Source organism: Phodopus roborovskii, unplaced genomic scaffold (genome assembly GCF_943737965.1).
Source record: "Phodopus roborovskii unplaced genomic scaffold, PHOROB, whole genome shotgun sequence".
Classification (NCBI taxonomy): domain Eukaryota; kingdom Metazoa; phylum Chordata; class Mammalia; order Rodentia; family Cricetidae; genus Phodopus; species Phodopus roborovskii.
In genome coordinates this window covers 30088912-30377269 of record NW_026125281.1, presented here as the reverse complement: position 1 = coordinate 30377269, position 288358 = coordinate 30088912, and the positions used below count along the sequence as shown (strand labels likewise).

At 37.4% G+C, this 288358-nt stretch overlaps 1 pseudogene; it reads right to left on the bottom strand.

Moving 5' to 3' along the window:
• Nucleotides 1-115275: 115275 nt before the first annotated feature.
• LOC127232452 (histone H3.3A-like) lies at nt 115276-115757 on the bottom strand (annotated as a pseudogene).
• Nucleotides 115758-288358: the final 172601 nt, after the last annotated feature.

Sequence of the window (288358 nt, the reverse complement as noted above, 5' to 3'; positions counted from 1 at the left end):
GATCCCTATGGGGTAGAGAACACCCCAAACAGCAGGGAGTAGTTTGAAGAAAACTTCACCCACTTTTCCAGATATTGTTTATATATGTTTGTTTTCATTTAAATGGTTATAAATGGTTGATGATCATAGTCAATATTTTTCTAAAAAAGGAGGGAATATTATATATAAATGAATACTTTTCAATGGTATGGATTTTAGTTTATTGATATAAATTTAAGGTCAATTTTGTTATGTTTCTGCTCTTATTTTGGTATTATGTTTATACAGAGCTTTTAAAATGTAATGTATAATTAAGAAATACATATTAATAGATAGTCATTTGTAATAGTCAAAATTCATGTTAGTGTTCTAGATATACAAAGATATATGTCAGATAAATAGCTATTTTTCAAAAGCTTTGAACGTCATACAGAATATAGCATTTTAAATGGTTTGTTAACTTAGGGATTTTCATGACAATGAGACACATCTGCTCCTAGCAGCCCCAATTACTTCCAAGAAAATGATGGGCATTGGAGAAACTCATTATAGAGTTTGCTGTCAATGTGTCAAAACTGGCCTATTGGGAAAAGAACTGTCCTTGCCTCAACTGCTGACAGTAAGCACACTGTCTAAACTGGACAAGCAGGTTGCAAAAAAAGTGACTACTTAACTTGCCAAGAGACAAGATGATCCTTCAGGGTTCCTGCTTCACAAAAGAAAACAACTGACAAACTTTGCAACTACAAGGCAGAACAGATTACAAATTTCTCTCTTCATTAAAAAGTCTGCCAAATACTATGGGCCTATGGGCTGAAGATGGATGCTCCAATGTTTTAGAGGAACTCTGGGTTACTGTCCAGGCAGCAAGATGTCTTTGTCAATTACAGAATTTCAAATTTTGCTTATAACACACTTCCTGTTTACTCAGGTAGTAGTGTATCCTTTTGGGCTCTTTGATGGAGTTAAAGACTGAAAGTTATACTTTTTTTTACTTAGTTATAATAAAAGATAAATATAAAGCTTTAGACTCACAAAGACAGGATAGATGATAGAATATTTTCTTTAAAATTTGCCAAATGTAAATGGACTAACTATTGTAAGTATAATTCTTGCTTGATGACTATCTTGCTTTACAAAATTTTACTATGTTAAAGTTAGAGCCTTCCTTTTTATTTAGACAGAAAGGGGGAGGGATGTCCTCTGTATGCTGTGACTATGTGTTTCTCATATTGGTCTATGAATATGGTTGTTTTTGCCAATGGAAGGCACAATTTAACTAGGCAGGATTTCCAGAGACAGGGAGAAGAAAGACAGAGTTGCAGATGCCATGCTACCAGGGAGTCAAGAGTCCCAGGCTTACCATGGTGCTACACAGAGTAATGCAAATGGCTTAATAGTTAAGAGAGAGTTATCCAGCAAGAAGCCTGTCAATGGTCAAACAATTATAAATACCTATTAAGTCACTGAATGGTTATTCCATAGCAGTTGCAAGTACTAGTGGGCAGAGAGAAACCAGTCCAGTGGGACTGAGATAGTTTTTTAAAGTCTCCTTCTACACGAAATAGATTCCCAGAACTCAGGAGACAGCTTATTTGGGAAAGGGTTTAACTCATGAGCATAAGGAACAAAGTTTAATCCCCCATATCCACATTCAAAATGATTGGCAAGGTGATTATGGCTTTTAATTCTGGCAATGGGAAAGCAAAGGCCACTATATTCCTGGGGATTGCTAACCATCTAGGGTTACCTGCTTGGTAAGATTCAGGTATGTGTTAAACACTGTCTTAAAAAGCAATAGTGGACAGTGGAAAGTGCCAGAGCAAAGACATCTGAAGTTGTTCTCTGTGTTATACACACATAGACACATACACATATATGTATACATGTAGTCTCTGCACACACAAACTTGCCTACACATGTACACAGAGTAAATTCCCAAAACTTCAGAGGCCTAATCAAAAGTAAATATGTCACTTTTTACTACCTAGTAAACATGGAAATTTCTGTTGTCCTTGTGGTTTATAAACCTCAACTTTGTAATAACCTCATATTCTTTCCAAAATCCTCTGATGGAGAGAAAAGGAACTATCAAATACACTGTAGAAGCAGGAACATGGACTTTATTCTGCAATTGAGTGGATTTTGTACAGAGTAATTTCACCGGATAATATATACAGATTGTAGACCAATTCTTGTCATCCATCACTAATAGTCAGCAGGGATGTTAGGTACCTTTTACTTCTTACCTGTAGCTCTGTAAGCAAAGGAACTTTATTTTCGTGCACAGATTTGGGTGTTTAAGTCATAAGATGGGGGAGGGTGCTTTAAAGTAGTTTGATCTAATGCAACATAAATGGACTGTTGCCTGTATCTGCCAGAGTACTGAATTGCATCCAGTAATAAACTGTAAAAACAATAGGTCCTAGCAGGAATATGTAACATCAAGGACACAACACAAAGAGCCATAATCACACTTACACACAAATAATACAAGGCTACTATGTGGTAGACAGCTTTTGTGCAGTTTTTGCTTTCAGGGAACAATATTCCTATTGAATTGTGTCACAAATATTTCCTGGTTGTTTCAAACCTTTGAATTCCAGCAATACAAAAGAAAAGTCGGCAGAGAAAAAGGACATCCACATTGTTCAGAAGGGACTCACATTATTTTTGCTCACATCTTGTTCCTAAGCACTAGTTCCATGAAGAAACAACATACTATGGGATTTAGCATCAGCTACATAGTTTCTTTCCAGCAGCAATTCAGAAAACCTAGAGCCCAATTCTTAAAATCACCCATAAGAAACACCTATACTTCCAAATCTAACATAACATGTCACTGGAAAATTCCACATAAACCTGGACTAAATTTTTAGCGTTGTATGGTTTTTCACACCTATAAATCAACACTTAGGAGGCTGAGGTATGAGGATAAGTCAGAAGTCTAAGCCCAGCCTTGGTATGTAATGCACTTTGGACTAACCTGTGTCATACAGTGAATCCCTGTCTCCAAAGCCTGCATACTTATGCTTGATACAGTTGGGGCTTTTCTACAGAAGAAACTGAAATAGCTAAGTGAACACATTTTTCAAAGTTGTGTGAATGAACATTGCTCTGAATACTTGCTCCCAACCTAGAAGCAGAATATTATACACATGGCTGAATTTCCATACATGGAAACTGCAAAATTGCTATTTGTAAGTCATGTTCATTTGTATACCAGAAACCTGCCAGTAATGTACCCAAAATTCATTTGTAGCTACTGTTTGTAGCAATGTTGGCATTCAAGTTTTTATCTATAAATAGCAAAGTAGAGCTACTGGGACCATCACAGCTAACATGCTTACTCATTCACACATGCAAGTTTATTTGCTCTGTGTAGAAAAAGTATATTAGGAAATATCTCTAACATTAGATGAGAGAACATTGTAATAAGCCTAAAATAAACATTAAAGCGTCAAAGAAAAACTAAAGCCAAACATTTACATGAAAACTAGAGAAACATAGTAAAGAATGTTTAGGTATTTTCCAAGTATTTACATATTTGATATTATATTAACCAAAGATGGTCCAGAGACCATCTTTTTCTTCTAACCGGAAACATTACCCTAACAATAGCTGAAAGTTAAACTGTAACTGGTAAGGGATTCAGGGTCTATCTAGAAATCGTTCTTGCCCCATGGGATGGTGAATGTCACATCAACTTGGCTAGATTTAGAACCACCTATGAGACACACTTGGTACACTTCTTGTTCAGTTTGTGAGGATATTTCCAAAGTGTCTTAACTTAGAAGGGAACACCTTTCCCAAATATGGGCATGACTATGCTAAATAAATGTGGTTCTGACTGAATTAAAGTTGAAAATGTAGCCTAATTAAAATCAGCCGTCAATGCTCCACTCTCTGCTTCAATGTGAGCAGCTGTTTTATACTGTTGCTTAATTTGGTACAAAGTTAAGACATAACTCTTATTTCAGCTATAATAGTTGAAGAACTTGAAACTTGTCACTCTCATTATTCCAAAGGCATAAAAAAGTCTAAACAATGGAAATTAGTAACTTTTATCAAACTGAACAGATATTTAAGTTTTGGGGAAATTGCAACTTCAAAAATCAGACAGTGCATCCAAGAAAGAAATAGAATTAAAATCAGGTTCTCTGAAACATCAGTACTGAAGCCTATTCCACATCAAAAGTGGAATTGACACGTATTAAGACAATTTTTAAAATAATTACTTTAAGATATTTATTTGTTTTGGATTTGTGTTGGGGTTGGGGAGGCGGGCACGCTCATGTCATCACATGAATGTGGAAACAAGGACATTGGGGAGCTTCTCCCTTACCACAATGTGGGTCATTGGAAATCTATCTCAGATCGGAAACATTATCTGTTGCTGCCATGAATACCAGCCCTTAGACGTTCAGGGACTGAAAGGGAACCTATGGAATCAGAAAAATAGTTACTCAACTTTGACTTTTCTGACAGAAGGAGTAAAACTTCAATTTCAGGAGCCAGCATGAAGTGGGGGCAGGGCTAAACCTAACCTGGGGCCAGTGAAAAAGGGAAAATCATATCCATACCCACCTAAGTGTACATCTCCAACATGTCAGGATCCCAGCGAGTGCTGATGTATGGTAAGTCTTCAGCAGTTCAGATAAACTGAACAGGAAATGAAGATAGGCAAACTACTAGATGGACAGACATACAAGGACTTTTCTGAGGGCCAAAGCTTGATTTTTTGTTCTGTTATTTTTACTGTTGCTTATTGCACTCTGTTATTTTTATTCTGCTCTTCTGCCCAGATGTTTCTCTTTTTAATTTTTTTTCCTTCTGACAACTTTAGTTTTTCCTTTACAGTTTATATACCCCAGCAAAATCTTTCAATCACTATAAAAACTACACAGTGGTTATGTACATTTGTAAGTGAATGAATACAAGTAAAGAACAGCATGCTTTCCATATCCATTACATGATTAAACATTCATACCCAATCAACTTGTTATAAATTAACAGAGTATAAACAAACAAGGCGTTTTTCTCAGCCAGTGCTTTTGCTGGCAGGCTTCATTTTGCAGTTATAAAGGGATCAATCCCTTTATTATTTATCTCAAAGGGTAATCATCTAAGAAATCATAAAAGAATCACAAATCTAAATTTGTATATATGAAAAACAACAAGTCAGCTCTACTATAAATCATCCACTTATCAACAGGTTTTTTCTTTCTTTTTTCTTTTCTTTTCTTTTTTTAATTGGGAAGCTGAGTGCTGAAATGAATACAAGGAATTAAATATAATCTGTGATCACCAACCCATTCTAGCAAGAAAGGTACATAAGTCAGCAATAGCCAGGTTGCCTGAACTCAATGAGTCTCTTGTTCAACTATTAACTATGTAGCTTTATAAACATTAAATTGTTCCCCAAGACTTCCACTTCAAAAATATTAACTAAAACATATTAACCTAACCTTATTTAACTCTTCTGTCATGATTCAGGGATTATTTAGCTTAAGAGCCAGAGACAGTGGATAGTGTCTATTAGACAAAATGAAGCAGTTGTACATCTGAACTCACAGTCTTTTAAAAATGTCATATTTGTATCTGTTTCTGATGTCGTTGTAGCATCAGATTGCATTTCTCCTGGGCTTTGAGTGTTAACTCACAGTTTGTTTTGTGTTAAAATTGTTTGTATTGCTCTGTACATTGAGGAAATAGCAAAGTAGGAGGAATTATTAATCTCCCTAGAAATTGAGTTATATTTAATCATCATTGTAGTTAATAATACCAGAGTCTTCAAATTTCTTTAAGATTTTGCTGTCCTGTTTTCTGAACCATGGGTGGAGAGGATCTGATATAGATGCCCCATTTAGAGTAGAACGTTCTGAAATCTCTTACTTACTACTCTTTGGCTGTAACACAAATTATAAAAAAACTCAAAGATAGATATTGGAGTTCAAGATCCAACCTGACGATCAAAGAAGCAAAGCTGCTAAGCCAATAGATCTTAATTCTAGCTAGCTTAAATGACAATCCTATCTCCACTTATCCTCAGAGGCAAAAAAAAAAAAAAAAAAAAAAAAAAAAAAAAAGCTCTCATTTTCTGTTTCTTCCTCCTTATATTCCTTTCTCTCAGCCATATCCTCCTATCTCCATCTCCTTAGTACTGGGGTTAGAGGTTTGTGATCCCAAGAGCCGGGATTAAAGGCATAAACTCTGATCTCTTCACTCTTGTGTAGACCAGGGTGATTTTGAACTCAGTAAGATCTATCTATTTGTCTCCTAAGTCCTTTGCTTAAAGATGTGTGCTAATACTGCCTGACTGGATGGCTTGCTAGTATGGCTGCTGGGATTAAAGGTGTGTATCACCATTGACAGACCTCTATGGCTTGTGGCTAAATTTGCATTCAGAACCCCCAGGTTGTCTTTAATAAATAATAAATAATATATCAGCACATTTCTCCTGTTTTGTCTAATACAAAAAGAAGGCTACAACTAACATAAGAAAAACTATGTACAATAAGTATACACAGTATATACAGGCAATAAATATGTCAACAATGTCTAGTTAATTTGCATTTGACAAATGCAGAGAAAATGCTACAGTATCTATTGTATTTTGGTGAGTCCAAAGTCTAGTACCTAATTTACTTTCTATTTTAATTTGCACTATCAAATTATCTTTTAATGTCTTTCAAACCTTTTACATTTTACATATCTTTAATGAGGTTTATTTTTTTGTTGTTTTTTTTTTTTTTTTTTTTTTTGTGAGTCTGGTAAACAATGAAAACTATAACTATCTAGTCTTCAACTCCCTCAGAGACTTGAGAAGGAAATAATATTGACTGAGTAAGCAGAAAGTGTGAGCAAGTAGCTTCTGGAACATGTGAATAATGACAAAAATAATTGGCTGCCTGGGCAGACAGTCAAGTTTACTCTCCAATATTGCAACATCCACTTTTGCCATATAAGCGTAGCATCTCTGACAGACGTTTCTGTGATGCCGGACATTCTGAAGGACTTCCCTACCTTATCTTGGCAAGATTTACAGTCACTCTCTTTGGTGTCCTATTTGTCCAATTTGGAAAGCATACTATTAGCAGTTAAGGCAAGGATACTTTCTTGCCCAATGGCTCATCTTTACAACAAAGAAAGTAAACTTCATGTGGAGTTTCTTTGATGTCCATCATCTCTGTAGTTTCTTTTTATTATTATTATTATTTCTTTTTTACATATTGGTCCCAGTTCTCTCTCCCTCCCTGCCTCCCTTCTTCCCTCCTTCTCTGTCTCCCATTCCCCTGACCACCCTTCCATCTTATTCCCCCCTCCACTTCACAGGGAGTTTCTATAATGCCCATCATACTCTCCCACATAGATTGGTGCTGTCAGGAACAGATATATCTAATTGTCATAAAAATGAACCTATGTTATTTAAAATTTTTAAATGCCATATTCTGTAGATCTCTGATGTGTTGAAGATGACCTTTCTAAAACATATCTCTGTTTGAATTTGTAAACATATCTAATATCACTACAAGTTGGATTGTAATAGGTGACTAATTATTAATCTAAATTTCCTTATTATCTTATATAGTTGGTAATAAGGATTAGCTGATCTCTAGATGGAGTTGTTCATCTTAATGGTGTCATAGTCCTGGGGCAAATGTTCCTGTGGGGAACAATCTTGTTTGTTTGTTTGTTTGCTTGCTTCCAGACACAGTTTCTATGTGTTAACAGTACAGGCTGCCTTGAAAGTCACTTTGTAGACCAGGCTGGCCTCAAACTCACTGAGATTGGCTTGTCTCTGTCTCCCAAGAGGTAGGTTTAATGTTTTGTGTTACCTCCACCAGACTTGAATTCCATCTTCTTTTTGGAATTATTAGGGAACTCATTGGGTCAGATCATTTCTTTTCTTGGTATTTTTTTCTCAGTAGTTGTCTCGTCTACTTTGGATACTTATTTGTCCAAGGTCTTATATTCTTCAACATGGCTGCTGTTATTTTCCTGAAAAGACAAAAACAAAAGTCTTCTCCAACCCTAACTTTGGAGAGGTTCCTAATCCAATTTTTATCAATTTTGATTTATGGCTTCTCCTGAAAATTTTGTTTAATATTCTAAACTTCTTCTATGATTTAGAGCAGTATGTTTTCTTGCAATAGGCACTAAGTTCTTTAATTGCTCTGAGAAGGTGTTTCCTCCACTGAGGCAGGAAATAAGTGAACCATATTTGACCAGGGGGCCATCAAGGAGCCCCTCAAGTCAGTTCCCAATGGCAAGGATTACCTTGATAATTTGTTGTCAACCTACATTTCTTTGTCCAATGCCTGCCTTTGCCATACCTTCTGCATAATCTAGAAGGGAAGGGAGCTCTATTTGGATTATGTTTATAAAAAAGCATTGTTTCCAGAAATACCTAGTTTACAATCCCTCTTACTGCGACCCTGTTTGCTACAATGAAAACATTTGACATTTTGATTTTTCTTTAAACCTCTTGAAATCACTTCTCCCATCCATGTATCATCATCATAGTCATGAGCTTCAATATTAATTGTATCTTGGATTCAATCCTCCAAAAGTTCTGACCTTACTTTTCAAAGCCTAATTATCATTTTGCATTGAGCATTTTCAAAAGTCATAGTTTCAATTAATATTTTTCTATCCTCTGAATCTGATATCATTCTATTAACTGCTGATGACAGTCTGTATGAAATCTATTAATTCTTCCTTTGGGCTTTGTATTGTATAAATTTTGTAAATAATTTTCTTTGGTGGTTCTCTGATTCTTTCCCAAACATTTAAAGCTGCTGGACAGCATTGTATAAACATTCCCTTTCTAAAGTAGCATAAACTCCTTCTCCAAGAATTTGATCTTGGGAGATATCCATACCTTTGGCATTAGCTCATTGATCAATATTCTTAGTTTCTTCCCTGAACCAGGTAGTCCATTGTAAATGTTTCCCAGGCTCTAAAACAGCTTTAATAAAATCTATCCAGCCTGTTGGAAAAACTATATTGCAAGCTGATCATGTGTTTATTATCTGTTTCACAAATGATGAATGTGTGCCATTTGAAAATATTGCTTCCTTTAATTTCCCTAAGTCTAACATTGTCACGGGCTTCCAGGTAACTCTTGTAGAACCTACATCATTTTACACTTTCTTTAAGGTTACTGTGTATATTAAATTTCATTCTGTAAAGATCTTAGAGTGTTCTCTTTTAACCTAAAAATGCAATGCTGAACTTGTTTCTACATGTTATTCCTCAGACTGGGTTTGAATACTTCTATAATCTCTTTAACAAGCTTTTCTAAGGAATGCATCTTAGCACTAATATCAACCAATGTTTACAGAGATAAACAAAAATTATCAAACCAACAACAAAAATTACCAAAATGGTAATTAACAGTATGTCAATCCCTGTTAAATTGATTATCCATTTAATTGTTTCAGTTTAAAATCATGCCTTTCATAATCATACAGAGATGCAAATCTCTCCATTGTGTGTTTCCCATTTTTAATGTAGGGGAAAAAACTCTTTTTTAACTAATTACTTTCTTTAAGAATTCCTCATGAAGTGACCACATCTGCAGAGAGTGTCAATGAAATGTGAGGCATAGTAAGTCTCAGCTAAGAACTAGCTTGTAGCTGCAAGCTGACAGTGCCAGCCTGACAATAGGGGCTATAGTAAAAAGTCTCAATGCCTCCTGAGTTTGGGTGGCAGCTAAAGACTGATTAGAAGACAAAATAGGAAAACAGTCGAATAGTAGAAGCCCAGGTAGGTTTCAAGGAAGCCACTTAGTGTGAAAACAGCCCAAGAAAGGAGTCCCGAGGGTCCAGGGAAAGTACACAACCCACTGGGAGATAAAAAGTGAAAGAGCCAGCTGCCTACAGCTTGGGTCTGGGCCTAGTCCAGTGGCTTCAAGCAGCGTTTTCAGGAATTCATACTTTTAGGTTGGGTGCCAATATGTAACTAATATTGGGGCTCAAGCTTCAAGCTAACGATCAGAAAAACTAAGCAGTCAGCCACTACATCTTAATTCTACCTCAGATAATAGTGTTGATCCTGTCTCACCAATCTCTCCTTCAAGCCTCAGACTGCTGCCTCTCCTCAACATGGCTGGAGACTAAATTTCAGAATGTAGCCTGAGACACTGGGCTCCTGTCTAGGTCTGGGATTAATGATGCATGATCTCAAGTACTGGGATCAAATATGTATGCTCTGTTACTTTTCACTCTTGTGTAGGCCAGGGTGGCCTTGAACTCAGGGAGATCCATCTGCCTGTCTTCTGAGTCCTAGGATTAAAGGTTTGTGCCACCGCTACCTGACTCTAAGATTTGTTAGCCTTGCTAGTATGGCTGCTGGGATTAGAGTTGTGTATTACCATTGAGTGACCTCTGTGGCTTGTGGATAGATTTGCATTCTGATCCCTCAGGGAAGCTTCAATAAATTATAAATAATATATCAGCACATTGGCAAGTTGCAGGCCTTTGAGTTAATCATCATCTACTTCTAATAGAAGCTCTCTACTGAAGGCTAAGAGATGCATTGATGTATTAATATGATAGTAGACCTTTAGAAGTCAGTTAAATACCATGCCATTGTGTCAGAATTATTATACTAGATTCCCCCCTTAGGTCTATATCTGTTTAATCACATGTTCTTGAAACAATAGTCTTGCCAAATATGGGTTTTACATTGTGCTGTAGTACTTAAGCTCATTCAGAAAATGTAGTTGGTTACTTGTATGATATCCTCAACACTATTGAATCAGTAGTCATGTCTTTCCAGTTTGGCCATTTATGTAGATTGCAAGAATCATATCTGCATTAGGTAGATAATTACATTTCTCCTTCTGTGGAATGTACAGCACTTTCCAGTATAAGAAAACTAACCAGTAGAGTTGGAGGTTCTAAGTCAGTACCAGTTTGATATATTTTTATCTAGTGAAATAAATTAAATCTTAATAAGTGGATCCTATTTTTACAATTTGGATAACAATCTGCCTCTACTAGCTGTATATGCAAGGGAGTTTACTGACAAATAATTAGAAATTAGGCAAACCAATCCTGGCATTAGGCTTTTTGTTTACCTGTCATCCCTAGAAGAGGCATTGCTTTTCCATTATTCCCCAGGATAAGGTGTCTCCACTAGAGACCAGAAACACTATTACAGGCTCAAAATGTTGAATATACTGAAGTGCAAGACAAAAACTTCAAAAAATATCTATAGTGAATATATTCAATGACCTTAAACAAGATATGAATAAATTCATTAATGAATCCAAGAAAATACAGACAGTGGGATAAAAAATTTCAAGACATAAAGGTGGGAATAGAATGAATAAAGAAACTTTTAACTGAAAGAGAACTAAAAATGAAAATTTTAGGAACTTGAACAGGAACATCAGAGGCAAGCCACACCAACATAATATAAGAAATGAAAGAGAGACAAAATATACATTATACAAAATAGAATAAATGGATTTCTCAATAAAAGAAAATATTAAATCTAAAATAGTAGGCACAAAACATCCAGAAAATCTGAAACACCATTGCAAAGATGAAATCTAAGAAAAACAGGTATAGAGGAATGAGAAGAAACCCAAATAAAAAACAAAGAAAATACTTTCAAAAGCACAGAAAATAAAATCTCCCTAGCCTAGAGAAGAGATGCCTATAAGGTACTAGGAGCATATAGAACACACACACACACACACACACACACACACACACACACACACACACACACACTAAAAAACCTGAGTCTATAAATTCCACCATGAAACCATAAAACAACGTAGAACAATAAAATAAAATAAAATAAAATACTGAGGGACATATAAAGATATTCTTAGTAGAATAATACCTAAAGGTTCAATGGAGATTCTAAAAGCTGCAAGGGCCTAGATAGATGTTTGACAATCTCTAAAGGACCACAGAAGCCAACAAATTATGTCAAGTAGAACTTTCAATCTTTAATGGAAATTATGTTTCATATCTAATGTTTTTCTGTAACCTAAGCAATGCAATATAAAGTTTACAGGCTATTAAAATAAACTAGAAGTCTGAGAAAATTACTTCATAAAGAGCAAATAAGAAAAACCTATAATTAACATCATATCAAATGAATCAGAAAGAATCTTTTACTATTCAGAATTTAGGAAATTCTTCCAAAAAAGGGCTTGGAGCACATTAGAGGGACCAATGTCTAAATTTGAAATAATTGAAACATCAAAAATTTAGCAGAATTGTACAAATCTTCACATGAGTACACAACATAAAGTGATCGCAGAAACCATGAAAGAATAAAGTAATTGGGGGTGTGGATAAATGGAAACCAGCAGGATACTGGTGATATGAAGTGGGAAATTGAAAATAGGAAGGGGAGATTAATATAGAAAGAGAAGGAGAGAAGCAAGGAACAAGAGCACAAAGGTTGTTTAATGAAGCCTTAAGAAATCACACACACACACACACACACACACACACACACACACACACACAATCAGTTGAGCTGACAATGCTACTCAGAACCACAGACTAGGAAAAATTTAGCACCTGTCATGAAAAACCTTCTTTTGAATAGTTGGTAAGAGAAGTCCAACTGAACCTTAAAACAATAAAGACTATGGCTATAGCCATTGGTTGTCTCTCAGGGTTGAAGAACATTGCATATATGATAGAGAATACTATCCAGCTGGTAGAAAAATGAAATTAAATTTGCAGGTAAGTTGGTAGAACCGGAAAATGATTTAGTTAAGTAATCCATCTTTAAAAAGACAAATGTTACATGTTCTCATGCATCTGAAGATTCTCTCTACAAATCTCCAGTTGTGATAAGTCTAGAACATGGAGTAACTTTGGATTCCTGAGAATAAATGGGTACCATGGTAGGGAAGCATGAGAGAGGTGAATTACAGAGTACAATTTATTTGAAGGGAAAACTGACAAAATCTGTGGGGCAACTTTAATTTGGGGAGATGAAGAGAGATAAACACAGAAGTCTTGTAACCTATGTCCTTTGCCTTACACAGCCTTTCAATTTGAGGAGGTTCCATTTTTTAATTGTCAAAATCAGTGTCTGTGCTACTGGTGTTTTGTTCAGGAAACAATCTCCTATAGCAATTCATTCAAGGGTACCTCCAACTTTCTCTTCAAAGAGATTCAGTGTGGCTGGACATATGTTGAGGTCTTTGATTCACTTGGATTTAAGTTTTGTGCATGGCAATAGATAAGGATCTGTCTGCAGTTTTCTACAACTCAGCATCCAGTTATGCCAGCATGATTTGTTGAAGATGCTTTATTTTTACCATTGTATAAATTTAGATTTTTGTCAAAAATCAGGTGTTTGTAGGTGTGGGTTAATATCACGGTTTTCAATTTTATTTCATTGGTCTTTCTATTTTTTCCCAATGCCAAGCAGTTTTCAGGTCTACAGCTCTGTAATAGAGATTGAAGTCAGGGATGGTGATGCCACTGGAAATTCCTTTATTGTAAGAATAAAGAATTCATGATAGAGGAATCTAAAATGACTGAAAGACACTTAAGAAAGTGCTCAATATCCTTATCCATCAGGAAAATGCAAATCAAAACAACTCTGAGATACTATGTTACACCTATCAGAATGGATAGAATCAAAAACACCAAAGGCAGTTTATGCTGGAGAGGATGTGGAGAAGGGGGAATACTCTTCCACTGCTGGTGTGAATGCAAACTCATACAGCCACTTTGGAAATCAGTATGGAAGTTCTTCAGAAAAATTGGAATCAGTCTACCACAAGATCCAATAATTCCACTCTTAGGCATTTAACCAAAAGATGCACATTCATAAACAAGGTCATCTGTTCAACTATCTTCATAGCAGCATTCTTTGTAATAGCCAGAACCTGGAAGCAATCTAAATGCTCCTCAACTGAAGAATGGATGTAGAAAATGTGGTACATTTACAATAGAATACCACTTAGCAGAAAAACAAAAAACAAAAAAACAAACAAACAAACAAACAAAAAACCAATGTAATCTTGAAATTCACAGGCAAATGGATGGAATTGGAAGAAAACGTCCTGAGTGAGATAACCCAGTCACAAAAAGAGGAACATGGTATGTAATCACTCACATACGGATTTTAAACATAGAACAAAGGATCAGCATCATATAATTCACATCGCCAGAGAAACTAGGATACAAGGAGGTTTCTAAGAGATTCATGTAAGGTGCCTCACAGAAGCGGAAAGGGACAAGATCTCCTGAGCATATTGGGGGTGTAGGAGGGGGCAGTGAGTGGATAGGAAACTAGGAGAAAGAGAAGGGGACAAGAGGAAAATATGGGGGATTAGGAAGATTGAGTCAGAAGAGGAATAGATGAGAGAAGAGAGAGAGAGAGTCCCTACTGCAAATGACTTGACAAATGTAGATGACCTGTCCTGCAAGGTATCATTCTACATGTGGAGTGAGGGGGGATGGGAGGGAAGGGTGGTCAGAGGGCATAGGAGGGTGGAAGAGAGGAAAAGTGGGAGGGAAGGAAGAAGGGAGGGAGAGAGGAAGGGAGAGGGAACTAGTATCCATATGTAAAAAAGAAATGAATAAAAAGTTGTAATACCTTAAAAATATAAAAGAAAAAGAAAAAAAATTTAGTTTTCTCCAAGGAAGTCTCACTGGGGATAGAAACTACTCTCTTTTCTTCTTCTTTTACATATTTATCCCAGAGTCTTCTCCTTCCCTTCCTTCAACCCTCCATTCCTCTCAAGGACCCCAACCACCCTCACATCCCATTCCCCTCCCCACACACACACACTCCACAGGGAGGGTGATGCCTTCTAGGAGGGATCAACAAAACCTGTCAAGTCATTTGGAGTAGAGGCTAGGCCCCTCTCTTGCATCTAGGTTAAGGGAGTATCCCTCCATGGAGAACGTGCTCCCAAAATCCTTTTGTACACCAGGGATACATCCTGGTTCTACTATCAGAGGTCCCTTAGACTGCCCAGGCCTTCTAAATGAGACCTTTGTTCAGGTGGTCTGAGTCAGTCCAATGCTGGTTTCCCAGCCACCAGACGGTGGTCCAATAGCTACTTCTCGTTCGTCAGCTGTCTCTGTGGGTTTCTGTATCCTGGTCTTGTCCCCATTTTTTTCTCACTTCTCCTTCTCTGCATCTGGATTGCAGTTCAGCTCAGTGTTTAGCTGTGGGTTTCTGCTTCTGTTTCTTTAGCTACTAGATGAGGGCTCTATGATGGTAGATAAATTAGTGATCAATCTCATTATCAGGGAAGGGCATTATTGTAGCCTTTCCACTGTTGCTCAGATGTTAGTTGGGATCATCCTTGTAGGACTCTGGACACTTCTCTAGAGTCAGTTTTCTCTTCAAAACTATGGTATCTCTCTCTTTTACTTTTCTCTTGTCTGTTCCTCCTGACTCAATCATCCTAGTCCAACATGCTTTCATCTCTTCCCCTTTTCTTTCTCCAGCTCCCTCTCCACTCCCTGCCCCCACTCCCTATATGCTTAGGAGATCTCGTTCCTTTCCTCTTTTGTGAGGGACCTTGTATGAATCACTTAGGTTCCTCCTTGTATCCTAGTTTCTCTGGTGGAGTGAATTATAGGCTGCTGATACTTAACTCTATGTCTAAAATCCATATATGAGTGAGTACATACCATGGTCCTCTTTTTATGACTGGGTTACCTCTCTCAGGATGGGTTCTTCAAGTTCCATCCATTTGCCTGCAAATTTCAAGATTCCCTTTTGTGTGTGTGTGTGTGTGTGTGTGTTTGTTTGTTGTTTTTGTTTGTTTGCTTTGTTTTGTTTTCTAATGAGTAGTATTGCATTTTGTAAATGTGCCACATCTTCTTTATCCATTCTTTGGTTGAGGGGCATCTAGGATTCTTGCTATTACAAATAATTCTGCTATGAACAGATCTGAACAGATGTCTTTGTTGCATGGATGTGGATCATTTTGGTATATGCGTAAGAGGGGGATTACCGGGTCCTGTGGTAGACTGATTCCCATTTTCCTGAAGAACTGCCATATTGATCTTCAAATTGGCTGCAGAGTTTGCTCTCCTACCAGCAGTGGAGTAATGTCCCCCTTTCTCCACATCCTCTCCAGCATGAGTTGTCATTGGTGTTTCTAATTTTATCTATTCTGGCACGAATAAGATGGTATCTCGGAGTTGTTTTGATTTGCATTTCCCTGATAGCTAAGTATGTTGAGCACTTTCTTAAGTGTCTTTCAGCCTTTTTGATTTCCTTTATTGAGAATTATCTCTTCAGTTCTATATCCTCATTTTTAATAGGGTTATTTGGTGTTTTGGTGACTAGTTTCTTGAGTTCTTTGTATATTTTGGAGATCAGCCCTCTGTCAGATGTTGGTTTGGTGAAGATCTTCTCCAAGTCTGTGGACAGCCATTTGGTCTTGTCAACTGTGTCCTTTGCCTTACAGAAGTTTCTATGTTTGAGGAGGTCCATTTCTCCATTGTCAATCCCAGTGTCTGTTTTACTAGAGTTATGTTCAGGAAATGGTCTCCTTTACCAATTTGTTCAAGGGTACTTTCCCACTTTTTTTCTAAGAGGTTCAGTGTGGCTGAATTTATGTTGAGGTCTTTGATCCATATGGACTTGAGTTTTGTTCATAAACATGGGTCAATCTGCAGTCTTCTACATACCATCTTCCAGTTGTGCCAGCACAATTTGTTGGAGATGCTGTCCTCCTTCCATTGTATACTTTTAGCTGTTTTGTTCTTATGTATGGGTATTAATAGCAATTTTTCAATTCAATTCCATTGGTCTACCTATCTATTTTTGTGCCAATACCAAGCTGTTCTCTATTGGCAGGATTGCCTAATTTACTATGTTTATGCTACCCTTCCAAGAGCATGGGATTTCTTTCCATTTTCTGGTATCTTCTTTAATGCCTTTCTTTAAGGACACAAAGTTCTAGCTATATAATTCTTTCACTTATTTGGTGTTACTCCAAGATATTTTATGTTGTTTGTGGCTATTGTAAAAGGTGATGTTTCTCAGATTTGTTTTTCAGCCCCTTTGTCATCTATATATAGTAGGGCTAATGATTTTTTTCTTTTTGAGTTTATCTTGTATCCTGAAGGTGTTTGTCAGCTCTAGGAGTTCCCTGGTAGAGTTTTTGGGTTGCTTATGTAAACTATCATATCATCTGCAAATAGTGACAGTTTGATTTCTTCCTTTCCAATTTGTATCCCCTTGATCTCCTTTTGTTGTCATATTGCTTTAGATAGAACTTCAAGTACAATATTGAAGACAAAAGGAGAGAGTGGGCAGACTTCTCTTGTACCTAATTTTAGAGTAATTAAATTGAGTTTCTCTCCATTTTATTTGATGTTGGCTGTTGGTTTGCTGAATATTTCTTTTATTATGTTTAGTCATGTGTCCTGTTATCCCTGCTCTCTCCAGGGCCTTTATCATGAAAGGGTATTGGATTTTGTCAAAGGTTTTTAGCATTTACTTGAAAGAGCCACAGAGGGTGTGAAGCCTCAGGCCCGACTCAGGAAAGACGCCCCCCCAAATCACTCACGAGAAGAGGTCTTGATGCAAAAGCATGAGGTCTTTTATATTCCAGTGCACTAGGGTCCACAGCTATACTCCATGTGGGGGCAGAGGACTGGGAACCCTGGGTACAGGATTAAGACAGCTTTTATAGGGTTACAACAAAGCCCGTTCATCATAAACCAACCATCTTATAGCATCCAGTGCGGACCAATTAATTTGAATTATCCAAGCTGGCGCTTAGCCCAGGAAGTTTGCTTTTGCTAGGGCTTCTGGGTGGTATGACAAGGCTCATTTCCTGTGTTCACTCACTTACTGGTGCTGTCATAAACAGCCCTGTAGTAAACAGTCAAAAATGTGATCTTTTGCCTACTCACTACTAGGGGCAGGGTCTAGGGAGAATTAGGCTAAATTTTTCCATCCTTACATACTGAGATGACCATGAAGTTTTCCTTTTCAGTTTGGTTATATGGTGGATCGCATTGATAAATTCCTATGTTGAACCATCCCTGAAATCCAGTTATGAAGCCTACTTGGTCATGGAAGATGATATCTCTGATGTGTTCTTGGATTTGATTTGCCAGTATTTTATTGAGTATTTTTGCATCAATGTTCATATAGGTGTGTGGTTCTCTTTCTTGGTTGTGTCTTTTTGTGGCTTGGGTACCAAGGTATCTCTGGCCCCTTAAAAAGAGTTTGGTAATAACCCTTCTGCTTATATTGTGTGGAACAATTTGAGGAGTATTGGTATTAGCTCTTCTTTGAATTTCTGGTAGAATTCTGCACTGAAGCCATCTGGACCTGGGCTTTCTTTGGTTGGGAGGCTTTTGCTGACTGTGTCTATTTCACTTGGGGTTATATATAGGTCTATTTAACTCTCTTTATCTATTCTAGATTTAATTTTGGTGAGTGATAGTTATCCAGAAATTTGTCTATTTCCTTTGAATTTTCATTTGTGGAGGACAGGTTCTCAAAGTATGACCTGAAAATTGTTTGCATTTCCTCTGTGTCTATTGTTATGTCCCCCTTTTGGTTTCTAATTTTGTTAATTTGCATGTTCTCTCTCTGCTTTTTGTTTAGGTTGGATAAAGGTTTATCTTGTCGATTTTTGTTTTTTGTTGATTTTCTCTTCGTTACATCGTTATTTTTCTTTTCTTTTCTTTTTTTTTTTTTTTTTTTTTTTTTTTTTTTTGGTATTGTTTTCCTGGTTCCTATTTTATTGATTTCCAACCTGGTGTATACTCCTCCAGGGTGAGTTTGCTAATTTTTGTTCTAAGGCTTTCAGTTGTGCTGTTAATTCTCTAATGTGATCGTTTTCCATTTTCTCCATATGGGCACTTAGTGCAATGAACTTTCCTTGCAGGACTGCTTTCAAACTGTTCCATAAGTTCGGGTTTGTTGTGTCTTCATTGTCATTGAATTCTAGGATATCTTTAATTGTTTGTTTTTTCTTCTTATTTATTTTTTTTCTTTATTTCTTCTTTGACTTCATTTGCCCAGTTTTTCTATTTCCAGCATTCCCTCAGTTTGTTTTCTTTATTGTCTCTATTTTAGTTTTCAAGTTGGAACTGTTTCCTTCATCTGTAATTCATCTGTTAGATTGCCCCCCCCCCCCCCGGCTTTCCTTACTTTCTTTAAGAGATTTGTTCATTTCTTCCAGTTGTTTTTTTTTTTTTTTTTTTTTCCTTCCATTCCTTTAAGGGATTTCCACATATAGTCTTTGAGGGCCTCTATCATTTTTTATGAAGTTATTTTTTAAGTTGTTCTCTGCTTGGTGTGCTTTGGTGAGTTCAGGTCTAGTTGGTATAGAGCTCCTAGATTCTGTTGTTGTCATGCTTGTCTTTTTTTAGTTTGTTTGTTTGTTTTTGGTTGGATGTTTTTCTTATATTGCTGTCTTCCCATCACTTCTTGTAGTAGGTGCAGGTAGAGTCTCTCTACTCTCCTGTTAGTCATATGTGGGTCAGGAGCTTGATGTCTGTAACTCTGGATGATCCTAGCTCTCTAGGTGGTCTCTCCCTCGGCAGTGGCCTGGTGATGGGGGTCAAAGATCAAGCAGGCAGGCCTCAGGGTGGTTCTGTGCAAGGATAGGAGGGTCCAGGATGCTCAGAGCTAATCCAGGAATTTCCCTGGATATGGAGGTGTTGTTGGACCAGCACTCTTGCTCAGTGCTCAACCAGAGCAGTGGAGCAGCCAGCCCAGTAGTACAGAGGGTGGGGAGAGGGCATGTTCAGGTGGGATGGTTTGTGGATCAGATTACTAGGACTATAAAGTCTAGGGACAGGATATAGGGGGGAGCGAGATTCATGTCTAACCCAGGGAGTTCCCAGGGAAGGGTGTGTGTGGGGGGGGGCAGGGATTTGGCCTGAACTGGTCCCAGACTCACCTCTGGCAGAGTCCTGGTGATGGGGGTCAAAGATCAGGGAGGCAGGGACTCAGGGTGTACCTGTGCATGGATAGGCAGGTTCAGTTTGCTCAGAGCAGATCCAGGAAGTTCCCTAGAGGCTGGGTTTTGTTGGACGGGCACTGTGGCCTCATGTTCAGTGGAGCAGTGTGCCCAGTAGGTCACAGGGTATGGAGAGGAATAGAAGCTACTCTTAAGAGTAGGCACAAGTCAAGCAGCGGATGACCATCAGAAAACAATCTTGATGGCATCTATGTCTCATAATGTTGTATCAGGGTTTTGATTTTGTTTTTCTTTTAATTTTATGTATATATTATTGTCTTAATTCTAAATGTTTTAAATACATTATGCTCAGCTTCTGAATTTGTGTTTTTATGAGATTCCTGGGTGTTGGAATAAATGTGTCTCTACTTCTATGTTTCCTGTGCTGTTTCTTGGTCTCTTTTCCTCCCTTATTATTATTTTTTATCCTATTCCAATTTGTTTGTTTTGCTTTATCTTATGATATTTTATTTAGCTTATTGTTATGTGTTAGGTGTCTGCTTTTTTCTTTAATGAGAGACAAAATAATGGTGTATCTGCATGGAAGGGAAGACTGGGAGGAATAGAGGAACGAGAAACCATAATCAGAATATATTTTATGAAAAAAATTTTCAATAAAAGAAAAATAAAGGACGGTGATGGGAAGGACATAAAGTAAGTCTCACCAGAAGATATTCTTTTGTGGGTCCTCTTTGTCAATCAGAATAATACTTGATTAGACTGTGGGAAATGGTTTGATAAACTAATTTGATTTGATATGTTAAGAGTATTTTTCCCACCAGCCTTGTCTCACAGGCATGTTAGCCCCAAATAACATACAGAGACACTGTATTAGAAATAAAGCTGTTGGTCTGTTACCACCACTTCTTATTGGCTAGCTCTGTCTTAAATATTTATCAATTTCTATCAATCTAAGTATTTCCATGTGGTCTTGGCTTACTGGAGTAAGTTCCAGACCTTTTACTTCACTTGGTCCTACATTTTGATTCTCCTCCTTACTACATCTCCCAGAAACTTCCTTGTCACCTAGTCCCACGTGTCTTACTTTCCTATTCGCCAATAAGAGAAACATATTTATGGAATGAAATCTTCTATAATTTTATATACATTTTAGAAATCTACCAAGAAAGTTTAAAGAATATTTTTGTTACACTGTGGAAGTTATTAATGATTAGAAATAACATTTGTTGATTATATCCTTTTTTCTTTGTGCTGGGTCATGCATATTATGTAGTAATGGAATATATTATCACAGTTTTTATTCCTATACTCCTAAAATTATTTTCTTCTTAAACCTTGTAACAGTCTTTCAGGATCAGTGCTATCATTCCCACTGTACTCATATGCCACTAAAATTAAATATTTGCTATTCTAGGTAGCAATGCAAATCCATTTTTTTCAATTATTTCATTTTTGAGATAGGTTCTGATATATCCCCAGCTTCCCTAGAGCTCACTGTGTAGACCTGGAAGACCACAAACTCACAGAGATCCACCTGGCTCTCCCTGCAGAGCATTAGTGCTAAAAGCACCAACACATTCTATGTGGAAATGGCAAAACTATTTAGCCTTGTTGGCCCTTCAAGCCAAGAATATCTCTGTACCCTTTTGCATATGCCTTGACAATATCATACAGCTACAAAGGTTTAATGTTTAGGCAGATGTCTGGATGTGTCAAAGAAGTCTCTTAGCTCTTTCCCAACACAACCAGATCATCAACTATTTTTGTTTTCCAGAAATCAGGAAGAATAAACTGAGGGTTAGTAATTTGAGGAGGTTATCTCTCTGTCTTTTACAGGCCCCTAATCTTCATCTAATTTACTGAGCACTTACAAGGAATCAAGAAAGGGTAGGAAGAAGAATAAGAAAATACTAGAGACACATGTTATGTACCACATATTCTAAATGCAGATAACCTTATAAAATGAGAAAATACATCAAGGAATTCATCATTAATTGTGATAAAGAGGAACCAAAAATTTAAGAGTTGATGGTTTTTATCACTGTTATAACTTGTAGCAATGGGATATAGACTGCTCAATTTTTAATTTTGCACTCATGCTAAGAATAAGTGGACTACTGAAGTGAAGTTGAAGGACAAAATTATGATTTTTTCTGAGTCCAAGAAGCAAGGAGAGAGGGCAGGTGTAAGATCATTTAATTATTCTTTCTGAAGCTGAACTTAGCCTCCTGATCTTACGTTCTTGCTCTTGATGCTATAGCATGTGCATACAACTAATTCATTTTCTTTTATCTGAGATTTTAAAGTACCTCTGAGAAAGATGAGGGTACACAAATCAAATTATAATCACAATAGATTGGGAACTGATCCAAGAATTTTATATAAGACCTAAATAATAGAAAGCAAAAATAGCAGAAAAATGAGGTGGTTTGAATTCCTATGTCTTATGAATAAAACTAAAATAATGACATCATCCCTTATTCTTGAAGAGAATTAGCATTGTGACTTGAAGAATGCAAGAAAAGCCTTTCAAAACAGAATGTCAATGCAATCCACTGACCTTGATTCCGATTTTATGACCTTCACCTACACTAAGACAGGGTTACTAAAGGTGGGTAAAAGTTTATTAAATACATATCTGTACATATAACATATATGTGTACATAAACAGCATACACGCACTTATGTTAAATCTCAGCAGTGGAGGTAACTCCACAATATTTAAGTGGAGTTAATATTGAGTAACCCCATGTCTTTCTTCTATTTTTGCTGTTGCTAATGTATTTTGTACATTTCGTATGTGGCTACAATTTAAGTGTTGCTCAAGAGGCCTTTATTAGTAATTATCAATACATATGATTTAGGGGTAAAACATGACCTTATTATAAGAACTGTAGTAAAATCAAGCACTTATGCATTGCAAAATCTCCTGGTTTAAATGATGTTATTGGTGAACACACTCCAACTTGAGACATGGTATATAACAATTTTAAGGAATTTGCAACACTATTTAGAATAAGGTACCTAACAAGAAAGATGTAATAATAAAAATTATTGAATGATTTCTAATGCTATTCTGCAATAGTCATAGATCAGTGCCTTGTCCAGTCATCATGGCAGAGACTTTGACAATCAGATGGTGGGAACAGACACAGAGAACCATAGTCAGACATGTGGAGAGAGAGTCTAAATTGGAAGTCTCCATCAGGTCCCTCCCCTTAGAGTATGGGGAATTCAAAGGAGAAGAGGAGTTAAGATTGTAGGAGTCAGAGGGGAGGACACTAGAAGAAAATTTCCCACTGAATCAACTAAGCAGGATTCATGAGACTGAAGTGGCAAGAATGGGACCTGTATGGGTCGTTATGATGTCCTCTGTGTATATGTTGTCTATTAGCTTGGTGTTTCTGTGGCACTACTAACACTGGGAGTATAGGTGTCTCTAAATCTTTTATCTGCTCTTGGAACTATTTTACTCCCAATGGGATGCCTTGTCCAGCCTCAGTATGAGGGCTTTTGCCTTGTCTTGGTGTATCTTGTTTTGCTGTATTTGCTTGCTGTCTCTAGGAGGCCTGCAGTTTTCTGAAGGGAAGTGGAGGCAAAGTGAATCTGGGGAAGAGGAGAGATGGAAGAAAGCTTGGAGGAGTAGAAGTAGAAGAACTGTGGTTTTGAGTTATTGTATGAGAAAGGAATTTATTTTCAATACAAAAAAATGATTTTGATGTGTGTATGAGAGAGAGTTTTTCTGTGTGTGTGTGTGTGTGTGTGCAAGTCAGAAATTTTTATTATACACACAAAGCTTATGAGAAGTAGATGAAGTTTGTCAATCAAATGTATTTATGAACTCAACAACTTAGTATCACACAATGAATCTCTTGGACAGAATTGACAAGTTTTGAGTCAAATTATTCATGAGTTACTTTGTCTAATGATCTGATAGTAATATAGTTAAGATCACATGTGTAGATAACCTTTCCAACTTTTCCTTACCAATTATTTATAATTATCTGCATTTTAACATTCAAGCAAGAATTCCTTCAAATTTAAATATATTAAACACTACTCTCTCCTAAGGTTGGTTTTATGTTTGTGATAGACTAGCAGCTTTTAACCTCAAAAGATCAAGATTGTCTCAGTTCTAACATTTTTGCTGAGTTACATTATTTTAAAAAGAAAATATAAATATCAGTTCCAAAAAGTCACTAAACTTGTTTGGATAAAAATTTTAGTTGTTTTAACCTCTGCTGAGTTTTGACTTTTAAAATCAGTAGGAGACTATATCATTTTGATATTAACTCAAACTGATGAGTTTAAGTCATCTTTAGCTCAGATACCTGATGTAAAGGAGGCCATTTTCTCATTCACACTGCCTTATTTTCAGCAGAGGAATGGGCCTTAAAAGGACATAACAAGTAAATAATATTGCATAAGACAATATTCTTCATAAACTAATCTCATTGTCAATCAGTTTCTACACATATCTGAAGATATGTTTGACACTTTGTCTATAGTCATTCATCTGGGGGGGTAAAAATAGATGTAATTTAATAATATTAGTGTTCTACTTGTCCAACATTTGGGTCTTATTCCAGGGGGATCTGTGTTTGTAGCAATGGTAAAATTAGGAAAGTTGTTTTATGTCACATTAGCTAACATATGCAAGCTTACTTAACATGTGGACGGCAAATACATGTAATTGCATTAAAACACGGAACTGCAGCACAGAGGCAATAAAATAGACTAGGTTGTGTTATTAATTCTTGTGTTAAGGGTTTTGAGCTATGTTGATTGGCCTGAATTTTTTGATTTTGTTATGGTACAAAGGGATTGTTTGAAGTAATTTGTCCCCGAGAGAGGCTCACAATCCCAAGCGGGTTTCAATTCAGCAAAGCAAATCTAATTTTGTTTGCTTTATGCAAACCAGAAGGGGCTGTGGTTCATTCTGTTTTCACTGGAGGGGAAAGGCGCACTAATGGGACCTGCTGAAATGCATGCATTGCAAACACCATACCCCTGCATATATTAAATTTAGCTATGTGATGCACTGTGTTCATCGTCTCATTGTGTACACAGATATGCTTTAGAACAAAGCCTTTTAATAGCAAGGGAACTTTACTACATTATGTCAATACTCTACTGTATTTATATTTAATGCTGCCACTGGAATACCTGCCCTTAACTAGAGTATGCTCATATTTGTGATCATTTTATAAATCAGCTGCTTCTTATGTGAGGGGTATACACTGGAGCTATTATCCTGGACTTTAAAGCTAACATCTGAAGATTAATTAAATGTAGATAGATAAAGCTTTCCCATTTTCCAAGTCTCTACCCCCCCATATATATATATATATATATATATATATATATATATATATATATATATATATTCCTCTTATACCTGAATTGAATTTGAGAGATACTTGGCACCTCATTGAAAGAATAGAACTCATCATAATCTGAATAATCAACCTGGAAAATAAATGAAGGATAATATCTACACAACAGGTAACACTAAAGACAGTCTCCATCCCTGTGACAAATCACCATCCTCTTTCTTCTTCCCTCCCTCCAACACACTGTGGTCTTCCCTTGACTTGCCAGCTTCAGCTACGCTGCCAGATACATTTGATCAAATTCATCAAAATTACAGGGTGCATGAAATGGGAATGGAAAGCAGAAGATGATAGATGATAATGCACCTATTGGCTAGGTGAATTTACTCACATAAAAATAGAATTATTTGTCAATTAAAATTGCATAACGACTGTATTTCCTGTCACGCCAGGACCATTTTCAGTGTGTCTTGTTTTGAAAACACTTCCAGTACTGAAAATAGACAGACACATCTTCAAACCCTTCAATTTTTCATTACACATTTGGCAGCATGCCTACTTTGCTGTTAATTTTCCAAAACTACATTAATTTGCTGAATGACTTTTGTGAATCAGTTCCCATATAATTCAAGATGATACTTGTCATGTATCAAAGAATGACTATAAAAAGTACAGGTTACTTATAAAAACACACTGTATAAATCATTTTCAATTTTATGTTTTAAGTTCAAACATGGGTTAGCATTAATGATTTTTTTCTTTCCTAATGAAAGTTGCTTAATGAGACATTACAAAGATAATCTCCCCATTTTTTTTTTTATTCTTCTTCTTCTTGATGTATCTGGTTCTTCAATTTACTGTGTACATATCCTTAATTTGACTTGATCTAGAGCACAAGGGACACCTCAGGCAGTTGAAATTCAATGATGTAGCTGAAAGTGATTGTTTAAAATTGTGACCTAAGGAATTTGGTCCTCAAAGTATCCTGTATCCAGTAATGGTGAAATTTAAACACCCTGTGCTTAGAAAACACCAAAATATTATGACATTCTTAACAAAGCAATTTATTCAAACAGAAAATGGAATTTTGTTGACTTACAGTAGTTATTGGATTCTTGTGGCATAAAATTATGAAATAGTGTGTAGCATATTAGGAGTACTGATTTCATTCAATAAGCATGTGCTCAATTTACAAAATGTTTACTGTAAAGAAATTTCTGACATTGACCTGACATTGCTTCATGAGTGCTGACATGAATCATGCCAGTTCCATTGAAATGTATGTGCACATCCACAGCCATATCACACTGAATGTACCTGTTCTTATTTGAATATACATAGTACACACACACGCGCGCGCGCACACACACACACACACACACATATATATATTTGCTATATATTTATGCTTCATTCTACATACACACATACCTATACTCATCAAAACTGCATGTGGTATATAGTATATCCAACATTTGTATTAGCATGAATATTTTATGATTGTTTACTACACTTAGTTATGATTATTTTTATATTTAGTTGGCTTCAAGAAGCCATGGGTGAGCAATTAGAAAGAAAATAATTACCCATAGTAATTCAAATTCTCAACAAGAATTCATGTCAAAATCAGGTCACCTGGCTTTTAGTGTGTAATACTAACACAGAACAATTCCCATCAAGGAAATGGTTACTTACAATGCCTACCTCCACCATTTTTCTGATTTGTCCCTTTCTCCTTGTTCACCTTTCCATTTAAAAAAAAGGGGGGGTGGTGGGGGACAAGGGGGTTATGAAGGTTAGGAAAGGTGGATGCCCACTGTTCCTTTATTGTACCAGTCTGATACTCAATTACTGCTAACTCTGGCTAAGTTCACACTTTATTTAGTAAGGTTATAAAATACCATGTAGAATGAGAATGAATGTAAATACTCCCTAAGAAACTTCTCTTAATAGTGGATGCTCTAGATAAGTACTGATGTTCAGAAAACAAATATAGACATTAGATTTGGGGACTAAGTTCTTTAGTGTACTTTTAAAGATTGCGAATATGGAGCATAATTTGAGGATCATATATCTTTTGCAATAACAGTAAGAAATTTCTGTTGGAAACAGTGTGAAAATTCTGTCCATTATTGTAAGTACTGAAAAGATACATTTCAACCTTGAAGAAAGCTGTCTCTGATTAAATTCTTATTCAACTCAGCAGTCTTAGAACACACAAGGAGGTATAGCTGCTCTCAGAGATATTCTACCTAACCAGATTACTGATAAATGCTTAATTATTATCTTTCTATAATACTCACTAACTCCAAGCAACCAGAGTGACAACCCTGACAGAAATCCCACATAGTGCCTCAGTCTGTTATGCTATGTAGACACAATACATGGCCCTAACCTCAAGAGTGTACAATAGAAGTAAAGTGTGATAAGGTCAAAAGTAACAAGCTCGCAGTAACATCTTTCCTTTTAATATAACACTGGATTTTGTTGCTGCGTTTTGATTAGTTTATAATAGTTGCTGTATATAACAAACAGCTTGGAGAATTTTGAGAATTTAGCAGCTGTTCCTTATGAGATAGTGTCAGGCAGTCCCAGCACACACGTGTTTCCATCCCATCTCAGCACATGCACACCACAATTAGCTTCCTGGTTCATTAACATCAATCCAGAGTTATGCCTCATCAAATGTGAAAATATTTGTTCTGCTTATAAACAAAATAACATCTTGCCTATCAGTTGCTATTAACATAATTGTATAGTATTGCTTCAACCTGTAATTTCAAGGGCACATTCTTTAGTACCATCCAAGTCCGTGGTTGAACTTTCATCTTACTCAGTGGCCTAGAGGACATGACCTCTGTCTTCTTTCTTTGTCTCATCATAGGGATTCCACCCACACATAAACTGTAAGAACTGTAATGCAATGGTGTGAGGCGCTGTGAATGTCACTAATACAGGACTGAGGAGACTGCCTGATGTGTATTTGGAAAAATATGCATAATTTGATATAAGTGTCGACTTTTATTCATATGGAATTGAACAGTTTGTTTCATAGGAGGGGAAGGGCTATTTGCTATTAAAAAGTTATGTGTCTATCATTCACTCTAACACTTGTGCTCTAAGTAAAATAAGGATTTTCCTGGGAAACAGTTGTGTGCAGCTCTAAGAATCTGTGTATGTGTGAATAGAGATAAAGCGAATGTTAAAGGAATGCTCATTCAAAGCTGTTTACGGGAGGTATTTTGGATATTTTCAAAGGAAGATGCTCCTCAGACTTGTATAATATTTGCCAGCCATTCCATCATTCAGAGTTGTAACTAATTGTACATTGTAAAGTGTGAATCATCACCACTCCAAATGACTAGATGTCAAAATCAAGAAATTAACACATTAGATGAGAAGAGAGCATGGGCCAAAAGCTCATGACATCTTAGCAGTGTAAGCACAAATGAATTTTGATAACTCAGGCAAATGTTTTTACTCAACATTGCCATAAAATTCATGTTTTTAAACTATAGTAACAAATCTTTCTCCTATTTATATCTTTAGTCTCATCCCAGCCATTCTTCATACAAATGTAGTTCAAAATTGCCTCATTTGTAATCAGTACAAAATTAAACTGTACAGGTTTCTACATAAGTAATGTCTCTTAGGCAAGGATTAAATATTGTATAAAATCCCAAAGCTGAAGACTTTTCTATGATAAGTTCATTCACAGAAAAAGAAAGTAACTGACATGAAAAAAACCCACTTGTTCTCATTTAAATAAAAAATAGAAGAAACATCTATACACTCAAGCTAAAAAAAAAAAGTGTAACTGAGGGCCATTTACGTTTCTACGTATCTAATTAGTATTCAGCACTTATATGCTGTTTGCAGATAAAAATGGATGGCATAATCTCAGTTCTTCCCTGTAGGAAGGTGAGAGGCAGAGACATGAAAATCAGCAGGTGAACACTAGCTGGCTAGCCTGACTAAGGCAGTGACCAAGAAGTCTTCTATCAATATAGAAAGTGATGTCTGATGCTGGTAGTTTGTCTTCTATATTCCATATGAACTCCAGTCATGCGATGGGCCATACCTGCCAGCTTCAACAAGCACAAAAAACACATAAACAGTAATACATAAGGGCATGTGCATGCATGCTCATATGTACATGCGAGTGTGAAACAGGCACAAAGTCTCAGAGAGGATCTCATTGTCACTGTGATTCTTCTATACTGATGACTATCATCAACCCCTTCTGATGATTATACTAATGAGTTAAAGGCCAAATCCTCTTCCATGTCTTAGCCCTTGTAAAAAGTTGGTCTTCTTGATCTTAAACTCATCCTAAACTCCATGATTGTAGGATGTTTGTCCCTGCTAATGAAGATTGAAACCAGACATTTACAGATACTGGTCTACCTTTGAACAACACAGTAGAGGTTGGATCCTCAGTGTTTGATCAAGGACATCATGCGTTTCTTTCTTCTAGTAGATCACCTTCTCCTTTTTATTAGCACATGTGTAATATGCCTAGCCATCATATCTGAAAATATGTAGTTCATGTCACAGAGGAAGTAATTTCATGGAGGCCAAAATTCATTGGTGTCATTCATGGAATAACCTGGAAGTGAGACAGAAGGTGACAAATCAACATTTAAACTGGATTGGAAGGGATGAATGAAACTACAATACTCCAATACTCATGTGGCATTCATTAGCACAATTTCAGAGATACACAAATGGGTTTAGGTACTACTCAAAGACATATTTTTAAATTATCTGAGATACACAAAATAACACTAAGCATAACCCATTGAGATCTACTAGTATCTATAAATTCTCCTTCACTTGCATAAGCATCCGAGAAAGGCTTCTAGCAGGAGGAACGCTTTCAGGCCAGTCTTATGATGGACAGTTGGAGAAAATATGTTTGAAAGATATGACCAAAAGGAAGGAGATGTAAACTCATTTTCTGGGACAAAGAAGGAACAGATTTTCTGAGCAAAAACATAAGAGTCATTTGTATTAATAAAGTACAAAGAGCCAAATATTGAATAACTATTGTGTGCTAAGAATTTATATTGGGATAAAAATGAAATCGCTCCTAGAAAGCCATGATACAAAAAAAAAAAAAAAAAAAGGCACATTGAAGTCCTGAGGTCCTTAAGATTTGAAGTGTCTAAATGTTGTCATTGGATATATTTGGAAAGCAGGTATGGGATGAAGAAGTTTAAAAGAAAGTGTTAATTCCTTCTCAAGATTCTGGACATTTAGGGAAAAAGACTAGAAAAGAGGACAAAAGTAAAACTCAAATTGTATCAGTCAGACTTCATATTGTGAAGTATGTGAAAAAATTTCATATGTGAAAAAATACCAAAAAGAAATGACATACGGTATGTTGTGCATTCCTTTTCATTGAATTCTAGGAAGCCTTTCATTTCTTTCTTTATTTCTTCACAGGTATAACCCCAATGAAGAATCTATGCAATAGTGGAAAGGCTATCTTAAATGTCCTTCCCCTATATTGAGATTAATGACTACCTTAAATGCCATCCTAGAGCCTTGATCCAGGAAATTATGTAAGCAGATGCAGAGCACTGCTTACAACCAAGCACTGAGTTAAATTCCTGGAATCAAGTTGCAGAGAAGGAGGAGTGATGACGAGGAAAGGGGTCAGGACCAGGCTGGGAAAATCCATACAAACAGCTGACCTGAGCACATGGATCCCAGACTGACAGCTGCAAAACCTGCATAAGACCAAACCAGGCCCCCTGAATGTGGGTGACAGTTGGGGGGGGAGGGGGTTGAGCAGTCTATGGAGCCTCTGGTAGTGGAACCAGTATTTATCCCGAATACATGAACTGGCTTTTGGGAGCCCATTCTCTAGAGAGGGAAACCTGCTCAGCCTAGATACAGGGGAGGCCCTCATTCCTGCCCCAAATGATGTGACAGTCTTTCATGATTCCCAATGGGAGGCCTCATCCTCTCTGAGGAGTGGTGGGGAGTGGGGTGGGTAGATGGTGGGGAGAATAGGAGGGTGGGAGGAAGAGGGAATTTGGATTGGTATATAAAATAAGGTTGTTTTACTTTTTGTAATGGCATTTAGAAGAAATGGTTTATTTAAGCTCACAATTTAAGATGTCAGTCTAGCACAGCAGAGAAGTCATGATGGCATGCCTGTGGAACAATTCATAATCTGCATTTAGGGGCAGGAGCAAGGACAAATGAATATTGGTTCTCAGTGTACTTTCTTCATGTTATCTAGGACACACCCTTTCATCAGTGTATAAAAGTGCTATAAAACAACTTTCAGCAAAAACTGTGTACATATTTTGGGCTTGGTGAGTTCAGCCTTGTCATATCCATGAGTAGTAGGGAGCTCTTTCCTGTCTGTTTTGATTTTATGTCATAGATGATCTTTATCTTCAGGTATGACCAAGAGGAAGCTAGGTTTCAAAGATCCCTACTCCAGCTATTATGTAACAGGAAACAAGTCTTTACAAAGGTCATTGAAGGGACCTGGTAAAAAGTAATTCAGATTCCATGATCTCCAAGACAGGTGAGAATAAATAACTTCCATATGGCTTCTGTGATAATATCAAGAGAGGGTATTGGAAGGAAGTCATAAGAAAAAGGGAAGTAATTCTGAAATACAAACATCCATGAATGTCATATCATCTTTATAACATTGAACAATTACAAACATTTTAAAATTACACTTATGTGAAGCTAAACACTCAGTATATGTCACTGTCTGTTTTACAAGGCAGGGTCAGTGAAAAGAAATGATTAAAGTGTTAACCCATTTGATTGATTCAAGAGTGGATGACACTATGTCTGCATAAATGAGCTTGAAAGCATTTGGCTAGTCCAAGCCTTTATTGGACACGGGAGTCCTATCACCTGTTTTGTAATGTAGAGAGGAGCAAATGACTATCCTGTTATGTGAATTATCAGTGTTATTACAGGAACATGAATATATATATATATATATATATATATATATATATATATATATATATATTCCTATTTTACATATCGATCCCTGTTCCCTCTCCCTCCCTCCCATGCCTCCTGATACCCCCTTTGGCCTCACCCCCCCTCCAACTCCACAGGGATAAAGTTCTTTTCATTGTACTCTCTCTCCTTTTCTCTCTCCCTTCCTTCTCTTCACTTTCTTCCTTCTGCTCTGCCTTCTGCCTATTCTCTCTTTCTTACCTTTTAGATAAAAAGAAGCATTAATAATAACAAATTCCATCACCTGTTTTCAGTGAAAGTGTAGAGGTTAGTTTGAGTAGAAACAGTGCTGGTTTCTAAGTTTCCTTCTTACAGTAACCAGAACCATGCCGGTAGCTCAAAATGCCATAGATCCAGCCATAGATCTCTTATATAATTCCCAGACAATTACCCCATATATAGCTTTCAAAACAAAGAGTCGTGAATGTAAATATTGTCCATGCTGCGCATATTTATTGTGTGTTGATGTTGATTGTTTAAAAGGCAGTATTGGTTCAATAAATTGAACACCTGAGCTGAGCTCTTGTATGATGAAATTGAGAGCCAAACAGATCAATTTAGACTCACTTATACTTTTCGATCTGTTTAATAGATTTTTAAAACGACACCTAGAGCCCCACAGAGGCGGCAGCAGCAGCAGCAGCATTTTGTATCCTCCTACACATCCTCCCCGAGACACCTCCTGCAGGAGATGCTGTGAACAAAACTTCAGAGCATCCTCTTTCCTTCTGCACACTGGGCTCATTTATTTAGCTGGTATTGCGAATTTAGGGACACGACAGTACATCTGACCCCTCTGGGGTAAAATTTGATCTGGCATTTCATTTCAAGGGCTAGGCCTCCGGTCTGTCAAATCTTCATTTTGCGGGTGCCCACTAGAAGTGCTGACGCTTGTCTCTAACTCCCTCAGCTTTCATCTTTCACTGGCAATAAACATGTCACCCTGCTGGGGTGAAACACAATCTGGAATTAAATTTACTGCATATAAAATATAGTGCCCTCTTTATTGGTTCAAATACTTGTCACTCATAATTTATTTGCTCATGTATGGCCTTCAGGCAGGGGGAAGAGAGCTGACAACTGGTAGGGGCTTTGGATGTTCATCTTTTTCTGTGTTCTCTTTTGATTTTTATTCCTCCCCGTCCTTAGTCCTAAAATCCCACTCACTCCCTCACTTGCTCACTTGGGCTAATCTGTTTTCTATGAAGCACTTCAAATAAAGCTGGAGACCTTTGCCAAAATGTCACAAGCCTGCCATTTGGCAACACTGGCATGAGGCTTTTGGGCTGAGCTGCTCCATTTTTGCTAGGGTAATTTAAGGTCATGGCACCTGGCAATGCCCTCCAGCGAGCAAACCCCAATATCAATGGGGAAAGGAAACAGGACATGGGAGCACTCTTCTGTGTCTGACTTATCATGCCTACTCCTTTGGCACTCAACTTCTTACTGGTGTACCCTGATGAGGAGTTTTAACTATTACAGTTCTTGTGTGAAGCCTCCCTCTAATCTCTTCAAACCCAGATGTGGAAGCACAGCTCAGAGCACAGAGGACAACAAAAGCCCCCCCCCCTCTGTCCCAGTGACTAGCTTTGATTGACACAGAGCCCTTTGGCTTTCCTGGGCATCCTCTCCCACCCTCATATCATTGTTTGAAACAGAGACACACAGGTAGCAGTGGGCACCAGCTCCAGTGAATTGCAGTGGAAGCATGTTAGCAGATAAGTTGCAAACAACACACTACCAGCGGATGCAGGGTTCCCTACTCAACCGTGCTATGTCCTTTACATTTTCTTTTAGGTTCATCTCTTTATTAAAAAAAAAAAAAACCTAATGCACGTTAATTTCTCACTCAGAATTATTGTAACGCACTGGGGTTTGTTTCATCTTAAGCTCTGTCTTCAGCATAGTATGGTCTCAGACATTAAAATGTAGGATAGAGCAAGTGTTAGAACTTTCAGTTGATATTCAACTTTGTTTTAAATACAAGATCAAACCTGAATATAACCAAACAGTGCTAAAAATCAGTATCATGAGCAAATATCAGGAGCACAAAGGCATATTATCACAAACTGTTCAAGCTCCTTCAGATATTATTAATTTCAGTGACAGCTAGTAAGTTTTTGATTTTATTAATTCTGCTATCTTATCTACTTTGGAGCTGTGAAGTGGGAGGAACTCCTAAAAGTTGCCTGATTGTGGAGCAGTCTCTCAAGATGAGACAAGTAAATCATCACTCTCCTTGGTGGAACAATTCCCTTCAAGGTCTGAGACAGTCTGCATTTTCCAAACTACTCCAGGCTTTCACAAAGACTGTCTCCTGGGCTTCTGTTAAATCCCAAGCAATGTCTTCAGATTATCTAAGATCTCATATGCCTGGCTGTAAAGTTTTTCAGAGTTTGCAGATGCATTTTTGTCTCCCCTTACTCTGAAAACAATCATTTTATGACTAACCATGGATGGGAAATGTCCCTGTCTGCCTTTTTCCAGGCAGCAATGGAAGTGAGGAAAAAAAGTCTTAGAATAGAATTCTTGCTTCAACCAGCTATGAAATGCATGATTTTATTTGCATCTGCACACATATGCAGTTAGATGTTTTATTCATTACTTATACACTTACTTCCAAAAGAAACTAATGGGACAAAAAAGGAAAAAAAATATCACCGTCTAGTTTCATTTCAAAATTGTAACAAGTCTCCGTGTTGTCTTTTTTAATGTTTCCATAATGGTTTCTTAAGTGAATTATATATGGAGAAGAAGTGTAAGTAGAAAGAATATGTCAATATTTTAGGAGGCATCCCATTCCCCCAAACAACTTTATAAAAAATAACTTCTGTCTTTCACTTTCCTCCAGAGAAAGGAAACCAGACCCAGGGAGTTAAAATATTGGCCTAAGATTATCCATTTAGCTAACAACAGAAGAAATAACAAAATCCGGTTTTTAAGCCACATTCATCCACTACTCCAAGCATAGTCTCACTACATCACAAGAAATCCCCACTGAAGAAGTGAATCCATACAAAGGTCTTAAAACCAAAGGAAGCATGGATCGCTGGGTGCAGCCAAGCTACAACAGTTTATCTGATGCACATAACTCACAAGAGTGGCTCACTCCTCACCTGGAGAAAAGTAAAGGAAAAAGAAAGGGAGGACAAAACCCAGCTACATGTTGAAAACTCAGAAAATATTTCTCCTCTGTTTTTCAAATGTCCATGAATTCTTGTTCCTGACAATACAATTATCCTGTTTCTTTTAAAGTTAAACCTTTTAAAGCCCCAGAGATTATTTCAATAATGGATTTGGAGTGTCTGTTCTACTTAAACAGAAAGGCTCTGCCTCCATATGCACACATCTGAAATGATGTATTAATACTTCCTTCATAGAGAAAATGAAGTTTGAAGAGAGAAAAAATTTATCCAGGATTCACAAAAGTCCTAGGTAGAGCCTAATTCTCAGAATCTATAGCTCTGCAAGTGCCTCAGTTGCTAATACACACTCCTCTTAAGGAACTATCAATGCTAAAAGGTGCCCAAAGAAAGAGTCTGATTGCATCCCTCATGTCAAGAGTACAGCTGATAGACCAATATTTTGTGTCATTTTTTTACTTGGTTTTAAACAATTTTCAAGCAATTGTCCATACATCATTACAATTTTCTGATCCTCTTTGGCATATTTGAGAGAAAGCAGAAAAACAGAGACAGACAGAGTGGTAACAGAGGGAGAGAAAGATAGACAGCCATAGGAGACAGAGACTGCTTTATTACTATGTGTAAATCTTCTCCAGATACTTGTGGATGATAGTTATTCATGGTAAGATTATATGTGGCCAATAAAATAATCAGTTATCTGCAGTACCTGTCATAATGATTTTGTGTTCAAGTGTTAGTTTAAAAGGTGGGATCATTTTGTGGTGTTCTTTGCAATCTTTTATTTTTATTTACAGTTTTATTAAGTAAGAGCAAATAAGAAAATAATCATTTTTGACCAGATTGAGGTGGTGCACACTCTTAATCTCTGTACTTGGGTGGTAGAGGCAAGTGGATGTCTGAGTTAGAGACCACCCTAGTTTACAGACTAAGTTCCAGATTACACAGAAAAAGACCATCTCAATGAAAGGGAAAAGGAAAGAAAAACATACCTTTTTGAAATTCTTCCACATTTATATCTCAGTATGCTACCCCCAATTGCCTACCAATGGGCTATAATTAGAACTGTTCTAAATGCCCAAATAAAACCTATTCTTCTTTGGGTGTGTATTAAGTGGCTGTTGTTTCCCATGCACTGGACAATAGTGGTCTTAATAACTTATAAACTTTAAAACAATTTAGGTCAGAAAAAAAAAAGATTGAGGTGTTTAGAATGGCCAATCTGTGCTTGGATAATGGATGAAGTGGGCCTCAGAGGGTCAAATAGGAAAAACAGAGGCAAGCTACTAAGTGAATATAAAACCCATGGGAATAGAAACAACATATATAGAGTGAGAGGAGGAAGAGAGTGTCCTAGTAGAAGTATAAGCAATAGTGTGAAAGGAAAGAGAGAGAGGACACTATAGGCAAGAAAGATATCTATCCTCAAATGTGCCATGGGCTTTCAAATGATAAGGTTTATGGTCCTTTCATGAGTTAACTATGAGGATTATCCAAATGCTATAGAGTCTTCAAGTGCAAACTGGAGAGGGAATCAAAAGATTTCCAAGATTGTGGAATGAAGAGAAATTGAAGAGATAGAAGCTATTGAAATTTGCTTAGCCACACTAAATCAAAAAAAGTAAAACAAGGGAAGGACACACAACTAGATATATCATTATGCAATTGAAATGTGTTTTCAAACAAAACAAATCTTTCAGAAAAATAATACAAGAGTACATGAGACTTGTAGAAGACCTAGAAGAAACCAAAGAACAAATTCAAATCATCTGGATCCTATCACCCAGAGATTATGCCATCAAAAGGTTGATGCAATTGTTTTCAGACATTGGATAATGCAATTATTTTTTCTAAAGCTGACATCAATCTACATGCATCAGTTTTCCTGTATTAATATTTTGTACACACACATTGCAGTGTATTTTAGCATATTTGAGTTTGGGCATATTTTTAACTCTAGGAAAATATGAAACTTTAAATTATTGATGGTCAAAAAAGAAGTTAACAACTAAACACATGTTTTGAAATTGATGAAAAGGAATTAAGCAAAAATATAGGAGGAAGAAAGAAATTAGGAAGCAAATCACATGGCTTCATTTATAGAGAACAGAAGTCAACAGGCTCAGTGAGGCTGTACATTTATTATGTAACCATGTAGAAATATTAGTATATAATTGAGAATCTCAGGCATGAAAAATTACATGCAGAGCTAACAAGAACACAGAGCTAAGTTAAACCTGAAAGCAGAAATCTGTAATGTCATCAATCTGCTTGGAAAAGCATCCCCTCCACCTGCTGCAGAAAAGAAGCTCAAGAATTGTACTCAGACTAGCACAAACTCTATGATTAACAATTAATAAATGGTACCTCCTGAAGCTGAAGCTGAGAAACTGCTGTAAGGCAAAGGACAAATGGGAAAAGATCTTCACCTACCCCACTTCTGACAGAGGGCTGATTTCTAAAATATACAAAGAACTCGAGAAGCTAGTCACCAAAACACCAAACAATCCGATTAAAAAGTGGGGATCAGAACTAAATAGAGAATTCTCAATAGAGAAATCTAAAATCACTGAAAGTCATGTAAGGAAATGCTCAATATCCTTAGCCATCAGGGAAGTGCAAATCAAAACAACTCTGAGATGCCATCTTACAATGGCCAGAATGGCTAAAATCAAAAATACCAATGATAGTCCATGCTGGAGATGATGTGTAGAAAGGGGAAAACTCCTCTATTGCTGGTAGGAGTGCAAAGTTGTGCAGCCACTTTGGAAATTAGTATGGAGGTTTCTCAGAGAATGGGAATCATCCTACCTCAAGATCCAACATTCCACTATTTAGCATATACCCAAAGGATGCCCATTCAAACAAGAACACATGCTCAACTATGTTCATAGTAGCATTGTTTCTAATAGCCAGAACCTAGATGCCCCTCAACCAAAGAATGGATAGAGAAGATATGATACATTTATGCAGAAAACAAACAAAACAAAACAAAAAACAATGAAATCTTGAAATTTCCAAGCAAATAGATGGAACTAGAAGAAACCATCCTGAGTGAGGTAACCCAGTCACAAAAAAAGAGGAACATGATACATATACTTACTCATATGTGGATATTAGACATAGAGCAAAGAATCACCAGCCTACATTTCACACCTCCAGAGAAGCTAGGAAACAAGGAAGACCCTAAGAGAAACATAAATGGTCCCCCTCAGAAGGGGAAAGGAAAAAAGCTCCTGAGCAAATTGGAAGCACAAGGATGGGAGAGATAGGAGAGAGGTAGGGAGAAGAGAAGGGGAGAGATGGAAGGGAAGGAGAAGAAGTGGGATTAAGAAGATTGAGTCAGGAATAGAGGAGAGCAAGTAAGAGATACCTTAATAGACAGAGCCAGTATAGGTTTAAAGAGAAAGCTCTCTCTAGGAAAATGTCCAGAGATCCAAAAGTTGACCCCCACCAAGAATCTAAGCAATAGCAGAGCAGCAGGTTTCATACCCTTCCCCCATAATGTGATTAATGACTACTTTAAATGTCATCCTAGAGCCTTCATCAGTAGCTGATGGAAGCACAAGCAGACACCCACAGCTAAGCACTGAGCCAAACTCCTGGAATCCAGTTGTAGAGAGCAAGGAGGGATGAGCAAAGGAATAAAGACCATGATGGAGAAACCCATAGAAACAGATGACCTGACCTAGTGAGAGCACAGGAACCCCAGTTGTAAAGCTGGGGAACCAGCATTTGACCAACCCGAGCCCTCTGAATGTGAGTTACAGTTAGGAGCCCTGGGAAGACTATGGGACCTCTAAGAGTGGAACCAGTATTTATCCCTAGTGCACATGGACTTTGGGAACTCATTCCTATGAAGGGATACTATTTCAGCCCAGATACATGGAGGAGGGCCTAGGGCCTCCCAAAATGATATGACAGACTTTGATAACTACATCAGCTATCCTCATGTTTATTATTTCTCTTGCCATTAAATACATTATTTTCTTTTGGGATTTCCTCATTTTTGAAACTTAAGACATAATGAAATACGGAAGTATGTAAGCTGATAGTAGATCTTCACCTCTCCTAACTTTCTTCACAACCATTCCCCCCCCCCCCCCGAGTCTTATCCTTTGCTCTGTTGCAGAATACCTGCTTAATATTCATCTCTGACTCCATTATCAAGAGATCACAGAAATCCTTCCAAATGCCCTCCCTCAAATTCATCACATTATCTCAGCCTCCAACATCAGCACAGGACTCCCTGGGAACATACCAGTTGAGTAGGTAAGACAGGCAGAGCTACAGAAAAGTTCCCAGGAGGCAACACATAACCATGACACCCTCCTAAAATCCAGAGAGAAAAACAAACCAAAGAACAAAACACCTATCCAACAATGACAAAACCAGCGATCAGACTTAGACCTATAACCATCCAAACTCAGATGGATAGATGCCAGTGTAGAAATACAATCAATTACAGTCATGACAACATGTCTATACTAAAGTCCAGCCACTCTACCACAGCAGGAACTGAGTATTGCAGCATAGCTTAAGCATAAGAAAATACCTAAAAACAGCATGTATACAGATGATAGGGGTCCTTAATTGGAAATGAGTAAGTCTCTTAAGGAAATCCAGGAAACCACAAAAAACAGTTAAGGAAATTAATACAACTGTTCAAGACCTGAAAATGAAAATGGAGTACCAAAACAGAGGAGACTCTTTTTTATGATAATATTTTTATTTAAATTTGAAAAAAAGCTTGTTTTACATGTCAATGACAGTTCCTTCCCCTTCCCCAGTCACCCTCCCAAAACCCATCCCATTCCCTTTCTGCTCCCCAGAGAGGCTGAGGCCTTCCATGAGGATCTTCAAAGTCTGCCATATCATTTGGAGCAGAGCCCAAGCCCTCCCCCATGTGGGTAGGCTGAGGGAGTATCCCTCTATGTGGAATGGGCTCCCAAAGTTCATTTGTATGTTAGGGATGAATACTGATCCACTACAGAGATCCCATAGACTGCCCAGTCCTCCCACTAACACTAAATTTCAGGGAGTCTGAGTCAGTCATATGCTGGTTTCCCAGCTATCAGACTGGGGTACATGAGCCCCCCTCCCCCTTGTTCAGGTCAGCTGTTTCTGTGGTCTACTCTATTTGGCTTTCTATAAGCTTCTTGTCATTACTTAGGTTGGGAAAGTTTTCTTCTATAATTTTGTTAAATATTTTTTTTTTTTTTTTGCACCTTTGAGTTGAGTTTCTTTACCTACTTCTATACCTATTATTCTTAGGTTTGGTCTTTTCACTGTGTCCCATATTTCCTGGATATTTTGTGTTAGGGATTTGTTGGACTTAAGATGTTCTTTGGTTGATGAATCTATTTCTTCTAGTGTATCGTCAATGCCTGAGATTCTCTCTTCTATCTCTTATATTCGGTTGGTTATGCTTGCATCTGTAGTTCCTGATCATTTTCCTTGTTTTCCATTTCTAGCATTCCCTCAGACTCTGTGTGTGTGTGTGTCTTTATTTCAGCTTTTAAGCCTTGCACTGTTTGAATTGTTTCTTGCAATGTTTGGTTTTCTTTTCTTCAATTTCTTGATTTTTTTGTTTTTTCTTCCATTTCCTTAAGGGATTTTCTCATTACCTCTTGGAGGGTATCTATCACCATCATAAAGTTTTGTTAGGGCTTTTCTCTTTTTAGTCTGTGTTGGGATGTTCAGGTCTTGCTGTGGTAGTGTCATATTGATCTTTCTGTTGTTGATTGTGTTCTTACACTGTTTTCTACCCATTCCTTCTTCCAGTGTGTACTGTTGGGATCTCTCTCTGTTTTGGTGGGTATGGGACCAAAGTTCTCTTCTGATGGATGCAAGCATGTCCAATACTCTGATGGTTCTCCTCTTCCAGTTGGTGGTGGCAGGACTGCTCCTGAGGTTGAAGATGGGACCTGTATGCTGGCATACTCCAGTTGGGCTGCTCTACTCTGACACGCTCCCCCATGTGTAGCCCCCAGTCCTCAGGAGGCTCCAAGCAGGGCCCCAGGAGGCAGGCTTCTCATGTGGGTAAAGCAGAATCTCTTAAAATAAAAAAATTACAGCCTTTAACAGAAGCCATACAGGAAAGCTTCCAACAGAATATAAAAGATCAACGAGAAAATCTCAGACAGTGAAGAAATAATATAATAAGTGGATACATAATAATTACTCAAAGAAAATGCCCAATGTAAAGACTAGTACAAAGTAAAAAACTAGGAACTCTAGGATACTATGAAAAGACAATATCTAAAATTAATAAGAATGAAGGAAAGAGAAAAAACAAATGTCAAAGGCATGGAAAATATTTTCAATAAAATCATAGAAGAGAATTCTCCTAACCCAAAGAAAGAGATGCCTATAAAGATATAAGAAGCATACAGAACACCTAATAGATTGAACCAAAAAACAAAGCCCCCATTGCATATAATCATCAAAACAACAACAAAAATAAATGAACAGAACAAACAAATAATATTAAAACTTGCAGGAATAAAAGACAAAATAACATTTAAAGAAAGACCTATTGGAATTCTGTATGACTTCTCAGTGGAGCCTGTAAAAGCCAGAAGGCCTGTATATATGTGCTGAAATTTCTAAAAGAGACCATAGATTCCAGACCAGGCTACTATATCCTGAAAAAATTTTCAATCACCAGAGGCAGAGAAAATAAAATATCACATGAAAAATACAACTTTATAAATTCAGCCCTACAGAAAGTACAAGAAAGAAAACTCCAATCCAAGGAGGTTAACTGCATTATGAAAAACACAGAAAATAAATAAATATCACTCAAAGAAACCCATAAGATGTTGGCAAACACACCACCACCATCACTACCACCACCAATAACCACAAAATGACAAGAAATAAAATTAATTGCTTATTGATTTCTTCTTTTTCAATGTTCTAAAGTCTCCAGTAAAAGAACACAGATTAACAGAATGAAAGTGAAAATAGGATCTGCCCTTCTGATGTATCTAAGAAACACACCTCAACATCAAAGATAGACTTTGCCTCTTTGAAAAAATATATTCCAATGAAATGGATCTGAAAAGCAGCATGCTGTGGCATTAAAACCACATTTTTAATGACTAAAAAAAAATTGACCTCAATCTAAAAACTAAGCAAAAGAGGTATGGAAGGCACAATATGCCCATCAAAGTTAAAATCCAACAAGAGTTCATTGCAATTGCTCTATGCTCCAAACAAAAGAGGACCAAGTGTGCAAAAGAAACATTATTACAGCTTATATCTCATATTGACCCTCATACAATTTTAGTGGGAGACTTCAATACCCCACGCTCAGCAATAGACAGATTACTTAGAGAAAATATAAAAAGAAAACTTATGTAGATAACAGATATTATAAATCAAATATGCCTAAAAGAGATTTACAAAACATTTCACCAAGACACACACACACACATACACAAATATTGATGGGGGGTAACCTTTCTGTATGCCATGAATATATGTTTCTCTTATTGGTTGATGAATAAAGCAGTTTTGGCCAATGAACAGTCAGGAAATATGGCAGGGCTACTGGACTAGGAGAATTCTGGGAGAGGACACAGACAGTGAGCTATGACAGAGACACCATGTAGTTACAGGGAAGATATGATGCTGGACATTTTCTGATAAGTCAAAACCACATGTTGATACACAGGTTAATAGAAATGGGTTAATAATTAAGAGAGGGTAGCCAATAAGAAGCCTAAGCCATCAGCTAAACAGTTTATTTGTGGCTAGATGTCTGCAGGACCAGGTGAGACAGAAATCCTGTTTATACCTCATAAAACTACCCCCAAAATTCATCATGTATAAGACACTAAACAAGTCTCAGCAAATGCAAGAAAATCAAAACAACATGCTGCATAGTATCTGATCCCATGAATTGTAGCTGGATATAAACAAGAACAGAAACAACAATAAATTTGCTAACTCATGGAAACTGAACCCTACTATGTAGAAAAAAAGGGGGGGGGGTCAAGGCAGAAATAAGAAAGAAATGCGAAATAGAATACTTTGTAGAATTGAATGAAAATGAATACACCCCATTCCAAAACACAAGGGACACATTGTAATGATTCTAATAGGCATGTTCATAGCACTAATTACAAATTAAAAAATAATTAGTTATGGAAGCTGCTGAAATGAGCACAACCATTTAAAAAAGCAAAAAAACTTGAATGGGTCTCATAATAACAACTTCACAGCACACCTAAAAATTCTAGAAGAAAATGTTGGGGAATATTCTCTAATAACTATGTGAAGATGTGTTACTGTGATTGGCTTAATGAAGAGATGAATGGCCAGTAGCTAGGCAGGAAGAGGATACGTGGAACTTCTGGATATAGAGAGAACTCAGAGAAGTATGTGAAAGGACTGATCTAGCAGAACAATAACCAAAGGTCTCCATGAGTTAGAGCAACAGCAGGATATCTAAGAGGAGTTTTGGTGAGGGTTCAGTGATGATGCTGTACCAGAGACCTTGAACCACACCAATGATGCGTTGCAATGAAAATTTTGTGAGTGGAGCTGATTAGAGAAGAAGATATACTCTGTTACATACCACAGCTCCCAGTTTTATTGAGATGAATGAAGAGGTGTTGGAAGGAAGAGTAGATAGGGTTTTTTTTTTTTTTTAATATTTCTTGTTTTGTTTTTAATTAATTTTGGTGGGTATGCTGAAGAGATGAGGGGTGTATATAGAAAGACTGGGAAGGGAGTAGAAATGGTGGAAGCATGATGTGAAATTCCCAAAGAATCAAAAACTAATTATGTTTTAAAAATGGCCATCCTACCAATAGAAATTTACGGATTCAATGAAATCCTCATCAAAATTCCAAAATAATTCTTCACCAATCTAAAAAATGCAGCTCTAAGCTTCATATAGAAACACAAAAAATCCAAGATAGCTAAAACTATCTTGAACAATAAATGAACTGCTGGAGGTCTCACCATTCCTCATTTCAAGTTGTAATAAAAACCAATTGGTATTGACATATGGGCATCTGACCTGTGATTAAAAATAAACACACACTGGAGAAAAAACACTATCTTCAAAATTGATGCTGACAAAACTGGAGGCAAAAACAAAAATGCAAATAAACTACACTTATTGCCTTGAACAACACTCTAAAAAACTTTTATGTTGATAAATGCAGCTACACTGACCCTGAGAGAGAGTAAGTGGGGTAGACTCTTGAACTCATCAGTGCAGCAGAAATATTTTTGAATAGAACACCACTAGCATAGACACTGAGATCAACAATTAAAAATTTGGACCTCATGAAACTAAGAAGTTTCTGTAAAGCAAAGAACACCATTTTTCTGGCAAAGTGGCAGACTACATAATAGGAAAGATTTTAACCAACTTCACATGTGATACATGACTAATATTCAAATATATAATGAGCATAAGAAACGAGATATCAAAAACTCAAATAATATGGCCTTCTGGTGTCCTGGTCAGAGCATTCTGATGACTGAGGACTGGATGCAGAGCCCCACTGACTGGCCTCCCAGAGTCTACAAGCATACTTGTTCTGCCTCCACCCATAGTAAGAGATAAGCTTGGGCCTGTTTATGGCCTGCCATCCTGGGCCCTGCTCAGAGCCTCCTGAGGCCTGAGTCATGCACACAAATGGGACAGACAGTCTAGATAGACATGAATGCTCAAAGTCAGTCAGCCACCTGGTATCACCTCTGACCAAGGAGGGAGCCAAACTTCTTGTGCACTGCTGGAAGCCTCCTGATGATTGGGACTGTGCACAGGGCAATCTCTCCCAGCAAAGCAACCCATCCACAGTCTGCCAGCACCCTAGTCCCACCTTCACCCACTGGACAAGGAGAGCCATCCAAGTATTGGACCTGTTGTCACCCACCAGAAGAGAGCCTTGATCACATACTCATCAGGAGAAGGAGGGTCTCCACTGATACTCACTGAACTGGAAGAAGGGATGGGTAGGCTACAATATAGGAACACAATCAACAACAGTAAGATCAATAATGATACCCACAGAGTAGAGGGACTCCACATCAGGAAGACTTGAACATACCAACACAGATGAAGCAGAAGAGAATGAGCCTAAAAACAACTTCAAGAAGGTGATAGAGACCCTGAAAGAGGAAATGAAAAAATCCTAAAATAAAAGAAAAAACAAACCAAAAATTGCAAGAAGTCAATAATATCTTAAAGGAAGTCCAAGAAAAAAAAAAAAAAAAAAACAACCAAACATATGAAGAGATTAATTCAGTCTATAACCTGAAAACTGAAATAGAGATAATAAAGAAAACACAAACTGAGGGAATGCTGGAAATAGAAAAGCTGGGTTAATGACCAGGAACCAGGAACTACAGATGCAAGCATAACCAACCAAATAAAAGAGATGGAAGAAAGAATCTCAGGCATTGAAACTACACTAGGAGAAATTGATTCATCAAACAAAGAAAATCTTCAGTCCAGCAAATCCCTCATACAAAATATTAAGGAAATATGGGACACTGTGAAAAGGCCAAACCTATGAACAATAGGTATAGAAGAAGGTGAAAAAACCCAACTCAAAGGTGCAGAAAATAAGTTCAACAAAATAACAGAAAACTTTCCCAATCTAAAGAAAGTCATTTCAATGAAGGTACAAGAAGCTTACAGAACACCAAATAGGGTGACCATGGGGGGACAAAAAAAAAGTTCTGTCGCCACACCAAACATCCAGAATAAAGAGAGAACGTTAAGAGCAACAGAGGAAAAAGACCAAATAATAATATATAAAAGCAAAGCTATCAGAATTACACTTGACTTCTCCATGAAAACTCTGAAGGCTAGAAGGTCCTACCAACACTAAGAGACCACATGCCAGCCCAGACTACCATACCTAGCAAAGCTTTCCATCACTATTGATGGAGAAACCAAGATATTCCATGACAAAACCAGATTCAAACAATATATATTCACTAATCCAGCCCTACAAAAAGTTCTGGAAGGAAAACTCCAACCAAGGAAGTTAACTACACCCACAAAGTATAGGCAATAGATAATAACAATTTACCAATAATGAAAAGAAAAACGGGGGGGGGGTGGAAATCTACGCACATTACCACTACCACAAACAAATCCAAAAAAAGAAACTATAATTATATAATGGATTATAAAAGCATCTTGAACAAATGGTGCTGGTATAACTGGATGCTAATTTGTAAAAGTCTGAAGATAGATCCATACCTATTGCCATGCACAAAACTTTAGCCCAAATAGATCAAAGACCTCAACATAAACTCAGCCACACTTTACCAATTAGAAGAGGTTCTTGAATGAATTGGTACGGGAGACTAGTAGTACAGACACATAGAGTGACAATTAATAAATGGGACCTTCTGAAACCGAGACGCTTCTGTAAGGCAAAGGACACAGTCAACAAGACAAAACAGCAGCCCTCTGAATGGGATAAGATATTCACCAACCCTATATCTGACAGAGGGCTGATTTCCAAAACATACAAAAAACTCAAGAAGCTAGTCACCAAAACACTAAATAATCTGAATAACTAGTGGGGTACAGAACTGAATAGAGAAGTTTCAATGGAGGAATCTAAAATGGTTGAAAGACACTTAAGAAAGTTCTCAACATCCATAACCACCAGGGAAATGCAAATCAAAACAACTCTGAGATACCATCTCACTCCTGTCAGAATAGCTAACATCAAAGACACCAAAGACAGTTTATGCTAGAGAGGATTTGGATAAAGGGGCACACTTCTCCACTCCTGGTGGGAGTACAATCTGGTAAAGAGGGATAGATTTAAAGAGAAGTCTGGCACTAGGGAAATGCTCAGAGTTCTACAAGGATGAACACAACTAATAATCTAATGCCCTTTCATGATAACAACATTTTATATTGTTATATTGACAACTATCTTATATCCCATCCTAGAGCTTTCATCAAGTAGCTGATGGAAGCAGACTCACACAGCTAATCACTAGCCATACTCCTGGAATCCAGTTAGAGACAGGGAGGAATGTTGAGCAAAAGGGTCAAAACCAGGCTGGAGAAACCCACAGAATCAGCTGAACTAAACAAGGGTGAGCTCATGTACCACAGTCTGATAGCTGGGAAACCAGCATAGGCCTTAGCCAGACCCCCTGAATGTGTGTGTTAGTTAGAAGGACTAAGCAATCTATGGAGCCTCTAGTAATGGATCAGTATTTATCGCTAGTATAATAATGGACTTTGGTAGTCAATCCCACATAGAGGAATAACTTCTCAGCCTAACACATGGTGGAGGACATAGGCCCTGCCCCAAATGATATGACAGACTTTAAAGACTCCCAATTGAAGGCCTCACCCTCCCTTTCCTTCCTTTCCTTCCTTCCTTTCTTTCTTACTTTCTTTTTTCTGTTGACCTTAATCACAGCATAGGGCAACATCAAGAGATAGTTGTATTTTTTCCTTCACTCCAGACAAACTGTTACTCAGCCTCACTGAGAATGCTGAGTCAATCATCTTTTCTAACACTGTTATTTTCATTTACCTAGATGACTCAAAGGTATCAGAAGACCAAAATGACATATTAGTTTCCAGTTCGATAGACGGTATCTTGTGCCTCCTGGCAGAAATAGCCTTCTCTCTGCAACTAATACTTGTAGGCCAGAAGAGTGGAGATGACTATAAGCATCCTCAGTGTCTTTTCAGCATTTATCTCACAGACATAGATAGCATTTGCCAGAGACTCTATATTTAGGGTCATTTGAATTTACATCTGCAATCAAGAAAACTAAATGCATACTCCATGTGTAGATTATTCAATTGACAGACTGTAATCGTCCTTTTGCAGCCTTTATACTTGCTGCCAGGCACTTCTGAGAGACTTCTAATAGGGTCTTGGCAATATGCCACAGGCAAGCACTTTCACTATTGCTGTTCATAAATGCCTTTGGGGTTGAATTACAAATACTATAACCCCTGAGGTTTGGTGGGAAGGTCTGCCAAGGTTCAGCTGGGATTGCCTATTAGCCCATTGAACTCCCCTGAGCCCTAGGGACTCAAGAACAGGTTTCATTCAAGCAATGTGGAGAAGAGAGACTTGTTATCAGTGTCTGTGCTAAGCAGGTGGGTTATATACACTCCGCCCTAGAAAGATGAATTAAGGAGAGGATGATCACAGCCACTGTTTGTTCTTGTTGAGATTGTAAAGGGTAAATAAACATTCTAGATTATGTGATAAGATTGGCAATTAACTGTCACAATGCTTTTATGATATGACCTTATCCATTTCAATGTACATTGGCTATGCATATGCCAAAGAGATAGGATACTTATCCTTTTCTTTTTCTCCTTTGATTCTTTGTATGTGTATAGTGAAGGAACAATGCCTATTTTGTTCACTGTATACCTAGAAACCATTACAGAGACAATGACACATAAATAAATACTTGTGAAATGAGTCTGGGTCTTATCTAAGTACAGAAAAAGATTAAATTCCTGGCAGGTATTCAAATTGACTGTGTGAAAGCCAACACATCATTAATATGATATGAATCAAACTTAATCACTCAGGTAAGCATGATGTCTCCTTCTAAAAAAACACATGATCAAAGAAAGCAGGAAGCTATCAACACAATGGTTTTGTTACATATAAGGAAATTTTGTGGTGTGGGAAATGCATATGGAGTAAGTACAGAATTATACTGTCAAAAATGGAATGGCTGATTCCTTCCATCATTAACCCTACTTCAATACTGTCTGTGTTCACAAGTAACTATGAAATGCTATCACATGAGATGATAAGAAATGCTTGCCTTTTATGGTTAAGAGAACAAGGATTTTTTTTTGTTATTTTTTTTTCCTTACATAATATTGTTTCTGCTCTGTTAGTTCTGCTACTCAAATAGTCTTGATGAACAATTTTATTTTTATTTCCCTTTAAAGCAAACTGTATCTTACTCTAATTTGATAGAATATTTAGTTTTATTATACCCTTCCTCTCACTTTTCAACTTGTAATTGCTTTGCTTTCCTGCCCTCTAATGTAAATCCATGTAAGACAATATTCTAAAGACCCAGGGAAAACTTGTTTGACTCCTTTGAGCTCCATTTTCCCACATGTAACATTAGATTAATAAAAGCCATTTTCAATGTTGTCTTAACAATCCTATGATGCAGAAAATAGTAAGGAGAGATACCAGAAACAATGGAATACCAGCGTTTCCTGCTCACAATAAATACAGCAACAATAATTTGGTACCCATGTTCATAGAAAAAACAACAACAACAACAAAAAAAGGTTACAAAAGTATGTTGTGCCATAAAAACAAAGTCCATAACTCTGAAGGACTAGTTTCTTTGTAAGTGGTAAGCTATAGTTCTACAGACCTAGGAACATCCCCATCCTTTGTGGGCTCAGATACAGTCCTGTTTAGGTTTGCTTCTGCCACCAGCACCACCTGCCAAAGGCACAGTCATAAGTGTCCATCCATTGCTCAGTGTTTGATGCCTACTTTAATCCCAGTTTTACACTCTGAAGTGACCAGGGACCTGCCTTTAATCCTTCTAAGCTGTGCACTGAGAGCCATCTTCATCACTAGCTCTCTAGCAAAAACATGCTTGACTGTGCCTCAGATGATGCCTACTGAATACAACAAAACTGCGGATTATGAAGCAGACCCATATTCCTGCTCTACTTCTCAGTAGGCCAGAGATATTTTCACCCCAGGAACCTGACAAAAGATGCACGTGTGTGTTCCAATGGAGAAGACTTTGTGGTTTGGCTGAAAATCTTGAAATTTTTAATATGGGTCAAGCTTCTTTCCACTATTCTCCGAGGCCAGTTTTCCCTACCAGTATTCTGGGCAGTAACTACTTAAGCCCTTCCAAAGATACATGGAAGTAACATTCATAAGTGCATCTGGTATAAAGTCTTTTGAACGGCGGGCCAGTTATGCAATGGATAACATGTCTGACTACGGATCAGAAGTCTTTTGAACCTAGGTAAAGACACCATTCATGGAACAGCTATACTGGTTACTAACTATCATTATCCCCAATGGAGAATTATGAATTTTCTGGAAAATTCTAATTAATCATCTTAAATAAGCTGAATGAGAAATACAGACCAAGTAGATCAGCACAGGGAATGTGTTTTAATAAAAAAATGAAAATATTGAGCAGAATTAAACAGAAATCTAGACTATCACAAAGATGCTTCGATGGCCCTGATACTTAGATAACCTTAATGATTTCACCCACTATTTAGAAATAAAAGATTACTGCAGATTTCAAATCAGTACACAGATACTTTATATGTCAATAAACTGTACTAAAAGAAACTATAAAAATAATCCATTTGCAATAGCATTCAAAAGAATGGGTTAGGAATAAGCTTTCTCAAGGTGAAGAAAAAAGATAAGTTATATTCTAAACACTAATGAAAAGGTTGAGATAAAAATAAAGTGGAAATGCAGTTATGTTCACAATTTGAAATAATTAATATAGTGAAAATAACACTTTACCAAAGATATTTAGAGACAATATAGTTTCTGTCAAAATTTCAACGACATTTTTATAGATATTGGAAAACTTATCAAATAGAATTCTGAATTCAAAGAGAAAAAGTTCCCAAGTAACAAAAATGATCTTGAGTAAAGGGAACAAAGCTATGTGTATTCTTTCCCCTGATTTCAGACTCTGCATTAATGACTCTGTAATAATCAGAATAGTATTCGGTTGACAAATAATTAACACATGGACCAATGCAACAAATATAATGCCCAGAAAGAAACTGACACAAATGTAGTCTTCAGTAAATGCAACAAAATTGTGTGGCAATGTTGGATATACGCAAGCAAAAGAGTTCAATCAAATCTTTTTAATTCCATTATTTTCCAAATTTTAATACAAGAATTAAATATGTTCTAGCCTGAGGTTCATTGTCCTTAACATGGGATCTATAGAGTCACAGAAGCTCCATGGGTGAGATTCTAGTCAATTGGTCCCCCAATTCAAAGAAACAGGAGTAGTTCTTTCTGTTGAAATTCAGAGGAAGGTCTATGCTCTCAACACTCCTTTAACAGTTTATGACATGAGAGGTTAAGAAGCAAAAGCAAACTCTCTAAGGGCAAGGCTATATGAGTAGTGTATGTAACTAATTTCAAGGAGTTATGTAATTTATGTGGTCACAAATCAGAAATATTTGCAGGGCCACTGACAAAGGTATTGACAGAAGAGAATGATTTTACTCTTAATTCTTCAAGCCCAGCTTTGTTGGTATGGTTAATAAGATGTGTGCTGAGATATTTCTTCTTCACAGATTAACAACAAGATATAGGATCAAAGGGGGTCAGGGGTAGTAAAATATATAAAATCACTAGGAACCAAAGTCTGTACTTTATATATATTTACAATGTTATGACTTAGCAGCACTTTATGTTAGTATAATCAATGATTTAAACAAACATTTCTGGATTCCATACTATAGACTAAGCTGTACAGAATTGATAATATATATGGGCAGACTCCTCCATTCCTGTATTATACAATTCAGTGATAGGGAATTATGTTATAAGTTAAATGATAATATCTACTCTATAAAACAACAAAAATATAGCACAAATGATAAATTAATTAGGCAGGAATGGATATCAGTCTACTTAATGCTAAGATCACAATCTATAAACCCTCCAATGAGCATTAGGTAAATGGATATTGCATTAAAAAAGAAAATAAATTAAAAATAAGTCTCAGGTTGTGGAGTGAAGTCAGGAGTCTGATCAATAGAACACCGTTAAGAAACAATCCTATTTATATTTTATTTTATTTTTTTAAAGATGGCTAGTTAAGATAAAACATATATATACATATATATATATATGTATATATATATCTCAAGTAAAAGAAAAGCTAGCAAAATATTATAGTAGCATACTATGGACTTAGTATTCATAGAACAGAAAAATCATGTTGGAACAAAAACTGAAACGTCTTCTCTAGTAGATAGCACTCATACTGCAGGAAGATACTATGCAAGATATTGGGGTTGACAAGTGATCAAAAATTATTCCCAGGTGTAGACCTTGCATGATAATAATCAAAAAATTGAACTCTCTGGTTATATGAGCCCATGGGTACAATAGTGGCACAAGTGTTCCAAGGGTAACCAAGTACTTCCTGGTAAGATTTGAAGGTCTCTACACAGGGACTGGTATTATAAAACTGGGCTTAAAAGCATGTATCAAGGGAGGTGACAGTCCTGCTGGGAAATCTACTACTGATGTACTGATAAAAGAACATGTAGTTAAGTTTTCTTACATATATTCATGCTTATACACTAGTAACAAGGCCCTTTATCATGCATAATCTTTTTGTGTGTTTTTATGTTATACATCTAAAATCTAGCATGCTCCAAAACAATCATCTCCAACACTTCTTCTCACTTTGCCTTAGTCAGGGTGACTACTGTTATGAAGGAACACCACAACAGAAAAGCAAGTTGGGAAGGAAGGGTTTATTGTATTCTCTATTTCTCATAACATCTCATTATCAAAAGCAGTGATAACAGGAACTCAAGCAAGGCAAGTTCCTGAAAAAAGAAGCTAAATGTAGAGGCCATGGATGGATACTGCTTGTGGGGCTTGCTCAACAAGGCTTTCTCAGTCTGTTTTCTTCTATAATCAAGGATCTCCATCCCAAGAGTATCACTACCCACAATGGGCTATAGATTCCCCCTTCAATCACTAATTATGAAAGTATCCTAACAGTGGATCTGATGGAAGCATTTTCTCTAACTGGAGGTTCCCTTCTTTTAGATGACTTTAGTTGTGTCATGTTGACATGAAACTATCCAGAACAATAAGGTCTGGGTAAGAGAAGAAGACCCACATGCCTGCCTAGGGCTTCCTGCACTGGGCAGGGAGTAGAGAACACAGGCTGCCCCAGGCACTCTTGTGTCATTAGGGTGAGCAAACAGTTGGTATGACATGGGAGAGAAAGACAAAATGGGTCATGCTCTGCAGACAGAAGCAGATCTGAAGAGGTGAAAGCTGTGGGTAGGGGTCTGAGGTACGTGACCTGTCTCCCACCTGGGGCCATAGTGATGTCTGGGCCTGAGCTGCTTCCAAGGGCTATGTCTGTGTCTGTGACCCTGCCACAGCAGTAGCCTGTGAAGTCCTAGGTTCTTGTTACCACGATAGGCAGTAAGGACAGGAGTACAGCATTTGCTCAGCACATCACTGTCTGCAGCACTAGGGAGACTGGTCCTGGCCCTCACCAAGTGCAGGACTTGGGACAGCATGCCTTACATATTGCCAGAAAAGCAAAGTAGAGCTTACCTTGTTGGCAGCATTGCAGATAAGCCAGTATTGAGGGCATCAGAACAAAGGAGCTGAGCCCACCCCTCTTGCACCCTGAGGCAGGGAGAAGAGCTTTCCTCAGGGACTTGAGATTAGGAGAAGTAGCCCCATCCTTAATCAGATTTAGCACTCCAATGAGTGGCCCCTGCACCTCTACTGGACAACACATTAGAGCTAGTCCACAAGGGCATGAGAGCAAGAGAAATGGCCCTGCCCCTTGCTATTGGCTGTGAAGTGTGAGTAAGCTTGGGCAGTGCTGGAGAACTCATACTGGTAATATGGATGAGGGAGAAGTGTTAGGTGGACCAACGCAACTACCATCCTGGTCCAGACCAGGTCTATGAGCTGGCCCTTTACAATATCCACCCTGTCCATGATCTACTGGAGAATGTGAAGGGGTCAGTCCTGCAGATCCAAAGCTACAGGAACTCCATGACACAGGACACAATGCCCAAGAGGAATTACAGTGAGAGCCCAGCAAATGCCAGAGCCCTCAAGACAGACCAATGACTCACTTCAATGAACACTTACAAAATAAGAATGTATGTACTAAAGGGTCCACTTTGTGATGCACTGTCACAGGTCAGCTTCCATGACCAGATTTTTATTTTCTTTTCTTTTAAATTATTTTTGGAGAGTAGGGGGCAGTTGCAGGGACAGAGGGAAGATGTGAAGGGACAGGGATAAGGACAGGGCCATGATTGGGATCAGGTTGCATGATGTTAAAGCCATGATGAATCAAAGAAATGATTTTAAAAATTTTTGAAAACAGTTGGCTCCTTGTCAATTTGACACACAAACCTACCTTTAAGCCACAACATTTCCTTTCTTGTTCATTCTGAAGATATCACATTAACATCAAAATCACAATAAATACATTTTACAAACTTTAGAAGTTCTACAGTCTTTACAACTTCAAACACTCTAAAGTTGCATTTCTTTAAAAATCCTAATTCTCTTTTAAAATCTAAAATCTCTTTTTAAACTTCAGTCTCTCAACTGTGGGCTCTTTTTTTTCTTTTTTTTTTAATTTTTTAAAATTTATTTTATATAATAAATTCCATTTAAATGAAAACAAACATTTATAGACAATATTTGGGAATTTTGGCGTCGTTCTTTCCAAACTACTTTCTGCTGGTAAGAGGCGCTGTCATAGGGAATTCGAAGAAGATTCAGAAATCCTGGCTGTAGTCTGTAAGGCTGCTTTGTCCAACTGTTTTGAATGTAGGATCACCTTGTACTCTGTTTCAGGCAGTCTGACTTGATCAAACCACATTAGTCTGGAAGGAATCCACATCTTTTCATTTTCTGTGGAAACAAAAATAGAAATCCTTTTCCCCAGTAACTTGTCCTTGAACTTAAATTTTGGAGTCACAGCATTTCTTTTAATTTAATTTATTATTTTACATGTCGATCCCAGTTCCCTCTCCCTCCCTCTGTCCCTCCCTCCCTCCTTCCCTCCCTTTTACCCTTTCTGCCCTCTCACATGCACTCTAACCACCCTCCCCTCCCATCCCCCACCCCAATTCCATATGTAGGGGAATGCCATCCAGTTGGGGTCATGTAGATCTGACAGGTCATGTGAAGTAGGGACTAGGGCTTCTCTCCTTTCTCTAGATTAAGGCAGTTATCCCTCCATGGGGGATGTGTTCGCAAAGTCCTTTCTCAACCGTTGGCTCTTATGGAATAATAATACTAATAAAAAAAACCAATACTTTCTCACTTTAAGAAGGAAGAACCAGGAAACAGTTACAATCAAATCAAAGTGAAACTAAACTCAACACCCGATATCTAGGATTCACTTTATGATCACCTGGGCTCCTTCAAGGAGCTTAGGTCACTTCTTTGGCTCCATCTTATGCAGCATAAGTGACTTCTCCAATAAGGTTGGGCAGGTTCCAGTCCACTGCTCTTGGTGGTTATCCCATGGTACCAGCATCACTAAATGCTGGGATCCTCAAATGCAACTGGGCTACACTTTCAACAATAGCCTCTCATAGGTTCTATTCTTGTTTCCAAACCTCACCTCACCTGCAAGATCCTTTCAATACTGGGCCTTCAACTATACTTTCATGATGATCTCTTGTATCCTCTGATATTGCCAAGTTTTAACTGCTCTTCCATAACCCCTTCATACTTCAAAACTGGTACCACCTCATAACTCTATCAAGATCAGCTACCAGTGATGTACAACCTTAGCTCTCTCTGGAACACAGCTTCTTTATGTTGACTTTAAAGAAACCCTTTCCAGAATATTTCACATAAAAGATGAAGGACTCTTCTTAATCACCATTAATTTCTCAACTAAACCTACCCAGCACCAATTGTACCATCAGGTCAAAGGTTTAACTCTTTTAAATCACAAGTCCAGATGACCACACACAACAAATTTATCACACAAAAGGCACTGCTCTCAACACTCTTATCTTCCAAGCTCCTACAGAATAAATTACTGAGCTCTTAACTCTTATTGGCTTTTCTAGGCCAAAGTCCCAAAGTCCATCCATGATCATCCTAAACACAACATGGTCAGGTATGTCACAGCCATACCCAACTATCTTGGTACCAACTTATCTTAGTCAGGATTACCATTGCTGTGATGAAACACCATGACCAAAAAGCAAGTTGGAGAGCAAAAGATTTATTTTACTAGAATATAACAATTCATTATCAAAAGCAGTGAGCGTAGGAACTCAAACAGGACAGGAATCTGGAGGAAGGAGCTGATAAGTGGGTGCCACTTATTTAGCCTGCTTTCTTCTATAACCTAGGACCACCTGCTAAAGTATGGTACCACCTACAGTGGTTTTGACCTTCCCCCCACCAATCACTAATGGTGGAAGTGTCTTTCTGTTGGGTTTATGGTGGCATTCTCTCTAAAGCAAAGTTCCCTCCTTTCAGATGATTCTAGAGTGTGCCAAGTTTACATAAAGCTAGCCAGGACACATCCTTTCCAATGCTAATTTATAACAACTTAGGTTCTGTTTATTCCTAGAAAAATGGTAGAGCTCTCAGTTTTTGTCAGAAAATTCTTATATGGCAGTGAGAAATGATCAAAGTAGGGAGTCCAAACTGTCAAGGTACAGAGAAGAAGGAGACATTGAGTGGTTTACCCTAAAAAGAACATCTGTGTCTACCTGTCCAACACCCAGAGAAATCTGCAGAAAAGGGATACCTGTGAGAGCCAGAAGATTAGGAGTGAAGGACAATTGTTAGGATATGACAAAGCCATTATAATAAAGAGCATATAGTGGCTGTGATCACCTTCATACATAATAAAATAAGAAACAGAAATAAAAGAAAAAAATGAATTGAGGGAAGAATAGAGAAGGAGAGCAAGAAGAAGCAGAAAAGATAAGAAAGGAAGAAAACAATTACGTTAGTAGTGGAAGGTACTTTTTTATGATATTTTATTTAAATTGAAACAAGCGTGTTTTATATGTCAATCCCAGTTCCGTCACCCTCCCCCCACCCCTGTCCTCCTCCCAAACCCCCACCCCACCCCATCCCATCCCCTTTCTGCCCCCCAGGAAGGGTAAGGCCTTCCATGGGGAATCTTCACATTTGGAGCAGGGCCTAGGCCCTCCCCCATGGGTCTAGGCTGAGGGAGTATCCCTCTATTTGGAATAGACTCCCAAAGTCCATTTGTATACTAGGATAAATACTGATCCACTACCAGAGGCCCCATAGACTGCCCAGTCCTCAGAGATAACACTCATATTCAGGGGGTCTGGGTCAGTCCTATGCTAGTTTCCCAGCTATCAGACTCCAGTCCCAAAGCTCCATTGTTCAGGTCAGCTGTTTCTGTGGGTTTCTCCAGCCTGGTCTTGACCCCTTTGCTCCTCCCTCTCTGCAACTGGGTTCCAGGAGTTCAGCTCAGAGTTTAGTTGTGGGTGTCTGCTTCTGCTTCCATCAGCTATTGGATGAAGGCGATAGGATGGCATTTAAGGTAGTCGACACTCTCATTATCAGGGAAGGGCATTAAAGGTGACCTCTCCACTATTGTTTAGATTGTTAGTTGGCATCATCCTTGTAGATATCTGGACATTTCCCTAGTGCCAGATTTCTATTAGACCTATAATGTCTCCCTCTATTATGGTTTGTCTTTTCTTGCTCTCATCTATTCTTTCCCAGACTCAACCTTCCTGCTCCCTCATGCCCTCCTCTCCCCTCCTCTTCTTCCCTTCTCTCTCTCCTAACTCCCTCTCCCCTCCCTCCATACTCTCCCCTAACTCCATACTCCCAATTTTCTCAGGATATCTTGTCCCTTTCCCCTGGTTCAGCCATTAAAGGCTCTGCTCACAACCAAAATATAAGGGGAGGGTATTTTGAAACAAGGTCAGCAGGGATGTGGGGGATCTGACAGGGGGTGCATATGAATGACTGTGACCGCATTGCATTTGATATAAGTATGAGACTATGAAACTGTCAAGAATAAAGTTAACAAAACACCCCCCCAATATAAATCAAAGCAAACATTAGTTCACGTAAAAGAGGAAAGCATGAAAGTAGAAGGGAAGAAGGAGGCCAATGGGAGGGAGCTAAAATAGTATAATAAGTATCAACAAAATAAATTATATACATATGTGAAATGTGATAATGAAGCCCATATCATGTATAATTAATATATGCTAATAAAACTTCCTTTAAAAAATGGGAGAACATGAGCTGTATTTGTAAGCTGTACCATGAATGTGAATGTATGTTAATGATACAGTTGGCAAGATTTGCTTATTAATTCTAAAGTGAAATAAAAGAAGGTGAATCACAGATTACTCCAGAGTTTTTCACTGAACAAACAAAAAATAAGTTGTTATATTTTGGTATGGGGGAGGATGTGAGAGGATGTGTTTGAGATGATTATTTTAGAGCATGTTAAATCTGGGGTGTATATTAGGTAAGTGCACAAAACAGTATAGATGATATGTTGCTCTTTTGAAGTGAGAGGCATGTTCTATAAAGGATATGTAATGTGAGGAATTATAAGCTTAAGAATATTATATGATGGGTGGCTAGAAAAAAATAACAAAAGAGAAAAAAATGGAGAGGAGAATAAAAGAATGAACTTCTAATATTAAATACAATTAGAAAATGAAATGCAAAGCTTATTAGGTTAAAATAGAGAGACAAGAAGAGTCTGGACCAGAAGACTTATACAATCTAGGAACAGTAGAATACCTTATCATTTGGCCAAAAGCAAGGCACTATAACATTTTATGGAGAGCGTACCATGATCAAGTATGAAGTTTGAAAATGGCCAACAAGATAGATAGGCTGATTATAACCAAGCTGTTTTGACAGAGAAAACCTAACGAGAATATGGAGCAAGTCACCAGCAACAAGGGCAGGTAGGTCTAAGAGCAGCTCATGTACTCATTGTCAGAACTTAAAAAGCACTAAGATAGATAGGAAGGATAAATGAGGGATAGTAAGAAAATTTCTCTTTGCTACAACGAGTTAGAGAATACAATCATTAAGGAGAATTTGGGTTTAAAAAGAAGACAGAGACAGGTTCTGTGGAAGGGAGAAGAAACTTTGAATAAATATAGTTGGAAATGACCATGAGATGTTTGAGTGTCAATGTCCAGTAACCTGTTAAGTATGTGAACCTAGAATTTCAAAAACAGGTCTCGGCAAAGATGATAACTGGTCATCAGCTAACAGGTCGTAATGAGCGTGAGGCTGGAATAGAACAGGACAAGGAAAAGGATCATCTGAAGATGTCAAAGGAGAAGCAGACATAAAGGGGCATAAAGGCAGAAAGATGGGTTTGGGGTTTGGAAGTGCTGGTATTGGGAGGGGTGCAAGTCAAATGCTTCATAAAGATTAGAGGGCTGCTTAACTTCAAAACCTTGATTATCTCAGGGGGAGTGAGTGTTCAGCATGAATGAAAGAGATAAGGGTTTGAAAAAGAAAAGAAAAGGGAAGAAAAGAGTGGTAGATAGTGCACATTAATTTCAGTTTTTAAAATGGTAAAGAAAATCTGTCTTAGTGGCAGAGGATTTGGCTGGTAAGTTTGGGGTCCCAGATTCTATCTCCAACAGTGAAAAACAAATTAAGAAGCACAAACAAAATGAGAATACAAAAGGGAAAAAAAGATGAAATGAAAGAATGTATTTATACAATAAAGTCTTTGTTTCAATATCTATCTACAGTTTAGATTATAATGTTTAACTCACACCTAGCATAGCGAGTTCCCACAAAGCATATTTCCAATGTAGAGCCAAAGATACATAGATAAACCAGGTGAGATAAAGAGGTTAATATATTGCAAAATTTCACGAAGTGTAGAAATGTGCCTTTAAATTCAACTAAAACCCCCTCCGTTCTCAAATTTCCACCAAGCTTCCTCCTGTGTTTTCTTGTGCCCAGTACTGTTTTCTATTACTATTACTACTACTATCATTATTATTACTATTAATTATTATATTTTGAGGGTGCATGCATGGACCATGATATGGGTGTAGAAATTGGAGAACTACTTTGTGAAGCAGTTTCTTTCCTCCAAATTTTCGGGAATTCCAGGAGTCAGACTAAAGTGTTCAGGGTTGTATATCAAGCACCATTACATACTAAGATATTTTGCCTTCTCCTGAGTACCATTTCTTAATCTAACTAAAATTTGCTTTTGCTTAAGGGCAAGCCCAAAATGCGCATGAATTAATCAATATTTTTTCTTACCTGTGTACTTGAATTAAGTACTAAAGAGAGAGGAACAGTGGTATGTATCTGTTTGAGTATCCATGCACTGAGCTCTGGCATAGCTCAATCCTGGGAACATATGTGTCTTAGTTTGGTTTCTATTGCTGAGGTAAAACCTTGACCAAAAACAACCTATGGAAGAAAAAGTTTATTTGGCTTACTTACCTCAGGTAAGTCCACTGAAGGAAGCTAAAGCTGAAACTCAAGGGCAAACATTAAAGCTGAAACCTTGGAGGAGTGCTGCCTTTGGATTGTTTTCATGACTTGCTCACTGTTTGTGGGATTTTTCTTGTTGTTTTGTTTTGTTTCATACCAACCTGGACTAATCATGTTGGAGTAGGACATCCCACATCAATCATTAATCAAGAAAATGCCTTACAGACTTGCCTATAGGCAATCTTACAGGAAAAATTGTCAACTGAGATTCCCTCTTCCCAGGTATGTCTAGGTGTGCCAATACTGCCTTTTAAACAATAGTGTGCTGTTTCTATTTGTTCAATAATTAAACTCTTTGCTATGAGAATCAAATGTATCAAATCATGATTATTCATACCTTCCTATCCAGGCCCAGACTTCCCTTACCTGTGTTGTATAATACTTTGATATCCTAATTTACATATGGATAACAAAGCACAAAGAATAATCCATTGTTCCCTTAGCAGATTTGATCATGTGAAAACATGTACCCAGAGCTTCAAGGAAGTCATTACCATTCTTATGACCTTGTGTTTTCCAGTGGCATTTGTGACATTTCATTTCTGTTTGAATATATTTATCAATTTAGTTCCCAAGTATAAATTAATAGGTGTGCATTTCCATCTCTGTATTAACAGCAGCTTTACAGCTCTTATTTGAGGTGAATCTTTTCTTTCAGAAACAGTGTTAAAACATCAGCAGTTATATAGAAAAACCATTCAGTATCACAATGGAATATTTAAAGACAACTATAATAGTGTTTTAACCTCAGAACTTTCAACACATTTAAAAGATATTTTTATTGTTGAAATAATAAAGGCAGTGATGCATTTATTCCGTAAATTAGACCAAGGGTGGGTGGCATTGTTTTGGCAGAGAAAGCCATGCAGTTTCCCTACCAACTGGCATGAGAAATAAAGAAAAGGTATAAAAACGGAAGTGGGTTATGGGGCTGATTGCTCTCTTGTGCTGTTCCTTGGAGCTTGCAAGGCATTCTCATAACAGATAGTTTTGGACTCTTATGTTTAGCAGTAGCTGCCAAATTCTGCAAGTCTTATACTCTTCTGCTCCCTAATTAGTTGTGGTAACCTATGATTGTTTAAGCCCATGCCAGCATATAGAGACTGTCAACTCACCTGAGCTGAACTGAACAGGAAAGTTGCAGAGATAGCTTTATGTTATTACTTGCTCATTTATTTAATTTATTTTGATCAAATCATGGTCTTAATTTTTTTTTAAATCCTTACATTACAGAACCCACTTCTTTTAAAATAATGAGGCACTGGCTTTATTTCTTTGGACCTAGTGATTTCTTTTTGTATCTGTCAATTTTCTCTCCTTTTTCAAGTTTAAATTAGAAACAACCTTATTTTACATATCAATTGCATTTCCCTCTCCCTTCCATCCTCCCATGTCTCTCACCTCCTCCCATCCCATTCCTCTTTTTCTTCATAGAAAGGGTGAGGCCTCCTATGGAGGATCATCAAAGTCTGTCACATTATTTGAAGGTCCTCCACAATGTTTTCTAGGCTGAGAGAGTATCCCTCTATGTGGAATGGGCTTGCAATGTCCATTCGTACACTAGGTATAAATGTTGTTCCATTATCAGCCTAGACTTCCCAGGCTTCCCAGGTTACACCCACATTCAAGGGCCCTGGTTTGGTCCTATGCTGGTTCCCCAGCTGTCAGTCAGGTCAGTTGTTTCTGTGGGTCTTGACCCCTTTGCTCATCACTCCTCCCTTTTTACAACTGGATTCCAGTAATTTTTTTTGTCTGAGCAGTCCTGTTGATGCTTAGAAATTGAATGTGGACCACCTGGCATGACCCTGTGAGGGCAATCTAGTTTGGATAAAATTTGCAAGGTCATTGATGAAAACAGCCAGCCATTATAGCATGTTATTAACGGGATTTGGCATGTGAGCATCTCTGTTGTCTGGAGGCTTTTTGTTTGTTTGTTTGTTTGTTTGTTTTTTGTATGTATTTCACAAAAATTTGGAAGGGGAGAAGTGATTAGCACTGTGTTCAGAATCCGTCATTTCTCTGGAGAGCTGATTAAGGAATAAGATCCCACACATGTTTCTACTTGCAACATGAAAAATGTTGAGACTGCTCTTTCCATGAATTGTCTATGTGTATTCTCTGCTTGACGTTGCCCCAACTCTAATGAGATATGAGTACAAAGAAGCAAGATGTATTCAAGATTGTGGCAGGGTAGTACAGGAAATGGTCTACATTGGCTGCAGCTACCACTCCTGAACAGATCAATGATACTGTTTCGCCAAGTTTTAATACTAGCACTTCCTGAATGTAGGCAGTCAGGAACATTTGACTTCATGGCAACAGTTTTCAACTTTGGAAATTATCAGTGCAGGTTTTACTATCCTCTATAGCAGTGGTCCTTCACATGGTGAGGGCTTAGGAGGAGATAAAAATTATTTCCCTACAGTTTGCCTCTGCTTGATTTGAACAGAGAGTGATCATGGGCTTCTGAAAATCTTATTATTTCAGTAGAAATAATAATTCAGTACAATCTCAAGACTATATTTACCTACAAGAATCATGTAGAGATTAAACTTTCCTAATTATCATCAGCTGCTGTAGAGCAAGGACCAATAATCAAATCGATTGTTGATCATATCATGATTACAGTATGCAAGATATGTCACACTAGCATATATTTCAGTCAAATATATGATGTTTATTTAATAAGAGATAGCTTACTTGCTATCTAAAAGATTAATTTAGAAGGAAAATGCTCTTTTCCTTATTGTATCTGCTTAATCCTGGACAATTCTAATGTCCACTTTGACAGTTTTGCCTCAGCCTGTAGACTTAACCACCTGCTCCCACTCACTTCCTTACCAACTGATTCTTCCTGCCCTGCTCTGGCTCTAACTCTGTTTCTCTATGTTAAGAAGGCACTCAAAGTTTATTGTCACTGTTGAGAGTAGGCTGCCAAAACTGAACTGAGTTTGGGGGGGGCAGTGGAGAAGGGGAGGGAGAGGGAACTGGGATTGGCATAAAAAGCTTGTTTCTAATTTAAATGAAAAAATAAACTGAACTGATGTACTGTTTTCTCTTTCATTGCCTGAATTCCACGAACCCCTGCACTGCCATGTCAGTGGAATTTTACTCTGCCAAAACCTGAAAGCCCAGAAATGATTGGTAAGGGAACGATTCCCCTTTCTGAAAACACAGTAGGAATTTGAAGACCACTACCTTCGTGCCACCTCAGTTATATCAACTTAATCCCTCCTTCTAGCCTTCTAAGCTCTCTTGCCTCCTCATCACTTTTCAAACTCATATGCAAAGGCCATGCTGAGAGTAGTCATAGCCAGTTTCCAGTTGAAATCTCCGAGCGCAAAATCAATAAGCCTCTTTGCTATCCCAAATGCCCTTTGCCCCAGACCCTTTGCCTCCGCGTCATTAAATAACACGACAGAGCCTCCAGACAGCATGCTGGCCACATCCCCCATCGCTACACCCAGATCACTCCAGATAAAAGGGGCAATACTGAATGCAGTAATACACACCCGAAGCTTTTGAAATCCCCAAAGACAGATGCTTTCTGAATACCAGACATTATTATTATCTACTCCACTGCTCGCTGTCATGACGGAGTCCACACAGGTCGAACATCTGCAGCCTCAGTGCACCCTCACAAATGTATTTCTACTATTGCAAGCTGTTGCCCATTAACTTCTTGCTAATATTTCTGATTATTCCGGGGCTCTTTATTTAAACACTTGGTTATTATTGGCACTTATCACCCTTCTGTCTTTGCAGGTGTCACTTAGCATTCTTTCTGAATTAGGAACACAATTATGCAACATGGAATTCACATTTTTTGCACTTTTCTATACCACCTCACTTTTTACTTATAAATAGGTTAGAAGTAACCCTACCATTCAGACATCAAATTAAGAAAGTATTATTTTTTCTCAAATCTGCCCAACTCAAGTTTCCTTAGGTTGAAGGATTTTAAGAGTTTACAAAATCCAATCTATCTGTAGTATGCACTGCATGCTTCCTTCGTCATTGTTTTTTTTTTTTAATTTTACACGTTGCACAGTGTTAAACTTATAATACAAATGTATAACCCCTGGCATTCACTGCTTCCCTATCTGAATTTCAGAATAATGTTTTCTCCTTCTTTTATAAAGTTTGAAGAAATTGATTCAGAAGAAAAATAATAAAAACAATCTTAAAAACAAGTTTTTAAATGTATTGATGTGTGTGTGTGTGTGTGTGTGTGTGTGTGTGTGTGTGTGTGTGTGTAAGGGCTGGATTCAGAGAGCTCTTGTTTGGAGCAGGCCTCAGTAGAGTGTTTATCTGTTGTTTTCATATGACCCAAAGACAGATTACAAACCTAAGATCAGGAAGTAACACTTGAGTGTCACTGTCAGGTCTGTTCCATCCTGCTCAAGACCTGCAGTCTCCAGAATCCTCCCCTCTATGCAGGCAGTTCTCCCTTCTACCCACTGGGAACAGGTTGGTTAATGTTTCTTAACAAGCAGGAGCCTGGCAGTAAAATGCATTGTACCAAAGTCAGCAATAATTCACAACATCTAATTCTTAGCTTCCACCACTCTCATAAGAGTCACCATTCTAGGAGCTGTCTCTTCTGTTATTCAAATTCTTCCTCGTAGTCAAATGCCTCAAGATTCAGTAGACTAATATTTTGGTCTTCTACAATAGAAATCTGTGTTTCCCATATGTTGCAGAACCAGATGGTTCAGGTTGGTCTTTTATTTGTCAGCCTCAATATAAAACACTGCTTTCTCTCTCCTCTCTCAGGGTTTTAACAAAAGCCATCCAGCCCATCAGCCTCCACCCCACCCCACCCCCTACAATCCCAGGGCTTCACAAGAGGCTGAACCAAAAGATGAGCAACTTCTCAGCTGCTAGCCTCAGAAGGCACTCTCAGCATGGCCAGCCCCCACTGCTGTTCTTGCTGGCTTTTTATGCAGGTCCTTGATTGAGAACTGGTCCAGCTGGGCAGCCTGTTAACTACTTTAACCCACTCCTTTCCAGCTTACCTCCATCAAGCCTGGCCTGTCTATTTTTTTTTTTTTCTGATTAAAGTTGCCATTTTAGCAAATGTGCATTGAACATTTTTTTTTTTTGGCATAGTAGTTTCCCTTTCATGACACAAAGTTGAAAGTGACTAATTGTTGTGTACCTGCTATGTAACAAAGATTGTGTTAGGCTATTAAAATAGTCATGATCTCAGTTAAGACAGAGAATCTCAAAGGCAGGCAGTGTGATGGTTCACAATAACAATAATAATAATAAGTGAAGGCACAAAGCTGTCTGTGACTACTGGGATGTTCTGAAATGTGATGCAACAGTGATTCCACTCCAGTTCCTGCCTCCAATCCCTGAATATAGATCAGATATACTCATGCATGTGGGTGCAGCACCAGTAATAGAATCTGAGCACCCTTAGGCCCTGAATTTTCCATTTTCTCCAAAATATCTAAATTTTTGCTGAGGAATCTGATGTAAAAAGACAGAGCCTGCCCATTTACTCTGTTTTGCTCTTTGCTTTCTTTGCTCTCTTTCCAGCTCCTCTCTCTCTCTCTCTCTCTCTCTCTCTCTCTCTCTCTCTCTCTCTGTCCCTCTGTCCCTCCCTCTCCCACTCTCTTCTCTTCTCTTCTGTTCCTGGTACCTCTATGTCTCTTTTCCCTTCCCCTTCATTCCCCCTTCTAAATAAACTTCTCTTTCAAGCTCAGTCGGCATGGCATGTTATTTCCTCAGACTCTGTCACCCTCACCTGCTATGGTCTCCCATGTGGTTCCTTATCTTTGGACCTCCACACAGAACCACCCACTCCCCTTGTTTTTCTGTGAGGGACAGATAATTTGATATATTTAAAGAGAGATGATCCCTGATCAGATATATACTTAAACAAAATAATTACCATGAAATTGAAAGTGACTAAACTGGGACAAGGGTAGCCACAATCAGGCCAGTGGATAGGCCACTGGGATACAACAGAAGAGAAGAGGCCAAGCCACAGAGGATGTCAATCAATAGATGATAGCAGCTCAAGTGAGGCTGTGGAAGGAGCAATAGGAGATTGCAAGAATAAGGTATCTTAAAAATAGGAAAGACAGAATTTATAGAGACACCATCTTGATTAATTACCTTCTTATTGTCATTCTGACTTCACAGGACATTTCCATATGCCATGTTAAACATCTCAAAGAGGAGCATTCATTCTTCATATTCCCTACCATATCCTCTCCCTCCATCTATATGCTGATCCTTGGCCAGCTTTTGTTAGTGCTTCAGCATAAAGGGCAAATATATCATTATTTGTGAGCATAGGTAGAAAAATGCATTGAGAAGCCTATACCAATTTACTTCTAAACATAATTCTTTCCCAGACAAATGCTCTTGTGCTGAAGTCTACTGTCCCCATCATGTCTCAGATACTGGCAGATACTAACAGGTCCCAGAAATAATGTATCAGGACCTCAGACTTAAAGGACCATAAGGGAAAACAGAAGATAAATGAATATATTTTACAATTATAAAGTTGTAAATTGTGTAAAAATATGAAGACATAGACATTTCTGGGGGAATATAGAAAAAAAAACAACACTTTCCCTACAAGTCTGTATCTCCCCCCACCTGCTAATAAGTCTTCCATCTAGCTACAGCAGGTACTGAGTCTAGTTCCACCATACCAAGAGTACATAAGCATCTAAAAACATCGTAGACAGCACAGGAACTTGACTGAGAGTCAGCAACTTCAAAGGTAAAGGAGATAGTGGAAAACATTTGTCCCATAGAACATTTTATATATTTATATGTATACACATATGTCTATATAACTATTGAATTTACAAGTGAACATTTAGATTATTTCTATATTTTAGCTATGATAAATAATACCACATGAAAGTAGAAGTACGAACATCTCTATGTGCTATCACCTCTCTCTATATATACATATATATATGTGTGTGTGTGTATATACATATACACACATATATGTATATATATATATATGTATATATATATATATATATATATATATATATATTTAGTGAAGTTACATACCACTCACAAATGATGCCTTGGAATTTGAAACCAGATTTCAGAATTTCACCTAGAAGTATCATGCAATGAGTAAAGTATAAGCCTTTCATTGTCATTGCTCATTACCTGTTTTCCTTTATTGCAATTTATTTATTTATTTTATTGTGACAAAGTACTCAGGGTATGTTCTGTACTCAGAAAATTCAAGTGTGGAATACATGATGATATACAACAGATACAATGTATGTCATATTCCTAGAGACAGTTTATCTTTTATCATTATTTACAAGTGACATTTTTGCTGGGGATTTTTTTTTTATTGAACTATACATTTTCCCCACTCCCTTTCCCTCCCCACTCCTCTCATTACACTCTCCATTCTACTCCCCATGTCCCCAATTTACTCAGGAGTATTTGATTTTTCAACTTCGTGGGTGGATCCATGTATGTCTGTCTCAGGCCTCTCCTTGTTACCTAGGTTCTCTTGGGTTGTGGCTTATAAGCTGGTTGTCCTTTGCTTTATGTCTAATATCATTTATGAGTGAGCACATATTATATTTGTCTTTCTGTGTCTGAGTTACCTCATTCAGGACTGCTTTCTCTAGTTCCATCTATTTGCCTGTGAATTTCAAGATATCATTTGTTTTGTTTGTTTTATTTTTTTTTTTTTATTTTTTAACCAATGAGTAGTACTCCATTGTGTAAATGAACCAAATTTTTCTTATCCATTCTTCGGTTGAGGGGCATCTGTTTTTCTTACTGAAATTAATACCTATTAGTATTTTCCCTCCATTAACCTCTAACAGCCACAGTTTTATTATGGTACTGTGAATTTAACTGTCTTAGATATTTCATATAGTAGATTAATGCAATAGTGTCTATAAGCCACAACCCCAGAGAACCTGAGATGACATGATTTTATTTTTAACAGCTAATTAGTAGTATTCTATTGTGTAAAAATGTATTACATTTTCTTGATCCATTTATCTGTTCATGGATATCTAGGCTGCCTCCAATTTCTGACTACTATAAATAGAGCATCAATGAACATGGCTGAGTGAGTGTCTCTATGATAGAATGTAGGATTCTTTGGGTATACGTCCAAGAATGGTATAGTTTGGTTTTGACATATATCTATTTCCAGCTACCTGTAATGAATATTCAATAATTTAGCCAATTTTAAAGTTGGATTATCAATTATGTTACTATTGTTTTAGCTAAGTTTCATATTTAAGAGTATTTAAACACCCTCTCAACAGTCATATAAAGTGCATGTGCTTTCTTTTGATGTATAGGATGCCTTTTTACTGTGTCAATCATCTGCAAAATCTGTTAGTGTTCATTGCTACTTGTTTGTCTTATTCATTCACTTATTCTACAAATGATGCCTCTTGGTATCAGAAACTTCTCTGGTATGCTAGTTACTAAGATATCAACTCTTAGCTCCAAATCTACCTGATCACACTGTGATGTATGTTGAGACATCTTTTCATATTAAAACATCTCTTCTTCAAGTAGTTAAGATGTAGTATGTATTTTCCTGGTTACCAGAACCTGGATCCTATGCTGTGTCTAGTGTCAAAGCATTAGCTCTGCAAATCCAAGAGGGAGCACATTAATGCGGTCATGTTTTGTCTCTGGGGTGACTGAAACTGGTGCAGAAATGTAGGTGCCAAAAATACCTTCAATTTTCAAGATTATTCCTCCATATGAAGTCTTTTCTGGGAGCTTTAATCATGAAATCTGCATTCTTGATTGAGTTCCAAAAGCAATTTTAATATGTGATCACATAGTTTCTTAAGACACAGAAAGCCTACTTTTTGAAAAATTTCAAGATTTCACAACAACATGCATATATATCTTGTACACATATATGTGATTTATTATTTGAGAGATAATTTGGTAGAATAACTATTTTTATGGATAATTAAAACACTGTTATGACCACACACACACACACACACACACACACACACACACACACACACACACACGATTTGAAATTAGTTTGAGGCATACATATTTCTCCTTGCCTCCTGATCCTATCAGGAAGGTCTATGTTTCCTTATAGCTTTCAATATTTTAACAGTATATAATACATACCAACCTTTTAACTGGCCTCCTATCTTTTGAAAATATCAGTGTGTATGCATATATGTCCAGACCTTCCTTCCATTTCTACGCATAGATATAATCTCATTGGAACTTTGAATACAAATTCAAGTTCTATGGCCTGAATGGAATTTTCCCAATCCTAACTTTATCTTTAGTAAGGACTTTGTAATTCAGCTACATATTAGATTTACCTGAAGGAAGAAGTTTTATTCTTTCTCTGAACCAACTAAGACAGACTCTCTTAGAGTAAAACCATAACAGTATTTATATTTTCTTCTAAGATCCCCAATGTTTCTAATACATAGGCAGAGATGAGAACTACCAAATGCAGCTCTGATGTAACAGTTAAAGTGGAAAGTTCACCATTACTCTTTCCCAAATTCCATATGATATTCTAACTCACTGATAGTGGCATTAGTTCAAATGGAAAATTACTTTGTGGTAAGTTTCAGGGCATTTTATAAAGCTAAGAACATTAAAGTGAAACATTCTATTTGCACGCTTTGGAAGCACATATACTAAAAAAAGAGAGAAATATTCTATTCATTAAGTGGTATAGGTATTTCTAAATACTTTTGATACTTCTTTCTACTCTAGATATATTTAAAGTTATTTTGAGTAGACTGAAGGTCGGTGGGTAGGATGAGAACATGAATGATCAGGTTTGTGGGAATACTGAAAGAGACTACTGGAAGGTGGTATATTTTGATGTCAGGTAAAAACCTGGTATAAGAAAATCTCCCAGGATGGCCTCCACTAAAACTCTAGTCAATCCTGGATATGTACCCTGAACTGGCCATCTTCTGTGACCAGATTGGTGCTAGTCTAGTTGTCATCAAAGAGGCTTCATCCAGCAATGGATAGAGGCAGATGCAGACTCACAGTCAAATGATAGACAGATTTCAGGAATCATGCACAAGAGTGGGAGAAAGGATTGTAGAGAGCAGAGGGGTCAATGACATCACAAGAAAACCCTCACAATCAACTGACCTCAGTTCATAGGGGCTCACAAAGACAGAACCAACAACCAGAGAACCTGCATGGGACTGAACTAGGCACTCTTCATATATGTGACATTTGTGTAGCTTGGTCTTCTTATGGGACACCTAACAGTGGAAGCAGGGATTGTCTCTGACTCTTTTACTGGGACCCTATTCCTCATATTGGGTTGCCTTGCCCAGCCTTAATAGAAAGGGAGGTTTTTAGTCTTACTGCAACTTGATATATGATATTCATAGGAGGCTGCCCTTTTCTGAATTGAAATTGAGGAGAAGTGGTTGGGAGTGGTGGACAAAGAAATAGGAGAGGGGCGAGGCTGGGATGAGAGAAGGGAAGGGAAATTGTAGCTGCGAGATTAAATTTTTTTTTTGAAGAGTTGGGTTTGCATTCAGAACACCATTAGACACTCATATTACAAAAAATTTTAAAACAAACTTGTAACATGGTTTCATAGTACAAGAAGAGAATTCATATGAGTTCTTGAAAAGTGAGCTTGGAAGTTTGGTGTTTCACATTTCTATGCCTGAAGCAGATAAATAACTAGAAAATATTAGAGAGGATACATAAAGGCATCTGTCTCAGCAATGGTAGAGAGAGAGCACAGCACAAAGGTGAATTTGCTGCCTGGTAGAGAAATCAAACAATTTTCAAGAAAATTGAATAAAAGGATAAACAAAGGACCCATTGTACCTGCATGTTTTATCTCAAATGCTCAGAATTACGCTTCCAGATTTCAGTTTGCTTGTTGTATTAGATCTGGATACTGTACAAAAGGAAGACTTAGTCCCAAATGTCCTTCCATCCCTAATAGATTGTCAGTTTGGAAAGACTTCTGCTTGAGTTTCTTTGTATATATCTACAAATATTTCATGTGAATTAAACACACACAAGTTACTTAACTACTCCAAGAATAACTTGTATTCTCTCAATGTAGTTAGCAGATTCATGTAATAAAATACGTAAGATTTCACAATGGATCTAAGAAGAAGTTACTTAAATTAATAAACAATTTTAACAAGGTGGCAGGATCCAAAATAAAGGTCAAGTTTAATGATACAAATTAGAAAAAAGATAGCTGAAAAATCAAATACAGTATTTTAAACTGTAGATAATTAAAACATGGAAAATACACAAGCATAAGTTTACAAGACACAATAAGAGCCTGTTTGTTGAAATTATACGACATTGATGATAGATACTTATGCAGTTCTTTGAGTATTTTCCCAGCAGAAATAGAGCTAAATCACATATGGTTCTAGTTTTTCTAAAGAACTTCCATATTGATTCCTTCAGTGGTTAGAATAGGTCCCATTCTATCCAGCATGGTAGGAGGGGTCCCTTTTGTCCACATTCTCTTCTTGCTAGAATTTATTGTTACTTATTTTCTTTTTATTAAAAATGGATTCTTTCCTCACTTAATATGTCCTGATTACAGTTTCCTCTTCCTCTACTACTGCCAGTCCCTCCTCACACTCCCTCCCATATAGATCCACTTCCTTTATATCTCTCATTAGATAAAATAGGTTTCTAAGAGATTATGATAAAATATAAGACAAAATAAAGCTATAATATCAAAGTTGGATACTGCAAACCAACAGAAGGAGGAGAGACCAGGAGAAGGCACAAGAGTCAGAACACCATTCATTTATACATCCAGGTTTCCTTATAAAACACTGTTGGAATTTTGGCTGGATTGCAGTGGAATCTCATAGTTGTAATTTATATTTCTCTAGTTGTATGTGAGGTGCAATGTTTTTCAAAATTTGCTGGAGGATTTTATTTATTGTTTCAGAACTATCCATTTTATTACTCATTTATTAATTGGATTACTTGATTTCTTTATAGTTTTATTATTTATCCTAGATACTGATCCCTTTTCAAATGTATAGCTACAGATGACTTTCTTATTATATGTAAGCTGTCTTCTCTTTGTTGATTATTTTCTTTGCTGGGCAGTAGACAAAGATGCCTCACATAAATACGAGAAACACAAACATTTAAAAAATTATTTACTATAATTTACAACCATTTTAAACTTGTATGCTGAAAGACATGAAGTTATGAAAGTTGAAGAGAACACTGGTAACACACTTCTGTTAAGGGACTTGTACCCAGAAAATACAGATTTTTTTTGCTTCAAGGAAAAAACTTGAAGACTCAATGTGATATTCTTTTCCTACATTCTTAAGTGAAGACTAGAAAAATGGGACTCATATATAAACAAAAAAGCAAACAAAATAACTCATTAGGTAATGTATTAAAGCAATAATGTGCTAATACTTTGCTCCAAATAGCATATCTAAAATTAAGTCTAAAAGATACCAAATATACACAAATGTCTGAAGCAATTGAAGCCCTTTTACGCTGATAGTGTAAAATCAAAAAGGTATACCTTTGGGAAATTTCCTGATGGGTTTATAGAGAGCTAAGGAAGACTTTACAGAATGCTTAAACACTTCAATACATAAATTTTTATATAAGTGAAAGTATATATACTCCCAAAAGAAATATTGCCATGATTTTAACTTTATTCATAACAGCAAAAAGTTGAAGCAATTCATAATCAACTATCAAATTAACACATAAATTGTCATAGCTTATTATCACAGCATATTGTTTTTAATAGATCATTGACTGTTGTACTAATAAAATGCATGGACATTGCATATATTAAAAAGCACAAATTAGGAGAAAACAAAATTAAACTTTAAGGTTTAATGTTTAATTTATAGAGTAATATATAATATTAATTTATAGAGAATGAGTACATTATAATAGTAATAGGTACATTTGCTCATGAAGACATAGTAATTCTAGATACCTCTATATCAGTAGATGACCATGGAATATATGAAAAAACTGTCAAAACCAAATGTTCATGAATAAATCAAAAGTAGATATTCTACTTCCTTCCTCAGCAAGTGACAGAGGAAAAAAAATATATTGAAATATAAAGGTTCTAAACAACTATCAACTAATTTGACTCAAGTGAAACTTTAAAACACTTTCCCCCAAACTGTAAGATCTAGCTTCTTTTTCAAATATGCATGAATATTTGCTTAGTTAGATCATACATGATATTATGTCCATGGATATTTTCTTAGTTAGATCATACGTGATACTATATAATAAATCTCACAAAAATGTAAATTCATTTCCGTTACACTGGATCTGTTCTCTACTGCCTTGGGAATAAATGAAATATGTTTTAATGAATAACAGAAGAAACAATGAGGAAATTGCATGTGAGAGGGCAGAGAGGGTAAAAGTGAGTGAATGAGGGAAGGAGTGAAAGAATGAAGGAGGGACAAGGAACTGGGATTGACATGTAAAATTATAAATTAAGTTAAAAAAGTATTTGGAGATGTGTAACAATTAGAGTATACTTAACAAAATAAATGAGACACTGTCTAAATGTTGCTTGTAAAAAATCATAATACTCATAACCAGTGTCAAAAAAAGAAAAGAGAACAATTAAAGGTCTGGCTTTAAGAATGTAGGAAAAGAATATTATATTGAATTTACTAAGTCATATAAAGAAAATAGTAAACAGCAAAAAAAAACAATAAATTCTCAAGGGACAAATAAATATCAATTAAATTAAAAGCCAGATGAGATCGGGTGAGTTCAGGGTGGTTTGGCCATAGCCTTAAATGTCCTTCCCCGATAATGAGATTAATGACTACCTTATATGCCATCCTGGAGCCTTCATCCAGTAGCTGATGTAAGCAGAAGCAGACACCCACAGCTAGACACTGAGCTGAACTCCTGGAATCCAGTTGCAGAGAGGGAGAAGAGATGAACAAAGGGGTCAAGACCAGGCTGAAGAAACCCATAGAAACTGTTGACATTTTATAAGAGATAACTCATGTACCCCAGTCTGATAGCTGGGAAACCAGCATAGGACCAAACCAGGGTCCCTCAATGTCTTGTTAGTTAGGAGGACTGGGCAGTATATGGGGCCTCTGGTAGTGGATCAGTATTTATCCCTTGTATATGAATGGACTTTTGGAGCCCATTCCATATAGAGGGATACTCTCTCAGCCTATACGCATGAGGGAGGGCGTACACCCTGCCCCAAATGATATGACAGACTTTGATGATCCCCCATGGAAGGCCTCACCCTCCCTGGGGATCAGAAAGGGGTGGAATGGGGGTTGTGGGAAAAAGAAAAGAGGGAGAGGTGGAGAGTACTGGGATTGACATGTAAAACAAGCTTGTTTCAAATTTAAATAATAAGAAAGGAAGGAAGAAAGACTGAAATAAAGGATTTGAACCCAGGAAAAAATAACTAAATAAATTAAAAGCCAGTTTTGGCTGGCACTCAGATAAAACTCTTGAGAATAATGATGCAACAGAGTTAAAATTCTAGTGAGTAGCTGAGGACTGTGAGGTGAGGAAGTGAAAATGATGGCGTATAACAATGGTGTATTAAATGATAGAGGTGGAGGAGGAAGAGGTCATTTGAACAGTCTTCTGGACATTCCCTGCCCAGTTAAGCTTCAGACTTGTGAAAGGTTGCTTGCTCTTGATAAGCACTAGTTTCAGAAAAAGCTCCTGCTAATGAAGTTAGAGGGGTTATGCCTCCATCCCAAACCAGCACCTAAACTTGATAGTATGACCCACAGGACATGAAAGATGTAAAAGTTATAGGGTCATGGATTCTTCCTTCAAAGTGATCGAGAGCTTATGATGCCAGAAACAATGTGTCAGGGGGGCATCCTGAGAGGTCAGGAAGTGTTGGGAGACAATTGTGTGAAGTTGTGAAGGTGGAGCATAAGTTGTAATGGAGACCCCAAGATACTGCAGATGCTAGACCCATGATACATCTTGCAAGAAGATCTTCATGCAGAGATAAGACTCAACCTGAGAGATGTGTTTTAGACAGCAAAGCTGGGGATGATAGAGCCAACTAAGCTCCATTAAACTAAAGTCCCATGTACATGTTGTGGAGCCAAAAGAGTTGGTATATGCTTTGCTAAGTTTTGGGTTTGCTTGGATCCATTATTTCCTTAATTTAATTATACATAAATTATTTCCCCCTATGGCTTTTTCAATATTCCTTCATGTTCTTTATCCCATCTCCCATTTTTCCATGTTTCAGGCCATATCCCCTCCCTATATTTCTCATTTCCTCTTCAAGGCAATTTTGCCCTACTGTCCAAAGCACCACGATTAGTACAAGTATCACATCCTGTGCCCTGATCTAGACTGGTAAGTCCACTTAACCTCTATCAGCCTACATCAATCCAACCTCTAGGACTATCCTGAGATATACATTAATGTGATAGTCTCACTTGGTCTGTGCCTGAGATCTTGTCCCACCCATGCCATCCTCATTCTCTTAGGAAAAGCTCAGATAGCACAATGTACAGCTTATATAACAGCCTGAGCAGATCCAGCAATTTTTCCCATTCTCAAGTTGTCTTGATTTATGACTTGAAGTAACCTCCATTCTGCCTATAAAACATCAACATAAACCTTTGCAGGCTTGACCCACCAACCCCCCACACTTGTTCTGAAATCAACCAACTTATGGCAACAGAATAATCAAAATCATGCTTCTAACCAATTCAGGCCATCTAGACTCTGACACTCTGACACCAGATATATAAGCAATAGAAGACGTTCATATGCCCAGGTCTTATTGAATGCACGCAAACAATATGAAAATCTAAACAATACATATTTCCCATTCAAGATATCAGTCTTTGACAAATGTTCTTCAATAAGAATTACCTTGATAAAACCCAATACACAGAACTTAAAGAATAATCATAAAGTTAATCAAAAATTCAAGAAGTTTGAAATATACCAAGAGCTCAATAAACTTAAAAAGAATAACAATAAACACATGAATGATGCCCACAAGAATGAGATTCAATGAAATGATGAAATAAATTCAGAATCTTAAAGTTGAAAGTTAATTGAATATGGAATTGAAAATTCCATAACATAATAAAAAATAGAGAAGTTTTACAAGTAGAATGATCAAATAGGAAATAGAGAAATCATACCACACAAGCAAAGAACACACAGTAAATAGATAGATGATAGATATATAGGTGATAGACAGATGATAGATAATAGTTAGATAGATGATAGATAAAAGATAGATAGATAGATAAATAATAAAACATTAAAATATAGGAAAGGAACATGAAAGAACTGTGGGATCTTATGAAAGACAAAATATTTGAAATGTAGGCATAGATGAAGTATAAAAATCTAGCATAGGCCAGATCATCAACAGAGTTGTTAACCAAACTAAGGAAGGCATACCTATATAGATACAAGAAGTACACAAAACAGAATATTCATAAGACCATAAAAGAAACTATGAAAAGCTAAAGAAGTAGAGAGATTTTTAAGAATCAGAGGTGGTAGATAACCCCAAGGAAAATGTCTTTCAAACATAACTGAGTGATACAAATATGAACTTACAAAGACTGTGACAGCATGTACAAGACTTGAACAGGTTCAAAAGTGACAAAATACCAGCCCTGAGAAGTGGAAGAAGACACAAAGTCCAACTTGTAATCAAGAAGCTATTTACAGTTGCTAATTTCAGGGAAAGGGAAAATTGCTTTTCTACAATAAGTGTCACTGGATGTATCAATCACACTACAGGTCAGGAAGGTAATAGGGCCAGTGAAGGAAACATGCTCTGGCACTGAAACCAGAGCCAAAGAAACACATTCTTCCCTGACTAACTCAGCATGAAAACCAACCAATCCCCTAAGCAGGAAAAATAACCTGTCCCTGAGCAGGAAACTAACCAATCCTTGATCATAAAATCCAGCCTATCTCTGAGCTTGTTGAAGCTCAGGGATGGAAATCCAACCAATTCCCACCCCTAATATCTTCACCCTGTAAAAACCCCACCCCTCAGAAGCACCACGTATACCCTGTACCTGTTTAGTTGGGTGCTACCTTTTTCACCCTGGCAGAGGAAGCCACTCTCCTGGATTCCTCCCTCCCAATAAATTTCTTCCGTGAGTTTTGGGGAAGACCCTTTTTCACCAGAGTGCTGCAGGGCAGAGAAGTAACAACTTTCACTGGAGCAAGAGCAGAATCATTACATCTCTGCTGGGAAATTCCCTTAGTGGAGTGGAGCACAGAAGCAATGGGCATCTCTTCAGGTAAATTCCCTCAGCAGAGTGGAACACAGCTGAGCTATAACAGCTCTCTCTCGAGGAGCAGGATTGTTAACATTCCTGCAGGGAAACCATTCCCCCACCAGAACAGAGCTATAGGTATAGCTTGACCTCTGGTATCCAGGATACCTTTCCCTCCAGAGCTTACAACAGTAGTTGACCAACATAAAATGGAATCCATGTTTTGTTTTAATGGAGTTTTGTTTTTCTTTTGAAATGAGAAAAAAATTTTTTTTGCTAAATTCTGATCTGACCTCAGGCTAAAAATCAGGTCATTCTGTCCCTCAGGCATGTAAAATACTTACAGGAATATTTGCTAACCTACATCACTATGCTCCTGTAAATACAAAGCTTTCTACTCACCAATCAAGAGACATGCCATGGTGACTCAGCTGTGCCCCATTCTTATTAAAATTTCATATCCTGTCATGTTTGCTAATTTATGCTTAGACATAGAGTTAGGGTTTGTTTAGGGGTTAGTGTTAGGGTTACAGTTAGGATTAGGTTTAGGGTTATAGTTAGCATTAGGGTTTGCATTAGGGTTAGGAGTCCCACAAAAGTGCTCAGCTAAAGCCAGGTGGTGGTGGTGCACATCTTTATTCCCAAAACAGGAGGGAGTGGTAGGTGGATCTCTGTGAGTTCAAGGCCAGCCTGGTCTACACTGTAGGTTCCAGGACAGCCAAGACTATGGATTTCTTCCACTATCCCAGAGAAACAACTGTCTAATTAGAGTTCCTGGGCTGAAATGTTAATTGCTATCTGCTGGCCAGAGCGATATTGATGGGATGTTCAAAGTGGTGGGATTTTTTTACTTACATAAATTTCTGCTCACTCAGTTCAGTGCCTCTACCCCTGACATTACATGAGTGTGTGGCCACAACCTGGTCTGTGTGACTCAAAATAAAACCTTAAAATTCATAAAGATGTATCCTGGTCTCCTTGTCTTGGGGAGGGAGATTATATGAAGATGATTTAAATGAAATCATGAAATAATAGGGGGGACATTGTCACCAAATGAAGCTTCCAGTACCAGGATGAGATTACATATAATTAAGCTGTTGGCTGTAGGGGCAACATAGCAGTGCCCAAGCAACCCAAGCTATTGCCAAGACTATAGCTTACTCTGCCCATTGATGAAGACAATTTATACATTCCTCATTGGGCATAAAGAAGTCAAGCTTGTGCCTATATAGAGCCTTCACTCCTACCTTCTAGTACCTTTTGTATAAGAAGGTACTTTGCACCCTACCAAAAGAGAAATATAAACAGCAATCCAGCCACAATCTTTTGATCTACAACGGTGCCCTGCCTGCAAGATATACTAATGCACTGGTGGCACAAAGTTTGTGTGAGTAAACAAGCAGTATCAGATTTGAATGAAGTCCTACTCCACAAGAGGGAAGTCATACCTGAAACTGCTTGTGTGACCAAGAACTAACTGTGACTACATATCCCAGGTACCTAGGCTAAAACCAAATACACATGCACACATGAATACATGTGCACATGTGCTCACGTACACACACACACACACACACACACACACACACACACACACACATGCTCACACACATCACTATATTTAAGGCTGTGTTTGTGTGTGTGTGTGTTCCTAATGATATTATGCTAATCATAGATGACTACCTTACTTATCCCTCATCAGAGGAGTTTTCTCTGGGAACAAATCCAGAGACCGGCAGCCAGATACCAACCACAGAATGAGAGGCAATGTTACGTTCATCCCTAAATGGAATATCTCTGCCAAATCCCCAACCTCAAAGCTCAGGGAACCCTACTGAAGAAGAAGCAGAAAGATAGTAAGAGCCAAAGGAGATGGGGTACACAAAGAAAACAAGGTCCCCTAAATCAATATGATTGACACACATTACATTTGAACACATAGAGAATGCATTGTCATTCTCAAGACCTGCATAGGTCTGCACTAGATGGGGCCTTAGAGCTGAAAACAAAAAGAGACAAATGCCTCCATCACTAAATCAGAAGCTACCTCCAAATGACAATCACTTTCAACTGAAAATTTTGTTTTCTCCAAGGGAGTCTCACTGGAGAAAACAATACTCTTAAGCATAGGCTGCATGCCCAGAATAGATGACCAACAGAAAGTGGACTCAGAGGCATCCTTGGAAGTTCTTTGTCTCTTAAGGTCATATCAGGGCTCTTCGTCCTTTAAAAAATCATCTTCCTTTGATTTTATGTTTATTTTACTTTTATTATCTTTTAATAAACAACACATTGTGACTTCCAGCTTAAAGTTTTATGTAATTTTTGAGTTAATAAACCAGTGGGTCTCTGTTTCTTGTGTATTATATTGGGCTCTTTCCCTTGTGTTTTCTATTCCAATGTATTATGTTTTTATCTTATTTTATTATTATTCAATAGAAACCTGTTTTTCTTTTCCTTTCTTTTTTTTTTTCTTTTTTAATAAAGAGAGACATAAAGTAGATGGATCTGGATGGGAGATAAGATGGGGAGGAGCTAGAAAGAATAAAGAGAGGGAAACCATAATCAGAAGAAAAAAAATCTACTTTCAATAAAGGCAAAAAATATAAACAAATAATAAATAGATTTCAAAGAAACTAAACTTTCAGTATAACCAAACATAATCTAAAATACTTATAAACAGATCAACAAAGTATCTGTTTCTCTACAGACTTCTGAATCAGTTTTGAAGAAAGTACAATAGGGCCATTTATTCTTTGTTTCAAATATGTTGTAATCTCTGCATTTTACTTTTTTTAATTAATCAAATTAAAAGATAATAATAGCCATTTTTTCAAATGGTTGATAAAATTTATACAAGGACAGATGAAGAGGAAATTTAAGAAAATAGGTAATTCCAACACAAGACATGCAAGAAAATCAAAATAAATCCTAAAGTCATGAATTTGACAAGAAAACATGTAAACTTCATGTTAACAAATTCAGCAACTTACATGAAATTCCTGAGAAACTTAACTTACTAAGGTAGCACGGTAAATATAATGTCTGAATAGATACATGTTAAACAAATTGAGCTTGTAATAAATGTCTTCCCATTGAAAAAACTACAATCTCTGATCATTTCAACAGTAACTTCCATAGTGCATTTTAAACAAAATTTAATGGTATTCTTATGTAAGTATTTTTATTCTGGAAATAAAGAATAAAGAAATGTTGTAGCTGAATCCATTTTTTTATTTAGCTAACAATATGTGACATACCTGCAAAAAAATAAAATTACAAATCAATATGTCTGGAAGCATAGATACTAAAATTTTTAATAAAAATATGCCAACAAAATCCAGCAACATATGCAAATGTTACCACTGAGGACATTGTTCTGCATACTCAAAAATTAAAGATTTGACAATGGAAAATCAAGATAATATACAATATAAAGAATGAAAAGTAGTTTGAAATGTTATTCAATACCTAGAATGGAAACACTCATAATGTTTTCAATAACTGTCATTGGTTGGTGTGATGGGGGAATGTCATTCTGTATATGTATTTCTCTTATTGGTTGATGAATAAAGCAGTTTGTCCAATAGAGACAGGAAGATAGGTGGGGCTAGGAGACAAAAAGCATTTTGGGAAAGATAAGCAGAGAGAAACCCTAAGGAGATGCCATGTAGTCAACAAAGTAGTATCTGGTACGAGCATTCTCCAGTAAGTCAAGACCACGTGGAAATACATAGGTTTATAGAAACGGGTTAATAATTAAAACAGAGTTAGCCAATAAGACGCCTAAGCCATTGGCTAACAGTTTTATAATTAACATAGTGTCCATGTGCTTATTTGGGGCTCAAGGGTGGCAGGACCTGGGGGAACAATAAAAACTTTAGCAACAGTTGTGGACATGTGAGAAATATTTTTTATGATCTGTGTGGGTGGTTAAAATATAATCCACACCACTTAAGTGAAAAGTAAATAGAATTTTTTAAGTCTATGGGATAGAATAGCCCTAGTACTATAAACAGACAAAAGACTTTAAGTCTTCATAATATAAATCTGTCTCCTAATGTTCTTGCCCCAAGCCTTCTTCTGCTGGCTACTTTTATGTCAACTTGACATGAGCTAGAGTCTTTTGAGGAAGGTAGCCTCAATTGAGGAATGGCCTGTGGATAAACCTGCAGTGAGTTTTCTGGATTGATGTGGCAGGACCCAGCTCACCATAGTTGGTACCAGCCTGACCTGGTGGTCCTATGTAGTACAAAGATAGCAGGCTAAGGAAGTCAGGGAGAGCAAGTCAGTCAGCAGTACTCCTCCATGGACTCTGAATGGGGTCCTCCCTCCATGTTCCTGCCCTGTTTGACCCTCAGCTTCTCTTCATGAACATTGACCACAATAAGCAATATAAACTCTTTTCTCTACTAGGTGCTTTGGTGGTAGTGTTTTATCACAGCAACAAAAACCCATACTAAGAAAATCTCCCCTGTCCCTAGGGTATGTGTCACAAAAGGTGCAAATTGATATTTCCCACAGCCAAATCCTGACTTCTTACCTCTTCCTCTTTTTCTCTTTCCTTATTTTTTTAAACTTATTCTTCTTAAGAATATATTTTATTCACGAATCATTCTCAAGTTTTACAATGAAAGCTTTCAGATTAGTATATAACAGTACAAATATTTTAAACTGTCAAAATGTTGGTAATTGGGAGAGATTTAATTTTAAATAATAAAATTATAAAATGTTACAGAAAATGACACTTCTTTAAATACTCAACCACTATTGGAAAGATGTTAGGGAAAGCCTAAGTATCTCTTAGTAGAGAAAAGTTGTGTTACTCTCGGTTAACTATTGGTAGCTTTTAATCTATAAATTCTACCAAAGTGATATTGTTTGGGTAAAACTGAATTCCTCCTTTACATGTGTTCTGTTTTCTAAGTGGCAAATTAGTGGGGAGAAGATGAGGCCCTCTTAGTCTGTGATAGTCAGCTCTGTCATACCCTGTGAAGAACGTCTCAGACATCACTATTTGGTTCTTGCTTACGCTGGAATGAAAGCACAATGTGCATATCATAGATCTCTTTATCTACAAAATTAAGCATATTAAAATACAACAGTGACATTGATTAATGGCTTTGTATCAATAAATTCAGCAATATGTCTTACCCCTGTGTGTCCTGAACCTCAAATCGTAAAAATCAGTGTTAGATTTTTAAGAAAGAAGCAAAATTGGCAAAGCATGTTCATTCCATTGAGCATCATGTGCTTGAATGCACTGATGTTTAGCCCCAGGTGAAGCTCAACACACCAGACATTAATTTCAACTTTTACATAATATACCATGGATGATCTTGGAAAATAAAATGATAAAACTCTCACATTACTTCAAACAGATTGAGAAATGTGTCAAGAGGATTTATACATTAAAATCTTATATATTGTTTTCCATAATAAGGGCAAGAAGAAAGAAATATTACATATTTGCCCATAAAGTTATAATGAATATTTATTCAGCACATTTCTCTGTTTGAAATTGTATATGAATTGCACTAGTAAAATCTTTTAATTTCCCACATCACATTACATGGTACTTAGGTTCTCTCTCTTTCTTTCTCTCTCCCCATCTTCTCCTACCCCACTGTATGAGCAACTGTGCACGTGTGTGTCTTTGCATGGGCTGTCATAACGTATCTGTCCAAGCATGAACTGTCTCCAAAGATTAAGTGCACCTATTTTGAACTGGAGGCTGCACGCCATAATTTTTAGCTAACCCGTTTCCTTCTTAGTGAAAACAGAAATAAAAATATATTGTGCACACTTCATTGCTAGAGCCTTTGACCTCAGCTGCCTGTCTGGCTGGGACTGTGATGAATGCTTTGTGTCCTTTCATTTTTAATTGCTCATAAATTGTTATCCCACAAAACACAAAACTAGCCTTGTCCTCATTTTAGTTGGGGTTGGAGGTCAACCTAACAGTAATACAATTAAGGAGTGTCTTTGTGTGGGTGTGTGGGAGTGATGAGGACATTGGTTTTGCAAAAGAGGGGTAAAGCAATGTAGTAGTTCTTTCTTAGTAAAAAGACAAAGAGAATTCCTACTTTTGAGGGGAAAAAAACCCTCACACACAGAAGAAAAAAAAAATGTGTTTGCTTGAGGATTGTCTTCAAAGTCCTCTAAAGGGCATTCCTAAACAACAACTATGAAAGGGGACTATATTTCAAGCATGCGTGTTCAAGCAAAAAAAAAAAAAACGCAAAAGAAAAAACATGCATTTCTGTGATACACTATGTGAAAAATGAACTTTGTAAAAAACTCAAAGGCCAATTTCAGGAGTCTTGGCCCAGAGTGTTCCCAGACAAGGCTGCAAGCTGTGTGTAAGGATAACAGCAGAAGTCCACCTTCTGCCTGGACCATTCTGTCATTATGAGGACACTTACATCTGATTCCAATGAGATCTAGATCTTTTCTGTGGGATTTCCAGAGTCAGTCCCTGTTTCCAATTGTACTTCTATCACTCAGCGACTAAAATATGCTCTTATACAACCCTGATTTGAGTATCAATGGAACGGAAGCTTTGTATCTCTTCCTATGGGTGAAAAGTGTTAAATACAGAGATGATTATGCACTTTCTTTACTCTGCTTAGCTAATGGTCTATTGACTGACATTATTATTCTGATTAAACTACCTCAAAAGTAGCCTGGTCTAAATGGAAGCAAAACTAAACTTACAGTGAAACCACACCCCTCTCCCTTTTCTCCCATTCTTGACATTCCCTTCATTTGACACAAGTTGTTTGATTTCCCTGGATTTTAGACTTCTGTTTTAAAAATGAAATTTTAAATGAAAATATATTTTGAACTATCCATATTAAAGAAAGCCTAATTAAAAAAGAAACAAACAACAACACACAACGATTTGTAAGAATAGAACAGCTTTGTTCTTTAGCTTTCAGTTCACATTCACAGAAGAAGATGTTCATTTTTTTCCTAATTCTGAAAGACTAAGAATGCCGATAAGAAAGAAATAATCTCCAAGTCTGTGACATTGAGAAGAGGTCTACCTTTTGACTGGAACATTTTTTATTTTTTTTTTAGAATATATTTTGATAAGTTTCTTATTTCTCTAAAGATATGCTCAATGCAGTACCTAGTGACTCTGCTACTGAGTTTCTTAGATGATGACAATGCTGGCAGTTTGTCATAAGAAGGAGGCAGAATGAACTGCTTCGTAAAGTTTCCAGTGGTCTGAATAACAGAGAAATCTGGAGACTCATGAGCGAGAATTTTTGGCTGGACGGAACAGCTCTCAATTCCAAAACTGGTTATTTGTGCCCTCACTAGTAATGTCTACTTGACAGTATAATCAAAGCTTTACATGTCACCAAATAGTATGATAATTATTCAAACAGTAGCAAAGAAGGAAGTTCTACCTTTATTTTCATATCATAATATCCTTCAAAGTGAAATTAAAGCAAAATTAGAATGAAATATTAAATACCAAATATAAGAATAAGAGATTTATCAATATCATAATACATTATGAATATATTAAGTTGTAACTTTACTTGAATATTTTAATTGTATTAGGTGTCAAAGTATTATATTTCATTCTAAAACAAATGGATTTATGTAATATTTAAAATAACAAGAAAATATTTTGAATCATTCCTGCCCTTCTTTGCACAATGCCCAATATAATAATAGGGCTTTCTGCCTTATAATTTTTTCAGAGGACCTTGAAAATTAGATTTTCCCAGTAACATGCATAGATAGTGCTTTTAAATGTTTAGTGGGATCAAATAAAAAGAGCATACATCATAATGTGTTAAATGGGTGCTTTCTGGGTTTTATTTTTCTTTTTATTGACTGTCTCTCACTATAAGATACACTTTGTCAAAGAAAGGACTTTATCTGCTTATCTATTGCCATTGCATTATCCACAGGGTCTATACAAGTAACTATACCACATTGTGTTTTCTTGACGTTTATTGACTGAGTGAATGAATGCAGCATGTTTTGATCATTTCCTGAGTCTAATTTAACTTGTGCTGAGTGTCCTGAGGAAGAGTTCTAATCCAACTTTCTTAAGATATAATTTGTTAAATACTTCTTCAGCCATCACATCCCCTGAGAATCATGTTTGCTTTGTTAATATTTTATCTCAGAATATTTTGTCATTGAGGCAATTACAACTCACATTTGATGTTTCAGGTTAGGATTACAACCAATTCCGTCTCTCAAGCAAGTCATAGTTAGCATGGGACCTAGTCTATGAAGCAGTGTGTGAGATCCTAAGTCACAAAATCTTCACCAAATTCAATAAATAAATTTTATTCAAGGTTGGATACCAAATAGTGTGGGCCTGTAAAATATACATGATTTCATAATTTTTAGATGATTAATATAATTGTTTAAACTCATGATAAAACTTTTTAAATTATGGTTTCCAGATTTTTGGCATTATGTAGTTCCAGAGAAATATTCAACATTTGGTAGAATCCATAGATGTGTAGCTACTCAGAAGAGAACATTGGAAATTGTGCATCGAGCTGGGTATCTATACCAGTATGACTAACGAAAATTGCTAAAGGTGAATCTTTGAAACTATCATTCCCACAATATATTTTGTACTTGCATGTGAAAATTCAAATACAGGTACCTTATTTGAAGTCTATAGTACTCTGAGCTAGGTATAGTACAGCATATCAACAGGATTATGTGTTTGAAGCTAACCGGGTCTACAAAGTCAGTTCAATATTATCGTTGTTACATCTGAGCTAGACCCTATCTCATAGACAAAAGAAAGGAAGGAAGGGAGGGAGGAGAGAGGGAGAAATGGAGAAGGAGGGAGAAAGGGAATGGGAGAGAGATGAAGCAAAGTCTAAAAGAAGAAGATGAAAATAATCCACTTGTTACTTTGAGCATGTTAGGCATATGCAACAACACATCGGAAGTATTGTTTCAGCTATAGTAAGAGTTTCATAAAAATTCAATACTCTTGTCTCTATCTGGTTTGTTAACAAAAGCAAAACAGGGTAATGGGTATATAATAAACAATTACTTCACATTTGTCAACATAATGTTACCACATCATTAGTTTCTTACTAAAATGAAGATCATGGTATTAATTTAACCCTATGAGAACAGTATAAAACTATAGTTGTTTTTTGCTTTGTTTTTTTTTTTTTTTTTTTTTTTGCTTTTTTGGGGGGTATGATGTGGGCCTTCAATAACTTGGCTGCTGATTTTTTTCTTCTAAATATACAGATAGTTGCACACCTTCTGTACCTCTCTGGATCTTAAGACTTGCTATATTATGTTTTTTTTTTTTTTTTTTTTTTTTTTTTTTTTTCAGTTTTGGTTTCCCAAGGTCCCCTAGAATAATCTACTCTGTGTTTAGCATCTGTCTACTCAAAACTGTCCCAAGTGTGTATCCCTTTGCTCCTAAACACAGGAACTAAGGTTATACTTGAAACTGAACTATGGATTTTGTTAGAATACTCAAACCTCTCAGCACTCTGCAATCAGAAAAATGTCTCTTTAATGAATCAGATTTTTGTTCTGAAATATAGCTGTGACTGTTTGCATTCTATATCCACATTATACATGTAGTTTAACATCCTAGTGAGGGGCCATATTTTTTTGTCTTTTAGTTTTTCATATTCTCTAAAGGCTTAGCATTTACCATCATAGACAAACTATCTTATCTAAGGTAGTGATGGCAAAACAATACATTAATAAGGAGCTAAATTTTGTTTTCAGAATGACCTTTCAAAAACACATGCAGTGTTTAATTTCTTTGTCATCTGAGAGATACACAAAGAGTAAAACCAAACTCTATTTTTAGATTTCTTTGGGAGGCTAATCAAACCCCAGACAAATTGAATGATAGGTGTTTTATTATACCTCAACGGTCTCTGTCTCTCTGACTGTCACTGTCTGTGTTTCTCCCTTTCTCCCTCTCCCTCAAGAGTGAAGAAGAAGTCACCAGATAAAAGTCTTAACCTATCTAGGAACTCATACATAAGTAAGGAAAACATGACTCCTTTTCATTGAAAGGACACTACAATTGACTGCTTTAGGATCCTACTCTTTTCTCTCATTCTGGTTTATGCTCAGCTTCAACCATTTCACATGCACCAAGTTTTAAAAGTGTCTACAAAAAAAAAAAAAAAAAAAAAAAAAGACAAGGGTCCTGGGGTTGTTCACTCTATGCTATAGGAATGCAGAGCTTCAGTTTTTTGCTAGTCTTTATTCTTTATTCCTCAGCTTCTATAGAATGGATGCCACCAATGTCACCTTTCAGTAAGATAGCCATGGACAGCAGAAGGCCTGGAAATGCCAATTGTAATTAACTTTCTTTTCAAATACGTTTGACAGTTTCATGCTGAGAAGTGCTTCTTACCTTTTGAACTTTCAGATTGCTTTGCTGGGCAAAATGTGTATCATTTTCTTTTAAAATTGCCTTACAAAGAGCTATGTACTATAGTATTCTTGCACACGTCAGCCATTTATAAGAGATTTAGATTTTTAAGCAGATTATCCTTGTTCCAAGTGAGAGACCTTGCTTTTGTCTGAAGCATGGGCTCTGTTCAGGTGTACATCAGAGTCCCAGGACAAGGACATTTGGGAATTCATAAATGTCAAAGAGAATGGCCTGTTCTCATGGCCTGTTGTCCTAGCTGCTCTACCAGGCGATATCCCAGAAACCTGTGAGAGCCAGAATGGTGATTTTTGCCAACAGATAAAGATTGGAAAGAAATGTTCCTTGAGTTCAGCTTCCTATAGTATGGTTATTCATCATTTTTAAAATGACATCAAAAATCAATAAAAATCGAAGAGCTCTATAAATGCATCTTTTCCTAATTGAGAAACTTAACCTGACTTTCGCAGAAAGAATAATATACCTTACTGTGACCTACCTAAAAATGTAAAAAGTCATTTTATGGCTGCCAGTTTCAGTCTTTCACAGGGCATTTCTACTCTTTTTTTCATAATGGGAGTATTCAGGTGTTGTTGTTGTTGTTTTAATAGGGAAAATAGTCTAAATTCTCTGTAGCATTTTGGTTGAGGAGAGAATTTTCATACTTCAATAGTGCACGTAATGGAATTGGTCAGATTTGAAGCATGGGAGCACATTTTATCTTGGATCTTTAATTTCTTACAGTTCCGCTGACAGGAATTTAACTAAAGTTCAGGTTATGTGACCACCAGGCATATATCTCATATATAGCAATTCGCCTCAATTTTCCAGTACATTTCTATAAAAGGGGTAGGAGATATTCTTTATTTTAAAAGTTTAGATTTGTTTATTTTACCTTTACTATGTAAGTGTTTAGCCTTGTATGTATGTACACCACATGTATATCTTGTGACTTGGATGTCAGAATACAGTGTCACATTCTATGGAACTGCAATTACTAATGGTTGTATGCCACCAATAGGTGTTGGTAACTGAACATGGATCCTCTACATGAAGAAAATGTGCTCTTAACAACTGAACCATCCTTCCAGCACCAAGAGAGAATATTCGTATTTTCATTAATTCAGTGGTTAATAAGAAATAATTCAAAATTATATCTAAAGATATAAACATGTTGAATAAGAACAATTTTCACAGGGGTTAAAAATTTACAAAAGAATGGCCATGTCAAAAACCCATCTTAACATTTCCTTATCTAGCCACCAGATCAATAGAAGAAACAGATTGAGGTTTATACCACACTAGTATAATGACCTTTTATCCAAAAATATAAAAATTAAATTAAATGATTTATTCTCTATTTCCTCAAAATCAAAAGCTATAATTAACTTGTAATGTTATCAATTTCTTTGGGATCTTGTAATTACACAGGTTTTGTGGTCCAAACACCAAAAAACGCCCAGTTTAGCTTCCTGTAACCACACTATCTGATGTTCTGTTGAGTATGCTCCAAACACAAACTACGAGAGTCAGGAATGAGTGGCTTTCTGTAGTGTTCTCTATTAGTTTCCAATGAAGTTTAATTTCTGCCACTTTGTGTGAACAATGAAATCAAGGCAGCCAACTGACCTGAAAAATCTGACTATCTGCCTGTTTATTACCACTTTGCAAAAATGTTCTCCATCTCTGAAAGTTTGAACTAGATGTTTCTTCTGAAGGAGTTTGAGGATTCAGTCTTCAGAGATCTACTTAAGTCCCATTACCAGAGGGCTAACTTTTCACAGACTGTCAGCATCCTTTTCAGTCCTATCATTTTACCACATGATAATGGAAAATATGAAACAAGAGAATCTTGCCCTGATACTTTAAGGAAGAAAGTAATATGAATAAAACATTAAACATGATTATAATTATATTCGTGAATGTAAATAATTAAGTATTATGGTCAGTTGTTGTTAACACAAATGCAAGTTGTCCAAGAAGAAGAAACCTCAATTAAAAAAATGTTTCCAACAGATTGACTTAAGGACAAGATTTGGACAATACTCTTCATTGATGGTTAAAATGAGAGTACCTAGACCACTATGGGTAGTGCTCTCCCCACCCCCACCCCCACCCCCCTGGGCAGGTGGTCCTTGGGTGTATAAGAAAACAAACTGAGCAAGAAGAAACAAGGCAGTGATTAACATTTTCCACAGCCTCTGCTTCAGTTTCTGCCTGGGTCCTTGCTCTAAGTTTCTGCCTCAGTTTCGTTTTATACCCTATTCAATTCAATATAAGCATCAAGCATCATTTTTATATGCCATAGAAGGAAGTGTCCACAAGCCATTTCCAATTTAAGAAGGCAAGCTGGCAAAGGTAGCTGGAATATTTGAAGTGGGATACACATGTCTGGGTAGCAAAAAACATGTGAATTTCCTTGCTCTTTCACAAAGTAAGCATACTATTTGAGTGATACTTTATATTTATTGCTTACATGTAGTTTATATATATCTTCTGTTTTCAAGAGATCCTAATAGGAGGTTGCTTAGAGATAAATTTCAATCATGAATTGGTAGACAACCTCCAAAACAGAAAAGATTCAATAATTCTGATTTTGTAAGAATCCTGTTATGGCAGGTTTTCCTGCCAGCCAAGTCTCTCAGCCGCACCAGCCCCAAATTACACACAGAGACACTGTATTAGATATAATGCTGTTGGCCTGTTACAAGCATTTCTTATTAGTTAGCTTTCTTAAATATTAACCCATTTCTATCAATCTAAGTTTTCCACTTGGTCTTATCTTACTGGAGAGAGGATCTGGGGTTGTGCTTTCTTGGTGCTACATGGTGAATCTCCTCCTACCTCCTCCTCGAATCCTCCTTGTCTCCCAGTAGTGCCTATCTTGCTTTCCTATTGGCCAACAGTGTTTTTTTCATTAACAAATAAGAGAAACATATTTTCAGAATGACATCTCCCATCATCTCCTATTTTCTGTCTAAAATAAAAAGAAGGGTTTTAACTTTAACATAGTAAAATGTATAACAAAACAGCTATCAAATAAGAACTATAGTTAATATTTAGTCCATTCACATTGAGCAAGATTTAAGGAAACTATTTCATTATATATCCTATCTTTGTGAGTCTAAAGTCCTATATGTAACTTATCTTTAAACCTAACTAAGGAAAACTATAACCATAATTATCTGTCTTCAATTCCTTCAAAGACCACAGAAGGATAATATGTAAACTCTAGAAATGACAGAGATATTTTCCTACCTGATCAATCACCTGAAGTTCTGCTGTAATGTTTCATCTTCAGACTATAGGCCATAGTGTGTTTGGTAGACTCCTCAGCAGAGCAGAAAACTTTAAACTGTATTGACAGTTTGTCAGTCACTTTTCCTGTGTCATGAAGAATGTCTTGCAGATTCTTCCATGAAGTAGGAACCCTGTAGCAATGCCCATCTTGTGTCAGCAGTCACTTTCCTGTGGGTCTTGCATGTCCAGTTTTTTCAGCATAAAGTTAAACACTCCAGACAAGAGCAGTATCTTGTCCAAATGGCTAGTCTTGCCATATTGGGAGTAAACTCCATAAGGAATTTCTTCAATGTCCATCTTCCTTTCTTACACAGGTGGTGTTGCAGGGAACAGTTGTGCCTCACTGTCAAGAAAAACTCTAAGCCTTCTTAAGTGCCACATTCTATAGTTATTTGGAAGGTTTTAAGAATGCCTATCCATCTCAAATACATCTTGAAATCCCAACTAACTTAAGTCTAAGTTTTGTCTATCATAGGTAGCTATCTACAATCTGTACTAAATTATACATTACATTTTTAAATGAGCTATATAAACACAATACCTAAACAAGCAGAAAGATATACATACCACAAAATTGACCTTAAATTTGTATGAATAAATGAAAATCCATTCCAAAACAAAGTATTCATAACTATATCATAATCTCCTTTTCACCTTTAAAGAGATTGGTAGTGGTCATTAACCATTTATAACCAACCCTATATAAATAAAAACAAACATTTATAAATAATATTTAGGAATTTGGGGATCATTCTTTCCAAACTACTTCCTGCTGGTAGGAGGCACTGTCACGGGGATCTTAAGAAGACACAGAAATCCTGGCTGTAGTCTGCAAGGCTGCCTTCTTCCAGTAGTTTTGAATGTTGGATCACCCGGACACTGCTTTAGGGGTTCTTGCTTGATCAACCGATTTTAGTCTACAAGGAATCCATAGCTTTTAATTGTCTGTAGAAACAAAAATAGAGATCCTTTTCCCCCATAACCTGTCCTTAGACTTAAATTTTGGAGTCAAGCTTTAAGTGAAAGTTGGTAATTAACCATGTTAAGGACGCCATTTTGTTAGGAGCATGTTTTCCTGCAGGCCTGGGTCCCACAGCCTTGCCACCCCAAAGTAACACACAGAGACACTGTATTATGTATAATGCTATTGGCCTGTTACTAGCATTTCTTATTTGCTAGCTCTGTCTTAAATATTAACCCATTTCTGTCAATCTAAGTATACCCATGTGGTCTTACCTTACCAGACAGAGTGTCCAGAGTTCTGCTCCCTTGCCCCTACATTTTGAATCTCTCTACTACTTCTTCCCAGTTCCTACTTGTATCCTAGTCCCACCTTGCTTTCCTATTGACCAACAGTACTTTATTCATTAACCGATAAGAGAAATGTTTACAAAATATCATTTCCCATCACTTATTAATGATAATAGAAGTCTTTTGAATACACTTCCACAGTCTTTCCAGTATCAAGCTGCTCATGGCTATCCCAAATATCTTAGCCTGGAGAATTCTTAGTCACATCTTTGTGACACCAAAGTTTATAAACTGGATCATGGTCCATCATCACCAGTTTTCCTTCTTGCCTCCAAAATATTTCTTTAAAATTGCACTAAATACAACATAACGTGGCTTAATGTTAGTCCAGATAATTCATACATACCCTAATTTAGGGCAATGAAAAAGTTGTAATTGTTACTTTGGTCCCATTTCTGACAGAGTGAAGAGAAGGCAAGTTAATTAAGATTTCCTGGGTTTTAGAGAAGATAACCCAGAAATATAGCTGCTGAACTATAACCACGGAAATATAGCTCATCTAAAACCCAACACCATTCTGTTTCTCTGCTGTTCATGAGCTCATCTTTCCCCTAGGAAGTCATCTGTGTATTAGCCCTAGACATAAAAACAGTGTATAGTTAATTAATAATTAATTTATAAATCTTAGATATATGCTGTAGTGACAATTTAAAAGGTATTAGTAGCCATGTCTTATTTAATTAAAATATTCATATATAAATATGCTTGGGATGCCTTTGCAAAATCCAATATGGTTCTGAAGACAGGAACTCAATTTCAAGGCACTTGATTTATTGCATATGCTCAGGCAGGTTTTACAAGTCTGTGGACAGCTACCTCTATGCTGATTTTCAGTAGCCTTTCATCTGTTCATGTTTCTCCAAGTCTTTGCTTCTTCTTAAAAGACACAAGTCCTATTGTTTGCCACTGCACTGTAATGACCATATTTAACCTTAATTTTCTCTCCCATATAATCAAGCAGCTCTAGTCAAATTGTGGAATGGGGCTTCAATATACAATATTTACATGGGACAGAAATCACTTAATGATAGATAAATTCAATTTGAAAATATGTTTTACTCACTATTTCAAATTGTAACTTTTTATATGCATTCCCATACCTCTTTGCATGCTAAGCTTTCAAAATTTGATGTTACACACTCTCCACCATGTGTTAATTTGGACTAGTCATCTTTCAGATACTCTCTATGTACTAAGGGCTGTTATATTCGGCAGCACAGCTGCAGCAGCATCCATGATGTTATTCCAAATTTAGATGATTTTATGATTTTGGAAAGCTTTAGGAAATCTGTACTGTCTGTCTTCTCTTTGTAGTTAGATTCTCTTCCACTATGGCCTACAAACAGAAAGTTTCTAATCCAACTTCATCTATAGAAAGATTCCAAACACACTTTAACTAACAAAACAAAACAACACACGCACACACACACACACACACACACACACACACACACACATATATATATATATGAAAATATTTTCATACTTTCACTTTTGTAACACATTAAAATCTCCTTGCCATAATGAAAATAGATTTCATTATTGTGTCAAATCTTAGTTTCCTCCTTCTGGCTTCTCTGTGAATCTTCTTAAAATACCCTCCATTCTTTCAATCTTCTTCCTTTGAGATTTCAAATCTTGTTTTCTTTGAATTTCTGAAAATAAGAATTGAATTATTTATCATCCCCCATTGTGTGTGTGTGTGTGTGTGTGTGTGTGTTTTCTTGGTCTTCTATTTCTTTATATGATTTCCATGATTATGATTTTGCTTGGGGTATATTATTCTAAAATTTTATGCTAGCTACTAACCTGGTCCTTTATTCATATTCTTGTTGACTTGTGTTGTATAAAACTGTTGTTTGCACTTCCTAAAGCACAGGGATGAACACATTACTTAATTTGCTAGTAAATACATACATCTTTTATATCCTTTTCCAGGATTTAGAGTTACTTATTCCTGTCTCCAACCTTGTGGTAATTCCATTAAGAATGTCCCCCATAGGATCACATTGTTATATATTTGGTTCTCGGTTGGTGGACTGTTTATGGAGGATTAGGAGATATGACCTTATTGGAGGGAGTGTGTCACTCTGTCACAGGCTTTGAAGTTTCAAAAGCCCATACCAGACCCAGTCTTCTCTCTTCTGCATCTGCTTGTGGATCAGATATGAGCTCTTAACTATTGTTCTAACACTATGCCTCCTTAGCAGCCTCCTGTCATGCTTCCTACCATAATAACCCTCTGAAACTGTAAGCAAGTATCCAATTAATTGTTTTCATTTATAAATTGCCTTGATCATGGTGTCTCTTCACAGCAATAGAAAAAAGTACCTATGGCATATGTCTCTGCCATTTTGTGGCTGTATTATTTACTTTCATGTATTCCAGTTTACCTTAGAGAGCAATCACTGTTGCTTATAGGTATTCCTTAAATCTCTTCATTTGAAACTTTCTCTCACACAATACTCATTGCTGGAACTTTTGCCATCCACCCAGATTTAGGAAAACTGTTTTCTTCATGAGTCCTTTCATAATCATTCCATCAAGAAATTATTTCTTGGTTTATTAATTTCCAAATACCTAGTATTTTTTGAATCACCATTTTATGCATAGTACTAATAAATCAAAGAAGAAAGAAAGAGCTAGGTACTTAACGTCAGAGTTATGAGTGCATAGCCATCATAACCATTTTTTGTTTTACCAATATCTGTGCTAAACACCACTCTAGGCTCTGAGGATATAACAATAAATAATACAAATATGCCTATTCTCAAATAGCTTACATTCTGGTAAGTAAAACATAGAGAATTCAAAAACATATCATGAGAAAAATGATTAATAGTCATTAGTTTTATGCTAATAATTATAATAGCATAATGTGATGGAGAGCAACTTTATGTCTAACAAGCAGAGGAAAGAGAAGGATGTTAAACCTTATAGATGGGAGATAGACAGAAAGAAAACATTGATGATAGATTGAAGTAAATAGATTGAAGAGGAAAGAGTGTTGTAGGCAGAAGGAAGACTTTATTACAAAGACTATAAAGGGCCTAAGGGATGACTCAGGAGTTAGAGGATTTTGTGTGCAAGACAGATAACCTGAGTTCAATTCCCAGATCCCACAAGGTGGCAGGAGAGAACTGACAGTGTAGAGTTGCCCTCTGACTTTCACAAGCAAATGACCACATATAAATGCCTGTAGATGCATCTACACACACACACACACACACACACACACACACACTGCACACACAACATACACATAAATCAATAAATGCATATATATATTAATACCAAATTTTTTATAATATATTTTTATTTAAATTTGAAACAAGCTGGTTTTACATGTCACTCCCAGTTCCCTCTCCCTTTCCTCCTTCCCTGTCCCCCTCCCAACCTTTATACCATCCCCTTTCTGCTTCTCAGGGAGGGTAAGGCCTGTGTATCATATCATTTGGAGCAGGGCCTAGGCCCTCCCCAATTTGTCAAGGCTGAGAGAGTATCCCTCTACGTGGAATGGGCTCCCAAAGTCTATTCATATACTAGCATAAATACTATATCAATTTTTTAAAGACAACAAAGAAGACATTTCTTGTCACATTTAAAAGATAAACATATTGATACTGGAGACATAAGGTATTTCAGAGAAAAGAGTAGATAATAAAGAACCAAGAATGGAATACAGGGTACTAGATGAGAAGGTTTTGTATTAGTAGGCAAAATTTGATAGGGTCTTGGAAAATAAGGAGAAACATGAACAATTGCAGCATAATCTAGGAAGCTGTATGATGAATTAAGAAGGAGTGTAGTATTATAGAGTACAATCATTGTGAATAGGAGCAAATGTGTATAAAACAAATATCTGCGTTGGTGAGTTGGTGTCGATCATGGACTTCCAAACACCAAGTACAGTCTTATGAAGCCCTCTCATTATTCTCAGGCTGTGTCATTTCTCCAAAAAGCATATTCTTAAGGGAAGAAGAATCTAATGTTCTATCTCTCCTTCCTAAAACACTCTGAATGCTGATTAATTAATAATGGTGAGCCATACAGTTTTGAATGAATATATATTTGCACTGTGTGTGTGTGTTTGTGTGCATGTGTGTGTGTGTTGTGTAAACTGATGTCATTGGCAAAAAAAGGGCAAAAATAATTAAGTCTGGGGAAACAGAGCTATATTCAGAAAGATTTCAAAATCTGATGTACAGGTACAATATAACACCAAAGGAGAAATGTTCAGCTGTTATAACAAACTCTATTCCAGGAGTAGTATGTTACAAGCACTTTCCATGCTAGCCTGGCCCCACAGCCACGTCAGCCCCAAATAACACACAGATACAGTGTGTTAATTATGAATCTGTTGGCCGGTTACTAGCATTTCTTATAGGCTAGCTCTGTCTTAAGTATTAACCATTTCTATCAATCGAAGTGTTTTCACATGATCTTATCTTACCAGAGAGAGGGTCGGGACCTCTTCTCTCACAACCTACAACTTGATTTCTCTCTACTATCTATCCCGGAGCCCCCCCCCCTTGTCTCCTAGTCCCTCCTATATTGCCTTCCTATTTGCCAACAGTGCCTTATTTATTAGCCAATAAGAGAAACATATTTACAGAATGACATCTCCCATCAGTAGTATCCAAACACACTACCACAGTTGTAAAGATTACAACTCAGTGATTGGGACATATATGCATTTTAACAATCAGTAACATATTCTTATGAATTTTAATACAGGTCTAGATTATAATATAACATCCATTTTCCTGGAGAGGTATTAGAAATATTTACCCTTTCCATCTAAGGCCCTATAGACGAAACAAAAATATCCCCACACTTCTAGGAAAGTTCAATTTGGGGAATCAATATGTTTGTTGGCTTACTGATAGACTATAGGTGAGGCATGACTTACAGGAGTGCAGATGAACCTAAAACAGCCTCACAAGAAAGTCTCACTCCTGGCTGGGTGACAACTTAACCATACCTGAACAAATGGGGTCTCTCCTTCCTCTCGTACACTCTAGACCTCCAGAGGACCCTGTGAAGTTGGGGCATAGCTGCCTACAAAGATCTGGGAGGTACACGAAGTAGAGGCATGTATCTCAGGTGGATGTCTAACATCCCCACCCTGTCTATCTCTGATAGAATGCCAATAATCAACAGGCCCTTTTCTGAGCCTTTGATGGTCTCTTGTAAGCAGGCACAGATGGATAGTATTCTACATCCCTTCTGCTAAGCATGCTGAACAGATACTCCATGGCTATTTCTACTACTCTGTGGTGTTCTGTGGGACAGCTATTTGATTGATGCAGGATCGGTATGTCTAGTGAGATGAGTATGTTGCAGCTCAAGGTGACAAATCTGAGATCCAATCACAGCTAAACCACTGCTTGACTTCACTTTTGAGAACACACTGTACCCCAGTGAGACCTATGTGTTTCTACTTCAAGTTTCTTTATGAATGAGATTATTCATTTTTTACACTAAAAGTAAAGTATAATTCCCTACCAAATATATCATCATATTTTCCTTAAATTGTTCTTGAATTGTTTCCTGAATTGTTCTTTTAAAACTATATGAGCAATAAATAAAAGTTCATTAAACAAAACTCACTCTGCTACTCTGAGTAGATTAACATCGATTGCTATTTTAGTGGTGCCTTATAAGTTATATGAAATGTATTCTTTTGTTGTACCCTGAAACAGTGACCTAGGCTCTAAGTAAAGAGATGAGAGTGAGGAATATACTCCTTAGTACTATACAAAAAGTGTGGGGCAGTGGCAGAATCTGTCTTTCTAAACACAGACACTGTGTTCAAAAGTAACAGTAGAATAATTGACTTTTTTAAAGCAAACATTATGGCTTCAAACCACCTTTGTCTATATTTTCTGTTGTTGTTTCAATCAATGTTGAACATTAATCTATTTTAAAATAAATTTGACCTCATTTCATGAAATGGTGACAAGGATGGAAAGAGGCCCATCACTTTATCATAGTAACCCTCAGCAACAATGTAAGAGAAGGCTACGGAAACCCTTGTTGAATAGACTATACCAAGGGAGCAAGAAGCTGACAGGGCTTAAGGCTTTAGAATTAAACCCCAATTATGAGAAAAACAGGACCAAATTCCTTCTGCATATAACAGTGGCAAAGTTATCTATGCCCTCTTGTTTTTGAAATGAGGAGTTTTTTGTTTTGTTCTTTGTTTTCTTTTTTTTAAATGAGACTGTTGGTCTTGATGGGAATCAACTGATTGAGACAATTGCCTAAAGTGGTCTTTGAAAGGCATCTTGGAAAAGAATGTCCCTAAATCTTTGTGGATAAAAAGCTGCTCTATTTCCAAATGCCAGGTGTAAAAGTGATTGGCAACCTCTCTTTCAGATACTTAGCCTTGCCCTTGTTATTAGGACAGGATTTGGAAAGAAATAAGAGACATGTCTGGGCTTCTGGGTTGGTGAAAACCTTGTCAGATGTGTTCATTAGGATCTTTTTAGAATTTTTTCCACGTTAGACTTAATCTGTATGCCCAAGTGGCCCAACTCCTTTTGTGGCCCATGGCCAGGAAGGCAGAATGTCTGGAGGAAGAAGGTGTTTGGGTTCTGATATTGCTCTCAGAGCTTGATTGCTCTGTTGAGTGACTGCAGTTTTGACTGGTGCAAATTTCCTCATCAAAGAGGAGTTTTGATGCTTTACATAGTAATTTGTATAATTAATTTTCTGAGCTTCTTGAAATTGCATTTTCCATGTTGCTGCTGTTAATAAATACCACAGGACCATCAATCTACATTTAGTCCCAGAGAAAATAATGCACATGAAAATAGCAATGCAAAGTTAGGTCCACCAAGGCTTCCTAAAGAATGCTGGATAAAACACTGCCTTTTGGTTATTGACAAGAGTGAATTGCAAGGAGGTATGCTGAGGTAGACTTGAGTGTTTTCTAAAATGTAGATTAGCAGGGCTTTTAAAACCTTGTAAGTTAATGCAGAGAATAACATTTCAGTACCATTTTCTTTCACACGGCTCTCTTTAGCCTTAGAGAAACAAATGGTTTGTTCCTTTGGCCTTGAGGACTGATTTGCCAAATCTAGTCAATAGAAGTGGTTGCAGTAAAAAAAAAAAATAGTGGATTTGTTGTCTGCGGAAGGAAACAAGTGGTATCAGGTTGATGTAAACAGTCACTTCACTATAGCTGTGGTACACTCTCCTGCCTCGGAAATACTTGAGAGCACCTCACATTATGTGGCTTTGAAGCCATGTTTCCTGGGATAATGAATTATGTAGCATTTGTACTGCAGCCTCTTCTGAGCACTCATCTCGAAATGTTTGCATCGGTGCCAGTGAGTGTAAGGTGATCTCATTCGGGCAGGGGAGGTGGAATGCGCATGAGTAGACATAGTGTAATTCCCCAATAGCTTAATGTCAATCCGTGATTAAAATGCAAGCCCAGTGCCAGTTCTTCTTAAAAATGAAGGAGCTGTGATTTCATCACAGCCCAAAAGGAAAGTTCCAAATGCTACCTCAGTTGAAACAACATCTTGCTGCTATAAGGGAGAAAGTAATGTACTTCCTTAGTTGTGTAAATTCTGCTGTCCCTCATCTGTTGAGTAGAGAGGACCTTTCATTCCCATTTGGCTGATGGTTCTGAAGGACCAATAGTTTCTGTCATCTCTTCATGGACTCATGTGGTGAGCATTCTCCAGTTCAGTGCTCTCTGCTTGATAGTCGCTCTGTTCCAATGTCTTTTAATTGTCTGTCTTCTTTACTTCTTAAATAATTTAGGTGAGCCTGCAAATAGTTTGCGGGGATAAAACTGCACAAGGGTTGAGGATTGTCATGACATTAGGCTGGTTCCCAGAATTCAACACAGAGGACTGACTCTTCATGTGGTTGGACTATCTGTGTATAACTGTTATTCAATGCTTAGCATTATAGTTTATTCTATTTCATATGTACTTGCTTGGGTACTGTTATGGTGAACAGGCCTGAAGAGAGGGGTTAACAGTTAAGAGCATTCACTACTCATGCAGAGAACCTGGAGTGGATTCCCAGTACCAATTATATAGCTGACAACTATCTGTAACTCTAGTTTTAGAGGATGAGTGGCCACTTCTGACCTTCATGGACCAGGTACATATATGTTGCACATACATACATGCAGATAGTTACACATAAAAATTAATAAATGGGGCATATATCTTTAAGTCAACCATTTATGTTGGTTTAGGAATACCATAACATTGGTTTTTAATCCCTCCAACAGTAAAGGTTTCAGGACTATATAAAAAATCTGCTATATGACATAAAGATGAAATTTTATTTTCTTAAACATAGGTTTTTGGTATGTGTGTGTGTGTTCCAACTAAATTTCTGTATTGTATATACATAAAATCGAGTAGGTATATATAGTGATGCTTTGATATGATAGTAGTGGAAGTGGCTTAGTAGTTGTCAACTTGAAGTGAGCATGGTTTGAGATCACCGTCAACAAAATTGTTGCCTTGGAATATGTACATTTTTTTTTGGCAGATGTTAGACATGAAGTATAGTGCCTGTTTATCTACCTTTCTGCTCCTTAAAATATATCTTGTAAAATATACATGGCAGCAGTGAATTTTATAAGCATTTCAAACCCCTTCTTCTTGAATCTTTTCTTAAGCAGTTAACTAAAAAGGTAGCAAAAAACACCCCCAAAATAACAAACAAAAGGAGATATTCAAGATAAATGTATTCATATAGAAGAAAATAATCCTGAAGAAGTACCACGCCAAGGTGAGCTCATTTCAGGGCTGACTCCTGTCTCCCTGTTCTCTATTTAATCCTATGCATCTGTTCATTCATCGTCGCCGCCCCCCCCCCCCAGCTATGATATAGCTCCTTTAGGTTGCTTGGCAACCATTATAATGCTCCTGCACATGCGTGCTACATAATAAATCCTATCATGCTTTATTTTTCTCATTCTTTAAAAGAAGGAATTACAAAACAAAACAAGATATTTCCTCTGCCCTTTTCTGATGGACAAAAACCATCTGTGGGACTTTCAAAAGCATATAAAAATGCCTGCAAGCATGCCAATGAGTAATTAATATTCTTGACAAAGTGTAACTGGTCATTGTATGATGTATTTTCTTTCACTTATTATTTGCAATGGCCTCCTCTTTTAAATATGTGCACCTTAATGTACATATGTCGATAGATGTTTGTGAGGGACTGTAAAAAGAAAAGCAGATAAAGTGCCAGCTGCCATGTTTCTAACAAAGGAAATGAAGGGAATTCCTTGAAATAATCTTGTTTTATATTTTCTTTAACAGTGGGTGCAGTAGTTTAAGACAGGACCTGGACTAAATCCATCCACTTTTTTTTTTTCCTGTAAGAAATCAGACAAAGCTTATGGCCTTCCTTGGCAAATCCTAGGGTCCTGCTGCTTTCATTTGTTTTTGATCTGCCTCATTAAAAGACTATTGATGGCTTTAACCATTGTCCTTGTTTGGGTGCTGATTTACAAGTACTAACATCTGACTGTGCGAGATTAATGGGAGTCCAGGCAGTTTACGATTATCCTGAGGTCCCTGACCACACATGTAGGGGTTTGGGTAGGGGTCATGCACTCCTATGAAAAACTCCAAAGCAAGCTTAAACCTGGGAACGTTTTAATAGGATTGAATCTGTAATAGGATTTGGCAGCTTGGCTGAAACTGGATGGTGTGGTTTGTTTGGGGGTTTCTTTCTTTTCTTTTTATATGTGTATCTATTATCATATAGTCATTATTATCTTGGAATGAAAAGGTAATATTTTATGTTGAAGCCCAAATATTGTTATCATTGTTAAAGTATTATTCAAGGGGAAAGACATTATTTGATATATATATATACATATATATATATGTATATATATATTTATATATATTTAAATATTAGGGCATGAAATGCTATTTCTATTATATAGTAATTTAGAAGGTAAACTATAAAAGTTGGGAGAAGAATAAAATTTCTCTTGTTAATGCTGTGTATTTTTAGCTACAAAATGCTTTAAGAAATGTAAAAGGCACTGGCAGTGTAGGGCTACTTAAATTTCTTCCAGACAGGCAAAATGCTACCCTTCCTGATACCTCCTTCTACTGAATAACATAGGACCCAGAAGATGGTCTCCTTAATCAAACAAGGGTGTGCTTGGAGTCACAGCAACAGTCAGGTACATTCAATTTTTGAATAACTCTGAGAAAATGATTAATATTCAAAGTAAGACACAACATTTTTGATAATATCCCAGATGAAATCCTATCAATATTCTAGTTCTATTTAAAATCCATTAAAATGGGCAATAAGCTTTGCAAATATTCTTTTCCATGTTAGTCCACTTGATTATAATGTTTGATTTCAAGAACAGCAGTGCTGAAATTTATGCTTGAGTCATGCATCTATCAAAATGACACTATCATGTAAATATGCCTTCATTAATTTTTGTAGACAAGAAATAGAAAGTCAAGTGACACAGTGCTGGCCTAGAGGGTCATACAAGTGCCCTTTTACAGGACCTAACCTGTAAATCTCAAAGCACAAAAGTAATTATGGTGGCTATAAGACCTCATTGAAAGGTAATGAGAAAATAAATTATAGATTTTGTTTTTGGGTGAATTTAAAAGTCTAGTTGGCTATAGCTCAACTTTTAGGAACCCTGAACTTTTAAAATCTAGACTATATTTATAACATAATGAGAACTTTTTGCATACCCTATTATGTAACAGAGCAGATCATTGCACTGTGTTATTTGCTTTCATTCTGTTTCAGAAAGTTGCAGGCACTTTTCAGACAGAACTCTATAGATGGAATGTACATATTATCTCAAAAAAGCAATTGCTGTACAGAAACATTTCATTTTTTCTTTCCAAATATTATGTTATAAAGATCTCTCAGCTCAAAGATTCGAGGATTTTCTAATTCTTTTAAGTATAAAATATCCACTTTGAATACTATAAAAATTCAGCACTTACTGCACTTGAAGCTATCCTGCTACTACACAGATGTAGTATAGTAGCCCTTCCATGTATAAAGCAATTCATTGAGCTGACTTTAGGTCCATATAGAAAGGACACCACAAGAATCACAAAACTGTTGGCAGTAAGCTTCTCAGAAATGATGCTCTGGCCACTGGTCAAGGATGGAGAGACCTGGTGCCCCTGAGGACAAAGCCACAAGAGAGCTGACAGCCACTATAAAGAGTCTGAATGCACATAAATTAGAACTTAACAATGCTTCATTCCCAGAATCCACCAAAAACATTTTCCAGACATAGTTCTAGTGAAGTTGTGATCTCCAAGTATTATTGTTTAGTAATTAATTCCAATGCCATTTCCCATTTTTCATGCTTTAGAAAAGAAAAAAAATCTATTATTTAATCCAACCACCTAGAATTTTCTTGTCTACATCAAAACTAAATTTTATTTATACCTGTATGTTTATGCCAAAATAAAAATAATCAACAGGAATCATCATGCTGCCTTTTCTTTCTTATAAATATATAGTGATTTGGAAAAGATCAGATTAATGACATTTGAGAACTTTACTTGAGTTCACTCAAAACTGATTTAAACTCCACTTTGAAATGTGCAGAAATGAGTCACAAAAGTGATTCTCTAGATGCTAATGTCTGAATGAGTTGTTTCTCAAAGATTTGTAAGGAATAACTTAGGACAATTTTCTAAAACCTGTAAACTCATTTATTAATATCATTGCCTTAAATCATACTTAAACTTTACATACAAAAACAAAACAAATCTCTTTAATAAAGCATGTGTTTCTTTGATTGTCAGAAAAACAATTAAAGCTAAATGAAATCCTTGACTTTTTTTCCAAGTCTTTTGTAATTTGGAAGGCAGATGCGATGCTGAAATGCCACATGCCGTACACGCATACAAAGAAAGAGAGAAGGAGAAAAGATTTCATTTGCTCAGTTATAACATTGGCAACGCTAAACTTACAGCACTGTGGGTAATCATCCTATTTGGAAAACCTCAGAGAATCTCAGAGAAGTGAAACTAAATCTCCATGAAACTAAATCTCCATGAAAAAATATTTCTGAACTTTTTCTATAACATCTTTTCATGATAGCTAACTAACATGTCAACCACTACAATTTTCATTTGATAATTTTTTTCCAAAGAAAGCCCAACATATCTATTTATGGAGATTATGTTTTGTTTTGTTTTGTTTGGCCTATCTTGTTTGCTAAAGATATATCATTATATTTTAATTTGTACTTTTTGAATACAAATTGGACTCAGAACTGAGATCAGAAATGAGATCAGAATCATTTCTGTTTATGTTTAATTACAGTATTCATGATGGCATGAGACAAATGTAAACACTCATCAGCATGTATGGAAACTGCTGAAGACTCCCTGTGTGTACTGCCTAGTCTTTTGATCACAGTAGATAATGGGTCTTTGTAAAAATGGAAGATCCCCTCTGTGTGTTGATCTCAGTTTAAAATGTTTTAATGTTACTGGTAAATAATGGATATGCTGGAGCTTCTCTTAAAGCAATTAATATGATTGCAAGAGAAATTCTGACTAATTGATTATTTCATTTAAAAATGTTCAATTTGTTGTCTTATTCTTTGCCTCTTTTTGAGGCATCAGAGTAAAAGAGCAATAGCATGTGGAGTTTTGATAATGACAGATCAAACCACTCAAGGGTCTCCCACAATCTGAGAAGTTCTGAAGTTGTTTTCAGATGTCCTGGCTAAGACTTGGTGACTTTTTTTTTTTTCCGAATATACTTGTGAGACGTTTGAGTGAAATGGTCCCTTAAAGATGTGTGTAGGGCCTTTCTGAAACCTCTGTCACAAACTTCTTTTTCTGAGTTCACTGGGTACAGCTGCAGTACAGTGTGGGAAAGAACCCTGACATCAGCACTGGATAGAAATATCACCATTTTAAGAAGCAAGAATCATGGGAGGAGAACTAGATATCAGTTCTCTGTGCTATTTTTCAGTGCTCATTTGTACCATTGCTTAGAACACCCTGAATTGGTGAGGAGTGGGGCTAAACTAAGTTACCAGTTTCCTCATGGCTCTGCTTCACAGGAATCTAAAGCATCTCAAAAAACTGGAGGCAAATCTTACCAAATAAGTGTCACCAAAATGCAGACACTGGTCATGTTCAAAATATTGGTGCTCCTGTACCCTTTAGGATGATGACTTCACACCTTAGAAAATAGCTACATGTGTTCTCATGCCACTATTGATAATGGTCATTTCTGAAAACACACATGTCAATTATTGTATGTTACAGAATGCCAGTTTTATAAATAATTTGGAACCTGAAGCTCAGAGAAAAATCACAGAGAATGCCAAACCTGTGGGTACTGCAGACAGTATTTCACAATAATGACTTCACAGTATGTAGAATTTTCTTTCCTGTTATACAGTCAGGACCTGTGTCTTGAATATCTGCCTCAGCTACAGTGCACCACAAAGAGGCATGAAGTCATGAACCTTGGTGACTTGTCACAACCAAGCTGTCTTCTGCTAAGAAATTAATCAAAATAAATCCTTTTGTATGCAATAATGTAGTGTATTATTTGAGTTCAATAATAAATGTAAAACAATTTTGAGATTTTTTCCTTAAATGAATAGAATATTTGTTATAAATGTATTAAGGAAGAAGGGACGAAGAAATAAAGAAATGAAAAGCTGTGAAAATTTGAATTAATATGTACATATGATATATGCAGTAATTTAAAATTCAATTAGGTTCTAAGTTATCATGGCTATTATTTGGCATTCAATTAAATATATGGTACTGATGTAATACAACCTGTACTAGGCATAGCCTAACCTTAACAAGACATTCTTAAAGTCATTTCTGGATAAGAACAAATCTGTATAATTTATCAACAGTCCTCATCCACAGTCAAGGTACAATGGCCTGAAATTCTCACTAGCATCTTATTCAGTGACCAGTACTAATCTAAGTAATAATTGTCCAACATCATAGAGCTCATTACAAATGACCCATATGCCATTAATCAAGTAGCTCCAGTGTTCCTATATTCTCAAGTTATCACTCAATAGAGAAATGATTCTCCTGAATGCATGCTTGGAAGGCTTTTTAGCAGGTAATTGCCATTAGCCAAATATGAACTAATTTTGGAGGAATAAAAGATGGTTAAATCAACATGATTATTCTAACTGAAATAAGTGTGATAAATCTGTAATAGAGTGTAATAGAGTAAGATTCCTACAAAGGAGAATCATAATCTTATTTTGAATATTTGGATTCAGACTTCTAGTTCAGTTCAATCTTGTCAAGAAATTCTCCTTGATAATAGTGATAAGGTAAATACTTCTTCCCTGGAGGGTTTTCTTCTCAGGATGCTGTCATACAGTTTTATAAAAGGTAAGATTAAAAATGCCTGGGTTCCATGTTGGTCATCCAAACACAGAAGTGCACCTATCCATCCCTTATTGGATACCAGGACTGTTTTAGGATAACATTGTAGCGTTCATCACATTGTGTAGTTTACGCTCACTGTCATGTAAGGAGCAGAAGACCCCACAACACAGGCAACCCATCTCAACTCCACGCTTACATGATCTGATTCAACTTTTCCAGGGTATATTCATATTGAAAAGCTGTTTCATGGAATTCCTCACCAACTGCCATCCTAAAGCTTTTACCTTCATTTTGCACTCACCTATGTCCTTAGAGTTCAGATCCACGACACTGATGTAAAACCAAGATTCCTGCTCCTCTCTCTCTCTCTCTGTTATTTTAACTCAGTCATATGAAACACCGTAAGGATTGTCACCACCTTTGTGGCAAAGTTTGGGGCCCAATGATATTCAGCGGCACCTCAAAGACAGATCCAGCTATGTGGCATGTAAGTTGTTTATTTTCCAAATCACAGTTGCTCTGGCCCATGAGAAAACTTGTCAGGGAGCAACGAAACAATGCAGGTTCACTGTGTACTATAACGACTGCCTTTGTGTTGTGCTAATTGCTTGGCCTCCATGCTGACTTGGCTCAGCAGTCAGACTGAGGCCATGCTTTTCCTCTCCTGTTTCTGTAAGCTCAGATAAACACACAGGACTCTCTTTTTCTTAAAATGATGCAGCTCTGAACAAAATGCTTCATTTGGTCACTTAAATATAAGACAGTTGTGCAGAGCAAACAGTGCCAGATTTAAACAATTTCTGCTTGTTAAGAACAAAATTCAAGTGATAAAATAAGACAAAGCATATTACTGACTTTTACAGGATTTTACATATTTATTTATTTTCCTTATTGTTTGGGGGACAGGTTCTTGCTATGTGGCCCAAGTTGGCCTAATATTTACATTTATCCACCTGCATCAGCTTCCCAAGGGGCTGAGATTGCAGCATTTGCCTCCACAACCCATTGCAAGGTTATAATTGCCCTTAAGATTTAGAACTTTAGTCGAAAACAAATCACATAAGCATCATGTATGTTTTCGGTAGTATGTACAATACCACACCACTTTTCTGGGGCCAGAATAAGCAAAGGGACCTTATTTCTCACAGCCACATTTAAACCCTGGCCTCAGGACTTTTCTGTATTCACATATATGGTAGAAATGGGATGCTGATAAACTTAAGACTCAGTCTGGATAATGGGTTCTGATCCAATAAACTGTTCAATGACTTCTCCTTCCAAGTGGCAGGGCTCTCACCAGACACTCTAAGCTCTTTCTTACAGCTCTACAGGGACAGCTCTGACTTCTTCATTAATACTACAAGTTTAGCAACAGTGATTCAGTTGCCTATGAAAGTACACTCTATTGACAAGGATTATTTAAAAGAAAGGGAAAGGTTTAAACAAAAAGGTTGTGAAAAACATCTGGGAACTTTCCAGAGAGTTAAAATTAGCTACTTACCCAGAAAAATCAAAAAATACAAGCACGGGGTAGATAGACACTTCTAGACAATATTTTCTAGACAATGAATTTTGATCACAGAGGACATTTTTACGTGTGGCTCTGTGGATTTTTAAACCGAAGATATATACCATTATATGCAATTCCTAGAAATATGAACTTTCTCTCTCTCTCTTTCTTTCTCTGTCTCTCTCTCTCTCTTTCTTACACACACACACACACACACACACACACACACACACCAGTACCTACTTCAAGTATAGAAGAAATTGAGGGGGAGTAATAGAAGTTTATACTTTAGATTAAAAGAAAACATGTACACTCAATTTGCTATCAATGCCCCACGTCTCACTGCTACCACCATATTGGTTATTTCTCGATCATAAACTTAATCCTTACAAAGACTACCAAGTGTAACCGAGTGTTCTCTGCCTCTCCAAAGGCTAAAATCATCATGGTCATTCTCTCATGGAATTTACAATAGGTTTCTGCCACTATTCCCTGCAATCATAGGACAGAATTCTCTGCTTCCTTGCTAGTCAGTGTCAAGGGGACAATTTTACCTCCCATTGTCAGCTCCCACAACTCAAATGTGCTGTCCATCTTCAGAGACAGTAACAGTGTACTGAATCCCTCACACAGTTTGTCAGGAATAATCCTGTACCTTTTATGAACTCAGCTGATTAAGTCAAGCCCACTCCGAGTAATCTTACTTTCATAAAGTCAAGTAATTTGGGACATCTGATCTGCAAATCTCTTCTGAGTGTCACTAAATGTCTGGCTGGATGCTTGGTGTGGTGGCTTGAAGGAGAACTCTGCTTATCATAGCACCTGAAAAGGCAGAGTGCCTAGGAACATAATAGTTTGAACATGACAGATTATGTCAGGTCAATTTCTAGGATCTTGTTCTCCACCAAATAGAAATGGATACCCCCCTGCTTGCCTCCCCAGGGTTGTGTAGAAACAATGCAACAAATTCAGTGCAGTCTCGGTGCCTTCTTGGAAGAAAATCAATTCTCCTTTGTAGATGCTTCGCCTATAAAAGAATCTGGGCCACCACCTCACAGATGAGAAAACAGCTTTAAACCATAGAGAATCTTGTGTATTTACCTGTCCTTATAGGAGGCGCCAACTCCTCTATCCAGGAGCACTGGTGTATCTTGTCTACCCTGGAACTGACAAAATGAGCTCCCCACCTGCTAGAACTTCCAGCTGTGCCCTCATCGTCTGGCAGGCTCTTTGTGTGGTAACTCAGGTGGCTCTCGCATACTCCAATAGGAAGAACCATACTTCCTAAACTCAATACAGGGCTCATTCTCAGTAAAGATCAACTATACTGGTAAATAAATAAATCTCTTCGATCTCTTCATGGCTCAAGAGTGAACTCAAGGGGTAAAAATAAAAATGAATGCCTAGTTTGTATGATGGTAGGTTTTTTTTTTCCTGATCCCCCTTTCATTAAGCAAAACAATCAGGATTTGACAGCTTAGAGTTAATGTTCTGCACTCTTGTAAATCTAAGTAGAGCTTGGAATGGATCTACTGTTAACATTCTCTCTGGGATAACTAATTTCTCTTCATGATGAGTTTCAAAATGGCAATCTAGCAGGTTAGCACTTCTTCCCCAAGCAGAGAGTACATTAATATGTACAAAGCTATGCGGGAATAAGATCTCGCTGCTGCATCTCCTGCCCACTGGCACTGAGTAACAGACATGCCCATGGCTTGACTAAGTTCCAGAGAACTGAGCTAAGAACCAGAGAATAGGGGAGTAAGAAACCTAGGAAGCAACAAACGAAATGAGGGGTGACAAGAAGGCATGTGAGCAGAAACAGAAGGAAACGGGGAGAGTAGGGGTAGAGACCAGAAGCATGGGACTAATGGGTGTTAAACTCCATATATTCTGTCTACAGCAGACCAGAACAATCATACAGTATTTAAAAGGAAACTAATAATAGAAGCAGGCAAAGTAAAATAACAAATTGTGTCAAATGAATTCATGAGGACAAGAAAAATACTACTGGTTTTGCTGTCATATCAATGAGAAAATTTCTCCTTCACTTTCAAATAATAATAAACAATGAAAATAATTACATTGTATATTGGTTTCCTTTATGTCTCAACTAGGTACCTAGAGAGTTTGGACCACACCATTTCTATGAGGATGTTTCCAGCAGAGATTAGCATTTGAATCAATAAATTAAATAGAGGTGATCCATTTGCACAGATGAGGATGGACAAATTCAATCTGTCAAAAGTCCACCAGTACCAAAAAGAAGAAGCAAGGTGAATTTTCCCTTTCCTTAACCAGAATATAATTATTCCTTTCCCTCAGATATCAACACACCTAGGTTTGTGACACTCAGTCTTAGACTAGGACCTATACTAGTGTCCCCTTTGGGTCACAGGCCTTTGCCTTAGACAAAACTACACTGCTGGAGTCACCAGGCTTCCATCTTTCATGGTGTAGCAGTTCTAAACACCCATGATCAAGGAAGCAATTTCTCTCCATAAATCACATGCTTATCAGCTAATCTTAACACAAATTGAAAAGTCTTTGGCAACTCTGGTCTGTATCAAACATTCTTTATGTGAACTTTATGTGAACTTACTCAGTCTTTCCAATAACAAGATAAAACAGGTAATATTATGAATACCATTTTCCAACTTGATTAACAATATCTAGTGAATAATGCCCGCAGCATTGTGGAAGAAATCAGAAGAGTTGCACACACACAGAGTACACCAAGAGAATGTGCTATGAGCATGCTACAGTATCCTGCACAGCACAGCATCTCATTCTACAACTGCTCAGCATTTTACTAGAGCCTGTAACTTACAGAGGGAAAAAGCATTAAATACAGAACCCAAGTAGGAAATGTACAATCCTTAGAACGAGTACACCAGGCACACAAATAAGAATCTGATTAGCATCCTTCTTTGTATGGAAATGATTGCTCTCATCATTTGATTCAATTCCTAGTTAGATAGAAATCTGAGTAGCTACAAAATGAGATATGAATTTTAGTTATACAGTCTAGCCACAAAAGTACTAGTACGTTCATTATCACTTTGACCAGCTGCTATTTTTAAGCAATGGAAATAAGGCTTAGAAAACTGAAATAAAAGATGTATATTTAAAAAAATAACAGATTCTCTGGAATAATAGTTTCTGAAAAGAAAATTCGAGGATAAAAGGGTTGGTAAAATTGCCTTAAATTTACATGAGATAAAAAGAGGGAAGCTTGTGTTAGAAATAGGTCCACACGCTGAGGTCATGGAGATTCAGCTGGGACATGGCGGGATTCCTACCTGCGGAAGAACTGTCACAGACAGAATGCATATTGCAGAAAGCTGAGAGTCATTATGACCACATCTGAGAAACAAAATGAAACCCCAGACAGGCTTCATCTGAACCATCAAGAAATTGAATGGAGAAGAAAAATACCTAACACTGGCTTGTGAAGCATTTGCTAGTCATCCATGTACAAAGAAATTTGTCTGGCATGTATCCCACAGTACTACATCTTTCTAGAGTCAACAGCAGCACAAGATATACTTAATCACTTTCTAAAGATAAAGTATTTATTTGGATAATGTTTCTTTCTAGTAACAGTCAGTTATTTAGAAACCAAAAGACCTGCTTTCTAATTCTCCTTGAGTTTCCAATGTGTCCATCAGACACACAAAATTCCCTGGCCATGCCAACATCCCTATCTTTCTCAAATAATTGCGTATTATTAGTGCCCAGTCAGCTGAGTCAGAGAGTAAATTTCAAATCCCCCAAATACAATTTAAGAAAGTTACTAAATAAGTGCAAAAGTACAAATTGTGTAAGACAAGGTTATGCAAGCATGCCAGGCAAGACTGCTTTGTAATGAAGGAGACATTTGTGCTGTCCCTTTAAATCAACTTTGGCCAATTATAGCAAAAGATAAGACCTAGATGGGAGGGATTTTATAGGGGAAAAGAGAATAAAATGATGGATGAAAATCTTTAGGGTACAGATGTAGACATACAATTTATGAAGATGTTAAAGTCAGACTATCAATTTTGATGAGGGATTTCATCCCATCTAGTGAAGAACTTGAAGCTAGTTGTGGTATGAATTGAGCTGTGCTTTAGGGAGGTGATCTTGCAGGACTGAGAGCTCAGGCTGAACAGGAAGACCCTCGAACTGGTGAATAGTTAGAAACTACTGCACTTTTGGTACCATGATGCAATGCAAATAAAAACAGAATTGTACAAATGAGACAGAATGACATGAGAAATGCTACAGAGAACAGACAGTAGCCAGGCACGATGAAGCACACCTGTTACCCCAGCACTGGGAAGGTAGCAACAGGAAGAACAGGAGTTCAAAGAAGTTTGAGGCTATCCTGGGCTACCCAAGATACTTTCTCACAGACCCAAAATTAAGAAAAAATGGACAGAATTTTGCTCTGCAAATATCTGTCTCTGAAGTCATAATATGTGAGACACATTTGTTTTAAAAATGATCTGTTACAAATGACAATAACTACACATTATTGATTTTCACTTTGTCAAAACTGCTGCCTGTGAGGAAGATACAGCTGGGGAAAGGCAATTGGATATCTGTGAGTACCAATGTCCTTGCCTTTCAATACAAGCAACAAGAAATTTATCCTATCTGGTAAAAGAGAAGAGAGTGGCTTCTTAAGCTGACAAAGGCTTTGAAGCCACTGAGGGAACTAAATTTAGTGTGAGATTTGGGACAATGGGGAAAGAGAAATAGTATGCATGATACAATCCATCCATGCAAGTTCATGAATAATATCTGAATTTGATAACTGAGGAGTAATCCCATAAACCTGTTTTTAGAGTTGTGAGTGTTGTCATTGGAAGAGGAGGAGAGAGAAATCGTGAGGTTGGAACGGACCTGGGAACTGACATATATTGTGATCAATTCTACCCTAACCATCAGTGTTTTAGGCATGTGCATATATTGCTTTGATTAAAATGTAAATTAAAAAACTAAATGAGAAATTTTGGCAGCAGTTTCAACACAAAGGGCAGAGTGAGAGGTTGGGTGGTTTTGAGAATTTGGGATAGAACTGTTTTGTTCACTGAGGAAACCAGACACAGGAAATGTCTAGGGCAAGGTAAAATATGGAGTTCAGTTCTACACATACATTTAAAAGTTAAGTTACACTTGAACAATGTAACATATGCTACAGGCAGAGTTACGTGACCGACATTAGAACTAAGCCATAGACTCTCCCTGTTGTTTACCTGAAAGTTTAGTGGGAAAGACATCAGCTTACTTAGTGTTTCAGATCAGTGTCACATGGAAAGGGGCACTAAAAACACTCAAAAGCAAAACAAAAGAGGCCTTAGACATCCATTCCTACCCTGTACTTTTATCTTTTAAGTTCAATGGTTTTAGTCTATGTGAACCTAATAGATAAGAGAGAGAGAGAGAGAGAGAGAGAGAGAGAGAGAGAGAGAGAGACAATACTAAAATTAAATATTTAATAGTTCAGCTCATTCTGTTATCAGGCATTTGTTATAGGATAGTTTTTAAAAATAACATCAAATATTAACATAAAAATGGTCAGTGTGCAAAATGCCTATGGAAGAAACCTCAGTCAACATTGGACAGATTTCCAATGTTTATTAAAAATTGTATCCCTAATAGGATATTGTTCACTTAAGCAATTCAAATTAGCAAAAAGGTAAGTTTTATATACACAGACACAATCTAGCTGGTAAAATTGTCTGTGACATCAGCACAACAGATCCTCTTTGTTGTCTAGAACTAAAACATCCTCCATTTTCTTTTAAAGAAAGACTGAAAGGCAAAAACCAAGGAGAAAGTTTTGAATGAGATCTGTCTTCACCAACATGCTAGCCCCCTTCTTAGAACACTAGGGTGGTGGGCTAGTCTGCCTGCTTTTGATGAACCATCTCCTCTTTTTTTTTTTTTTATAGTTTAATGTATTTTAATAGCAAACTTACAGGAACAGCACAGAAGACAGACAACATTAAAAACATGTACTTGCATGTAGGGCAACTCAGTTAGAAAAGTATAGTGAATGGATGGAATCTACTGCATGATAAAAATGCTACAAACACCATTTAGTTGCCGTCAATAAGAAATTTACTTATTTTTTTTTAAAAAAAAAAATCCAAATGCTGGCATTGTCCAGAAAATTTTAACAGGTTTATTTATAATTGTTATAAAGTTGAACTGTTGAAAGTGTTCACTGAAACATTTTGCTTGCATTAATGCTTTACATCTTGCATTTATATTAAAAATTCACACACAAATGAAAATGGAAAAACTGCCAATACCTGATTTCTGTCCCCTATTTTTCCACCCGCAATCATATACTTAGGTACCTTTGACCCCCCATGGAAAAAATATCTAACATTCAGAACTACTAATAACAGGAAAAAGAGGAAAAAAATTGAGAATGAAATGTTTCCCCCTCATAGTGGACTCTTAAGCACATACTCCGCGTATGCAGCGTGCTAGCTGAATATCTTTTGGCATAATTGTTACATGTTTGGCATGGATAGCACACAGGTTGGTATCTTCAAAAAGGCCAACCAGATAGGCCTCACTTGCCTCCTGCACTCTGGAAGTGCAGATCTGTTTTGAAGTCCTGAGCAATTTCTCACACCAGACGCTGGAAGGGGAGCTTGCGAATCAGAAGTTCAGTGGATTTCTCATAGCGTCTGATTTCACGGAATGCCACAGTACCAGGCCTGTAAATATGAGGTTTCTTCACCCCTCCAGTAGAGGGCGCACTCTTGCAAGCGGCTTTTGTAGCCAGTTGTTTCCTGGGTGCTTTACCACCGGTGGATTTACGGGCAGTCTGCTTTGTAGGAGCCATGATATAAGCACCTCCTTACTTACCCCCCTTCTCCTTCGACTGGAGCTCGGCAAGCAAGAGGCAGCGCTGGCGTTAGAGAGCTGCAGCGGCATGGCGACGGCTGCAAACACAATTGGAACCATCTCCTCTTTATCCTTTCCTCACTCCTATTCTTGCCAAGATGACAGAAATCAAGCAAGCAAGCAAACAAACAAACAAAAACCGCAAGCACTCTTCCCCTGATGATCATGGAGAAAATAAACACACAGCCTGTACTGCCAGGTATCAAACTCAGCTTTTTCTTATAACTATAAGTAAAACCATAGCTCTACCAAGTCATCGGGAGTGGTTGGGTGCTTGCTCTGCCCTACCTAGAAATCTTTGTGGGGTTCACACTCAGTTATCTCATGTTCCTTAGATTATCCCATGAATGCCATTTGTCTTGCGAACCAAATGAGTTTGAATCAAGAAGTTGATCCTGCACTGCTCTGAACACCTATAAAATAAAACTCCTATCTCCCTTAAGAAGAAAGGCAAAATAATAAAGGTAGGCAGCATATAGCAGATGAGGTGTTTACGAGATTGTCCTACTATTACTTTATGTATTATTTTAACTACTTGAAAGATCTCTCAGAAAGTATTATGTTCAATCCACTTATAAAACAGAAGATAAAAAAATTTCAGAAAGAGTGAGGGGTGTGGCCAGTGTCCCATAGCTGGAAGACATACAGCGGGTTGGAATCCTGGCTTTAGAATCAATGATTTCACCCATTTCCGGTTAATGTTGCAACTCTGATGTTAAAATGATGTGTGAAGACCAGAATTTCTGAGCTTGTCTATATCTTCACATGGATGTTCACCCTGTTCTGCCAACATAGCCTTGCCTTTGCTCTTTTAATTGTCTTTGTCAATGCTGGTGTTATTCATTTAATGTCTTTGTGAGACTGCTGACCACCTGTTCCCATTCCTATTTCTGAGTGCTTCAGACTTTATTACACTCTTATCAGAGTTGACATTTGCCTTTATTTGCATCATGATTTGGTTTTCTCTCTAGTAAACCTTGAGCTGGATTACAGCAGATACTGTGTTTACTAATTGTTACACTTTGGTAGTGTCTGGCACTGGAATAGGTTCTCAAAAAATGTTATATTTGTCAAGTAAATAACCAGTTATTGCACAGACATTTTTATTTCAGACATTGCCTGAACCTAGAATAACCCCCTTTACAGAAATGTATAAACAAATGGACTTTGTGGAGTGATCCATGTTCCCTTGCTTTAGAATTAAATTTCTTACAACCCTTTGGGGTTTTCCATAGAAACAGAAGTCATCTGCTTCATCTCTTAGGTCCCATTAGTTTCCTTTTAGGTGACTCCACATTCTAGTAGGTCTTATGTGGTGTGTAGGGCATCACTCCAATAGATGAGAAAAGTACTAGGCTAACCTCTGGTTCACCCACATAGAGTCAAGACAAAGCGAGGCTCATGTATGTACATGAAGATGTCATTCCACAGTTGTGTGATATTGCTCTCACAGTAACAGTGTAGGATTTCACTCCTTCCGGGACTGAACAAACTGTAGCTGCCAGAAGTAAAAATAGACAATAAATTCAAAGGAGAGTTCACTATGTTTCAAGCATTTTCCACAACTTTTACATGTAATATTTATTCTTTAATGATGAAAAATAGTAAAACTAGTTTCTGTGCCTATTAAATCTCAGAGGATATTGAAGACTGGATCTCAGACCAGAAAAGCTCCAAAGAATATGTTCTCTCTGTTTCATAATGATGATTTTACCTTGCTTCCTGTATCCAAAATGTATCACAGTAACATATAAGAGGTCAGGTACTGAAAAATATCCTTTAAAAATATAAGAAGCAATTTTCAGGCTCTGCTAACAAATTCATGTGAAATGTCACTTTAAAATTCTGGAAGTGATATTTTTACCTATTTAAAAAGAAATTTTGCTTTTAACTTGAAAATTTTCAAATTAAAGTTTGCTAAATAAGATGACAGATGGCCTAATTACTCAGGCTCCTTTTGCAGATGAATAGGAAAATATATAAATAAATAAGCAAGCAACTCTCTCCTTAAATAAAGTGATGCTAAGAAGTTCATAGTTAACTCCTTATTGATAGGGAGGACAAAAACATGTAGCAGGGGAAATGGAAATAAAACTCTATTATGTTCAATAGACACTGATAATATCTTAATGTAGAACATTCCAAAAAATACTGCTATTGAGATACAAAGACCTAAAAGTAAAGATAACACTAAGTTAAATTCACAAATTATGAAAGCAATGCCTAGGTTGTGATTTCTAACAGGCATGAAGTAAATAGAAATGGATATGTATTTTAACAGGTAAGCAAGGGGAGGTCAATCAGATCATTGCTAGTGGGAGGCTTAAGTTATGTCTGATGGTATGGTAAGCATGGGTATTAGGGCTGTGAGGTGGCTTAGCAGGAAAGGGCACTTGCCATCAAGCCTGATATCCTGAGTTCTATCCTACATTGTTGAAGGGAAAACTGATTTCTGGACAGTATGCTTTGATTTCCACATGTATGTCTAAGGTACATACACATGGACTAGACACAGAGAGAGATAGTAGAGAAATAGATAGATGATAAATAGATAAGTAATAGATAGATGATAAATAGATAATAGAATGTATATATACATACATACATATATACATACACACACAGATACCTACATAGATGTAAGAAATTAAAATAGCAGTTTGAGGTACTGGTGTCATAATATCTTGAAGGCAGGGAAGAGATGAGATATAGCATCAATTCCAACACGCTTCATTGCTCAAAAGTGCAGCAACACTGAGAGCTACCTACCTGCTGGTACCTACATGTCAGATGCCTACATGTTCTCTGAATAGGTCTCAATAATTTTCCTTCTCAATGATAGAAAGCTAAATAAGAGAAAATAGTAGAAACTAAGCAAAGAATAACACATCTCATCATTAGATGAGCTTAGTGACTGACAAATGGCAGTATGCTATTTGTTAGAAAAGCAGTGCTCACTTCATTCTGAGTGTATATCCAGCCATACCCAAGTGGATAATCACTGCCAGCCTATCTATGGGGGCTCCAAGTCTTCGCTTCTGTTGAAATCTTTTGTATTAGCCCATCAAAAACAAAGCTGATTTTACCACTACATTTGAGAAAGCACTAGTTCATAACAGATCTCTAGATATTTACTCAATGTCAGGTAAACTAGAAAAAAAAATGTGTGTACATGAAACAAAGTTCATAATTGGCTGTAAAGACTTTACAACAATAAAGAGAGAAAGAACTCCAAATTTGATTTAGAATGACAATGTAAATTTTCACACCCCAACATTACAGCCAGAAGGAAACCAGATGCTTTAGTTCAGTAGCAACATCTGCAAATTCATGCCAGAATTCATGTAGAAAATATCTTTTATTTATATCCAGTATTCCAGGAGTGGGGACACCTGAAACTCTAATTTAATGATCTTCATGGCCATGGATAAGCATGAATCAAAGCACTATAGAGACTAATACCTCAACATAGGCTTTATTTTCTCAGGAGTCTGGGGAGAAAATCCCAGGTGCAATCAGAGGAGGACCATGTTAGTCCCCCTTCACATGGCTGCCAGTTAATGAATGCCTACAAGGAAATAACAGTGACAATGAAACTGGATGATCAGAAGGCAACTGCACTTTTCATCTGGCTCTGGCCTTCTCTGTTCACTTACATTGTCTTTCACAGTTCTCACTATTAATTTGTGCTATTTATGTGGTATAGAAAAGGATATACATACATACATACATATATATATATATATATATATATATATATATATATATATATGAAACAAGAGGATAGACTAAGTGGAAAGTTACCTGTAAATTATCATAATACTAGATAATGATAAATGAGTTTATGTAAAAAGTTGCCTACTCTAGAAACTGACATTTGTGCCTGATACAATTAATATGTGGAATGTGTGCATGTGGTCTCCAGCACCTCCAAAGTGCAAGAGTGGTTATTTTCATAAATGTCAGGTTTTTTCTATTCTGTGAACTCCTAGGGTTTTGAATCTGATAGAAGTTTGCAGAAAAATAAACTGGACAGACACAGTTAAGTCACTTAGCACACAGCAAGACTGCAGAACTAATGTCAGCAAGCACTGGACAGTTTTGACTACATATGGATTGAAAGGAATCACAATGCTGCCTTAATAGTACCAAAGGATGCCCCATCCAAAAATGTATATTTGAAGCAATCACAAATTGACACCCTTTTTTGTAGGCTGAAGAAATAGGCTATGAGGTGACTGTTGAAAAAGAACAGGCATATGGTGCTAAGAAAGACCTGGCTTGGGAGTGGGGTTCCTGCAGACCTGATGGATTTGTAATACAAAATTTGAAAATCTCTGGCTGAAGAGCATGAAACTTTACCAAGACATATCCTACCTTTTAAAGTCTTAACTGGTTTAATTTTGCAAGATATAAAAGTTTTAATTGTTATAAATTTGAAACTGTTTAGTAGGCTACAGATTTCCATTTAGCATATTATAGAAAATCTCCTAAAGAAAATTTTTGTTCTTTCTTTTCTGTGGTAGTGAAGCTTTTATTTTTTATTTTACATACTAACCTCACTCTCCCCTCTCTCCCTCCTCCACCTACTTCACCTTCTTTTCACCCCACTCCCTTTTATCCCTTGTGCATGAACTGGCTTTTTGGAGCCCATTTCCTATGGAGAGATAGTTCTTTCTCCTTGAACAAATAAAATGTGTTCTCTATCTCTCAGGAAGCTTATATGCTGATAGTGAAGATTTTAGGACTAGTTATACCAAAGAGCAGGGCACAATTCAAAAGAGAAGCTACCACTATTATGTAGAATTCCCTACAGAAACATTAGAAATTTTACATGCATTGATTGCTCGTTAGCACTAGAAAGACACTGATGAAGTGACTCTACCAAAGCCATAACTGTTTGATTTGGAAGAAGGCGACATAAGCTAACTGATAAGAATGTAGTGGTGTAATGCAATTAATACAGATATGTCTGTTAATTAGTGTTTTCCAACTGTCAAAAAAAGATGTCATTTAGAAGACAAACTTATTTTACTGATTAAAAATTAGAATCCATCTTGTAAAACTGTGATGGACCTTCCTTTGATGTAATTAAAGGGAGAGTTTGCATACTCAAAACTTGTGCCTCTCTGACATAAATTAACATATTCATAAGTGAGATAGATGGATCTTTTGCAATTAACATGGGACAAGGAGAATAAAGCTAATTAGTAAACATGCTTTCTTTATTAACTTGCAGGTCAAGCTCTGTTTTATTATAAACTAATAGTGATAGAACAGAGTGATTTTTTTTTCAAAGAATCACTAGCTCCAAATGGTATAGCACTCAACTGAAGAGCTAAAACTCACTCTTCATTTCCAGACACCTGTTAGCACATAACCACATGTGTTCCCAGCTAAAACACTTCAGCCTTAGGCAGGTATAGGTGTTTCCTGGAAAGGCTCATAACCCTAAAGACATCTTTAAATTGTCTAGGGAATTCAGAAGTTTTCTTAATTCTTCTACTGAATATACTTCCTTCAGTTGTATGTGTGCCTAGTTCTTGCTTCTGTTGCTTTCATGCTAAAAAGTAACAGTGACAGGTGGACTGTGCACTCAAGTACAAATACCTTTCTTCCAAACCTGGTTCTTGATTAGGTTCCTATTATGGTTGCTTTAGTTAATCCAAATAGTTCCTAAATGGCAGTTCCTATAATCTCTTCCACAAACCCACTGGTACTACATTTGATCATTTCCTAGTTCTCTATGAGTCAGAGGAAGTTGGTGTGAATTACATAGGAATCAGTGGACAGAGGCATGGAGAATGTCTCCCAGTTCAAGAACTTTCAAGCTCCTGACATCAAGAGATTCCAGGACAGGATACTCAAGGCGCTAGGAGAGTGAAATAAATGCCCAGTTTTCAGACTTTCATGCTGAAAAATTTAGTCTTCAGATGCTGCTCAGAATGTCTTTTTGAAAGTATTTCAGGAAAGGGTTAGGGTAATGTGATACCAAGTTCTCAACCGCTTATACAACATGAAATATTCATAGATTTCTATTCAGTTGTACTCTTCCCAGGCCTCAATCCTCTTTTCATTCCAAATCCAACATAAAAGTTTATCTTTCAGTAGCCAACCTTTATTCAGGAGTAAAGGTCAATTATTACTGTGTTTTTCTAACAGTTATCAATATCAGCCAGGATGCATTTAGTGTAAAAGTGATACTACACTGTGAATAAATGTGGCTTAAAAAATTATACTGGTAAAATTTAAACACAAAATGAAAAATATGAATCAACTTTCTCCTCCTGATACCTTTATTATTTATTTGAACAAATGTCAAGAAAAAAAATAATCTTAGACTCAATCAGTGTCAGCTGCATTACAATTTAATAGACATTTATATTTATATTGCAAAATATTATTTTCTATGTATGAGTCATTTTCTGACACCTTACATTTAGTTAAATGATTTATCCATCTACGTTTTACTTGAGGATAAATATGAGAAATGATTTCTGCGTATATTCAGTATGATGTGTAAGTAAGTATAATACAGGAAGTCAACTAATTAAGCAACTAGGCTCTGATGTGAACAGATGTGACACGAACACACAAAGCAACCATGATTAGCAATATTGACAGGAAGAAGAACACAGATATGTATTATGTCTAGCTTGCAGGAGTTCAGAATATTCTAGCCCCTGAAAGGTCTTATCAAAACCTCCTGCTTCAGACTTCAGGCATACTGTAATAGAATAGTTACTCTGGCCCTCTTTGAAGGTGATAATGCTAGGTTAAAGTATTGTTGTACTGAGAAATTTAGGCAAGGAAGGAAATTTCAGTTAATAAAGTGTTAAAAAAAAGAGTTGTTTTCAAAAGAAATCTTTTCATGTCATGTATAATTCTTACATTTTCTAAAATTTGGAGCAATTTGTGCTGCAATATTTGGGATTCTTTATATTTAACTAAAAATTCACTAATTTCAAGTCCAGAATTATAAAAGTGGTGGTTACCAAGAAACTAGTAAAAGTGGGAAATTTGTCTTAGTTCTTTCTCCAAAATCTGTTGTCCATAGGTGTGTAGACTTACACCTGGGTTTTCAATTTGATTCCATTGATCCACCTGCCTTTTCATGGCAAAACAATGTAGTTTTTTTATTAGAATACATCTAGTGAAATTTAAGATCAGGGATGGTGATACCTACAGAAGTTCATTTTTTGTACAGAATAGTTTTAGCTATTCTGAATTTTTTATTTTTTCCATTTGAAGTTGAGTATTGTTGTACCAAGGTTTGTAAAGAATTGTGCTGGGATTTTCATGAGGAATGTATTTAATCTGCAGATTGCTTTTGGTAAAATGAACATTTTTATGATGTTTATCCTACAAATCCATGACCACTCCATGAGCATAGGAGAACATTTCATCTTCTTATATATTCTTCATTTCTTTCACTATGTTGTTTGTGGCTATTATAAATGAGGTTGTTTCTGTAATTTCATCCTCAGCCCTTTTATTGTATATAACAGAGCTACTGTGTTTTTGTTTGTTTCTTTGTTTTGCTTTTAGTTAAACTTGTATCCCCCCACTTCAATAAAGGTGTTTATCAGCAGTAGGAGTTCCCTGGTAGAAGTTTTGACATCACTTTTGTATCCTATCATTTCATCTGTAAATGGGATACTTTGATTTTATAATTTTCCAAATTGTATCCTGTTCATCTCTTTTTATTATCTTATTGCTCTGACTAGAACTGTGAATGTTATTTTGAATAGTTATGGAGAGTTGACAGCCCTATCCTATTCCTGATTTTAGTGGAATTGCATTGAGTTTCTCTTCATTTAATTTTGTATTGACAGTCAGCTTATTATAAATTTCTTTTTATTATATTTAGGAATGTTCCTTGTATCTCTAATTTCTCTAAGACTTTTTATCATAAGGAATTTGTCCAATATCAAATACCTTTTCAGTATCTAGTTTGTTTATATGGTGGATTATATTGACAGATTTTCATATCTGTATCTCTAGGATGAAGCCCACTTGATCATGATGGATGATCTTTTTGAAATTATATGATGTATAAAAGAAAGAATCTTCAATAATTGGTTCTGGCATAACTAGACATAGCCATGTAGAAGAGTGCAAATAGATTCACATCTGTTACCCTGCACAAAACTCAAGTCCAAGTGGATCAATGGCCTCAACATAGTTCCAGCTACACTGAACGTGATAGAAGAGAACATAGGAAGCAGCCTTGAAAGCAGTGGGGCAGGAGACAACTTCCTGTATATAACACTAGTAGCATAGACATTAAGATTGACAATTAGTAAATGGGACCTTGTAAAACCAAAAAACTTCTGTAAGGCAAAGGACACTGTTAATAGTACAAAATGGTACACTATAGAATGGTAAAAGGTTTTCAACAACCTCCCACCAGACAGAAAGCTGATTTCTAAAATATGTAAATAAGTCAAAAACTAAACATCAAAAAACTAAATAATCCAATTAAAATGGGATACAGACTTAAACAGATAATGCTCAACAGCCAAGAGTTAGGCAGGAGAGATAGGCATCACTTCCAGGCAGAGAGAGGAAGAGGAGATAATCAAGGCACACAGGAGATGCCATCAAGATGTGGAAGGAGTCTAAAACACTGAATGGGAAAGTTGTAAAAGTCACAAGGTAGAATTTACATTAATAAAAATACAGGTTAACTTAAGTTCTAAGAGCCCGTAAGATAGCCCATGTTAATAGCCAAGCTTTCAAAATTAATGTCTCTGTCATACAGAGACTAAAACAAAAATAATATAGCCAGTTCCCTCCATGACTATTTTCCCATTATCCCAGTTTTCCAAGTGTCCCCTAAAATACCATCACTCTCCCAAAAATAGGGTGTCATTTTAAGCATATGACACCCATATGCCCAAGAGAAGGGGTGAGTATGAGTGCTTTTAGGTCTTTCAGTGCATTTTGAATGCTTGTCATCATTTAGCGGGGTTGGTAACAAATTCTTACCAGTGATAGAAAGAGAGGAAACTTAACAAGGGTTGTTGGATTTAAGAAGTTTTTTTCTGAGAAGAGAAAGGGTATATACAGGAATGATAGTTCAAAAGGGTAGATTATTGATTCTACTTTAAACTAAAAAGCAACTACTAATCTCATTATTTTACATTGCTAATGGATTTTGGTATAATGATTCAAATTTAAGGTTATTTTTCTTTTAAATATTGTACATATTTTTCTACTCCCTTTGATGGTATTATAACTTTGCAGCTCATTTTAAAATGTAATGTAAACTTCTAGTCCTTAAGACTGTTATTATACACTGTTTAAGATAATTAAGAAATATAGATTAGTAATTATTCATCTATAATAATTAAACTTTTGGTATGTTTTCAGGGCCCAAAAGAGAAACATTATAGACAGGTGGTCTTCAAGCACTTCAGAGACCTACAGAATGTGTCATTCATGGTGTTTTAATAACATAATTCTTTTCATGATGTTGAGACACACCTTCTCCTGGCAGCACAATTTTACTTCAAAAAAGAATAACAAACATTGAAGATTCTCTATATGGAGTTTGTGTTCATGTGGTGAGAAATTTTCCTTGCCTCAACTGCTGACAGTATGCTGTCCATATTTGACAAGCAGACCACAAAATGTAACTGCCAAACTTTGCCATGATAAGTTAGGACAGTCTTTCAACAATCTTGATTCCAGAAAAGTCTCTCAGATATTCTCAGCCTGTACAGTGAGGATGGATGCATGAACATTGCAAAGGAAAGTTGGGTAATTGTTCAGGCAGTGAGTTGTTTCTGTTATTTCCATAGTACTGAAAGTTGCTTGCTCTGTATTTCTTTACTCAGCTAATGCTGTACCTGTCTCAGGTCTTTGATGAGTTTAAAGACTAGATATTATAGTTCCAAAATTTGAAGAATAAATAAGGAAAATCTCATAAAAGAGGTATAAAGTATATAGGGTTGAGAGACTTAAAAGCTCAAATTGTTGTAAGGTCTATATAGATATATTTATGTTGATAATACAAGTTATGAAAAAATAGTTTAGGTATAAAACTTTGAACTCACCTAGATAAGATAGAAAATGTTATAATTTCTCCAAATTTGTCAAATACAAATGGACTAGATATTGTGAATGTAACTCTATTTGATAATTGTTCATATTGTACATAGTTTTACTCTTAGAATTAAAACCTTTCCTTTTTATTTAGACAAAAGAGGGTAATGTTGATGAATATGTGTACACTGTGTGAAGATGTGTTGTGATTGGTGTAATAAAAATCTGAATGACCCATAGCTAGGCAGGAGAGACAGGCAGGACTTCTAACCAAAAACAGGAAGAGGAGATAAGCAAGATATGCCATTGAGATGTAGGAGGAGTCTAACACAGAGAATGGGAGAGAGGTAACAAAACCACATAGTAGAATGCAGATTAATAAAAATGTGAATTAATTTAAGTTCCAAGATCTACTGAGACAAGCCCTAGTGAATAGCCAATATTTCATAATTATTAAGTCTCCATGTCAAAAACCTTAAGGAGTAACTCCTCAATATGTATGTCATAGATATCCAACCCAAGCCTCAAACATAAGCAAGCAACAGAAGAGAAAAATCCTACACTTTGGGAAAATGAAACCCATTGTTTAATGAATTGTCTATGGCTTATAGTATCCTAGTTTTGAAAAAACAAAAAGGCTACACATGTACTTGAATCTTTAATATATACTGAGGATTTCACTCACTCACGCCACCACCAAACCCTGACCTCTGCCTGGCACAAGACCTTTAGGTTGCTGTTTATTCACTTTCTGTCTCTGAAATGTCTTCAGAGACTCTTCTAGGTTCATGAAACCTAGAAGAAACTCCTGAGCAGAACCTTGATTCTTTTGTAGATGTTCCAAGCTGGCTATCTGCATGTGTAAGACAAAGCTTTCCTCCTCTTCTGCATGCAGAAGTCTCACCCCCTCTTCCTCCCACTGGACTCTCCTCAGCACCAGTAACACATGCTTAACAATGAAATCATCTGTGTTGTTCTACTGTAATAAATGCAAGAACCATATTTTAACGGATGCAAAATCAAAACACAAAAAAGAAAGAAAGAAAGAAAGAAAGAAAGAAAGAAAGAAAGAAAGAAAGAAAGAACAACAGACTATGCGATTGAGTCTACAGAACCACTCTCATTTCACAGCGCAGGAGCATTTCAGAATAAACCCCATGCTGTCTATATAGCATCGTCCCAGCTGAAGAAACCAGGTAGCAGAGAGTTAAAGCACTTGCTCATTGGTTTTTTCCCAGATCCTATTTTAATTTGCTCCCTCTTTTTGGACAGCTCTGTGAAGGCGTCTGGTTCGCTGCCTCGCCATACTAATGAGACTCATCCATCTGCCTCTGTCATTGCCAGCCTCTCCTTTCTGCTGGAAGTCAGAGATGAACGCTCAGGACAGGTCCTTTCTAGGCTGCAGTACTTAATCATTTCTAAACACGCTAGATGGCCTCAGGCAGTGAAGGCAACAAGCATTTAACCCAGGCTTGGCAGCTCTAGCTTGCCCACACTCTGCCTGGGAGCTCTGATAATGAAAAGTTGCTGCGTTTTTCCTCTCCACTTAACCAGATGCTCTTTGCTTCTTAGGGCAAAAGGTTAAATAGATATAAGAACCCATGCTAGTTTTGAAGGCTTTTATTAGCAGTCCTTCTAGGAGAAAGAGAAGAGGATGCTGTTGTCCCTGATCCATTTGTCCCTTGGGATTCATATTTAGGCTGTGTCCTTGTCTTTTACTAAAGGGACGATGCCTTTTTCCATAGTGCTTTTGTTGTGATTTTGCAGCATAGGAGTTAACACAGGCAGACTGAATGCCTGTTGTTTAATTATTTAACATTCAGTTCGTATGAAAATAAGGACCAATACCTTTATTAACAATGTAGATAAAACATTTTTGCTCAGAGTCACTAGTCTCAGATTCATTTTTCCACTCCATCTACTGTTCCATATGTCTGTAGAATATGCCTTTTTCCCAGAGCTCATGTTAGTATAAAGCAATTGTCTGGGATGTGTAAGAATTAAGTATCCCATCATTCAGGCTAGACATGCAATTAGAAGAGTTGCACTAATTTCCACTGCTGAAACCCTGTCACATTAATTTATCCTTACTTTCCTGCATTTAGGCCTCATCTGGTGGGAGGCCAAATATTTATGTAGTTTTGGTCAATGGGGTTTTGGTGTAAGTACTTGAGAGATGCATAAGGTTTGGAAGAAAGTATTGACGGGGGGTTACATAGAACTCTAGAAAAGAAACAAAAGAACATTCACAGCCAGGAAAAAGAATTGGATTATACCCTGAATTCTGAAATGTATCTGTGTGAATCTCTGATATTGTTATTATTTTTTAAAACATTGTTTAGCTAGCAACTTAAACCAGGTCAAAAGGAGCACTAAAATGTGACCCAAGGTGTGATAGTGTGATCAAGAAGCTGGTAGTAATACAGGTTGGTGGAGGCAGGATATTCCCATGTTTGAGATGACACCTGAGTTACATAGCAAGATTCAGAAAAGAGAGAAGGAGAGAGATGCAAAGAATTAATTACTGCTTTTTTGTCATCTATAAGGACAATAACTGGATTATGCACTTATCTTTATAGCTATCATCAAAATACCATTAAATAAGTAGAGTGTAGAAAAGCATAACTAAAAAAAATGCATAAAATGTTACCTAAAACAGGAAAGAACCCTCCCTTCCAAAACGCTTCTACATGGGGACAGGATAAGCCTTTTGTAGCCAATTTTGAGATTTCTGTCACTTGCCTTGATTTGAGCCAGTTCCTGGCTCATGAAAAACTTCCACAGCCTACTCTAATTTCACCTGGAGGTGATAGCAGAGTTCGATATTTCTGTAGTTCTAAACTCAAGTTTGCAAACAGAATAAAATCATCATGATTTGGAAGTAAAGTAAAGATATGAAAATGCTCCATTGAGAGCAATTTTACATTCAAGGAAATACTGGAGAAAGTTTTCCACTAATTGTTTTCACAAATGGAGCTATAGATGATGAGCATTCATATTTGCCCTGATTCTTTAACAACAATACCTAGAAGAGTTGAAAGCTTGGAATCCATATTCCTTGATCACATGATGCAACATCATCACTTTTCATTAAATTCGTCAACCTCAACTCAAAGCTTCACTTCTCCATAAAATATTCAGTGTTGAAACTTTTTCTGTACATGTTGATAAAAATGAATCCAGATTTGTTCCTTATCATATTAGAAGAGTTCTGGACACTGCATAAAAATGATAGCAATATTAAAAAGTGATTCTTCAGACAACTGCAAAAATAAGTCATAAAAAATTGTTCATTACAGGACCATATCTATTGAACACAAAACTACTTCTGACTCTTAAAATTTCGACATTTTCCTGAGGATCAAGGGTTTGTTGCTATTGATGATATAGAATGCTTCCAGAAAAAAAGAAAGAAAAAAATAAAACTAAAAATTTACTTGAAAGACCATGTCAAATTTTTTAGGGCACACACATGAAATGTTCAAAATATGTTAATAGTTTCTTCATCACGTTATATTAAAGGTGACTGCCCAACATTTTAATACATATGTATACTATATATACACACATTTAAGAGTATGTCTTTTGTGTCATTATATGTCACAAATGTAACAAATAAAATTTTTTTTCTTTAAAATATTTACTTTTCCTTTTACATACCAACCCAGTTCACCCTCCCTCTCTTTCTCTAGCCCCCTGCCTTCCACTATTTCCACCCATGCCTGCATCCCCTCTTCAGAGGGGTAAGGCCTTCCTTGGGTAGTCAACAAAATCTGGCATATCAAGTTGAGGCAGGATCAACACCACCCTGCTGTATCAAGGCCAAGCAAGGTATCCCAAAGGTATTAACTGGCTTTTTGGAGCTTACAAATATCTTTCTTATCTGTAAATCTATTCCTATTTTAAAACTAGAGGAATGAGGAGATGGTTGACTTATCAAAAACATATCCTATAAAAGCATGATGACCTGAGTTTGGAGTCCCCAGCTCTTGCATAAAAACTAGGAATGGCTACATACACCTGTAACTCCAGCACTAGAGGAGGCAAAGACTATGGGGCTTGCTGACCAGTTTAGCTCTAGTAAGATACTCAGACTTAAGAAGATAAGGCAGAGAGTCAAAGAATAGGACCTCCAATATCTTCTTATAAACTTTGCATGTTCTTGAGTGTGAATACCCATGCATATATACATACAATCACCACATGAACATATACCATGCATGTATATAGCACATACAGAAAAACATAACAGATAAAATTTTAAGACATAACAGGTACATGCAGAAATATTTACTGAAGTTTTACTAAGTCACAATCATTCATAAAACATCTGTAAGTTTTTTATCATATTTTAAGTGTGAGAAGAAATGTAAAGAAAGATTCCCTGTGTCTTCTGTGATAGTTATGGATAGCAAATCCTCTTCAACAAAATATACTCTGTATAAAAATCATTTACTCATAATTTCTAAAGGGGAAACACACAATTTTGTTCAGGAACACCTCTCATCAAATATGAGACAGGTAGTGGAAAGTCTAGATGTTATTTGGGGTAGCACCATATGTAAATTAATTTAAAAGTTAAAAGGATGAAAAAGGACACAAGTGATGCACAAAAGAAAATGATTCAAGGAAAGATGTTACTGAATATTTTCCTCTTAGGTTGTTATAACCCTTTGAAAGTCAATGAACTGATGAAAAGTCACAAAAATATGAAACAGAAAGAAATATAAACATTAAATTCAGAAATTTTTATATATTTTTTATATATTTCTAAGTAATCTCACAGCCAATGAAAACACTCAAAAATTAAAAAGAGGCAGGGGGAAAAAAAAAGGAATATATGGCTTGACTTGCTCTCCAGGAGCTGGAGCATAGGTTTCACCTGGGGAGAACCTCTCTTGGAATGACTCTTTCTCAAACTGCCTTTGTGTTAGGCTTGACTTTTAGAACTCTGGATAAACCAAATTTATGTACTTGAACATAAGAATGCTTCTCTCAACACTGGTACTACATAACTCTCATTTTACAGAAGAGATTTTAGCCATTTCCAAAAATTAGAGAGAAACATGAGTGCCAGGTTTTATATAAGTCCAATTAATAATTTGGGGAAAGTGAGTTCCCTTGTATATCTTCTATAACCTGTACAGTTTTTTTTAAAATAGACTTTCTCTATTCAAATTTTCAAAGATGAGAACTCACTGTGGCTATCTGTCAAATAAGCTGGAAAAAAATATGAGAAGCCTTTTAATGATCAAATAGCTAGTAGTTACAGAGTAACAAAGGGCATGTCCCTTAGTATGATCAAGAATCTACCTTCTTTCCTTGGTGCAAGACTATACATGTACCTTAGCAAGCACACAAAGTTCAATTGGCACCCATCTTCTGGTTTTATTGATTCAATGTACCAAACAAACATCACAACATCATCTCATACAGTTCTATATGATACAGCACATGTACATCTATATGTGTGTATTATGGAGAGATATATAAACTTGGCATCTCTTCCAGGAGATATGCCAGCATATATTCACAGCTTTATATACACATGTAATTCATGTATTTCTGTGCATATGGCAGTCAGGGGGATAGATCTAATCGACTGAACATGTTTTATTTCAGGTGTTTTTATCATATTTTCTCACTATCCCTAATAAAAAAAAGTCCCTATAGTTGTTCTACTTAGACAGTTTGATTGGTCTTTAATCCCAAACCTCATTGAGAGAAGAAACACAAGGCATTTTATGTCCTGTAGAATGAAGCAACAATGTTTGCAAGTCAGATACTCCTGAGGCTCTGTAGACAGAAAGTCCATCTTAACAGAGAGCAAGCTATAAAGCAATATGGGATGTTTTATTTTAGATCCCTAGCACTTCTGTCTTTCAGATTTACTTTCCAAGCTTCAACTCTACCTACCTGCTCAAAGCTATGTCTTCTGTCTTATACATAGAGGCTCAAATTTCCTTTTTTTATCATCACCATGCCCATGCTCTCAAAACTAGAACCATCACCACTCTACACTTATGTGTGACTTTGTCAGGTAGCCAAGTGACTGTCAAATTCTACTTTCTTACACAAGTATGTCAAAAAGTCATACTTATTTTCATTAAAACCTTACCTCTTAATGACGATCCCATTGCCAATGCTGTTTGTGTATACCCTTTATTTTATTTCATAAAAAGGTGACATAAAAACTGAATGATAAATGTTAATGTATTTAAAGCTTACAGCAGAGTGCCTGACCCAGAAAAGGTGCTAAATAAGTAGTGGTTCTTAACAGAAAATGATAATGTTAGCAAATTTAAGATAAATGGGGTGGTTTCTTTCTTACAAGGCACAGAAGATGGACTGCATGCTTTCAAAAGGAAACAATATATATTTGAAAGTATAACAACAATGTATTTGATTCTATATTCTAGAGAGGCAAAATACCACTGGTCTCATGGAGAAACGAGGGCAGAGAAGTTGAGAAATAGCACAAAACTTATTACATTGCTTATAGCATCACACTTAAAGTTAAGACATGCTTTTTGTTAGTTTTGTCAATCTAAGAAGAGTGACAGTTTACAAATAAGAGTAAAACTTTACAGATAAGATTAAGACTAGACATCCATAATCTGAGAGAAAAATAATTGTGTCTCTAGATCCCTTTAAATGAAAGGTTGCCAAGCCAAGGGAGCATTAGAGCTGAGTTAAGATGAGATAAGTGAAATTAAAAGAAAATGAAAACAATCAACCAAGTTCCATATACTTGTGAAGAGTAGAAATTCATCAACAATGCAAATGATAGTTTTGGGGAGGTAGATTTGAAGCTTATCTCCCAGTTGATGCTGACAGTTGACTTTAATGTTTTGGCATTGGTTAATAGTAGTGTCTCTCCTCTTAGGAGAGTTATGTTTGGTGACAAAAATGGTGATCCATCTTTTAATGCAGTAATCCTAACTCATTGAAGATGCTATACAAACAAATTTCAAAAATATCTCTTTAATATAATTATCTCACTATTTTCCTTTTCATAATGAGGCTGAATTTGAGGAATCAAATTGACAAATTTAGCAAATTCAGTCAGTTTAATTAATACTTTGAAGCTCTGATGGGGGATGTCCTGATGTATATAAGTTTTTCTTATTGGTGGTTGAGTAAAGCATTGATTGGTCAATAGTCAGGCAGAAAGCATGGGCAGGGCTACCAGACCAGGAGAAGTCTAGGGAGAGGAAGGTAGAGAGGTATTGCAAAGGGATGCCATATAGAGACCAGGCATTCTATGATAAGGTGAGGCCATATATAAATACATAAATTAGTAGTTATGTGTTCATAATTAAGAGAGAGCTAACCAGTAAGAATCCCTAGCCATCAGCCAACAGTTTTATAATTAATATAGCATCCATGTGTTTACTTGTGGCTGAAGCAGCAGTGGGACCAGGAGGGACAGAAACTTCCATCTTCAAAGCCCTTGCAAACACACAGGCCACTCCAGCCAGGGAAACAGGTAAGCTAACTGCAGACTTTCACATCTCCTCTGCTCCTCTGAACCAATCTCCTGTCTCACACCAAGTTCTACAACAGAACACCTGTTACAGCCTCCTTCCCACATTTGCAGTGGAACAACTTGCTTTCTACTTCTCTGGAAGCTCTTCAACTGACCTTAGCCCATCACCATCTAAGTGTCAAATAATGATACCCAGAAACAAATTTTACTTGGAAACCCCAATGCCCACATCTATAAGAATACCAGGGGATTTTTCTACAGGCTACACACAGCCATCACACTACCCTAAGAAACAGAAGGGAAGCATAAACAAAGGAACACAGCACCCACCAACAGATACAAGACAGATGTCAGCAAGTAGAAGTACAGTTTTCCCAAACCCAAATGCCTAGAACCCAGTATAAAAATACAACATCCCAACAATCCTACCACAGCAAGACTTGAGTATTCCAGCATAGTTGAAACACAAATAAAAGACATTAAAATATCTTTTCTGCATATTATAGAGATCCTTAAAGAAAAAATAAATGAAGGAATCCCTAGATAAATCTATGAAAACACAAGCAGTAGAAGAAAATAAATAAAACCATTCAAAAGCTAAAAGTAGAAAAAGAATGAGTAAAGAAAACCAAACCTGAGGGTAATCTTGAAACAACAAATTTAAGAACTTGATAGGAACAACAGAGGCAAGCTTCACCAACAGAAAAGGAGAGATGGAAGAGAAAAATTGTAGGAGAGGAGTGACTACTGAATGTTGTCTTCTAACCTCCAAATGCATACCATACCATTCACACATCTCCCTTCCTAATAAATACATGTTCCCTTTTAAAGTTTCTATTACAAGTGTTTTAGAATATGGAAAATTATATTGTGACACAGATTTGGCAGCGAGGCTGTGCTTTAGAATTACAGTATTAGATATTCCTTTGTGACCTGGTAGTTTATGTATTTGTTTTATAATATAAAATTTCAAACAAATACAAAATAACACAGTAAAATGAATTTCTAGTAGTGGTAACTGAGCTATAGAGATTTATAGCTAATCATGATTTATCTATACTTCCAATTAGCTGTAACTTTCTCTGTGACAACAAATCACAAACCAGGCATGTTAATGAATGTCTGTAATCCTCTTGCTACATAGTGAGTTCATAATATATCTGAAAGAGAAGGACATTATTCCCTTATTATGTATTAAAACAAAGTAAATGAGTCAGTATGGGCCCATACCTTTAATCCCAGCACTCAGGAGGCAGATGCTGGGGAATCTGTCTGGTCTACAGAGTGAGTTCCAGGACAATCAGAGCTATACAGAGAATAGATAGATAGATAGATAGATAGATAGATAGATAGATAGATAGATAGATAGATAGATAGATAGATGATAAATAGAAGTAAAACTTTTAGAACTTGGTCTCAGATTCCTAATATAACTCCAAAATGGGGAGAATGAGAGGACATATAACCCAAGGCTGGTAAAGGATCCATCCTTATCATTTACTGGTAGAACTGAAGTTTGAGAGATGCCTTCTGAGGGACCTCTTTGCAGTTTTTATTCCTATTAGTTGGCCTCTTGGATGCACACATCATATTTTGGACAAGTTTATAGCCAAAAACTTAAAAAGAAAAGCTTTTGCCCAGCTTGACAAGTTTTAAACCTCATTGTAAATGACTAGGCAATCAGTAGAAAGTAAAAGATTCCAAATAATGGGAACAGTAGCCAGGTGTTTAAGCTGGATGGTAGAGAGGTGTGAGCAATGACTCTAAGTTATACTTTAATATTAATACATGTTTTAAGTGATGTTTTCTGCAAAAGATAAAAATGGACAGATGTGTCCCTATAAAGGTTTTTCCTGGCTTTAAGAGGAAAGCTTAACTTGCATTAAGAATATTTAAGAAAAGCAAGGCAAAAATATGCCAGCAAATATAAGAAAGAGATATAGATGGTTATATGTATAGAAATGTGTTTCTAGTTAAAAGGGGAAATTATTTTAATTGAAAGGCACTCTAATGGTGAAATGCAGTTTTGTTATACAAATAAAAATTTGTTCCAGATTGGAACAAAAAAGAGTTAAGAATAAACCAAAAATTAAAATGTTTGCCAAGAAGTTATTTTGAAGTTAAAAATTAAAGAAAGGTAATATGGCTGTAATTAGATATTCCTAAAATTTCCTAAAGTAAAAATTCAATACACTGTGTAAAACTAAAATCGAATGATTTGTTTAAAAGGATAAGATATTTTTAAAATTTGATTTTTTAGTAACATTTATAGAAAACTTATTTGAATAAAAGTGATTTAATATTTACAAAAGATAGTAGCTTTTATTTACTGCTGTTAGTCAGGTTTCTAATTATTTAGGAAACTGATTCATAACAGAGGCAAGATTCCTCTAAAATTCTGTTTTGGTCAAGTTTTATCTAAATGTTTTTCAATGAAATCTTAAGCTGGTATTCATTTTTTACAGCTCTTCTGGACATTCAACAGCCAACTCGGAGGCCAAAACCATGAAGATGGGAGGCTAAGAGAGCAGCCAGTGTTTTTTGACCACTACCTCTGGGTCTCAGTGAGTATTTTTTCCCATTTCTGTTTTTAGCACACATATAATGGTTCATCTGACACCTTCTTCTGACTTCCAAGAGCACCTGGCCCAAACATGTTACATACATACATACATACATACATACATACATCACTCATACACATAAAATAAGTAAATTCCAGTAAATCACTCACCTTTTTAGCAGAAAGTCTTCGAGACCCAGAAGATAGACTATAATCTGTATATATTTTTGCAGAGGAGGCTCATCATAGGGTCGAACCCTCAACACTTCCAAGGAAGTCATGTGGTCAGCAAGGTTGTGCCACATTTCTGTAGGTAGCACATTTCCAAGAAGAAAAAGCTAATGGAGTCCTAGGCTTTCTCCCCAGACCCAGCAGTAACCACAAAGGAACTTCAACAGACCTTTACAGATGCTTTTTTGGTCACAGACATGTTCTTAAATACACAGTAGGAAAACATAGTCAGAGGGTGAAATAGCCAGTACATCACAGAGCAGAAAGGGCTAAATTCCATGCTTTCAAAAGTTCTATCATAAGTGAGTCCTTATAAGGCTCCGCACTAACCCTTGAGTAAGAGCCACTGACAGCAAACAGACCAAGCACAGCCATCCTAGACAGACAAATGGAAGAATGCTTCCAGGAATAATCAACATTTTCTCCAGCCTGAAGCCCAAGGTAACTTCAGCCTCTAATCAGTAAAGTCCCATGCTATGGGCTTTTAACTGACTGCTAGTTACCTAATGAGGCATTACAATTATTCTTCAACTTTGCCTTCTCAGATCTTTTCAAAGAAACAGTAGGCTTTCTTCTGCTTCCCTGATCACTCCATTTGTAATGAACTCTATGAATCAGATGTTGTCTTCATTCCCCTTGCAGAGATCAGGCCTCTGGAAAGACAGACTATTGCAATCAGTTCCTAATGTGCTAGGGGACTAAGCCTACCTTGAGGGTGGTGTTACCACTGCTTCTCTTTGACATCCATGAAAGTTGACATTCAGATCCTGGCCTAAGCCCTTTGGAATGCTTTATAGGCACGTTTTCTGTATTTAGATCTGTTCTGAGATGACAGACCCAATATTTCAGATAATTTGCTCACAGACTCAAGTAATTCCAAAATCTGTTTTAAAAATGGGTTCTAGAAATTACCTAACCCATGAGGAAAAGCAGATAAACCTCGGTTATCAGGAGAATGAGTTAGCCGAAGAACTCTAGAATTTTCTTTGATGTAAGTAAGCAAGTCACAACTCAATTTCACTATGATAATATACCTGGAACAAATTTGTTTTCCATAGTTTGATTAACCATCTAACTTCCATTTTAGTTTTATTTGTAGGACTATGAGATACCACTTGGCATATTTAAACTCTTGCTAAATATCTAAAGTCCAGGTTGCAGAGATGACTTAGTGATTATAACTGATTCATGCTCTGGCAGAGGAGACAGACTCAGTCCCTCAGCAACTACAGTCAGAGATTTATATTAATTTGCATCTCAAGGGAGACCTGACACTTCTGGCCTCTGTCGGCACCTGCAATACATGAATATCCTCGCATAAAAACACAAGCACAGATGCATAATTGTAAAAATAGATATATTTATAAGGCTTTAAATGACAAAACCCATTGAATTTCTCTTCTATTTTTAAAGTCCAGAAAATAATAATACTAATACAAATAATACTAATAAAAAAGTTTTAAATAAAGCCATGCCACTTCAGATATTCTTATGATTATAAAAGGTAGCAGTGTAATTATCATGGTTACATGTTGTATATAAATTCCTGATAATTCCACTAAAATCACATTTGCTTTATGTGATCTACAAAATCAGATTCAAACTGTAGTAGATGCTATCATGTGTGTTGGCAAACATCTTTGCAATAGGAATTCCAGATTTTCATGATGGAAATGGCTCATATCGATTATAATCTTAACAGTGATTTTATTATTCTTCATACTTCATGTACGTAATTGCTATCTTACCTCTTCTACTTTATCATCTATCCACCCAGAATTGGTTCAAAAGTTGCTAGACTACCTCGACTAGGCTTCCCAACCTTCTGATAGAGCCTGAAAGTCAGCAAGACTAAAGACCCTAGATCCTTCTACAACTAATTTTAGCCATAAATAGCCATATCAACTCAATATCTATCTCCTCAATAGTTTTAAGCTCTCAACTCTTGACAGGAAATTGGTAAGTAGATAGATAAATACTGTCAAATACTAGGATATTTCAAAGTTATAATCAGCTGCTTGTATAACAAGAAACTTCAACTGATGAATTTGGAAGACCAATCATAAGAATGGGATCTAAGTCATATCTCTAGATCTGAGATATGGATTAGTGTACTGCCCAGAAGGTCATAAAATTGCTGTCTTCTTGCAAACTTTCTGGTTTCTCATTTTTCTCTTTTAAGAGTGGTCTAGTCAATTACCTTGGTAGGAAAATCTTCAGAGCAAAGTTTAAAATCTTTAGAAAGCCTATTAAAAACAAAATTTGACATAATGGCTTCCTTAGCTACTATTCATTCTTACCCCTTGAGAATGCTTCACTTTAATGTATAATAAACTGTCTTATATACACATGAGAGTATATATGCAAACACATATTTTCAGAGATCATACACCTTAATCTCTAAATATTTGCTATCAACATCACCCAAACAAAGGCAAGCCTTAAACATAACTGTACTACTTGTAACACACTGTAAAATATTTTAATATTCTTCTTATCCTTTTAATTGTCCCTGCTATGGCTGGTATGAATCATGGCCCTCATATGTTCAATCTGTGTTTAAACCTTGTTTTATTTTATTAATTTTTTTCTCTCTCTCTTCTTTCATTCTTTCTTTCTTTTTTCTTTGTTTTTTCAAAACAGGGTTGCTTTGTGCAGCTTTGGAGCCCATGATGGAACTCACTCTGTAGACTGGACTGGCCTTGAACTCACAGAGATCTGCCTGTCTCTTCCTCTCAAGTGCTGGGATTAAAGGTGTGCACCACCACCACCTGGCTATTAATTTTCATTCTAATAAATCTAAAAACCCTTCCTTCGATAATTTATCTAACCTGTAGAGAATCTGAAAAATGAACAGTTCATTTGTCAATCTGAACCTGTAACTGGGAACTAACGTTTATCAAACACATCAACGTATACCATTCAATTATCTGGCCGGAGTACAAGAATCTACATTGCTTGATGGATATTTCATGTTCCCAGCTTAGTTTTGTTCCCCAAAGTTAAGAAAAATAACAACTACTTTTTATGTTCATTCTAAAGCCTCAAATACAGTAGTATGTCAGGGTAAAGTACTTAGTTAACAAAATGAAGGCAAAGACCAATAAATAACATGGGCTGTATATCAAGCAAAGCCAATTTCAAATGTTAGTCCTAACATCCACTGCCTGTATGTTCTTGGGAATGATATGTTCCCCGATGGTTACTAACTGGTCTTAAACTATAGAATTTTCCTATTGGCCATCAGGTTTTATTCATTAACCAATACAAGAAATATGTTTGCAGAATGACATCTCCCATCATATACCTCTTACTGAATCTCCATACTGTTTTTGGAATTATTTTCTCTGCTACTAGTGTCCTTTTAAGTATGTTCTTACTATGACTATATTTTGAAATCGTTTCCCTACATTTACTCTTCTGTATATGGATATGACTTTTCTAATACCATTTGCTGAATGCACCCTTTGGAAGTTGTCCATCTGTACTTCCTGCTTGTCCTAGTATTGTTATCTTCTTTCTCAGGTCTTTGATGAGATTGAAGATTAAACTATCACAACTATTATTCTCTCTTCCTAGTGAGATACATTAGGTACTAGACTTAAGCTTTCCTAAACTCCATTATGCCTTCACCCCAGGACTACATATATAGGTCTTAAGTTTGCATGTTCTCAATTTTCCTTATCTTAAAGCACATTTGTTATTCACTGTTTTGTATATAGTTTTGTAACAATCCTAAATCTTTTCTTTAGACTAAAAGGGGAATTGTAGTGAGATATTCACTTTGTCTGCACCTGTGGCTTTGACTATGCCCATTGGGGTGGGGACAAGGTCTGGGGAAGGGTCCCCAGGGCATTCTCTTGCTTGCAGCACAGGGACAGTGGAGCATCTGGAGGGATCTCTGGGACCAGGAACCTGCTGGTGTTCTTCTGTCTCTGTTGTAAGTTATTTCTCCCTGAATAAGCATCTATTCAGACTATCTGTTTTTCCTAATACTTATTAAACCTACGAACCTGGTGCTAGAGAAATTCCCAGGAATCTATAAGATGACCCCAGCTAAGACTCTTAGCAACAGTGGAGAGAGTGTTTGAATAGGCCTTCCCCTGTAATCAGATTAGTGAGCACATTAGTAATCATCATAGAACCTATATCCAGTAACTGATAGAAGCAGCCAGATACTGGGCCAAGCTCCTGGAGTTCAGTTGAAGGGAAGGAGGAGGGATCATATGAATAAGAGAGGTCAATACCATGATGAAGAAAAGACACCTGACCCCAGCTAGTTGGAATTCAGGGACTATGGACGGACAGTTAGGGAACCTGTGTGAGACTGAACTAGGCCCTCTGAATGTGGGTGACAGTTATATGGCTTGATCTGCCGGGGAGGCAGTGGCATCAGGACTTTTTCCAGTGCACGTACTTCCTTTTTGGACCCCATTCCCTATGGTGAGATAGCTTGGCCAACCTTGATTCAAGGGAAAGGGGTTTGGTTCTTCCTCAACTTGGTCTTCCAGACTTTGTTGACATCCCAAGGAAGGCCTTACCTCCTCTTAGGAGTGGATGGTGGCAGGAAGGGAAGGAGGTGAGGGAACTGGAGAAGGGGAAGGAGGGGGAACTTGGGTTGGATTGTTAAATAAAAAATAAAGTTTTAAATAAGAAAGAAAGAAAATGTTATACCACATTCAGAAGGACAAATATTGAATATTCTACCTCATATGTGATCTTTTTTTAGACATGTGTATTTGTTACGAGCAGTTTCTCCACCAGCCTGGTCCCACAGCCGAGTCAGCCCCAAATAGCACACAGAGATAATGTTTTAGATATAAAGCTGTTGTCCTGTTACTATTGTTTCTTATTGGCTAGTTCTCTCTTAAATATTAACCATTTTTATTAATCTAAGTATTTACACATGGTCTTATCTTACCAGAGAGAGGGTCTGGACCTTCTTCCCTAAAGTCTCTACATCTTGAATCTTCTTACTACATTTCCCAGAATCCAGCTTGTCTCCTAGTCCCACCTATCTTGCCTTCCTACTTGCCAACAGTTCTTTATTCAGTAACACATAAGATAAAAATATTTACAGAATGACATCTCCCATCATGTATTTGTGTGGGACTAAGCATAGGTACAGGTCATGAAAGTAGATAGAGGGCCCATAAGAGAGGCAAAGAGGATGTAAATAGAAAAGGAATGACTGAGGATATCAGACACAAGTTAGAAGTAGGAGAAAAAAAAAATACCAAGGGAAGAGGTGAATCAAAAAAAAAAAAAAAAAAAAAAAAAGAAAGAAAAAAGAAAATGTGGATGAAATAAAAAGAAGAAACTACAGTATGTTATATAGTTCCTTCTGAAGTACTTCAGGTTAATGCCTGAAATAAGATATTTCCCCTACTTTCCTACTTTCCTACTTTCCTCAAGAGGATGGATGGAATCCTCTCTGACCCACAAATAGTATTATTTATGAATAAATACACCACACAAAAATTTCTCATGCTATTCCAAAAGCATAAAAGCAAACAACAAAGAAAAACCATTCACCAGCTATGGAACAGCCTAGCAGCAGGACAAGGAACGTCAGCACCCAAGCACCCAGGGCCAAAGCAAAGAGACCCTTATGGAAAGGGCAGTCTAAGTCACATTTGTATGTCACTCTTTGCTATTCTTCCCATGACATCCCTAGACCTAGGAGTCACATGCATGAAGTTTTTTTTAGGATGGCCTCAATTATTATTTAAACATGTAATTTGGGCCTCTTGCTTTAGTGATTTTAGATTTCTCTTGTAAAGAAAGAAAAATGCATTGGTCACTCTTTTAACCACACACAGACTGTTAGTTTTCTCTAAAGCCAAATAATTATGTTGGTTCTCATGTCATTAGCACTTTGAAAGTTGGATCTTAAAACACTGGAATATCAACATTTGAGCATTTCCCCTTTTCCATACTAGATGTAAATCTTCTAGGGCGATGCTTAGCAATGAACTAAGACATGGCCTATAATGTGACAAAGGGAGCCGACGAACATGAGACACACCACCCCTACTTTAATTTTGCTTTGTGCATTGAGAGTTTGAAAGCACATTGTGGGTCAGAAGTGTGTGCTTGGATCACTGCTGAGATGTGCATTTCCATACAGAGAGACAAAGGAGTTGGTTTTTACTCCCAAGCCTTTTCCTACTTAAATAAAGTTATTGGCTGCCTAATGAATGTTAGCTGCAGTGCTCCCTGTGGTCAGCGGGGCTGTTGTTTAATGAATTGCTTAATGTGCTTGATTACTGTTACAATGTTGAATGAAGAAAAGGCAAGAGAGATTTGAAAGATTCACTGGAGGATATGATGAAAATGAATTGGATCAATAGGAACTTTTTGCTCGTCTCTAAACGGCACGTTATGGGCTATATTGTTAGAGTTGGAGGATAATGCAATTTTGCAGCTTGTTGTCTTTTTATAATTCACATATATAAATCTCCTTCGACAGTAAGTTTTAGGGCTGGCCTTCCTGGAGTTATAAATGATCCCTAGACTCTAGCCCTGGTTACTTACATGGACAGATAAATTAATTAGGAAAACTTTTATGCCAATTACTTTATGCCCTTGGCTTTCATATGTTTCTGAAGAGCAGCAGCTAATTAAAGATATGATTCATAATTACTGGTCGATTGAGTAGTTGAGTAATGGAATCAGGAACTTTTCCAAAGAAAAATTTCCATCACATCCTTACTAATTGTTACATAATACATAAGGATGTAGAATTCAAATACAGAGTCACTCTCTCTGAAGGGTTCCTTTCTTCCTTAAAAATGATATAATTGTAAATACAAACATGAATTCTTGTAATATTGAAGCATATAAGTAAAGGTTTCATCCTTTCTCAATGATCTTGACTTTTAAAAATGATCTTAAGTAGTTTTTACCTTTCTCATTATCAGTGCCAAAATACATTGTGCATTCTCCTAGTCCTAACCTTTTACCCAGACTTGAGAGTAAGACTGTAGAAACCCTGTATCTAGAACTGGGAGCCTGGACTACTAAGGACCACCCACTGGCATGCATTGTATTAGGAAAGTTCCCAGGCTCAGAAAAGCTCTGAATGTTAATACTTGAGGAAAACTGAAAGCCCCCAAGAGAGGCAGTTGTCAAAGTTTGTGTACATCCCAGATCTATCCTAGCTCAGGGTGATTATGGGCTTTTGTTTAAGGGAAACACAGGACCAGAAGGGCAGAGATGATCTCATGCAGAGCAATTGCTTGTGAGGCAGGAGTGCCCAGCCATGAATTGTGATGGAGGATCTCTCAGAAATGTCCTTCTCCTTCTATCTTCCTCCCTTCCTTCAGTCATCTTGTTACTGATCTTTGAATTCAGCCCTAAGAACAACTGGGTAGTTCTATAAAAGCACAAAACACTAGGTGGGCAAGAGAAGATTGGGTCAAGAATCTCATGAGTTATGTGCCATTTCTCTTGTCCAAGTGCTCAATCTTGCTATAAGACCCCCTCCCACACAAAATCAGTTCTACCCACAACTCGTGAAGTGTCAGCCTAGACACATTGATTCAATACCTAAAACACATGCAAAAAAAGAAATCCTGTTATCTTAATCTGGTCAAGAAATACTTAATGCCAAGCATGCTCAATGTCAGACACTGTGCTGTGGGATGCTGGAGAGAGAATGGAGTGTAGTCACTTTTATCAAGTCTCACCTACTATCCCAGAGCAGCAGGACAAGAAGCACCCCAAAGGGTAAATGGCAGTGATACCAGGAGGATGTAGCATTCTGAGCTGCAGTGACTTCAACACTCTGCTGGTGAAGCAGATTAACTAAAGCTGAGATTTTCATTACTGAAAGCAACTTGAAATCAGCTTTAATTTTAATTTGAATGTTGTTGAAAACACATATGCAAAAAGGCAGGTCATTTCATCTCTGAGAGTTCAGCTGTATTGAAGACTGAGTTGAGTCTAGGGAGGGGTCCAGGATGGGTTCTTCAATCTAGGGAAGAGAAATCAAGTCATGCTAAAACAGAAGGCAAAGGCTATGTGCTACAAGAACCAAATACCTGAACTAGTTTGAAGCCTCAGCTAACCAAAAAGTAGCTGTAAGCTAGCAAAAGAAAACAAGAAGATGTTATATCAACCACATGATAGGCACTGAAGATGACCTTAAGTTGGACCCTCACAAGGAAAACAAGATGCTGGCAGGAGTGTGAGCATGGATCTGAGGATTGTTTAACTGAAAATCTCCATCATAAAGATACACATCTTGGAGAGTAAATATCTTGAGTCCCAAGGGCTACTTCTCTATTTGAGATTCGTCCAAGCAGATCCAATTGTCTTCGTGGTGGTTTCAAAGTATCAGGCCTTGGTGACAAGAGCAGCAAGCATGAAATAGAATAAAAGGAAAACAACATACGTATGAATGTATATCACCACTTTTTAGGCCTTCCTAATATCAACAAATGCATGGAAGATCTGGAGAGACAAAATCTGTGGGGCTTCTAGATTTTTGGTGTTTGGCTTTGCTTTCCTAAAGTCAGATCTACCCTTTTATTTGGTGTTTCAAAGGATGCTCTGATCTCAGTGCTACCTACCTAAGAGGGCCCAAGGAGCACCTGTGTACCCAGGAAGGCAAAGTCATACACATTCAGTTATTGTCAAACATACATGAGTATAAGTAGATGGTCTCAGTTCTTGAACACATTTTCAGAAATCTGCAAAGAAAATTTAACCAAGACACAAGGCTTCCCACATCATGGCTGTACCCTCTGAAAAAAATGTTAAAGTGATTCAACTAAGAATTGCTGCCTAACTCCTCTACAAACTAAACAATTGAGCTGAAAAAGGAACGTTGGTCAGTCTCCTGAATTAACAACAACCTTCACTTCTCCACCACTTTAGCTGGTAAAAGCAGATGTCTAGCCAGCTTACAGACAGAACTTGTAGCTCCTCCACTTTCTCCCCATGTAAATGAGAAAATGATTGTGCTCTCAGAAGAACAGATCCCCAGCTCTCCAGAGCTTGTAGTCAATGACAAAATGGATCTGGCAAAAGCCGAGTGGGAAGGTCCAATCTGCCAGCATTTAAGACTGGGTCTTTTCTGCTCAGGACCAGGAAGAGAATCCCAGATGGAGGGATGCTGTACAAAGCAGGTGAGAAAGAAAGCCACAATATGAACATATACGCATATGAGATCTCTTCTCACCATCCCAGTGGAGTCACGCATCAGGTCCCTTTTAAGTTGCTGACCCGCACCTGAACCGGATGCTGAAACAAACAAGAGTGTGACACTTGTCTACCTGCTGTGCTTGAGAAGTCTCTGTGAACAATAAAATGACGCAACAGGGAATATTTTTATGACCATTTTCAGGGATGTTTCTTTAAGAAAAATTAAGGCCACATATAGGTTTGGAAAAATCCCGTTTGTACATTTATTTTTAAAAATTAGCATTCCCTGCTGAAGGGCACCAAAATCTCCTATACCCTTTTCAGGGTCCTAGTAGTGACCACTCTCAAGAATAACGGTATTTCATGACTCTGGGTTATGATGGGAAATCATAGAGGAAGTCACACTGACAGCATAAGAATAGTTGTCATTAATTCTCGACCTGAAACCTGTGTCAGGAAGACCTGACTGTTGAGCGGAGCAGCAGATGCCTTCTCCCTTCTTGGCACTCATCACTCCTGGGCCCTAAAGATAGTTCACCCTTTCCATTGTCAGACGCTAAGATGCCAGTGCTTATAGTATCTATTGGAATGGCTGCTTAGCACTATCATCTTTAAATAGTGCACTGACTCAGAAAGCCTTGTGTACATGGTTATTTCGAGCCAGACTCTCCAAGAGTGGAAACTCCTCAGGATTACATCAGGCTCTGGAGGAAGGACTAAATTCCAGCCCGGCAGAACAGCATCACATGCCTATCTTTATAAAATGAATAAATGAGTGATAAAAGCAGATTCCATACTTTCATATTCCAAAATTTTATTCCCAACTAACATCCCAAAAGGTACTATCACACAAAGTCATATACTGTTCATCTGTCAAATTCTCCAAGTAGAACGATGTTGCTAGGAACATTACCAGCAATACATTTGAGAGCCGTGAGGCACCAGTGCCGCCCTTTGGTTTCTTTTTGATCCCATTTCATACTGTTCCTCCTTACCTCCCGCTCTCCTCAAGGTCTACCTTCTCTTCCTTTGGCCCCACTTGCCTTCTTCAGGTTCCACCTACACATAGAGCCATGCCCCAGGACCTTTGCAATGGCACAAACATTTACTAGGAATGCTGTCCTTACATATCCACATTCCTGGCTTCCTAACCTATTCCATATCTTAGTTCAAATAGCTTTTTGATGAAACTCACTCTGACTTAAATTGCAATTCACAATCATCCTTGCTCAGTTCTTTTTATCCTTCCCCAAACTTCTCATTTCGAAAAGTACTAGCATGATTATTGGTTGTTCATAATCTGTCCCTTTCCATTCCCTATCACTAGATTATGAGTAATTTTGACGAAAATATCCATAGGTTTGGACCTATATTTACACTGATGTAGCCCAAGAATTTCAGAAAGTGCTTAACAAAAACATAACACTTCCTCACTATATCCAGTGAACACAGAAATGTTCTCTTTAAACAATAATTTGAGGGCTAGGGAAGTGGCTCAGTGGTTAAGGAGCACAGACTACTCTTGCAGAGATTCTAAGTTTGATTGCCAGCACCTGTGTCAAGTGTCTCCCAATCTCTTGTAACCACAGCTGCCTGGTATTCAACTCCCACCAATACCTGCACGCATGTGAACATATAACCATGCGTGCATACATGTGTATGTGTGTGTGTGTGTGTAAAACCAATTTTCTTTCTAATTATTTGCTTAGCAACAAATAGTTTAAGTTCATAGAGTAAGATGTAATCAGAAGTCCCTGCATATATGTATCACACACACCTAGTGTCTCTGGGAAGTATTAATTTCTAGATTAATTACTTAAATTAATATTAATAACTTGATCAATGATAACTTTAGTATACAGAAATTATATCATTCATTAAATACTATATATCTCCCAAATTATATCTTTTAAAAGAGGAGAAATGAGTTAAAAGGTACAACTTTAAAGTATATTTAAAGCTAGACTTTTCTTTACAAATATTTAATTTGTTGTGTTAGTTTTCTTTGTAAGCTATATAAATTACTATGAAAACACTCTGGCAATTTATTCTCCAATCAATGTTTCTTATATATCTGCTAATTATTTGTTGGAATCTCAAGGAGTATATGAGGGTGAATAGTAAATGATAATATAATCTTCAGAGTGATTGAAATATCAGAGAGTGATAAACAGCTTCAGATATTTACCAATAGAGCTCTAGACCATCTAAAAGATGGGGCCTCAGTTTGGGCAGAGAAAGAGTATTGCCAGCTTGAGTACTAGTTAAAAGCAAAATCATAGGCAGAATATAGTTTAACTCATGACCAATTTGAGGTAGTCATTAAATTCCACCTGCATTGACCCTGTAGACTTTAGGAAAACTCATGGGATAAAGAGCTTGACTCAGTCAAATAACTGTGTTTTAGAAGAGCAAGTATGATGAAGCATGACAGAAAATTTGTATGCAGTACCTCTACGCCATCTCCTGCCCTGTTCCCACTATGTGGAACACAGGGGTTCAAAGTGAAGAGCTGTAGAGAAGTCAGGGTTGGACTTAACTAAAGTGTACTATTCCTCTTGGGGAAGTCAAGCTGGAGCCTTTGTAAGAGATAGGGGGGAGAAAAAGTGTAAATTCCATTAACTGACGTCTTTCTCTGAAACTCACAGATCAAACGAATCAGCTCTCATTGATTAATGAGAAAACGATGAAAGACAAAGCATAGGAAGTCCTCTTCCTTATTTTTTAATTAAAAAAAGTATGTTTCATTTTATATACCAACCCCAATGCCCCCTCCCTCCCCTTCTCCAAACCTATTCTTCCCCCTTCCTGTGCCCCATTAACTTTTCAGAAAGGGTAAGAGGGGAACATATATGGAGGGACCCAGGAAGAGAAAATAGTTAAGATCTCTTGGACCAGAACACTAAAGGCAGGACAAGGGCAAATCATCCTGTGAGAGCCTCAGTCCAGTCCTGAGAAAGCTGCCAGCTACCTGCCATGAACTTGTTCAGACAACTGGGCCACATCTGACCCCCAGACAGGCTTTATTTGAACAAGAAAGACATCTCCACATAAAGTGGGATGGGGAGTAGAAAGGAGGGGTTGGGGGATGGGAACATGAGGGATCAAGATTATCAAGTTGGGGAAGGGACAGAGGGGGAGAGCAATGAAAGATATGATAAAAGGAGCTATTACGGGTTTAAGGAGAAATCTTGTGCTAGACAATTTCTCAGGAATCCCCAAGAATGACCCCAGCTAAGACTCCTAACAGTGGTGGAGAGGGTGTCTGGATGGGTCTTCTCCTATAATCAGATTAGAAAGTCCTCTTCTTAGTTACCTGGAATTGTCAAAATGTTGATTTGCCTAGTGTGTGAGAGATACATCAAAAAATGAACAACAACTTTAGCATGCATACTTATTTTCTTGTCTCTTTCAAAGAAGAGAACACTAATTTGGCTGTTAAATCTGACTTAAAATAACTGAGTCTAAATAAAATGCTTTCTTCCACCTTGTTGATACATGCATGTAACACTGTCATCCTTCAGATTTCAAGTGACATATGTTTTCATCACCATCTCTACCAACAAACCAGTGCTCCTGAGCCATTTCTGCTTCCCTTGCCTGCTTCAAAAAGCCTTACATTCTGTGAGGTTCTGATGAAATTTGTTGTCATTGTAAGAGATCATTTAATATTCTGTGGGCACATGCCATATGTTTTGAAAGGAAGATGATAAGTAATGTTTTGCCACTTGTTCTTGGCAAAATGCAAAATGGAGTGAAAACAAAGACATTTTCCATACATGAAGCTTTAAGAAAATATTGGGGAAAATATTGCAAACGGAATTACAATGTGCGACTTGTGAATTTTACTGGTTAGGAGGAAGTTCACAGTTATTTTCTACTACTTTACAAAAGATAGTTCTTGCACAGAGCCTTGGCAACCAGGGGGCTAAGACATACAATAATAAATCTAAGTTCTTCTTACTGAGTAGATGAGAAGAAGACACTCAGTTGAAAAAATAGATCTATCAGATTGGCCTGGAGACAAATCTAAGGCAAATCTGTTGATTAATGATTGGTGTGGGATGCTCCATCCTCCTAGAGTTGGCCTCATCCTTGGGTCCTGGGTGCCATAAGAAAATAGGCTGCCAATAAGTATCGTTTCCCAAAGGTCTCTGCTTTTTTTCCTCCTTCCAGGTTTCTATCTAGAGTTCCTGCCATGGTTTCCTTCATGATGAACATAATCTATAAACTGAAACAAGCATCCCCTTCAGGTTACTTTTGGTCACGGTGTTTATCACTGCAATATAAAGCAAATCCAGACATAAAATAAACACCAATTATGGGTCAACTAATTTAAATACACCAATATGATAAAAATTAGACATGATAGTCATCTGAGTCAGAATTGAGAAAATTGTTTTATATGTATGAGCTCTTTGAAACCTATAAACTTCCATATGTATTAATTATTAGTGCTCACTCTTTGATATGGTTATCACTAATATTTTTACAAGTGATTAAATAAAGACATCAGGAATTTTTCATTAAATTTACTCAGTATTTTATATACCTATCACAGTTTCCCATCCCTTCTCTCTTCCCATTCCCTTTACAACACCTACTCTAACCCTCACCCATCTCTCTTCTATTTCTGCTCATAAAGGGGCAGGTCTCCCATGGGTATCAACAAAGCATGGCACATCAAGTGAGGCAGTACTAAGTGTCTCCTTTTGTACTAAGATTGGGCAAGTTAATCCAGTATGAAGAATAGGTTTCCAAAAGCTTACCAAAGCTCTAAAGACAAGCCCTCTTCCCACAGCTAGGAGTCTTGCTAATAGACCAAGCTATAAAAAACTGTCCCATATATGGACAGTAGAATGCGTAGGTCAGTTCCATGTAGTCTCCCTGAGTCTTGTTCCACCTCTATGAGCTTCTATGAGCCCAGGTATGGGTTCCCTAGTGATGTCTTTGAAGCCCCAGTCTCATTCAATGTGGTAGTTTCTCAGAAAATTGAGAATTGATCAAAGACCCAGTTGTATGATTTTGGTCATATATCCAAATGGTGGTCAATCAAACTACAAAGGCACTTTCTCCACTATGTTAACGGAAGATTTATTCATAATAATCATAACCTGGTAACAACTTAGATGCCCCTCAACCAAAGAAAGGGTTTAGAAAACGTGAGACATTTATACAATAGAGTACTACTTGACTATTTAAAACAATGACATATTGAAATTTGAAGGCAAATGGATGGAACTAGAAAAAAATCACTTTGAGTGAGGTAACCCAAATCCAAATATACAAACCTGGTATGTACTCACTTGTAAGTAGATATTAACTATAAAGTAAAGGGTAACTATACTACAATCAACAGCCCTAGAGAGGCTGCGTAACAACAGAACCAAAGCAAGGATAGATGGATATCCCAAGCAAGGAGAAAAGAAGACATCTCTTGAGTAGAATGGAGGAGGGTAGAGATAAGAACATAATGGATCAGGTTGAAGGGTGGCTGGAGGGGAGATTACGGAAAAAAATGGCTGGAAAGGAGGAGGCATTTGGGGGTCAGAAACCTGGTGCAAGGGAAACTCCCAGCAATCTACAAGGATGACCACAGTCAAGGCTCTTAGCAATGATGGACGGGTAGTCTGAACTAGCCATCTCCTGTAACTGGGCAAGAAATTTTAGTGGCAGGATTGGAATGCTGGCCCAGTCATACAACCTTTTACTTACAGTCTGTCCTGCCTATGGGATGTAGGGGTTTGGTAAAGTTGACATGGAGATTGTGGGAGTGGCTAACTAATGAGTGTTCCAGCCTCAGACCCATACCACAAAAATGACTCCACCCCTGACACTGCCTGGAGTGCAAGTAACTGGAGGCTGGAGGTCTCAGGGACCTAGTATAGAGGCAAACACAAATTGAGAAAAAATAAAATAAACAAAACATACAAAAAGGTAATACAATGATGCCTAATGATATTCTGTTATACTCCCAGGTTGGTGGCTGTCTCAATTGTTAGCAGAGAGGCTTCATCCAGGAATTAATGGAAACAGATGCAGAGACCCACAGCTAAACAGTAGGCTGAGCTGGAGGAATCATGCTGAAGAGAGGGAAATATCAGGAATATGTTAGAAAGTGTCAGTGACCTCATATCTTCTGTTACTTTCCTTTGTTATTCTTTAATGAAGTAGGAAGAGTGATTACATGTGTACACATGAATATGCTATATTTAAGTCGAGGTTAGCATTAAGATATGAATTCATCTGTGTATAAACCTGAGATCCTGGCTGTTCCCCATAAAGCCAAGGGTAACATAATGGTCTAAAGCCTGGGATTACTTTATGACATTTATCTCTGTCACAAAGGAAGGTTCTATGTGAATCCCAGAATAGTGACATATTCTATGTAAAGACTAAAATACAGCCCACTATGAATCATCTTCAGGAATCTAGAGTAATGGTTTAGCAGTTAAGAGGCACTGACTGTTCTTTCAGAGGATCCTGGTTACATCCATCACACCCGTGTGAGTTGACAAATATCTAACTCTAGTGCCAGGGAGTAATTCAATGACCTCTTCTTGCTTCTGAGGGCATTTTAGTGCAAGTGGTACATATATGCAGGCAAAACGCATAAAAACAACATTTTAAAAAGAAAAAGTAAAAAAGAATCAAATTCACCTAGACAGTTGAGAGCCTATTACAGATTTTAGCCAGAGGACTAATAAAACTATCAGAACTTGAGGATACAAAGGATTCTAAATTTAAATGCTATACCCCACCCCATCACCTCCCTCTTTTTCATTCTTTCACCCCCCCGGTGTGTGTGTGTGTGTGTGTGTGTGTGTGTGTGTGTGTGTGTGTGTGTGTGTGTGAAACAAGTAAAGGACCATGAGAGAAGAAAATGCCTTAAAGGAGAGAAAAGAAGAAGAAAACAGTGGTTAATACACATGTCATGGAAGCAAGATTCAGTGATATGTAAGGAGGAAGATGGGCAATGAGATGGGTAGGAGAATGGGAGAAGACAATAATAGAGTAATATAACCAAATATGTTTGAAGGAGTACAATGAAGCCCATTGTTTATATGGTAACTTTTAAAAAATTACTTAAACACTGCTTTATTATAGGTTCAGTTTTCCTTAAGTTTATAAAATAAACAATTATAGAGACAATGAATACTATAGGGTAAGGAGAAAAACTCAGGAGTCACTTGCCAAGGATTGTACCAAATGTATTGAAAGCACATGAACAGTTAGACAAACCACTAAGTGCCAGGGTGAGGTTCTCTGTCTTAGCTATTCTCTACCTAGGAAGGGCAAGGGGCTTTGAAATGTCAAAAACATATAGCCTATAGGGACCATTCCATGACCTATTTCTCTTTTCTGTTGTTTGTTTTTTGAGTGTATGTGTATCAGGTATGTATACACATGTGTATTCAACTTTGCCTATGTGTGGCACAAGTGATTCTTCCTGTTAAGTGGAAGCTAGCGGTTGACATTAAGCATCTTCTTCCTTATATGTTAAGGCAGAGTCTCTCTAAACTTTAGCTTTCTGATCCATCTGTCAAGCTAGCCAGCTTGCTCAAGGAAGTTTCTGCTGGGATATCATGACCCTCAGGTATTTATGTGGGTATTAAATATCTGAACTCCAATGAGGAGTTCAGGGCAAACATTTTACCTGATGAGTCATCTCTCTTCTCTCAACTTTCCATCTCTCTGTGTTTTTAAAGATTTATTTCTCTAATTTTTATGTATGTGTGTTTGTATGGCGGTATGTTATATATTTGCCAGTGCCCACACAAGTCAAAAAGGACATCAGGTTACTTGGGGCAGAAGTTATTTCCAGGGGAATGTAAAAGATATAGGGTGTGTGTTGTAATGATATGGGTGCTAGGAACCAAACTACAGTCTCTTGTAAGACCAGTAAGCACCCTTATCTTCTGAGACATCTCCAACTACCAGCTTTGCCTCTGTCCATTGCAGGTACTGGCCACACATGTGGTACACAAATATAAATGCAGGAAAACGCACACCTACATACAATAAAAATAAAATGGGAGAAAATATTTTTCAAATCATATGCCCCTTAAAACCAAACGCTACTGTTCTATTTTTTCTTTTTTTGGTATTTTTATTATTATTTAAAACAATTTTCAAACTTAAATACATTTTAATCATAGTCTTCCTCTCACTCAAATCCTTCTCGATCTTTTCCTTCTCCATACCCATACAACTTTAAGCTATTTCTCAAAACAAACAAAATCTCCCCCAAACAAAAATAACAAAATACAATATATCTCACATTAACAACAACAAAAACAAAAAGCTGTAACAAACAAAAGCACACAAAAAACTGGAGTATGTTACATGTTAATTATCTACCCTGAACATGAGACCTATCATGCAATGGTTGATATACCCACTCCAGTGTGCAAAACTGATCTTCTATTTCTTAGCAGGTATAAATGAAAGTTCAGTTATTAACATATGCCCTAGTGGCTAGGTTTTCATTCATTCAATTTTTAAAAATATAGCACTGTTCTACTATAAAAGTAGCAATAAAATGACCCCTGCTAACATTGTGCTATACTCATAGATCAGTGCCTCACTCTGCCATCATCAGAGGTGCTTTCTCCTGCAGCAGAGTACCCACAAGTACCCACTAACGGGCCTTATGAAGAAAATGACAGACCTTAGAATACTCAGGGATGTCTCCATCAAATTTCTCCCTTCAAGATTGTAAGAGCCAGAGGAAATGGAAGACACCAAGAAGACAAGACCCTCTAAATCAACATGAGCAAAGCTCATATGGACTTGAAGATACTGAAGCAGAATCCACAGGACCTTCATGATTCTGGGTCTGTTTCAGGTCCTATGTGCTTATGTTATGATATCAAGTTGATACATTTTCTGGAATTTCTAAGTGTGCAAACAAGTATGTCTCTGATTCTTGTACCTTCTCTTGGGTTTTTTCCTTCTGATAATTTGTCTTGTTCACCTGTAAAGTATTAATTTTTATATTAATTTATTTTTTAATTTTTATTTTACATATCAATCCCAATTCACTCTCCCTTCCTTCCTCCCTCCCTCCCTCTTCCCCTTTCTCCCACCCTCTCATGTCCTCCGACCACCCTCCTTTCCCATCTCCCTCCCACACTCTACATGTAGGGTGATGCCCTTCAGAAAGGGTCATCTAAATCTGTCAAGTCATTTGAAGTAGGGACTAGGACTTCTCTCTTGTCTCTAGGTTAAGGGAGTATCCCTCCATGGGGAATATGCCCCCAAAGTCCTTTTGTGCACCAGGAATACATCCTGGTTCTGATTTTTTATCTTAATATATATATATATATATATATTTTAAAGTGTGTACCTCCTAGTCTCTAGTTTTCAACAGTCCTTTCCAGAATAAGTGTGAGTGGAGAACCAGGAATCACAGAGCATGCAGAATGGATGGCTTTAAGCTAATGCAGAAAATATTTATCTGATGAGAAACTACTTTGAACATGAATAAAACTTGCAGGAAAATCACATATGAGATATAATTATAAAAGGCAGCTGTTTATGCAAATTGAACCACAGAGTGCAAGGATCAGAGTTGACTGGCTGTTCCCAGTATAAATTTCATATATCTTCTAATGGACTCAACTACAAAACATGTTGGATGCTCCCAGCAGACAAGTTTGCTTCAGGGAGTAATGTTTACCTTGATGTATTGATTATTAGAAACGCAAAGACAAATTATACTGTTCAATCTGAGTTCAATACACTTTAAACTAAAATATTTTAGGACAGTTTATCCTTTGTCCTTTTATTATTCTTTATTGTAAATATGTATGACCCAGAAGAAAACTGCAAGTATGACATGATACAGGGAACAATAAGAAGAGGAGCATTTTCCCATGATCCATTTCCAAGTTTTGCAGTGCATTTCCCACCACCTCTGAAGATTTTAGAACAATTCTTTCAAAGACATTCTCCTGCATAACCTCAATAAAGCCATCAAAATCAGGAAGTTATGTTGATACATTAGCATCATAAAATCCACACACTTCCCTCAAATTTCACCACTTGTTCCTATAATGTCATTAGTGACAAAAAGATATTCCAGGTCACTGTTACCTTGGGTGTTGCCTCTCTCATCTCCTACATCCTCAGATGCTCTTTATTTTTTTCCTGTCTTGTATGACCTTGGCAGAGAACAAGCGCCAGTTTTTATAACATCCTGGAGTTGAGTTTATCTTATATATCTTTATGATTATAGTTAGAGAATTTACATAATTATTTAAAGAGTGTTTCAGACAGTATGTTTTTTTCCTTTTGCTTATTGACTCATACCTGACTTTAAAATGTTTCATTATTTATATTGTTATTATTGTAATTTGATAAAGATATGGTTAGAGACATTTCTTCATTATAAAACTCTTCCTTTTCTCCTTATATTTAGTAATTGTTTAGGAGGAAATTCAAGCACTCCATTCCTTGCTAGACTTTTACTCTCTGATGTTTAGCACCCATTGCTGTTTAACAAATGGTCATTTTCTTAATCATGCTCCCTACACTGTTGACTATGACTATGACCAATGACCTATATAGGTATCTAAAATATTTGTCATTTTGTGATTCAGAATATGCCAGGCTTCCACAGAACTTTGCAAGCTAGCTTCTGCTGTGCTTGCTTTGTTTTGATTTCCAGTGTCCACCATGGTCTTTGAACACTCCTAAGTTTCTGGAACAAGAGCTTCAAAGATTATCATCTTCTTCTACTTTCTAAGGAAATCTGGTTCCCTCTCAAAAAGTATTATGCTGAAGAAATTAAATACCTAGGACTGAAGACAGCCCAGTGGTCTAGAGCACTCGCTCTTCTTTCAAAGGCTCTAGTTTAACTTCCCGGTACTCATATATCAGCTCACAACTGTCTGCCACTCCAATTCTAAGGTATCTGATGTCTTTTTCTGGACTCTTCAAGCACCAGGCATACGTTGATAGTTGATACACAGACATACATGCAGGCAAATCACCAGGCACTCATGTGAGATTATATATCTTGAAGTAACTAACTCAAAAAACAAAACAAATAAACAAACAAACAAAAAACAAAGGCCTAGGAACTACAAGTGTTATTGAGTTGTCATCATTGCCAGACCCTGATATGTAAGTCCCACCCCACTGAACAGTGGATTGGTGACTTTTCTTGTATCTGTGATGAACAAAAGCAACTTCAGGAAGATGGAGTCATATAGGATGAAAGAATCACAGCATGGTGAGGAAGGTACAGTAGGGACAAGGCTGTTGGCTGTGCCTCCTGCAATAAAAGCTGGAGTTCCTCTCATTTCTCCCTCTTTATACCCCAGGCAATGATGCCAGTCACATCTAGGGTGGGTCTCCCCTCCTCAGTTAAATCTCTCTAAGATCACTCTCACAGATATAAATAGATGTTTATTTCTTAGTGATTCTAAATTCAGGCAAGCTGTCATTGAGGATTAGCCATCAAACAATTTGTTCCAGCTTCTCCCCCCTGCATACATTAAACATCTTCAAAAACTAGAAACTTACAATATGGTCTCTTCATTATGATTGTCACCCAATCTTCCCTCTGTGTAAACTCTTCACACGAGATCTAACATTCCACTGTGTTGCTGCTACCATCATTCATCAAGAGCTTTTCCTTTGTCAATGAATGCAGATGCTAACAAGGTCCCAAAGGCTACTTCCACTGTGCCCTTCACCTCCCACAAGTAGGTGCCCATCTTGGTCAACCCTGGTTAACAGTTCTGGTATCAAAGTATTCAAGAAGGAAAGGTAGGAAATCAGAAAGCTAAGAAAGAAAATTCTCCTTGACTGTTTACTTGGATTATATCTAGAGGCTGTATTCTCATTTTAATAATGGCATTATATGTGGATCTCTGATAATCTTTGTAGCCCATTTGAAGGGCATAAACAATATAAAATGGAGCTAACAAAATTTCCATTGGAAGACCTCAAAAACACTTCTGAGTTGAATGAAAGAAGAGTGTTCATCAAATCTGCATGTTGAGACCTCACAGAACATAAAAGTGTGCTTTCAGAGATACACTCTCCTTCACAAAAACCAAGGCAGATAAAAGGAACAGCCCCAGGAACGTTAGTAATACTTTGATTGCACATCTCTTCTCACTTACATTTCTCAATGTAGCGCTTGTGTGATCTTGAGCATTTACCTAACATTTCCAAGAGCTGATTTCATCACCCATGAAAGGCAAAGTCTTGCTTCCTTGTCAACATCACAGGAATGACATCTTGATTTTCATGAAGTAAACACTGTTTTGAATTTCTTAGTAATAGCCAGTACAGTCTCCATCTAAGATCGGGGGAAAATATATCACATAAGCTCATGATAGGGAGCCCTCCTGTGGAGCTCTCTTTGGATTTAGTGTTAAAGACAGAAACAATTTCTCCAGCTCCATAGCATGATGCCACAGCTGGAGAGAACCTACCCCTGGGATCAAAAGGGAAAGTGTGCAGGCTTTGAGTGGGCATGAAGCTGGCAGCTGATGAGTTCAAGTGAGAGAGAGAGAGAGAGAGAGAGAAAACCGAGGTTCACAGAGCAGCTGTGCCATCAAAGTGAGTAAGTCCTGGTTCTAGGCAACCAGAACTGTCTACTAGATAAAAACCATGAAAAGTAGGTGTCAGCTGCCTGCCCCTGCCTTCCTAACCCATAGCTTACTTTATATATTCAAAAGAAAATATACAAGGCAATTTACTGCAGCAGTATTTATGGCAGCAAAAAGAAAAAAGAAAAAGCAGGAAAGTAGAAGAAAACTGAGTACTCAAAAATAATATAATGATAGATTTTTTTTAAAAAAGCACAGATTTACAAACAAATGAACAAAAGAAATGAAAAAACAAAAACACATGAAGAAACAAGTATAGAGATTCATTTATTCTCCATTTACCTAGACTTGAGATTTTCAAAACAGAAAAGGCAGAACAAATTTACACTTTGCTCTGGTTTTGTTTTTTAGGTTTAAAATATGGATATTTTCCATTAAATAACATGTATGGATTTTAATGTTGTGAATTAAAAATTCACAATTTAGTAAAAACTATTCAAAAACAATGAGATGAACAAAGGTTATTAACTACATAAAAATATTTCTGAATTTTTAGAAAGATGAAACACATATCTTCTGCCAGAAAGAAATTTTTGTAACTAGAGTTATTTTGAATTCAAAGACAAAGCTAGGGGATGCACTTTTACCACTTATATAAGTCAGAATGTTGCGCTGTTTCAACTATCATTGAATGGAGGAGCAAGAATTTAAACTCACTGAGAAAAAAAAAGATATTACATAATGAGGAAGTGTGTTAATGGTCAACAGGATGTTATGTTCCCCCATGGCTGGTAGTTTGTATTTCTGTCCATTCGTTTTCACTGTTGTTCTAAGGATCAAAGAAAGACAAAATATAAAAATGATTTAATAACTACATAAATAAGGAAAATTCATCATTTACATTAGGAATTACTTTTACCCAAATATTCTGAGATCTGGAGTGAATACTCGATGCTCCCATTACAATACAACTAAACTACAGAATAAATATATTGCAAATAAGCCCAGGCACAAAGAGAATCATCCAGCCCTCTGACTAGTCGTGTGGTATGTGAGACCCTGCAGGCAAGAAAGAAATGATTGTCTGATCAGAGGCTACACAATGTTATTCATAGCTATTCAACAGTATATACAGCACATCCTCAGAGAAACATAATCACATAGCGTTAAATTCAGAGCACAAGCTTACAGGGAATAAGAAATTTCAGTAGAAGATAAATGATAACCACATTGGGGCATCTTTGACCATAACTTTGGAAGATGGAGGGTTAAAGTGCCTTTGGATGTCACTTGTACCTATATATTGTGAGTGTCTAATTCATGGTTTTGAGAGCCACAACTTGCAAACTTCCTAGCACCTGGGGAAATTCTCTGCCATTAATTTGGGTGTAGCAGTCCCTTTGCAATAAGTAGGAAATGTGGGCAAAGAATTACTGGCAGGGTGTATCCTTTACTCAGTAGACAATAGCAGCTTGTAGGAGTAGGAAACAATTAATTGCAGCATTGGTCTTTGTTCCTAAATTCCTAGGTCTAAGCACAGGAATACATGTTTACTAGAGAGTCATCAAAAACAGTAAAAGCATGTCGCCATTATCATGGGCCAAAATTCCTCTCTAAATGAGCTTATTTGTGTTCAGGTTTCTCAAAGAGACCAGATAACACTTTCCCATTCAAAATCAAGGATTTAGTGTGATTGTGAACATCTTTCATTTTAGCTTCAGTAATTGAAAAGATATTGGGCTGCACTGCAAAAAATCATATCACTATTCTCAAAGAGAGATTTCAGAGACCAGCATAGATATTTTCCATTTGTTTATGCAATAAGAATTTCTACAGCATGTGACTGCTTTAATGGGGGAAAGTTGGTTAATCTAGTCTCCTATAATTATTATTTATATTATACTGTGTTTCAGACCTATTCTGGAGCTACACCTGTGGTATGTTCAAGTAAGAGATCCTGGTTTCTAAATTATGAATAAGAAATATAGTACACATTAAGATGGAGTCTTTCTTTCTTCTTCTTTTTTTATTTTAATTTTATATGTTGAACCCAGTTCCCTCTCCCTCCCTTCATATCTCCCCCTTACCCTTTCCACCCCTCACATGCACCCTGACTAACCTCCCCTCCCACCCCCCCACCACAATTCCACATGTAGGGCAATGCCATCCAGGTGGGGTCATATAAATCTGTCAAGTCATTTGAAGTAGGGCCTAGGCCTACTCTCTTGTCTCTAGGTTAATGGAGTATCCCTCCATGGGGGATGTGTCCACAAGGTCCTTTTATGCACCAGAAATATATTCTGGTTTCACTCTCTGAGGTCCCTTAGACAGATTAGTCCTTCTAGCTGGGACCCATCTGCAGGGGGTTTGACTCAGTCCCATGCTGGATTCCCAGCTGTCAGTCTGGGGGCCCGTTAGCTCCTCCTTGTTCAGGTCAGCTGTCTCTATGTGTTTTTGCAACCTGGTCTTGTCCTCTCCCTGTGCATATGGATTCTAGTTTGACTAAGTTTTTAGTTATGGGTGTTTGCTTCTGTTTCCAAAAGGTATTAGATGAGGGATCCATGATGGTGGATAAGTTACTTGTTGATCTCACTGTCCAGGAAGAGCATTTATGGTAGCCTTTCCACTGTTACTCAAATTGTTAGTTGGCTGCACTATTGTAGGTCTCTAGACCTTTCTTTTAGGTTCAGTTTTTTTCTTCAAAATGATAATGGCTCTCTCTTTCATGATCGTTTTCTCTCTCTCCCTCTCTCTCTCTTCTGTCTTCTATTCCTACCCTGATTCAATCTTTCTAGTCACACGTGCTTTTTTTCTCCTCCCCTTCCCTTTCTCCTACTTCTCTCTCCAGTAACTGCCCCCCCACTTCCCCTGTGCTCTGGGGGACTTGTCCCTTCTCCCTTCTGTGAGGGACTATATTTAAATCTCTTAAATACAAATACACCTTGTTACCTAGTTCCTCTGATGGTGTGAATTATAGGATGGTGATCCTTTCTTTGCTCTAGGTCTAAAATCCATATATGAGCGAGTACATACCATGTTCCTCTTTTTGTAACTGGGTTATCTCATTCAGGATGGTTTCTACAAATGCCATCCACTTACCTGTGAATTTCAATATTCCATTATTTTTTTTCTGCAGAGTAGTATTCCATTGTATAGATGAGGCACATCTTCTTTATCCATTCTTCAGTTGAGGGGCATCTAGGTTGCTTCTAAGTTCTTGCTATTACAAATAAAGCTGCTATGAACACAGTTGAGCACAAGTCTTTGTTGCATGGATGTGGATCATTTCGGTATATGCCTAAGAGGGAGATTGCCAGGTCCTATGATAAACTAATTCCGGAGGAACCGCCATATTGATCTCCAAAATGGCTGTAGGAATTTGCACTCCAAGCAGCAGTGGAGGTGTGTTCCCCTTTTTCCACATCCTCTCCAGCATAAGTTGTCATTGGTGTTTCTAATTTCAGCCATTCTGGCAGGAGTGGATGGTATCTCAAAGTTGTTTTGATTTGCATTTCCCTGATAGCTAAGGATGTGGAGCACTTTCTTAACTGTCTTTCAGCCTTTTTGATTTCCTCTATTGAGAATTCTTTCTTCAGTTCTGTACCCCATTTTTTAATAGGGTTATTTGGTGTTTTGGTGACTAGTTTCTTGAGTTCATTGTATATTTTGAAGATCAACCCTTTGTTAGATGTAAGATTGCTGAAAATCTTTTCCCAGTCTGTGGGCTGCCTTTGGTCTTGTCAACTGTGTCTTTTGCCTTACAGAAGCTTCTAAGTTTGAAGAGGTCCCATTTATTAATTGTTGATCTCAGTGTCTGTGCTCCAGGAGTTATGTTCAGGAAGCGGTCTCCTGTACTAATTTGTTCAAGGGTACCTCATACTTTCTCTTCTAAGAGGTTCAGTGTTGCTGGATTGAAGTTGAGGTCTTTGATCCATTTTGACTTGAGGGTCATGGGTCTATCTGCAGTCTTCTACACAACATCATCCAATTGTGCCATTGTATGTTCCTCCCCCCATTGTATGTTTTTAGCTGTTTTGTCAAAAATCAGGTGTTCATAGGTGTGTGGGTTTATATCAGTATTTCAATTCGATTCCATTGGTCTACCTGTCTATTTTTGTGCCAATACCAGGCTGTTTTCAAAGCTAAAGCTCTGTAGTAGAGCTTAAAGTCAGGGATGGTGATACCTCTTGAAGTTATTTTATTGTACAGGGTTGTTTTGGCTATCCCATCTTTTGTTTTTCCATATGAAGTTGATTATTATCCCTTCAAGGTCAGTGAAGAATCGTGGTGGGATTTTAATGGGGATTAAATTGAATCTGTTGATTGCTTTTGGCAAGATTGCCATTTTTACTATATTTATCCTACCTGTCCAAGAACATGGGAGATCTTTCCATTTTCTGGTATCTTCTTTAATTTCTTTCATTAAAGACACAAAGTTCCTATTATATAGGTGCTTCACATGTTTGGTAAGAATTACCCTAAGATACAAAGATACGTCATGTTATTTGTGGCTATCGTAAAGGGTGATGTTTCTCTGATTTCTTTCTCAACCTCTTTGTCATCTGAATAAAGTAGTGCTACTGATTGTTTTGATTTTATCTTGTATCCTGATAGATTGCTGAAGGCGTTTATCAGCTGTAGGAGTTCCCTGTTAGAGTTTATTGGGTTGCTTATGTAATCTATCATATCATCTGCAAATAGAGACAGTTTGACTTCTTTCTTTACCATTTGGATCCCCTTGATCTACTTTTGTTGTCCTATAGCTTTATCTAGAACTTCAAGTACAATATTGAAGAGATATGGAGAGAGATGGCAGTCTTGTCTTGTTCTGGATTTTAGAGGAATCGCCTTAAGCTCCTATCCATCCAGTTTTCTGTTGGCTGTTTGTTTGCTGTATATTGCTCGTATTATGTTAGTTATGTTCCTGTTATCCCTGATCTCTCCAAGACCTTTATCATGAAAGGTTGTTGAATTTTGTAGAAGGCTTTTTCAGCATCTAGGGAGATGACCATATGGTTTTTCTTTTTCAGTTTGTTTATATGGTGGATCACATTGATAGATTTTCATATGGTAAACCATCTCTGCAATCCAGGGATGAAGCCTACTTGGTCTTGGTGGATGATTTCTCTGATGTATTCTTGGACTCGGTTTGCCAATATTTATTGAGTATTTTTGCATTGATATTCATCAGGTATATTGGTCTGTAGTTTTCTTTCTTAGTTGTGTCTTTGTGAGGCTTGGGTACCAAGATTATTGTGGCATTGTAGAAAGATTTTGGTAATAAACCCTCTGTTTCTATTGTGTGGAACAATTTGAGGAGTATTGGTATTAGTTATTCCTTGAATTTTTGGTAGAATTCTGCACTGAAGCCACCTGGCCCTAGGCTTTTTGGATTGGAAGGCTTTCGATGAATACTTCTATTTCATGTCGGGTTATAAGTATATTTAAGTTGTTTCTACTTTCTTGATTTAATTTTGGTAAGTGATAGTTATCCAGAAATTTGTCCATTTCCTTTGAATTTTCAAATTTTGTGGAATACAGGTTTTCAAAGTGTGACCTGAAAATAGTCTGGATTTCCTTTGTGTCTGTTTTTATGTTCTCCTTTTCATTTGTTAATTTGCATGTACTCTCTCTGCTTTTTTGTTAGTTTTAATAGAGGTCTGCTTATCATATTGATTTTCTCAAAAAACCAACTCTTTGTTGCATTGATTTGTGTGTGTGTGTTGATTTTCTGGTTTCTATTTTTTTTTTTTTTTTATTTTAGCCCTCAAATTGATTATTTCCTGGAATCTACTGCTCCGGGGTAAGCTTGCTTCTTTTTGTTCTAAGGCTTTCAATTGTGCTGTTACTTCTCTAATGTGACTGTCCTCTGTTTTCTTCATATGAGCACTCAGCGCAATGAATGTCCCCCATAATACTGCTTTCAAGTTGTCCTAAGTATGGGTATGTTGTGTCCTCATCCTCGTTGAATTTTAGGAAATCCTGAATTTCTTTATTTCTCCTTTCACTTAGGTTTGGTGCAATTGCACATTGTTCAGTTTCCATGAATTTGTAGGTTTTCTGCGATTTTTGTTTTTGTTGAATTGTAATTTTTAAGCCTGGTGGTCTGATAAGATACAGGGCCTATTCCACTTCTCTTGTATCTGTTGAGTTTTGTTATGTCACCTAGTATATGGTCAATTTTAGAAAAGGTTCCAAGTGGATCAGAGAAGAAGGTATATTCTTTTGTGTTTGGATGGAGTGTTGTACAGATGTCTGTTAAAAACCAGTTGAGACATATCTTCTGTTAGTTCTTTTGTTTCTTTGTTGAGTTTCTGATTGGTGGGCCAGTCTAGTGATGAGAGTGGTGTGTTGAAGTCTCCCACTATAAGCGTGTGAAGTTTTATGTGAGGTTTGAGTTGTAGTAGTGTTTCTTTTACAAATGTAGCTGCCTTTGATTGGGGCAGATGTTCAGAATTAAGACTTTGCGTTGATGGATTTCTCCTGTGATAAATATGAAATGACTGTCTTTATCTCTTTTGATTAATTTTGTTTTGAAGTCTAACTTGTTAGATATTAGGATAGCTATACCTGCTTGTTTCTTGGGTCCATTTGATTGGAAGATCTTTTCCCAACTGTTTACCCTGAGGTAATGTCTGTCTTTGAAGCTTAGGTGTGTTTCTTGTATGCAGAAGAAGGATGGATTCTGTCTTGGTATCCATTCTGTTAGCCCTTGTCCTTTTTAGGCGAGTTATGAACATTAATGTTGTGGGAAAGTAAGGATCATGATTGTTGATGCTTGTTTGTTTTAGCTTTGTTGTTGGTGGTGTTATTGTGAATATATTTGTCCTGCTTTACCCTTCCTCTATGCCTATTATTATGTTTGGCCTTTTCATGGTGCCCCACATTTCCTGGATGTTTTGTGTAAAGGATTTGTTGGATTTACCATTTTCTTTGGTTGATGACTTTATTTCCTCTAGTTTATCTATCATGGCTGAGATTCTCTCTTCCATCTCTGAAATTCTGTTGGTTATGCTTGCCTCTGTAATTCCAGATCATTTGCCCAGTTTTTCTATCTACAGCATTCCTTCAGTTTGTGTTGTCTTTATTTTCTCTATTTCAGTTTTCAAGTCTTGAATAGTTTCCTTCACCTGCTTAATTGTCCCCCCCCCCCTTGGCTTTCTGTACTTCCTTTACTTTCTTTAAGAAATTTGTTCATTTCTTCCTTTTTTTTTTTTTTTTTGTTTATTTTTTTCTTCCATTTCTTTAAGGGATTTTCTCACATCTTCTTTCAGGGCCTATATCATTTTTTATGACAGTAATTTTCTCTTCTGCTTCATCTGCTTTGCTGTATTCCAGTCTAGTTGGGGTAGATCCCCTAGATTCTGGTGATGTCATGCTTGTCTTTCTGTTGTTAGGTGTTTTCTTGTATTGCCATCTTCCCATAGCTTTTCCAGTAGGTGTTGGTGGGGTATCTCCCGCTTTCTATGGTACTTTTCCGGTGGGCTTAGGTGGGTCAGAGGTTCAGTGTCTGAAGCTCTGGGTGGTCCAAGCTCTCTAGGACGTCTCTCCACAGGGGCCCGGCAATGGGGGTCAGCGTTCAGGCTTCAGTAGAGACTGGCGATGGGAGTCAAAAATCCCAAAAGCTGGGACTCAGGATGTTCCTTATGCCTCTAGAGAAGGCCTGGAGATGGGGGACAATGCCTGGGCTAACATTCAGTATGTTTTTGCATCAATAGGTGGATCTGGCTGGGACCTGGCACTTTCCAGCTGAGTCCTCTTTAGCAGAGGCCCTGCGATGGGGGTTAACGATCCTGCAGGCAGGAACTCATAGTGGTCCTACAGAGGTAGGCTGATCTCTGGGAGGGGCCTGGAACCCCAGTAGATGACCGGCTTTGGGGATCGGAGACCAGGCAGGTGGAAATTACAGTAGTTCAGCATGGATAGGCAGGTCCAGTGTGCTCAGAGCCACTCCCAGAAGTTCTCAAAGGTCAAGATGGAGTCTTTCTTTTTGTCTCTCCCTTACTCCTATTAGTGCAGGAAATATGATGTGTCTAATTTCACTGATTTGTAGTTTCAGTATCAACTTATCAAGACAATGACAGGACCCATACAAATGTCCCCCTAATGTTATTTTCCCAACCGAACTAGAAACTGATCTATACATCCCAGAGCAATTGTACAAAAGCACATAGTATTTGCCTACTAACTCTTTGAGCTTTGATAGTCCAATGTCTCCTTTATTGTAATTGAGCCTTTTACCCAAGGAATTCCAATGGATTGTATAAAACAGTTTTCCTGTGATCTCTCAGAATTTATTTCATTTATATTCAACTTGCCTAATGTCTCTTTTCAGAATAAACTTCCTCATGAAACTTAGGGCAGGGACATCTGCAAATATCTTGGTAGAGGTTTTTGATGTCTTTCAGGTAGAAAGCCACACCCATGTGAGTGTATATACACCATCAGTGTTAACGGAAACACTTTGAGCCTTTCAGAATGTCATCAAAATATAACCACTTAATTTTTATCAGTAGATTCTTTTTTTTTCTCTCATAGTTTTACAATAAGCTGTATGCTACTTAACAGCAGAAAAGGATATATTTCAATGGCATATTGAAGGGTCATGTTGATTCATTGAAAAGATGTGCCATAGAGAAAATTTTGCTCCTTGAAATACTAAGGAAAATACTTAGTTCACAAACAAGTTAGAATAGAATATAAATACAGATTCTGTTACTTTACTGGACCCTATCATATTTTAAGTATATTTTTATTTAAATTAAAAACAATATTATTTTACCTACCAATCCCAATTCTCTCTCACTCCTGTCCTCCGATTCCTTCCACTGAACCCCCCATTCCACCCCCATCCACTCCCCAGGAAGGGTGAGGCCTCCCATGGTGGAATCATCAATGTAATTTGGGGTAGGGCCTAGGCTCTCCTCCGTGTATCTAGTCTGAGAAAGTATACCTCCATGGGAAATGGGCATCCATTCCTGCACTATGAATGAATACTGGCTCCACTGCCAGAAGCCCCATAGTCTGCCTACCCACCCATACCCAATGGACACCCACATTCGGGTATATTTGGTCCTACATAAGCTTCAATTTCTTTTTATGTGACTGAACTTAGCTCTCAGGTTAATAGATAAAATTAAATATAGAAAATTATTTGGCAAATAATTAAACATTATACACATATCATGCCTTTCTCTTTCATAAATATGCCAGTACTACTAAAAATTAGAAATTAAAGCCATGAAGTAATGGGAAGTATAGAATTTTTCTTGGTGATTGTCTTGTTTTAGTATGCTCCATTATATAAATGAAATAAAGTCTTACTCTATTTAACAATCAATTATTGTTGGAGAAACAGAGTTGATTAACAAGGATGCCTGGAGCAGTTAAAATCCAGGACAAGGGACAATCTGCCCAAAATTAGACAACTTGAGGCTTAAATACTGGAAAGAAGTATCAATAAACTCATTTTCTGAATCCTGGCCCAAGGCTCTACTTTCACCACCTCTGTCTTCTCACCTGACTCAAATCACAGGAAGTTTTGAAAAGTCCTATTAACACTTTAAAAATGTCAGTGCTCCAAAGCACTAAATGACACGTCTCCACCCAACCCCTTCACTCAGTGCTCAGGATACCCAGTGGAGAAAAGGTAGGAGCTGGGAAGACATGGGGGACACGGGATAACAGAATAAGGCCTTCTAAAAACAACTGAGCATAGTATGTTCTCACTTATAAGTAGATATTAGCTATAAAGAAAGAAATAATCAGGTTATGTTCCACAGACCCACAGAGATAAGTAACAAAACAGGCTTCATGAGAGACATAAGGATCTCCTTGGGAAGGGGAAATAGAATATATTTCACTAGTGTACTGGGGGTGGGTGGAGTTGAGAACAGGAGGGACCATGTGGAGGAGGGGAGGAAGGGAGAAAATAGTGGGAGAAATAACTAGAATTAGGGAAAGAGGCATTTCGGATGAAGGTGGAAAACTAGGTCAACAGAAACTCCATAGCTAAGACTTCCGATAATGCAGGGACTGGGAGCCTCAACTGGCCATCTTCTATAACCAGTCAAGCAATCAAGCAGAAAGATTAGGATACCAAACCAGACACAAGACCTTTGAGCTTCAGCACTGGGCCAGAGTGTGTGTCCAAGAACCCCTCCACCTCCGTTGAACTTCTTGGGTCTGCTCTGAGCACAGTGGACCTGCCTATCCATGCAGGACCACCTTGAGGCTGCACTCACATGATCTTTAGACTCCATCGGCTACCTTCTGCCTGAAGAGAGACATCCAAGAGAGCTTGGATCATCCAGAGTTGCAGACATCAAACTCCTGACAAACCTACACCCACGAGGAGAGCAGGGTAAAGAGAGAGAACTCCACCTGCACCCACTGGAAGAAGTGATGGGAAGATGGCAAGACAAGAAAATGCCCAACAATAGAAAGACCAGTATGACACCACCAGAATCTAGGTACTCTACACCAACTAAACCTGAACACACCAAAGCAGACAAGACCGACTTAAAAAATAATTTCATAAAAAGGATAGAGGCCCTCAAAGATGATATGAAAAAATCCCTTAAAGAAATGGAAGAAAAAGAAACAAACAAACAAAAATTTGGAGGAAATAGAGGAAAAGACCAAGCCAAAAAAAAAAAAAAAAAAAAAAAAAAAAAAAAAAGGAAGACATGAACAACCCTCTTAAAGAAAGTAAGGAAAGCCGAGCAAAAACATACAGGTGAAGGAAACAAATCAAACAGTTCAAGACCTGAAAACTGAAATAGAGACAATAAAGAAAACAAAAACTGGGGGAATGATGGAATAGAAAAACTGGGTATACTATCAGGAACTACAGATGCAAGCATAACCAACAGATTGAAGGAGATGGAAGAGATTATCTCAGGCCCTAAAGATAAACTAGATGAAATTCACTGACCAAAGAAAATCATAAATGCAACAAATCCTTAACAGAAAATATCCAAGATATGCGGGACACCGTGAAAAGGCCAAACCTGAGAATAATAGTCATAGATGAAAGTAAGGAAGCACAACTCAAAAGTGCAGAAAACATTTTCAACAAAACCATTGAAGAAATCTTTCCCAGTCTGAAGAAGGACATGCCCATGAAAGTACAAGAAGCATACTGAACACCAATCAGAATGGAACAAAAAAAGAAAAAAATTCCGCTTACCACATAATAATCAAAGCACCTAATATACAGAATAAAGAAAAAATATTAAGGGCAGTGAGTGAAAAAGGCCATGTTATATATAAAGGAAGAATTATCAAAATTACACCTGACTTCTTCATGGAAACTCTCAAGAACATAAGGTCCTGGATAGCTGTTCTATAAATATTAAGAGTCCACATATACCAGCTAAGTCTACTACTATACCCAGCAAAACTCTCAATCACTATAGACATAGAAAACAAGATATTCAATGCCAAAGCCAGATTTTCACAATATATATCCACAAATCCAGCTCCACAGAAAGTTCTGGAAGGAAAACTCCAACCCAAGGAAGTTAACTGCACTAACAAATGCATAGGCAATAGATAATCCCACTTCACCAGAACCCCAAAGAAAAAGCAGGGCAAATATATCCACATTATCACTGCCAACAACTCTAACAAGAATTAACAATCCATGGTCCTTACTCACCCTCAACATTAAGGGTCTTAACTCACCTATAAAAAGACACATTCTAACAGAATGGATACCAAGACAGAATCCATCCTTCTATTGCATACAAAAAACACATCTAAGCTTCAAAGGCAGACATTACCTCAGGGTAAAGGGTTGAGAAAAGATCTTCCAATCAAATGTACACAAGCAGGTATACCTATCCTAAAATCTAACAATTTAGTCTAAAACAAAAATTAATCAAAAGAGATGAAGAAGGTCATTTCATTTTCATCACAGGAGAAATCCGTCGGTACAAAGTCTAAAATCTGAACATCTATACCCCCCAAAACAAAGGTATCCACATTCATAAAAGAAATGTTACTAAAACTCAAGGCTCACATAAAATTTCACACACTCATAGAGATGTCAACACCCCATGCCCACTACTAGAAAGGACCACCAGAAAGAAACTTAACAAAGAAACAAAAGAACTAACAGAAGTTATGTCCCAATTGTGTTTAACAGACATTTATAGAATATTCCATCCAAAAACAAAAGAATATACCTTCTTCTCATCTACACATGGAACCTTCTCTAAAACTGACCACATACTATGCAACATAACAAACCTCAACAGATACAAAAAACAAAACAAAACAAAAAAATGGTATACTTCCCTGTATCTTATGAGACCACCATGCTTTAAAGTTGGAATTCAACAACAACACAAATTGCAAAAACCCTACAGACTCATGGGGACTGAAAATGCTCAATCGCACCATTTCTGGGGCAAGGAAGAAATAAAGAAAGAAATGATAGATTCCCTAGAATGTAACGAGAATGAAGACCCGAACTTATGGGACCCTTTGAAAGCAGTGCTATGAGGAGAGTTCATATCATTAAGTTCCTATATGAATTAACAGCACAACTGACAACCCTAGATCAAAAAGAAGCAAATTCAACCAGGAAGAATAGACACCAGGAAATACTCAATTTGAGGACTGAAATCAATAAAGTAGAAACTAGGAAAACAAGACAAGGAATCATCATAACAAAGAGTTGGGTTACTGAGGAAATCAACAAGACAGACAAACCTATCCAAACTAATCAAAAAGCAGAGAGAGAACATGCAAATGAACAAAATCAGAAATGAAAAGGGGGACATAACAATGGACAATGAGGAAATCCAGAGAATTTTCAGGTCATACATTGAAAACCTGTACTCCATAAAATTCGAAAACTCAAACGAAATGAACAAATTTCTGGATAGCTATCACTTACCAAAATTAAATCAAGAACAGATAAGAAACTTAAATAGACCAATAACCTCTAATGAAATAGGAGCAGTCATCAAATTCCTCCAAACCAAATAAAGCCCAGAGCCAGATGGCTTCATCAGAATTCTACCAGAAATTCAAAGAAGATCTTAAAGTGATTCTTCTAAAGTAAGGAACAAGACAAGTCTGCCCACTCTCTCCATATCTCTTCAATATTGTACTTGAAGTTCTTGCTAAAGCAATAAGACAACAAAAGGAGATCAAGGGGATACATATTGGAAAGGCAGAAGTCAAACACTCACTATTTGCAGATGATAATGATAGTTCACATAAGCGACCTGAAAAACTCTACCAGGGAACTCCTATAGCTGATAAACACTAGCAGGATACAAGATAAACTCAAAAAAATCAGTAGCCCTACTATATACAGATAACAAATGGGTTGAGAAAGATATAAGAGAAACATCACCTTTTACAATAGCCACAAACAACATGAAGTATCTTGGGGTAACACTTACCAAACAAGTGATAGATGTATATAGCAAGAACGTTGGGTATTTAAAGAAAGAAATTAAAGAAGATAGCAGAAAATGGAAAGATCTCTCATGCTCTTGGATAGGTAGGATAAACACAGTAAAAATGGCATTCTTGCCAAAAGCAATCTACACATTCACTGCAATCCCTAACAAAATCCCAGCACAATTCTTCAATGGACTTGAAAGGATCATACTCAACTTTATATGGAAAAACAAAAGACCCAAGATAGCCAAAAAGACCATGTACAATAAAGGAACTTCAGGAGGCATCACCATCGCTAACTTTAAGCTCTACTATAGAGCTATAATCCCGAAAACAGCTTGGTATTAGAACAAAAGTAGACAGGTAGACCAATAGAATCAAATAAAAAATCCTGATATTAACCGACACACTTATGAACACCTGACTTTAGACAAAACAGCTAAAATTATACAATGGACAGAGGAAAGCATACATAGTATAGTTTTTTGTTGTTTTGTTTTGTTTTGTCAACTTTATTTTTTTAATTTATTTTATATAACAAAGTCCATTTAAATGAAAACAAACATTTATAGACAATATTTGGTAATTTAGGTGTTGTTCTTTCCAAACTACTTCTTGCTGGTAAGGGGCACTGTCATGGGGGATTCAAAGAAGATTCAGAAATCCTGGCTGTAGCCAATAAGGCTGCATTGTCCAGCAATTCTGAATGTAGGATCACCTCTGTTTCAGCCGGTCGGGCTTGATCAAACCACATTAGTCTGGAAGGAAACCACATCTTTTCATTTTCTGTGGAAACAAAAACAGAAATCCTTTTCCCCAGTAACTTGTCCTTGAAATTAAATTTTGGAGTCAAAGCATTTTTTTTTTTAAATTTAATTTATTATTTTACATGTCGATCCCAGTTTCCTCTCCCTCCCTCCCTCCTTCCCTTCCTTCCTCCCTCCCTCCTTCACTCCCTTTTACCCTCTCTGCCCTCTCACATGCACTTTAACCACCCTCACCTCCCATCGCCCCAGCCCAATTCCATATGTAGGGGAATGCCATCCAGTTGGGGTCATGTAGATATGACAGGTCATGTGAAGTAGGGACAAGGGCTTCTCTCCTGTCTCTAGATTAAGGCAGTTATCCCTCCATGGGGGATGTGTTCGCAAAGTCCTTTTGTGCACCAGGGATACATCCTGGCTCCACTGTCTGAGGTCCCTTAGAATGCTCAGTCGTTCTGGCTGAGAACCATATTCAGGGGGGCTTGAGTCAGTCCCATGCTGGATTCCCAGCTATCAGTGTAGTGGAAGTTAGCTCCTCCTTGTTCAGGTAAGCTATCTGTGATTCTGCAGCATGGTTTTGTCCTCTTCATCTGCATCTGGGTTCTAGTTCGACTCAGTGTTTATGTATGGATGTTTGATCCTGTTTCCAACAGGCATTAGTTGAGGGCTCCATGGATAACTTAGTTGTTGATCTCACTTTCCCGGAAGGGCATTTATGATAGCCTTTCCATGGAAGCTCAAATTGTTAGTTGGGAACAGACTTGTAGTTCTCTAGACCTTTCTTTGTGTTCAGTTTTACCTTCAAACCAATATTGGCTCCCTCTTTTATGTTCTCTCTCTCTCTCTCTCTCTCTCTCTCTCTCTCTCTCTCTCTCTCTCTTTCCTGTCTTCAATTCCTAACCAGGCTCAATCTTCCTGGTCACACATGTTTTCCTTTCCTCCCCCTCATTTTCTCCTACTTCTCTCTCCATTCACTGTCGCCCCCACTTCACCTGAGCTCTGGGGGACTTGTCCCTTCCCAGTTCTGTGAGGAACTTTATATGAATCCCTTAGAATACACCTTGTATCCTAGTTCCTTTGGTGGTGTGAATTATAGGCTGGTGATCCCTTGATCTAGGTCTAAAATCAATATATAAGTAAGTACATAGTGTGTTCCTCTTTTTGTGACTGGGTTACCTCATTCAGGATGGTTTCTTCAAGTGCCATCCACTTGCCTGCGAATTTCAAGATACCATTATTTTTTTCTGCAGAGTAGTAGTCCATTGTGTAGATGTGCCACATCTTCATTAACCATTCTTCACTTGAGTGGCATCTAGGTTGCTTCCAGGTTCTTGCTATTACAAATAGTGCTGCTATGAACATAGTTGAACAGATGTCTTTGTTGCATGGATGTGAATCCTTTGGGTATATGCCTAAGAGGGGGATTGCTGGGTCCTGTGGTAAACTAATTCCCATTTTCCTGAGGAACCGCCATACTGATCTCCAAAATGGCTGTATGAGTTTGCACTCCCACCAGCACTGGAGGAGTGTTCCAATTTCTCCACATCCTCTCCAACATAAGTCATCATTGGTGTTTCTAATTTTAGCCATTCTAGCAGGGTAAGAGGGTATCTCAAAGTTCTTTTGATTTGCATTTCCCAGATAGCTAAGGATGTGGAGCATTTTTTTAAGTGTCTTTCAGCCTTTTCGATTTCCTCTATTGAGAATTCTTTCTTCAGTTTTGTGCCCCATTTTCAATAGGGTTATTTGGTGTTTTGGTGACTAGTTTCTTGAGTTCATTGTATATTTTGGAGATGAGCACTTTGTCGGATATAGGATTGGTGAAAATCTTTTCGCAGTCTGTGGGCTGCTGTTTGGTGTTGTCCACTGTGTCCTTTGCCTTACAGAAGCTTCTAAGTTTGAAGAGGTCCCATTTATTAATTGTTTCTCTCAGTGTATGTGCCCCTGGAGTTATGTTCAGGAAGCAGTTTCCTATACCAATTTATTCAAGGGTACCTCATACTTTCTATTCTAAAAGGTTCAATGTGGCTGGATTGATGTTGAGGTCTTTCACCCATTTGGACTTGAGTTTTGTGCATGGCGACAGACATGGGTCTATCTGCAGTCTTCTACATACCTACATCAAATTGTGCCAGCACCATTTGTTGAAAATGCTGTCCTCACCCCATTGTATAATTGTAGCTGTTTGGTCGAAAATCAGGTATTCATAGGTGTGTGGGTTAATATCAGGATTTTCAATTCAATTCCATTGGTCTAGCTGTCTATTTTTGTGCCAATACCAGGCTGTTTTCAAAGCTATAGCTCTGTAGTAGAGCTTAAAGTCAGGAATGGAGATACCTCCTGAAGTTCTTATATTGTATAGGGTTGTTTTGGCTATCCTGGGACTTATGTTTTTCCATATAAAGTTTATTATTATCCTTTGATGGTCAGTGAAGAATTGTGGTGGGATTTTAATGGGGATTGCATTGAATCTGTAGATTGCTTTTGGCAAGATTGCCATTTTTACTATGTTTATCCTACCTATCCAAGAACATGGAAGATCTTTCCATTTTCTGGTATATTCTTTAATTTCTTTCTTTAGAGCCACAAAGTTCTTATTATATAAGTCTTTTACTTGTTTGTTAAGCATTACACCAAGATACTTTATGTTGCTTGTGGCTATTGTAAAGGGTGATGTTTCTCTGATTTCTTGCTCTGTTTCTTTGTCTTCTTAAAAAAGTAGGGCTACTGATTTTTTTTGAGTTTATCTTGTATCCTGCTAGTTTGCTGAAGGTGTTTATCAGCTGTAGGAGATCCCTGGTAGAGTTTATTGGGTGGCTTATGTAAACTATCATATCATCTGCAAATAGAGACAGTTTGACTTCTTCCTTTCCAACTTGGATCCCCTTGATCTCCCTTTGTTGTCTTATAGCATTAGCTGGAACTTCTAGTATGACATTGAAGAGATATGGAGAGAGAGGGCAGCCTTGTCTTGACCTAATTTTAGAGGAATTGGCTTAAGTTTCTCTCCATTCAGTTTGATGTTGGCAGTTGGTTTGCTGTATATTGCTCTTATTATGTTTAGATATGTTCATGTTATCCCTGACCTCTCCAAGACCTTTATCATGAAAGGGTGTTGAATTTTGTTGAAGGCTTTTTCTGCATTTAGGGAGATAATCATATGGTTTTTCTTTTTCTGTTTGTTTATATGGTGGATCACGTTGATAGATTTTCATATGTTGAACCATCCCTGCATTCCAGGTATGAAGCCTACTTGGTCATGGTGGATGATTTCTCTGATGTATTCTTGAATTTGGTTTGCCAGTATTTTATTGAGTATTTCTGCATCGATGTTCATCAGGGATATTGGTCTGTAGTTTTCTTTCTTAGTTGTGTCTTTGTGAGGCTTGCGTACCAAAGTTATTGTGGCCTCATAAAATGAGTTTGGCAATGAACCTTCTGTTTCTATCTTGTGGAACAGTTTTAGGAGTAGTGGTTTTAGTTCTTCCTTGAATGTCTGGTAGAATTCTGCACTGAATCCATATGGCCCTGGACTTGTTTTGTTTGGAAGGCTTTCGATGACTGCTTCTATTTCATTTCAGGTTATAGGCCTATTTAAGTTGTTTGTCTGTTCTTGATTAATTTTGGTGATAGTTATCCAGAAATTTGTTCATTTCCTTTTAATTTTCAATTTTTGTGGGATACATATTTTCAAAGTATGACCTGAATATTGTCTGGATTTCCTCTCTGTCTGTTGTTGTGTGTGTTCCCTTTTTTTTTTTTTTTTCTGATTTTGTTAAGTTGCATGTTCTCTCTGTGCTTTTTCATTAATTTGGATAAATGTTTGTATATCTTATTGATTTTCTTAAAAAACCAACTCTTCGTTGCATTGATTTTTTTTTTTTATTGTTATCCTGGTTTCTATTTTGTTGATTTCAGCCCTCAAGTTGATTATTTCCTGGCATCTACTCCTATGGGGTGAATTTGCTTCTCTCTGTTCTAAGGCTTTCAGTTGTGATGTTAATTCTATTATGTGACTATCCTCTATTTTCTTCATATGGGCACTTAGTGCAATGAACTTCTCTCCTAGCACTGCTTTCAATGTGTCACATAAGTTCAAGTAAGTTGTATCCTCATTCTTGTTGAATATTAGAAAGTACTTAATTTCTTTCTTTATTTCTTCTTTGACCCAGGAGTGGTGCGATTGCACATTGTTCAGTTTCCATGAGTTTGCAGGTTTTCTGCTATTTGTGTTGCTGTTGAATTCCAATTTTAAAGCATGGTGGTCCAATAAGATATAGGGACTATTCCTATTCTCTTGTATCTGTTGAGGTTTGTTACGTCACCTAGTATGTGGTCGATTTTCGACAAGGTTCCATGTAGAGCAAAGGAGAAGGTATATTCTTTTGTCTTTGGCTGAAATGTTCTATAGATGTCTGTTAACCCCAGTTGAGACGTAACTTCTGTTAATTCTTTTGTTTCTTTGTTGAGTTTCTGATTTGTGGTCCTGTCTAGTGTTGAGAGTGGTGTATTGAAGTCTCCCTCTATAAGTGTGTGAGGTTTTATATGAGCTTTGAGTTTTAGTAGTGTTTCTTTTACGAATGTGGGTGACTTTTTATTAGGGGCATAGATGTTCAGAACTGAAACTTTGTGTTGATGGATTTCTCCTGTGATGGATATGAAATGACTGTCTTCATCTCTTTTGACTAATTTTGGTTTGAAGTCTAACTTGTTAGATATTAGGATAGGTACACCTGCTTCCTTCTTATTTCCATTTGTTTGCAAAATCTTTTCCCAACCCATTACCCTGAGGTAATGGGTTATATGTGTTTCTTGTATGCAGCAGAAAGATGGATTCTGTCTTCCTATCCATTCTGTTAGCCTGTGTCTTTTTATAGGTGAGTTAAGACCATTAATGTTGATGGTGAGTAAGGACCATTGATTGTTGATGCTTGTTTGATTTAGGTTTCTTGTTGGCAGTGGTATTGCGAATATATTAGTTCTGCTTCACCCTTGGTTTCTGGTGAAGTTGGATTATCTGTTGCCTATGTTTTTGTGGGCGTAGTTACCTTCCTTGTTTTGGCATTTTCCTTCCAATACTTTCTGTAGGGCCGGATTTGTAGATATGTATTGCGAAAATCTGGTTTTGTCATTAAATATCTTTTCTCTCCATCTATAGTGATTGAGAGTTTTGCTAGATATAGTAGCCTAGGCTGGCATCCCTATTGTCTTAATACTTTTAGAACATCTATCCAGGACATTCTGGCCTTGAGGGTTTCCATGGAGAAGCCAGGTATAATTTTGATAGGTCTGCTTTTATTTGTTACCTGTCCTTTTTCCTTCGCTGCTCTTAATATTCTTTCTTTATTCTGTATGCTAGGTGTTTTGATTATCATATGTCGAGGGGTCTTTTTTCTTTCATCCAGCCTATTTGGGGTTCGGTATGCTTCTTGTACTTTCATGGGCATGTCCTTCTTCAGATTTGGAAAGTTTTCCTCAATGATTTTGTTGAATATGTTTTCGGCACCTTTGAGCTGGGCTTCCTCACCTTCCTCTATGCCTATTATTCTTAGTTTTGGCCTTTTCATGGTGTCCCACATTTCCTAGATGTTTTATGTTAAGGATTTGTTGGATTTATGATTTTCTTTGGTCAATGAATCTATTTCTTCTAGTTTATCTTCTGCGCCTGAGATTCTCCCTTCCATCTCTTGAATTCTGTTGGTTATGCTTGTGTCCATAGTTGCTGATTTTTTGCTCAGCTTTTCTATTTCCAGCATTCCTGCAGTTTGTGTTGCCTTTATTTTCTCTATTTCAGTTTTCAAGTCTTGAACTGTTTCCTTCACCTGCTTAATTGTTTTTTCTTGGCTTTCTGTACTTTCCTTAAGGAATTTGTTCATTTCTTCCACTTTTTTGTTTGTTTTTTCTTCCATTTCTTTAAGGGATTTTCTCTCATCTTCTTTGAGGGCCTCTATCATTTTTATGATGGTAATTTTTAAGTCGTATCCTTCTGCTTCCTCTGCTTTGTTGTTGTGTTCCATTCCAGTTGGTGTAGATTCCCTAGATTATGGTGGTGTCATGCTTGTCATTCTGTTGTTAGGTATTCTCTTGTATTTCCTTCTTCCCATAGTTTCTTCCAGTAGGTGTTGGTGGGGTCTCCACCTCTCTCTATGGTACTTCCTTGATGGACTTATGTGGGTCTGAGATTCAATATCTGTAGCTCTGTGTGGTCCAAACTCTCTAGGAGTTTTCTCCACAGCCAGGGACCCAGGGATGATGTCAAGGATGAGGATCCAGTAGAAGATGCCAGCAGGTACTCACAGTGGTCCTGCAGAGATAGGCAGATCTCTGGGAGGGGCCCGGGACTCCAGCAGAGGACTAGAGGTGAAGTCAGAGACCAAGCAGTGAAAATTAGGGTTGCCCTATGTGAATAGTCAGGTCTCTATTGTTCAGAGTTGCTCCGAGAAGTCTCCGAAGTAGGGTGGACTGTTGGCTCCACCCTCTGTCCCAGTGCTCAACCAGAGTGGCAGGACCTTGGGTAGGGTAGGGCACAGGGTAGGGGGGGTAGGCTGGCAGTGGGGATGGGTGGGGGTGTATCAGAGCTCCAAGGGTGCTCTCAATGGGGACTGGAGACAGGAGCAGCAGGATCAGGGGCCAACCCAGGGAGTTCGGGCGAGGGATGGGTGGAAAGAGGTTGTAGGGGACAGGCAGCCCAGATTGGGCTCAGAATCACCTCTGTCCAATAGCTGGTGGAAGAGGACAAGGGCTGAGCTGGGACTTGGGAAGGTTTTGCAGGATAGTCGGACCTCACTGGACACTGGAACTCTCCAGCTGAGGCCTCTTTCTTTAGCAGAGGACCGAATTTTCCATAGTATAGTTTTAAGTGTAGTACTTTTATGAGACTCCTGAATATGTAATGGCTTCCATTTTATCTTATTATATTTTATTTTGCCATGTTTTGTTTCTATCTCCTAGAGGCCTGCTTTTGTATAATGAGAGACAGATATATATATATATATCTCACATATATCACACTATACACCCATATATATATATATATATATACACACATATATATATGTATTATATATACATATTCATCTCTTTTTGGCTCTCACATATAATTATATTTTACATATTAATATATGTTAATTATATTATAATTATTAATAATATTATGTGATATTTATTATATTACATTATTAATAATATATTTATATGAGAGGGATATAAAGATATGAGTCTGTACAAGTATACACACACAGGTAGGGATTCCCTGGAATGTCAGTTACTTTTCTAGCTTTTATGTTCTTCATTTACAAACATTGGGATTTGCAGTCAGAAAGTGTTCAATTTTATGAATGACTTCTGAAGGAATTAAAAATATTTAGAAAACAATCAGTCCTCTCCTACATCAGTCCCAGTACAAGGCTGGGTACTCATTAGAGGAGCTGAAGTATATTCTGTCGCTGCTGAGTCCTTAATTCATCTGGACTGTTCTTTACAAGATGTAAAACACTCTTAATGTACACCCCCACAGCGCCCTTTCTCTCCCCATGTATCAACACCATTCATTTCACTTTCCAGTTACATTCAGGTTTCCGAAGACACTTATATTCCTCTTTGCTCTCACATACATTCTCCTTTGCCAGTGTGCATTTTCCTTCACTTCACTGATATCTAATGATATCAGTAATATACTACACACATACAGTGACACACTTCTTCCAACAGGGTCACACCTCCTAATAGTGCCACTCTCTTTGGGGGCCATTTTATTTCAAAATACCATTTTGGGTATAGACCTACCCCTGGAATATGGGCAGCATACAAAGAACAGCATTCCTAAAGAAAACTGGATCTTCTTTGCACAGCAGCCAACAATTGCCAATGGATCTTCTGCTGTATGGAGTTTCATGACACCTTGTCCTTCCATGCTGGAATATTGCCTAGCTTGATCTTGTGAAGTAATTTTTCATGAAGTCACAAAGACTATGAATTCAGGTGTGTAATGACCCTGTCATTTTAGGAAAACACTATTTTGTACCTCCTCCAAAGACACACAATTGGTCAAATTGCAGAGAATAGACTGGTGGGTGCCCAGCCCAGAATACCCATATTACCCCTGCCCACCAAGTTCGGTGACTTAATGCTATCATTTTCTTTTTATCTCACTGTACACTTAGGAAAAAAGAAGTTAGCAGATGGCACAGATCATGTTCAAATGCTAACAATATTTCACTTGCTTTCTTATCACATGTAGAATAATTCCTCATGTATTAATCTATACCCTCATTAACTAACACTTCCAGACTTGCCCATATGGAATTGCATTGGTTCTCTCTATAATAAGCTGTGGCTTTATTTTGGTGTGACTTTGGCCTTGATTAGAAATTTGACTATACTTGAAGTCCATTTAAAGTTTGAGTCTACCACAGAGGCTTTACACATTCTTTAGATGTCCATATTTAGATTTCTTAATTTTACATATATCATGCTTTTTAAAACATTCCTATCATAATGGTGGGTTACATTTTCTGTCTTTAACTAGCTTATACTGTTTTCCTTCCCTCTTTGATTTTTTGTTAAGTACTGAATTTAAACATTCCATCTTAGAAGGGGACCATTAAAACTCAAGAAATCACATACACACACACACACACACACACACACACACACACACACACACACACACACCTCACAAGTCTTAGGAGATTCCAGAACATAAGCAATATTAGGTTCTTGAGAAAGGAGAGTTTTCCAATCACAAAGCTGCTTATAAGTCACATAAGGAGAATATAACTCCAAGAATATAACTTTTGCTAGGCAGCACCCATGCTGGATAGAATGGACTTTTTATTGATGTAGTTACCTTTGAGTTTTTCATGCTTCTGTAAGTAACCTAATAAACTCACTGGTTCACTAAACTGAATGTGTGTGGAATTGCTTCTTGCACTGTCATTCTTGGTTGTCATTGCCCCATTTAGAGTGAGTATATTTGCTCGTGTCTTAAATACTTAAATACTATCCAGACTTTTTGTTTCCACCTTGGTTTTTTTCTTAATCCCAACATCGTGCACATATTAGATACCCACTAAGTGTGTGTTTAATAAGTGAATGAAAGAACATGAAGGAATAAATGCAATACAGATAGATGATTGTGATAATTAATATTCTCAGCCAGTTAATTCTCACGTCCTGATACTTGTACTATCTAATTGATTTAATTTCAGAAACAAGTAATATCCCTAATTTCAACACAGGATAAAAGAATATGGTACAAACAGTACTAAGAAGTTGAAGTAAAAGTATAAAACAAAATTAAATGGCAATGCATTTTATCAAATATAAGTTAAACAAAAATATTCTTGATTCCTAATTTGTAAATAACTGTTTGTAGTGAGTCAATTCTATATTAGAAGCCAGGAAACCTTGCTGCAAATGCACACATATAGTGGTATCACAGAGGCCTCTTTATTTTTTAAAACAAACTCTTGAAATAGAAAAGATTCTTTGTCAAAATAGATTATTTCTCAGTATGTGTGGGGAAGGGATTAATAAAGTCCCACATTATCTGTAGTACTATGTGAATGGGGGATGTGGAGGATAGAGTAGAGGATGTGTGATAGGGAACCCTAAAGACATTTCAACATTGACAAATTGAAGCCTACTACTTTAAAAACAATTGTGTATAAGTGTGTGCATATATGTGTGTGTTTGTGTGTGTTCATGTGTGTGTGCATGAAAGAATGGGGAGAGAAAGAGATCACATGGTTACATTAAAGGACCTAGAATGGAGGCCACTCCTACCAGAAGAACAGGTAGCCACAAATTTTCTCCATTGCCACTGTTCTCTCAAACCCTGAGAGTTATTCTAGTGCTTCAACAAAAACACCAGCTACAGCCTTCCTTACACACTGACCATGCCAACTGTAGATCTCACGGACAACCCCAGCAGCCTCTACTTACCCCAGTCTCCGATACCAGCAACTATTCCCCTTGAACACACCAGATGAGCATAGATGCCAGTATAAAAACAGTCAATAGCTTTTTGACCCCCATCATGAGACTTCTGCTGGAGTGGAACTTCTTGGAGTTGCTCTGATTAGCTGAAGTTACCTCTATCCTACACAGAGACTCATGCTTATGGGCAAAGAATGATGTAGAAAGGTGATAAAAAGCATTTCATAAAGATATAAAATATAAACATTGTATTATGCCACAATTTGAATAATAACTATAGCACCTTTGGCCTGAGAATACTTCTTGGTCACTCTGACTATTAAGAGTTAATAATACCCTACTTGGGACATGGTAGTATGCCCAGGATGGCTTAAAGAATATTTTGGTCTAGTATCCTTGTACCCACAAAAGTTACCAGCCTGAGAACATATGCCTCTAGAGTCTTAAAATTTGAGTTATGGGGTTGATGAGTAAAAATGGTTATGAAAAATAACTGTTTATCAATGATGTCAAAACTTGAAGTAAAATGATTGGAAATGATATCTCTGTTCTGTCATAGTATATTAATGATGATAAAAAGATGAACAAATGAAAATATTAAATACATGTTAAGAACAAAAATGATGTGAACTATGTTTTGGAACAATATGAACGTATCCCCACTTGCTAAATTTTGTACAAATTATGAAGCACTCTGGCTGGGAGTCAAGCAGGGAGCAAGGTTTTCCAGACCATCATGGCATGGCTCATTCCCTTCCCTTACCTATTCTTCGCATCCATTGCTGGGGCTTGCATCTTTTCAGGGGATATGCTGATTCTCTGTCTTTCTGTGTTAAAACAAAACTATGAAGTGTTCTGTATCTGATTCCTCCCATCACTGCTCTTACATATATCCATCTTAAGACCCTGCCCTCATCTGCAGCTGGACTCCAGCAAACAACAACAACAACATCAAAAAAAAATGAATTGTAAAAGCTGCAAGAGAAAAACACACAACAACATTTAAAGGCAGCCTTATTAGCATTACATTTGACTTCTCTATGGAGACTCTAAATGGAACAAGGGATTGGCCAGATGTACTGCATACTCAAAGAGACCACAGTTGCCAGTCCAGGTTACTATACTCGACTAAACTTTTAATCACCATAGATGGAGAAGCAAGATATTCCATGATAAATTAAAATTTAAACAATATCTCTTATTGTAGCCTTACTGAAGGTGCTAGAAAGAAAATTCTAACTCTAGGAGATGAAGTACATTAAGTACATCCATGAAAACACATGAAATAAATAATATCATAATGGCAAACTCAAAAGATAAGAATCTCTCTCACTTTTGCTCTAAAACAGTCACAAACCCACACCACAACCAACAATACAAAAAGAACAGGAACTAAGAATTACTGGTCCTTGATACCTCTCAATATCAATGGTCACAGTTCCCCAATTAAAACAAGAAACAGACTTGCAAAATGGATGTGAAAACAGGATTCATCCTTCTACTGTATCCAAGAACCAAACCTCTATATCAAGGACAGATATTGCCTCAGGGTAAAGGGTTGGAAACAGATAATCCAAGTAATTGGAAATAAGCAACAAGCTAGTATAGCTATCTTAATATCTAATAATATGAACTTGAAACCAAAATTAATCAAAAGAGATGAGGAAGGACACTACTACTCATCAAAGAAAAAATCCACCAAGATGCTATTTCAGTTCTTAACATCTGTACTCCAAAGACACGGGAACCTATATTTATAAAAGAAATGCAACTACAGCTTAAATCACATATTGATGCTCACACACTGATAGTGTAAGACTTTAATACTCCACTTTCACCAACAGACAGATCATCCAGACAAAAATTAAATAAATAATGCTGGAATTAATAGACATCATAAATCAAATGGACCTAATCAATATTTACAGAATATTTCACCCAAATACAAAAGAATATACCTTCCTCTTAGAACCTCATAGAACTCTTTCCAAAACTGACAACATTCTTAGTCACAAAACAAATCTCATAATACAACAAAATTGAAATAACTCACTGGATCCTTTCAGAACACCACAGATTAAAACTGAATTTCAACAATACAAACAATAGAAAGCATACAAAGCATGGAAACTGAAAATTTCACCTCTGAATTACTCCTGGGTCAAGGAAGGAAAAAGCAAGAAATGAAAAATTTCTAGAATTCAATGAAACAGAATGTACAACATATCCAAACTTATGGAACACAATGAAAGCTGTGTTAAAAGGAAAGTTCAGAGCACTAAGTGCCTATGAGAGAGAGAGAAAGAGAGAGACCTAATGCTAGCAACTTAACAGCATACCAGAAAGCTCTAGAACAAAAGAAGTAATCAAACCCACAAAGAGTAGCTGGCAAGAAATAATCAAACTCTAGGCTGAAATCAATAAAAAAAATGGCTTATTGAGAATACCAACAAGATAGACAAAACTTTATTAATTCAAACTAAGAGAGAATATTCAAATTAATAAAATCAGAAATAAAAATGGATTTAGCAACAGACAACAAGAATCATTAGATCATATTTTTAAAACTTATATTACTTTGAAAAATTGAAAAGTCTTAAAGATATGAACAATTTTCTCGATAGACACCACTTACTAAAGTTAAATCAGAGTCAAAATAAACAATTTAAATAGAAGTAAAACCTCCACAGAAATAGAAGGAATCATTAACAAGTCTCCCAACCAAAACTAAAAGCCCAGGGTCAGATGGTTTTGGTGAATAATTCTACAAAACTTTTGAAGAAGAGCTACAACCAACCCTCCTCAAATTATTCCACAGAATAGATGCCTAGGAAATATTGCCAAATATCCATTCATTTTATGAGGCTATAGATATTGCTCTGTAGTTTTCTTTCTTAGTTTTGTCTTTGTGAGGCTTGGGTACCAAGGTTATTGTGACCTCATAAAAAGAGTTTGGCAATGAACCTTCTGTTTCTATTTTTGGAACAGTTTGAGGAGTAGTGGTATTAGTTCTTCTTTGAATGTCTGGTAGAATTCTGCATTGAAGTCATCTGGCCCTGGATTTTTTTGGTTAGAAGGCTTTCTATAACTGCTTCTGTTTCATTGAGGGTTATAGTTCTATTTAAGTTGTTTGTCTGTTCTTGATTTAATTTTGGTAAGTGATTGTTATCCAGAAATTTGTTCATTTCCTTTGCATTTTTTAATTTTTGTGGAATACAGAATTTCAAAGTATGACCTGAAATTTGTCTGGATTTCCTGTGTCCATTGTTATGTTTCCCTTTTCGTTTCTGATTTTGTTAATTTCCATGTTCTCTCTCTGCTTTTTCATTAATTTGGATAAAGTTTTGTCTATCTTGTTGATTTTCTCAAGAAACCTACTGTTCATTGCATTGATTTTTTTTGTATTGTTTTCCTGGTTTCTAAATACAATCAACAAAATTATTGATTTCAGCCCTCAAGTTGATTATTTCCTGGTGTCTCACTCCTATGGGGTGAGTTCGCTTCTCTCTTTTCTAAGGTTTACAGTTGTGCTGTTAATTCTCTTATGTAACTATCCTCTGTTTTCTTCATATGGGCACATAGTGCAATGAACTTCTCCCGTAGCACTATTTTCAAGGTCTCTCATAAGTTTCAGTATGTATTGTCTTTATTCTCATTGAATATTAGAAAGTCCTTAATTTCTTTCTTATTTCTTCTTTGACCCAGGTGTGGTGCAATTGCACATTGTTCAGTTTCCATGAGTTTGCAGGATTTCTGCTATTTATGTTGCTGTTGAATTCCAATTTTAAAGCATAGTGGATACAGGAGACTATTCCTATTCTCTTGTATCTGTTGAAGTTTGTTATGCCTCCTAGTATGTGGTCGATTTTAGAGAAGGTTCCATGTGGAGCAGAGAAGAAGGTATATTCTTTTTGTCTTTGGCTGCAATGTTCTATAGATGTCTGTTAAACCCAGTTGAGACAAAACTTCTGTTAGTTCTTTTATTTCTTTGTTGAGTTTCTGATTTGTGGTCCTGTCTAATGTTAAGAGTGGTATATTGAAGTCTCCCACTATAAGTGTGTGAGGTTGTATATGAGCTTTGAGTTTTAGTAGTGTTTCTTTTACAAATGTGGGTGCCTTTGTATTAGAGGTATAGATGTTCAGAACTGAGACTTTTTGTTGATGGATTTCTCATGCGATTAATACAAAATGACTGTCTTCATCTCTTTTGATTAATTTTTGTTTGAGGTCTAACTTGTTAGATATTAGGATAGACAAGCCTGCTTGCTTCTTGGTTCCATTTGATTGGAGAATCTTTTCCCAACTGTTTACCCTGAGGTAATGTCTATCTTTGAAGCTTATATGTGTTTCTTGTATGCAGCAGAAGGACGGATTCTGTCTTCCTATCCATTCTGTTAGCTTGTGTCTTTTTATAGGTGAGTTAAGACCATTAATGTTGAGGGTGAGTAAGGACCATTGATTGTTGATGCTTGTTTGATTTAGGTTTCTTGTTTTCAGTAGTATTGTGAATATATTAGTTCTGCTTTACCCTTGGTTTCTGGTGAAGTTGGACTATATGTTGCCTACATTTTCGTGGGTGTAGTTACCTTCATTGGGTTGGAGTTTTCCTTCCAATACTTTCTGTAGGGCTGGTTTTGTAGATACGTAGTGGGAAAATATGGTTTTGTCACTAAATATCTTGTTTTCTCCATCTATAGTGATTGAGAGTTTTGCTGGATATAGTAGCCTAGGCTGGCATCCGTGTTCTCTTAATACTTGTAGAACATCTATCCAGGACCTTCTGGCCTTGAGGGTTTCCATGGAGAAATATAAAGGTCTGCCTTTATATGTTACCTGTTCTTTTCCCTTTGCTTCTCTTAATATTCTTTCTTTATTCTGTATGCTATGTGTTTTGATTATTATATGTCGAGGGTTTTTTTCTTTGGTCCAGCTTATTTGGGGTTCGTTATGCTTCTTGTTCTTTCATGGGCATGTCCTTCTTCAGATTTGGAGTTTTCCTCGATGATTTTGTTGAATATGTTTTCGGCACCTTTGAGCTGGGCTTCCTCACCTTCCTCTACGCCTATTATTCTTAGGTTTGGCCTTTTCACAGTGTCCCACATTTCCTAGATGTTTTGTGTTAAGGATATGTTGGATTAATGATTTTCTTTGGTCGATGAATCTATTTCTTCTAGTTTATCTTCTGCCCCTGAGATTCTCTTTCCATCTCTTAAATTCTGTTGGTTATGCTTGCATCTGTAGTTCCCGATTTTTTGCCCAGTTTTTCTTTTTCCAGTTTGTGTTGCCTTTATTTTCTCTATTTCAGTTTTCAAGTCTTGAACTGTTTCCTTTACCTTCTTAATTGTTTTTTCTTTGCTTTCGGTACTTCCTTTACTTTCTTTAAGGAAATTGTTCATTTCTTCCATTTTTTGTTTGTTTTTTCTTCCATTTCTTTAAGGGATTTTCTCACATCTTCTGTCAGGGCCTCTATCATTTTTATGACAGTAATTTTTAAGTCATTCCCTTCTCCTTCCTCTGCTTTGTTGTGTTCCGTTCTAGTTGGGGTATATTGCCTAGATTCTGGTGGTGCCATGCTTGTCTTTCTGTTGTTAGGTGTTCTCTTGTATTGCCTTCTTCCCATAGCTTCTTCTAGTAGGTGTTGGTGGGGTCTCCCCCTCTCTCTATGGTACTTCCCTGTGGGTTTATGTTGGTCAGAGGTTCAACATCTGTAGCTCTGGGTAGTCCAAGCTCTATAGGATGTCTCTCCCCAGAAAGAGACCCAGGGATGGTGTCAGGGATGAGGATCCAATAGAAGATGCCTGCAGAAACTCAGAGTGGTCCTGCAGAGATAGGCGGATCTCTGGGAGGGGCCCAGGACTCCAGCAGAGGAATGGAGGTGGGGTCAGAGACCAAGCAGGTGGAAATTACAGGTTGTCCTGCGTAGATAGGTTTCCTTTGTTCAGAATTGCTCCAAGAAGTCCCCGAAGTAGGGTGGACTCCACCCTCTGTCCTAGTGCTCAACCAGAGTGGCAGGACAGTGGGCAGGATAGGGCACAGGGTAGAGGGCAGGCTTGCAGTGGGGATGTGTGGGGCTGTATCAGAGCTCCAAGGGTGCTCTCAATGGGGACAGGACACAGGAGCAGCAGGATCAGGGTCCAACTCAAGGAGTTGGGGAGGGGAGGTTGTAGGGGAGAGGCAGCCCCAATTGGGCCCAGACTCACCTCTAGCCAATGGCTGGTGGAAGAGGACAAAGGCTGGGCTGATACTTGGAAGTTTCTGCAGGATAGTTGGGTCACACTGGGAACTGGCACTCTCCAGCTGAGGCCTCTTTCGGAGAGGCCCTGCTCTGGGGGTAAACTATCTTGCTGGCAGGAACTCAGAGTGGACCTGCAGAGATAGTGGGATCTCTGGGAGGGGCCTGGGACTCCAGCAGAGGACTGGAGGTGGGAGTCAGAGACCAAGCAGGTTTAAATTACAGGTGGTCCTGCATGGATAGGCAGGTCTCCTTTGTTCAGAGTTGCTCCAAGAAGTCCCAGAAGTAGGGTGGACTGTTGGCTCCACCCTCTGTTTACCTATGTTTTTAATATACTAATTTTCATTTAAATTTCTTAACTCTACAATGAAAATCACAAAACACTGGTGAAGAATACTGAAAGGGACAAAGGATTGCATTGTGGCAGTCAAGGCTATTACAAATGCTTATATTAGCCAAAACAATCTTTAAGTTCAATTCAATTTCTACTAGAATGCCAGTTTTACAGAAATAAGAAAGAATACTCAATAAGTGAAAAAAATGAGCCATAGGGATTCCACAGGTGGAAACACATTGCAAAGCTCAGTAATTAAATCTGCAAGGTGTTTTTATAAAATCACACATACATACTAAATCAGAATAATGGAACCAGAAATGATTCTATGTAATTTTAGCCAAAGGATTTCTAACTAAAGTCTCAAAAACAAACCTAAGAAAGAAAAGTTCCTTCAATAATGTTGGAAAAGTAGATAATACACATGCAGTAGAATGAACCTAGGCCCCTATTTGTTACAATATACAAGAATCAAAATGTGAATGTAAGCTGTAAGTGTAAGACTAGAATAAAATAGGGGATACACTTTGGAACATTGGTCTTAGCAAGTAATTTTTTTAATATAACTCCCACATACAGGTTATCAAAAGTCAAAGCAGAAAAATGGAATTACATTACAATCTGAAGCCTCTTCACATGGACGTCAATCAACAAGAGTAAAGAAAAAACATACAGAATGAGAGGAAACAAGCTTAATTTCCACAAGATCTCATGAAGTCAGGAGCAGTAAGCAAGAAATATGATTAAATTGTGGATATACAAACCTCATATAGAACTTTCTGTATACACAATCTTGATTAGTGAAACCAAACAAGCATTTAGAGACTTCCTCTTCATGAACTAAGCCTGGATCATGTTGCATCTTCTTTTTCTAGACATTGAGAATCCTTTTGTTTATCATTTTAAATGGAAAATTTTCCAAGATTACCACAAGTCCTCAGTATTATCCCATTCCAATCACCTCTCTAAGACTTTAAATTTCATAATCGCACTTGTGCATTCTGAGTGTCATGGCAAATCCAATTCCAACATATCTCTTAAAAACTTCTTTGTTTTCTGTAATTTCTTTCCCTCTAACTTTGACGGCAACTCTTTAGAGATTCTCAGTGATCATCATGACATCACTATCACTTAGAAAGATGCCAAGCTGACTCTAACCTCTTCAATGAAACTCCTGGTCTAACAGAAAAGTCAAAGGGCATAGTGATAAAGCAGACTTATCTGTGATTTAGGGAATTATGTTCTCCTCCCATTCAGTAAGTTCCCTTCTTGTCTTTTTTACTAAATATATTAGAGTGCATCAGAAATTATCTCCAGTACATTTTTATTCTTTTCCCTTTTTAAATGTCTGCATGCACACATATATATTCATCTATGTACTCATGTAAAATTCAGAAGGTGAAATCACATGCCTTCTCCCATTTCTCTCCACCATCTTCTTTCCATTATTTCACATTAGAACTCACCATTTTAAATAAAATGCTGGACAGCAAGCCCCTCTGATTAAAAGTGTCTATCCCATGCACACACCAAGTATGGGTGTTATAGACGTGTACTGTGATACCTAACTTTAATGTTGCTGTTAGGGACCCAAATTCAACTAGTACTATACATACTGAACTATCTTCCAAGTCCCCTTGTTTCTCTTTTTTGAGGATGTAGTAAATGTGTGTGTTCAGCTTTAGCTGTTTTCTCATTGGGTATCATCATCTATAGTTGTTTTCCATGAACTACATATATAATGCTCTCTTTTTCTATTAGTTGGAAGAACTTGCTCTTTTTACATTAGAAACATATCTTGATCTTTTTTAGCCCATGCTATCTTCATTTTCTTGTTTATCCACTATTGTCTAATGGCCCATCTCTCTTTTTTTCTAAATTTATATTTAGAATATGTCTTTCAAATCTTGACACAGATATAGCTGTTCCTGCCATACTTCTGTATACTGTAAAATAGCACATCATCTTACCCCTGCAGTTCTCCACACTAATTAAGCCTTCTAGTAAGAGCAGTGATCAAGATAGCAATTTTACCTGTGAGATCCTTCTATTTGTGAGTGGTGGAATAGAGAACAGGATGAATGGCCATTGTACTAACTGTCAAAGGAGGAAAGAAGGATGAACAAATTGTATGTTTTCCTTTAGTTTTATCATTTATCTGCAAATGAAACATTACAGAGGTGAACCTTAAGAAAATAGATTAATACATCGTAACTGAGCACAAATAAATTAATTATATATTAAATTAAAGACAAATAAAAGGAAAGAAAAAGAAAAAAATTAAAACAATACTAAAACCAATCGAACCTGATTCTAGGTTCTGACTCTATTAGAAATCATCTTGTGGACACATAGTTCACTATCCCCAATTTTTACCTCAACCAAACAAAAACAGCAGTATCCAGACTTGAAACTTTGACAACATTTCACACTTCTGCACTGAGACAGAAATTCCATTCATCTTGGAACTAGTCTTGAGCGACTATGACTAAAATGCTGAATTTAAAAATTGGGTTATAGTTTAGTTCCTGGAAAGGTTAGAGTCACCAAAAGGATATGTGTGGTTGAATTATAAATGAGACAGAAAGACTAGAATCAATTAAATAAAGAAAGAGAATGTGGCTTTCCAGCCTCTCCATCCAGCAGGACCAACCACTGTAAAGCAAGACTCAGATACTAAATCAATTTCCAAAGTCACCAGTGAACAAAAACACACAGACAAGTGATATGTAGGTATGCCACCAGTTATAATAATTTAAGGTTTTAGAGCATCTGTACAGAGGAAACAAGAGATCTTATAGTGTTGGGTTAGTTTTGTTAATAGGTGGAGGTGTAATAACGTGGAAGCAATTCTAGAACATGAAGAACATACATATCTTTCTCAGATGAGTTGTGCCTCTGCCACACACACACACACACACACACACACACACACACACACACACACGCACACACAGAGAGAGAGAGAGAGAGAGAGAGAGAGAGAGAGAGAACTATTTAAGGAGGCCATTTTTTGTTAGTTGATGAACATCAGTGTCATGGATGCAAGGGAGGGGTTATCTGTCCTAAGGTTTCCAAGGATGAACTGAGAAAATCTGGTGCTTCAATGAGAATCAATTGTGGCTTCAGTTAATTGGAGTCACAACAGTATCCTAGCTGAGATGGATGCACAATGAGCCATATTCTGGGGATCACAGTAGTCTCTCTTAGAAGACAAGCCTGTCTCAAGAGAGCACCAAATCTGAAGCAAGAATGTGATCTGCAGTTATTCCATGGATAAGTGAAAGAGAAAAGGTGGAGGTTTGTCTTCTGACTCTGACAACAGGACATTCCTTCGATGTTGCCCTGTTGTTTTACCATTGTGTCCTTTTCTTTCAAGAACCTTTTAATTTTCCTTAGATAAAAATATCACTTATTTACCCTTTTTATTCCCATGTCCCAAATGAGATTGAATTCCTGATCACCTCCACTACTGCTTCTACTGTCTTCCTCTTGCGTTCCCTCTTGTTTCAGCTAAGAGAGATAAAAATAATGGTGAATTGTTCACACTCACTTTTAATTTGGCCCATATGTCTTATACATCTTGTATATAGTACGCATTTGTACCTTTGTACATTTATGAAAAAGCTGGAATGACAAATATATAAGGTGGTTAAAATGCAATTGACACACATTTTATTTTTTGTTTGTTTCTGTTTTGTTTTTATTGAATAACTCTGGAAGACTCAGAAAGACTCCATGAACAGATGAAGAGAAGGCAGTCTTGAAATGAACTTCCCACCCCTGATCTCACAGGAACCTCTATAACCTATGTCTTAAAAAATAAAATTTTATTTATTTTTATTTGTTGGTATATGTGTAGATGTGGGCATATGCATATCATGGCATGTGCATGTAAAGATTGGAGAACAACCTGCATGTGTCCATTTTCCTGTCATGTGATTTGTAGAAGTTTATTCAAAAATTAAAACCTTCCATTCTGGAAAAATGCTTATTATGACACAGGATGTTAAAATCAGGTTAGGGATGTGAGAGAGTGGTGAAAAAATAGTTCTAAGGGGAATTTAAACATTCCGTCATGCAGGGAAAGTTTTATGCTCAGGAAAAAGCTTCATGAAATTACTGAAATTGATTAGATGTACTAGGTCCCTCCCTCCCAAGGGTGCATGACTAGTAAATAACTCCTGAGAGACACCCTCAGAGCAGTTCAGTGACATGGAAGAGGCAGCTCAAACAAACTGACTTTGAGAAGAGACAAGAAAAAATATTTGGAAGAGTTGGAAGACTTAGAGAGACCACCTGAGCTACCAGGAAGTCTTAGACTAACTGAGCCACCTTGGAAAGGACATACTTCAACCTATCCTACAGTGTACTCCAACTTCCACCTTTCATGAGCTGTCACCTAGGCTTTGGTGATGTAGCTGTCTTTGAGTCATTTCTCTCTTGTAATTCACCCCTCATTCATATTCTTGTAAGTAACCCCAACAAAACTCATTAGTTCACCAAATGGTACTCAATATATCAGGTTCGTTATCTGGGAGTAAGTAGACATGTCTTCATGTCTCTCCAGAATGATAGCACACAATACTACCATGTAGGCACCACGGATGGAACTCAGATCACCAGATTGGGGACAAGGCCCTGAATCTTCTGAGCCATTGTGCCAGCCCACTAACTTATGTTTACCTTCTATAGATGTCCCCAGACTGTCTCTCCTTGTACAAAAGAGGAAACAAGTCTAGAGATGGGAGACATGTCTCTTTCAAGTACTCTCAATGCAAAGGTCATATGCAACAGTAACTTTGATCACAATGTTAAGAATAGGTAGACACATATCAGGCTGCATGCAAATGGAGGCACCTGCAAAAACTGTCTCACAGCCACAGCTCACCAAACATTCAACTTCATAACCACTGGGTGCTTACTTTCATTGGAAATTGATACTCACAATCAATATTTTTAAATGTTAGTATGTTTTAAGAAACATTCAATATGTTTTCCTCCTTAAATAACAAGATGCTAAAGCACAAACTATGAAAAGAACTAACATACATATTAAAATAAGGATATACTGAAAAATTGATTTACCCCTCCGCAAAGGCTATAAGGCATGGCTACTTACATATCATACCAAACTTTCATATTAAAATAGTAAGAAAATAAATTGTAGTATATGGGCTTTACTACCATGGATGTTCAAAAGCAATTTTCAATTTTTCATAACTCTATTTTAATACGTATATTTTCTCAAATTACCCATGAGAGATTCTTGTACTGCATGTTAGGCACATTCAAAGTTTAAATGCAAAGTTCACACATTTTTGAGTCCAGTATAAGGGAAAGAAGGGACAGGATTTTCAAACTGCTTTTTTTTTAAGTAATAAAACATGCATTAAAAAAAAAAAAAACTTCCCTTAACTGTGTCTGTTTTTAATGTGCCTGCCGATAGTGCCCCACCAAAAAAAAAAAAAAAAAAAAAAAAAAAAAAAAAATGAGTTTGGGCCAATTAAAAGAACCTCAATATGTTCCCAAGCTAAGAGAGAATGGTGTTTTAATGAAAGTTGAGGGCAATCATGGCCAATCTATACTGTAAGCTTAAAGATTCAGCCACTCCAATGGTATTTCTAATGATTTCTACAGGACAATCCATCATTAAGTGGGGTATCTTATTCTATCTATTCTTTCCCTCTTTTGCCCCCTCTGCTTCCTGATGCTCCCCACTCACCAATGCTCAATGAATCTCAGCAGATTTTTCTTATAGAATCCAGAGTCGCACACAATAGAAAAGTAAGAAACAATCTTCCAATAAGCCATCATTCCAGAATATCTATGCATACATGCTCATATGCATATACATGTAAAAGTCTCTAACATAAACATCATAACTAAATCTTTTTCTGATTGTTAAACAAAGAAACTGAGTGACATAATCTTTGCTAACCCATATCCTCTGTCTTTTGCTGAGCAATCAGCAATAGTCCAGTAAATAGCCTTGCATAGAGGAAAGGCAGGCAATGCAGCAAGTCAGACAGTACTACAAGCCTACCAGCTACTAGAGATTGCAGCCCCTCAGTAACCAGAACAATTGTCACATCCTCTCAGCAGTCACTAGACAGACAGGCCAATGCCAGTAGCATCCTCTTACCACATACTTTTAAATGATGAAAATGATGTAAAAAATAGAGGTTTATTTACTGATTCAGGGTAGAGAGGAGTATTCATTAATTTCAACACTCAGGAGGAAAAGACAGGCAGATTTCTATGAGTTCTAGACTAGTCAGAGTAACATAATCAAAACTTGTCCAGAGAGAGAGAGAGAGAGAGAGAGAGAGAGAGAGAGAGAGAGAGCTACTTAGGAACACTGGATTATAAGAGTGTCGATAACCCTTACATCTTTTTTAATAATATTTTTATTTAAATTTGAAACAAGCTTGCTTTACAATATCAATCTCAGTTCCCTCACCCTCCCCTCCACCTTTGCCCCCCCAACCCCAATCCCATCCTCTTTCTGCTCCTCAGGAGGGTGAGGCCTTCCATGGGCGATCTTATAGCCTTTCATATCATCCTTTATATCTTTTAATAGCAAAGTTTCAAATAGATTTCATAGAGTTATGTAGGTGAGAACTGGTTATGAGATCATGCTAGTGTGATACAGAGAAATGAAGACAAATTCCAGGACACATCAATAACATTTGTTTAAACTTCTATGTATCTAATATGGCACACTTCCTTACCTTTGAGATTTAGATTACTATTAGGAACATTAAATATTAAAAAGAACTCTACAGATAAAGTGAGGCAAAGAAAAACAATCTTTTAATGCTTTATTGCAGCAAGTACATAACACCTTCTGGTTATCTACCCAATTTCGCACAATTACAAACAGGGTCAATCTGAGTAAACTTGGATCATCCATCAGTCTCATTCTCCTTCAGGTGGGGCTGAAAAAACAAAACTTCCTAACCCTTGTGCAGATTGTCCCCACACTCTTGTAGAGTGATCTCAGCTTTAACCTAGCTCCAGCCTTACCAGTACCACTTCGGCAGCTTTATTCTATTTCTGTTATTTGCTTGCTTCTTTGTTTTTCATTCAGGGTCTCATTACATAGCCAAGGCTGTTTTCAAACTCAAGATCCTCTGGCCTCAGTCTTCTGAGTGCTGAGATAAAAGTTACATGCCACCACACCCATAACCCATAGAATGTTTTCCTGTTTTCCTTGGTGAACAACACACTGTTAGAATAGATTTGGTACAGGACAAAGTTAAGGCATTTGGGGGCACAGAAGATCTTTCATTATAAAATTTGGTAGCCAAATAATATGGTAATAAGAAGAATAAGGGTATGGCAACTTAGGAAAGGATTTGTTCCACACAACATAATCCCATACTGCAGATCAACAAATGGCTTTATTATAGGCACTTGAAGTCATATATGGAAGGTTTCAAAAGAGGTGGTTGTTTTCTCTGTTTATAGATAGGGCACACTATGCCAAGGCAAAGGGAATGGAAAAAAAGAAACCCTTGACCTTACTGGTGTTAACTGGGTACATATGAGCACTGAATTGTAAGAATATGGATCTTCATTATATCTTTCCATAGCCACGATTATTAAAATACTCCATAGAGCCACAAAGGCTGGATTTAGCTATGCATTTGTGCTAGGATGATATATAGGAAGACAAAGGCAAATTCCAGAAAGTAAAAACCACGGTAGTATTTCAAAGTTTATACCAAAGATTTAAAATAAATTAATGATATGGAGATATTTCCTGTTTATGGAATGTGGTTATAGGCACCATGTTTTCTAAAACACAGATGGGCCAAACTGCCTAATCTGTGTTAGTATAATTGAACCATGAAAAAATGGTTTTCAAGCTTGCCCCAATATTTTATTTTGAATTTAGCAACTTATAGTACATAGTGGTTACTTAAGACATAAAGATACTATGAATGTTCCAGTCATGTAATGGCCTAGATCAGAGGTTAGAACATCTAAATTCCTTTACCAAAAAAAGAGGTCACATAACAGGGTAATGCAGGCTGGATATAATGGTAGGCAGAAGTAGGGGCTGGGCAAACCAGAGAGTAGAGAAATGCAAGAACTACTGAGCCTACACCAAAAGCAACAGCCACACAGAGACAAGTCTGAGTCTATTAGACTCCCTAAGTTTGGAAGCTGTACAAAAACTGGAATTTTATACTTTTTGTATGAGGTTTTTTATTATTATTGTTTCAAACAGCCTGTGAAACAACTGAAATAAGTCAGACCCAAAGAAGAGGGGACAGCCTTGTCTTGGAATCATACTGTGTCTGAGAAACAGTATATACAGGTGTTTTAAAGCAAAGGTGACATGGGTTAGAGCCATGGGAAGGTATCCTAGGAAGTGACAATGCATTTGTCACAGATGTCAGTGAAGTATTACAGTTTGAATATTAAAGGATGTAGCTGTGCATTTGATTCTCCTAGTACTGTATGGAAAGAGATGAGTTTTACTGGTGAGTTGGAGGGGCATGATTTGTGGTTTGGTAACTTTAGATTTTGAAACAACTATCTGCCAGGAAATGAAAAGATCCATTTTGGTGTATGGGTCTTTTGAGAACTAGCTGTGCAAACTCCATGTCTATCTGTCATAAAAGAGTTGTGTAATTAACATATGCAAAACACTCCTACCATCCTGCTGGAAGCTAACTTCTCTCCCTGGAAATCCAGCCTCTATTTATTTACAACAAAATAAAGTGGACCCTTCTGGAAAGAAACACGGCTCTGTGGCGGCCCCAACACTGTCGCTGAGATGCTTTAAATCTTTTATATCTCCCATACCTCCAGGGGCTGGTGCTGGATGCTATTGAGCCAGGGCCCATAAATAATTTATGCTAAGTAGCAATTTAGTTGTTTGGCTTGAGGTAAAGAAATCCAAGAAATTCATAAATAAAGTTCCCATTTTTGCTTGTGTTCCAAAGTTAATTTATGTTATTCTGCAATTAACTAACATAAAGGTGAAAAAATATGACAGGCCTAAGGTACAAATTCATACTCATAAATCTCCTCTATCTTAACTAGTGGTAGTTTAGTGGTAGTCACCTATTTCCCAGTCTTATGCTACTGAACAGAAACCTTCCTTCATCCTGTTCCTTGGTAACTTGTGGATCTGTAAATGTATTACTATCATTTTTAATAGACTCCTAGGTGTGAAGGAGAAAAGAGGGAGGTTTGACCTAGTACAGCTACTAACTGAACAGAGTGTCTGCTACATTTGAAACACTTTATTTCTTTACAAAGAATATCTGAATCAAACATGACAAATACACATCACTGTTCAATCAAATGGGAGAATTAGAAAACCTGAGGACCAGCAACAGAAAGCCTGCCTTTGCTGTTCTGTGCTGTGTGAATGTGGTTTGAGGCATGGAGCAGAGCATTCTGCAGCCCAGACATTCCAGAGGATCCAGGATCAATTGTGCAAAAATGGGTGCTGTGGCCATCATTCAAGCACAGAAGCTGAGAAAGGCCCAGATTCCCACAGTAAAACATCAGCTAGTGTCCTGGGCGATGGTTTTGCTTTCAGCCAACAACATAGAATATTTTCTTTCAGGTTCACACTGGTAACCTCAGCCTGCAATTTTCTTCTACTTAGTTGTTCTCCAAAGTCTATCTGAGGCAGTTGATACCTGATATGGTGTTCCTTTGTGACATGTAAACTCTTCAACCCTGAAGATATTCCAATCTTTATTCATGTAGCAGGACTATGGAGAGCAGAACTGAAGATATGGCTCAGTAATTAAGAGTGGATACTGTTTTTATGAAATTCTTTTTCTGGTACTAACACTGGGCAGCTCACAAACACTTTGAACCTCCAAGGAGACATGATGCCCCACAAGCACCTGAACTCATGTTCACATACTCCCCACAAATATACACATAATATAAACAAATAAAATAATTATAAAAGACTGGAGGAAGCTACATGGTTAAATTGTATTTATTATTTAGGTCTTCAGATATATGTACTAATTGCCTACTAGATAACCAGGATGAAATACAGTAAATAGTAAAGATCCTCAGAAGAATAATAATCCCTACATTTAATTGGTTTATTGATTAAAGAATGGGGCAGAAAATAATAAGCCAGCCATCTCATTAGTGTTGTAATATAGTATCCAGTAGCTGAGTGGGACCAGGAAGAAGAAACACACAGATTGGCCAGGGAAAGTACCCTAAAAATGAGAAATTTGACTGAGCCTCTAAGAAGACCAACAAGAGCTGCGTGCTGGAAATACCAGAGTAAGGAGAGACTTAAGAGATAATATGACCCTAGTGTATATGTAGAGTTGATCTATCAAAGTAGCTAGAGATAAGGTTAATGAAATGGGCATAAGACTGTCCAGATTGCACAAGCTGCCTCCATTTCCCACAGATGATTGTGAAATCAACACATAAGGATGCCCTAATCAGTTTGGTAGGAATAAAGCAATACTAGTGGAATAATGAAATAATGTGATTGAAACAAACAAATAAACAACAAAGCTTGGGCCAGAATGTTTTACCTTGATCACAAAACATTCATCAGTTCTTTGTATAATTAGATTTGTACAAATGTGATGATGTTTTTCCTTTCAGGATGGTTACTAACAGCCCAGTTGTATGGCTCATTGCTACAGTTTCTTCAGCCTGGTCATCTTTGAGTTTACCTTTGTTTGTTTGTTTGTTTGTTTTCTATTTCTTAGGATGCCTTTATTTTTGACACATTAGATTTTCTTCTTATTTGTACTATAAGGTTGCTCAAATTTAATGGAAAGTAGATAATACATTTATAGTAAATTAATTGATATAGATGCCTTCTGAAACATTACTAATGATACAGTGCAAAAAGAAAAACCTCACTAAACATGTGAGTTATAAAAGTGAAAAGAAGTAACAAGGAACTTAGCTGCTATTAGATGTTGAAAAATGGAGAGATAGAGAGAAATGAAGAAAAAAAATACCACAATGAAAGGAGTGGAGTGACTAGGAGATTAAAAAAAAGGAAGGAGGAAGAAAGGAAGGAAGGAGAGAAGGAAGGAAGGAAGTATATGAGAAATAAGAACAAACAGAAAATCTGAGAATGTAAACCTTCATGAAGAATAAACATAAAGGGAGAGGCAGAAATTGTATAAAGGGTGAGTAAATTACATTGCCTGGTGGACAGGGAAGGGCAAAGTAGATTCCATCCTGTGGGAAAGTGAAGGCATATTACCTGAAAAACTACAGATGAGGTGGTCTGGATCAGAAATTCCAGATACACAGAGAAAGCCAGTACATATTGTCACATCAGAAACAACTGTAGAAAAGCAGGGATCCTAAATAGTAACTGTTGCACTTTGTGTTTTCCACTGTCCTTCTATCAGCTGGTAGGTTTATGTGAAACTGTCCACCCATGGACTAAAGGCTTAGTGCCTGAGAAAGCAAAGATCATGAAGGGGGAAATGTCTATAACTTTAAGGCTTCCACATAATTATAAAAATAATTACACAATGTTTAATAAAAGACAAGCTCACTAAGACAGTCAGGGTCTCTTATGAGACTTTGAGCCTTGCTTTTTAGCACTTCAGAATCATTAAACATTTGATTAAACCCTCCAATTAAAAGAAATAAAATAAAAAAAATAAAGGAAGCCACAATGTATCAGCAGGAACTCAAAATATATATATATATATATATCAGAGATAAAAGAGGAAGAGAAAAAAACTTTAAATAGATAAGCAAATCAAAACTTACAAACTATAGAAGACTATATTTGGTTACCAGCCCCACATATGATCTAAAATGATATAATGTGTTATATTTCTCTAATACTGTGAATGATGTAGTTCAAATGGATTAGGGGCAGAATTAATCACTGGCCATCCCGTAGTAGTTTTTATCTGAAATCAATTACAAGTAGTTCATCACTTTAAAACAAAATTTATACTCTATATATAATTAAAAAGAATAAATATACTTTTATTAAATGTAAATCAGATGCTATTTTAAACAAAAATATGAGATAATATAAAGATCTTGAACATTTAAATTGTGGAATAAGAAATCAGCAATTCAATTAAATGAATGAAAGATGAAAGTTGTTAATCTTTTTATTGGAAGTTTGAAACTATTAAGGTTGAGATTTCAATGAGCAGTGTTTGCTGATTCCTGTTATTTTATTGCTGTGCTTTGCTAGATCTCTGTCTCTCTTTGCATCTCTGTGTGTCTCTCTGTCGCTGTGTGTGTGTGTGTAAACATGCCTCTTCGTGTATTTCCCATTTTTTGCTTTCCTTGTCTGAGCTTATTTAAGCCTTGTTTGTGTTTTCTTTAGTATAGCTAACCTCTTTATGTTGGAGTTTTTCTTCTAATACTTTCTGTAGGCTTAGATTTATAGATAAAAGTTGCTTATGTTTCGGTACTGTGAAATGTCTTATTTTCTCCACTATGGACATTGAACAATTTGCTGGGTATATAAGTATGTATTGCATCTGTGGTCTATAAGAGTCAGTAGAACATCTGTCCTTGACCATCTGTGTATCAGAGTCTCCATCAAACGTTTGGGTGCTATTAAAATGTCTGCCTTTATATGTTACTTGGTCTTTTCCCTTTGCATATTCTAATATCTTTTCTTTGGTTTATAAGCTGAATGTTTTTATTATGTGTCATGGGGAATTTCTTTTCTGGTCTAGTCTGTTTGTTATTCTGTATGCTTCTTGTACCTTGACAGGTTTCTCCTTCTTCAGGTTAGGCAATTTTTCTTCTATGATTTTGTTGAACATATTTTCTGTGTCTTTGACCTGCGTCTCTCCTACACCCTCTAGTCCTACTCTTCTAAGATTTCCTCTTCTGATGTCTCAGACTTTTTTGATGTTTTTGTGACAATTTTTGTAGACTTAACATTTTTATTGACCAAGGTATCCATTCCTTCTACTGTGTCTTCAATGCCTAAGATTCTAACTTCAATCTCTTTTTTTCCATCTCATACAAAACATACTGACTGCAGTTTTTCCCTCTCTAATCTTGAATTTACCCCCTTCCTCTCCTCTTCTCTCCTCCAGATTCACTTCTCCTCAATTTCTATTAAGATAAGAGAAGGCATCCTAGGGTTATCACTTGAACATGGCATAATACATAATAATAAGACAAGGCACAAGCCCTAATAATAGGGCTAGGTGGATGAAGCAACCCACTAGGAGGAAGGGGGTCCCAGGAGCTCATAAAAAAGTAGAAACACTCCCCCTGTCACTGTATGGAGTCCCACAAAAACACAATGCTAGCAACCATAACATATTTGCAGAATACCTAACACAGAACCATCCAGATGCCATGATTGTTCCTTTAGTTTCTGTGAGCATCTATGAGCTCTGCTTAGTTAATTCTGTGGGCTGTGTTCTCCTGACTTCTGTGATTCTTCTTTTCCATCTTCCCTAGGGTTCCCTGAACTTCAAGGGAAGGGATATGACAGTGATCTCACATTTGGCCTCTCTCTCTGCTTAATGCTTGGCTGTGAGTCTCTGCATTTGCTCCTATCAGAGGCAGGAAGAAGACTCTCTGATGACAACTGGGCAAGACATCAATTTATGAGTATACAAGAGTATCATTAGAAATTATTTTACTTATTATTTATTTTTTCTATCCTAGATCTCTAGGCAATATAGCCTGTGGTGCCTAGGCATCCATGCAATATCTGCATGAGCTCCCTTTTATGTTGTAATTGAATAGCCACTCCTACAAGTTCTGTGGTTGCATAGCCATTACACATGTTGCAGGAAGAATAGATTTTGTCTGTAAGACTTGTCAGTGAGCTTCCTGTTCAAGTTCCAAAATTTTTTGTGTCTACATTTCCCTCAGTTTGGATTTTCTCAGTTTATTCTATTTTTACTTTTGGGTCTTGAACTGTATTGTTCATTTCCTTCTACTATTTGTGTTTTCATAGATTTCATTAAGTTATTTATTCATGTACTCTGTAAGAAGCTCTATTATACCCACATACTTACCAACACCTGATTTTTGAAAAACTGCTAAAATTATTCAATTGAATCAGGAAAAGTATCTTCAACAAATGGTGCTGGCATAATAGGATGACAGGATGCAGAAGATTGCAGATAGACCCATGTCTACTGCCATGCACAAAACTTGAGTCTAAATGAATCAAAGACCTCACCATAAATCCAGCTACAATGAACCACTTAGAAGAGAAAATGGGAGGTGCCCTTGAACAAATTGGTACAAGAGAGTGCTTCCTGTAGCACAGACCCTGAGATCAACAATTAATAAATGGGACATCCTCAAGCTTCTGTAAGGCAAAGGAAACAGTTAGCAAGATAAAATGGCAGCTCAAAGAGTGGGAAAAGATGTTCACCAACCACACACTTGACAGAGGGCTGATCTCCAAAATATACAAAGAACTCAAGAAGCTAGTCAACAAAACACCAAATAATCCAATTTAAAAGTGTGATGCAGAACTGAATAGAGAATTCTCAATAGAGGAATCCAAAATGACTGAAAGACACTTGAGAAAGTGTTCAACATCTTTAACCATTAGGGAAATACAAGTCAAGACAACTCAGATACCATCTTACTCTTGTCATAATGGCTAAAATCAGAAACATCAATGACAGTTTGTGCTGAAGAAGATATGGAAAGAGGGGAATACTCCTCCACTGCTGGTGGGAGTGCAAACATGTACAGTCATTTTTGAGATCAGTATGGTAGTTCCTCAGGAAAATGGGAATCAGTCTATCACAGGACCTGGCAATTCCAATCTTAGGCATATACCCAAATGATCCACATTCATGCAACAAGGATATCTGTTCAACTATGTTCATAGCAGCATTATTTGTAATAGAAAGAACCTGTAAGCAACCTTGATGTCCCTAACTGAAGAATGGATAAATAAGATATGGTACATTTATGCAATGGAATACTACTCAAAGTTACAAAAACAAAAAATGGAATCTTGAAATTTGCAGGTAAATGGATGAAACTTGAAGAAACCATCCTGAGTGAGGTAACCCAGTCACAAAAAGAGGAATGTGATATGTACTCACTAATATTTTAGACATAGAACAAAGGATCACCAGCCTACAATTCAAACTGCTAGAGAAGCTAGGATACAAGGAGGAACCTCATAGAATCATACAAGGTCCCCCACAGAAAGGGGAAGGAACAAGATTTCCTGAGCATATTAGGAGTAAGGGGGGGCAGTAAGTGGAGATGGAGTTAGGAGGAAGAGGAGGGGACAGGAGAGCATGAGGGACTAAGAAGACTGAGTCAAGGGATAAATAGATGAGAGCAAGAAAAGAGATATCATAATAAAGGGAACCATTATAGGTTTGAAGAGAAAACTGACACTAGAGAAATGTCTAGAATCCTACAAATCTGAGCAATAGTGTAGAGGATACCTTAAATGCCCTTTACCAATAATAGAGATTCATAACTAACTTATATGCCATCATAGAGCCCTCATCTAGTAGCTGCTAGAAACAGAAACAGACACCCACAGCTAAACACTGAGCTGAACTGCAATCCAGGTGCATAGATGGAGAGGTGATAAGACAATGGGGACAAGACCAGGCTACAGAAACCACAGAGACAGCTGACCTGAACAAGGGGAGCTAATGAACCACCAGACTGATAGCTGGGAAACCAGCATTGAACCTAGCCAGAACCTCTGAAGGCAGGTCTCAATTAGAAAGCCTGGGCAGTGTACAGAACCTCTGAAAGAAGAACCAGGATGTATCCCTGATGCAGGAAAGGACTTTGGGAGCACATTTCCCATGGAGGGATCCTTCCTTAACCTAGAGACAGCAAGGAAGGCCTAGTCCCTACTCCAAATGACTTGACAGATTTTGATGATCCTGGAAGGCCTCACCCTCCCTGTGGAGTGGGTGGGGAATGGGATGGGGAGGTCAGGAGGCATGGGAAGAAGAGAGAGGAAACTGGGACCCATATGTAAAATAAAAAATAATTTTTAAAAAGGCCCTCTATCATAATCATAAATGCTATTTAAGGCCTTTGTCTAGTGCTTCAGCTATGTTTTAATATTCAGGGCCAACTCTGATAGTGTTGCTATGCTCTAGGAGAGACATAATTGTCATAGCTGTTTTAATTGTGTTTTTATGCTAGTATTTGGGGTATCTGGATTGTAATTTTAGTTGTTAATATGTAGTGTTGTCTTTGTTGTGTTGATGTGTCTTCCTTGATTTCTGTTTCCCTCTCTGATTCTTAGGAGAGTGTGACATCTATGTGTTGCCTGGTAGGAATTTTTTCTGGGATCCTGATAGGTGTGGCTACCTGGGGTGGCAGGCAAAATGTGTTTCTAGGCATTGGGAACTGACACTTAGGAGTGGGTTGGTTTAGGAGAGGGATGATGAGGGTGTCTACAGGAGGAAAGAAAGCAGGGTATTCCATCAGGATTTTCTTATTACACTGGGAATTGGGTAAGAGTATGAGAAGAGGCTACAACAGGTAATCTAGTACAGAATTGGGATGAGACTGGGGGACTGGATATGGAGAAGAAGAGGAACCATGAAGATCTGAAGCTTGCCTCTCTGCCTTACATTCCTATTTGCGCCTCTGGCAGCCTTGGCTGGAGTTGGGTCTGGGATAAAGGAATGAATTGTGGAAGAAAGGTTGAAGGGGAGGATCTGGGTGAGTCAGAGAAGGTGGCGAGTCTCTACAGGTGTTCTTATATGGAGCTGGGGATGAGGTTGGGAGTTTGGATTTGGAGGAGAGGAGGGACAGTTGAAGGTCTTCAATTAGCCTACATGCTTCCCTGACCTGTGTGGCTAGTGTGTTTTCATGGAATGCCTGCTGTTGTTGGAGGCTGGGATAATGTTGTCAAAGGACGTTTGGAGTATTAGGTCCAATGGAAATGAGGGTGTCACAGAAGAAGAGGCTGCAGCATGTAAATTATTATAGATATGGGGGTGAGACTAAATGATTGGACTTGGAGGAGGGAAAGGCCTACCTGTTTCCCTGGCTGAAGTGGCCTGAGGGTTCCAGGGATACCTGTTTGGACTCGGGGCCAGGACAAAGCAATGCTTGCAGTGAAGCAGTTTGGAGGGAAAGATCTGCTTGATCCACTGGAGATAGGGACAGAAGGGAAGGGAGGACACATCAGGTATTCTGCCAAGGAGCTGGGAGTGAGACTGAGGATTGTGTTTGGAAGAATGGAGGGTGGAAGGGAAAGAGATGAAAGAGAGGTAGGAGAGAGATAAGAGAAAGGAGAGAGAGAATAAAGAGAGAGGACAGAATGCGTAGAGAGAAGACAGAGAATGGAGGAGCAAGGGGAGAGAGAGAGGATAGAGGGAGAAGAAGGGTGGGACAGAGATAGGAGAGAAAGAAGAAAGAAAGAGGACAGAGGAGAGAGGAGAGAGAAGAGAGGAGAGAAGGAAGAGAAAGAAAGAAGTAAGAGAGAGGACAGAAAGAGGGGAAAAAAGAGAGGGACAGAGAGAGGAGAGAGAAGAAGAAGAAAGGACAGAGATAGAATGAAGATAGAGAGGGACAAAGAGAGTACAGAGAGGAGAGAAGAGATGGGAGAGAGTGAGAAGTAAGAGGAGAGAGAAGAAAGGAGAGGGAGAGAGAGAAGAAAGAGCAGAGAGGGAGTAGAGAGGAGAGAGAGAAGAGATGAGGAGATGAGAGAGGGGAAGAGATAGAGGACAGAGGACACACACACACACACACACACAGAGAGAGAGAGAGAGAGAGAGAGAGAGAGAGAGAGAGAGAGAGAGAGAAGAGAGAGAGTTAAGATCTATAAGAACTTTAGTTATCCTAACTGCTTCCCTGACTTTAACTATCATCATCTGGATCTGGAAGACATGAGATCACACCTCTCAGCTATCTGAATGAAGTTATTTTCAATATAAAAGTGCATGATATATTGTCACTCACATGTGGAGCAAACAGATTGATCTTCACAGGGCAGTAGTGTAGAGATAAGAAAGGAAGGATGGCAGGTTCCAAAGTAGTTTTGGAAAGCAAGTTGCAGCATTCTACAGCATAGTAAAATGACTGAAGTTACAGCAATCAACTTACCATGCTTAGTAGAGAGATAGAAGAGAAAAACTCAGTCTTCCAACATGAAAATATTATAGAGATGGGAATGTTGATTATATCCTTATATTCATTTTATCAGCACACTTCATATACCTACACACACACACACACACACACACACACACACACACACATATATATAATATCTGAGAAGTTGCAGTGTGTCTCCAAAATTGTACAACTAGGCCACATTAAAAAATGACAATAATACAACAAAAGAATTTTAATTCAAGTTGAATAACTAAGCAGAACAAATGCAGTTGCAAGCAAGCAAGTTCTGAAGACATGCTATTCTGGAAGGATCTGGAGTAAGAAAGCCTTTAAAATTAATAATATCCTAAAGGAAGAGAGGTAAAATTCCAGGATAGAAGAATGTCATTAAGAATGTTGAACAAGTAGCTCATCAACATCAGGAAAGCTGGGGAGGTAAAGGCAGGTAGATCACAAGTTCATGAGTTCATGGCAGCCTGCACTCCATCTTTGGAGTCAGTGAGATGGTTCACTGCATAAGGGCACTTGGCACTGAGCCTGAAAATCGGACTTCAACACCTTCCGTATGGTGGAAGGAGAGAACAGATCCCAGAAAGTCCTCTGACACCCACACTCAGCTCATGCATGGCACACACATGCATGTCTCCAACTAAATGCTAATTTGATATTTTTTGGCAAAGAGAAATTTGTATGTGTTTTATTATAATATTTCTTAAATACCTTCACACCAGACACTAGACTATTGGATATATATATATATATACATATATATATATATATATATATGTATATCCAAAAGTAGGTGGAGGACAAAGAAACAAAATGCAGGATTAATAAAAAAGAAAAATACACAATATGATAAAATGTTGCAAAGTCTAGGACTGGAGTAGGTTCTGAGTAGTGAAAGAAAGATTGGAGAAAAGGAACCGGAAAGGGGAAAGATAAAGTTTCAGTTTTCAGCTAGCCAGTCATGGAAGTTCACTCAGAAGGTGACTGACATGCCAGCAAAGAGTTAAAAGAGCTGAGGAACAAGCAGTTATATTTCAGAGCACAAAATTACAACCAGAGAGAAAAGCCTATGCCAAGTCCATGAGGGACATCTTGGTATGTTTCGAGAATACTGCTTAGAAAGCTGAAGTTGGGACATCTCAAACTCAAGCTTACAGAATAAGATCCAGACAAACCTCAGCAACGTAGGGAAATTTTGCACCAAAAATAAATAAATAACCTGCACTGTTTAAAAAAAGAATAAGAAAATCAAGAGTGAATAATAGAGGGCCAGACTCCCTACAAGAAAACAAAGCATTTGAAAAATAGATGAGTGATACATTTACTTTGGCTACAGAAAAACTTTAACTTCAAGCTTCTGACTTTAAGCAAAGGCTAGAATTTTCTGATGTTTCCTTTGGCAGTTTTGGTGGAAGGTATGTGAGTGCAAATAATTTCACCTGATAGTAGAGCAATACAGGCTCTTGCAACAATGTAGGTATTAGGAATTTAATGAGTGTTTATATATTTTTCTTAGGCATTAGGGAACTTTTTATGTGACAAAGCCATCAACACCAAACCAACTCTATGCATTTAAATAGTGCTAAGAATGAAAATATAATGATAAAAACACCAAAACAACATCATGGCACTGAAGAAATAAAAGGAAGTTGCTAAGCCTGACATCCCTGCATGTACGAGTTACTGTACAACAATGATAATTAAGAGATGGTGGTACTGGAATAAGAGTAGATACACAGCTGTGTGAAGCAGAACCAAGGGGCCAGAAATAGAGTCACATAGAACAACTATGCTTCCACTTATAAAGAAAAAAAAATGGATCTAAGCAAATACATTGTTAAATTTGCAAAAAAAGAAATTAAGTCAAAATGGAATGCATACCTAAGTACAAAACAAATTCATAATAGATATTATACAATACAAATAATTTTAAATTTAGATATAACTTCTTAGATATACATAAAAGGCAAGGTCTAAGAAAGAATGAACTTTTAAATTGGCCCTTTGAAAATTAAGAATTCCTGCTCTATGACACCAACATGAAACAGTAAGCCAGAGAGCAGTGAATATATTTGCTAAATAAATAAATAAATAAATAAATAAATAAATAAAAATTCTAATAAAATACTTTATACAAAATACATGAATAAATTTTAAAATTCAAAAATGAGAAAATAACTGAGGTTTGAACTGGGCTTAAAATATTACTACATATGTCACCAAAGAAGATATATATACAATAAGGATATGAAAGACACTGAGTATAATATACTACCAGGAAAACAATGAGACATAACTACATGCCTGTTAGTCTGGAAAACATCCAGACTATGGATGGCGTCAAATGTAGGCCAGGTGATAGATTAACCAAACTTCTTGAAAAATAATACTACCATTTTGATGATTTCTTACCAAATTTTTATGTTATTATTCACAGCTTTTAAATGACTTTACTGAAAATTGTCTTTTAAAATAAACTGAAATTGCCTAGGAGTGGTCTGCACACCTTTAATTCCAGCACTCAATAGGCAGAGGTAGGCAGTTGTTTGTGAGTTCTAGGTCAGCCTGGTCTACAGAGCTAGTTCTAGAACAGCCATGGCTACCAAAGAAATACTTTCTCAATAAAGAAAAAACAAAAGAACAACAACCAAAAAAAAAAAAAAAAAACCTGAAATAATAATTTGAAAATACAGATGAAAAGTAGACACTGCAAGAAGTTTTTCATGTGAGGGATGACCCAGTGAGATCAATTAGTTGAGTTAAGTCAAGCCCACAAGGAAACAACAATAGAACATGGAGATATACTTGGTGTCTCAAAATACAAAATGATTTCTTCGGAGGAGCAGAGAATGCAACAGGAAGGGAAATTTTCTTTTCATTTGTGTCGTATTATTAGTGGGAATATTGCTCCTTGGTGTAATATCTCTAATCAAGAGTTGGCTGTCATTTCTCCTGACTGTCATTCCTTCAGTGCCATTAGATTTCCTGAGCAAACACTATTCTGGGTAAAGGAATTTTCTTATATCCAATTTTATCATTATGCTCAGAACTCCCTACATATTTATCATTGTTTGATCAAGTATTTATAATCTGGTTGTCTAGGGAGACAGTTTATGATGGAAATCTATCTACTGTCTTCACAGCTACCATCTTTTGCCATGACTTCATTAATATATTGCATTGCATAGAACTGACTTTTTATCTGGCTTCCAAAACTGACCAACAGAAAACTCAACATTTGTGGAAAGATGAAGAAGACCCTACCATGTTTTCACTGTAGATAGCAGTAATGGAAGATGGGCCCAGAGGTACAAAAGTCCAGTCTCTCTTCCAGAAGCTCATTGGAGCCTATGCACAACTCACCCTCCCTGGAGAAGAGAGTCACTGGAACAGATAGAAAACTTAGTGGGTCCTACTCAATTAGTTTCCTTTCAAAAGATGTACATGTTTTTCTTTTTAAAACTAGTCTGACATAATCTTCAAAATTAAAATTGAATATATTTTCATACTACCATATTCCTCATCTACCCTGAAAGCACAGCTAAGTGCTGTGTCAAAGCTCTTTAACAGGAGCAAGACAGAGAGAAGACAAAGTATTTTGTTGCCAGGAGAAAAAAAAAAAAAAAAAAAAAAAAAGACAAGTTAGATAGCTAGCTAAAGTAAAATGTTCAGTATATTTTATTTTTTAAAAGTTAGAAAGTGTAAATTATCCTGGTCAATTGAAGTGTTTCTACATTAGATTGATCACTAGAAGAGAGAAAAGATTCTAAGAGAAGTAAGAGAAGCCTAGTTGGTACATGGTACTATTTTCTTTAAGGGAAAGATAATTTGTTGTGCCTGGTGGGACAAATAAAAGCTAGGTACTAAGTAGTAAAGGAAGGTATAATTAGAGATGCTAATGTCCAAAGTTCCATTCAAACCTAGGTTTGAGCTATCAGTAAACTCAAGTCACTCGATAGGAATGATGAAGAGGACAAAAAGAAAAGGACTAGAGGTGGAACTGTGGCAGCTTACACTTACTTAAAAGGAAGGAAGCCAAATTAGTCCATGTTTAGACACTGTATACCTTCTATCTTTCTATTACAGCTTTCAATAACATAAACATTGTGCCCATTCTGGTTTGTCACCATCATCTTCTCAAATGGCATTTTCTGTAGCATCATTCAAGGAACACAGAGTTTCCAGAGCATATGAACCACAGCTAACAAAGGGCTGTATTCTTTTCTTCATGATGCCTCAGTGCTTGTCCCTGGTAATATACCAAGATCCCAGACTGATGGAGGTGGAAAATAAAAGCAACCAAGTGTCATAGCTACCATCTGCTGCTACTAGCAGCTTAGGGCTCAGGGAATGTCAGTTATGGCCTCCCCTCTAAGCTCACTGGGCAATTTTATGACGGGATATTTCCAATCACTTCCAGTTTCTTAGGAGTTATATGTGTCCTCTAGCATGGATATTATAGTTGGAACCCTCCACTTCTGCAGATTCGTACACAATAAAGTACTGGTTATAAAACTTATTTCATGTTAGCTTGAATTAACTTCTAATTCACTGACAAATATTAAATCCCAATCACTGCATGGTTTATTTTTCATAGATTAAAAACTAAGATAAAAGTGATGGTTCTCTCTGAGCATTAATAATGCATCCTAATGCCAGTTTCAAACCACTTAATTAAATGTAACTCTGTTCCTAAGAATCAACCAGGTAATTTTGCATCCCAAAGTACCCAATCCATCACCTTAAATGCAAATTTAAACAGACACTGTATTACATATTTGACCCACTCTCTACAAGGGTCCTCATACGCAGCTGGAATGGCATCTGCTTGCCACTGTCATCATTTCCTAAAAGCTTTTGTTAAACACAGAACTGATATGGTGCTCTCTCAGATCCTGTACAGAGTGAAGTAATGTCCAATTTCCTGACCTCTAGAGGCCTTCAGTCCAAGCCCAAGAATGCTAAAGCAGACAGATATAAAGGAGGTTCAAGTAGCTGAATAAGCTTTAAATCATTGCGTGAATTAAGTGGATGGTAAAAGAACAAGGTTCTATACGAGCAGAAAAGAAGTAGAGGGTGGCAGGCAAGAGTTCTGTCAGTGTCCTGTGCATTTGACCAACTGGAGATGTCAGATGCGCAGAGTGAGCAAGCAAATAAAAACTAACCACATTTCACTTTTCAACACTTCTGGGGTGCTGTGTGCTAGCAGCATGATGATAAGGGGCAGATAGATTTCCTATTCTTCAAAGAGGAAACATAAAAGCTTTGTTGTCTTTAACACAATGAAACAATATACCTTTGTAAACTTCCGAAATCATACAGAAAAAATCATTTAAACTAGTCCACAGTAAGAAAAGAAGAAGCCTTTAAAATAACGCAAAAAACATATGTGCTACTGAATGTTACTAAGCATCCAGGTTTAAAGGGACTTATTTAATGAAGCTTGTTTTAAATTGTTCGTCTCTTGTAAGGATGCATGCACTTCTCAGAGTCCTTCTGTGACTGGGTTTTGTTTTTTGTGAACTTAGTGAATAGGATTTAAACTTCTTAGCTTCCCCCCCCCCCTTTTCTTTTCTTTTCAAAAACTACAAACGCAATCAGTCTGCGTAGAATCCATTCATTTGGTCTCTGCTTTCAGAATGCAAGAAAGAAGCTACTTTTCCTCCCCGTCGTTTCACTCCAGCTGAGCCGAGTGCAGCAAACATCTCATGCTGAAATCAGTGCCTTTTAAAACTTCAAGGGGCTTGAAAGCTCCGAACCTGCTCAGAGGTGAAGTGGCTCTGAGAGATCAGCTTCAACGTGCCCTATTTGTACTTCCCTCTGCTGTTAAGGATCTCAGTCCTTTATCCGTGGTGTCATTACAAAAGTTCTCTCTCTGTGAATGCCAGACCAGGGCGGGTCTCCTCTTTGGTACAGCAGCATGGCTCTCTATTTCACTCGCTGAAAAGAAGCTTGGTCACTAGCTGAAATCTACTGAGATCAAGAAAAGCTAGTTCCTTACAGTTGGGAAGAGTTAATTGATCTCCCCTCCCCAAGTGCTGCTCACAGTCTTGACTGCCCCCACTGACACTGGCTTCTGCTTTTCTCCAGGGGTTATAACTTGCCAAGGAAGGAAGGGACCTACCACCCACAGAAATGCCCAGTTGAAAGCAAACGTGCGCGAGGAAAGATCTTCCAGCCACACATTTAAATTCTCATAAAACAAATCCCAAAGGTTCTTCAGTTTATTCCCCCAGAAATAATGTCAGCTTTTCCTTCTTCAGGACTAGAGTTAGGTTTTGTTTGTTTTGTTTTGTTTTTTGTTAAGTCTTTCAGAAGAGAAGTACAAAGTAAAATTATATGGAGAGTAACTGTGGACTAACCAGCTAACTAATTTCCTGTGAGATGTGTCTGATGTGTTACTGTCTTCTCAAATCAGCCCCACAGCACTATGTTTTGATCGTTGTTGCTGTTGTTGTTGTAGCTAAGACAGCAACAACAACAACAACAAAAAATCCATGGCAATGATGAATCATTTCAGTTCTGTGGATGATTGTATGGTTTGGGAACCCCTGCAGAAAATTCTGAAAGTTTTAAGGGTTCACTTAAAGCAGTTTTGTTTTAGGATGCCCAAATTCCTATGAACTTTCAGATCATTCCTATAAGGAATGACATCAGTTCTCATGTCTGAGTAAAGCATCATCTGTACTCATAGCTTCCTGATAAAGTAGCTGTGTAGCTGGAATTTTCCATCTGGACTTATGAGACATGACAATAGTGCTCTCCCCACTGATCTGTGCAAGCACATATTAGCACTGTTTAATAACTTTAGAAATGTGTACTTACCAATATAGTTGAATTTCTTTTGCTGTTTTAGCTCCCAAACAGCATCAGTCCAAACCCACATCTTTAGGAGTAAACTCCAAAGAAGAGTTTCTTACAAGAAACATTTATGCAATATCTCTTAAAACAATATTAAGGAACTATCAACACTTTCAGGTATAAAATTGTCATCTAAATGCTTTGCACAACATGAACATTTGCCCATTATACAATTAGTGGGCAAATGTTTTGTCTCAAGCACCAAAACAACAAGCTGTGTTTGTTTTAGGGGTAAAAATAGGGAATTTTTAATGTACTAAGCCTAGAACATTGAAAATATAAGAACAGAAGGCCACTATAATTCTTCTTTTCACTTGAATGAGTATCAATTCTCTATTAAGTAGTTTATCACCCATTGTGTCTCATATTTTTTAATATCTTAATGGTAAATGCTTTTATTGAAAGTAGATCTCAACTGAAGGGAAGAGAAATTAAATTGGTTTATTAGTCAAATTGATAGTTTATGTAGGTAAATGAGAATATAAGAATTATATTCAATTCAATGTGAAGAGGAGAGAGCAGCAGAGTAGTGGGAATAGCTGTGTGTTGAGTCCATGTTTGGCCTTTCTCTCTACCGAAGCTAATTAGACATAATTTACAAAGCTGGATATAAGAGGGAAACATCTAGATTTGTCTTCGAGTTTCAAAGTGAAAAAACTAGTGACTATGCATAATGTGGAAGGGGGATATTGATAGGCCAGAACCAAACCTAAGTATAGTCCCATTCACTCTGATGACTGATGAAGTAATATGATATCCAACTGGACTTCCTATAATTTCCAAAAGCCTTTCTAGTTGAATAAATAGCACATTAAATTTGTGTGACCAAATAAGCTCACACAGGTCACTCTGTGACAAATGGGCTAGAGTTTAATTAAAAAATTAAAACAATACTTTCTCTATTTATTATTTCTAAAACTTAATCCTCTTCATTTCTTGCTAAGAGGATGTGAGTTCATGTGTTTAGAAATATATGCAAAACTCTCACATCTCTCTGCTTTGGCCTGCAGCCAGCCAACCTTGACTTGTGACCTGATGTCACACAAACAGGGGCCAAAGAGCACCCAGGAGTCAGAAGGAGAGAAGGTCATCTTTCTCTTGTAACTGGTACTTGTTCTAAAGGTCTCTTTCTTGTCAATTAGAGAAATGGGATGAGAACTAGGGATATTTCTCTTATATATCCTACAGTAGACTTTCTTGAAGTACTTTCCACAGTCGGTGTGGAAATAGCATGCTACAAATGCTATCACTCACTGTTTCACTCACATTACTTCCAGATATCATGCTAAACATTGGACAGATCTTTTAAAGGGATTGGCAAGATTCTTTCCTCTTATAGCTTATAACCTAGTAGAGAACACAGACACTATGAAAATAAATATTCCAACAAATTAACCCTAAAATATTAAAACATGAGAAAAATAATGGTGCTGAGAGAAAGAAGAAGAAAAAGAAGACACTGGAAACAAACCTGATTTTATCCATTTAGCCAGATGGTGCAGATTGCTTAGGATTCTAGAATTAATATCCATCCCCTCAATAGTCATTTTGGAACTATGCTTCAAGGCTGAGGTATATAAACATTTGTGTTAGGGTTTCTATTGCTGTGTTAAAACACATGAACAAAAGATACTTGAAGAGGGAGTGGTTTATTTTATCTTATAGCTTGCAATATAACATTCAGGAAACTCAGGACAAAAACTCAGAGTAGAATTGAAAGTAGGAGTTGACACAAAAGCCATGGAGGAACACTGCTTACTATCTTATCCCTCATGGCTTGCTCAATCTACCTTCTTATCCAAAATGGTATCACCAGCACAGGGACAGCTAGGCCCTCCTCCATAAATCATTAATCAAGATATCCCACAGCCTTGCCTGCTCTCAGGCCAACCTGATGTGGATATTTCTCAAGTAAGGTTCCCTCATCCCAGATGACTCTGGCTACTAGCCAGTAGAGTATAAATGGTCTCTCTTTGTCTATCTATCTATCTTTGTGTCTTGCCTCAACTTGTTTCCATCTGTTCTCCTGAAGATACTGAATTTCTTGTATTTACCTTCATAATCCTATACCAAGCCCCTATTCCTTACTCTCATTCAGAGCATTCATGTCTTTACACATTTCCCCCTGCAACTAGAGACACATCTGTATCATCCACAAATCACTTAATATACTGGCATATGTGCATGGGAATGACCTAGGCCATCTGCATGTGTATGACAGTTGTGTAGCTTGAACTGTTTGTATGGCTCCTAGCAAAGAGATCAGAACCTGCCCCTGGTGCTTAGCTGGCCTTTGGAAACCTGTTCCCCATGATGAATTACCTTGCCCAGCTTTTATGCAGGGTGGGTGGGGAACTTGGTCCTACCTCAACTCTATGTGCCATGCTTTGTTCAAACCCATGCTCCTTTCTGAATAGAGGTGAGGGGAGGAATGGTTGAGGAGGGAGGTAGATGGGAAGGGAAAGGAAGGAAAGGAAGGAGGGAAAACTGTGGTCCATACATAAAATGACAGAAAATACATGTTAAACAAAAATTTTAAAAAGAGAATATCCAATATATATATATATATATATATATATATATATATATACACATCTATATATATACATATATATATGTATACACACACACACATATATATATATATGCAAATTAGTAAATGGTTACTACCATATGCAACTAAAACAGATACAAGCAGTTCTGCAGGAAATGGGTGATATAAGTAGCAGACTCTGCCCTGTAGATTCCATCCACTTGTATGTAGAACTTTGTCCTTAGATGGGGAGCTGACTGTTGCCTCTAAGACGTGTTGGAGCCACTAATTGGAACAGGCCTGTTGAGTCATAGGCTTAGGCTGGAGCTTGAGGAGTTTAAGTGGGAAAATGTCATGAGCATCATTATTTCCAGAAATTACAAATGGTACACAAGATTGAATATGTAACCATAAAACAAAGGATAGCTGAGACACTCTGTTTCAGAGATATTCAGCTCCTAAAATTAATTCCACCCTTGCTCCTACAAATTCTCCTAGAGAGCATAATGTAGTACTTGATTATTTGTTCATTTGTTTGTTTCATCTCATATTCAGTGAGCAGGGCATGAACGTTATTTGACAGCATGAAAAATACAGTGAATTTAAGCAGCCATATTCTTGAGATTTCATGGTGTTGCTCCCCTATCATATCTAGAAGATACACCTCTCAACATATTTCCTGGTCTTTAAGTCTTAGGTATAGAGCTGTTTGCAAATGAGTCAACTTGGGCTAGGCGCCTCACAGCCAATTAGTGTCTGCAATATTACCAAAGGTGGCTTTCTGGGATGGTTTGTGCTGAGAGAGAGAGAGACAGACAGAAACAGAGAGAGAGAGAAAGGGAGAGAGAGACACACACACACAGAGAGAGAGAGAGAGAGAGAGAGAGAGAGAGAGAGAGAGAGAGAGAGAGAGAGAAGCTTCTCTGATAAGGAGGTAGAACTACATTTATCTGTGGAATTTTGACACCAGCTGACATCCCATTGTGCATCAGGAAAATGTCATGGAGTATGAGCCATAGATTAAGCAATTATGACTTCAAAGAGAAATAGAATTAGTCTTCCCCAGGTATGAACCCTTATTTGTTTATGCAATAGGAGTAGTCATCCTTACAAAATATGTGTCATAATAAACAGATTCAGCAAATTCTATTTATATAATTTAACTCCATGTGAACACAAATAATGCTAGAATGACACATATTTTAGGAGAAGTGTGTTGAAAGGAGACATGAGAAGGGTTAAAGGAAGAGCTGGAGGAAAATGAGAAAATGATATAATATTTTAGTTAAAAACAATGTTTTTAAAAATATAGAGGGAATTTAAGAAGACAAAATAGAAGCAAAGATCTAAACAGAATCTGGTGTCCAAAGAGATCAGGTATCATCTGTTCTGGATTCCCAAACAACATCAGAAGCCCTCTAAGGAGATGCCTGTCTCATCCTGTACTGTTACCTATTTCCCCACACTGGGCTGGGAAGATGGCCCAGGGATTGAAGGACTTGATGAACATGAATGAGCATCTGAATTCAGACCCTCAGCACACACATAAAAGCCAGGTACAACAACACATCAGCAACCATGTGTTAATAAACATGGACACAAACACTTTGATAGCCTAGACAAGTCTAGATAATATCATGAGCTCTAGAATCGATGAGAGACGCTTGTCTTTAAAATCAGGCAGAAAATGAGGTTTTAAGGTACCAAATGTCACCTTCTTGCCTTCACATGTAAATGCATAGGTGAGGGTACCTACACATATACATACACATATGCACACATATGGTATACACACACACAAAAAAAAAAAAAAGTAAATAAAATAATAAAGGAAATAAAAGTTTTTCCTAAGACTAAGATTTCACCAGTACATCAACTCTTACTATGAAAGTGACTTTATACAGAGAGGAAATGTGGTCCTCATGACATCAACAAATAGGGTCACTCCTGCCCTCTGACCAGTGTAATCCTTACTCCATATGGCATTTTACCTGTTTAAGTTTCTTATACTTTTTTTCTTTAGGATTTAAGTCTATACAAAGTGGATTTTTTTCTGAAATGTCTAGAGACATCATACAGAATCTTATTGAGGATATAGATCCTTGGGGCAGGGGTGCTGGATAAGCAGAAAGGAATGGGTCTCCACCACTGCTGCACAAGGAGCAGAAATTCAAATATTCATTAGTTGCTATGGATGATGTCCTGTGGCACAGTTAATACATGCTCTATGCAACAGCAGTGAGCTAATGCAGTTACCTGGCAGCAACGCATTTCCAAAAAGGCTGTCTTGCTTCTCATTGACTATTGATGACTGCAGCCCAGGGGGAAGAATAACATTCATAAACATCAATCAGGGCAGGAGGCGCCTTCTAGTCTCCTTTAAAGGAGATAATGTATGTGAGAGCTCTTTTTCAACTGTAAAGTGGTACACAAATGTAAAGAATTGTTATCATAGTTTTACAAGGGAATCCCAAAAACATTAATGTTATTAGTTTTTAATTTTGTCATGCAGCTTATTTAAGAGTTACCCAGCAAGTGGACTTTGTATCCATTTTCATTTCTCTGCACAGATATTCAAGAAAAGTGCTGTTTTTAATATGAGTCCTATTTATGACATTTATTTATTGATTACAACTTTTGAAAAGTAAATATTTCCTTTTACTTTTTAAGATTATGATACCCCTTCTCTTTTTCCTCAAACTCTATGTTGCTCCCCCATTCCTCTCTTTCAAATTCATGACCTCTTTTCCTTCAATTGTTATCTTATTGATATATATATATATATGTGTGTATATATAATTATATGAATATAGTCTACTCGGTCTGTATGATGTTTTGCCTATGTTTCCAGTGCAGAAAATTGGGTATTGGATAACCAGTTAGTAGTCTCTTCCCAGGTGAAGAGATTTCTCCCCTTCTGAGCACTCCTAAGTTTCCTATAGTTTTTTGTCTAGGGTTGAGGACTTATGAGCAAGCTTCCCCCCATGGTTGGTAACAAAATTGTTTTTAAATAGTGAGGTTCTGGCTTGCTATTTTTCTAGGTAGGGTAAACTTCTTTCTCCAAGACTTAAAAGTAATTTTCATTGGTAGTTCCTCAATGTATGTTTTATTTTTATTTTTAAATGATAAACATTATAAGACATATGAAGCAGAATGAATTATCATAAATATTTATAAACACCTAGTTCTATTGGAGAGAAACCTCTGCTGCTTTAGTGTCACTGATACGTGTTAGACATTGTTAGAAGTTAGACTTATATTATCTTAATCCATCCTCATAAACAACCCTCATACCATTTTAAGGATGAGAAAACACTGACAAACAATCCTGAAGCTTAAATGGTAATAACTGGCCCCTCCCATTTTTCCATATCTGGAAGGATGCATACTCAAAATGTATGGATGAAAACCAAGCCACCATTTATATGCTGATCTTTATACTGAGTTCTTCCACAAAAGACTTGATTTTAGCATGAACTTTGATGGCATCTTTTTAATTTCTGTGTTGTTCTGACAGAGCAACTTAGGAAAAGAAGGTTTTATTCACACTCTGGACACTGAACGGGAGTGAGAGGAACAGCAGGGATAGTATGAGGTGGCTGTCCACATTATGGCCACATTCAGGAAGCTCAGAGGAATGAACACTGGTCTCATACAGCTCTTTTTCCCTTTTTTATTCAGGCTGGAAGCGCAGCCCTTGAAATGGTGCCACCCACAATCAGGATAGGCACTCACTTCTGACTTAAGCTTTTGGGAAATTCCATTATGGCTACTCCAAGAAATGCACCTCATTAAATCTGCACAACATTTACATTTGACATTAACCATTTAGCTGATAAAATGCCATATACTATTATGTAAGAATTTACCTAGTTAAATATATCAAGTGTTTAACTGTTAAAACTTCCATATACACTTTTTTATTTGTCAGTGGTAGCATTTAAGTATAATTTAAGAACCCAAAACACTTGAAGCTCATGTTGTGGAAACATTACTTACAAAAATCACTGTGAGAATAGTAGCATTCTTAAATCTATTTATATCTATTTATAAAAATTGGCAGTATTTAAAATATCAGAAAAGGTATCTGTAATGCTATAAAAGTCTGAAGCAGGACTAGCACTTAAGGGAAAAGAGACTACAAATACTTTTATGTCTTTCCTCTGCTAAGCACGATGTTTAAAACTCCAGGAATTATACCTAAAGCCAAGATCAAAACCTCTGAAAGACAGAATGAGTCAGATAGACCACTAGTAGCATAAAGAATGGAGAATAGACTATGGGATACCCATCTCTAAGAGATACTTCTATGATACTACCCCTGCACCCAGGTTCAGGGAACATTATGAAAGGGTGGGCAGAAATGTTATAAGCTGGAGAATGAGGATGTACGTTATGAGAGAATGTCTTTTACATATGACAAAGAGCTGCACGTGTGAACCTAAACAACTGACTACACAATGTGGATGTGAAAATTTCACGGGTCCCACCAATTCATCTCCCTAAACAGATGTGAAAAAATGTGAATACCATTATATGCACTCAGCAATACGTGTGTGTGTGTGTGTATGTAAAACAGTAATAATTAAATAAGAACACAGCATAAAGTTTAAAAGGAGTGGGGATGGATATGTAACAGTAACAATTAAAGAATTTGAAGGCCAAAGAGGAGCTGGGGGAGGAGAAGGATGGGTGGAAATGATGTAAATACAGTGTTCATGTATGACATTCTCAACCTTTGATAATAATACAAAGCATTTAAAATATTTTTTTTTATACCTTGAAATTTTCATAGTGTATACAATGTAATTTTCTGATGGGAGATGTCATTCTGTAAAAATGTTTCTCATACTGGTTAATGAATAAAGCACTGTTGGCCAATAGGAAAGCAAGACAGGTGGGACTAGGAGACAAGGAGGAAAGAGGAAGTAGTAGGGAGGAGTCAGCATGGAGAGACTGGGGAGACCAGACACAGGCGCCATTCCCTGGTAAGATGAAAGCATGTGGAAATATTAGATTAACAGAAATGGGTTAATACTTAAGACAGAGCTAGCCGATAAGAAACAAGTAACTGGCCAACAGCATTATATCAAATACAGAATCTCTATGCAATATTCGGGGCTGGCGTGGGGGCGGGACAAGACAGGCAGCGGGTGGAAAAGCCATATTCCTTACATATGGTGCCGTTGTGGCTAATAAGAACTTCCACTTAAAATTAAACAAAAGCTTAAAAAAGGGTTTTAGAAACAAAAGAACAGAGACAAGCAAAGTTTATTGGTAGCAGCATTTTTCTCGGTTGGACTCTGCTTTGTGAGAGACAAGCATGGCTCCTTTATGGGAGGTTTCCTGATTCAGAATAAGCGGCAAAAAAACTGCATGGCTTTTAAGAAGCACTGCTAACAATTTATTGGTGTGTACGAGAGCTGGCAATGGCAGTGACCACATCTCCAAGCTGGCAACATGCTGCTGGATGGCAGCGCAAACCAAGGCGGTGAGCATTGATGATGGTAAAGGTACCCGCCGCCATCTTTGGTAAACCGCAGCTGACACAGCTATGACTTTCATTTTAGCAATGTTATTGTTTACCTGATAAGAGACTCGCAGCTACAAAAAGATAAAGATTTACAGTAAAGACAGATTCACATTTTAAAAAAAGCGCTGAAGGTTTCTAGTGTGTTCTAAAATATATGTAGGCTTGGGAGAATAAAGGAATAAAATGGTTTTAAAAATACAGAGAGGAGTTGGGTGTGGTGGCACATGCCTTTAATCCCAGCACTCGAGAAACAGAGGCAAGCAGATCTCTTGTGATTTCAAAGTAATCCTGGTATACAGAGTAAATTCCAGAACAGATAAGAGTTACCCAGTGAAATCCTGTCTCAAAAAAAATAAAAAAAAAAAAAAAATATAAGAAAGAGTAATAAGATAGCCACGTAAAAATGAAAAGCTCAGAGAAAATCTGTATACTATATGGCATTACATTGTCCTTATATCGTTTGACTGCTGAGGAAACAACACTTAAAGGAAATACTGCTGGATCAATTCAATTTATATATTTTAAAAATGCTTTGACTTCAAAATTTAAGTCTAAGGACAAGTTACTGGGGAAAAGGATTTCTATTTTTGTTTCCACAGAAAATGAAAGGGCTGTGGACTCCTTCCAGACTAACATGGTTTGATCAAGCCAGACCCCCTGAAACAGAGTTCCTGGTGATCCAACATTCAAACCAGCTTGGACAAAGCAGCCTTGCAAACTACAGCCAGGATTTCTGCGTCTTCTTAGGATCCCCCATGACAGCGCCCTTTACCAGCAGGAAGTAGTTTGGAAATAATGACGCCCAAATTCCCAAATATTGTTTATAAATGTTTGTTTTCATTTAAATGGGGTTGGTATAAATGGTTAATGACAACACCAATCACCTTTTAAAGATAAAAAGGGGATTATGATATAGATATGAATACTTTATTTTGGAATGGATTTTCATTTATTGATACAAATTAAAGTCAATTTTATGATAAGTATATTTCTTCTCTTGTTTAGGGATTGTGTTTATGTAGCTCATTTAGAAATGTAGTGTATAATATACAGATTATAGATAATTACATATGCTAGTCAAAACTTAGGGTTAAGTTAGTCAGGTTTTCAAGATACACAGAGATGTATTTGAGATAGATAGGCATTCTTCAAACCTTTAAACGATCTACAGAATATGGTATTAAAATGGTTTAGGGTTTTTCTTGACAGTGAGACATAAATACTCCTGGCAACACCACCTACGTCAGAAATGAAGATGGACATCGAAGAAACGTTTTATAAAGTTTACTTCCAATATGGCAAGACTAGCCATTTGGATAAGATACTGCTCTTGTCTGGACTGTTTGACTTTATGCTGTATAAACTGGACATGCAGGACCCACAGAAAAGTGACTGCTGATTCAAGATGGTCACTGCTACAGAGTTCCTGCTTCATGGAAGAGTCTGCCAGACAGTCTGCAGGACACAGAGAAAAGTGGCTGACAAACTGCCAATACAAGAAGACACTTTAAAGTTTCCTACTTTGCTGAAGAGTATGCCAGACACTATGGACTATGGGCTGAAAATGGAAGATTACAGAAGAACTTCAGGTGACTGACAAGGCAAGATGTCTCTGTCATTTCTAAAGTTTATATACTATCCTTCTGTTGTCTTTGAAGAAGTTGAAGGCAGATAGTTATGGTTATAGTTTTCCTTAGTTAAGCTTAAAAATAAGTTACATATACGACTTTAGACTCACAAAGATAGAATAGATGATGGAATATTTTCTTAAGTCTTACTAAATGTTAATGAACTAAATATTGTTTACTGTGATTCTTATTTGATAACTGTTGTGTGATATATTTTGCTATGTTAATGTTAAAACCCTTCTTATTATTTAGACAGAAAAGAGGAGATTATTGGAGATGTCATTCTGTAAATATGTTTCTCATACTTGTTAATGAATAAAGCACTGTTGGCCAATAGGAAAGGAACACAGGAGGGACTAGGAGACAAGGAAGAAATAGGAAGGAGGAGTCAAGATGGAAGATAGAGAGAGCAGAATGCTGGAGGACTCTCTGTCCAGTAAGATAAGACCACGTGGAGATTAATAGAAATGGGTTAATACTTAAGACAGAGCTAGCGGATAAGAAACAAGTAACTGGCCAACAGCATTATATCTGATACAGAGTCTTGGTATGTTATTTGGGGCTGGTGTGGCAGTGGGACAAGACCAGCGTTGGGAGGAAAAAAAAAAAAACCTTACTCCTTACAGTTTTCTTTGCCAAAAAATTAGGCATATACCTCAAGGATGCACAATCATGCAACAAAGACATCTGTTCTACTATGTTCCCAGCATTATTTGTAATAGCCAGAACCTGGAAGTAACCTACATGCCCTCAACTGAAAAAATGAATAAAGAAAAGTGGTACATCTACACAACGAAGCAATGAAGCATTACTCAGCTGAAAAACAAAACAAAACAAAAAAACAAAAGCAAACAAACAAACAAACAAAAAAACCCAATGGAATCTTGAAATTTGCAGGCAAATGGATAGAACTAGAAGAAACCATCCTAAGTGAGGTAACCCAGTCACAGAAAGACAAACATGGTATGTACTCACTTATATATGGATATTAGACATAGAGCAAAGTTTTACCAGAATATAATCCAATACATTCAGAGAAGCTAGGAAACAAGAAGGACCATAAGAAAGACATACATACCACCCACCAGTGAAGGGGAAAGGGACAAGAGCCCTTGAACAAATTGGGAGCATGGGAGGAGGGAGAATAGTGGGAGGAGTAAGAGAAGAGGAGAAGAGGAGGTGGAGGAGAACATGAGGGATCAGGAAGATTGAATGGGGAGATGAATAGAGGAGAGCAAGAAAAAATAACACCTCAATAAAGGGATCCATTTTAATTTTAAAGAGAAATGTGGCACTATGGAATTGTACAGAGATCCACAAGGATGACCTCAACTAGGAATCTAAGCAACAGTGGAGAGGCTACCTGAAATGCCCTTTCCCATATAATGAAAATGATGACAACCTTAAATGTTATCCTAGAACCTTCATCCAGTAGCTGATGGAAGAAGAAGCAAACAGCCACAGCTAAACACTGAGCCAAACTCATGGAATCCAGTTTCAGAGAGGAAAGAATAATGAACAAAGGGGTCAAGACCACAGAAACAGCTGACCTGAGCAAGTGGGAACTCATGGATCCCAGTCTTACAACTGGGGAACGAACATAGGACCAAACAAGGCTCCTTGAATTTGGGTGTCAGCTAGGAGCACCAGGCAGTCTATGGGGCCTCTGGCAGTGGAACCAGGATGTATTCCTAGTGCACAAAAGGGCTACAGGAGCCATTTTCCATGGAGGGATGCTTCCTTAGCCTAGAGACATGGGAGACGGCCTAGGCCCTACCCCAAATGACTTGACAGATTTTGATGACCTCTTATGGAAGGCTCATTCTCCCTAGGGAGTAGATGGGAGATAGGGATGGGAGGACTGGTGGAGGGCATGGGAGGATGGGAAAGAGAGGGAACTTGGATTGAGATGTAAAATAAGAAAAATATCAAGTAATAATACATTTTAGATTATAATTGCATCTTTTCCTCACTCCCTTTTATCCCCCAAAACCTCCTGGCTCTCTTTAAAATTTATACCCTATTTTTCATTAATTTTTGTCAAATGTATATGTATATACATATGCATCTATAAACAATAAATGCATTTTAAAAGGCTGAGGACTCGCGTGGCAGTATTTCATTGGATATCCATAGAATATTAGCATTAAAAACATGTACTTTCATCCACTCAACACTGAATAATTGCCACGTGCCTATGATAAAGCGGTAGGACAAACCTTGGCTCCTAGGAGTTTAGTACCCAATGGAGACCTACAGATACAGCAATCTCCAGAACTGCAAGCACTCTGCTCACAAGGGAGGGAAGAAGGATCTTCTATTCACAATGGAGCTGGTCTTTCGTGTACAATTGGTGTGAAGTAGATGAGATGCTGTAGTCTTAGCATGTGATCTCATTTAATATACAAGACAAACCTGGACATTGCTTATCATTTTTTTGGTAAGGAAACAGAAGCATGGGGGCTGTATGGAGGATCAGTCAGTACTGTTAGTCTCTTTTATGTGGAGAAAGGTGATATGTTATGTAGAAAGGAGAAACTCTTAATGTCAGAGCATGTCAAGTGTGTCCACTCAAAATCGTGGAAAGTCACTTTTTAAAAGGCCATTACAGGTGCAATAAGTTAAGATTAACATCATTAGGTTAGGCTCATACCAGAACTGTGATACCCATATAAACAAAAAGTCAAGGGACACAAAGGAAATCCCCCACACATCAAGCAAGTACATTTGTTCTCAGAGTTCTCCAAGGATTGCAACTTCCTGGAAACTGAGAAGACACACTTCCATTATGAAAGCTACATACTCTACAGTGCTCTGTTATGGCAGGCCTAGCAAATTAAAAATAGGGTCCAACATATCTATTTCTCTGTGAAGTTTTGTTCTAGAGACATTGCATATTACACTAATTAGTATCCGATAGGAAAAACTTACTTTTCAGTTATTTGGCAATTCAGTGGACAAACACCATTATTAAAGATGAAATTATGGCTTACAGTTAAGTAATATAATTGAAATGTAGGCAATACTCATCACCTTCTAATAGTTATATATTTTATGACTATTCATATCCCCATGACAGAAATACTACAGAAGGGTACACCTTTGCCTCTCTCTTACAACTGCAGTCTGGAACACAACTTGTTAACTTGAAATCACCTCTAGTATGATAATTCATACCATGAAAATCAGCAAATGCCATAAATGTTAAACATTGTTCAACACAGCATCCACCTGGGAAGGCTGATACCTCATCTAACTATCATGTGCTTTCTCTCATTGGCTTCAGACACATTTTCTTGGTGGCTCCAATGTGTTTCTTTCTGGTTCTTCTGTCTTCCTTTTGTCTTGGGGACCACTAAATGATTTGGCCTTTATTTTCCACTTACTCAATAAGGTCAGCTTTGTCCAGGTCAATCCAGGTTGCATGTGTTTTTGGAAATTCAGTATGAATGAATGATTGATAAAGAAATGATCTTTAAATAACGATCATGCTGCCATTTACCTCTCATAACAGATCACTAGAGTTAAAGAGTTACAACAAAGTAGATTTTCTCTTAGGTTCTGAGCCCGACACCACTGTGTCCCAAATTCCTGTCTTGTTGAAGGGGACTCCTAATTGCCCATCTTGTTAAGCTCATAATTTTGTATGATATTCAATCCCTGTGAAAGCACTTTGAAAATAAGTTGTGTTTTTTTTTTTTTTTTTTTTTGCAGATAATAATAGTATTAAAGGAACCTTCAAATCTTTTAAGCCAGAAACATGGTTGTGATAGTTTGCATTGGAACTTAGAATAAAAGTAGAAAGTATCACATTTTAAAATATTTATTTGTGTTATCTGTAACTGATTCATTTTCAAAACAGCTTGAAATCATCTTATTGAGTGCACATAATTATTAAATAATAAATACAAATATAAGCCAATGAAAATATTGTATAGTGGTAGCACCATTGAAATATAAACACTTAGATGCAGAGAACAAGTTTTCTGGTAATTATATTTGCCATTAAATGATAACATCCAATTGGTATCTAGTCTTCAGCATACAAATAAGCATGTAATACTGCAAATGCACTCTAATTACATGGCTGTTTGTCTTCTGTAAAAGTAATAAAATGAACTGCTAGCAGCGTTGCAAATTCCAATGAAGAATTTCATTCTGATTCTAATGAAAGGTGGTAGGTGAAGCTTATGTCTTAATATCTTCCTGATTTCTATCCTCAGTACCAATGATCTGACTATTTAGTTCCAGACATCAAATATTCTATTGCAATATTACTATCATTATTGACATTGTTGTTACATGATGAGATTTGACATGATATTCTACTGAAGTCTGTATAAATCATAATTGGAAATTGAAGCAAAATATATATTTGTCTGGCAGAGTTCAAGCAAAGCTACTAATTTCTCCACTTCAAGCCTTTGGCAGTTATCTCTATCATCTTAACTCTCTTCTCAGACATTTATTTAAAGCTATAACTTTGTGGTTATTTTAGATAGAAAATAAAATTTATATTTTAATTGAATTTTCATGTAAGAGCATTCAGATATTCAGGGCTCATTACAGTAACTTAAAAAAATGATCTGATTGTACCTTGAATGGGTATAATAAGTTAGTAAATATAATTTTATATAATGTACTTTCATTATTGGAATTGTTCTAACCCTTCCAGATTCATCTTCGTGATTCTATTTTATTTTTGTGGGAATATTTTTAATACATTTAGACTTATTTATACTAGCTAAATATACTTGGATATTTAGATAGTGGTAAATATCCACTGAATAGTGGTTGACTTACCAGAGATCACACTCTTTTTTTGTTTGTTTATTTTGTCAGACAGGGTTTCTCTGTATTGCTTTGGAGCCTGTCCTGGAACTATCTGCCTCCCAAGTGCTGGGATTCAAGGCATGTGCCACCAATGCCCTGCCAGAGACAAAACTCTCTTTTTATAGTTATTATTATTTTTTATTTTATATATCTATCCAAGTTCCTTCTCCCTCACTCAGTCCCATGCTCTCCAACCCCCTCCCATCCCACCCCCCCACTCCACAGGGAGGCTTTTGCCTTCCAGAAGGGATGATCAAACTGCCAAGGCTTTTGGAGTAGGGACTAAGTCCTCCCTCCTGCCTCTAGGTTAAAGGAGTATCCCTCCATGGAGAATGTGCTCCCAAAGTCATTTCGTGCACCAGGGATATGTACTGGTTCCACTTTCAGAGGTACCTTAGACTGCCCAGGCCTTCTAACTGAGACCCACATTCAGGGGGTCTGAGTCTGTCCAATGCTGGTTTCCCAGCTATTAGTCTGGGGTCCATGAGATCCCCCTTGTTCAGGTCAGCTGTCTCTGTGTAACCTGGTCTTAACCCCTTTTCTTATCACTCCTTCCTATTTGCAACTGAATTCCAGGAGTTCGGCTCAGTGTTTAGCTGTGGGTATCTGTTTCTATTTCTATCATCTACTAGATGAGGGCTCTATGATGGCATATAAGAGACAACACTCTTAAATGAATCTAGCTCTCCCTACCCCAGCAGCTAACAATTGCCAAAATTTCCATGGCTAAGAGTGGGATTTTATGCCCATCTCCCCTCTCCATGCTCTGATTTTATTTGACTGGGACTTGCACAGATTTTATATGCATTTCTGCATACAGAAGACTGTGTTACTTGTAGTTATCCATCACTTCTGGCTCTTACACTCTTTCTATTCCTTCTTCCACAATGATCCGTAAGACTATGGAAGAGAGGTACAGTATATATGTTGTATTTATGGCTGAATATTCTATATTCTCTTGTTCTCTGTACTTTGGTGAGTTGTAGATTTCTGTTTTAATCATCATCCATTGCAAATAGAAGCTTCTCTGATAAGGGTTGAGGCATGAGTTAATCTATGGGTATAACAATAAGTCATTGGGAGTTGGTTTGATATTGTGTCCATTTAGCAGAATAATACTTGTAGGTTCTCCCCTAGAGCCTGTGATCTAATTAGCCATAGGTTCTTGTCCCAATAAAAATTCTAGTTAATAGTTTCATTTTATAGGATGAAATTTCAAGGCCATATTCTGTAGGTCTTTGAAAGGTTTGAAGAATGCCTATTTATCTCAAATACATATCCATATATCTAGAAATCATAACTAACTTAACTATAATTTTTGACTATTATAGGTAACTATAGGTAATCTGCATTAAATTGTACATTATTTTTTAAATGAGCTGTCTAAACACAATACCTAAACAAGAGAAATATACATATCACAAAATTGACCTTAAATTTATATCAATAAATGAAAATCCATTCCAAAACAAAGTATTCATATATATATATATATATATATATAATAATCCCATTTTTATCTTTAAAACAATGGTTGTGATCATTACCATTCATAACCAACCCCAGTTAAATGAAAACAAACATTTATAAACAATATTTGGAAACTTGGATGTAACAAACATTTATAAACAATATTTGGGAACTTGACATCGTTCATTCCAAACTACCTCCTGCTGATAGGGGCGCTGTAATGGGGATCCTAAGAAGATGCAGAAATCCTGGCTGTAGTCTGCAAGGCTGTCTTGTCCCAACTGTTTTGAATATTGGATCACCTGGAACACTGTTGCAGGGGGTCTTGCTTGACCAAACCTCATTAGTCTGGAAGGAATCCACAGCTTTTCATTTTCTGTGGAAACAAAAGTAGAAATCATTTTTCTCAGGAACCTGTCTTTAAACTTCAATTTTGGAGACAAAGCATTTTTAAAATATATAAATTTGATTGATCCAGCAGCATTTGTTTTAACAGTTGTTATTTCTTCAGCATTCACATGATACAAAGACAATATAATACCATACAGTATCCAGATTCTCTCCATCTTTACCTGGCTTTTTTATTATTCTATTTCTTCTACTTATATATTTTTATTTTTTGAGACAGATTCTCTGTGTAACTTTTATCTGTCTTTGAATTCACTCTGTATACCAGGTTTACTTTGAAATCACAGAGATCTGCTTGCCTCTGCCTCCTGAGTGCTGGGATTAAAGGCATGTACCACCACACCCAGCTACTCTCTGTCTCTTTAAAACCATTTTATTCTTTTTCTCTCCCAAGCCTAGGTATATTTAAAACACACTGTAAACCTTTAACAGTTTTTCTTAATGTGAATCTGACTTTACTGTAAATCGTTATCTTTTTCTGGCTACTAGTCTTTTATCTGATAAACAACATTGTGAAAATGAAAGCCACAGCTGTATTAGCCCCAGTCTATCCAAGATGGTAGGGATGCTTTTACCGCCAGAACTGAGAGCTGTGCTCACTGCCTTGGTCTACATTGCCATCCAGCAGCATGCCACCGGCCTGGAAATGTAGTCACTGCCATTGCCAGCTCTAATACACACCATTCAGTTGTTAGCAAAGCTCTTTAAAAGCCTTCTGTTTTTTTTTTTGTTTGTTTGTTTTGTTTTGTGTGTGTGTGTGTGTGTTTGTTTTTTTTTTTTTTTTTTTTGTTTTGTTTTTTTTTTGTTTTTTTTTTTTGCTGATTATGCTGAGTCAGGAAACCTCCCTTAAAGGAACTGCACAAATCTGTCTCTAGAAAAACAGAGTCCAACCCAGAAAACTGCTACCAAAAGCCTTGCTTGTCTCTGTTTTCTTCTTCTTGTTGTTGTTGTTGTTTTCTAAAAAGCTTTCTTAAAAGTTTGTTAAGTTTTAAGTGGAAGTTCTTTGGCCCATGTTGGACGCCATTATGTTATGAATGATTTTTCTTGTCATTCAGGTCCCACTACCGTGCCAGCCCCAAATAACACACAGAGATGCTGTATTAGATATAAAGCTGTGTCTTAAATTTTAACCCATTTCTATTAATCTAAGTATTTCCACACAGGGGCTGGCATTCTCCTCTCTCAGTCTTCCATCTGTTCAACTATGTTTAACTATGTTCATAGCAGCATTATTTATAATTGCAAGAACCTGTAAGCAACCTAGATGCCCCTCAACTGAAGAATGGATAAACAAGATGAGGTACATTTACACAATGGATTACTAATCAGCGGGGAGAAAAATGGAATCTTGAAATTTTCAGGCAAATAGATGAACAAGAAGATCCATCCTGAATGAGGTAACCCAGTCACCAAAAGAGGAACATGGTATGTACTCACTCATATATTGATTTTAGACATAGAGTAAAGGATCACCAGCATATAATTAATAACTTTAGGGGAGCTAGGAAACAAGGAGGACCCTAAAAGAGTCATGCATCGTCCCCCACAGAAAGGGAAATGGACAAGATCTCTGGAGCATATTGGAGGGGGAGTGAGTAGAGAAAGAGGAGAATGAGAAGGGGAGAAGAGGAGGGGGAAAGGAGAACATGAACAGAAAGATTGAATCAGGGGAGGAATAGAGAAGAGCAAGAAACGAGATACCATAGTAGAGGGAACCATTATAGGTTTGAAGAAAACTCCAGCACTAGAGATATGTCCAGAGACCTACAAGGATGATCCAGACTAACAATCTGAGCAATAGTGGAAAGGATACCTTAAATGCCCTTCCCTGGTTATGAGATTAAAAACTAACTCAAGTGCCATCCTAGGGCCTTCATCCAGTAGCTGATGGAAATGGAAGCAGACACCCACAGCTAAACACTGAGCTGAACTCCTATTGCAAAGAGGGAGAAGTGATGAGCAAATGGGTCAAGACCAGGCTACAGAAACCAACAGAGACAGCTGACCTGAACAGACATCTGACATGAACAAGAGACAGCTCATGGACCTCAGAATGATATCTAGGAATCCAGCAATGGATTGACCCAGACTCCCTGAATGTGTGGGTCTTAGTTAGAAGGCCTAGACAGTCTATGGAACCTCTGTCAATGTAACCAGGATGTATTCCTGGTGCATGTAAGGACTTTGGGAGCACATTCCCCATGGAGGGATACTCCCTTAGCCTAGAGACCCAAGGATGGGCCAAATGACTTAACATATTTTGATGATCCCCCCTGGAAGGCGTTATTCTCCTTGGAGAATTGGGAAGGATTGGGAAGGGGAGTAGGATGGGGGAGGCATCATGAGAGGAATGGCAGGGTGGGGGGATAGAGGGAACTAGGATTGATATGTAAATTTTTTTAAAAAATGTTTTTAAAATTTCTAAAAAAAAAAAAAAAGAAGGGCAAGATATGAAGGCATGGGTGAGGGAAAGATTGCCTCCTCCTTCACCCCTTGTAACATGTAGCTGTTGGGAGAGATGACCTCAGGGGCTTGAGAAGAGTAGATCTGTCCCTACATATCTCCAACTATAGCACTCAGGAGCCTTGCACTGGCCAGGCCAAAACAGTAGAAGTGGCCCTGTTGGTATTGGTGCAGATTAGCTGGCTGCCTTGGAATGAGAGACAGAGAACAGGACCTGCTCCTTGCTGCCTGTTGCAATGCTTGAGCTAGCCAAGACAATGTTGGAGACCTTGCCTTGATTGTGTGGGTAGGGACAACTGAGAACTGATCAACCCAGCTACCATCTAGTCCCTGATCCATAGCTATCAGTTGAACCATCCCAATATCCACCTTATCTATGAACCACTGGACCATGTGAAGGGGCCAGACCTGCAGCTTCAGATCTGCAGGATGTCCATGACACAAAACAACAACAGGATGTCTAAGAGGAATCCCAGTGAGGTACCGGTATCAAGAGTATAGCAGAAGCCAGAGGCTCCAACAAGGCCATTGATTCATTGCAATAAACACAAATAAAGATGTATGGACTAAGAGGTATACTGCATGACTCACTGGGCCACATTACAGACTTTTATTTGTTCTTTTTTATTTTTTATGTCTTAGGGCTTTTTGTTTTTATTTTATTTTTAATTTTAGTTTATTTTAATGGTCTTTGCAAGGGCAGAGGACAGAGTTGAAGGGATATGGAGATTAATGTAATTGGAATGCATGATGTGAAATGTACAAATATCTAATTTTAAAAAAGAAGTAAAGCTAGGTGGTGGCACACATCTTTAATGCCAGCACTCCAGAGGCAGAGACAGGTGTGTGTGAGTTCATGGCCAGCCTGCTCTATATAGTGAGTTCCAGAATAGGCTCCAAAGCTACAGAGAAGCCTTGTCTTGAAAGACAAACAAACAAAAAAAGAAATAAGTCAATATCAACTAGTAAATAGATATGAAAATGTGCTACATTTACACAATGGAATATTATTCAGATGTCAAAAGATAATGAAATACAGCTAGGAAAACTCATCCTGAGAGATGTAGTCCAGACCTGCAAAGAAAAACATTGTGTGTTTCCTCTATGTATTAGTCTTTAATTCTTCAGTGGGTGTGCTAGAATAATTGTAACCACAGAGGTTAGGTATTGAGTAAGGGACTAAGCTGGGGCAAGGGCAAGATCCCCCAAGGAAGGGAAATAGAATATATAAGTAAGAGAATGGGGTGGATCTGGAGGATTCAGGGATGCAGGTGGATAAGAGAAGTGAGAGACAGGCTATGAGGAGGGACAATTAACACTGGGGGCCATTTGATGGGGTCAGTTGGAAAGCTGCTAATATGGAAGCTTCCTAATATAAACACATGTGAAAGAAATTAAAGTGGGGCCACCAAACAATGGGGAAGACAATGCTCTAACTAGACATCTTTCAACCAAATGAAACCTCCAGTGCCGGGAATGGGTTGCATGTAGTTGAGTTGTTGCCAAGAGGGGTTCCATAGAAACCCCCAAATGGCTTAGGCTATTGCCATGGTTTCTCTCCATAAACTGATGGTAAGACCCTATTGCTGAGGACAACACTTAATATTTTGGTTGAGCACAAACAAGTTGAGCTGGTACTTAACAAGAACTTTTATGCTCACTAACTACTCCACATGTTAGGACCTAGCCCTAACAAAGGTAAACTCCACATGTTACCAGAAGATAAGGATAACCATCATCCCAGCCACAGGTGACAGACCCATTCCATAATGGTGACCTATCTACATATTAGTCTGTGAGAGTAGTGACACAAATTCTATGGGAATAAACAACCACTCTCTGATTGGATTTAAGGCTACTCCACAGATGGAACATATGCTCAAAAGTACTCAAGTAACCAAGAACCTTAAACAGGATAGACCATGGGCCTAGGAGAAAGTCAAATACTATTGTTCTAGAATAAAATAAGAATGAAATATCTCCTAAGGACATTCTCCTACATCCATATATTAGTGCCTTGCTCAGCCACCATCAGAGAAGCTTCTTCTTGTACCAGATGGAACAAACAGGTATCCATAACTAGACAATGTTCAGAGACTGAGAGGTTTTTTAAAAAAAACTCCGTTCTAAATTTGCCTTCATCAAACATTTCCTCTCATGTCAACTTCTGAGCCAACCTGATCAGCTCTATCTGCTAGGCCTGGGATATGAAGACCTGAAGAATGGAATTGATTATAGTCTAACGCAGTAAACAACCTTGTAATGTACTTTCACACATGAATGGAACAAAGAAAACAATGATCTAAGGAAAGTTGTTTGAGTTCAGAAATACATGATCAGAAAAACATGTAAATTAACATCAGTAAGCTCATACCAAATATTAACAGATCAGCCATTTCCCAAAACTTTTATAAGACAGACCAATTTAAAAATATTCCCCCCCCCTCTCTCTCTCTCTCTCTCTCTCTCTCACACACACACACACACACACACACACACACACACACACAAACACCATAGATTATATCTGGGAAAGCTGGAAAGCAAGACAGAAGGCCATACCCAGACTCAGGGTACATTGGCCAGATTGGGTTCTATAGCTATGTTCTGGCATCCAATGGGAATAAAGATGTCTTATGAACTGAATGTAAATGTTTGTCACAGCAGGCAAGAAACTACATCTAAGAACAATCCAGAGAACAACATACACCTGAGGTAAAAGGCCCTCTGCCTTTCTTCCTGGAGTTTCCATCGCAGTTCCCCAAGGCACTGTTCACCATGAGTCATTCTTTTGACCCTATTCTGACACCCACAGGGTGCAGAGAGTTATGTATCTATGCAAAGAGGAGATGGAAATATTATAAGAGCCATAGAATATGCACGACCCCAAAGGAACAATGTTTTCCAGATATAACATTACTGATAGATGTATGAGTTCACAGGTACTGTGGCAGCATGCTCAATCCTGAACAGGTTCGAGGCTGATGGGGTGCAAATGCTAAAAGTAATAAATAGACATGAGCTCCCATCCTTAACTAAGGAGCTATCAGTAATTGACAAGGCTTGCAAAGGAAAAATTTATTTTCTCCAACAGAATCTCATTGGGTATATTAATCAAATTTAAGACTAGGATCCATGCCCAGCAGTAGATTGTCAACAAAAAACAAACTCAATGGTATTTTTGTAAACTTTTTGTCTAATATTGCTTTGGTAGGACATTTTTTGTCAGATTGTTCTTTTGATTCTATATTATAATTTCATATTTTGTGTTTTTATAGTGTATAAGTGTGTGCATGTGCGTTGTGTGTGCATGTGCGTGCGTGTGTGCTTGCGCACACGTGTGTGTGTGTGTGTGTGTTTCTAATGGTTTCTTTTTCATTCTGGCTTGTTTAGGGCTTTGTTTATTTGCTTATCTAGACTTTACATTATAAGAGAGAAAAGAAGGAAAGAAGGAAGGCAGAGATGGGGAGGTAGAGATGTGGGAAGTATCTGGAAGGAGTTGGAGAGGGGGAAACATCATAAGAATATATTCTATAAAATACAGCTTCACAGAGTTAAACAAAGTCAACACAAAAGAATGCAACACAATTTTGCATCATTAAAACAAACATTCCACAGCATAAACAAATGTGACATATCTTAAAATAATATTTCACAACAATGGGATAGTTTCTTCTATATGTACCAGGGAAGTTATACCCATGAAATCCCAGTAACAAGACTTCCTAAATGCATCCTTCTATAAGAAAACACTGGTTGATTTGCCAGTGAGGATAAGGGAGATACCAAAAGATTCTACTCTATATGAAGAGTTTCAGGCTATGTGTGGCTGCTAAGAAAGTCAGTCTTTTCCATGATGGGTTATCTGGCCCCAAGTGACTCAGTGTGTGTGTGTGTGTGTGTGTGTGTGTGTGTGTGTGAGAGAGAGAGAGAGAGAGAGAGAGAGAGAGACAGACAGAGAGAGAGAGAGAGAGAGAGATGGAGGGAGGGAGGGAGGGACACAGAAGGAGTTTAAGGAAGTACAAGGTAGCAAGGGATATGTGGAAATGATATAATACAATACTCATTTTTTAGTTTAAATACATAAATACAATTTCTTCACAGACTATATGAGCAAGGATAAGTTAAATCTTTGTATTCTTTATAGGACACAGATCTAAAGAAGCACCTAGCATAAAGTTTCCAGACGTGTAAGTGTGTGAAGGGATGTGGCTCCCTTGATACAATCAGATTTTCTCACCCACTACCATGCCTGTCCTGGGAGATAAAGTGAGGTGTATATATTGTTAGATATGCTGATCATGTCTTCCAGACCTGTGGCTCATGCAAGGCAGTAGGTGGCTTCTGTATTCCTGAAACACAATGTATAAGAATAGAATGGTAATGAGAATAAAATAATAGAAATAACCAATCTTGAGTAAAAGTTTGTTTGCTTTCTATGTGTTTTATTGAATCTATTCTCTATCATGCTAGCAATAGATATATGGCACCTTAGGTAGATTTTTGTGATGTATTCTATTTTCTCATTGATATAAAAATGATAATGAAAATTTATAAAAAAAGAGAAAGATGAAGTATTTTTCATATTGTCATATCTCTTTCATATTGGGGATTATTAAAAGTAGCAGAAAAATAAAGTTCTAAGATGTGTTATTTTTCAAAAGTACTCAGTTTCTTAATCTCTCTCTTTGCTTCCTCCCCCCCCCACTCTTTCCATTGGTCTCTCATTTCTTTCTTTTTCTCCCTTTGCCTATACCCTTCTCTCCCAGAAATAATCATACATTTAGTATTATATTTAGTTTGCTGATGTTCTGTAGCTAAACTTTGCTTTAGCTCACAAAATAAATTATATCTTCTACCCACCTCTTCTTGGGAGCTTCATTTGCTTTTAGGCTGTACATTTACTGATTCCAAAATTTATAGACATAAACTTTCTCTGTACTATAGTTTTGTCTTTCTTCTCTTTCACATTTACCATCATTTTCTTCTTGTACATCTGTCCATTTGTCTTTCTTCCCTTTATTTTCTGCTGCATGGTCCCCAGATAGAAAATGAAATATTTGTTTCTGGGGGGTTTGTCAAGTGTATATCATGGTTTAAATACCTGGAGATGATGGGCTAAGCAGACCAATCAATGAAACAAACCTCCCATGCATCACAGAAGTGGCACAGGATGTTTCTTTTGGCTCTTTAAGACCTAACAAGTGGAGTAGGGGGAATGGGATGGGAGGAGGTTGGGGGCGTGGGAGGGAGAGGGAACTGGGATCAATATGTAAGATAAAAAAATTATATATATATATATATATATATATATATATATCAAAACAAAAAGACCTAACAAGTCAATAACCTATTAATATCATATTCTGTCAGTCACCTCTACACAACTCACATGTGACATTTTAAAGAAAAACATCACAGCTTTTGTTGAATTAAGAGAAGAGTGTTTGTAGCAAATCCAAACTAAAATTTAGACTATATATCCATAGAAAACATGTGAAAGAAATAATGATTGTTATAACAATGTTGATAATTTCCCATTTTTAAGCAATTATTTCATGACATTTTAACATAGTAGCACATGTAAGCCAAATGTTCATTATGCAACATGAATAATCAGCATCTTGTGAATTTTTTCAGATGAAAGCAATTTTTATTATTCTTCCCATCTTAAATAATGGAAGATCAAACTTACTAGTCTAAATATTAAAAACAATATATATGGAAAACCTTCTTTATGATATACAAAGGAAAGTTTAATTTGAACCGATCATCCTTTGTGTGTATAGAGACATTTATGCTGCAGCTGCACCACACAGTTAACAGCTTATCATCAAAGACTTTGGGTTTTGAGTCATATATCTTAAACGTTTACTCCTTGCTTGCTCCTATTTCAGAAGTTTGAAACAAAAGCATATTGAAATATTTAAATACTTAAGAATAGCATCAAACATTGGATTCCCATCTGATGTGTATATCTTTTCTTTACATCAAGTGCTAAGTAGTGCCTCTGCCTGCCTAATTTAGTGCTGTCAATCTAAAGATGAAGTGTGTTCTGCAATCATACAGCACCCCTCAGCCTCTGTCCAAAGCCCAGCTCTTTGGTCTGAAGTGGTCATGGTATTTAACATCCTTAGGTAAAAATGGAGATCCTAATCCCTAACTTAGTGACTTTGGATAATGTTAAATGAAGAATAGTGTTATAATAAATGCATGGAACATACAGTGTAAGCACATAATAGATTTTAAAATATTGAATGATCTAATACATTCAAGGCACATAAGCACTCTAGTTACAGTTTGCTCAAATATCTTTATCTAGAAAACACTCCCTGTCAGTGTTTCATTCCATTGCTGTGATAAAAAGTGACTTAGGAAATTCTTAGTTTGATTTCACTTTCTGTGACAGAACATTGACCAAGAGCAACTCTGGGAGGAAAAGTGTATATTTTGGCTTACAGTTCACAGTCCCTCATGAAGGGAACTCAGGGAAGGAACTCAAAGCTGGAACCTGGATTACAGAACTAAAACAGAGGCCATGGATGAAGGCTGATCAGCAGCTGGCTTTCTATGACTTACTTGTATCATTTTTTGTTTTGTTTTGTTTTTTTGAACTCTTTTTTATTTAAATTAGAAACAATGTTATGTTACATATCAATCCCAGTTTCCTCTCCCTCCCATCCTCCCGTGTCCCCAACAGAACCCCCCATTCCATCCCCCATCCACTCCCCAGGGAGGGTCAAGTCTTCCATGGAGGATCAAAGTCTGCCAAGTCATTTGGGGCAGGACCTAGGACCTCCCCTGTGTATCTAGGCTAAAATAGTATCCCTCCATGGGGGGAGTGGGCTCCCAAATCCATTTGTGCAATAGGGATAAATACTGGTTGCACTGTCAGAGGTCCCATGGACTGCCCAGGCCTCCTCACTGACACCCACATTCAGAAGGCTTGGTTCGGTCTTGGGGTCTGTGTCCTCCCACTTGGCCTGGTTAGCTGTTTCTGTGGGTTTACCCAGCATGGTCTTGACCCCTTTGCTTATCACTGCTCCCTCTCCTCTCTATAATTGGATTCTAGGAGTTTGTCTCAGTGCTTAGCTGTGAATCTCTATTTCTGCTTCCATCAGCTACTGGACGAAGAATCTAGGATGGGATTTAAGGTAGTCAACAATCTCATTATAAGGGAAGGGTATTTAAGGTAGCCTATCTACTATTGTTTAGATCATTAGTTGGGGTCATCCTTGTGGATCTCTGGACAATCGGCTAGTGCCAGATTTCTCTTTAAACCTATAATTGCTCCCTCTATTAAGGTATCTCCTTTCTTGCTCTCCTCTATTCTTCCTCCCACTCAGTCTTGGACCCCCATGTTCTCCTCCAGCCTCCATACACACACACACACACACACACACACACACACACACACACACACACTCAGAACCACTCACCAAAGCATGGCACTACTACACTACTACTGAGGATGGTTCCTTAAACATCAATTCCTCATCAAGAAAATGTTCCACAAACTTGCCTATAGGCCAATTTGACAAAGGCATTTTTTTTTCAATTAAGGTCCTCTTTTCCCAGATGGCCTTGTCTTGTGTCAAGTTGACAAAAACAAGACAATCAAACAAAACTAACCAACACAGGAACAAAATGTTTATTTATGTTATAATTCGAGTTTACCATTCATTACCTGAGGAAGCCACAGTGAAAGATGCAAGACAGCTGGTCACATTACAGGCAAGGTCAAGAGCAGAGAGAAATAAATAGCATGATCATTTGCTTGCTTCTTCAGCTTTTATGTCTCCAAATTCATACAGTTTGGGAACCCCCTGTTGTATAAGAAATGGTACCACAACCAACAGAGTAGTGGGTCTCTCTACATCAATTAACTTAATTAAAACCATCTCCCACAGCCATGCCCACAAGCCAACCCAAAAGCAATAACCCCTTATTGAGACTGTCTTTCCAAATGATTCTAGATTGTGTAAAGTTGACAATTAAAGCCAACCATTCATACAATCTAGCCTAATCTAACCATGGTACCACAGAGTTGTTTCTTGAATTGAACACTACATAGTTATTAAAGTAACTAAAGATCTGTGCTTCTATTCTTACATGTTGTTAGTACTACTAGCCATACCAGTTATGTATAATTAAAAATGAAAGGTCATCTCATAGCCTTGATAATTACAAAGTTACAAGACATGGGAATATCATGAGGGAGTGCTATGACTTGAAAAAAGGCAAATTAAGTCCATGAGGAGTTTTTCCACAAAAGATACTTAAATTCCAACTACCTTCCATTTGTCAGCCTTAGCATTTGATATAGACACTTGAAGTACTACCATTTCTCTGTGTAAACCATACCTCTCAATTGTGGGTATGTTTTAGAATCTCTTAGACAAATTTTAAATTGCTAATTCTCAGGCTAACATCCAAAACTATCATTACTAGTGGCTTAAGAAGAGGATGAACGTTTAAATCTTGTGGATAATTCCAATTAATTGTCAATGTCTAAACATTCTGCTCATAAATCTGACGTTGCAACTCCCTGAAATTTTCTCACCTGTAATTACTGTAATTATACAGTAAAAGACCACTCAATTGATGTTCTTCCATTAACCTTCCTTGAACCAGCATACCTTCCACACTGGGCTGAGAGGTTGCAAATCTTAGAGACATTTTTTTTACATTTCAGCACAACACATTTACACAAACTTAGCAACTTAAAACAATAACATAAAAAAATAATCCTGGGACTCAGAAGTCTGAGCTCACCGTAAATGGGCCTTCTGCTAAGGATTTCACTAAGATGGAATCAACATGTCAACCATTTACATATTCTATAATCTCAGTCATGATGAGGTACATCAACATCTTTGGATCTTGGGCAGAATTCAATGTCTTGTAGTTATGGGACTACAGTTCTTCTCTTATTTGGAGACCATGGGACTATTATCAGCTCAGGAAGGTAATCTCAGGTGTATGCTTTAGCTAACTGGTCTTCTACATAGCTCCTCTCATATATCAGGAAAGAGTTGTATCCTATGTTTCATCTAATCAGAATAGCCTCACCTGGATCACATGCATTTTGATTAAATTAAAATGCACTCATTAGCAATTTATTGGTGTCAGGGTTGTCCATCATGTACACTGGTCCTGCCAACACTATAAAGTGGGAACTTGAACATTAGGAAATGGAAGCCTCATAACTTCAAGAATTATGCGTGCTAAAGCTCTCCATGGTTATAAAAAAGGACACTGCTTGTCATACCACACATTACAATGTGTCATGCCTATTTCCTTTCTAGTCTTTCACTACTCAGTGAAACACTAGGACACATTCTTGTTTGTCTTCTTAACATAAAAATTAAACCCTAGGACAGATCCAATGCTTTGCTGAAAACGTTCTAAGAATTCATGCAATGAATAAATTAGATCTTTTGCATACTATAAAATACATCAAGCACAAAACTGGTTTAAAGTTGGACCTAGGGAGTCTTAAGGAAGATGCAACTAAGTCAATAAATTTCAAAAATTAAGAAAAGGTAGCTTCAAAAGGAAGCTAATAAACATAACAGTATATTTTACTTTGAAGATTTTAATTAATTTTATTGTTTATAAAACCATTGTTGTTCTAAATTATTTGTGATGTTTTTTCATGTTTTATTGTCTTTGAACCCAAACACACCATTTGGCATCCTTATTCTGATTATTTGGGTTGTCAGTTTTTCCTTTATTGACCCACATACCAAATACATCATTCATGTGATACACAATAAACATGCAAATCATAAGGATGATTTTTAATAATCTCTTTTTCCTTGAAAGTTTTTAGCATGTAGAAGAATGGAAACTTTCACACTTACATTGGAGTTCTAGAAGCCCTGCATCCCATCTTTAAACAAGTGTCTTACTTTCTGTCTTCTCAGTGTATTCCTAAACTAAAGGTAGCAAGTATATGGGATAAAGGGAAATGTATCATGTGAAAGGCTCATGATAGACTAAATGCCTGTGGATTGATGAATTTCTAACAGTTCACCTTGTTCTAATCTCACCAAACATTGAGTGATCCAATGGGAATCACAGAAAAGTAAAATTAGGTGTGTACCTTGTGTTTATCAGAACTAATTGAAAGAAATTCTACTATACACCTGAAATTTTAATCTAGTATAAATTATAAATAAAATTTTGGATTCAGAACTTATTCTGAAGTACATTTCTGACAAGGTCTGCAAATTAAGAGAATGACAAAAAGCTAACTAAAATGAATTACAGTTAAACACTAGAAATTGTTCCTAGTTATATCAATACTAGAAAATAAAACATTTTTCATATTATATTTCTAGACCAGCACTTCCTAGTATAAATATGATGCTAGCCAACCTATAGGTACCTTAAGTATCTATTAACTACATTAAAAAGAATAAAAAGCAATAAGCAATATTAATTTCATTTTATTTAATATGAAATTAGTGATAAGTTCAAATTCTTCACAGACTTTTCACCAAAACAGCTTTTGGTGTGTCTGAGTTAACAGAGCAGCAGTCTCTCTGGAGAGCAGAGAGATGGCAGGTGTTTCTAAAACATCTTGAGTGGAACAGAATGTAAAATATCTTCTCAAGTATCCTGTCTAGAAAATTTAGAAACTTTCCCAATGCAGAACCAATGTATGTTTGTACACATATACACCCACGTATGTGAGCATACACACTCATGACCACTAAGAAAATAGAACAATATTGTCATGAATTAGGACACTTAGCAAATAAATATCTTGACTTTAGGACTTTAGGCTCTGAATCTTTATATCCTCATAGATAGCAATGGCAATAAGCCACCAGAGATCCAATTAAAATCAGAACAAAAATAAAGGCCAAGCCTAATCAAAGTTTCTTTAGCCAGGTTGACCTGACTCTATAAGGGCCATATTGAGATTCTCTGAGAGCACACACAATTTCTGTCAGTACCCCAACCTTAGACACTTACCTGACAAGATATTTGATAAGCTTTGTTCATAAGAACACACACACACACACACACACACACACACACACACACAAGTAAAAGTATGCTTTCCTTACATGAAGAACAGAATAGTTTGGTTTCCTGCTTCTGGTATGTGCAGATGTCATATGAAGGGTTCAAGTGTCCTGTCCTAATGTTAACATTACCTTTTCACCTACAATACCAAAGTTCTTCTACTCTATGACTCAGAATCTCAAAAAAATGAATTTGTATAACTTTTTGGTAAGCCATAATTTTTAAGTGTTAGTCATAATGAGAAACATAATGTTCTTCCATAGAGATAAAATAAGGTTTAAAATAATTTGACTAGTAATCCAATGAATTATGTTTGTTGTTATTATGTGAAAAAAGTGATGAAAAAGTCTATGATCTATGCTGAAAACATTTAGAAACAAACACGAAATTCCAATTCACTGAACATATCTGTAAAGTTTATTGTCACTCCCAAGTTGCCAGTTTAAATTGAGTTCTTCCTGAATATGGAATATATAAATCATACAGGAATGGAAAAACACACTTTGATTCTCACTAAAAATAAGCTCAATCTCTAAGAGACTTTTACAAAATGAATTATTCTATCTAATAGAGGTTACCTACCTCAAAAAAAAAAAAATAGTATGCTATAACAATTCCACACTATGTGTCCTTTCTGTTAAAGCACATCTCATATTCTCTTTAGTTAACCAGTCACTCTTCATCTTCTCTATGGTCTTGTTCTATGCAAAAACCATCTGTCCCTGAGTGTAAAACAAGACTGTTAAAAACATCAAGAATATTTTCATTTCTGCATATTTAATATGAGATTGTAAAATTCTAATTTAACCTTTTCTCAATTTCAGCAATAACTAAAAACATTAGCACAATCTGCATTAAACATACTTAATGAATATGAAATCTGTCCATATTATGACTCCAAATAAATTCTCTTCAGATTAAGTGCATACTTTGCCTTTTCTGTTAACATTCTGGAATTGTTTTTTTAAAAATACAAGGGGGACTCAAAACCCTCTTAAATATATGATACCAGGAAATCTCTTAAGTTTCTTTAAATAAACATTCATTCAAATTAAAAACAATCTCACTTTACATCCCAATTCCTTCTCCGCCCCGTCCTCCCATCCCCTCTATTAACCACTCCATCCCATTCTCCATCCATTCCCCAAGGAGGATGGGGCCTTCCATAGGAGATCATCAAAGTCTGTCAAGTCATTTGAGGCAGGACCTAGGTCCTCTCCCATGAATCTAGGCTGAGACAGTATCCCTCCTCTGTCTCTTTTGGAAATTGGCTCCCAAATCCTATTCATGCACTAGGGATAAATTGTGGTTCCACTGCCAGAGGCCACATAGACTGCCCAGGCCTCCTGACACCCACATTCAGGGGGCCTGGTTCAGTTCTATGCTGGTTCCCCAGCTGTCAGTCTGGGGTCTATGAGGTCAGCTGTTTCTGTGGGTTTCCCCAGTGTGGTCTTGACACTCTCTACAACTGGATTCCAGAAGTTGAGCTCAAAGTTTAGCTGTGAGTGTCTGCTTCTGCTTCCATCACCTAATGGGTGAAAGCTCTAGGATGGGCTTCACCCATCATAATCAATCTCATTATAGAGGTAGGATATTTAAGGTAGCTGCTTAAATTCTTAGTTGGAGTCATCCTTGTGGATCTCTATACATTTCCACAATGCCACATTTCTCTTTAAACCTATAAAGACTCCATCTATTAAGGTATCTCTTTTCTTGCTCTCCTCTATTATTCCCTGAACACAATCTGCCTGACAGGGGAAAGAGACAAAATATCCTGAACAAACTGGGAGCACAGGGGGAAAGGGGAGGGAGGTAGGAGAAAAAGGAGTGAGAGGGGAATTTTTATGTCACTGGGCAATGGTGAAGCATTCCTTTAATCCTGACACTTAGGAGGTAGAGGCAGTTGGATATTCCTGAGCTACAGAATGAGTGCTAAGACAGGCTGCAAAGCTATACAAAAAAAACCCTGTCTTGAATAGAAAAAATAAAAGAAGAAGAATTGTTCTGGAACTTTGTTGGCCTGCTGCTCCAGGTGAGCATTGGGCCAGAGTGCAGGTCCAACAACCCCTCCAATTCCATGGAAATTTCTGGGTCTATGCTGAACACACTGGACACCCAATCCACGCCAGACCACCTTGAGGCCAAATCAACTGATCTTTGGACCCCATCTCCTGCCCTCTGCTGGAGGAGAGATGTCCAAGAGAGCTGGGATCATCCAGAGTTCCAGACATTGAAGTCCTGACCCATCTATACCCAACAGGAGAGCCTGGTACAGAGAGAGAGAGAGACTTCAGCTACACCCACTGGAAGAAGCCCTGGGAAGACAGTAAAACAAGAAAATACCCAACAATACAAAGAACAGTATGCCAGCATCAGAACCTAGGGACTCTACACCAACTGGACCCAAATAAACCAAAACAGATGAAGCAGAAGAGAAAGTAAGGAAAGCCAAGACTAAACAAACAGATGAAGAAAACAATTCAAACACTTAAAGATCTGAAAACTGAAATAGAGACAATAAAGAAAACAAAAACTGAGGGAATCCTGGAAATAGAAAAACTTAGTAAACAATCAGGAATTACCGAGCATAAACTATAGAATACAAAAGATCAAAGAGAGAATCTCATGCACAGAAGATAAACTAGAAGAAATAGATTCATCCACCAAACAAATCTTAAATCCAACAAATCCTTAACACAAAACATCCAGGAAATATAGGACACCATGAAAGGACAAACCTAAGAATAATAGGCATAGAAGAAGGTGAAGAAGCCCAGCTCAAAGGTTCAGAAAACATATTCAACAAAATCATTGAAAAAAACTTTGCCAATCTGAGGAAAGATTCCTATGAAAGTACAAGAAGCATACAGAACACCAAATAGACTGGTCAAAAAAAAAAAAAAAAAAAAAAAAAAAAAAAGTCCCCTCGCCACATAATAATCAAAACACCTATCATATAGAAAAAAAAAAAAAAAAGAATATTGAGGGCAGCAAAGAAAAAAGGCCAGGAGACCAGTTAGTTAAAATTACACCTGACTTCTCCATGGAAACTCTCAAGACCAGATAATCCTGGATAGATGTTCTACAAATACTAAGAGCCCAAGGATGCCAGCCTAGATTACTATGCCCAGTAAAACTCTCAAAAGTTGTAGACAGAGAAAACAAGATATTCAATAACAAAGCCAGATTTTCATGATTTATATCCACAAATCCAACCCTACCGAAAGTTCTGGAAGGAAAACTCCAACCCAAGGAAGTTAACTACACTCACAAAGACAATACATAATTCATACTTTACCAGAACCCAAAAGAAAACACAGCACAAATATACTCACAATACCACTGCCAACACCAAATCTAAAACAAACAAGAATTAACAATCAATGGTCCTTACATTCTCTCAACATTAATGGTCTTAACTTGCATATAAAAAGATGCAGGGAAGCATAATGGTTACAAAGACAAAATCCGTCTTTCTGCTCCATACAAGAAACACACATAAGCTTCAAAGATAGACATTAACTCAGGGTAATGGGTTGGGAAAAGATCATCTAATCAAAGCAAGCAGATGTAGTTATTCTAATAACTAACAAGTCAGACTTCAAACCAAACATAATCAAAAGACATGAAGAAGGTCATTTCATATTCATCACAGGAAAAGTCCATCAGTACCAAGTCTCAATTCTGAACATCTATGTACCAAATACAAAGGCATCCACATTCATAAAAGAAACACTACTAAAACTCAAAGCTCACATATAACCTCACACACTCATAGTGGGAGAATTCAACACCCTACTCTCACCACTAGACAGGACCACAAGACAGAAACTTAACAAATAAACATAAGAACTAACAGAAGTTTTGTCCAAATTAGGTTTAACAGACATCTATACAACATTCATCCAAACACAAAAGAATATACCTTCTTGTAAACTCCACATGTTACCTTCTCTAAAATTGGCCACATTCTAAGCAACATAACAAACATCTATACATACAAAAAAAAAAAAATTGGAATAGCTCCCTGTATCTTATCAAACCACCGTGCTTTAAAGTTGGAATTCAACAACAACATAAGTTGCAGAAACCCTACAATCTCCTGGAAAGTGAACAATGAGCAATTGCACCATTTCTGGGACAAGAAAGAAATAAAGAAATTGAAGATTTTTGAGAATTCAATGAGAATGAAGACACAACATACTCAAACCTATGGGACACTTTGAAAGCAGTGCTACGATGAAAGTTCATTGTACTAAGTGCCCATATGAAAAGGCTGGAGGATAGACACTTTAGAGAATTAACAGCATAATAGAAAACTCTAAAACAAAAAGAAAAAAAAAACTAGCTCAGGAGGAGTAGATGCCAGGAAATAATCAAATTGAGGACAGAAATCAATAAAGTAGAAACAAAGAACAGTACAAAGAATTGATGTAAACAAAGAGATGGTTGTTCAAGAAAATAAAAAAAACATAGACAAACTTTATCCAAACAAACCAAAAAACAGAGAGAGAACATGCAAATAAACAAAATCAGAAATGGAAAGGGGGACATACAACGGACACTGAGGAAATCCAGAGAACATTCAGGTCATACTTTGAAAACCTGTACTCCACAAAATTCAAAAATTTGAAAACTCAAAGGAAATGGACACATTCCTGGATATGGATAGCTATCACTTACCATATTTAAATAAAGAACAGATAAGCAACTTAAATAGACATATAAACCCTAATGAAACAGAAGCAGTCATTAAAATCCTCCCAAACAAACAAAAAACAACCCAAACTGGTCCAAAATTACCTTGGTAACCAAGCCACACAAAGACAAAATAAGAAAGAGAACTACAGACCAATATCCCTCATGAAGATTGTTGCAAAAACACTCAATAAAATACTGGCAAATCGAATGCAAGACCACATTCGAGAAATCATCCACCATGACCAAGTAGGCTTCATCCCTGGGTTGCAGGGATGGTTCAACACATGAAAATCTATCAATGTGTTCTATTACATAACCAAACTGCAAGAAAAGAAAAGAAAACACACACACACATGATCTCAATCATCTCAGTAGATGCTGAAAGAGCCTTTGACAAAATTCAACACCCTTTAATGATAAAGGACTTGGATAGATCATGGATAACAGGAACACACCTAAACATAATAAAAGCAATATATAGTAAACCAACAGCCAACATCAAATTGAATGGAGAGAAGCTTAAGATGATTCCTCTAAAATTGGGAACACGGCTGCCCACTATTTCCACATTTCTTCAATATTGTACTTGAAGTTCTAGTTAAGCAATAAGACAACAAAAGGTGATCAAGGGGATGCCATTTGTCAAGGAAGAAATCAAGCTGTCACTATTTGCAGATGATATAGTTTACATAAGTGACCCAAAAAATTTTATCAGGGAACTCCTACAGGTGATAAACACTTTCAGCAAATTAGCAGGATACATGATTAACTCAAATAAATCAGTAGGCCTATTTATACATAAGATATAGGAGCTGAGAAAGAAAAGAGAGATTCATCACCCTTTACAATAATCCACAAACACCATAACTTATCTTGGGGTAAAGCTTATCAAACAAGTGAAAGACCTATATAGCAAGAACTTTGTGTCTTTTTTTTCTAACATGTTGATCCCAGCTCCCTCTCCCTCCCTTTCTCCCTCCCTCCATCCCTCTTATCCTTTTTCCCCCTAACATGAACCCTGACCATGCTTCCCTCCCATCCCCTACACCAATTCCACATGTAAGGCAATGCCATCCAGGTGGAGTCATGTAGATCTGTCAAGTCATTTGAAGTAGGGAGTAGGACTCCTCTCCTGTCTCTAGGTTAAGGCAGTATCCTTACATGGGGGATGTGTCTGCAATGTCCTTTTGTGCACCAGGTATACATCCTCATTCCAGTGTCTGAGGTCCCTTAGACTGCTCAGTCCTTCTGGCTGAAACCCATATTCAGGGTGGCTGGATTCCCAGCTATCAGTCTGGGGACCCATTAGCTAGTCCTTGATCAGGTCAGCTGTGTCTATGTGTTTCTGCAAACTGGTCTTGTGCTCTCCCTCTGGATTCTATTTCAACTCAGTGTTTAGGTGTGGGTGTTTGCTTCCATTTCCAACAGGTACTAGATGAGGGCTCCATGATGGTGGATAAGTTAGTTGTTGATCTAAGTATCCGGGAAGGGCATTTATGGTAGCCTATCCACAGTTGCTCAAATTATTAGTTGTCAGCAGTCTTGTAGGTTTCTAGACCTTTCATTAGGTTCAGTTTTCTTTTCAAACCAATAATGGCTTCCTCTTTTATGTTCTCTCTCTCTCTCTCTCTCTCTCTCTCTCTCTCTCTCTCTCTCTCTCTCCTGTCTTCCATTCCTACCCTGACTCAATCTTCCTAGTCACATATGCTTTCCTCTCTTTCTCTTTCTCCTGAACTTTGTGTCTTTAAAGAAAGAAATTAAAGAAGATACAAGAAAATGGAAAGATCTCCCATGCTCTTGGATAAGTAGGATAAACATAGTAAAACTTTCAATCTTGCCAAAAGCAATCAACAGATTCAACTCAATCCCCATAAAAATCCAAGTACAATTCTTCACTGACCTTGAAAAGATAATACTCACTTTTATATGGAATAATGAAAGATCCAGGATAGCCAAAAAAACCCTGTACAATAAAGGAACTTCAAACAATACTATAGAGCTATACTGCTGAAGTAGCTTGATATTGGCACAAAAATAGACAGGTGAACTAATGGAATAGAATTGAAAATACTGATATGAATCCACATGCCTATGAACACTTGATTATTGACAAAACAGCTAAAAGTATACAATGGGAGGAAGAAAGCATCTTCAACAAATGGTGGTAGTACAACTGGATGATATTGTGTAGAAGACTGCAGATAGACCCATGCTTATCACCTTTCACAAAACTTAGGCCCAAATAGATAAAGACCTCAACAGAAATCCAGTTAAAATGAACCACTTAAAAGAGAAAATGGGAAGTACCCTTGAACAAATTGGTAGAGGAGACTGCTCCCTGAACATAACATCAGCAGCACAGACAATGAGATCGACAATTAATAAATGGGACCTCTTCAAACTGAGAAGCTTCTGTAAGGCAAAGGACACAGTGGACAAGACCAAAAGGCAGCCCACAGACTGGAAAAAGATCTTCACCAACCTCATATCTGACAGAGGGCTGATCTCCAAAATATACAAATATTTCAAGAAACTAGTCACCAGAACATCAAATGAACCTATTAAAAACTTGGGTACATAAATGAATAGAGAATTCTCAATAGAGGAATCCAAAACATGCTAAAAGACACTTAAGAAAGTGCTCAACATCCTTAGCTATCAGAGAAATGCAAATCAAAACAACTCTGAGATACCATCTTACTCCTGCCAGAATGGCTAAAATTAGAAACACCAAGGATATCTTATGCTAGAGAGGATGTAGAGAAAGGGGAACACTCCTCCACTGCTGGTGGGAGTGCAAACTTTTACAGCTATTTTGGAGATCAGTATGGCAGTTCCTCCGGAAAATGGGACTCAGTCTACCACAGGACATAGCAATTCCACTCTTAGGCATATATCCAAATGATCCTCATCCATGCAACAAAGACATCTGTTCAACTATGTTCATAGCAGCATTATTTGTAATAGCAAGAACCTGTAAGCAACCTCGAAGCCCCTCAACTGAAGAATGGATAAAAAAAGATGTGGTACATTTACACAATGGAATACTACTTAGCAGGAAAACAAAATGGAATCTTGCAATTCACAGGCAAATGGATGGTACTTGAATAAACCATACTGAGTGAGTTAACCCAGTCACAAAAAGTGGAACATGGTATGTACTCACTCATATGTTGATTTTAGACATAGAGAAAAGGATCACCAGCCTCTAATTCACACTGCCAGAGAAACTAGGTTATAAGGAGAAACCTAAGAGATTCATATAAGGTCCCTCACAGAAGGGGAAAGTAACAAGATCTCCTTAGTATATTTGGGGAGGGGTCATGAGTGGAGAGGGAGCTAGGAGAAAGAGAAGATGAGGAGAGCAGAATATGTGGGACTAGCAAGATTGAGTTGGGGGACAAACAGACTAGAGCAAAAAGAAAAAAAAAAGAAGAAAAGAGATTCCATAATAAAGGGAGCTATTATAGATTTGAGGACATAACCGATTCTAGAGAAATGTCCAGAGACCTCCAAGGATAACCCCACCTAACATTCTGAGCAACAGTGCAAAGGCAAGGGCTGCCTTAAATTCCCTTCCCTGATAATGAGATTGATGACTAACTTACATGCCATCATAGAACCCTCATCTAGGAGCTCATGGAAACAGAAGCAGACACCCACAACTGAACACTGAGCTGAACTCCTAGAATCCAATTGCAGAGAGGGAGGAGTGATAAAAGGGGGGGTCAAGGCCAGGCTACAGAAACCCACAGAGACAGTTGACCTAAAAAAGGGGAGTTCACGGACCCCCAGACTGATAGCTGGGAAACCAGCATTAGACTAACTTAGACCCTATGAATGTGGGTCTCAGTTAGAAGGCATGGGTAGTGTAAGGGATCTCTGCCAGTGGAACCAGGGTATATTCCTTATGCTTGAAAGGACTTTGGGAGCAAATTCCCCATGGATGGATCCTCCCTAAGCCTAGAGGCAGGAGGGAGTACCTAGTCCCTAGTTAAATGACCTGACAGATTTTCATGATCCCTCTTGGAAGGCATCACCCTCCCAGTGTAGAGGGGGTGGGAATGGGATGGGAGGGTGGTAGGGGCGCATGGGAGGGAGGGAGAGGGAACTTGGATTGATATGTAAATAAGAAAAATTATATATATATATATATTTCTGTCATTGCTTTCCCTCTCAGTCCTTCCTCCAACTCAGTCTTCTTGATCCCTCATTTCTCCATTCCCTATCCCCTCCCTTCTATACCTGCTTCCTGTTTACCCAGTAGATCTTAACTAATTTCCCTCCTGAGACCATCCATGTGTGTCCCTCCTAGGGTTCTACTTACCTGTCTTCTCAGAGGTTGTGGATTATAGGCTTGTTATCCTTTGCTTTATATCTAATATCCACTTATGAGTTTCATGTTTGTTCATGAGTTCATGTTTGTTTCTCTGGGTCTAGGTTATCTCACTAAGGATAGTTGTTTTGTTTTGGTTTTTTTGTTTGTTTGTTTTTTGTTTTCTTCTAGTTAACTACTTGCATAAAATTCCAAAATGTCATTTCTTTTTACTTCTGAGTAGTACTCCATTGTGTAAATGTACCACATTTTCTTTATCCATTCTCTGATTGTTGGGCATCTAGGTTGGTTTCAGGTTCTGGCTATTACAAATAATGCTGCTAAGAACATAGCTGAGCAAGTGTCCTCATGTTGTTATTGTGCATCCTTCAAGTATATGCCCAAGAGTGGTATTGCTGAGTCTTAAGGTAGATTGATAACCAATTTTCTGACAAGCTGCCATACTGATTTCCAAAGTGGCTGTACATGTTTGCATTCCCACCAGCAGTGGAAGAGTGTACCCCTGACTCTACATCATCTCCAGCATGTTGTTATCAGGATTTTTTATCTTAGCCATTCTGATAAGTATAAGATGGTGTCTCAGTATCATTTTGATTTACATTTCCCTGATGGCTAAGGATGAAAGAGGTATCTTGATAGAGGGAGCCATTATAGGATTAGGGAGAAACCTGGTGCTAGAGAAATTCTCAGGAATCAACAAGGATGACACCAGCTAAGACTCCAAGGATTAGTGGACAGGGTGTCTGAATGGGCCTTCCCCTTTAATCAGATTAGTGACTGCATTAATAGTCATCATAGAACCTACACCCAGTAACTGATGGAAGATACAGTGACCCACAACCAACCACTGAGCTGAGCTCCTAGAGTTCAGCTGAAGAGAGGGAGGAAGGATCATAGAGCAATGGGGTCAAGACCGTGATGGGGAAAAACACAAACAGCTGACCTGAGATAGTGGGAGCCCACAAACTATGGACTGACAGCTAGGGAACCTACATGGGACTGAACTAGACCCTCTGAATGTTGGTGTCAGTTATGTGACTTGATCTATTGGGGGAGGCCCTGGCAGTGACACCATGACCTATCCTAAGTGCATTAACTGGCTTTTTGCAAACCCTTGCCTGTGGTGAGAGACCTTGTTCAGCCTTGATACAGGAGGGAGGGGCTTGGTCCTGCCTCAACTTGTTGACTCCCCAAGGAAGGCCTTATGACCTCTGAGGAGTGGATGAGAATCAGGAAGAGAAGATGTGAGGCAGGAGAAGGAGGTGGAACTAGAATAGGCATGTAAAATAAAAATTAAATTTAAAAAAACAACAAAAACTAAAATTATTGTTGACCACAAGGGAAAAAAATGTTCTGTCCTCATGAAAGAACACCCAGGGAATAATTGATGAGTAGGAGTGTGAAATAATCAATATTCTAGCTGTTAAGACATATTATCATCCTTCAATCATGAAAAGATCTTATAACTCCAGCCACTTCTATTATGGGATGTCTAACTTGTTGCTGGATTTTTCTAAACCTATTTTACCCATATCTATTTCCAGATATTGTTACAGCTTTCCTGTCAGTTGAATATTCTCTTGAGAATACACTATCAATAACATAGTCTACATGTTAAAGCTGCCCTGCCTCAGTAATTATCTTTATAAAATGTTAAATTACATTTAGCTATCTATTTATTGATGCATGGAAGGAATGCACACCAACTGCCACAATGCTTGTGAGGAGGACAACTTGTAGGAATCTGTTCTTTCTCTATTTCTTGAATCCTGGGACCAAATCCAGATTGCCAAGCACAGCAGCAAACACATCTACCTGCCAAGCCATTTTACCAGCCCCCAGCAATTACATTGTTGTGTCATTGGTATAAAATTAGCACCTTGCAATTCTCAGGGTACAAATAATGTACATGTCTATAGCTTAAAGACTACACGAGTAATGCAGAGGAGCAAATGTGTTAAGAATATTAAGCCTAAGAGTATTAATGAAAACCCTATATGATTCAGCAGAAAGACAATTCAATATGCCATCTTCTGAAATTAGCTGGCCACAGTGCTATTTCATATATCTAATTAAAGTTGATGCTTCTGTCTCATATATGCTAAATCTTCATATAAGGTATTGCCATTGAGCCATTTTGGAAATACTAACAAACCGCAGATTGTCATAATCAAAGGTTCTTAATCAACACTTACCATTCTCATCTCCACATCTTTGTGTGTATTGTTCGTTCTGTGTGCAACATGCCCTAGCTCATTCTTCATCCTCCCCACCATCCTATTCTTACTACTGCCTACTCATTTCTTGAATTTCTTTTAAATAGTACAGTGTATCCAAGCACAAAAATTTAATTTAACAATTCTTTTGTCAGAATTTGCTCTTTTTAAAAGTGTCTAGGATCCTAAACATTTATTAATCAGTTATATAAACTGTCACTCCCCTTCATGGAAAAAAGAAAGACTGTCTCTTAGAGGTAACATAGTCATTATCACTAAACAGTGTAACAGATTTTTGTCTCCACTAGGTCACCCATCAGGCTGTAAACTATATAGAATAAATACTAAGTACATCATGTCTAATCTGAAAATGTTCGCCAGATATCTACAATTCCCTGCACTAAAACGGAGCAATAGATACTTCAGCTTCTTTTGGGAATATAATAACATTAAAAATTGCCTTTGACAAAAATAAATAGAATCTAGCAAGACTGGTCCTGAAATACATGTAGTTTATTGACTGGAATATACTATGCCCCACTAACCACCACTAACACAGCCATGCTTCTGTTGAACAATCTACTCTTACCAGATAGGACTCCAAAGCTACCTGTCACTCAACATATTAAATTTTTTCGCAGAGTATTTTTTGTTCAATCTGAGAAATTTCTGGAGAACAGAAAGTTAACTTTTTCTCCTAATAACCATACACACAGTGTTCAGCTTAGTATCTATCTTATACCAACTTCATTCTGGATAGGAACTTTATTGTAATAAATGAAGAATGAATAAATGAATGGTTGGTAGAGGTGGCAAGCACAGGAGAAACTCAGAAGAAACAGGAGAAAATGGCAACTAACCTTTCCTGCCAGAGGTTCAGAGCCATGACTTAACTTGTCAAAAATGGTAGATTTAGAAAGTGAATTTCCAGACAGTAGAAGTTCACAGAACAATATATTTTCATGGATAAACAAATAACTTCATTGCCTCTTAATTTGTCTAATTAATGCCATTAGATTTAAAAAAAAATGATCTAGAATGAACTTATCATTTAGTACCAAAAAGAGAAAAACAAAATAATGTAAACTTGATTGTTTTAACCTTATAATTGCATGTGTGTGTATTGCCTCATTTACCTTCAAAAATAATTCAACCAGAAATGGCACCAAGCCATGGGACTTAGCAATGCTCACCAACTCAATGAGGAGGCAGAAATCTCCTGCTAAGGCAGAACCAAGCTCTCCAGGATGTTTTAGACACCCTCAGGAAATAATAAATAGTCAATCAGAGTAAAGGCAATGTGGAAGAGGACAAGATATGTTAGATAAATAGATTTTCTTAAAGCAATACCTACATGATTTAAGAAAAAGTCTTCCATTATGTTTAGTTCACATGTATAAATACTAGCATTTCTAATACCATATGCACTTTGCTCAGCTCAGCCCATCTTGTAGTACATTCTAGATATCAACTTTGGAGAATGAGTGAATGACAAAGGTGAAGGAAGGAGGAGCCAAGAGAAAGGAAAGTCAGTAAACTGTTGATGAAAAACACATGTTGTGTAAGGTCTATGGAGCAACACAATATCCTCAAGTTTGCTTCCTGTGCAGCACTGTGCCAACACTAAGAAATATGGAAAGCAGCAGAGCCCAGGGCCCATGGCATCAAAACAGATGGAAGCAAACCAAATTTATGACTAGTTCTTTCCCTTCGCTGTTCTGTCATATGCATAAAAAGTTATAGAGTTGAGAACCATTCAAACCAATTTTCCTCTCAGTTCTATTCCCATATGTATGATTTGTCATCACATTCACCATGGTACAGAAAGAGAAACAATAATAATGACAACTGTTCCTACTTATTAAAGAGCAGGAAAACAAAGAAGAAAATACATTAGATCATCAACAGGAAGACAACACTGAAATTTGAGTGGACCAGCCTAGTAGTGTTATCAACTACTGATGTTATCACTGAATAACTTGCCACTTTTTTTCTTTTTCTGTTTAGAGGCGCTCCACAAAGCTCCCAAGTAAATACACATAGATGTATTCTTACTTTTGAATGCCTGGCCTTATCTTGGTTTGTTTGTAGCCAGTACTTCTAATTTAAATTATCCTGATTTTCTTTAATTCCACTTGGCTTTTTACCTTTCTTTATTCTATATGATTTTCTTTCCTTATTACTCCATGGCTGTTGTGTGGTTGGGAGGCTGCACCCTTGTGTCTTCCTCTCCTTCTCCTTTCCTTGCTCCTTGCTCTTTTCTCTAGATTTCTCCTCCCATTTATTCTCTCTGTCCACCAACGTGCCAATCTTTTCTCCTGCCTTGTTATTGGCTGTCCAGCTTATTATTAGACCAATCAGGTGTTTTATACAGGCAAACTAACACAGTTTAGCAGAGTTAAACAAATGCAACATAAAATAATACCGCACATTTTTGCATCATTAAACTAATTTTCCACAGCATAAACAAACTTAATACACCTTAAACTAATATTCCACAGCACATGTGCTATGTCTGTTTCTAACCATGGTTCATGTGTTACTGCTATGTTCAAATGAAACCAACTATCAGAAAAATTTGCATAATGTGCTATCAGTTTCACAGAAAGCAAAAACGTGCATGCATAGACATGTCTGCCCATGCTTATATAAACATAAAGTCTTGGAAGTTGCACACCTAGCAATTCTACATTGAAAATTCTATGGAAATTTCATACAGCAACTGATAGAAAATAATGAAGAGACCCACAGCCAAACATCAGGCAGAGCTCAGAGAATCCTGCTGAAGAGAGGGAGGAAGAATTGTAGGAGCCAGAGGGGTCAAGGGCATCACAAGAAAACCCATAGAATCAACAAACCTGGTCTCAAAGGGGCTCACAGAAACTGAACCAACAACCAGGGAGCCTGCATGGAAAGGCTTGTATAGCTCTTGTATAGCTTCTTGTGGGACTTCTTATGGGACTCCTAAAAGTGGAAGCAGGACTATCTCTGACTCTTTTGTAGGCTTTGGGGACTCCATTCCTCATATTGGGTTGCCTTGTCCACTCTTAATTTAAGGGGTTGGGGGGATTGCTTAGTTTTATGGCAGCTTGATGTATGTTTTGTTGAGATCCATGGGAGACTGTCCTTTTCTGAATAAAAATGGAGTAGGAAAGGATTGTGGCGGTGCGGCAAGGGAAGGTGAGGCTAGGGAGGGACTGACTGGGAGGAGAGGAAGGAAGTGAAACAGCGGTCAGGATGAAAATAAGCAAGTAAAATAAAATAATAATAAAAGAAAATGCTATGCAGGAATACTGACATGCTTTTTTTTTTCAATATGTTACCTTGGTAATGCTTTATGTTATAATTGACATTCATTTCACTTAATCATAAAGTAACAAAGTAAAACTGTTCAGGGTAGCACAAGCCTGCAATCTTAGCAGTTACGAGGCTAAGACACAGGGATTGCCATGAGACCAAGGTGACAGGTTTATAAAGTGACTTTTAGGCCAGATTGTGCTATAGACTTAAAACAAATCTCATGATTAATTAATGGAGCATAAAGAGATTTCTCAGTGATTTGGATCTTTGAATTTCCTTTCACAGAATCCAGGTTTGATTCCCAGCACCTATATGATGGCTAAGAACACCAGTTCCAGAGGAGCTGACAATCTCTTCAGGTGTCTGCTGGCATCAGGCAGATATGTGGTACACAGACACACATGTAAGCAAAACCCCTACACACATACATTTGAAAATTCTGTTAATTTAATTCACAAGGAAGCTGATAATCTTCTGTTTTGAATTTAAATATAATAAATCAGAAAGTGTAACAATTTTGCTTACTTAGAAATGAGAATTTTAACTGAACTATTAGTTATATTACAAATATCATGGTCAGAAGCAAGTTTAAGTGTTAAGTTACTTTGTTCCAAGATGTCTTAGAGATGCCTAGGTACTGAAGATTTCAATGGAAATGAAGGGATTTTTGATCCCCCCAAAGCACTTCCTGGGTCTTGTTCTCCATGACAGACAAAATCAGAAACATACAAATCATAACCAGGATGTTCTAAGAAAATTTCTGGTCTTGATCTTCTCTGCCACTGTCAGAGAATTAAATAATAGTAAAAGTGATGTGATATTTTAGGAGAAAGAAAAATAATGGACAAGCCTGTAGTGAGCGGCCAGGTGTAAAGCCCAATTCCCATTTTTACCATAGTCATGAAGTCAGGTTATGTCACTACATTTTGCTGTAAAAAGTCTTCTTTTTCTGCTGTTTCTGTCCCCTGAACACTTCTTCATTAGTATCCCCCCCCACACACTCCACTGCCTCGCAATTCTTTACTGTTTCCTCTTCATACATAGATGCCTAACACTGGCTATTTACTTTTATCTTCGCCTGAACTACAAGCATCTATAAAGTAAAAGGCATATTTTCTAAAGTTTTGTGAACAGTATGAGGCAGTCAAATGTTACATGGTTGTGTTCCACTCAAGTTCTAAAGCTTAGTGGCTGTTCCTAGAATGTCAGTTCAGCTGGCAGGGTCTGAGAGGGTTCCCACTAACTCTATACAGGAGCTGAGTCAGAGGAATTCATGTTTAATCATCAGTAAGTCAAATGAAATCCCCACTTAGCCAATATTTACTTTATTTCTCTATTAATGCCACCTTGCCCTGCTTGAGGAAATCCCTTTGATCTTTTCCTTTTCCTAACCAGAATGATTGCATGTGGCTTATTTGTATGTAAAATCTTTTACAACACTGGATTGTCAGGTTTTCATGTGACCCATGGATTCTCTCCTACTATCATCTAGCCTTTTCTTTCATCTTCCTTCTTTCTCTAATCCTTTCGATCCCCCACCACTGTGCACCTCATAATCTAATTCTCACACAGGTGTACCTCATGCCTTCCTTCTGAGGGGGTGCCATTTGTCTCAGATTCAGTGACATCTTCCAGCAGGGTCGGATTTGGGATTACCAATAAAGTTACAATAGAGGAACACTGCATATTCCGAGAGGACTGTGATCAGGAAAAAAGGCACAAAGGCCAGGGCATTGAATTTTTCATTTTACTTATAATGGTTACAGTATGATGTCATGTTCCCTTTCCCAAAGATCAGTCTCAAATAACTGTAGCCATTATGAGAAATACACCATTCACTCACTAACATCTTACTTTCTTAAAAATTTCAAATATTTTACATGAAGCCCCACTCCACCAAAATAACAAAGAGATAGTAAAACAATTGTAGTTCTGACAAGAATCTCCACTGTGTTCTCATGTTTGCTTCAACCCTCATCTCCTCTCTTATGCTCCATTCTGTCATCCACCTCAGTACTGGGAGAGAATTGAAATGTGTTCTTGACATTGCTGAAGCTCCTAAAGTAGGGCACTGGGAAATCCCTTGGGATTTTAAATATCAGTGTCAAATGGATCAAGGAATCTTCTCCTTGACCCCCAAGTCATCTCTAAACACGTGAGACTAGACTGTCCCTTCTTAAGTTGGATAGTTTTTAACAACAAAAGACAAAGTGCTAATTTGCTGAGTTTTAAGTTTATCTGAATTTATTTCTCTTATGTTAACAAGGCTCTATAAAGCAGGGATGACTGTATTTTGAACATAGACTCTATTTATTGCCAACTGGTCATTTTAAATTTAATAACTAGTCTTTCTAGTCATACTTAGTTTTGATACCTAAGACCAATTGTACATATATATACATACATATATATGTATATATATATGTTAAAATCTTTAAAGGGTAATTACTCACACAAGTCACTGTGCTTGGTGGAGAATGTATCCTGGTGGGAACAGGATAATCCCCTATATTACAGATGTGGGAGAGATGTCAAGTCTTGAAAAATATATTTGGTGAATGGATTCTGGGTAAGTGGACCATCCTCAGCCAATTAAGTCATTCATTAAAACCCCAAAAGAGTTGCTCTGAGAGCAGATTCATAATGGACAAATCTTCACTGAGGTTCCATAATGGGGCCTTTTCTTTGCCAAATGTATCACATTGAGAGTTTGAGGCCTGTTAACTTTGTTCATAAGGAAAAGTACTTATAATTTCTCAAGGTTTAGGGATAGCTTTCTTGTTTCCAATAAATTCCAATTTCCCAATAACTTTAAAATACAAAATTCTGATCTAAAATTACTGCCTATAAATTGAGAAGCTGTATGTCAGGAGCCCACATGTTGAATTATAAATTCTTGTCAGAGCCAAACTCCCAATGTGATCTCTGCTACTTGTTGTTTCCCTTTCCATACCTTCTACCTTACATTTTGTGAAAACAAGGGGAGAATTATGGGGAATTCCAGGGGGAAATGGAAAGAACTGAGGTTGGCTTTCTGCTCTAATTTTTCCTGTTGGTTGTTTTACCTCTTTACATTTGTTTTTGTTTTTGTATTTTTTCTTTTTCTTTTTATTTAAATTTGAAACAAGATTGTTTTACATGTCAATCCCAGTTCCCTCACCATCCCATCCTCCCCTATCACCCCCACAAAACTCCAGCCCATCCCCTTTCTGCCCCCCCAGGGAGGGTGAGGCCTTCTATGGGGAGTCTTCAAAGTCTGTCATATCATTTGGGGTAAGCCTGGACCCTCCCCCATGTGTCTAGGCTGAGGGAATATTCCTCTATGTGGGATGGGCTCCCAAAGTTCATTCCTATACTATGGATAAATACTAAGCCAATTATACAGGTTCCATAGACTGCCCAGTCCTCCTAACTAACACCCACATTCAGCAGGTCTGGGTCAGTTCTATGCTGGTTTCCCAGACATCAGAATGGGGTTCAGGAGATCCCTCTTGTTGAGGTCAGCTGATTTTGTGGGTTTCTCCAGCCTGATCTTGACCCCTTTGTTCATCACTCCTCGCTCTCTGCAACTGGATTCCAGGAGTTCAGCTAGTGATTAGCTGAAGGTGCCTGCATTTGCTTCCATCAGTTACTAGATGAAGACTCTTGGATGTCAAACTTATTATCATGGAAGGGCATTAAAGGTAGCCTCTCCACTATTGCTTAGTTAGTTGGGTTCATTCTAGTAGATCTCTGGGCATTTCCTTAGTGCCATATTTCTCCTTAAATCTAGAATTGCTCCCTCTATTATGGTATCCCTTTTCTTGTTCTCCTCTATTCTTACCCTGTCTCAATCTTCCTGTTCCCTCATGCCCACCTGTCCCCTCCTCTTCTGCTCTTCTCTTTCTCCTAACTGCCTGTCCCCTCCCTCCATGCACCTAATTTCCTCAGGAGATCGTGTTCCTTTCCCCTTCTCCAGGGGACCATGTATGTCTCTTTTGAACAAATTGGTACAGGAGACTGCTTCCCTAACATAGCACCAGTAGCACAGACACTGAGATTGACAATTAGTAAATGGGACCTCCTGAAACTGAGAAGCTTCTGTAAGGCAAAGGGCACAGTCAACAAGATAAAATAGCAGCCCACAGAATGGGAAAAGGTATTCACCAACCCCACATCTGACAGAGGGCTGATCTCCAAAATATACAAATAACTCAAGTAGCTAATTACCAAATAATCCAATTAAAAAGTGGCATATAGAACTAAATAGAGAATTCTCAATAGGAGAATCAAAAATGGCTAAAAGACACTTAAGAAAGTACTCAACATCCTTAGCCATCAGGGGAATTTAAATAAAAACAACTCTGAGATACCATCTTATTCTTGTCAGAATGGCTAAAATCAAAAACACCAAAGACAGTTTATGCTGGAGAGGACATGGAGAAAGGCGCACACTCCTCCACTGCTGGTGGGAGTGCAAACTTGTGCAGCCATTTTGGATATCAGTATGGTGGTTCCTCAGGAAAATGAGAATTAGTCTACCTCCTGATCCAGTAATTCCACTCTTGAGCATATACCCAAAATATGCACATTCATACAACAAGGACATTTGTTTAACTATGTATATAGCAGCATTATTTGTAATAGTCAGAAACTGGAAGCAACCTAGATGCCCCTTAACTGAAGAATGGATGGAGAAAATGTGGTGCATGTACACAATGGAATACTACTCAGTGGAAAACACAATGGAATCCTTAAATTCGCAGGGAAAAGGATGGAACTAGTAGAAACCATCCTGAGGGAGGTAACTTAGTCACAAAAAGACAAAAGACAAACACAGTAAGTATTCACTCATATATTGATTTTAGACATAGAACAAAGGATTACCAGCCTACAATTCACACTGCTAGAAAAGCTAGGGAACAAGGAGGAATCTAAGAGAGTCATTGGTTTTTTGGTTTTTGTTTTTCTTTTTTTTTTTTTTTTTTTTTTTTTGTTGTTGTTTTGTTTTGGTTTTTTTTTTCCTCTATAGGCTTCTCCTTATCACTGCACCTATTACTTCTCCCAAGACTAACCATCACTGCAGTACAGATGTGCAATGTCGTTACATTACAGATCCTATCAAGTGGGCACTGTCATTACAGTACTGATTCTGTAGTAGGTTACTAGATAGCATAAGCAAGGTAGCAAAAGGCATATCTCCTCTACTCTCCACAGTGTAGCAGCTCCTTTAATTGGAATATACATACATGAATTCCAAGTTTTCATTCTTTTATCCTATAGATAAAGGTGAATGTTTTGTTACATGCCCCATGCTCAGTGTAGGTGCTCAGTGTAGGTGATTCTTAAAAGAATCCAGTTGTTGAGGGAGGAATGTGGAGCAAAGGGGTTAAGACCATGCTGGGGAAACCCACAGAAACTGCTGATTTAAACAAGAGGGAGCTCAAGAATCCCATACTGAGAGAGTGGAAACCAGCATAGACACAAGGGGGAGGGCCTAGGCCCTACCCCAAATAATGTGACAGACTTTGATGATCTCCCATAGGAGGCCTCACCCTTTCTATGGAGCCAAAGAGAAATGTGATGGGGGTAGTGGGGTGCAATGGAGTAATGGGAGGGAGAGGACACTGGGATTGATATATAAAATAAGGTTGTTTCACATTTAAATTTTAAAAGGATGGGTTCCCTATAAACACAATTATACAAAAATAAAGTGACATAAAGCATAGTGATTACCAAGTGTCTTAGGGTAACAAAACCCAGAATAAAAGAGATTTTTACACCATAGGAGCCAAGTAAGAAATAAGTGGGGGTCTAAAACCATAGACATTGAAATCTGCTCTACATAAATTTCAGTAATTCTACATCCTCTCTTAAAAGACTTCAGAGAGCAAAATCTTCCTGGTCAATTTGGAATGTGAAATCTATTCATATGAAAGAAGGAGTCCACATTCTCAATGAGCACTACATATTATCAGAAATTTTAAGCTGTATCCCATGTGTAAGCATGTTTGTTTCTAAAACGCTAAGTAATTTTGATCTATTTTATTTGTCCTTCAATTAATAATATTTTCTGGGGTTTGGAAAATAGATTTACTGCAAAATGAGGTGTTACAACACTTCCAGCAGTCTCTTCAGTACATCCAACCGAATGGTCCCTTGTTTACATTAACTAGAACACTCAGAAAAGAAATCCACTATGAATATGTGTCATAGCAATGCTTTCCCTCAGGTAGGTCCAAAGTAAATTATATGGCCCTATCTTGGAACCACTATACCTTTGTACATTTGATCTCTTCGGTATCATCAGGCAGTGTGCTTTTGATGTAAAGGTATGTGTTTTAATTGTGAAAAAAATTTCCTTTTTGCATTTTTAAATGTGTGTAGTTTTCAATCTTCCAATTAGCAAGTAAAATTTGAAGAGATTCATACTTCAAAAAGTCAATTTTAATGTACATTTTCTGATGCTTACCATATTCTAATAGTTGCCATTTGTTGCTCTAGAATTACTGCCAGGGTTTGGCTAGGGTGCCCTTAAATGGGAGATAAGGAAAGACAAGGGTATTGTGTAATATAGCACATATCATTATAATGCAGAACGCATAGCTTCAAGTGTTTGCAACACTCTCCAGCCAGTTTCTTTCACACTGAAAGTAGACATAGGGCCAATGTGAATGCATGGCTCTCCCCCCACCCAGCTCCACTAATCTTGCAGCTGACATCTTAGCAAACAAGGGGACATTCAAGAAAGTTTGCAACATTTAAAGCCAAATCGCCCTTCACTGCCTGACATCACATATTTTGCCAAAAATTGCACCAAGTAAATATGACCACTTTAAAGGAACAGTTCCAATCATTATTCAGCAGAAAAACTACCTGGATCAACCTAGGCTGGCTACGCAAGTTAATCAGCTGGTGTTGTTATTCTTAGAAGCAAAGACATTTTGGAAAACCTTAATAGGGCTTCATCTGAAATTCTTGCTTTTTTTCTAAGATGTTGTATATTTATTTTAAGAAGATTTGTGAAGGCTACAATGGATATTCCACATAGCTTGCTTCATGAGATTACAGTAGAGAGTACTATATAGGACAGACCACTTGCCCAGTTCCATTCTGGTTCCAATTCTCAGGGTTTTCCATTGTTGAGGAGTTAAAAAGAGATTGCTACTAAATCCCAGCTAAGGTAAAGGAAGAAACATTATTCTTCTGCTGCATTTCTCTTTGCCCGATCTCAATGAATTCTCAGTGTGTTATATGAAAGTGCTTTTCTGGCCAACAATCTGGTCAACTCTGTTACCCAGGTTGTAGCCACATACTCTGGAAATTCTCCCTCAAGTGAAATTACCAAGCATTCTCATCTCTATAACATAAGACTATACTACATGCCCTACTCTGGACTCAGGCATGTGACCACTGCCTGACAAGTCAGAGAAAAACATTCTAAACTACTGACAATTCTTCAGTGTCGTCACCACATGAAGGTAAAGTCACCATTCGGGAATTCAGGCTCCATGACAGAACAAGTTTAAACCAATATTATTGAATATCAAATTTTCAATGGGAACATGAAGAATGTTCTAGATGTTGCTGCACATAGGTGAATGAATCATATATTAAGTTCCTACTACATTTTTATAATACTTGCCATTTTAGACATATCTCTCCTACTCTGATCTCACAGGGCCTTGCCTTCTTTCTTTAAATTTTGGGAAATTTTCTAGAAGGCTCTTTGCATCTGCTCAAATTGTTAATATCTCCTCAGAATTCCAGCAGTATATTACTTTAAATGCCAACAGCCTTTTGAAAAATATTTTTCCCTACAAAATCATAACATGGCACAATTATTTACTGGTAGTTTGTATTATCATGCTTACAAAGTGTATCCTTTATATCCCAAAGAACTTTATTAGCAGTGTTTTTTAAAACCTACACCCTGGGTAGAAGAATAGATGCATGTATTCAAAACTATTACTCACATAGTGACTTCAACATTTTGTAATGGAAATCACATAAAAATATATTACACATAGAAAGAAGGAAGGCAACTTCTAGGAGTCCTCATTTTTTATAGCTCTTGACCCTAAAGTAACCTTGGGGTCACTTATCAAGAGTAGATGAATCCCAAGTCCCTCTATGTGTGGTCTGGAACAATCTGGTTTATTATTACTTCCCTTCAGTTTGCTTTTTTTGAGGGGAAGAAATTTAAATGTCCACTCCTTGACAATGCTGTCACATTCAGGTTCAAGAGAAGTATCCAAATAATTAGATAGCAATCTGTAATTTTCAAAATACTATCAACAGAAATAAGACTGACTTATTCTCATTGGATTGACTTTCCTTTTTGACTACTTGTCTGCCAAAATACAGTGTTCTTGATCTTTCAAGTGAGTCTGAACCCTGTCATTTTATCTCTTCTTTTCCACATTATCCTGAAGGAGCAGTCTGCCACAGCCACCCTAGCCACTGAGAAAGTACTTTTACCTTCTTAAATCATCCCCACATTCTGTCTGCAACAATTTATTTGCCCCCCCCCACACACACACACAGAGATGCTTACAGAGTGCTAATGGCAATGTTGGCATTGGCCTCTGCGTATTCACTAGGAATACTGTTTGATTCTTTTTCATTTTAATTGCTGCTATGGATTTGGATATAAGTTGCTACACACAAAAGAGTGACAAATAATGATGAAAGACACCAGAGTGCTCTCATGTGTGGCTTCGTCAAAAAGAAGAAAAGAAATTATTGCAGCTGAGCTGATCACATGGAATTTACTGGGCTTTTTCCTAACTACCCTGTTCCCCACCCCCAATAACCTCCCTGGTCCTCTACTAAAATGCCACTAAGGTCTATGAATTATCTAGTTGAATGGCACACAAAAAATGATCCTATTAACAATAATCTTCAGATTGTTAAGGACATAACACCACTTTTGTGAGGTTTGAAGCATAAGCGTTTTCTAACCATGAAAGGGACAAATGGTCATTTTCTTCCTAGAGAACTCTTGCCTCAAAACTCAGCTTCTTTTGGGATGTAGCAGGCCACAAGATGCCATCAGTTAAAAGAATATCCCAAAGGCTTTTCTGGCAAGTGAGATGTCAGTTGTGTTTCTTTTAATTAACATTTGAATTCTTTAAAAGTCATTTAGCACTGGGTAAAAATTTTGAAGCTGCAACATGAATGCTGAGAAAAAGTGTCAGAAATCATAATAGGTAAAAATAATTATTTTGTGACCCACAAGCTTCTCAATTGTTCTTTTGTTTTAAAAGGGAATAAACCAAAGCTTTCTGTTACACTTACATAGAGAATTAACACTCTCGAAGGAAAGCATGAATCTGTGCCCCATATTATCAGACACTTCTGTGTGACACAGTCTGGATTTCTCACAGTCTTTTCAGTAGCAGAGGAGGTTTTATGTTCAGCACCTGCTCTTTCTGGTTCTCTAGTCACCATCTTGCTTCTCCTCTTCTCCCTTCTTGGTAGTAGCCTATGCCCCACAAAATGTACCTTCCAACTTAGCTGAAGCTTGTGCTCTCCCCTGGTTCAGGTTCCCTAGTCTCCTTAGCCAGCATCAGACCCTGGTGTCCGTGTTCCTTACTGCTGTTCCTTGGCTCAAAGTTTTGCTGACAACTTTCTTATTTAAGCCATGGTAAATATATAAACTGGGATATACATATGCCAAACATCAGGCAAACGTGGAAACAAGGACATGCCAGCTGTTTCTGTCTTGTTTACTGTCTTTTCTAATCAAGATCCCTTGTTTCCTCATGCCTCTCCTTTACTCCCCACCAAGGCTAATCCCTCCACTGCTCATGGGTATTTTCATGGCAACCTAATACACTAAGATGTCAGCTTTTTCAATATAATTGCTGTTAATCAGTATAGATCCCAGGGACAATTTGTTGATGATAAAGGCAAAGGTTGTGGTTTCAGGTTCTCTCACCTAGGACCTTGTGACTCATACTAATAGTGACAAACATACATTAAAAGGAAAATTGTATAATTAGGTTTTGAAGACACTTGTTAATAAATAGGGAACAGTTATGTCTCCCACAATAGATCTTGTCCATTTTCTTCAGTCACAAATCAGAGAAATATTTTCTTTCATTAAATCTACTCACCCCATGTATCCCAGTTATCCTGTATTAGATTTTTAATTTTTTAAAACAAAAGCAGGAGAATTGTTTTCGGTGAGGGCAGCTTCCCTCCATCCCTGCCAGCTAAATTCTTATGATGGGAAAAACAATGTGACTCAGTCATTGTCTTTAACCCCAGAGTCTCTTTGTGTAGCAATGCAGCTTTCTGTTGAAAGTTCCAAGAGTGAGGAAGAGGTAAGCAGCTCTGCACACATGATATGCAAGATGAGGTTTAGCAATCTAAATGTTACAACAATTAAAGAAAAAAAATGGAGGGGGGAATAATTAAGATGAATCTGGTTAGAACTGGTGGGAGCTCTGAAGTCTCACAGCATCATCTCTTACACCCAGCACCTCAAAGGACATGAAGGCTTTCAAGAGCCCCTGCTTATTCCCAGGGACAATGGTTCAAGATGTCTAGTCTCAGTAATCTGGAAATGACAGTTTACATGTAGAGAGCACACAGACTTATGCTGACAAGTTGCTTAAGATGGGTCTGTACTTTGTTCTGGTAATACATTTGATCAAAGAAAAGATAAGAAATAAGAATTAATGATTGCTTTTGAATCATACTTCTCAATTTTCATATTCTGATTTTAGAAACATAAAAACTATAGGGAAGAAAGGAGACAGATCTATAAAACAATCTGAGATTGCTTAAGTACCAAATACCTGGTGGTTGTTGTTACATGATTCTGTTATGGGGTGGGGGCTGTTTTGGCATTAAAACTTCTTTGGTTTTTAGCAGAATCTTTCAACACACAGACAGAGGCAGAGAATCCGGAGCATATCCAAGAAAGTCCAATTTTACATCCAAAACCAAACAAAAAGGAACACTGTTGGTCAAAATAGTTTAATTTTTTTTTCTTTTTTCTTTTTTTCTTTCTTTCTTTTTTTTTTTTTTTTTTTTTTTTTTTTTGTCAAAAGTGGGAACAACAGTTCTTCATTCCCGGGGATTGGGGGGAGGGGGCGGTGTCTTTTGTGGGTGCCTCAGGAGTCTAGCATTTTATTATTGTGTCCCATGTACAGTGGGAGGGACACTGAGGAGTTTGAATGGGAGCTGACAGACGCATTCTTTGTGTGGCTCCCTCTCTCCTGATGTGGTGTGTGTTCCAGGAAAGAGGACAGGCGCTGAGACTAAACACAAAAATCAAAATGGATTTTACTCCGCCTTCAGTAAACAGCATGGCACAAAAGTCCATTGTGCTATGAGATAACTGCTAAGATGAATGGAGTTGGCTGTCACGGAGGTGATTGTGGGGCCGGTCTCTATTGGATCACAGTCCAGGGCTGAATTCCTTTCTGGTTCATCAGGGTCTGTTGGTACCACAGGAAGTGTCATGATCCCTTTTTTCACTAGGGCCAGATGGTGTCCTTTTTGAGGCCTTACTAATGCCCAGTTTTCCACATGTAAAACTCCTGGGAAAATGACCTAACTCACAGCTGCTCAGTGAGGCTTGAGCAGGCATTTAGAACGATTTCTGTTGTGAACAAGAAGATTGTACCACTAGGAGAGCAAGGGGGGAGGCTGCGGCCAGAAATGTATCAATTGCAAACTATTTTTAAACTACTACCATACTCTGAATTGTAGTTGCACAATGTGTGTCTTCCTAGGCAATGGCTGAAAAGGCTGTTTCACAGAAACAATTAATTGCTAGGGAGGCTGATTGTTTCCCTAACAGAAGTTTTACCTTCCTTGAGAGCAGATGGCCTGAATAAGAAGAGAGAATGTGGTCCAGAAGGGTCGGGAAAGGACAAAAAGTGAAAGATTCCCTAGATAGCTGCAAGGAGCCTGGGGAGAGGGGAGGAATCTTGGTGTTAAAAAGAACTGGGAAAAGTGGAAACTTTTGATGTATGTGGGCAGTGTTTACCAATGAACTGAATGAATACCACGAGCAGCAGTGGGCTGCAGGTGTGACGGACGTTTAGAAAGCAGGACGCCTTTTCTACTTAACTGAGTTACAGCAGGAAGACATGAAAGCTATTACTGGGATTCATACTGAAAGTTACTGTGGGATTTTCCCGCATCTCAAAAAGCACAGGAAGCAAAGACACGAGAGATAGAGGAGGACTCAACAGCACCTTAAGATGCTCACATCTTTTGTGTGAGTTGAGTGATAGCAAGTTCTAACATACTGGCCCTTTGTAGGATTTCTTTTATCCTATTATTTCCACTTTGGGTAGAGCAATTCTTTTTAGCTGCTGATTTTCACTAGTGTTTCATTTAATTATTTTGAGATGAATGACAGATTTTTCATGACATATTTGAATGGCTTGTTGATTTTCTTACATTTCAAGTCAAATAAAAAGTTCCATATTTTCTTGTTCCCAACTATGGTTGAAAAAAAAAAACAAAACACTCAAGTAAAGTTGCAGAGTCATTATGAAGATATAATACTATAGCTGTTTTTCCAATCTTAAAATATTGAAACATTTATGCAAGTGTGTTTAGCTTCCAGTCATGAAAGTCTTATGGTAAGAGAATTAGTATTAGACATACGGATCGTGTTTTCAACCAAGTAGGTTCTAACAGAAGCCTCTCCTCTCAGATATATGAAGTCTAACAGTTGTTGTATACCAAGTAACAAAGCAGAAAGAGAAGAGGAGATATGCTTATAATTTCTATTCAGCTTGAAATTTTATAGAAAATATACAAGACGGTGATTATCTTTACTACTGTGATGCCCTAGCAATCCATTAATATGCATGATTTGCTATTATTGCCTTTATTCTTGTCCATAATTAATATCCTCCTACTGTCTATATGTCATTGATCAGGGTTTAATGTGGGTGTGGCTTGTCATAAACCATTGTTGTGAGATGCTGCTAGTTCCAGAAGGTGATTGATAAATATTTGTTCAAGTGGCCCTGGTTTTGTTCACTCTTTCAAATGCTCATCTCATTGGAGGAATTTAGATATACACATTTAAAACTCTAATGCTCTATTCAGATAAGGAAGGGGAGAGAAGTATGCATGTGCCTCTGGTTGCATTAGGACATAGACTAAAATCTTGCTAAAGTAAGGATTTGTTTATCTGTCACACTTTATTTTTAAATAATGATGGAGCTCAGGAGGAACAACTGGTTGGTGTTGGTTTTCCTTTTGTTTTCCAAACATCCCTGTGCAGAGCCTTGGTAGAACAGGAGCACTGACACGGGATCCATGTTATACAGCTAAGGAGTGAGCTCTCCAGATAGAACCAGCATTCCCTCCACTGGGTCAGTTACAAGCAGCCCAGCTTTCAGCAAACGCTAGCCTTCTGTCTCCTTTCTTTCAGAAGCAGGGTTATGTTTTGTTGTGGCACAAAGAAATCCTTCCCTCCCTTGTTCACAAAGCCCCACAGCACTGGCTCTCCTTTATCAACTGCTCTTTTCTTTCTCTGAATGCTATATTTTTGTTTACATAAGAATTCTGGTAGATGCTTTATTTACATATGTATTCATTCATTTCAGATGAATGAAAGGAAATTATGAAACCTTAAACCCATAGCACAATTTTGCAAACATTAAAACCATTCTTATAGTTGTCATTGTGCCAGAAAGTAACTCCCGTGTTGATTTATTTGTTTTAATTGCTGGAGGTTGTCTTAATTACCTTACTCCTCATATCTCCAGATGAAACTCAAAAAGTATGCAGTGTCTTTTAAAGAGTCAAGTTTGAGTCTACATAGTTTTGCTAGAGGAGGATGGGGAGGGAGGAGAGAATGCAATGAGGCTAGGCTCTCTGACTAGAAAGATCCTGATCAAACGTTACAGCGTCCCCAAAGAGAGAAAAAGTATTGAGCCACATTCTAATGATCACAATACATTCACATATGAATTATAAGATATTATGAGCAAAGAGTAAAAGTCAAGACTATAAAATAGCAAAAAAATAAAAAAAAAACTCGTCAATGACCACATATATTTAAATATTTAAATAAAATCTAATTTTTAATCAAGACTATTATATTTAATGTAAGAACAAGACCTGAACAGGAAAGCTGAATATTACCACTGAGAAGCTCCATTAAAACATTTCTCATTATTATTAGAATTTCTAGGTGTTACCAGGGGCCAGAATTTGGGTCAGGTATGTCCAGATTTGGGGCCTCTTAATCACAAATGAAATCTAAGTCCATAGGACTTAGGAAATTTCACTCAAAACAAAGTAAACCAGAAGTACTCTGTCAGGAGTGCCAGCAGACTGAGTTAGGGCAATCAGGAACCTCAGATTACTGTGTTTTCAGCTTTTGGAGTGTAAAGGAGGACCTGGTTACTAAGCGGGAGAGGTACCTGGTTCTCTATATTTACAGACAGGTTTTGATTATATAAACTCCTTCTCACTATGTGTGTCCTTTTCCATAATGCATCTGATTTTAATCATTAGGTACAAGATGGTAAATAGGTGATTTTCATTTCACTGGAACACAATTTGCCTCAGTAACATGTGACCAAAGCCTGTTGCTACTGGATTGTTTCATTATACTTGAATAGAAGCAGGCACTATCTGAGGGTTAAGAAAGGAAATAACTTGTTTGCATTGTTTAAAACAGGTACAACTGTATCTTGAACCCAGTGTATATCTTCAGTTGCTAATACCTTGCTAAGTGTATTGTTTGGAGATCAATGTATAGATAGCACGAGCCAAGTTGAGTCCCAGGTTGATAAACTATACCTCTGCTTGCCTGCCTCACCTCATGAGAATGAGACAAATTAAAATTTAAAAATTTCTTTTGACAAATGACTTATTTAACTATAAAAACATGGGTTAATTTTTCAAGTTGTAGGACTATACAAAATATAAGACACCCAGTTTTTAATGTATGTACTACAAAATTCTTTTTATATCCTGAGGTTTCTCAAATATGAAACTAGAAACTTATTGGAATTCAACCTATAAATTATTGGAAAATTTTGGGCAAATTTTTTTTCACATTTTGTTTTTTGCTCTAACAAATAGACAATAGAGTGCCTACTCTATACAGGAGAGTAATAGAATTGGACATGAACAGGACAAATCCAGAACATACATACAATACAAACCCTTCTGACAAACCTCTAAAAGACATTTGCAGAACCTTCAAAGATAAGCCTATTCAACAGTACTTTAAAGACTGTCTAGACATTAGCATCTGAGTCACATCATATGTTTTCCTGACATTTCCTGAGACTATATCATAAAGTTGTACTATGTACAGTAACATTTCTATAAATGTTCTGTTATTAAGTCCTATTTACTTTCACTCAACTTGCCATTTATCTTATAACAGTTTTATTGGATTTGTTCTTTGCAATATTCCTAGAAGATAAAGCCACTATAATAATTGCTATTGTTCTCATTTATTTTGATTTAATAGATTATTTGGATTATCCTGCCCCTTGTACCATCTCCACACTCACAAACTTAGTTCATGAAGCACAACTAACATATCACCTTTTCAAAATTTATTTTTAAATTTCATTTTACATTCCAACCACAAATCTCCCTCACACCGCCAGACATTAAGTTGGGGCAAGCCCAAGCCCCTCCCCTTGTATTGAGGCTACTGCAGGGTAGGGAATGGGCTCCCTACCCTACAGAGTAGATCCTGGTCCTACTGCCAGGGTCCCATCGGATAGTCCAAATTTCACTGTCTCCCACATATGGAGAAACTAGTTCTGTCCTATGGAGGATCCATAGCTGTTGGTCCAGAGTTCATGAGTTTCCATGAGATTGGTTCAGCGGTCTCTGTAAATTTCTCCATCATGACCATGACCCCCCTTACTCATATATTTCCTCCTCCCTTCAACTGGATTCTGGAGCTTATCCTGGTGCTTGGTTATGGATCTCTGCACCTGGTTCCATCAATTAACTGGGTAAAGGCTCTATGATAATAGTTCAGTTATTTACCAATCTGATTACAGTAGAAGGCCAGATCAGGTACCCTCTCCATTATTGCTATGAGTCTTAGCTTGTGTCAACCTTGTGTATTCTTGGAAATTTCCCTAACATCAGGTTTCTTTTCAACCCTGTAATGGCTCTCTCTATCAAGATAGCTTTCATTGCTCTCACACTCCCCCCACTCCCTACTATCCCATTCCCTTATGTTCACATCCCCCCATCTCCCCATCTTTACCATTCCTCCTCACCCCCAGTTTACCCAGAAGATCTCATGTAATTCCTCATCCCAGGGAGATCCACGGATCCTCCTTGTTACCTAGCTTCTCTTGAGCTGTGTATTGAAGTCTGGTTATCCTTTGCTTTACATCAATGACATAGACATGGAACGTATTTAACAATAATAGAGGAAAGCTTCCTCCAATGAAGGACAACACTCTCATACAGATACCAGAAGCACACAAAGCACCAAATGAAAAAATGGCAGAAAAGCAATTCCTAATGCTGTGTGTATAGTTGGAATATTAGTTATATAGAACATAAAGAGAGTACTCAAATCAGGAAGAGAAAAACAATAAGACAGTTTTAAAAGAAAAGTTAATATAATAACACCTTATTTCTCACCAGGAAATTTAAAATTCAGAAGGGCCTGAAACAATGCATTTCAAGCTCTGAAATATTATACATGCCAATATAGGCTCCTGTGCCCAGAAATCTATGTCAAAATTGAAAGAGAAGGAAAAACTTTTCTTTGAATAAACAATCTAAAATAGTTCATAGCCACCAAAGCACTCAAAGGGAGTATATCAGAAGCAAAACTTAGGACTGAAAAAATATCAGCAAAATGAGGAAGCTGTAGCATGGAGCAAAAGAAGCTATAATTACAGAAAAATAACATAAGATTAAGAAATAAAATGGCAAGAATAAACAGACCATTCAACAATAATTTTCATTACTAATATCTTCTTCTCAATCAAAATATGGGTTAATTGAATGGATTAAGAAATAAAATCCACTTTATTGCATACAAGAACCTCATCTAACCTCTAAAATACGTACCACCTTAAAGTAAAAGGATGAGAAAAAATGTTCTTATCAAATGGCATCAGGAAGCAAGAAGATATCACTATTGCAATACCCAAAATAATATATTCCAAAATAAAACTAATCAGAAGAGATAAAGAAGGATTGCAAATAAGAGACCAGCCTGATAGGTGGACTGCTCCATTTCCTGGATTCTGATTCCCAGAGACTCATTCTGCCACCCAAGCTCTCTTACCTTAACATCCTCTCCACCTCCAGACCTAACCCTCAGCTCTGGAAGACTTCATCAGCTCAGGTATAATCAACACCAGTAAGAAAAACAGATTTTATCTTCTCAGATACAGTCCACAACAGTAGGAAGAGCAGCACCTCTGCTGGGTCCTGCTGCCAGCTCCAGTGGAATACCACTGCTCCAATGCAGACTACACAAGTCAGAGGTTCTGACTTTAGTGACTTCCACACTAGCAAGAAGAACAGGTACAGGTCACAACAGTCAGAAGAGCAGAGACCAAAGCCATGCCAACCACCAGAACACCAGCTCCCAACAGGGACAGAGACTTCCTACTAGATCAGAGATCACACAGGTGATTAGAAATCTAGGCCACAAAGATGAGAGAACAAAAAAGGAAACAAAAAACTAAGAACAAAACATCTATCCAACAAAACTGAGAAATCAGGAACTAGACCTATAATCAACCCCAAACCGAATACCTAAATGCCCCTGTAAGAACAAAATCAACAACAGCCAGGGCAATATGGTACCCCCAGACTCCAGCTATCCTACCACAGCAAGACATGAATATTCCAAAGCAGACGAAGCACAAGAAAACGACTTTATGAAGATGATCCAGGTCCTTAAAGAGGAAATGAAAAACTTCCTTAAAGAAATTGAGTTAAAGACAAAACATTGGAGGAAATCAAAAACTCGCTTTAAAGAATACCAAGGGGGGGGGGAAAAAAAACAAAACAAAACCCATACAAAGGAACTTCTGAAGGGAACTATTCAAGATTTGAAAGTCAAATTGAAGCAATAAAGAAAACACAAATTAATGAACTTCTAGAAATGGAAAAACCGGGTAAACAAGCAGAAACTACAGATATAAACATCAACAACAGAATACAAGAGATGGAGGAGGGAATTTTAGGAGTAAAGATACAACAGACAAAATTGATTCATCAGTTAAAAAAAAAATGTTAAATCTAAAAAACTTGTAACACAAAACAGCCAGGAAATCACAATAATAATAGGATTAGAAGAAGAATTCTAGTTCAAAAACCCAAAGAATATATTCAACAAAATCATAAGGAAGGACATGCCTATAAAAGTACAAGCTTACAGAACACCAAATAGATGGAATCAGATAAGAAAATCACTGTACTGCATAATAATCAAAACATTAAAGATGCAGAACAAAGAAAGAATAGTAAAAGCTCCAAGGCAAAAAGGCCAAGTAATATAAAAAGACAGACCTGTTAAAAACACACCTACCTTTGCAACAGAGACTCTAAAAGACAGGAGAGCTTGGACTGCAGATTCTGAGAAACCCCTGCTGCTAGTCCAGACAAACAAACCCAGCAAAACTTTCAATCACTGTAGATGGAGAAAACAAGATATTTCAGAAAAAATCAAATTTAAACAATATATGTACACAAATCCAGCCCTACAGAAGGTTTTAGAAAGATATGTCCAATCCAAGAAGTTTACCTACATTCAGGAAAGCACAGTAATAAATAATCTAACACCGGCAAAGCCAAAAGAAGGGAAGCACAAACACCCACACACTACCACCACCAAAAGCAATAAATAAAATAACAGGAATTAACAAGTGCTGGTCATTAATATCTCTTATTATCAGTGGACAAAATTTGTCAATGAAAAGCACACGTTTACAGAATGAATAAGAAAACATGGTATATCCTTCTGCTATATACAAGAAACATACCTTAACATCAAAGATAAACATCTCCACAGAGTGAAGGACTAGAAAAAGATTTTCCAAATGAACCTAAGATGCAAATTGGTGTAACTGTTCTAATAGCTAACAAAATAAGACTTCAAACCAAAATTGATTAAAAGAGAAGGAGGAGGACATTTCATACTCATTACAGAAACCACAAACACACACACACACACACACACACACACACACACACACACACACTAAACCCACCAGGATGATGTTTCAATTCAAATACTAAAGCTTAAGTCACACATCAAACCTCCTTGAGATCCAGCTATAAGACATTTTCTTATTTAGTGATCAATGAGGGAGAGCCCAGCCCATGGTGGGCAGTCCTGGGTTCTTACAATAAAAAGCTATTATGATAAAAGCAATATAGAATCGGCAGGAAAAAAGACCTAAACATGAATGGACAGGATTTTTTGCCATCTGATATTTGAAAAAGATGGTAAAAATTACACACTAGAGGAAACTCAGTTAAAAAAAAAAAAAGTGCTGGGAAAATTGGATGTCTACATGTAGAAGAATGAAAGTAAACCATATCTATCTCCTGCCTCACACACACACAGGTTTAAAAAATGGTCAACTGAATGTATAAGAAGTCCGTAAGTAAGAATCTTTTCCAACTGTGTATCTGTGGTGGGAATGAGGAAGACTTAAGCTCTCAGCTTGCTATTCTAGCCACCACACTTTTATCTACTGACATTGTAGATTCCAACTCTCTAAAACTATGTACTCAAATAAACCATTTCTTTTATAAGTTGCCTTATAACATCAATGGAAATGTAAACAATAAAATCTGGTAAAGGGTTAGGAAAAAAAAAAAGAACTCAGGAAAAAAGTGATCCACTTGTTTTTCTAAATCTGAACAGAGCATTCTAAGAGATGAAATAAAAATGGCTAAAGAAAATATCATCAAATGTGTTTAATAATTTAGCAGTCATGGAAATAAAAATTTAAACTACTTTTAAATACTTTTTTGGTTTTTTGAGACAGGGTTTCTCTGGGTAGCTTTGAGCCTCTCCTGGCACGCAGTTTGTAGGCCAGACTGGCCTTGAACTCACAGAAATCTGCCTGCCTTTGTCTCCTAAGTGCTGGGATTAAAGGTGTGTGTCACCATCTCCCAGCTACTTTAAAATTGTTATCTTACCATAATTAGCTAAAAATTGAGAAAACTACTGGCATGAAGTGCTGTAAAGAATATGGGGAAGAGAGAGCCCTCCTTTACAGGTAGTGGGAGAGAGGGTAGTCACTATGAAGTTTTTGTAGCATGAATTATAGTTGATCTTAACTGTAACAGGTGTTTCTGATCTTTTCAGGGGACTGCCACCCAGCTCCCAAATGGATCACTCATGAAAGCTTATTTTTAGTTATGAATGTCTGGTCTTTGCTTGGCTTGTTTATTACCAGGTTTTCTTAAGTTAGCCTGTCTGCGTTTTGCCTCTGGGCTTTTCCTGCTCTCTTACTTCTATAAGTTTTACTCTTACTCCATGGATTGCTGTATTGCTGGGTGGATAGGTGGCTGGGTGGCTGGTTGGCAGGGTGGCTGGATGGCTGGATGGCTGGATGGCTGGATGGCTGGGTGGCAGGGTGGCTGAGTGGCTGGATGGCTGGGTTGCAGGGTGGCTAAGTGGCTGGATGGATGGGTGGCTGCCTCTGACATCCTTCTCTCCTTGTTCCATGGCTCCTTCTTCCCCTCCTCCAGATTTCTCCTCCTATTTATACTCTCTGCCTGCCAGTCCTACATATTCTTGCTCCTGCCTCTTATTGGCTATTCAGCTCTTTATTAGGACCATCTGGTGTTGTAGACAGGTAAAGAATCACAGCTTCACATAGTTAAACCAATACAGCATAAACAAAAGTCACACACCTTAAAATAATATTCCCCAAGACTTAATAATAAATACCCAGAGACAGATATTGGGGTTCAAGCTGAAGATCAGAAAAGCTAAGTAACCAAGACAGTAAAGAGTTCTTACCTCTACCAAGGCTAAGACCAAAGAGGTATGATTTTTTTTGTCTGCAGTGTAATTTCAGACTTTAAAGCTGTCCATCAAACCTCAGTCTCTGAACTCCTGTCTCCTCCCACCATACACTCCCCTCTAATGCTGGGATTAGAGGCATGGGATACCAAGTGCTGAGATCACCTTTGTGTGAGCTCTGTTTCTCTTTTAGACTGGATCAATTTCATTTAGCTCAGGGTGGACTCGAATTAACAGAGATCCTTCTGCTTCAGTCTCCCAAGTGCTGGGATTAAAGGTGTAAAAACTGTCAAAAAGCTAAAAGTATCTATCATATTACCCAACTGTACCACTTCTTTTCATATAACTGAAGGACTCAGTATCTTATTTCACAGACATTTGCTCAGTCATGTTCACAGTCATACTATTCACAATGTCTAAAAAAGTGTAAAAAAGCTAAATGTTCTTCAATACATAAATGGTTAATGAATATAGGTTACATTTACACCATGAAATACTATCCAGACTTAAAAGAAAAGGGAATCATGAAATATGCAAATAAATTAATTGTAATTAAAAAAATTATACATAGTAAAGTAATCTGTACCCAGAAATGCAAACACTACAAGTTTTCTCTTAGTTGTAGATATAGCTCCAAATATTTAGATGTGATTGTATAACCTGGAGTAACATGTGTTATTAGGAACATAAGAAGGGACCATGACAGGGGACTCTATAGACGGAAATAATTTGACTCATCACTATGAAAACAGAAATTGGGAAAAGAGTGAGGGAGGCGCTTTAACTGGAAATGGAGGAAGGAGGAGAAGACCGAATGGGAGGGAGAGAGAGAGGGAGGATAAATAACATTGAAAATGTTTGGGAAAGACACAGGTCATCTTACTATTTTATGTTTACTTAAAATTATATATAAATATATAAATGTATGCATGTGCATGTATATGGTTTAAATAAACCATACCACTAAATGAAGTTTCATCACTTGGTGTGAAAATGCTTTCCCCTGCAAAGCCATAGGTTGTCTAACAACCACAATACCAGATACAGGAAAGCTCCTTTCATGCTTTCCAGTTTTTGGTCAGGTGAGTACAAGACACACCCAAAACAATATAGGCTTCTATCATTGTTCCTGGTTGCCTCTCAGAAAATGAAAGTAAAACCCTATTGGTGAAGAATCTACATACTTCAAACATAGGACTTAATGGAATCAAGTTGGAATTGACTTAGAAGCCTCCTCCCTGAAGACTAGATCTTTTAGTGCCTTAAATCAAGCAAGGAGCCAAGAGAGAAAAGTCATCCTATAATTCTAGGCATCTACAATGCCCATGGAATCCAAAAATGACCAGAATGGCAAGATATCTCAAAAGAAAGCCCTTATGTAGTGTGTGCAATCAACAGCTGTGTAATTGCACATAATGCCCACTTAATGGGAAGGAGTATATGCCTGCTATAGTAAAGCTACCCTACTAATCATCTCTGATGACCCTACAGAAGAGCCCACTACCACCACTTTCCAAATCAATATAATCTCTAGCTTAATTTTAAACATTTACCCTCATACACACACATAAGTATGATTTCCACCTCTCATAAAACATGCTTCTTTTTTCTATCATATAGGCTTCAATACAGAAATATACAACTGCTCAAAATACAGAGAGCACCTGTATTTTGTGCTCTATAAAACAAACCTTTTATCTAAGGCCCAGGCAACATTATAAAGAGAGGACATTTGCTGCAAGGTTCTATATATTGTGACAGTGAAGTCAGACACAGAAAATCTAAACAATATGGTTACCCAGAGAAGAACTGAAAATTCTTAATCCTGTCGGAATGGTTAAAATTGTAAACACCATTGATAGCTTCTGCTGGAAAGGATGTGGAGAAAGGGGAACACTCCTCCACTGCTGGTGGGAGTGCACACTTTTACAGCCATTTTGGAGATCAGTATGACAGTTCCTCAGGAAAATGGAAATCAGTCTACCACAGGACCCTGCAATTCTGCTTTTAGGCACATACCCAAATGATCCATATCCATGCAACAAAGACATATGTTCAACTATGTTCATGGAAATATTATTTGTAATAGCAAGAACCTGCAAGCAACCTAGATGCCTCTCGACTGAAGAGTGGATAAAGAAGATGTGGCACCTTTACACAATGGAATACCACTCAGCAGAAAAAAATCAATGGAATCTTGAAATTCTTAGACAAATGGATGGAACGTGAATAAACCATCCTGAGTGAGGTAACCAAGGAACACGGTATGTACTCACTCATATATAAATTTTAGACATAGAGCAAATGATCACCAGCCTATAATTCACACTGCCAGAGAAACTAGGATACAAGGAGGATCCTAAAAGATTCATACACATCACTCACAGAAGGGGAAAGAAACAAGATCTCCTGAGCATATTGGGAGTGGGCAGTGAGTGGAGAGGGAGTTAGGAGAAAAAGAAGGGGATGTGGAACCAGGAAGATTGAGTCTGGGGATGAATAGACAAGAGCAAACAAACAAAAGATACCATATTAGAGGGAGCCATTATTGGTTTGAAGAGAAAACTGACTCTAGAGAAATATCCAGAGACCTACAAGACTGACCTCAACTAACAATTTGAGCAACTGTGGAATGGCTACCATAAATGCTCTTCCCTGATAATGAGATTGATAACTAACTTATCCACCATCATTGAGCCGTCATCTAGTAGCTGATGGAAACAGAAGCAGACACCCACAACTAAGCACTAAGCCGAACTGGAATCCAGATGCAGAGAGGGAGCCAGATGCAGGCTACAGAAACCCACAGAGACTGCTTATCTGAACAAGGAGGAGCTAATGGGCCCCCAGACTGATAGCTGAGAATCCAGCATTGGACTGACTCAGACGCTCTGAACATGGGTCTCAGTTAGAAGGCCTGGGCAGTCTAAGGGACCTCTGACAGTGGAATCAGGATGTATATCTGGTACATGAAAAGATTTTGGGAGCACATTCCCCATGGAGGGATACTCCCTTAGCCTAGAGGCAGGAGGGAGGGCCCAGACCCTATTCCAAATTACTTGACAGATTTTGATGATCCCTCTTGGAAGGCATCACTCTCCCTGTGGAATGGGGATGGGTGGGAGGGGAGGGTTTGTCGGGGGCGTTAGAGGGAGGGAGAGGGGACTGGGATCAATATGTAAAATTTTATATATATATATATATATATATATATATATATATATATATATATATAGAAAATTGACAGTACCAGTAAGCATGCCAGCATAAATGGGGAGAATCTCAAAAGTTACAGGCTAATAGCTTCTGAGAATGGGAGAGTCAGAGTTCTCCTAAGATGAGTCCCTGATAAGTTCTCCAAGCCTCAGTTTTCATCCTTTAACATATGTACATACACACAAGTAAATAGACTCAGCAGGTTGTATTTACAAATTTATATGTATGAGTGTGTGTTTGTGTATGTGTGTCTAACAATTTTATTATAGAATAAGAAATCATGAATTTAATAGTGCGTAGGTAATGCCAGGAGAAATTGGAAGGAGTAGAGGAAGAGGAGAATTGATGTAAATACAGTAGTCATATAAAATTCTGAAACAAAGCATGGTTATATATCACTATACTTGACAGAAGGAAGAAAACTAGGACATTATCCAATATTATTCTTCTATGTAAGAAATCAAAGAAAAGAGGATTTTGTCACTGTCATCACAGCAATCTAGCAAGAAATCATGGAAATCTGACCTTACAGTGCCAAACTTATTTACATTGTCATATTCTCACCATAAAAGCTAATGTAGGTGCCAATATCTTTATCTTCCAGAATATAAAGCTGAGATTTTAGAGACTGTATTATTAAAAATCTACTTGGATGTATTTTTATTTTAATTTTAAATATTTTATCTTCTTGTGAATAACAAACATACACACACACATACATACATACATATATATATATATATATATATATATATATATATATAAGCACTTTCAAAAGCCTCTGTGATTCATTTGTTATTTTTTTGGTACAAATTATATAGTATATTGTGTATTAAAATAGAAAGTTACTATAGTGAAATGTATAGATGAATATGTATTGGTTTTCTTTCTATTTGGTTTATTTATCATATATTTGATGTTCTCATTGTCAGTATTCTTATCTTTAAATTATCTATTTTTGTTCAGTGCACTATTAGTACTATTGTTTAATTTTAAATGTTGTCTTGCATTATGTACCTATAATGCATATGATCTTAAATCAGGCATTACATCATTAGAATAAATTCTCTACAGAAATGTACACTGGTTCTTTTGTCTTCTTTTGACAGTTCATTTCCTGGTTTTTCTTCTTTTAAATACTTTATGTTTATAGGTATTCAAGGATTAAGTGACACTATCTAGTGACTGGATTTTATGGTTTTTTTTTTCAGGTTAAGCTTTATCTCAACTTAGAATATTTGCAAATTTTTCTTATTGGGTGCACTCAACCATTTCAATGTGTAGATTTATTCTAGCATGCTTCTTTACAAAAACAGAAAACATGCCACCTTCAACTTAAATAATATTGAAACAAATGGTCCATATTGGTATGAATTTAGTCAAGTGTTTCATGAAGTTGGACCAATAACCCTGAATTTTCTGACTTTGGACATCAGACAATAACATTTTTTTGTGTTACATGAGACAATAACATTTTTTTGTGTTACTCTTAAGGAAAAAATGTATAATTTCGTAGGTGTCACCCTTTAACATAACTAAAGAAACCTTATGCCTCTCTATGACAATTAGAAGATGGGCAAGCTTGCATAGGTCATATTCAGTCTAATACTAATATGGGAGGTCAGTGAAATTGAGATTTTTTTCTTTAAAGAAAACTTGCCTATTTACTATGTGTTCCTGTCTGAATTCAAGTATGTGCCTGGTATCCAAAGGGGCCAGAAGAGGGTGTTAGAACGCCTGGAAATATCGTTTTAGGTAGTTTTGAACTTCTACGTGGATAATGGGAATCAAGCCCAAATCCTGTAAGAGAGCAGCTAGTTCTCTGAACCACTCAGCCATCTTCAGCTGCTGGAACTGATATGCCCATGCCAGAATAAGAGCGCTGGGTAAACGGATTCCCATGTGGAACCTACAGTGGTAATGCGAAATACATACATATCCCCCTCTTCTCATGTGAGGACAAGTTATAGAGCACACAGACTAGACATTTTAAAAGAGAAAATTCAGGCAGGAATAAGAAGAAATGCTTTGCTATGCAATAATCAAATAATACAACAGAGTAAGCAAAACAGCATTTACAACTTCATCTTAGTTAAGGGTTGAATCACCTGGAAATATAAAGTAAACCATACAAACTAAACTCGAAATAATAAAATGCTACACAGATAACTTTCGATGTGTTTTCTTCACATCACAAGACCTCAGGAGGAGGTTTTCCTTTTGTGTGAGCATCATATATTGACTTTGTTTTCTCTTCTGTGTGATACTATTACTGACAGGCTGATTAAGCTGCATTTTGCATGGTTGACAAAGACACAAAATTTGATCACTAATGTTTATCTCTCATTCCCCCATGTGAGTGGATGTTTCTGTCATGTGAATCCAGCTTTCATTTACCACCTAAGTTCTTGGAAATTACAGCAGACTCCCCCAAACCCCTTGCTAAAAGGTCTGTGTGGTTCAGAAGATTCATGCATACTCTGTTTTAGTTTTACATTGGTTTTCAGTCAAATGATTCCAAACATGGTTTAAGAAAGCATTCAACTAATAACCCAGTACACACCAGTGTCCAGTCAGGAAAACAGAAACCACTCCAGCCATTATAAACATCAGGAACACAAAGTAATCATAGGAATTAGAAGTAAAATAATAAGTGCAGGAACTAGACATAAAAATAAAAGAAGAAAATTTTTAACTAAAAATTAAGAAGCTACTACCATATCAAGGGTGAATGGCTCAATCTCACACTCACTGTTACATTACCTGTAAGCTCAGCCGCAACTAACCACTGCTGCAGCCATCACCCTGCTGACAATGTCCAAGTAATTGAGCACCTCAAACTAATGCTGATGCTATTGACTCTCAGAGTCACCTACAGTCTTGCCTTGTCTCTTGGCACCTTCAGGGACATAAACTGATGGAACAGGGTGTCTTAGCCAATTTCCTCAGAAGTGCCATACTGGCAAGCATCTAATAACAAGTTCTAAAGACAAGCAAACCAAATAGTAACATGGTTTGCAGACTTCCAACCTCAAAAATACAGAATATGATGTGAATAGTGTTACAAGGAAGCAATACTAAGCACCCCCTGTCACCAAGATTTTATCCTGTTATATCTATTTACTAAGTGATTGGTAGAAGAAAGAAATGGCTTGGCAAAAATAAAACACCTTTTTTTTTCATTTTTTTTCTTAGCTTCTATTTTTACTTTTAGGTTTTGATATTGCGTATATAAACACTTTTATAATCAGAAAATTAATAAATAAGAACAAAAGAGTTGGAAGGGAAACTTTATAAGGAAGATGCTTTCCAACGACAAACAAGACTTGATTGTTTATTACTGATTCTAAAGAATAGTTTTCAGATTAAGGGCTTCCTTGTAAAATTAATTTTTATTTATTTTTTTGGTATTTGGTTTTTTATTTTATTTATTTTTTATTTTACATGTCAATCCAAGTTCCCTCTTTCCCTCCCTCCTTCCCTCCCTCACTCTTACCCTCTCTGCCCCCTCACATGCACCCTAACCACCCTCCCCTCCCATCCCCCCACCCCAATTCCACATATAGTGCAATGCCATCCAGGTGGGGTCATGTAAATCTGTCAAGTCATTTGAAGTAGGGACTAGGACTTCTCTCCTGTCTCTAGGTTAAGGCAGTATCCTTCCATGGGGGATATGTCAGCAAGATCCTTTTGTGCACCAGGAATACATAATTTTATATGAGATTAATATTAAACTATGTATCTATATTTGATACTATAAATTTACTCTGTTGGGTACTGAAAAGAATTTCCCTACTGAATATGGTATATCATTTGGGTCAAGACTGGCCTAGTGTCCCTGGATGCAATGGATGGGAGTGTATATAGGAGCCAGGGAGAGAGGGAGACACAGATAGTGGAGGAAGTAGATATGAAGGTGGACAGAATGATAGACAGACAGACAGACAGACAGATAGATAGATAGAATAAGATTGGATGAAGATGTGTGTGTGTGTGTTTGTGTGTGTGTGTGTGTGCAGTTTCAAGTATTTTGATGAGGGAGTTTTTTTTTTTACATGGAGTTTAATGTACTGTCCCATTCTGTCTATGGACACTTGTTCCTTTTACACATGTCTGGTGCCCTGGAAGGAAAGGATGAAGGAAACTTGTGGGTTTCCTATGGGGACACCTGGAATTTTGAGGGAAGTACCTATGCAGGACAGGGTTAGATATATGATGTAAACACCCTGTTGTGACAACCATGAATTATTTATTTTCCCTAGGTGTTCAATTTGTCTTTCCTCAGACGACTTGAATCTCTTTGGAAACATCAGGAGGTGCCTAAGCCAGCCAACTGAAGGATCGATTTATACAGAAAGGAAAAAGAAGTTTCCTGAGTAGTGCCTGGTGAGGTGTGGAGGATGGAACACTGTGGACAGGATATAGTTTATAACAGAGCTGCAAGTGGCCAGGTGATTCATAGTGGGAAGGTGAGATAGAATTTTTTTTCAATGTGTCCTTGTGTCTGCATCTAGGGACCAGGGCATACTGCTTCCTGGAACACGTCCTGGATGGTCCCAGCTCTTTGTTGGTCCCTGCTGCAGATGATATGGGGGGAACATTCAATCTGAACCCTCATGTTTGTGTACCATAAGCAAGAAGCTAAAGGTTTCTTGTGTCTGTACTCCTTTCTCAAATGTATATCATGAAATTGGATCACTCATGAATTCACATATCTGTCTGCAATTTGGCTTGTGTCCATTCCAGACAAGCCTTCTGCCAGGGGGGAATCCAGTGCTGGGCTAAGGGCCCTATTGAGTTAGGTTGTCCTCACTCCTATATCACCTGCCCAACTTCCTATTTGCCCTGTATTCTGGGAAACCACAACCCCACTGGCTTACTTGGCTCATGTCAGCCTTGGATGCCCATTCCTGGCTGGCTGACTTGACCTGGATATTTAGTTGTACCCAGGGTCCAAGGTGCCAGCAATACCAAGGCCTGCTTGGTAACTTGATTGGTCATCTGGGTCTCTAGGTGTTGCCCTTCAGAATATCATGGCTATGCACATAGAGGACAACAGTCAGCCACAGTTCAAAAGTCCATGAGTTTGGCCCTGAGTCTCTTCCTCCATGGTCCATAATGGTGTGGTATCAGGTTCCTGTAGATTTCACTTAAGGTCTCCTGCAGGCATGCTTGTAAGTGGCCCAATGCTATCATATGTGACATTCACAGGACTGGAATATGCCAAAACTAGAGTGTCTCAACTGAGTGCAGTAGAGGGCCCCAGTGATATTCATAATCCCCGGTCTCCCAACTCCACCTTGCATACTTCATATCCCCTGGGATTTTTCTCCTTGCATCTGGTCTAGATCCATCTCTGGTTAATCTTGGGCAGTAGTTTTAAGTGACTTTCTTAGAGAGTAGTGTCAAAGGGTGGAGGTTTCTGTTGATTTGGAAAGGGCTGAGTGGTTTTACACAAAAGACTCATGAAAATTTTCATTCTCATGCATTATTGTCATGAAGTTGAATACTTTTGTAGATTTTGCCAACATGTCTCCATACTTCTCTAGATTGGCCTACAGTCTGCCTAATGTCAGGCTCAAATTGCTAGACTCACAGTAGCAAAGTTTGTCTCCAGAAGGTCCCTTGGTTCAAGAAAGGACAGGGAGGAAGCAGCATCCAGGGGCCCTGAAAAGGGTAGCATATTCTTGGCTTTCTAGGAACAGGAAACTCACCATACTGGGTCCTAGAGCTGCTACATTTTGCAGGATCACAGAACCTGTATGTGGGATTCTGCATACAGGGCAGTATATGGCTTCATATGGGGACCTGTCTAGCCCACCATTCACACTGCCTTCATAGAGACACCCAGGGATGACCTAACATTTGCCTGAGTCTCTCTAGAAACACACACTCCTCGTTTCCATGCAGCACTCACAATGTTCAGCATCTGCAATCTATGCTCAGTGTCTGAGTACAAGGTAGACAATTTGGCCAACAGAGTGCCAGTCCCCTATGAACACTGACACTGGCACACCTTCACACTGTTGATATCTTCTAAGATGACCACTAGATGAAGACCACTGTCCTCACCTCCTAAAGACAACCTTGTCTTATCTCTTTAGCTTACCCCTCTCTACAAAGCTTTCAGAGTACATGTGCTCTGATATTACAAAGGGTCCTCTGAGGGTAGATTTTGTGGAGATATGTGGGGACCCATGAATTCCTAGACAAAGCAGGCTTTACATAGACACAGAAAACTCACCTCTCTCTCTCTCTCTCTCTCTCTCTCTCTCTCTCTCTCTCTCTCTCTCTCTCTCTTCCTCTTT